General features: G+C 41.2%; 1 non-coding gene across 1 annotated transcript; it reads right to left on the bottom strand.

Moving 5' to 3' along the window:
• Window positions 1-24,106: 24,106 nt before the first annotated feature.
• On the bottom strand, window positions 24,107-24,166 carry LOC122917907. Its single transcript, XR_006386521.1, has one exon. It is a non-coding gene; the product is annotated as a U7 small nuclear RNA (small nuclear RNA).
• Between the last annotated feature and the right edge of the window lie 264,192 nt (window positions 24,167-288,358).

Here is a 288,358-nt window from a genome sequence, read left to right as displayed (position 1 = left end):
GACGCCCAGCTAGCATAGGAGCGATGGGCCTGGAAGGGGCTTCAGGAGGGCTTTCCAGGGCAATGACCACCCCTAAGATAAAGAACTGGAGAAACGCATACAGGGTTAAGTGGAGGAAGGTCACCGAGATTTGTGGTCGAGGTCCTACTACTCTTGCAGGAATTCTCTGCCTTCAGTGCCCATGGTTCTTGGTCATCCTGCTTTGAGGAAGGAAGAGGTAAGCCAGATGAGGAGCGGAGGAGGCAAAGCAAAGTTATTGAGCAAGAGGAGAAAACTCCCGGAGAGGGAGGGGGCCCAGAGAGGGTTGCCCGTGGAGTTTCTAAGTTGAGGGGTTTCTATGCGCTCTTCAGCAAAACTCTCTGAGGCCATCGGGGTGTGCGGAGTCGGGTCCATCTACGCATGGGTCATGCATCTGTCTACCTCTTCGGTTTATGTCAGTGCGCTGATGGTATTTTTTGGCTGACATCTAGCGGCTTAGGTCTTAAGTGCCCCTTGCAGGTGATAGTGACAAAAGTTTTGTGGTTAATGGTTTGATTTTAGGACATTTTGCAGAAGTCCTTTCTCCAAAGACTGGAAAGCAGGATGCTAGTGGGGTCCCGTCTAAGCTTCAAAACAGGGTGTCGGTGCCATTTTATTCTAGCTGCCCCGACTCCCTAGTTCCTCATGGGGGACCCTGGTCCTGAATACCTACCTGTCCAATTCCTAACACTCTGTGTTTGTGGGAAGATGATGGGCCAGGGAAGGGTGAAACAGAACTCCGGAGACCAGGGCTCCAGATGAGACCAGCAGGACCTGAAACCATGTGGTTGGATTCTTCCAGACTTGGGAATGGAGCCAAGAGGAAGAATGACTGGAAGGTTTAGGAACAGACAGCACGGAACAGAGCAGTCCTGGAAGGCTTGGCAGGCACGCAATGCAGCCTCTTCCTGCTCAAGCAGACTTCACTGAATCTTACCCAAAACAGGTGCATGTGTCTTTCCCTCAGCAGTACGGATTTCCTCCAACGGGATTGCTCTCTTTCTCCATGGAGTGGAGCTTCTAGAGGGAGGTGGGGTGTACTCACCCCGCTTAGAGCTAATCAGTCCTAAAAAGGGGTTAGTGGAATTTAATGGGGGAGGGAGAGAGGTCGTCGCCCTAGTTTCCATGTTTGGTTTCTTGCTCATAAATACGTGTATACTTTCTAAAAGTGTTGGAGAAATTTTGAGGCAAGGAGGCAAGTGCTATTGATTGAGGAGGATTCTAATTTTAGCAAATAGCCTATCAGAGGCTGAATGCTGCCAGGGTCCGAGTCTGAATGTCTCCTTGGCTTGGTTTTAGGACTGTGGTTTCCCAAACTACGTATTTTAAACAGAAGAACTTTCATCCCTCCCCCCCAACACAAAAAGCTCAGTATTCCAAACAGTTAAAAGTGGTGTTCTTGCTGTTTGGTGGTGGGGACGGTGGGGGTCATGAATCTCTCCTACGAAGCTGTGGCTCCTCGTTACCCAGAAGGACTGTAAGGAACCACAGGCTTCTCGACAAACCATTTGGAAACTGGTGTTTCGGTATTAAAAAGATACGCCAACTCAGTAGACAGATGGCAACTGTTAGCAAATCACAGATACTCCTACAAAGAATCCCTGTGGTCTTTGTATCCTAAAACTAAAAAACAAAACAACCCCACCTCTCCAACACACACACACACACACACACACACACAACAACAACAACAACAACAACAACAGTTGTTGAACATTTACAAGGTGGTCAGTTAGGCTTTTAAAAAAAAATTCATAAACTGCAAAGTGATGTTTAAGTCATAAGGAAGTGAAATGAACAGCTCCTGGGAGGAGGATGGGATGTCTCCCCCCACGTCTCGCTCACGGCTTCCTGGGAGAGACCCGGGCGGAACATAGCTAAGATGCTGTCCGCCAGGCAGGTGCCCACTCCTGCAAAGCAGGTACTGAAGAGCCCAAGGTGAGCTGCGGAAAGTTCCAGCAAACAGCCTCGTGGGGGGTGAGTCAGTCTGCATCTTCCAGATGGCCATTTAGAGGCCAGGACTGGGAAGTCTGTTGGCTTCTTCCCACTCCCAGGCCCCAGCCTCCTCTCCAAGACAGAATTAGTTTAAAAAAAAAAAAGAAGGAAATTCCCCAAAGAATCTTCCTGGGGAACAACAAAAACATCCATTGTAAACAGCAGGTTTGTCTTCTGACAGGTTTTGTTTGCAAATGTTAACAATTACAGGTAATTTTTCATTTCAATTGGAGGAGCAGGTATTAAAAAGAGAGCAGGGGGGAGGGGGAGCAGGAGCGGCGGATCTCCCAAGTGCCTTATTCACTCCCGGGTCTACAACCTAACACGAGTGTGGAGGGCTAGGTAGTGTCTCCTCATTCCATTAAGTGAGATCTAATTGTGGCTGTTCGGTCTGTTGGCAGATGCAGTTTCTACATAACAACAGCCCAGAGACAGAGCTGCGTGATTAATGCCTCCAGCTGTCATATGCCCCATTATCTGTGCATTTGCATAACTTAATGGTTTAGGACAGGGGAGAGAGGATGCTTAATTTAATGTTTAGCAGGCCCTTGATAGCTGAATAATTTAAGAACTGTCAAGGGGGGTCAGTCCTACAGCGATTCAGCAAGACAGCTATGATTTCTGCATATCGTTAAAATTCTTACTTAGGATAATTTTTTTCTTAAGAAAAAAAAAAAAAACAACAATGCCTGAAAAGCAGCACTGATTTTTTTTTCCCCCTGTTAACTCTTTCCTTCCTGAGGCAAATGGAAATTTCGTTTTTAACAATGGTTCCAGGTCTGGAGACAGCTGGTGGGGGAGGTTAAACTCACCTCCTTCTCTCTCCTCCTCCCTGGACCCCCAGGAACATCTCCCTCTCCACCGACTCTGATGTTGGTTCTTGTTCTCTTTGTCCCCTCAACCATCGCACCCTGGACACCCTGTGTTGTGACTCCTTTGCAGTGCCCCTCCCCCCACACTCCGTAGCTGAAAGGCAGACAGGGGAAGGGAACCCAGAGGGGAGGGTTGGAGTAGAATTTGCTTAAAATCCACGCACAGCCGACCTGCTTTCAGGAGGAAACACTGTCAGTTTCATTAGTTGTTAATGAATATTATTAAACTAATCTGTCATTTGTTTTCTAATTACGTGTCACCAGGCATCACAGTGGCAGCTGAGGTGACTGGTAGTGAACAATTTTCCTCCTTGAATCCTTTTTTTTTTTTTAAAAAAAACAGTAACAGCCAGAAATGATTAGCAATAAATTGAACCTAGGTAGTATTTTTTCCTTCCCCCCCAAACTTTCCATAGATGTTCTCCCCCCACATTTATAACACCTCCAGGATCTTGATCACTCCCTGGCCAAACTTGGGACAGCCGTACTTCTGGAGTCTCCGACTTGACTGAGACCCTAACTTGCCATCATTTTCCATCATGATTCTGTGGGCCTGGAATTTGGGCAAGACTCAGTGCACCACGTTGCATGGGATTGGGTTGCTCTGTGCTCAGGACGTCTGGAGGGTCCATGCCATGCTTTGCTCACATGCCTGACACCTTGATGGCAGTAAGTGGCTGAACACTTGGTTCACTGAACACTGGGCTTAGCCGGGCACCTTCTGTGTTGTCTCTGCCTCTTCACATGGTCCTGCCAGCAGGGTAGTTGAACTTCTTTATACGGTGGCTCAGGGCTCCAAGAGTGAAGAGAGCAAAGACCTTCAGCAGGTATAGCTTTCATAGCTTCATTTCCACCATATCTATTTGATGGTGGGATCGGGGTCGACCCAAACTCAGTCTACTCCTAACGTGAGCTGCTGGGTGCAGCTCAGAAAAATTGCACATCCCTACAAAGCGGACCCTGTGAAAACAAGTGGGTTCAGATCTCAAATGAGTCCTCAAAGCTGCCTGGTCTCTGGGTTGGCAATTTCCCTCCAACTTCCTTTGGTAGTTCTCAGAAATGGTCGCTCCTCCCCAGAACGCTGAATCTAGGTCTTTCACTCAAATGTTCTCAACTGATCTAATTCTTGGGTGGCCCTGCCTCCTGTGTCTCAGAGGCAGCACAAATGTTCTGTTGCCTGCACACACCTACTTCAAACCCCTCTCCGTCAGGTGTGTCCTCCCACCGTGCCTCAGTGCACTCCCTTCTTCAGGGACTGACCGCTGCTAATCCATCCTTTTCTGGGTCTATTCTCTTAACCTGTAAACGTGTTCAGTCTCGCCAGGGCAGTAACAGCAATATAATATGGTTTTTGAAAGCGTTGTTGGTATGTATAGAACACAGTTGCCTATTCTACTCTTGTTTCTCTCGTTGTCTTTATTGCTCCCTGCAGTCAGACTCGCGGACCTTCCTGACGTCCCCTTGGTGAACGTTCGCGGGACTCCCGATCATGCGATCCACGAGGCCATTTTTAGTCCTTCTCTTGCTTGCTTTCTTGGCACCATGAACCAACCTTTCCCTCTCCACCTGTTTCTTTAGCTGTTGCTATTCGACCAGCACTTATTTCTTCTATCCTTCTGTTTCTATGCAGAATCACTTTAAGGTTTTCTGTCTGGATTTCTTGCTCCCAAATGTCAACGCTCCCTGGATGTCTGTCCTTAGGTCCTGACTCATGCTGTCTGTCGTCTCTCCGTGGTGGCAGTTCATGGGCATATCAGTTGTTGCCTGTTCCGTAGGTTTCCCAGCTGATCTGGTCCAGATCCCTTCCCTGAGCAATGAGCGTTCATTCGTACATATGTATATATACATAGAGTTGCTTGCTAGGAATGTCTAGGAACATTCAAACATTAAGTTTGACAACTCAAACTTCACATACTGAAGTTAGGACTCATCTTTCTTTCTTTCAAGATTTTATTTATTTATTTGACACAGAGAGAGAGATCACAAGTAGGCAGAGAGGCAGGCAGAGAGAGTGGGGGAAGCAGGCTCCCGCTGAGCAGAGAGCCCGATGCAGGACTCGATCCCAGGACCCTGAGATCATGACCTGAGCTGAAGTTAGAGGCTTTGAAAGACTCCGCATATAGACACCCCCCCCCCAGCCATTGATTAACTAACTGCTTCTTGGCTTTTCTGTAATCGCTCGCCCTTCCCCTGTTAGATCCCTCCCCCAGTTAATTGTTTAACCACTCCCTTGCCTTTCTGTAACCACTTGGCTTTTAGGGGGTGATACTGGTCTCCTGTTTCAACACCCTGAGAAGGGGTCCATTCCGGGGTGCTTGGAGCCCCGGGGGATCTTTCAGCTTAACCCACTGAGCCACCCAGGCACCCCATGGACATTTTTCAAGTTGTCTCATTTCCCCATCATTATGAGCCTTCAGTTCTTGTTTTCTTCCTTTTTATTCCCATGTTTGTTTAGTCAGTAATGTTGATTTCCCAATTATCCATCATCTTGCCTTAATGGCCTTCATATCTGTCCTTATCAGGATGATGGCAGCCAGTGAGCTGTGCTCCTTCCCTTTACCTCCCCCACCCTTTGGTTACCACACAGTCACCGAGGACAGGCTTCCAAAATGCAAAATCTGAATAAATTCCTGCCGTACTTAAAGTCCTTCAGTGGCTCCCACCGTCTAGAGATGAAGCTCACCATAGGCCATACTTTCTGCTTCTCAGCTTTTTCTCCAGGCTCCTCCACACTCCCTGTGCTCCCCCCCAACGCTGGCACATCCGTTCACAACTTGGCCTGTGACTGGTTTCTCTGCCTGGAACCCCAGCCTTCCTCTCTCGTTAGGCAACTCCTTCAGATACTTCACTCTCCACTGAAGTGTCAGATGCTTTGATCCTGCTCCTTGGGAAATGTTTGCTAATAGCTGGAGAAATCGTTGGTTGTCACAGGTTTGGGTGCTACTGGCCAGGAGTGCTGATGAACCTCCACTAAGACATGGGCCCCTCCCCACCCCTCCAGCGACAAAGAATTAGCCGGCCTAAAATGCCAAGAGCACTGACATGGAGAAACTACTTCGAGTTTTCCTTGTGCTACTTCTCCTTCCTATTTACCTGCTACATATTTTCTACATGACATTTTATTTATTTGAACCATGTGTTTCTCCCCTTTAGATGATATGAACTGGAGGACAAGATTTTCTATCCTGGCAGATAGAACATTTTTTTTTTTTTTTTTAGGATTGGAGGTTTATTTAACACCAGTGGGCTCAGAGGAGGTTGTTCTCCAAAGGTCTGAGACTCGAGCACAAGCAGGGAGGGGGATTTCTTTTTATTTTTATTTTTATTTTTATTTTTATTTTTAAAGATTTTATTTATTTATTTATTTGACAGAGAGAAATCACAAATAGGCAGAGAGGCAAGCAGAGAGAGAGAGGAGGAAGCAGGCTCCCCGCTGAGCAGAGAGCCCGATATGGGACTCGATCCCAGGACCCTGAGATCATGACCCGAGCCGAAGACAGCGGCTTAACCCACTGAGCCACCCAGGCGCCCCGGGAGGGGGATTTATACCCTTCTACTTCCGCATACTTGGTGCTTTTGGCGTACATGGGGGAAATGGGGTAGGAAAGAAGAACCCAGAAGGACTTTGAGACAGGGACTGGAATTTCCTTGCTGGTTTGGTCGGCCATCTTAGAGTACAGTTTTCCCCTATCATTCCCCCCTTTGATGCCCTTTTAAACACCTAGTTTAGAGGGCATCAGTATCATCTATTACCATGGCCCTGCAAGGCTAGTATTTGGACAGTGAATGCCTCGCCTGGTAATAGTGTTTTCTATGAACTTAGCAATCCGTCTTAAGGTTCCAAAGGCTGCCCAATAAACAATAACATTAACAAGTTTCTGGGAGAAAATCCAGTCAGGAGGGGCAGCAAGGTAAAGTCCAGCTCCTGAGGTGAGGGTGTCCATGTCATGCTGACAGTAGCCAGGGACCACGGTGAAGAGATGTCCGTCAGTCAGTGGGGTCTCATCGAAGATGGAGCTGGAGCAGGTCTGTAGGAACTGGTGGGCTTCCACTGGTGTGATTCATCCAACTGGTGAGGGCCTTCTTTATTCTAGAGCTCTGGACCCATTCGGTGACACCTAAGACCCTGTGAGACCTCTAAGAGGTCTCTGGGAGGTGGTCAGTCTCCCCTTCCACCCTCAGAGGTGGGCCTGACTGGGTCCTGGGGCCCCAGGCCTTACCGGAATCTAACCCAGATAGAACATCTTAAGCATTGTTTTTTTTTCTTTTTTTAAAGGCTTTTGTTGATGTTATTTATAAGTTTCTCCTGTCTACTAGCCTGGCATGTTCTCAAAACTATTATCCATCATTTCCACACTAGCGTGAATGAGCGTGGGTTGGCTTTGTGAGTGGCTTGACTGGTATGGGACCGTGGCTTGGGAAGGGAGCTGGGATGCAGGGGGAGCATGGAAGGGGCGCCCGGCTGACTCCGTTGGTAGAGCACCTGACTCGTGGTCTCAGGGTGGTAAATCTGAGCCCCACGCTGGGTGTGGAGATTACTTAGAAAAATGAAATCTTAAAAAACGAAAAGCGAGGCACTAATGTTGTCAATGGTCTCATGAGCTTTTTCTCCTCCATTCTGGATTTTGATCTTTCCCCTTTTCTCTTTAGTTTTAAATGCATTTCAGAATGTCTCCAGACAGTCTGGATTTACTGTGGCTTCCTTGGCCTTCTGACAGTGAAGACCAAGATGAGGAGTGCTGATTTATCTGGGTGTTGGTTCCTGGCTCATTTCCCCTCTTCCATGCTTTGAGTATTGCTGGGGGAGGGTGGTCCAGAAGTCTACAAACCCCACTGCTGAAATTCCCTTGCCACGTGGCTTCCTCTGCGGGTGGGAGGCCCTGGTGGAGATGTGAAGGCAGGAGAAAAGGAGATGAAACTTTCTGTACCTCTGAAGTCCTGCCAAGGGAATAGTGGTGGTAGAAAAAGCCTAGACTCCTGGCATCCTGCCAGGCAGTGCAATAAACCACCATGGATCCTGGTTCCACTAGGAGCTGTGATTGCTGTGGGCAAATTTAGACCCCACACTTTCTGCAAAGAAACCACAGCCGTGGTTCAAACACCACTGGCAGTGGGTGCTCTGGCAATGGCGTGGAGATCATGGACTCTGAGAAGCGTTGTCCTTTTTAGTGCCCCAGGCTTGAGGATGGGAGCAACTTCTGGCAAATACTAGCAATTTCTCTGACTGACTACACCTGTTGGCTTTTCTCTATTGGCACTTCCCAGATGTTCTCATTTCCTGTATTACATTTCCTCTGAGACACCTAGAGCCATTTCTTTTCCTGATAAGACATGAAATGACAGTACGATTGTGGCACACTCCCGTTCCTGGGAAGGTTGATTTTCTGGGTTCTTGAGGTTTAGGTTTAGGTTAGTTCTTCCACCAATTTTACTTCCTAGAGATGAGTAGGAACCCTAGTAACTGTGGCATCTGAAGTTCTAAAACAAAGAGGAATGGTCTTTGACCCTCAAAGGTAAGATTTTCTACCTTTTTTGACTGAGAAGACATTTAGGATTCAAAGCAAGGTGGCCCACCTCACTACCTTAAATTTTTATAGCCTTTCCCTGTTGAATAAACTGATAGGTTTGGCCTAATTTTCTACTCTCTGGAGTCAGAGGCCCATCCTGAATTTTTTTTTTCTTCATTGAGGAAAGCACATTCCATGGATAAAGCTCTAAACATCAACTGCAGAAGTCGGTTGCTTTGACAGTCTCATGCGTTATGTGAGCATGAAACCATGAAGCAGGAGCTAGAATAGCCCCGTTTGCCCCATCATGTAATTGTGCCTCCACCAGGCCTCTTTTCTGAGAAGCTATTTAACACATTCTGATGCTTTCCTAACCTAATCAGAATAAACATCAAAATATTAACCCTAACCCCTGTCCTTGATTTTAGGCTCTCCTAGATGCTATCTCGTCTCCCAGTACTCACTGGGCTTTTGGCAATCCTGGCTTTTTTCTGTGTTTCAAATGCCAAAGCTTGTGCCTGACCCTGGATTTTAATTCTCAGCGTTCATGCCACTTCTTCAGAGATGATTTCATTAATGATTCTATACTAGGTCACCCCTGTGTCCTTCTCCACTCCCTAATTCTCTTTGATGATCAATAGCTCATATTGTTGTGTTGACATCTGAAATTATCATTGGTTAGTTTACTTGTTACTTGCCTTTCACCCCTGGAATGTAACCTCCACAGGGAGCTGATGGGTTTTCTTCACAGCTTTATCTCCCGAGTTTCAGGTATCCTGTGACGCCTTGAAGTGCCTAATAGACACCTGCTGAATGACTTAATGAACTGTGCCCGAGAGGTGCTTTCTACTCAATTCCAGCACTGTACATGCGCTTTGTGAATGGGATGATGGTGAGGGAGAAAGAGGGGAGACTGACGCCTCTCTGAACTGGTGTTTAATGTGGTGGGGAGGGACTCTGTCAGTAACCGCAATACCACACCTGCAGCAACCAAATGGTACCGAGCACAATATCCCACATACTTGACTAAGTGTCTCTACATGATCTCATTGAATCCTCTTTACGCTTTGTAGCAGGTCTGAATAACCCTATTTGACATAGGAGAACTGAGTAGATTGGGGTAGGAACTATTCCAAGCCACACAGGGAGCAAATGGCAATGCCCCAAAGTGACCGTAAGTCTGCTTGAATCTAAAGCTGAACTTTGCAATGCTTCAACAACACAGGTTTTCAGACACTTTGTTTTGCTCTTCAAGGTCTTTGTTATATCAAAAAGCTGGATTTGATTCTTTAGATCATCTCAATTTTAGAGACATGGATGAGGGAAAGAGAACTTTATTTTCTATGAAAAAGCAAGAAGATTTGTTAGCTACATACTGTTTCCTCCAACCACTGGGTCATTGCTCTTGACTTTATGACTGACTTGGGTCTCTGTCCTATTCCTCATTCTTTAGGAAAGAGGAGTGAGAAGAAGAGAGGTGAGTGGTATACACAGCGGAGGTGGAAATAATGTGATAAAATTTAGAGTCCAGTTTTCTTTTTTTAAAGACTGTATTTGAAAGAGAAAGAAGGAGAGGGAGGGAGCACTGGCAGCAGGGAGGGAGAGAGGGAGAAGCAGACTCCCCGTAAAGCAGGGAGCCACTGTGGGGCGCTATCCTAGGACCCCAAAATCATGACTTTAATGAAAGGCAAAGGCTTAACTGACTCAACCATGTGTGCTCCTAGAGTCTAGTTTTAATACGCACTTCTTCAGGGCTCTGGGTCACACAGATGGTTAAGTGTCTGCCTTTGGTACGGGTCATGATCCCGAGGTCCTGGGATTGAGCCCCTTGGCTGGCTCCTGCTTGGCAGGGAGCCTGCTTTTCCCTCTCCCTCTACTGCTCCCCCTGCTTGTGCTCTTTCACTCTCTCTGTCAATAAATAAATAAAACCTTTAAAAAAAAAAAGTGCTTCTTGTTGATACCTAAAAAGATTCTTTCCCCTTTGTCTCATATTTTGCCTTTCTACCAATTAGAACTTCATTCTGTATTTATTCATTTATTTTTAAAAAGATTTTATTTATTTATTTTTAAAAAAGATTTTATTTATTTATTTGACATAGAGAGAGAGAGAGAGATCGATCACAAGCAGGGGGAACAGAGGGAGAGTGAGAATCAGACTCCCTGCTGAGCAGGAGCCCAATGTGGGACTCAATCCCAGGACCTGGGATCATGACCTGAGCCATCCAGGCACTCTGTATTTATTTTTTAAGAAATTTATTATTGGGGCACCTGGGTGGCTGAGTCAGTTAAGTGTCTGTCTTTCGCTCAGGTCATAATATCAGGGTCCTGGGATCAAGCCCAACATTGGGTTCACTGCTTAGCAGGTAGTCTGCTTTTCCCTCTCTCCCTCCCCCTCTCCCAACCAAAAATATATCTTACTTATCTATCCTGGGATCAAGTCCAACATCGGGCTCTCTGCTCAGCAGGGAGCCTGCTTCCTCCTCTCTCTCTCTGCCTACTTGTGATCTCTCTCTGTCAAATAAATAAATAGAATCTTAAAAAAAAATAAAAATAAGGAAACAGATAATCTGGTAGAGATTTAGACACCAGCATCCAGAGGGCCAGTGGTTCTAGGCTGTTGTGCTGTAGGAGGGGCCTGGCTAGTTAGGGTTCAGAGATGGAGAGTGACATCTAGTGGGGTAGAGGCATAGAGATAACCAAGATAATTGGTTCTCCAGCCTCAAAGGGCCAGAGGTGACTGAATCTTCTGGGGCAGGAGGAAGCAGCTCTTGCGACCTTATTTTCACACGGCTCAAGCCTTTATTTCTGTGTGCCAGTATTGAGACCTCCTTCTTTCCCCTTCCTTTTGACCCACTTGACAACTGATCACTGACCCCTGGGTTCAGGGCTGGACTCTGCTAGGAAGATGACGGTCTCCAGGATCACTACCAAGTAATTTGACATCCTTTGGATTTCCCTGATTAGCCTGTTACATCATTCATCCCTGGCCAGAGTTTTAATCCTCATGGTGAGAAAAGAAGCAGGGGAGCCAGGAGAGGCTGCATGTAAGCCTTAGACTCTGATGATTCTCTGGCATTCTTGTCTTGGCTCTGTGTCCGCGGGTCTAGAAGGATGAGGTTAAATCTGCTCTCATTTCAGGGGCGGAGGAGAAGCCACTCAAAGCTTTCTCCCAGATTCTGTAAGAAACAGATCTACTTCATCCTACTGGAAACTATCAGCTTTAAACAAACAAACTGTAGGAAGCTTCTTGTAATGGCAGAATAAATCTACTCTTACGTTTCTCTTGAAATAACAAGGAGATGAAATACGAAGAAAATACCTTGTGCGCACTAACATCCATCAGCCCTGTGCCACGATCAGCACATATGGTATGTTCCCGTTGCCCACTGCTCTGAGACCCACTAATGGAAGACCATATGGTCTTCTGCACGTTCAAAACACAATGGGCCTGGTTTAGGACTCCGTGGTGGCCCTGACTCAGAACTTACTTGGGTTTATTGGTTTATGTTTCTGCTTTAGCTCAGGCTTGCCGCCATAGGCTCTCCCCTTCCTTCATTTTTTTCTTTCCTATCTTTCAGGAGCAGAGAGGGTCGGATCATTGAAAAACTTGTGTTTGGACTTTGTAGAGTTCTGATAGTGGGCCGAGGCCTGGAGACAGGTGCTGGGCAGGGGAGTCGTTACCGGTGATGCCTACAGGACAGAGCTGTCTTTTTCTGCTTGAAGAACAGCTTCCCCCCCTCTCTGAGCTATAATTGACAAAAATAGTATATATTTAAGACATCTAAGATGATTATTGGATATGCACATAACTTGTGCAATAATTACCACAATCAAGCTCATTAACCTGTCCCCTCACACAGTCAACTTTGAATGTGGTGAAATACTTACCTGCTGTCAGCAAATATCAACTATATAATGCAGCATTAATTATAGTCACCATGCTGTCCATTAGATCTCCAGAAAAACACTTGCTCTTGGAATATACTAATGACAAGGAGTTAGAGATGTAGGTTTAAGCAAGGATGGAAGGATGTTTTGTTTGGTTTTTGGCCCCCTTGTATTTAAGTGTAGGAATATAGACTTTGTTGAGGGGGAGGGTAGTGTAGAGACAGTGAAATTTACAGTTTCCTTTCGAAGTCTTTCCATAATCCAGAGAAGTTTGTTAGTGTCATTAGGGTAAAACTGATGCCACTTTGGATCAAGGAGATTGTCATTCATTCACAAGGGTCTGAAGATTTCAGGGCTCATCAGAGTGAGCCTTGAAGGTTGTTGTATCAGCTGACAATGAGTGTCTTGTAGCTCTTCCCTGAGGAAGGTGAAGGGGGAGGTTTGGAACTCATGGTGATTTTTCAGGTTTGGCCCACTCAGTTGGTTCTACATGCCACCGTTTAACAGAGGTGAGTGAGGCAGGTGGTGGAAGGCCTGGTCTAAGGGACAACGTTGTGAGTCCCAGAGATGGTAGCTTTTTGGGGATTTGACACCAGTGTTGCCAGATCTTAAAAAATTCTTCAACTAGACATCCAGATTTTTTTTTTTTTAATGGTGACAGACCATTCAAATTCTGTCTACACACATACCCCAACAGCTTTTGAAGCTAGTCCTGTAGAGCCCCCATTTGTTTTTTACTCATGTGAAAGACTTGAGAGTCTTTGGCTATTTGGAAATAAGTGGAGGGAGTGTACACACATAAACATAGTCCCCCACAAGGTTGTATCTGTACGTCATGTTTATTGTGGTGGAATTCAGTTACAGCAGCTTGAAGTTGGAAAATGGGGCACGCCATCTGGTCTAGCGAATCATTCTGAGGTATTGTGTAAGGATGTAGGATCTGACTTGGATGCAGTAGGACTGTTTCTTGAAAGCCTTCCCATTGAGTAGCATGGTGAATGGTGCTCCTGGAGTTGTACGGCAGAGAAGCTACGGAACTGTCCATAATGGTTTTGTATCAAGACATCTCCACTTGCACTCCGTCTACACTCTGGGGTAAGGATGACACTTTAAATTCTGAGAGAGGTAGAAGAGAGAAAAGAATTTAGGGCAGCCTTTACATTGGGTGTGGTGACTTAAACTTTTTCCCCCTTCTTTTTGGTTTCTATGGAGATCAGAAAAATTTTTTTAGATACTGCTAGTGTAAGATTTAATATCTTGCAGCTAAGTCGAAATATGAGACACATCTCCCACAACTGCATAACTTTTAGATCTTATTTTTTTCCAGAAGAGTGTCTATATCCTTCCTGATTGTAAGTTGCATTACAAAATCAACTGGGTACCATGTTTTTACCTGTCCCTGTCCTGGAGAAACAAAATGTTATATTGTAGTTGGATCAGGTTAGTGATTTTGATAGTTTATAAATGCATAGAGTAGAATCACAGGTGATTGTGTAGTATGCTGGGGTTAGAAAGTGTGGGGACTAGTGAGGGTCTGTTGCTGCTACCCCCACAGTGGAGGTCCTGACCCCCAGAGTTAAGAGATGGGGTAGGCTGTCCGGAAGTGCCTGATAAGCAACCTGAGCAGCCTTGCAGAGGAAGAACCAGAGAGGTTAAGTATTCTACTGTCTGGTCTCTCTACTGACCAAACCCAGCTGGAAGCTTGTCAGTGTTGTCCGTGCAGGTCACAGGGTAGAAAGGGTGCAGAATGGGTGTGGAGTAACAATGGAAAGTATCTAGATGAACATTTTAAAAGCTCATAGACTTCTAGATAAAGTCATGAGATGCCTGCTGTCTCTAGATTCAGGTAATATTTAGCAGTTCCATATTGGGACATTCAAACTGAAACTACTCACAAGAAGCATTTGAATAAACACTATTAAAGGAAGGTAATTCCTCATAAGGGATGTATGTATAAGGGATGTATGATTGTTCAGCAAGTTCGACAAATACTTAATCTTTCCCATATACCTGGCGTTGTGGCCATCTTTTCTATGAGTCATACTGATGTCATTGTAATAGAGGGCAAGATTAAATGCTGCTTATGTTGGTGGCCACTGGAGCTGCCTTTCCTTTGTTAACTTGTTTGGATAAGAGATTGTCCCTCTGCCCTTCTTATGTTGTAGAGAGGGATTTCTTCGTATCAGCCAACCTTTGTGTTGTTATATTCTGTAGGCGGATAGTTTCCAGAAGCAAACAAACTGATCTTTTTAACAGCTGAATTGTTGTGCAAGTTTTAAATTATGGAACAGACAACATTAAAGTTGCAGTGACAGGGGTGCCTGAGTGGCTCAGGCAGTAAAGCATCTGACTCTTGATTTCAGCTCAGGTCATGATCTCAGGTCATGATCGAGGCCAGTGTTGGGCTCTGTGCTGGGTGTGGAGCCTGCTTAAGATTCTCTCTCCCTCTCTCCTGCTGCTTCTCCCCCTTTCTCTCTTTCTCTTTTTTCTCTTCCCTTCTCTAACAAAACGGCAATAAAATAAAGTTGCAGTTATGGATTGCTCCTTGTAAGAAGGGGATTGAATGAAATAATGCATATATTTGACCTTTTTTAAGACCTTAGTGAAGGTTAACTGGTTTCAAAATAGGAGAAAAATCCATCCATCTTGCTAGCCTCAAAATTCAATGTTTTCTCTGTCTTTTATTTTTTATTTTTTTTAAGATTTTATTTATTTATTTGACAGACAGAGATCACAAGTAGGCAGAGAGGCAGGCAGAGAGAGAAGAAGAAGCAGGCTCCCCGCTGAGCAGAGAGCCCGATGTGGGACTCGACCCCAGGATCCTGAGATCATGACCTGAGCCGAAGGCAGAGGCTTTAATCCACTGAGCCACCCAGGCACCCCTCCTCTGTCTTTTAAACCTTAGCCTTGTACATATATAATTTCTACATGTTAAGAGATTTTTTAATTTCAAGTGAAAGAAACCCAAACTTCAAGTGGGATTAGGTATAATACCATTCGACCATTGTTTCCATTTCTTCCTCTCAAGAGGTCTGTCCTTTTTGAAAGGTATCCATCCTCAGGAAGAGAGAAAGCAAGGTATCTGGTGTCTGTTCTTATAAGGGTGCCCATCCTAACATGAGGACCTCCCCTTCATTCCTTCACATAAACCTAATTACCCCCTGAAGGTCCCATCTTCAAATACTATCACACAGGGGGTTAGAGCTTCAACACAGGAATTTCAGGGAAATGTATTTTGCTCTACAGCACTGAACTTCGCAGGCAGAGGTCTTTGCCCCAAACTACCAGAAGTTGTTTTCACTTTGGACTAAACTCAACCAGTGGTGGTAGCCAGAGACTACCACTAACTGATGAGCAGACTTTTTGTCCACAAGTGATTGAATCACTGTAGCAAGGTGTGGGGGGATGAGGTGACATGAAGTGGCCTGTTTTGGGGACAAGGGAAATTCTGTCCAAGCAGTGTGGCTGTTACATAAGATGGGAGAGGAAGAAAGGCATCAACAGTGGGAATTAGATGGAACTCGCCTATTCCCCTATCACTGGCTAGTCAGCTTGTTTTCAGTGATAGATTTCTGTTCAATAACACAACTAAATTGAATTTCAAAACTTCTCATGGATGTGTATTAATATTACGTTTTCAGAATTTGATTTTGACATGCCCAGCAGTGGTTGTTGCATAATGGTCAAAAGTTGCTGCTGTTGAAGCCAAGGGTTGAAAATCCATATTTCTACAGCAGTGGAGCCCCTGCTTCCATACTAGTCTCCTCTAAAGAAACCCAGCCTCAGCCTGATTTTTGAGCTGCTTTTCTTAGCCCACATTGCTCCAGAGAATGTGTTAGTAGGTTACTGTCAAAGCCCAAGGTTGTAACCTTTTGTCCTCTCATAGAAGGAAAGGCTATCTAAAAATTATTTATGGGTTCTTAGATGATGAATGTGGTCATGAGGATTAGGCTGGTCACCATTAAGACTATACTTGCTTATGTTGAAGAAACTGGACTTCAGTTCTGAAGTTTGAATTTGTCATTGTTTTCAATATTATACATAATTTTCTTAAAAACGTAAGCGGAGCCTATGCTATGTAGTCATTATCGTGTTAGATATGCAGGGGAATAAGCAAGAGATAAGTAAGAGACAGTTGTTAAGGACTCTAAGTGGAAGAGCAAGACTAATCCTATAGAGATGATGGGAAACCAACCTATCCCTAAATGTGGGATAAAAGATTAGAACAATAGATACTTAGAAGAAGAAAGATCCCATGGGATTGAGATTTCATGAGGCCTTCATGGTGGTAGTGGCACTTGAAAGGCTGTATAGGATCTGAATAGGAGAAGAATAAAGGGGAAGATCATTTGTGGGGGGGTTGGGATGGGTTGGGGTATGGGATGGGGTATGGTGTGTGTTGGTATCCCTGAGAAGTCAAACCAGAGAGAAAGTCATGTGTGGGAAGGGTGGATGGGTGGATAGTACTTCATTGCATCTTCTCCCATTCCAAAAAATTTTTGACTTTCAATTGCTTAAAAAAAAAAAAAAAAAAAAAAAAAGGCAACAAGTGAGTCATGAAGTTTGGAATCCTTTTAGAGTGTTTATGCTCAGTGGATATGATCTTCTATAGCTGTCCCATGGAGGACACGCAACGCACTGCCCCCACCGCCTTTGTTTTTGTTGGCTGAGTCCTTGGACATTTTTTATGTGTTTAGAGCGACAGCTTCTAAAGGATTGCAGATGGTACCTCCCTCTCCTAGTGAGGGGCTCTGTCCTCTGCTGAAATTCAGCCCTGATACCAGGAATGAAATGCAGAAGGATAAGGCAGGTAGAGTCTGAAGCTGATAATTTCATAAATTCTAAAGCAAACCCACAGTACTGGGTAAAATTAAAATAGGTATTTTCATTGTCTGTACTTAGGAGGAGTTAAGCTTCGGAAATATTGAGACATGGTACATTTATCTTGATTCTTCCAGTTGAATTTCCTCAAAGCATAATAAAATATGTAAGTATATATATATATATATGTAGATTCTTGTCAACTTTATTAGAAACTGTGAATTTTAATTTACCAAAGAATCATTTCTCATGTTTACTGCTTGAAATTTTGGATTTAGATGCGTGTTCCTTATTAACTTCTGGAGATGCCTATTTATCCTGAAAAATGTCTTAAAAGGGATAATGTAAGTGTTTGCACTTATGGCACTCCTTAATAATTCCGGTTCAGTGTTATGTGGGCTCTTTGATTTACTGTCCAATGGAACACAAAGTCTGATGCTCTAAACAAATGAATGGTTAATAAAATTCTGACATTTTTGTTTGGATTCTGTGAAAGTTGTCTGGATCATCATTGGAAGTAAAATATTTTTTGAGGTCAAAATTGTGGAGTCTCCTACTCAGTTAAAAAAAAAAAAGTGATTATTTAAATTTAAAACTTGGGGCACCTGGGTAGCTCAGTCAGTTAAGGATCTGCCTTCGGCTCAGGTCCCGATCCCAGGGTGCTGGGACTGAACCCTGGGTTGGGCTCCCTGCGTAGCGGAGAGTCTGCTTTTCTACCCCCAACCGCCCGGTGCAGTACACACACTCTCTTTCTCAAATACATAATTCTTTAAAAAAAAATAGGCGAAAATTTCCTATACTCAGGTTGATTGTGACATGTTCCACACACAAATGTCGCTCATTTAAGACAACTGCTCACTTATTGGTTCATCTGTGTTTTTTAACCGTTGCCCCTTCTCCTGCTATAGACTGCTGGGCAAGGCTTTGGAGGCTTTTACAAAGTTGCCTACTTTTCTAATGGCCAATTGTCTTAACTCAGTATCTTAAGGCTTTCTTGTTCCCTTCTTCCCTCCTTCTTCTGACTCTGCTCTTCATTATTTAGCTTACCTCTGGCTTCTTCATTCCACTTTTGTTTAAATTCCATCCCACTGTAGCAATGTGGTGGTTATGAGCACAAATTTTGAAGTCTCATCCTGGTCACGTGACTTCGTTGCTATATGATCTTGAACGAAGTATCTCTTTGTTTCTTCAGTGAAGTGGAATCATAATGGACTGAATCTTACCAGGTTGTTTTGGAGAATAAGTGAGGTAATGCATGTTGAGTGCCCAGCACTGTCTGACTTCTATTAAACACTTGTATGAGTCAAGGGATTATTGTAAAAATCAATACAGGATTTATGTATCTTTATTTGTTATTTATATATTTAAAGATTTATTAGAGAGAGTGAGTGAGAACGAGAGAGAGAAAGAGAGAGAGAGAGACTCTTCAAGCAGATTCCCCACTGAGCTGGGAGCCCGACATGGGGCTCAATCCCAGGACCCTGAGATCATGCTCTGAATTGAAATCAAGAGCTGGACACTTAACCAACTAAGGGTGCCTTGGGTTTAAGCATCTTTAAACCACATTTTCTATTCACATAGTATTGTCCATGGGTCTGGGAGACCCTGCCAAGGGTTGGCTCAGTGATAAGGGCCCCTCTGATCTTGCACTGTGCCTGTCTCAACATGTATTTGTTTTTTGTTTTTTGTTTGTTTGTTTGTTTTTAAAGATTTTTATTTATTTATTTGACAGACAGAGATCACAAGTAGGCAGAGAGGCAGGCAGAGAGAGAGAAGGGGAAGCAGGCTCCCCGCTGAGCAGAGAGCCCGATGCGGGGCTTGATCCCAGGACCCTGAGATCATGACCAAAGCCGAAGGCAGAGGCTTTAACCCACTGAGCCACCCAGACGCCCCTCAACATGTATTTGTATGGTGAGGTTGCAGGGGCGGGTATTGGAGCATCTCACTGGCCTGGGAAGCGTCTTGTCTCTGAAATGACAGCTTCACCGTCACTTACAGTGAATTGGCCAGGATAAGTCACATGACCCAAAGGTAAAAGAAGCAGAACGCTGGTCTTGCTGGGAGTCCGGCACTCAGTGTAGCCGCACAGAAAAATCTGCAGCACTCAGTACAGCGATAGATCAGGAACATGTCCACCAAGAAGTCTGTTGATGCTGGAACCACAGAATTTTGAAGCTTTCAGTGCCCTTACAAGGACCTTAAGTTTTCCATTAGTCGGAGCATTCTCAGATTCTTTATGGCCTGGGCAATCTGAAATACTAGTCCAAGTTTAGAGGAAGGCGGCTGCTTCATGGAAAATGCATGAAGGACAAAAGAAACTATTCCTAGTGGCTTTGAGAGCTTCGGTTCTGGTAATGAGGGTGGGGGTGTGACAATTAATTTCTCTGAATCCCATCTGGTGTGGTTCACAAAGGGCATAGCTTTGGCATTTTGATCTTTTCCTTAATGCCCTTTTTCCAAGGGAAGCATTGATGCTGGCTATTGATAGAGCGATCAGGAAGACAGCCCAGCCCGTCTTAGGGCCTGGTGGCCGAAAGAGATCCTGCTCCTTGACAGTTGAATCCATGCTCTGTCACACAGGCACCGGTAATTAAAGCAGGACAAAATAACCAGCGGAAATGGAGTCAGTCTTCGTGTTCCAACAAGCTCAGGAGCAGCTGGTAGCCACGTACACTTCTGGGGGCTCCTGGGAGTAGTTCATGGACTGCATGTCAGTAATAGTCCTCTGCAGGAGGGGCCCCTCTTTGACTTCTGCAGTGACAAGTATTGGCAGTCCCTTTTTTTTTTTTTAAAGATTTTATTTATTTATTTGACAGACAGAGATCACAAGTAGGCAGAGAGGCAGGCAGAGAGAGAGAGAGGAGGAAGCAGGCTCCCTGCTGAGCAGAGAGCCCGATGCGGGACTCGATCCCAGGACTCTAGGATCATGACCTGAGCCGAAGGCAGCGGCTTAACCCACTGAGCCACCCAGGCGCCCCACAAGTATTGGCAGTCCCTTGAAATGGTGAGGCTTTCTGGTGCCTGGTGGAGAGGTCCCTCTGTTAGCACTCATTCTGTTTGGCAGAGGTGTGTAAAGAGTGATCTCCCTTCTCATCTGAGGGGAGGCAAGATGGAACAGGGATGTGGAACAGAATTGTAGCAGAAACCCAGATACTTGATTTTCATATCGGTGCTTGTAAAAAGTTACTGTGAAAGGCTGGGCATGTCCCTTTATTTTGTTGGACTTCTTTCATTAATAAAACAAAACAAAATGCCTCTTTTGGAGGATTTATAGTAAAGGGCAAAAGATGTGAGAAATATGCAGATCCATAAAAAACAGGAAGGTAACAGAATGGATGTTTGTCCTTTACAAAGGAATAGATTTTATTATACAACTTTTGGGGAAAATAAGAATAAGCACAAGTAAAAGTTTACCACAAAAGTCATGAAAACCAACCATGATGCCACTGTATCAAGAAGACTCCTGTTAACGGATGGGTGTATATCTTTCCAAGATTTTACAATCTCTTTCCATGTAAGTCCTCTTGCTGGACATTCAAGATTTGGGACATCTTTTTGTATTGTTACAGATTTTTAAGTGGATGTGAGGCAATTCACTGAAGGATACTCTAACTTGTAAAACCAGCCCCCTGTGTAGGGTATTTCAGTAGCAGTCAGTTTTGCCCTGCATTGGTGGCTATCTAGAACTATTTGTCCACTGTTAATCAGTGACATGGTTTGGGTGGGATTTTTCTTCCCTTTCCCTCCCTTCTCTCAAATTATCCCTGTTTTCCTTAAACTACACTATGTGACCCCATGCCCTTGGCCACAATGATTTGTTCAGGAGTGAGGAAGGAACCGAAGTTAATTCAGTTAAAATGAACCTCAGTACTGGTGTTCTCTGGCTGCGAAAAGAGAAAAATCCCCCTGCTTTTAGAACAGTTACAGCCATTTTTCTTCCTTCCTTTTTTAAAGTCCTGCTGAAGCTATATTAAGCTATATTAAGAACAAAGTCATCCCATAGAGAAAGGTGGAGGAGCCAGGAAGAGTGGTGGAAAATGAAGCTGGGTGCACACGGAACTGTGGTGGAGACGCCCAAGTACTTCTGGCCGTAACTGTTTGGGAATGAGGGGATTCCCTCATTACTGAACAGTTTGGGTGGAGGTTTCTGGTGCTTAGAACCAAAAACCTGCTAGGTTACACACAACTTTTAAATAGCACTAGAACAATGTACCAGGTTAAATTATCCTGCACATGTACGACTTTTTCCTTTGCATATATTTTAGTAGAATTATGGAATTAGGGTGTGTGTGCTTGCATAGATCTCCTTGAATTTCTCCTTAGGCTTTTTGTGTCCCCCGTGGCTTTGATGTGCTTTCACTGCCAACAGAAGGGACCTGAAGCTACTTCTAGGACAAGCTGCTCTTGGACAGCTAGAATTTGCCCAAAGAGCTGGAGAGACTGAGGCCTGGACACCACTCTGGGGCAGCCCAGAAGCAGAGACTGGTGGGAGAGGGAGTAGGAAAGAAAGCCCAGCTCCTCTGCCCTGGCTCCGAGGCACACATTGCATGTCCTTGTCCCCCAAGGGACCTGGATAATGCTACCCTCTGTCGAACCTGCTAAGCACGCATCTTTCTGTGGCCTCCTCGTTCTGTCCTGCTTCTGCACTCCCTTGCCAGTCTCTCCTGGGAGCATGTGTGTGACAAACCACATGGACCTGAATCCTCATCTCAGGGTCTGGTTCTGGGGGACACAATCGCCATTTTGTGAACAATATTCAAGCTTTGAGTGAATTAGCTTTTAGTTAAGAGGATGAAGGCATGTTGCAATTGCTGGACCGCTCAGATGACGTGATGGTCCAGGCCAGGACATCAGATCTCCAGTAACTTAGTCATCCACTGAAAGAGGATGGGGCTTCCAGGTGTCTGAAGGATGCTGAATATCCTTCTGTGCAATTTTGATACTGGCTTTGGGTCGCTGAATGAATGTGGCAGCACTTAATTCCTTTGGGAAACTGAGTATTATCCTCTCTCACAGAGCTCAATATTATGGTCTTTTTTCACTGAAGTCTCAAGCCCCTTCATTTAATTTCATCCCATTTTCCATAGTTACAGTCTCTGGCACAACCCTAAAACTCCTTATATTTGGTACTAACAATTTGTATATAATAAAAGAAGGGTTGTTTTTGTGTTAGAAAACTCAGGAGTCTCCAGTGGGGCGTGTCAAGGGAGGGTAATGGCATATTAAGTCATGCAGGGGGCCTTCTACCTTCTGTGAAGCATCTCCCCAGCCCCCCGTCCCCCTCCAAATCTTTTGGGTTGGTAATGTTAGTATTGTTTTGCATTGCCTCTCTACCCTTCATAAATATTTTCCACTTATATTTCCAAAGCTTTGCTTTTCCATGGTCACTACTTGAGTCGAAGCTCATACCATTTATTAAGACCTGAGTTGTATCCCCTCCCTAGTCCTTCTGTTGAAGCCCTCAAAGTGACTGTATTTAGAGAAAGGGCCTTTAAAAGAAGTGATGAAAGTAAAGTCAAGGTGGGGCCTGTGTCCGAAAGACTGGTGTTCTTAGAAGAAGACGAAGAGACACCAGGAAACTCTCTCTCTTTCCTTGCACATCTGGAGGAAAGATCATGTGAGGACACAATGAGATGGGGGCTGCTTGAAAGACAGGAAAAGACAGACCCCTCAAAGGAAACCAACCTTGCTGGCACCTTGATTTCAGATTTCAAGCCTCTAGAACTTGGAGAGAGTAAATTTCAGTTGCGGAGATTTTCTCCCCAGTAGTACAAAATCTATAACAGCAGCCTTGGATCCTGGTCTCCAGTCCATCCTGGTTCTATTTCTTACAGCATCATGTACCCCTTATCCTGAAATCTTTGCCTAGCGCATCAGTGCTGCATAGTGAAGTTTCAGTCCTCTTGCTGGACATTCAAGATCTCAGTAAACCATCCCCGAATCTCTTTTCCGGCATCTTTTCTGTCTGCTTCCCAGTCTAAACTCCATGTTCCTGTCCCTTCCCAGTCCCCCAAATATGCCCACCCCTCTTCCATGGCCCTGTTGGAGTTTCCTCCAGTTTCCACGCTGACCGTCCTTCTCCATCTGTCCTTTCAGTGCATCCGGAGGTTTACTTTTTCGTCCTGCCTTCCCACTGTCTCCACGGTGCCCTGGCGCTTCCTGTGGGTTCTACTTGCAGCAACACTGAACGCTTGGGTTGTCAGTGTTTCATGTTGTCTGTCTGGATAGACACCTAGACTACTGCCTTCAGCTCTATCCCCCGTGCTCGACACCCGTGTTGTAGATAGAATCAACACTCGTGAGTGGATGGGTCATTGCCAACAAACAGCAGCTGTGTGACTTCCACAGATGGGGTTGGGCCTTGGGTCGAGCTGTGTGTGGACTAGAAGAGTAAAAGGCCCAAGGCAAACTGAATGGAAACCGAAGCTGAGGTGTCTTGGGCATGCGTCACTTGGAGACTGGATTCCGCCCATCTAATGACATGTCTAATGGCTGGTGGGAGACACGACTCCTGTATTGGTACGAGGACCACCCCTCCTCTTCCATCTGTATGTCCTGGTTTCCTTCTGCTGTAGCCACTGTAAGGTAGAGTCAGAACTTGGCAGACATTGAACAACTAGAGCCAATGATCGAGGCCACTGGGCCCCAGATCTCCAGTGGATAACAGTCTTCCCCACAGGCCTACTGTCAGACTATATATACCTCCAGGGTCCACCCTGAGGCAGACAAAAAGTGACTTTACCTCTGTGTGTCTGTAAGTCTGGGCTCTTTGTAGAGAGGCCCCTTCATTTAGAGGAAAAGACCTGCTCCAAATTCCCCCTCCTGAACTGGAAAGTCTGTCCTTCATGAGGTTATATATTAACACTGAAATGCCAGGAGCACGCCAGCTTTTGTAAAAGCATGTTGCCTGCCAAACACTGTGAGAGGTAGAAAACAAATCAAGTGTGGGGTTTCCCAAATTACAGTCACTTAGCATAGGGAATGAAAATAAAAAAATTCATTTTTAGGGACTTTCTGGTAAGGACTGGAAAACCTGCTGGACAGATTTTAAGAGCTGTAACGCTTGTGAACACGCACACACAAATTTGTTTTGTTTTGTTTTTTTAAGCCAGAAGTGGTGCTTTGATGTACTGCTAAGGTCCTTTTTGGCGATGCCCGTGGGAATTCAGTATATGAGAAATCCACACCAGATGGAATGAGAAGCCATTTCATCTGTCATCAATCCTTCTGGACCGTTCGAGTGGAAGGGACCGTTCCTAAAGGGTTGAAATCTCGGCAGCAGGTGTTGAGTGTTGCTTGTGCGTGGGATGGGTCATCATGGGGACCTCTCCTTGAGCCATTCTGTAGCACTGACACCCAAGTAACCAGGGGGCTGGAAGGCTATTCAGGTGTGTGTGTTCGTGTTCAGTAGAGGAAGACCTAATATAAAAGCATTCATCTTTGTTGTCCCTCCTGGTTTAATTTGCAGAGTGACGCACGTGCCATGTTCGAGGGAACCTCTGTGGCCGCTCACTCCCCTTCTGCAGCCTTCTGTCTTCTCTCGGGTGAATGGAGCTTGCTTAAGTGCCTCCTTGAGCCCCTCCCAGAGAGCTGCAGGCCAGGCCTTGGAACCCTCCTGATTCACAGCCGTCAGAAGCTCCCAGTCTGGGGCGTGTTAACCTCCCTCGGGATGAGGACTGTCACTTGTCAGGGCAAAAAGAGTATCTTGTAGCTGCAGGCTCTTCCTGCCTTGCAAGCAGCAGAAGGATGTCCTCCCTGAACCCTCTTCACGCGGGGAGGAATGTGTAATCTCGAGACTCAGGGACCTGGGGAAACTGACGAGAAGCCAGCTCTCTGCTTTCCTGGTGGGGGTGGTGAGAATCGACCGGGAGGGCCAGGCGGGCACAACTACGGGGCTGGGACATGTTGCTCTTGGCATCCCCCGCTCCGTTTCCCCGATTTTGGCAAGGCCCCGTGTGGAAAAGGGAAGAAAAGTGTCAGTGAGCATAATGTGGCCCTCTGCTGACTTCTCCGTCACCGATTTAAGGAAGGGGAGATTCTGAAAACCTGCATCCATCCAAAGAGAGACTGTCACGTCTGTCTGGACCAGAATTTCTTAGCTGCGGCACTGGTGACAATTGGGGTCTGATGGCTCTCTGTCGCAGGGGGCCATCCTGTGCATCCTGTGGCAGCATCCCTGTCCTCTGTCTGGCAGATGCATGGCACCTCGAGAGTGGGGACCACCAGAAAAGTCTCCTGACATCGTCCAAGGTCGCTGGGGGAACACGGTTGCTCTGGTCGCAAGCTCCTGCCAGTTTTAGCAGGGACATAGGTGAAGTCAGGTTTTGTTTTTGTTTTTGTTTTGTTTTTTTTTTTACACTCTGTCCTCTCTAGCTAATGATCGCCATGGAATTAAAACTAATAGTGGCTTCTCCTTGGTACCCAGGATAGCAGAACATGCAGCGATCTGCTTTGAGAGAACAATTTTCTTGTGTTTTACCTGCTAAGTTCTTTGTACTGCCTGGATTCCGGGCACCCCAACAAATTAGCTTGCCGGGAAGGCTCAGGAACCCAAAACAAGGCGCTCCTTGATTGCCAGGGAGGGGGCATGTTGTCTTTCCCTTCTCTCTCCTGGATCCTTGCAATAATTAGCCAAAGTAAAATGAATATTAGCTCATGCTTAATTGCCTTTACAGCGTACTCGCCAGCACTGACCCAGTAGTGCTAAACCAATTATTTTTTGAACTCTATGGCTTTAAATAATCCTTTGCTCTAAAATTCCCTGTACCCCTCAGCTACTTAACCACAGGCCCCTCTGCCCTAAATCCTTTTCTTATACTTTGTAGCTTTTTAAGCAAGGCCCCTCTTTAAGAAGACATAATCCCTTCTCTGTAGAAAACATGAAAGACCTTGAACAAATCAAGATTTCTCCATGGAGAATTCAGCTAATCCTGTGCTTAGCTCCTAACAAGGAAATCCATCTCTCCACCAAGCACGCCATTACCCGGACTAATGCCTGACTTGAATAACAAGCAAATTATTGTGCTTTTAATTGTACCCTGCTCGGTCACAAAGCACATCTGAGAGAGGAATGTGCCGAGCTTCTCCAGGAGAAACAGGTCATGCTTCTAATCCTCCTTTTCTGTCGCCTTCCCCTCCCCCGTTCCAATCCTTTCTCTTTCCAGCAGAGGCAGAGGGTGGGGGGGGGGGAGACAGCTAAATTAGGTTTAAAATGGAAGAGTCTAAAGGACGAAAAAAGGTGGTAAATACTGATTTGGGAAAGAATGAATTATCCACAGTCTCTGCAGTGTGGCTCATTGGAAGGCAATCAATTGGTGTTATCACAACCCGATTACTGAGGCACTCTTTGTTACCGCAAGCCGGGCTTCCTCAGCCCTATTGACATTTTGGGTTGGATAATTCTGGTGGGGGGCTGCCTTGTGCAAGGTAGGGTTTTTAGCAGTCCCTGAGTTTTGGCAAACTGAGATGTCCTGAGACATTACCAAATGTCTCCTGGGGGCAAAACTGTCTCCCCCCACCCCCACTTGAGAACCACTACCTCGAAGCCTTCCATGTTGAAATTTATTTGCACTCTCTGGCCTCTTCCTCAGGGACACAAACCCCAAGAAAGTCATGGTTCCTGGAGTAAAATGGGGAACAACTATGATCTTTATATAGGGTAGAAAGAATGAGCAGGAAGAAAGCCTGGACTCATGTGTTGCCAGGGGTCAGAGAGTGGGAACAGCTCTCCACACCAAGATCAGAAAAAGTCCGAGGACTGTGTTGTTTCCAGCTTCCATTCTGCAGTGGCAATGCCTCTGGTGAGCAAGCTTCTTTGAATGCCTTGTGCAGTTCAGAACTGGGCTTGATGTGGGGGAGAGGAGGCGTGACAGAGAAGGGGCAGAGAGAAAAGAACCTGTTGTCCGAAGGTGCTGATGCTCTCTGCTCTCCGTGCTTAGGACACAAGAGAACGAACCACCCAGAATCAGGGATACCCATTGTGGAAGCAGTGACAATCTCCTTTTGGACCAGGAAACCTCGACCAAAGAGAACTACTCGTAAGAGAAACATAATGCAAGCATTGAGTTGCGTTTTCATTACAGCCACCGACGCAACCATTTCCTAGCTCCTGGAGATGCAAAGAGTCCTTCCTATTTTTAGTAACTCCGAAGAAGCATTATTGCTGGTCCTCACCGGCCAGAAGCAAAAGCTGGGAGGGATTGCACTGCAGTGAGCCCCAGTGTCCAGTAGATGGCGGTGTACATCTTCCTCAGAAGCCGGGCCAGGCGGCAGCTCGCCAGCCCTCCTTGGCCTAAGCAAGACAAGTACCACTCGTCTTTCGGAGACAGCCGTCTCCTCTCATTGTTGGCACAAACAGCCCCAAACAATTGTACTGACCACACAGCTCCAAGCCACATTCCAGGGCGCTGCCGTCTGCTCAGGAGTGAATGCTGGGAAAATGAACCAAGCTGCTAATTTGCTTGATTGGGGGGAAAAGAATGAGGTCTTCAGGAACAATGGGTGTAATTTATTTTTCCAACAAGAATAGGGGCGATGCCATTTCATACCCCCCACTCCCGACTGCTACCATAAATGAAAGCAATCACCTAATTAGTCCTGAATTACTAACTGGCTCGGTAAAGGATCTGCTAAAAAAATCAAGCTGAAGTGAGGACTCTGGAAAAAGATGTGATTTCCCTGAAAGGATGGGGGGAAGGGCAGGGGGGCGGGAGGGGGCGGGGCCGTGAAGGCCTAAAGTCCATTGTGAGGCCCCCAAGGCCCTGTAGTCCGGGGGCTGTGCTGGCTCTGACCCTGGGAGAAAAAGTCTTAGTGATTTCACCAGGCCATTCATTTTGTGCAGGCGAATGACTTTCTAAACCGTGGAAAAGGAATCCATTGGAGAAGACCTATCTGTGCGTTCCTTTTAAAATGTTACAGATGTAGATGAATTGGCTTGGGAAGGAGAAAACAGTCCCACTGGGCCTGGCCACCCGGCTGATAGGGATGGACAGGCGGACCCCACAGGGAGGTTCTGGAATGCCCTCTTCCCTGACAGATAATCAGGGAAATGACAGGCAAATCTGAAACCAGGTTTGGAGTTAAATCCTTAAGAAATGCCCCCAAAGGAAGAAGGTTATGTTCTAAATGCCTGCTTTCAGATTTTGGTTTTCACATGTGTCTTTATCAAGCACCTCTCCCTAACCCGAACCACGGGATGAGACACTCCCCGTGAGAAAAGCAAAATAAGAGAGTAGGTAAGGGCCGAAATCCTGCACTTGAAGCCTCCACCAATGGAAGTCACTAATTTATTTGTTCGGAGATGACTTCTTGTTTTTTAGTTAGATATGGCTTTAATTGAAATACTTTACTAATGCGATTTATCACAACTGTAAACTGTCAGTTTCCACAGCTGTTGCTTTTTTAGAGCAATCTGGCAAATGTGTGTGGGTAAAAACGCAGACTTGGAAGGTTGAGGAAGAGCCGGCTCAGGCTTTCTTTCTCTCACTTAGCCGGCCCACAGGCCCCTCACCCCCGTCAAAAACATATGCTCCTCTTCCTTCCAGACACCCACTTTGATTCTCGCGCGCATCTGCTGTTCTTGGCTGTTAAACAGCCATTCTCTCTCTCCTGGGAGAAGCCCCTCAATTTCTTTTGGGGGAGCTGCCCGCATCTCAATTGATGGGGCTTAGAGGATATTGGTCCCACTCTCCTCTGGTGCGATGGGGTGGGAGGTACAACCCAGCTGTGGCCAAAAGTCTTCTGTTGTACCTCTCTTGGCCCCAGTGGTCGGCTCTTAGGGGTATCCGAATTAAAACAACAAAACCGAACCCCTGCTAAGTCGTGAACTTCAGATAAACTATTACGATTTTTTAAAATGTAAGTACGTCTCCAATGTTGTGTGGAATATACTTAAAGCTTGAAAAAAAAAGTTTATCTGAATTTCACGTGTAAGGAGGCATCCTGTGTTTTATCTGGCCAAGACTGCTGGTTCTAAGGAGAGTGTTCGACCAAAGCAGGATGGATAAGAATCAGCCCGGGACTTTTGCTTTGCAGAAAAAAATACTTGAGCAGAACAAAACGATTGGTGACTGGTAGGCTGGTAGGGTATAGGTTTGCAGGGACTGGCGACCGTCTTTGCTGGTGTGTGGGGACAGCTGAGTGGACTGGGAGCCAACACCACAGAGCAGACCTGTTTCACTGCATCGGGTGGATCCAGCTGTTCCTGAAGCTGGCCTTGTGTTTGGTGGGAGTCAGGGTGCTGATGGCCAGGCAGGATTGTGATTTTTCTACCTCTTGAGCCAAGGAGGTAGAGACAGCAGTGCCGGCAGCCGGCATGAGCCCACTGGGCATGGCTTCTCCTCAGTTGCAGGAGTGGTAAAAGGATATTGCACAGCAAGAATAACTGATGTCTCCTGCACACCCACATGGTTTCCCAATTGTTTTGCTGCCTGTGAGCTCTCTTTGCTCCTGCCTTCGCTCTTCAAGCCATCATGGCTGGATACAGGGTCCGATTCAGTTGGATGTAGAACTGGAAACTTGAACTTCAAATTTGTCTCTGCTTGGTCTTGAGTGGTCTTAGAGTCATTGCAGCTCTACGAAGCTGAGTGTCTTGCCCTGAAAACTAAAGACAGAGCTTACCTTCATTCATTCTGGCTGGTATACCGGAATACCACAGGCTAGGAGGCTTATAAACAAGAATGATTTATCTCTCACCCTCCCGGAGGCTAGAAGTCCAAGTCCAAGCAGATGGGGTGTCTGGGGGGGGGGGTCTGCTTCCTGGTTCATTCCTGACCTTTTTGCTGTGTTCTCACCTGCTGAAGGGGAAGGGAAGGAAGGGGCTCTAAACCCATTTGTGAGAGCTCAAGTCCTAATCCCCTCTCAGAGGTCCCACCTCCAAATACCATCACTGTGGGAGTTGGGGTTCCTTCCATATAGGAATTGAGGAGATGGGGGTCGGGGACACAAACATCCAGCCACAGCAGAAGTAATTTCCCCATAGGACGGGGACCAGGATTCCATGAGCTCAAGTACACAGCACCCGTCACGGGGCCTGGTGTGGAGTAGGTGCCCCAGAGTGGTCCCCCGCTTCTCTTTCCCTTTCTGAGGGCTAGAATATTCTTCTCTCCTACGTAACTTACAAAGAACGATCATCAAAGCCTGCAGACAAGCATTGCCAGTCCTAGAGCTGTGCCCATGATCACCGCACACCAGGTGCTTGTACGCACCTGGCGGTTTGCGGGCATTTTCACCACTTCTCACTTCTTGTTGGGGCACAAAGTCTCCCCTCCCTTGATTTTAGTGTTTGGTGTATTGTACTTTCAGGACAAGGGCTTTGATTTATGTTATATGTGATGTGAAGTGTGGCGCCTGGGTGGCTCAGTTGATTGCGTATCTGACTCTTGATTTCAGCTCAGGTCATGATCTCAGGGTTGTGAGATGGAGCTCTGCGTCAGGCACGTGCTTAGCTTGGAGTCTGCTTGAGGTTCTTTCCGTGCCCCCCCCCCGGCTTGTATGCATGTGCGCGTTGTGCTCTCTCTCTAAAATAAAGCCTTTTTTTTTTTTTTAAGTGAAGCATTTGAAACTTGGTTGCTATCTCCCCTTATCTCAGTGGCATTTATCTTTTTAAATTAGGTATTTAAGGTTAACTATCTTCTGTTAAGATTGGTCTATTTAACTGAAATGAAAAAAGTGAGGGTCACTGCACATTTGACAATGATAACACTGTAGCCGACTTGGAATTTTCTGGAACTTAAAGGGGTAGCTTTGGGACATCTCCAGGAAAAGGACAGATTTGGAATTTGCTTTTTAGAGTTGGAGGAATCCTTGAGATCAGCTCTCTCTATTTCTTTTCTTTTCTTTTCTTTTCTTTTCTTTTTTTTTTAACAGGCTGTCTGATGGGTAAAGTGAGGAGATTCCAGAAACTTCTAGGGTTGGGGGTGGAATCTTGCCCCAGTAAGCCAAGGACAGGACTGGAATCCATGCCTCCTGACTCACAGGTCCTGACTGCCAGAGGCTTGGTGAGCCCAGAAGCACACACATCCCTGGGAGAACATTTTCAAGAGATTTCTGTTGGTCAGGTTGCTTTGTTTTGAAAGGCTGCTCTGTTAAATCCAGATGGGGATGTGTCTCCAGTGAGGAGGAAGGTCTTGGAAGGTGCTGAAGGTCCTTGGTGGCGGGGGGAGGGTCTCCAGGAACATGCAGCAGGGACCTTGAGTGCGGAGATGGCAGAGATGAACTCGAGACAGATGTTCACCAGGGATATTTGTCTCCTCCTGGCTGTGAACTAACAGAGCTACAGATCCTTGTGGAATTAAGAGCCAAGACAGTCACCTTTTAGAGGACTTTGGATGGCACTGCTATCCCACAGTCTGTTTTGTAGTCCCTTCTCCTCTGCTCACTGTTGTTTTATTTTGATAGAAGCATTCATCAAAGAGATCTCTTTTCCCTCCGTCGCCTCCCCACTTCTTGCTTTGTTTGGCTCAGAATGGGAAGGGGAGAACCACTTTCTTGGGCAAGCACAGAGGCCCCTCAAGGTCAGTGCTACATCTCCGTTTTAGCTGTGGGTTTGGACAGGTTTCTTAATCCAAGCCTTTATTTCCTCTTCTCTAAGATGGACAGAATCCTGTCTCCTTTTGAGAACGCTCGTAAACGGGATTAAATCCATAAATGTAGAAGGTTTAATATATTCTCTGGTATATGATAGGAAATAGTGATTCCATTATCCTCATGGTCTCAGGAAGGCTGGGGAGAGGGGTAGCATGAGAATTGCTAATGTGGACAGACATTTAGACCCAGATAATAGTGGTGGCTGCTGTTAGAATGATTGCTACATGTTGGACACTCCCCTGAAAGCCTTAGACTTAATTTAATGAAACCTCACAGCAGCCCTATGAAGTAGGCATTATCTCCTTTTTTTACAGGTGGGAATACTAAGGCTCAGAACAGTTAAGTTATTGGGCCAGAGCCACACAGCTTGTGGTGCAGAAGCTATATTCAGACCTTAGAGTCTCTGCCCCCCTGGTGGGGGGGGGGCAGGGCAGATGAGGGGTCAGAAAGCAAGGAAAGCAGGGTCACTGGGAAGAAAGGTGTGTGTCCAGTCTTTGGATGGAGTTTTTACTTCAGTCTGATTTGAATCTTGTTAAGCGAGCTGGAGTCAGCTACAGGTGTGACTTTTAGAGGCTACAAGAGGACCCTCTCCAGCACCCCCATAGACCCATAGCCCCATTTTGAAGCTTTTGAGATCAATCTCTTCTTACTATTTCCCAAAGCCTTCATTCTATGCATTCAGTGCTTAAATGGCAAAACCCCTCTCCCGCCAGTCAGTTGGAGAACATATTTCTTTAAATCCTCCCTTGAGGTGGGTGGAAGGTTAGAATCGCAAATTCAGTGGGAGGGACGAACTTCCTCAGGCCAGCTCAAACGGTGATCCTGGTAAACAAAGGACAGACCTTCTTCCTGTGTAACTGACCGGATCCTTTGGATCCTTCGCCAGCCTCAGATGTAGTCGATCGTGCTCAGCACTCCAGTCTCACTAGTGAGATCGCTTCATCTCCCCCCAAATCAGCCGGAGTTGAGTGTGCCTGTAGGCAGGGGTCTAGGAGTTGACTTGGTCCAGTTGAGTGGGTCCTGACTCCACACCCTCGGCAGAGAGTGTGAAATGGGTAGATCTGTTGGGGCCCCCAGCAGTCTCGGGATCTTGGTCTCTGATGTTCTTTCTATGACCTGTCCCTCTTGTCCAACCTAGACCTCTCTGTCTCGTCCATGATGCCTCTACAGTCAAGGTTCCTGGTCCGGCCTCAGGGACCTCAAGGCTGCAGCTTTCTTTGGCTGATACCCATGGGGCAGAGTTTAGAGAACCACTGTGGCAGAACCAGCCCTTTCCTTGAATCTTCTGGCCTTGGAGTGGAGCCTGGGTCTGATCTTGGCTTTATTTTCTTCATGGTGAGCTTCTTTGAAGTCTTCTGTGCTCTTTCTTGCTAGATACCTGGAGTTTTCAGTCAAGTTACATGTCAGAATCCAACAAATCAAGGCCTTCCTTCTGCCCACTCATAAAACTCTTTGGTCCTTCTGGTAGACACCAGTATTGCCTACATGTGCGAATATAATCAACAGGAAGAATTCTCCTTCTTTACCATATGTATGTCAGGCTTGGTCTTGTGACTTGGCAGGCTTGGTCTTGTGCTTTGGCCGATGAAATGTGAGTAGATATGCCACATGCGCCACTTTTAAGAGCATGTGCAGAGATCTGCGTGCTTGCTTTTCCTTTGCCTTCTTGAGGACGGAAGCCTGTGTCAGGCTGTGTTTCTGTCAGGCTGGGCCCAGAAGACAACAACAAACAGAGCCATCTTGCTGACCCAAGATGTCGATGTCACATGGCACCAATAGAAACTTTGTTGTTTTTTTAAGCCATGGGGAAATTCTGGTAGCTGTTTTTTGCAACCTAGTGTTGCTGGTTCTGACTGTAATTGTACAGAGATGCTAGCCTTCCAGCTCTTGCTGTGTCCTACTACGTAATGTGTACTTACTTTTTACATTTGTGTTGTTAGGAAGGGCTCCTCAAGCATTCAGAAAAGGCCTGTCTGAAGGCCTGTCTGGGTCTACTTAGAAGCTTCTGTTCTTAACCAACTTAGATCTACTTTACAGCCTCCCTCTCCTTGTGACCAAGTGAGAAATGATGTAATGTAAGGACTTGAATAGACTATAGCTGGGCTAAATCTTAAAATTGACCGAGTGGCTTAATACACTTACTGCAACGATAGTCCTTTCCTTTTATGAAGATCAGTGTATTCATCCAATGACTCCTGAAAGGTAATTATCACTGGGTTATGTGGACTTATTCCTATTGCCTTTTACTAGAGGGAGAGCACTGTCCCCTTCGTGAACTAATTTAATCTGCTCAGCAATAAAGGGCGTTAGATCTCATTTTATATTCCTACCCATTTTACTGAAAAGATTCAGAGCTACGGCTTGGCAGACTCTAGTCTGTGGGCCAAATCTATCTCACCACCTGTTGTTGTTTTTTTATTGCTTTTTTCATTATTTATTTCATTTTATTTTTTCAAGATTTAGTCATTTGACAGAGATACAGATGGAGAGGGAACACAAGCAGGGGGAGTGGGAGAGGGAGAAGGAGGCTTCCCCCTGAGCAAGGAGCCTGCTGAGGGGCTCTATCCCAGGACCTTGGGATCACGACCTGAGCTGAAGGCAGATACTTAATGACTGAACCACTGAAGCACCCCTCAAATTGGTTTTATGCAGACTCAGCCACGCTAGTCCTTGATGTATTGTCAATGATTGCTTTTGTGCTCTGAGGGCAGAATTGAGTATTGATAACAAGCCCTGTGGTCTCCAAACCTCAACTAACTACTGTCTAGTCCTTTAAGAAAATGCAGGACTGGGCGCCTGGGTGGATCAGTGGGTTAAGCCGCTGCCTTCGGCTCAGGTCATGATCTCAGGGTCCTGGGATCGGGTCCCGCATCGGGCTCTCTGCTCAGCGGGGAGCCTGCTTCCCTCTCTCTCTCTCTCTGCCTGCCTCTCCATCTACTTGTGATTTCTCTCTGTCAAATAAATAAATAAAATCTTTAAAAAAACGAAAATGCAGGACTCCTGTTGGAGAGCAAAGAGGGATAAATATCTTGTCTAAGGTCATGGAAAAGCCCTGAGTAGCAATGTATTGTGTTCTAACTTTACATTTGTGGGGAGTGGTTTGTTCATTTCATCCCCCATCACCTGCCTTATTTCAAGTATCGTAAAGGAGAGGGATCCCAATGAAGAAGCCAGATCCCAATGAAGAAGCAGACTTCCAGTAAAACTTTCCCATAAAAATACAAGTGAGCTACGGTATTGTCAAGGCATGGGCACGCCGAAGCTCCAGGGAATGTGGGGAAATGTAAATAAAGAACATGTATCCCATCCTTTAGGTGTCTTAGCTGCAAGCGGTAACTTTTGAGAGTCTACAACACAGGTTGACAAGGTTTTGTGATTTTTTTCCAATCGTGGGGTTTTAGTTTTCTAATAACGAAAACTCCGGGGTGGAATTAGCCCCATGTCATGAAAAAAAAAAAAAAATGGAACTCTTCTGTAGAACTTGTCCAAACCTCATTTCTCAAGAAGCTCAAGGTCATTGCAAAATTAGAGATTTTAAGCTTTCCGAATACCTACAATGAAACCGCATGTATTTACACTTGAAGGCTAGGACCTCAAGCCTCTGAAAGTACCTTGAAAGCGACACATGTGTCCCCAATCTGCTTGAATTTCTTTCCAGAAGCATACTGGGGGACTTAATTCGAGCCTATTTTATAGGTCCTCGCACAGGCAGAGATGGCTTTATTTCATTGCATAAATAACAAAGATCTTCTGTACATTCCTTTGTTTCCCCCGCTGAGCAACCAGAATCGTGGCAGATCCGAGATTTGTGCATATCTCTTTGAAATAAATGTGTACCGAAGATGGGGGAATGATAAGGACTAACTTTTATGGACCGCTCTCATTAAAACTCACCTTCAGAAAACATCCCTGCTCCTTCCTTATAATCAAATGACAACTCATAACCACCTAACCATTTTTTAATATTCTCCAGACTCCACTGAACTAGGCTGAAGCTCAGACAGTGTCTCGCTAGTCAGGAGAGAGTGTCTACCGTCCTATTTAAAAGCAGTTACTGGGATAGGTTTTTACAGGCAGTGGGCTAGGACAATTCAGAAACAATTGCTTATGTGATAGTTGGAGGATTTGTCCCTGTCAAACAGTTAATATTGCTTTAATACATGAAGTAGGCTGTATAAGACAGCAATAATGAAAAATGTCAGGAAAGACAATATCAATTGTTATTCAACATCCACATTAAAGATTACTTTTTTGTCAGTAGCTTTCAGAAAATGTATTTTCCATCAGATCTGATTGCGTTTGTCTTTGAAGTGCCCCATCCTCCCGGTAGATTTAATGTGACATCTAGGCACTTTTTAGTCCCTGGGCCTCTGAGGCGATTCAGAGAGGCACAACAAGCCATCACAGGTTTATCCTCAAAGGCCGACACTGTCTGTCTGATTTATTGTAACTTTAAGAATCATCTCCAGCAAAGCATGAGCCTTGCTACCCATCCAGAGCGTCAGACTTTTATCAATTCATTTGTATGCAGCCGGGTACCTCTTGGAACCAAGAGCCCTATAGCCACTCATGGAAAATGCATTACCTGCGACTAATCCTTTTTATCTTTAAAGTCTGTATTTTTTATGTATAAGTCATTTTGGGTTATCATAAAATATACATAATTCTCCCTCCCCTCCCCCTAACCCCCCCAAAAAAGACAAAATGGGAAAGGAATATATAATAAGTTCGGAGCGTGTGGTGTTCTTATCAGCAATGATTCTAAATAAACAGCTCTCTTTATGTAAACACCAAGGGATATAAAGCTGTGATTACTTTCAATAGGAAATAGGAATGCTTCCATTTTTTTTTTTTTTTCCCTTTTAGGTTTCAAAGTGAAACAGTGAGATTAATCATTGAAAACACGCTTGTGTGTGCTGCTGTCTTCCGGCATGTTCGTTGGGTGGCGGGCAGTGGTGTTGGAGTGAGCGGGAACCGGGTGGAGGCTAATGGGTGTGTGTTCCATTTCATGGGTTTCCCAAATTGCTTTACTCCACAAACATTTTCCAAGCCATTTGTGAATGGCCTTAATTAAGAGGACTGGAAATGTGTCTCCTGGAAGGATCAGAGTACATCTCCTTCACTAGTCCCAACCCAGTGAGGTTCAGTGGGTAGTGAGGCCCCTGTCCCCAGTGTTACACCTGCTATTTGCTGTCTTCCGTTGTTCTGTAATTGTTTCAGATAATTAAACTCTGCTCCGGTCTGAATCTTCACAAGCATAGGAAACTTCATTCTACTTCAAGAAAAATACAAGTGCCCACAGAGTTCACGGTCTGGACTAGGGGTTGACGAACTCTGTCCCATGGGTCAGATCCTGCTGTGGCCTGTTTTTGTCAATAAAGATTTATTGGAACCACAGCCATGTTCATTTTCTGATGAATTATCTATGGCTGCTTTCACACTGCACAGGCAGAGTTAATGGTTCTGACAGACTATATTGCCCATAAAGCCCCAAATACTATCAGGACATTGAGTGAAAAATTTGTTGATCCTTGTCTTGGACCTATACCTGCAATTTTAAATTAACTTAGTAAATTTGTTAAGTTAATCTAAGATTTATGTGGCCTCTGAGGGAAAAGTGCTTTTGGGGGGATAGAGAAACAGTCTTGAAGGATATACTACAAACTCATGACAAAAACTACTGCATGGGGAATGAGACTATGGATGAGGTTGAAAGGAATGTTTTTATTCTTAGGATTTTTTATGAAACACTATTTTCAGAATCTGCCTGGTTTGGGGAGATGCACTCTCTCTCTGGGCTATACCCTGCTTCAGTCTTGTGCAATGGAACCATAGTTTCTAGGGCATCAAAAGATTGTACACAATCACAGGATATTTACTATATTTTTACTTTTTATAAACTCGGTGTCTGGCCATACTCCTATATTACCTCCATTGCCTTTAGTTCTCAGCCAAAGGTGGGTTTCATTGTTCTTGTTTTGTTTTGATTTGATTTACTTTTATATATTATTTTAAGTAAAAAGAGACTAGAGGTGTGTCTTGGTGGCTCAGTGGGTTAAAATCCCTGTCTTCACCTCAGGTCATGATCTCAGCATCCTGGGATCCAGCCCCGCATCAGCCTCTCTGCTCAGCAGGGAGCCTGCTTCCCCCTCTCACTCTGCCTGTCTGCCTACTTGTGATCTCTCTCTCTGTGTCAAATAGATAAAATCTTTAAAAAAGAGAGAGAGAGAGAGAGTAGAAGGGAAAGGCAGAAAGAGAGAGAGGAAACTCAAGCAGACTCTGTGTTGAGCCTGACCCAGTGCTAAAACTCAAGACCCTGATATCTGACCTGAGCTGAAACCAAGAGTAGACCCTCAACTGCCTGTACCACCCAGATGCCCAGAAGGGGTTTCTTTTGTGTTCAAACAGTTGTGGGTCCCCAAGCTGACAGGTAAAGAACAGTGAGGCAGACCAGGAGGTATGCGCCAAGAAGCCACAGCCAAGCTCTGTGGGATTTTCAGGAAAAGGGATAAGTTATCTCTGGGGCAGGAATCATTAACATACTTCTCCCCACTGTCAGGACTCTGAAGGACCCATTGGGGTGTGTGTGTGTGTGTTCTCTAATAGAAACAGAAAGCAAGGGAGCATGATTTTTAGATAAGGAATTTAACTGGAAGATTTGTAGTTACAACATGCTTCCCTTCCTAATTTCCACACGCAGCTTATCTTTTGGGAAAGAATCTCCAGGATCTTGTTGAACTTGCTTAAAAACCATGGGCTGAGTCTGCTAGTGTCTTGTTTTCCATAAGAAAGACAAAAAAAAAAATCATTTCAAAATAATGTCAGAAGATGTTAAGATTTTATGAGGGTTTTCCATAACCCTCCCATGCATCCCTTTGGCAATGAAAAAAAATCAGATTTATTCTCATAGTTGTTGCTGACACATGAGCAATTGTATAAACTCCTGTTTACATACAGAGTCTGAGCTCCCCTGTGTGGTGTAGCAGCCCACCTTTTGGCCCTCGTCTTTGCTACTCCTCCCTCCCTAGTGGCACCATGCTCTCTGATATTTCTTAACCTTGGCATTTCTGTCCAAGGAATGTCCTCCTCTCCTGCCCCCAGGCCTCGTTCATCTGGAAACTCCAGCTCGTCTTTCATGACCCAGTACAATGGTCTCTTCTTCCCCATCCTCACCCTCAGCCTCACTGAAGTTGCCCATAGCACGTGGATACACTCTGTTATGTGTTTCCTGAATCTTGGAGCCACGTTATTTACATGAGATACTTGAGGGTGGGGACTGAGGCTTAACGGACCTCTGTATCTTCAGTACTTTGGACAGTACTCAATAAATGTGGTTTTGTTTTTTTTTTTAAAGATTTTATTTATTTATTTGACAGAGATCACAAGTAGGCAGAGAGGCAGGCAGAGAGAGGAGGAAGCAGGCTCCCTGCTGAGCAGAGAGCCCGATGTGGGGCTCGATCCCAGGACACTGGGATCATGACCTGAGCCGAAGGCAGAGGCTTTAACCCACTGAGCCACCCAGGCGCCCCTCAATAAATGTGTTTTGAAAAAATAAATACAGGACTTTACTTTTTTTTTTTTTTAAGATTTTATTTATTTATTTGAGAGAGAGACAGTGAGAGAGAGCATGAACGAGGAGAAGGTCAGAGAGAGAAGCAGACTCCCCGTGGAGCCGGGAGCCCGATGTGGGACTCGATCCCGGGACTCCAGGATCATGACCTGAGCCGAAGGCAGTCGTCCAACCAACTGAGCCACCCAGGCGTCCCAGGACTTTACATTTTAAAGCAGAAAGAAACCTTCAAGAATGTCAGTCTAAGCTCTTGATTTTGTAGCTGGAGTCTGAGGTCTAGAGAAACGAGGGGTTTTTTAAATGATGTACTTCCTTTGGATTCTTCCAAAGCTTCAGCCATTGCATCACACTGTGTTTCGGGCTGTTGGGGCTGGCGTATGCATCCCATGTAGCTGGCTACATGGGATGTGAAGAGGAAGGGAAAGCTCTAGAAAGGTTATTATTTGCCTTCACACCTTCTATTCAAGGAAGCAAAAGACTAAAAGAAAACCAAAAACAAAGGCCAACAGCTTTCTGGAGGTAGGACTCGCTGCCTGACTCTAGCCCGAGAGGAATTCAATTTCCATTCTCTGAGGACAGTGAGGATGGCACCCCTCAGAGGAGAGGCTGTGAAAAGTCCAAACCCTGTCTCCCTCCCTTTCCTTGCCTTCAACTGCCAGGGTAGGGCAAGGCTCCCCCTGGGAATCAGATGTCATGTGTCCATGTTCTCCCTTTTCAGAAAAACCCCATTGACCTTTGTGCCTTCCCTTGGTTGGCCATTTGACTCAGAGGAAGAGATGGAGAGCATCCCATCCAGGGCCAAGGAAGAAGAGAATGCAGAGGCATGGCCAAACAAGCAAAGGGAGAAGAGGGAGTGGCAGGCACATGTGAAAGTGATTCTGCAACGGAGCCATCATTTGCCTTGAGGTTCATGGGAGGGAGAGCTGCATCTCCACCTTAGAATGGTTTTAGAGACATTCCGAAGAAGTGTGATCTCTTGAGTGTGTGCTCTCTCCCCTTCCCCACCAACTCTGTGTGTACATGTGTGTGACATCATTTTGTCCCTTTGACAGACAGAAGCTTTGAGACTTAAGTTTCTATAGCAGCACATACAGAGCCCAGGGCTGGATGTGCCTTTCTGGTTAAGTTGAGGGCTCACCCAACACTCCAGTCTTAGAGCAGGGTGCTGCAGGAATGAGACACAGGGTAAGAGCTGAATGAGGAGGGTGGGGGCAGAGGAAGGCAAAGCCAGCAGTCCAAGGCGAAAGAGCTGAAGGAAGGTATCACAGAGACACTTCACCTCCGTCTGGTAGCACCTGGCCCAGAGTCAGCAGCTGGGGCTACTCTCAAAGGCTGATCCTGCCTGGGTGAGGTAGGGCCCAAGCCCCATTCCTGTAAGAAAACGGGGCACTTGGTGTTGCACATTCCAGTCCCTGCTTTGCCCTAACCAGCTGTGGGTCGTGGGTAGATCCCTTTACCTCTTTGGGCCTCAATTTCCTTAGCTGTGGGTCAAAAAACTTGGGCTGAATGATTTTCTGACTTTCTTTCCAGTTCCGGTTAAGTTTAGGATTGCCTGACTTTTGCAATGAGTTTTAAAGTATTCTAAATTGGGAGACTTCTTGGGCAGTGTTTGGTATTTCATACAAAGTAAACGCCCTACTCCAGTGTTTGTGCCTGAATGGATGGGCGCCATTACTTATCTGAAAAAAAAAAAAAAGGCAATCAGACTCTCCAGCAAATTTCTGAAGAGCAGATTTTATTTCCCTCGCTATGGATCTTAAATGCTACACTTGTTACATCTGAGTGCTAATTACTAGAGATTAATTAGTCAGCATGAAAGTACTTCTGCAGCAGACCCCCAATTACTCAACTGTACTTGATACGTGTTACCTGCGGGCTCTCTGCAGTGATCCCGGGAGGTGACACTTTCTGGAGGCCACAGGCAAGCCTTTTGACGATTCTCTAGTCACGTTCTCAAAAGAACAGCTGTCAAAGGCATCTGTCCCGAAGATAATTAAATGAAAAACATAGCTAACTCCAAAAATGGAGGTAGTCTGGCCATCAGTCCCAAGGGGCCAGACTATTTCCTAGTGATTAAAGGTGAGTAACAGGAGGGGATTCTCTTGGGTCTATTTCTGCCTCTGTTAGAGCCCCGTGCCCTGAACCTTGGTGATCCAATCCACTCCTCGTCTTCTGCTTCTATCCAGGCCCATCAGAAGATACCTTCAGTAGGGATATAGTGAGATTTAATCAATTATTATTTAAGGACAGAAAGATACTTGGATGAAAGGCGTAAAGATAAAAGCCCAGTCCAGACGTATTATCACTTCCCTATGCTCTTTCTTCTATTAGGGACATGGGAATACGGCTGAAGTGTGCTTTGCTGCATTTTGTAAGAGAGAGAAAAAAATAAGCAGGGAAATTATATTTTCAAACCAAGTGCCCATTTTTCCTTGTAACTCGTGCGCATGAGATTGGCTGGCGTCTGCGTCTCATTTATCTCTCTCTATTGGGTTGTCCTCTGTATCTAATTTTCCCTTATTAATGAATCTCCCCTTTTGTCCTGCACAAATCTAGGAGGGTGACATTTATACAAGGCAATCATTTCCGTGCATTACCAAAAAGATTATTTATTGGTGGTTAGCCAGTGCAAGTAAGCACATCCGTCACCCAAATCTGACCCAGAATGGGCTTCTGTTTTCTTAGCAGAATTATTTGCTGATAAGTTTTTTTTCCTGGTCTTTAGGCTTGTGGTTTAGAGGGAAAAGACCCACAAATCTCTGAATTTTGAAAAGAAGGGTCCTCTTGACAAGGTGCTTCCCTGCTCTGATGTCCATCTTCCCAGACAAGAGAAACTACCCGGGCCATGTTTCGGGCATAGATGTTTTTAAAAGAAAACCAACTGTGTGCCTGTGCAGGTTAAGCACGCGGGTCCCAGGGAGGCTCTTTGTCACCAGTTCTGAAATGACTTTCTGGAATTAAAGCCTTAAATTTGGAGTAGCTTTAATATGGTTGCAACCTCAGGGGTATATAAGTATCTGATGGAGCCATGACCGTCAGTGTATACACAAGTGTGTAAGGAGCATACATTGCTTCGTTTTCCTGAAGTTCAGCCTGATTTTTATTACACTGGCATGGCAGAAAGCTTGTCTCAGTCAGTTCCGAGTGCCTCATCCTCACCCCACCACCTCTGCCCACAATCGTCGCAAAGTCCCAGGTCATGGTCAAGACATCACAGGGCCCATCTTGCTCTTCCGTCAGCCAGTTCGGGGGCTCTTGGTTCGTGTACTCCTTCCGTGCCTCCCTGCGGCACGAGCATCTTGGCAAGGCTGCCACATGGCTCAGTCTACCGGAACATTTTGGAAGTTCCCCCTTTTTAAAAATTTTATTTTTGAGTGAGAGAAAGAGAGAAAGTGAGTGTGAGGGAGGAGGAGCAGAGGCAGAGGGAGAAGCAGACTTTGCTGAGCGCAGAGCCTGATGTAGGGCTTGATCCCACAACAATGAGATCATAACCTGCGCTGAAATCAAGAGTCAGATGCCCATCTGACTAAGCCACCCATGTACCCAGGGTTCCCCTTTCTTAGATTCCTGAGAAGTAAGGTGCTGGTCCGTTGTGCTTTGGGGTCCTCAAAACCTTTTTGGAGCCCTGGAGGTCTCCATATAGCAATGAGAGATCAAAACACTTCTCTCTAGGACCCAAATCTTCCCATTCTGATCCACTCTCCTCAAAGCCAGGGAAAGGATTTGGACTTCAAATTCTGTTTCTTGGTAATATTTTGACTATACCCCAGGTCTTCTCCAATTCCCTGAAAACTCAAGCTTTTTTGGTTTTTGTTTTTTGGGAAAGTGGGGCCGGGAAGATATTAGTAAGCTCTTTCTGCTTTGTAGGTGTCACACCTTCTAAAACAATAAATGTAGACTGGACTCATGGGAGGGAGAGAGGGAAGAAGAAAGTAGTTAACATCTTAAAACCATAATTCTTCCAGTTTTCAAAAATAATGGACTTTGAGGGCCAGATTGTGGGATTTGTAGTCTGGTCCAAGAGTAGTGGGATGGCATGGGAAATTTTTGAATAGAGCGTGATGGGATAGAATTTGGAAATGAGGAAGTTGTGAGTTTGGAGCAATAGGGAATTCATTTTAGAGGGCTATTATGAAAGACCAGGTGAGAGATGATAGAACTTTGGATTATTAAATGCCATTGATTCCACAATGCATCACTCTGATCTTTTAATCACAATAATCACTTTCATCTTAGGGTCAAAAAGTAAACATAGACCTCATTTAGAGGTTGTATCTGCATTTGAGAAGTAAAGTGTGCATTATTAGGAAGCCAGTGCATCTTAAACTTTAGGACCCTTCACTTGCATGGGCTCCTTTCAGGACCCCACTATATCTAATTTTGTACCCATAATATTGTATATTTTATAAAAAACTATTTTTAGGTTGTATAAGTCTCAGGACCCACTTGGGTCCATTCCTGGCAATATGTGGAAGTCTATTCTAGAATAGAGTTTAACAGATGTGTATTAATTATCTACCATGTTGTTGGTATTTGACAAACACAAAGATGACCCAATACAGTCAATGCTATTAAGACTGCAAGGACAACAGCAGGAAAGTAAAGAAAGACATTTCTTGGAGGAAATCTTTAGGACTTGGAGGCATATTGGAGGCAACAGGGCCCAAGGAGTACAAGTGAAGCTATTCATTCGAACCCCTGAGAAGGAGAGAAGTCAGACCATAGAGAGAGAGAGAAGGCAGTGGGAGATAAATAGGAGGTTGGGGGTTGCTTGAGGAAAGGTGATGAATTAATTTGGACATACCAAATCATCTCTTGGCATGCCTCTCAAACATGGAAATGTATGTCTATGGTTCTAAGGACCAGTTGAGGGTAAAGATAGGTATCTGGGGGGTCATTAGAGGTAATAACTGAAGCCATGAACATGGTTGAGTTTCTAGGAAAGGGATTGAAGAGAGGATGAAGGAGAAGGCAGGAAGATCAAGGTGAGGTGTGACCACTAGAATCTGACCATGATGAGGACAGGAGACCTATGACACACACTTTCATCCAGCTGCCAAAGTGGGTGTAACCAAGAAGGATGGCCAGGAAGAAGGTAGCAACGAACTGTAAAAAGGAAACAGGGATGGTAGGATGAGTGGATGCCATGAACTTTTCCATTCCAGGGGGATGATCTGGAGCACGTTGAGGCTTAGAAATGGACAGAGGGAGAGTTGAAGAAGGAAGCTCTTGGAGACAGAGGTTTTGTTTATAGTGGGGGAGTGGCTTTGTTGGTTAGGTAGTGAGCTGTGATGTCAAAACATAAGCAGCCATGATGTTACAATTGGAGTGTTAGCTCCGAGGAGTTGAGTCTTGCTAATTCAACTATCCCAGTAGCTGACTCTCCTATAGAAGCTCATATTCTGTAACCAGTGGCTTTATTAGCTCTATAATGTATAATCCAATGCTAAGAAAGTAATAGATTTTTCAGCCAATACTTATTTTCTATGTTTTTAAGATAACTGAATTTGGAACCCCCTCTCCCCTTTCAAAGATTTCATTTTATTTGGTGGGGGGTGTTGAGAGAAAGGGAGCACACGGATGTGTGGGTGAGCAGAGGGAGAGGATCTCAAGCAGATTCCAGACTGAACACAGAGCCCAATGCAGGGCTTGATCTCATGACCCCGAGATCATGACCTGAGCTGAAACCAAGAGTCAGCTTGCTTAAACAACTGAGCCACCCAGATGCCACTGCAGTCTTTATAGACAAATCAAAAACCCATTTTTAATTATAAATCAGGGCCAGAATGCAAACTAAAAACATAATGATTAACTTAATATTTTATCTGTTATGTCTGAATGTATATATGTACACACACACACACACACACACACACATATGAAGGAACATATGCAGCCTCCTTCAGGGTGAAGACTACATTTTACTCACCTCCATATTCTCAATATCTCTTGTCATGCTCAGTACATAGGTCAGCATTCCATAAACATTTAGTGCATGAATTATTTTATGGTGCTAGTTACAACATGAACTATAAATGAATTAAAATATCTGACAATTTCTTAATAAAAAGATTCCTCCAGGGTCAATAATACACAGCTTTTTCAGTAGAAATAAATATTATGTGTCCATAACCAACTTTCTTTGACAGTTTACTATCTTATCACTGTAAAGATGGCTTCGACATCTGTATCCTCTGGGAACATTGACATTTCTGTAGTGGGATTCAGGGTTCTTTGTTAAACCATTTCTGGAGTGCATGGGTGGCTCAGTCATTAAGCATCTGCCTTCAGCTCAAGTCATGATCCCAGGGTTCTAGGATTGAGCCCTGTATCAACCCCCACATCGGGATCCCTGGTCAGTGGGGGTTTACTTCTCCCTCTTCCACTCCCCCTGCTTTTATTCCCTCTCTCACTGTGTCTCTCTGTCAAATAAGTAAATAAAATATCAAAAAACAAAACAAAACATTATTTCTCTAAGGTTATTGGTTGTCATCCAAGAAATCTTCATTTATTTATCCATATTTATCCATCCAAATTCATGGTTATGGCAGTGAACCAGTTGGACTCTTGTTGCTCTGAAAAATATCCTCTTAGAACCCCTGTTTCTTGTGATCTGTAAAGTGGGGATAATAATTCATTAACATTAATGTTGGTATGAAAATTATATAACCTTCATAAAGGGCTGACATCGTACCAGATATATTAGACCTAAAATAAATATTTCTTTACTTGTCACAGGGGCTCAAAGAACACCTGGAGAAAAAACCCGAAGATCACTACCATGACAAATTTTATAACTGGGAGATAGAGACTCTACTGTGTAGAGGGTTAACTTAGCATCTCTCAATGTCCCCCTTGTTTGGGCTCTTGTGAGAAACATCTCCACAGACTTTCTGCCCTTCTTTATCTTCTGTTTCACCTTTATGTTGTTTTTGACCTAAATTCTTTAAGGTAAAAAAGATTTTTTAAGGGGGGTATTTTCTTTGGTCAGTTGTCATGAGTCTTTCCTGGAATGATAGAGGATAATCAGGGTTGATTTCAGTGCTCAAGTCCCCCTAGATGCTAAGTATTTTGAGTATATTCCTTGGAGATAAGCAAACATACTGGTCTCTAGATCCTGGTAGGAGATAATATTCCCACTTTATAGATGAAAATTGAGACACAGACTAAACATGGCTTGGCCAAGCTCATAGAGACACGGTGTTGCTAGGACTAGATCTCCAGTATCCTTCTCTCCATGCCCTGCTCTTGCCACTGGAGCCCACACCCATGAAGGACAGGACATTCATTGTAACTTCCCTTGAAGAAATTCCTGGAATATTTAACACTTCTTTAAGAGAATTTTTTTGTGCCTCTTTAGTCAGGAATCCCTTTATCTCTGGAGAAGACATGGAAAAGCCAGAACTTTTGATTAAGAAGAACATCTCTTTCTGGTTTTGCTGGAGAATACAGGGGTTACTGCAATTGATATGGAATTAAAAAAAATGTTTTATCCATCCCTGTCAGTTTTTCATTTCCTCCCTACAAAGCCTTTATGGCCTAGGGCATGCTTTGTCTGAAAATACTTTGATTCATTTATTATTATTTTTTTTTTACCAGCTACATTCTATGCCAACATTCATTCTGAGGTGCTAAATTTCAACATCAAGGATTAATTTGAGTTAGATGGTGAATGCAAGGTCACTGTATAATTTTTGGAAAGGTCTGATGATTGCAATGATGTCACAAGTGATAAATACTTTCCTATCTACTTCCCTAATGTATTTTGTATCTGTCAATATCTTTGATGTTATAGGTGAATGGCAATTCTGAAAATGCCAGTCTTCATAGGTTCTTTTCACGTTGATTTATTTTCAGGTTCTGATTAATATTTGCAGGATCTCATTCAATTGGGATACATTTAAAGTAACTCCGTAGATTTGTCTTGATTTGATGTTACCTTATAATTTAGAGATAAATGCAGATTCCATTTTGCAAGGCATATACCCTACACTTTTTTTTTATACCCTACATTTTTAAAACAAGTAATTTATTTTGGTGTTTTCAGATTAACTTTGCATTAACACAGGGGGGAAATGAATGATGAGTTGTCTGTTTGCCAGTGACACCTGAAGCATATCCTGTGTACAACAGTACAGATAAAATTGTACAGGGATTTTTTTTCTGCTTTAATACATTAAAGAGGACAACCACCTCCTCCCAAAATAAGAGGTACTTAGGTGGGTTGATGGATGTCTGCCTACTAAAGTATATGTAAATTATCAAATCCATATTGACTGTTAAAGTAAATGTCTCACTTAAAGGCAAAGCAAGAGTTTGAGGACTGAATTTAAGTTTGTCTTTGATGTTTACTGGGAAGAACCTGGGTATTGAGTTGAACTTCTGCTGACTCTGACAGGTCTGACTGTGCTGGTGGTTCACCTCCAGCATCTCTTCTGACTGATTCTGCATCGGCTCTGATTCACCAGTATCCACGCCATATTGGTGGATAAATACTCTATCAACCCTGGTTCTACCAACTTGGGCTAAAATCCTTGCTTGGCTACCTAGTAGCTGCATAACCATGTGTTCATTAAGTAACCCCTTTGACCCTTGGTTTATATATCTGTAGAATGGGGATAATAGGACTCTTGGGAAGGTCTAGTTACCTATTGATAGCAAACGTTTACCATCTTCTCTGGCAAATAGTAGTGCTCAATAAATGTTTGTCCTCTACTATGTTTTTGCTTTTCCTTACCATGCCAAGAGGTACTATTCTTTCTTGTCCCATCAATCAGAATCATAGGATCTCAGAGACTGGGGGGACTACTGGGGCCATAATATCCAATAGTCTTTTAGGCTTGGGGATGTATCTCATTGGTAAGTTTTCACTGTCATCCAGACCATCACTCCTGGGTGCCTTTCCTGAACCTGCACATTTCTAATTCAAGATGCAGGCTTGTTTGGTGAATGCTTTGTCCTGTATTTGTTTGGACACTCATTGTGTCATGAATACATTAAGTCAATTTTCAAATCCTTGCCACCACTGAACACAAGAAATTGGAATGAGAGATGGTGAAAGGATCAAAGTAAATTCTCCCCTGTTATTGAAGCCTCCTTCCATATCAATCTCCTATGGAAAGAGGGGCAAAGCATTATTTCAAATGATAGTGAACAGTTAAAAAAAATTATTTTTGGTGAATCTGGCTGGCTTAGGCAGTGGAGTAGGCAACTCTTTTTTTTTTTTTTTAAAGATTTTATTTATTTGACAGAGAGAGATCACAAGTAGGCAGAGAGGCAAGTAGAGAGAGAGAGGAGGAAGCAGGCTCTCTGCCGAGCAGAGAGCCCAATGTGGGACTCAATCCCAGAACCCTGAGATCATGACCTGAGCCGAGGGCAGAGGCTTAACCCACTGAGCCACCCAGCACCCCTGGGGTAGGCAACTCATGATCTCAGGGTTGTGAGTTCAAGCCCCATGTTGAGTGTTGAGATTACTTAAAAATAAAATCTTAAAGTTATTTTTGTTCTATAGCTAATGTTTATGACAGGCAAATGATTTTTTTCAAGTTTCAGCTGCTGGTAACATGGCAACTTCTTGGCAACACATATGGCAAGCCGTAAGTTCCTCTAACCTAGAAGATAAGGTAACTTTATGGAAAAAGGCTAAACAAATGAATCCAGGGACCTTAAATCTCTCTCTCTGAATTTAAAAAAAAAAGACCTTTATATATCAAAAAAAGCACTTTGATAAAGCTTAATTTTGGCATTGGTCTTAGAGTGAGTAGTATAACAATTTAATCATGAAATCAGAAGCCATCAAAAATAGAGTCAACGGTCAATCCAAGCCAGGATTAGATTTGTTGACGTAAATTCAGAGTATATCTGTATTTACTGCCAGGTGATACTAACTCCACAGGTTCAGTGAAAATGTGTGATAAATACTTGGAATTTGGTAATTTCATTTGTGTGTACATGTGCATGTTTCAGTTTTAAAACGTGTCTGCCTTATTGAAGGCCAAATATATCTTCGGGTTTGCTGCTTTCACGTGCGCCTCTGTATTGCTGTCGCTCATTCTGATCCACTCCTACAAAGCCTCTTCTTCAAGGTCCACCTTGAATCCCTCTTGTTCCCTAAAAACTCCTAGGGACTAGCCTGTGGTGTCCTTACCCATGATGCACACAGCATTGACTGTCTAGGCCGTCTTTATCCCTGGTTACGCAACTCAGGAAACACGCTTCTCATTTTCCTCAACAAAACGAGAGCTAGGATATTTCTGAAGGAAGAAGCTCTACATTGTCGTCTTTGTGTCCTATGCTGCCCAACCTGAATGTGCTCTAAACACCTGTACCTTGGCACAATCTTGTCCACGGCAAATAACCATGGGGTGTTTAGAGATTTCCCTCTCCCGCAATGTGATTCACGCTTAGCTGCTCTGTTGGTGGGATTTATTTATTTTACCTGCTTTTATATCTCGGTTCATCTTATCCAGAGCCTGGGGGTTAGCTCTGCATGCGATCTCTGTCTTGGGTCTTCTCTAGGAGGGATGGACAGGAGCCTGGGAGCCTGGAGGAAGCAGCAGCATTGTCAGAAAGAAACAGGAAGTCTGTTCCTCATCGTCATCCACACGTACATCACCAAACATAGGCTGAGCAGGAAGTCAAGCTTTCAAGGAAAGCCAGTGAAGCACAGGCGGGGACTGGGGCTGGGGGGACATCAGAAATACACCCCAGATTGACTTGGCACCTGTCACCTGGGACTGCCTGGGCTGTGAATGGAAAACTCTTGTAGATTAAAGGGAGGTAATGTTGGCCACAGATGCATTTCATACTCCGCTGTCCTTTCCAGAATCCCTGCGAAATGGTTGACCTTAGAGGGGGCTCTTGATGATTACGCCTAAGTCTTTTCAACTTGTTGTTTCTATTTACACTTGTGCTTTATGGATTCCTTCCGGGAGAAGTGTTTTAAAGAAATACAAAAAGCCTTTCCACAGCCCCCTCCCCTCCCCGAGACACTGCAAAGGGGGCAGCGTAAGCAGATAGCTTTCATTCCTCTGTTTGTTATTTTCCTTCCGGGATGAAATACTACTTCTTCCCCTGAGTGTCTGGATTTTGTGATCTGGGACACAGTCGGATGGAACAGTTTGAACTTTTAAAAATAATTACTTGGGGATATTCTGCTCTTTGCTCTGTGGGAGGACTGGGGAATCGGGAGATCCTTCTGTAGCTCTTCTTAAAAGCCTCGCCTTTTCCCAAAGTGCTGTTTTTTAAACTGTCATAAGTCAAATTTATCATGGGGATAATGTAATAAAGACAAATATTCAACCAATAATGAAAAGCTAAGTAAACGGGTATGTTTAAGCTCTATTATATGCAGGGGAGTACATTAAGGCAGATCTCAGAGACACTTTAATGGATTTAACATTAGCAATCAGACCTGGACTTGGTATAAATCAAACACCATCACATTTCAGTCTACTGCACACCCACTCATTCATTAACACCATTCAACGCAGATTATAAATATTAGCCAAGAAACCTTCAGTTCTTGAGATTCTTTCCACAGACACAGCAATAATTGAACAATAATGATGACAATTTTATTTTTATGAATCGCTGTGGCTTACTTTTATTGATTTGCTCTTGGGCCTGGAGAAAGCTTCCTCAGCCAGTATACAACAGGAAATGGTTATAGCATTATCAGGCTGTAAAGAGATAAATAAAATAAAGGGGGGGTGGGTAGCGAGGCTGGTGGGACTCAGCAAGCTGCTGACATAAGCAAGAATTAGTCCCTTCGCTCCCAACGATAGAGCAACTTAAATTACCTCCTTTTTCCTTGCCTGCTTCTCATTCCCCATTCAGTGAAAGGAAAATACTTCTCGACTGTAAATGTGCATTAACTGTGGAGCTGGACATTTTGGGGTTCTTGGTATCCTCTAGAGGGAAATGAATAAGATGGGAGTAAGTGAGCCGGCTTAGGCATTGTGCAGAAAGGAGGGTGAAGCCCGGTGGCAATATGGCCTTCCGCTGCCTCCTTTGATGATGGACAGCTTCTTACTGACAAAGGCAGTGTAGCCTTCTGCAAGATTCCATGCAGACCTATGAAAAGGACCTGACTCCTCCCTGCCTCTGCCTTTTCCAGGGCCCAGATGTGAGGCTGTTCTAACCAGCTCACCCTGCCCTTTAGCTAAAGGTAGTGAGCAATTGCCCCTCCTTGGGTATCAGTAAGGAGAAGACCCGGATGTGGATTTGCATGTGTGTTTCCAAGGCTGCCATGATTTTTCCCCCTTCTCAGAGACCGATTCCAAAGGTTTTATTTCATACTCCGTTCCCTTCCATCTACAGCGACTAACTGGATGTGTACTTCTGTGTGTTCACTGGACCGAGACCCCGCCAGTGACTCAGAGTGAAAGAAACGAGATCTCCTTGAGCTTCATCAAGCTCTCTGCAGTTCCCTGCAATGATGTAGGCTGCCCCACCTGGCCACGGCTGTACCGTGGGAAAGAGATCCTATCCTTCCCGGTTCCTTTCCCCAGTGGATTTTTCTTCCCTGGCCAAAGATGTTCAGTTTACATGAAGGTGTGGGCAACCTGACATTTGAGGTTTTGTGCATTTGCCAGCTCCGTGAGCCCCGGTGTCCCCATCTACCTGCCCCTCAGAAGAAGAGATGCTGAGCTGCCCCCACAGTGACAGGAACGACTCCAGGACCGCAAAGACAGGGTGGCGCCCCAAGCCTCTAGTTCAATTCTTTGTTACATTTATGATCACATCTCTAAGGCAAGCCTGCCTGGGTACTTTACTCTTTCCATAGAAAATAAGTTTTTGGACCTCAAAGTTAATTAAGCCATGGTCATAAGTTACTGCTTACTGAATTGGTAGATTTTCAGAAATGTTTTAAAGAATTCTTAGCTACAGATCCCACATGGAGCTATTGTGTAAGAACTGCAAAAGACCTCCAACCTGGCAACACTTAAAAAAAAAATCAATAAAAAGTAAGCACCATGTTTTGTCATTATTGGAGAGAAGGGAGGTGAAGATGTGTTGTGGGCTTGTATTTAGATGTAGGATCTTGTGTCTCTGAAATGGGGTGGGCAGGCAGGAAGAAAACAACAAAAATTCTTTGTAAACCAAAATTATTGCAAGGATCGCTACTTGGGTTGAGTTTAACTACACTTCTGTAGTGGTTCACGAAGCTTTTTCATGTGCAGGGGTTGAATGAGCTTATTGGTTTCTAAAAGTATTAAAAAGGGGTAATTACAAACATGACCAGTCATGGGAGGGTGAAGAGAAAGTGGTTGCTGGGACCTTCCACTGCAATAAATAGAAATTTCTATCTATTTATCTGACAGAGAGAGAGAGAGAGAAAGCATAAGAGAGAGAATACAAACAGGGGGAGTGGGAAAGGGAGAAGCAGGGAGCCAGATGTGGGGCTCGATCTCAGGACCCTGGGATCATGACCTGAGCTGAAGGCAGATGCTTGATGACGGAGCCACCCAGGCAGCCCACGAAATAGAGATTTCTGAGGTGGAGGACATTACCCCTCCTCACCAAGAGTGTTTATGAAATACTAAAGGGAGCGATATCTTTTTTTTTTTTAAACTAGTTCATTAGAAGATAGATATTGAGTGCCTGCCATGAGCCAAGTACTCTGCCTGGTACTGAACAAATGACAGCAAACGAGGCAGACATGCTCCCTGCTCTCATGGAGGGCAAGGAGTTAACCCCATTCTAAGGGGAACTGGTTACACAAATGAATAAAGTAATTTCAGAGCATGAAAATTAATAGAATTATGTGATAGTGATGTGGAAGAAACTACATGGGAAGGGTAGTTTTAGAGAAGGTAAAAGCTTTATACTTCCAAGTAAGAAACGCCATTTCTCTGAGAGATGAGTGATCAGATCTTATTTACACTTTATAAAGACCACTGTGGATGGGATGCTATGTGGGCTGTCTGCCGAGGCTTGATAAGCCTTGGGAACAGATCACTACTGATGAATGGGAGACTGAAAGATCCTCCCATTCTTGCTGCCAACGGATCTCCAGTCACTTTGAAGTCTAAGGAAGAAAACTGACATGGAGCCCAGGTGGTGTTTTCATTTCTTCTGATTGTCATGTGTTGTCTTTGGGAGAACAGGGAGGTTCTAGGAAGTGAATGACCAGTCATAAAAATGTGATTTAACAGCTCAATTTAATTTTCTGCATGGTGCTTGCAGTGATGAAATAATGGGCTCTCGGAAAGAGGGGCAAGAATGTTCTTTATGGATTTAAGCATTTGCTTTTGACCCTGGCAGGATGGAGAGGGCAATGGTGCTTGTGTGGCAGCAGAGAAGGGCAAGGTCTAATGAACAATCTACTAATTAGCATAGCACCTTGTGCCTGGCAGGGATGCAGTACCTATTTGCTGGCAGGGAATCGACTATTCTTAACCAAAGGCAGAAGTTTACTTAAAGGCAAGGAAGAATTAGAAATAGGCTTGGGACCTTTATAAAGGGCTGGCAGAGTCCCCATATGGGAAAGGTCCTAGTCAAATATTATGACCCTCTTTGAAACACTGAGTGTGTATGTAGTACTGATAGAAAATTCCAGCTCTGCAGAAGACCTGGACAGAAAGCCTATGTACACTGGCAACTGTCAGCAGTAATTGCTGCCTGAATATGGGTGGGATGATTTGATTTCATGGTCCTTCACCCTATCAGTGCAGTAGTATGAGACCGGTAGCAGCAGACCTCCTGATATTTTGCTAGCTTGCATTCCACTGGTCCCAGAAGCTGAAAGGTAGCAGTTAGGATCAGAGAATAAAAGAGAGCCAGGGTACCCTGAAAGCCTTGGGCCGTGAGTTATGGAATTACAACATCAAGGTGTTTTGGCAGAAGGAGTGAATAGTCAATGAGGGCAAGTCCAGGGATCTTTCTTTTCCTTCTCCAGGCCAAACCTTAGCAAAATCAATTTTTTCTTCAGTGACGAGAGCTTCTCAATGAGAGAAGATGCTATGCTATAACTATTTCCCCAAGTTTCTCAGTTGAATGAACATATCTTTTATGCTATTATAATGTAAAGAATTGAACATTAATTTCTACAAACTGGATAGTTGGTCTTTTGAAGAAAAATTGTCTTGCAATTTACTTTGTCAGTATGTATATGTGCGAGTGTCTCACCTGGGCTCAGGTGACAAAGACCAACATGGAGTAGGAAAGGGGGCGTGTCCCCTCCCCTCATCATTTGACCTCACGTTTCAAGGCTTGGGACAGGCAAGGATGAATAAGGAAGTCAGAAGTCTGTGGGGATTGCATGGAAGTTCAAACAAACTGCTTTGGGGCAAGCCCAGCTGGGTTGAGATGTTGGGTGCCCAGAGACCCACAGAAGGCCTGAATGTGTGTGATGCTACTGGGCAAGAATCCCACAGGAAAACTCATTTTATAGAGTAGTTTTACAGTGTTTTCTGAGCTGCTACAGACTCCAGTAAAAAGGGACCGCATTTAACAGATGAGGAAGAGTACAGAGGTTCAGCAATGAGCCTAGGCCCCAATCCTTCAATTACCCCACAAATGCATCAGATGCCTTAGTTCTAAGGGACAACTGCTGTGAGAAAAATTCCTTTTTTTTTTTTTTTTTTTAAGATTTTATTTGTCAGAGAGAGAGAGAGAGGGAGAGAGAGCAAGCACAGGCAGACAGAATGGCAGGTAGAGGCAGAGAGAGAAGCAGGCTCCCTGCCGAGCAAGGAGCCCGAAGTGGGACTCGATCCCAGGATGCTGGGATCATGACCTGAGCTGAAGGCAGCTGCTTAACCAACTGAGCCACCCAGGCGTCCCTGGTGTGAAAAATTCTTACTACATAAAGTAGCTTGGTCTCTCATATGCTCATGAACACCCGCATCATTTTTATTTGTGTCAGAAGCACAGCAATTGCTTCACAGGAAAAGAATCAGGACTGACCTCCACAGATCTCAAGACACCCTTCGTGAAGGCATAGAATTCTAAGGTATTAGTTAATGACTGTGTTCTTTTTCCTGTCAGCTTTGTGTATTTACACTGTATTTGCATTGTGTGACAATTCTTTCCTTAAATGAAACAAAAATAGCAGGAGATTCTTTACGTAGAAAACTGTTTTATTTTTGTTTGACAGAGAGTGTGCATAAGTAGAGGCACAAGGGGGAAGGGACAGGGAGAGAGAGAGAGAGAATCTCAAGCAGGCTCCATGTCCAGTATAGAACACAACACTGGGCTCGATCTCATGATCCTGAGATCATGAACCAAGCTGAAATCAAGAGTCATTGGACACTTAACAAACTGAGCCACCCAGGCACCCCAAGAAGTGTTTTAACTGGCCTGAACATTAAAACAATTAATATTGAATAACACAGGTTAAGAACCATGGGTGTTTAGTAATGGGCTCAGTGTGATCAATGATAATGAGGACTGGGCTTCCTCAGTGTGAAGCTGGCTTCCTCATGGTTACAGATGGCTGCAATAGGTCCCTGATACACATCCAGAATTCTCTTCTGGTGTATCTCTTTTTCAGAGTTAGAAAAATCTTTCCCAGATACTCTGCCTTACCATTTGTGTTAGTCAGCTATTGCAACAATACTGCTAAGTCACAAGTATCCCCAAACTCTGTAGTATATAAAAAGTATGCAACTGTGTCCTCCAAGGTGGGCTGTGATTTGGCTGTAGTAAGCTGGGCAAATCTGCTTCAGTCTGAAGGACCTGCAGCAAATAGCTCTAGGCTGTGGGCTGGTTTCAGGTCTGCTTCACAGGTATGTGTTTGGGGGCCATAGCAGAAGGACAGAAACTAAGAAGGACAGCTGATGGCAGATCACCTGAGAGCCAGAGCCCAGTCTTATTGTGCAAGCACATTTAAGTCTTGTGACTTACCTTCCACTAACATGCTACTGGACAAAATCAAAATACACAACCAAGCCCAATGCAAATGGGATGGAGAAGCAAACTCTACTGACAGTGGAGGGAGTTAGTAGTAAATATTTACTGAATGAAAATCCATACTATTATACCTCTTCCTCTTTTTTTTTTTCCCAATTTATTTATTTTCAGAAAAACAGTATTCATTATTTTTTCACCACACCCAGTGCTCCATGCAAGCTGTGCCCTCTATAATACCCACCACCTGGTACCCCAACCTCCCACCCCCCCGCCACTTCAAACCCCTCAGACTGTTTTTCAGAGTCCATAGTCTCTCATGGTTCACCTCCCCTTCCAATTTACCCAAATTCCCTACTCCTCTCTAACGCCCCTCTTCCCTCTTATAGCTGATTTTGTTTCATGGGACCTAAGCCAGAATTTCTAATTAAGAATTAATTAGAATTCTAATTAAGAATTTCTAATTTCTAAACTAATTGCTGCCAAGGGGGATGACTATTACCGGTAATGCTTAAACTAACACCTGGGGGGGTTGGGCGTCTACAGCACAAACCCTTAGGAGAACCACATGGCAATATGTTAGGTGTAAGTGGTCCATCAATAAAATTCATTAATCATTAGAGGCTCATAATAAATAGAAACACTGGAATTCCATGTTATCTGGATTCCTTTGTCAGTGTCCCCCAGATCTGGTCCAGTCCCATTCTCCTAGCTCTATGTCTGTGTGTTGCCTGTTCTTCTCTTCTGCTAGTCTCCATTCCTCTATCACCTCTCACCTTCTTTTTAGCTCCATTGTGTGCTCTAGGCCATGAACCCAGCAGAGTGATTCTGGGTGGGGAAGAAATGCTGTAATAATTACAGTTTTATTATAGAGAGAAATTCTCTAACAATTATAGTTACTAATAACTAACATTTCCAGTGTTTTTTAAGTGCCAAGAACTAGTGTGGATGTTTTAATCTGTATTACCTCTTAATCTCACAATGACTTAACAAGGTGGCTGCTCTTATTACTCTAATTTTATATATGAGGGCATCAAGGCTCAATAAAATAAAAGTATTCAAGGTTATTGAACCAAGAAGGGGTAGAACTAAGATTCAAACACAGATGCATCTGACCCCATGATTTTTTTTTAAAGATTTTATTTATTTATTTGACAGAGAGAAATCACAAGTAGATGGAGAGGCAGGCAGAGAGAGAGAGAGGGAAGCGGGCTCCCTGCTGAGCAGAGAGCCTGATGCGGGACTCGATCCCAGGACCCTGAGATCATGACCCGAGCCAAAGGCAGCGGCTTAACTCACTGAGCCACCCAGGCGCCCCCCCCCATGATTCTTTTAATTGTTACACAATTATTTTAGATTTATAAATAGTGTAATAGAGTAGTTCGGAGGTAGAAGAAATATTCTTATTTAGGTATCGAAAAATCATAAAACTTAGTGCTATTGTATCCTTCTTCACAATGTGGATATATGAAGGACTTTAAATGAAAAAAAATGTTGAAAGTATTTTTATGGGATTATTAATTGTTTTAGGGACCAAGCTCATAAAAATCACAGACCACAAAACATAATTACAAAATGCACTTGACATCAATTATAGGAAGTATTGATTTCATTAACTCACATTATGTCCAGGAGCTATAAATTAAGGGAAATAAAGAATGTGTTTATATCCCCTTTCTGAATGGCCAATCCTATACCACTCACTGGTGATTGGGATTGGGAAGGTGTTGATCATGTAGTAGACCACATTACATGTTACTCCTTTTATTTCAAAGGAACAGGTTTTTTCTCTCTGAGTTTCTCCTTCAAAAGGCCATATACCTCTTGAGCAGTCTTTGCTTTTGTCTTAAAAGACCTGTATTTCCTATAACTTGGTGGTTCTCAGAGCGTTGTTCAGGAATCCACAGGGGTTCCCGAGGTACAAAAACCATGTTCCTGGTAATATGCAGATTTGATTTGACTTTTGTATGCTTCTTCTCTTAGGGGTGTATAGTGGCATTTTCCAGGAGTTACACAAATGTAGAGACTGAATGCAAAAGCAGATAGGAGAAACCAGCTGTGTTCTATTAAGCCAGATACCAACAGGATTTGTAAAAATGTAAATGACAATCTTCTATGTTTTTTTGAGAAAATATATTTACTTTCAGTCAGTATAATTTATGTTATTATGTCATAGGTTTATTTTAAAAGGAGTTCATGAATATTTTAGATTTTAATTGCTAATATAAATATCAACAGACATTACCATATACCTCCACCAGAAAAGCTCTTGGAGTCCACTAATAAGTGTAAAGAGCTTGAGACCAAAAAGTTTGAGAACCATGATTATAACCATGTTTTCCCTCTTTGTTTGAGAAGTTAGGGAGCCCGGAGCCAAATTTGTAATCCAACTTGTCATTTAACTAAGATCACAGGACATAAGATTTGTGGACTGATAGTTCTTCATGCCTTATGCTATGTTTTGCTCCTAAATGATTTCATAGCTTATTTTCCATACTGGTTTATTTAAAAATGTTTAATCCTAAGCTTCAGATAGGTTATTGTGGGCTGTTGGAAATTAAACAACACAGAAGATGGGTTGGTCTCTGAGAGCGTAGCATAGGAATGCAGTGTTGACTTCTATACAAATGTGTCCTCAGATTCAAATGCTGTTTCTTAGAAATACAGACAGGATCTTCATGGTGGTAGTGGAAACCATTGCCACTACATCTGAATGGTTGGTACTTTTGTTTCAGAGTCTGTTCACTTTCTATTCTCTAAATTACGCATATTCTTTTAAGGTACAACCTCACCCTCCCTCCCTCTCTCTCTCTCCATTTCTCTTTCTCCAGCCCAACAGAGATTTTTTCCTCTTTCCTTTCTTCTACATTGCATTTACGTTCTCTATGACCCATTCTTAAAACATATTTTCTAATGCATTTCTTGAATTCAGAATAAAAGGCTAGTACTTTCAGCATTACTTCATCTTCATTATTAGCCTCTTATAACTCTCTCTGATTTAAGGTTATTGTATAGTACTTGAGTTCCCAGCTAATGTACATTACATTGGCACTGTAATCAGTGCACATTTCAAGGGCTTCAGTCAACAATAGCACCCAAAGCTTTGAATTCAAAAATGTATAATTATTTTTGCAAATTGAGAGTGGGATGAGATTGGTCTAAAGAATTCACTAAGGCATACCCTTCAACTTTAGCATTGTGTATGAGGCACAGATGACTACTATTGGACATTTGTTAATTATTATCATAGTTATGATGAATATACTGATATTTTCTTTTTGACTAAACTTTAGAATAATTTATCTCTCTTTCATAGTTGAACTCCATTGTAAACCTTCAAATGGGGAAATAAAACTAGAGTAATGGTTGGCCATTGTTCCATTATCTCCAGGGAATGGGGAGACCCCTTAGGGAACATTTTCTTATCTCTTGGTAGTGGGATGGGGGTTAGATCAAGTGAAATTCAGAGAGGCTGAGGATGAGGAAGAATTGAGTTAGCCTTGAGGGTGCTTTACAAAGTAGAGAGGAGTTTGTTTTCCAAATGATGAGTGTCTTTCATTTACCTAAACCTCTCTTGATGGTACATGAATGATAGGACTACTGATGTTTTGACCACAAAACTCGATGACCTGGACCAATCACAGTTCATCAGAGCTGAGACCGGTCACAGAGAGGCCTTTTTTGTTTCCTTTAACCATGCAACAGGTATGGTTGTGATCAAAAAGGAGGAGGGAGGAAGAGGAAGAGGAAGAGGAGGGGCGTAGAGTGCTCTCCCACAGACAGTTGAATAGCTGCATTATTGTAAGTTTCCTAACTATAGTAATTAAGAATGTCTTAGAAAATGATTCGCTGACTTCCAAAAGCTGTCAGAGAAGAGCTTCCAGTCAGAGTATACTTAGGACATGGAGGAAAAATTCCCAAAATTTGAGTCTGGTCTTTAAAATCCTTTGTCCCCAAATTTCTTTTCTTTTCTTTCTTTCTTTCTTTTTTTTTTTTTTTTAAGATTTTATTTATTTATTTGACACAGAGAGAGAGATCACAAGTAGGCAGAGAGAGAGAAAGGAGGAAGCAGGCTCTCTGCTGAGCAGACAGCCTGATGCAGGGCTTGATCCCAGGACCATGAGATCATGACCTGAGCAGAAGGCAGAGGCTTTAACCCACTGAGCCACCCAGATGCCCCTGTTCCCAACTTTCTAATCAAATATCTCATGCTACCACTCTGTGCACTCTTGTCCATAACTTGCTACGTATCTTCCTGTGTGAAATGACTTAGTCTTACACTCTTTCTCCCTATTAGAATAATAGTGTAGTGGTTAAGAGCTCAGGTCCCAGATCAGGTGTCTCTGGGTTTCAGTCTACTTACTGGACCCTTCTTGGCCATATGGCCTTGCTGTATGACCTGTAAGACCAAGCTCATTGCTAATAATGGAAAATAATAGGACAGACTTTACGGAATATACCATGATTTTATCTGTTTTCTGGTTCATGGACATTTGGATTGCTTCCACTTTTCAGCTGTTATGAGTTATGAATAATGAACAATTCAGTTTTTGGGAGACATATATTTTCATTGTTCTTAGGTAAATACCTAGATAAGGGGTTGTAGGTTTATAGATTAGATGTGTATTAAACTTCATGATAAACTGTTAAATTGTGCACCTACATAAGAAAAAATTCTAACACTCCCTCCAGAAAATTAAGAGAGGATGTGATTCTTTATAATTGTACCCATATTTATCATTCTTGGTCCTCTTCTTTTATTTCTGTCAATCTGAGTTTATACTTGCTTTCATTTCTCTTCAGTCCAAAGAATTTTCTTTAGCATTTCTTATAATTTAGTATTTCTGGTGATGAATATTACATCCTGTTCTCAGTATCATGAAATAAAAGGAATCTAAAGAATATTTCCACTTGATAGAGGATTCTAGGTTCACTAATTCTGCAGTTAAAAAGAAAATACTCTATTGTTTCCTGATCTCAACTGCTACTGACAAGAGCTTAAATTTCATTTTTATTGTTGTTTTCTTGCATCTAACATGTCTTCTTTCCCCCTTCAAAATGCTGTTAAGATTGTCTTTTTACTGGGGTGCCTGGGTGGCTCAGTGGGTTAAGCCACTGCCTTCGGCTCAGGTCATGATCTTGGGGTCCTGGGATCGAGTCCCATGTCGGGCTCTCTGCTCAGCAGGGAGCCTGCTTCTCTCTTTCTCTCCTGCCTCTCTGTCTACTTGTGATCTCTCTGTCAAATAAATAAATAAATAAATCTTTAAAAAAAAAAAAAAAAAGATCGTCTTTTTACTTTTGGTTTCCAACAGTTGAGCTACGATGTTTCCAGATGTATGAGTTTTTGTTGTTGGTGTTGTTTTTTTTGTTTTTGCTTTTTGTTAATTAATCTGCTCGGAATTCAGTGAGCTCTCAGAACAGTAAATCTTTTTTGTCATATTTTGGAAACTTTCAGTGATTATTTCTTCACATATTTTGCTCTCCACATTTTTTTTTCCCTGTACTACTGTATTATAGAGCTTAATAAAGCCCCACAGGTCACTGAAGATCTGCTTATCTTTTGGATTTTTTTTTTTAAAGATTTTATTTATTTATTTGACAGACAGAGATCACAAGTAGGCAGAGAGGCAGGCAGAGAGAGAGAGGAGGAAGCAGGCTCCCTGCCAAGCAGAGAACCCAATGCGGGGCTCGATCCCAGGACCCTGGGATCATGACCTGAGCCGAAGGCAGAGGTTTTAACCCTCTGAGCCACCCAGGCACCCCTATCTTTTGGATCTTAATTCTCTCTGTTCTTCATATTGAATCATTTATTATGATTTTAGTTCACTGACTCTTTCTTTTGTAGCTACAGATTTGTAACAATCTGTTGTTAAACACTTTCAGTGAATTATAAAGTGTCATCTATTTACCTTTTTAGTTCTAGTGTTTCCCTTTGGTTCCTTTAAAATTTTTTTTTCCATTTCTCCGTTGATATTCTTTAACTGTTACAGTGGTTCTGACAAATTTTTCCTTTAAATCTTTTAAAAAAGATTTTATTTATTTGAGAGACAGCATGAGTGGGAGGAGTGGAAGAGGGAGAAGGACAGGCAGACTCCCCACTGAGCAGGGAGCCCTACTCAGGGCTTGATCTCTGGACCCTGGGATCATGACCTGAGTGGAAAAGAATGCACTTAACTGACCGAGCCACCCAGGTGCCCCTTAAATCTTTGAACATACTTCAAATAGCTGCTTTACCGCTTGTCTGCTAATTCCAAACTTCAAGTTGCCTTGGGATTAATTTCTATAGACTGTCTTTTCTTTTGATGGTGGGTCACATTTTCCTGTTTTCATGTCTACTGTTTACTGTATACTGGACATTATAAGTAATCCATTGTAAAATCTCTGCATTTTTTTTTTTTTTTAAAGATTTTACTTATTTACTTGACAGACAGAGATCACAAGTAGGCAGAGAGGCAGGCAGAGAGAGAGGAAGGGAAGCAGGCTCCTCCTCGAGCAGAGAGCCCGATGCGGGGCTCGATCCCAGGACCCTGGGATCATGAACTGAGCCAAAGGCAGAGGCTTTAACCCACTGAGCCACCCCGGCGCCCCCTCTGGATTCTTTTATCTTACACTGAAGACTATTGATTTCTGTTCTTCCAGCCAGTTAAGTTACTGACTGGTCCCCTTGAACTTATGGAGGCGTGGTTTTATTAAGGGGGGGGGTCTGTTTGATTTTGCTCGTAGTGTAAATAGAATGAAGACTTTAATTCAGAGACATGCACTTTAATCCTAAAATATGTCTTTCTGAGGTTTCATTGGAAAGCCCAAGGTGTTTAGCAAAACTGTCTAACTGGGATACACTCAAACTTCAAACCCTTCCTGCTCTACAGTAGGCAGCTCCAAACATTTCAGCTCATCTCTCTCAGCCTTCCAACTATTGTTTTCTTTTGGGTTCCTTGCAGTCTTCCTTAAGCAGTTGTAGTCTACACTCAGTCAAAGATTTGAGGGAGGTCTATATATCAGATTTGGGGGGCCCTTCTTTTGGCTCCTTCTCTTACGGATTTCCTTTCTTAATTTCCAGCTGCTTTAGAGGTCCTGAACTTTGTCCCCATTCTAAGCCAGTAAGACTTGAGTTTTGCTTGAATTTAGCTGTCTAGCATCCCTTGAACTGGGGAATTTTCTTAAGAGAAAAGCTACAGGGTTGTTTGAGTGGCTCAGTTAGTTAAGCAGCTGCCTTTGGCTCAGGTCATGATCCCAGGGTTCTGGGATTGAGCCCCATGTTAGTCTCCCTACTCAGCAGGGAGTCTGTTTCTCCCTCTGCTTCCCCTGCCCCATGCTCGCTCAGTCTCTCTCTATCAAATAAATAAATAAAATCTTTTTTTAAAAAAAAGCTTTATAAGTGATCTTACCTAGTTCATTCCCCGCCCCCCTCAAGGGCACTATCCTCCAATTTATGCATACTTTTTAGTTATTCTCCAGTGCCTTCCAATAGTTTTTCTTAAAATTTTGTCCAAAGGTTAAAATTCTAAGCCATAGGAGATTTATTCTGACTCAAGCTACTCCTCCCTGACTGAAGCTGCAGCGTCTGTGTTTCCCAGTAAGGAGTCCTGACTAGAGATGAGGTTTGTGTGGAGAAAAATTGGTTTGGCTGTGGTGAGCTAGAGTATATAAGGCCTTAAAGGCCAGGCAATGGATATTATACATGATGGAGTAGACGACAGGGAAAGGGTCATGTCTGAATTATAGATAGCTTTTGTTTTTAAATATTAGAATGATGCTGACATTTATTATAATTCATGGAGAGACTTGACATGTATTCAAATGAATTGGTATGGTATTTCCATCATTTACATGAAGCAAATGTCAGAACAGAAGACCCTCAATTTATCCTTGTAATTATAAGTCCTTTCCTTCCCCTTTTCCACTGTCTTTCTTCTTCTCCCTTCCCCCCTTTGTTTTTCTGCCTGTTTTGTTTTCTCTTCCTCCCTTTCTCATCCTCTTTATTTTCAAGTGTGTGACTCACACATGAAGAGAATACCAGAGCTATTCAAAAATATGACAAGAATTCAAATTTAGTTTTCACAGAGTCCCCAATTTTTTATTTCATAAAAGCATTTATTTTGTTAACTTTACTATTCCCTGTGCCTGACAAAACACCTTGTACTAGTAGCAAAAGGAATAAGAAATTAAAAACAGGGAAATCATTAAATTGTAATGTATCCATTCAAAAAAACACTGTGAAGTGTCTATAATTATAATTAGTAATTCTATGTAACAACTTGGAAGAGTGGTTTTGATCAAAGCATGATAGAAAATTATATGTATACTGTAATTCAGACTGGAAATATACACATGACAAAGATTGGAAGGGAATACACAAGACGTTAATAGATGTGTAATGATAGGATTATGAATGTCGATTTATAAATCATTTTCAAAACAGGGAAAAATTACTTTTGAAACTAATTTTTGTTAGAGGAACTTCAGTAGGAATGCATAGGGACTGTGTTTGGGGTCTTCCACTGAAATATCAGGGACTTGGAGTTTAAGTATTTCAGGATTAAGCAAGGTAACACGTTTTAACCTATAATTAAAGAAAAATCTCTTTCTATAATTAAAGAAAAATCTCTTTGCCAGGGTCTCCTGTGACATCTGTGGCAGATGTGGCAGAAAGCTTGTACTTCTCCCCTGGCGAATACATGGGACTAGCTTAATTCTGGGTGTCAGTAGTTGACTTAGAGATGCTGGGCATGCAGGAGGCAGCCAAGCAGCAGGAGATCTGGTAAAGCCTGAATCCTTCTCTGGTTTCAGGTGGATAATCACAAGATGCCAGGGGTACCCAAGGAAAAGGTAGTAAACAACCTCAGGACAGGGGATACAGTTTGCATCATCTAGCTGATATATCCCGCCAATGCTAGTGATGTTCTTCCTCACTCTTGTGCCGAGGATACAGTGTGGCTGGAAGATGAGATCAGATGACTAATAAGTTGTAATGAGATCAGATGACTAATAAGTTCCTTGCAGTGTCTATAACTTCTGGTTTAAAAAAAAAAAAAGGTGATGTGGAGTGCCTGGGTGTCTCAGTTGAACGTCTGACTCTTGATGTGAGCTCAGGCCTTGATCTCAAGGTTGTGAAATCGAGCTCCCACATTGGGCTCTACCCTTGGCATGGAGCCTACTTTAAAAAAAATGTTGATGTTGTTGGAAGGCATGTGGCATTGTAATACTTATAACTAGGATTCTCATAAGATTTATTATCCAAACTAGGACATAGTTGAGAGCTGGTAAAGATGATATTAGTTGTGATAACAGGCACAAACTGGGATACACCAAGAAAACTGAAGCATACAGTGGATCCACCTATAACCCATGTGGCTTTTTTTTTGACTGCACTAGGAAAATACCTTCCAATGTGGTTTCTGTCTTCTTGTGACATTAGGTCATGGGTCATCACCCAAACCATCAATGTAAGGAATCTTTCCATGGGAAGACCCAAACGGCACGTCCTAGCTCTGGTTTTCCTCTGGTCATTGAAGGTTTTGAGCAGAGGCTGGAATGATTAACGTTTCATGCAGACATGTCTGGCAAAGAAATGTAGAATGGCTTTTGAAGGACACAAGTTGTGGGTTGGGGAGCTCAGCAAAGTGGTTTTTGTATTGACTCAGCTATATTGTATGAATAGATAAAAATCTCAGTTACTAGCACATCCTCTGGAAGGAAGGCAATATGATGTTAGTCCCATGCCCTTCCATTGCTCAACACCCACTAATTTATAAACCCATGTGCCTCTTAAACAATACTTTTTCTTTAATGGCACAGATTCATGCAGAACAAATTACTGTTTGCCTTCTTAATCATTTAGAACAATTGTTTTCCCAAAGTGATGTGCTGGCCTCTGGAAGCTTAAGGAGGTTCTCTGAGTGACCAAAGAGCTGGAATTGTGTAGGTTTATTGCTGAGAGCCTGACAATGTCATTGCTTTCACTTCTGGTGTGAAGCGATAATTGACTTTAAAGTGCTAATAAAATGTAGACCAGGTATTTGTGTTTTGTTCAGGGTGTTTCTTTTACTACATAAATCTTGGGAAATGTTTTCATGGTTGTATCTGCAGGTAGGTGTTCAGGGCAATCATTTTTCATGATGATATAGGTCAATAAATATTGTTCTAGTAAGGAAACGAGAGCCTCCAGCCTCTCAATGGGGACACAGCCAAAGGTCTTAATCATCACCATTGTTTTGTGTGAATATATTTGTAATGCATCTTCTGAGGTTCTTACAATATTTATGTCCATCATGATGATGAACTAGCAAGCATGTTAACCAACTTCTTTGTACTTTTGTAATACTTGTTGGAGAACTAGGTTATACTCTGGCTCTATCTCTTGCCAGCTGTTTGATTTTGGTCATGATTTGGCCTCTTATAGACTCAAGTTCACCATTTCCAGTAAGATTAAGGAATTTTCTATAAATGACCAATTAGGCTACTTTATGATCTAAAATGCCGTAAGTTTCTTCCTTGATTTGGGATTACCCAAACAGATGTGACAATAGAAGCCACAAGCCTGGATGAGTAGCTACAGGGGAATGAGAATTAGTTATCCATTAGACAAATTATGGTACAATAATTGTGACCATATTGTTTGACCCCAAATTCAGGGTCTAGAAACTAACAAGTACAAATCCTCTTAGAACAATGATGGGAGCAAACATTTTCAGAAATCAAATTTCTCCTGGAAAATCTGCACATATGATTACTATAGATGTGGAAAGTCCACTCAACTGGGCATTGGGAAAAAAGAGGCCATGGTCCCCAATTTGTCATATTAACTCCCAGAGCTTCAAATCTCTCATTTGAAGTACAGGAAATTGAACTGGATGGCTAGCAAGTTCTCTTCCTGTCTCCAAAGCCCTGATTCTAAATTTCCCTGAAATAATAGTTTTATTTAGAGTTGTCTGAATTCCTACACGGTCCAAGAGAGTTTGTGTTCAGGGTAGAAAATGACAGGAAAAGCTGATGTCCAGCTAGAGACACATTGAATTTTTTCTTCCTTCTTGCCTGAGTTAGCTGAGAGGTTGACTAAATGAAAAAAAAAAAAGTGATATTATTGATGTGTCATCAGATTCTAGTTTTAGAAATTCATCCCAGATTTAGGGTAATTATATAATTATATTGCTAATTATAGACAAGTGCCCTGTGAGTGCTTAAGTTCTTTAGAGGAGATCTGGGAAAGAAGCATCGATGAAACCCATCCTGTCATCTCAAATGACTTGTGACTAATATCGAGGGGCCGTAAAGAAATGTAAATGCCTCCAGACGTTTCAATATTCACCAGTGCTTTGATGAAGTTAAGCCCCTCACTTTCCAGTGGACAGATCCTCTCTATCGCCATTGCCCCTCCCCACCTCTCTCCTCTGCCAAGCCTCTTTTTGCCCTAACATTCTTCACTATTCCTACCAAGTTCGTGACTTTTTCTTAATGCAGTAAATGACCTTCTGATTACACCCTCACCTCAAAGGATGGGTGTGGAAATTAAATGAGAAAAGGATGTATGTTGATTCTCTTTGTTCTTGGTAGTTATGTTCTATATAGTTACTTTGAACATTAAATTAGCAAATGCTGAGCTGCTCCTAAGGGAAATACAGTGTGGGGTTCCTTTGAGCCTCTGTTTCACATTTTTATGACCTGATCAATTCATTTATTTTATCTGGGTTTCTGTTAAGGATGCCTAATTTAATATATACTGTTTGTTAACATTGAATTCATGCCCAGTGGCACCATAACTCATGCCTGAACAAAGCCTGTCTAATACGTGTGTTTTCTCTATAAGGCATGTCACAGCTTTCTTTCACTTATGAACACTAGAAAGCACTTCAGCACTAAGCTTGGGTCCGTTTTAATTTATTATTATTTTTTTTACTAAAGTGTAGTTGACATACAGTATTCTATTTCAGGGGTGCCTGGGTGGCTCAGTCAGTTGGGCGTCTGCCTTTGGCTGGGTCACGATCTCTGCTCAGCTAGAGTTTGTTTCTCCCTCTGCCCCTCACCTGGCTCATGCGGCTCTCTCAAATAAATAAATAAACTCTTTAAAAAAAAAAGCAAAGATCAGTATCCCATTTCAGATGTATTACACAGTGATCAAACATTTATATATATATATTAGAGTGTCATCATGATAAATCAAGCTCCCATCTGTCACCATACAAAGTTTTTACATACTAAGGTATCATGTTTTATGTTGTATCTTTGTGTCTTACTTATTTTACCATTGTAAGTGTGTGGCTGTTAATCCCTTTCCCCTATTTTGCTTATCCCCTATCCCTCTCTGGCAAACATCAGATCGTCCTCTGTATGTGAGTCTGTTTGTTTTGTTTTCTTATTCCACATATAAGTGAAATCTCATGGTATTTGTCTTTCTCTGACTTACTTCACTTAGCACAAACCCTCTAGATTCCTAGATGTTGCAAATATTAAGATTTTATTTCCTTAATGGATGAATAATATTCCATTGTGTATGTATACCACATGTTCATTATTCATTCATTTGTGGATGACACTTAGGTTGCTTTTGTATCTCAGTTATTGTATAAAATGCTGCAGTGAGCATAACAGACTGCATATCTTTTTGAATTAAAATTTTCCTTTTTTTAATGAATACCCAGAAATGGAATTGCTGGGTTATATGACAGTTCTATTTTTTAATTTTTTGAGGACCCTCCATATAGGTTTCTATAGTGGCTGTGTCATTTTGCATTCTCACCAACAGTGCATAAATGTTCCCTTCTCTCTATATCCTTGCCAACTCTTGTTAGGGTCTATTTGGTAATAGCCATTCTGACAGGTGTGACGTGATATCTCACTGTGGTTTCAATGCATTTCCCTGATGACTGGTAATTCTGAGTATCTTTTCATGTGTTGGCCATCTGTATGTCTTTGGAGAATTGTTTATTCAGGCCCTGTGCCCATTTTTTAATTTTGTTTGATATTGAGTTGTGTGAGTTCTTTATATATTTTGGATGTTGACTCCTTACCAGTTAAACCATTTGTAAACATCTTCCATTTAGCAGGTTGCCTTTCTGTTTTGTTGATCATTGCCTTCACTGTGCAAAAGCTTTTTAATTTGATTTACTCCCATTTGTTGATTTTTGCTTTTGTTTCCCTTGCCTGAAAAGGCAGAACCAAAAAAAACTAGAACATCAGGGGCCAGTAGCTTACTGCCCATGTCTTCTTCTAGGACTTTTATGGTTTCTGGTCTTATATTCAAGTCCTTAGTTCATTTTGAGTTAATTCCTGTCTATGGTGTAAGGAAGTGGTCCAGTTTCATTCTTTTGCATGTAGCTGTCCAGTTTTCCCAACACCACTTACGGAAAAGACTCTTTTACTTGGGGACCATTTTAAACAAAGACATTACAAAAAAAAAAAAAAACCCACCAAAATGTGAAAGACATTACACTAAGTATGGTGAAAAAGACACTTGTTTACAGCACAAGTATTAAAACACGAAGGTGGAGGCTCACCTGTTCTGCCACAGCTGGGAATGTGTGCACTGGGCGACCCCATTTTTTTTCACTCTCGGTACGTCCACGAATGAGCACGGAAGTGCCCCAAGCTTTGATTTGGGGGTTACAAATAAACTTTAGTGAGTAGGTAAATTCATAAACATGGAATTCGTGAGTAAAGAGAACTGATGGTCCTCATTAAGGTCTTAAGAGACATTACACAGAAATTTACACTCAAGTACGTATTCCCTGTTGCTATTGGATAATGAAAACAAACCAACATGTATATCTACCAAATACCAGACACCAGGCGGGGCACTTCTCTGGAATTCCTCTCTTTCTTTTTTCCATCAATCCTTGCACTTAAGGAAACAGAGACAAAGACTCAATGAGCTAAGTGCACACAACTGACAAATGTACCAGTTGTGACTAAATATTTACAGCTCCAAAGTGTGTCCCTTTAGGGATGGGTATTGAGGTGGTTGTTATCACTGACTTTTGTACCTTGGGGTTGGGTCGGGGATGGAGGAGACGGGAGAATAAACCAGGTTGTCAGGTCTTAGAGTCTGAGGACTGCCGAGTCTGAGGACTGCCGGGAGCAGGCAAGTTGAGGAGAACACCACTGGGACAGAATGACAGGCAGGCTCGCTGATTCTCAGCGTAGATCCGGGAGGGCCTTGCCTCACAGACAGCCCAGAAGAGAGGAAAGAGTAGCTGGATTCCTGACCTTTGGCAGCCCAAGGTCGTTCCTGCTGAGGAACTTCTCCGGGGCTTCTCCCTACTTTGTTGTCTTGAGTTCCTGTCTCTTGGGGGTGGACTCCGCATCCTCTGATTCCGATTCCATCTGGGCATTCAGGCCCGGGGCAAGAGCACTGTGTTGACCCCATTCTGTATTTCTAGGAAACGGGTCTTCTCCAACAGCTAAGTGATTAAGGTCGCTAAAGTTAGCAGTAGCTTGTTATGTTTCTGGAGCCTTCATCAGCCCTTGGATGGTGTCAAGCCCACGGCAGAGACTGAACTTGGTAAAACCAAGGCTGATGGCTTTCGTTTCTTGCTGGAGGCTTTGGGACCATGACATAGGCGTGATTTGATTTAGATCATTGACTTTTCCAGAGTGAGGATGCTGAGGTCTCTTGCCACCTCCTGGCGGCCCGTCTCCTTCAGCATTCTCGCATTTGTCCGGGTGCATTTTTTTTCCCCTCTTTCTGCCTCTCTGCCTCTTTCCACTTGCCAGTGTTGATTGGGTCTCCCCTGAAACATCACATCCTTTTGTCAGCTGATACTGTCCTTGAACGGAACAAAACCCTCACAAGCAGGCCGGGAGTTGAGTCCCTTACCTCTGCCTCCAGAGGAGCTGATCTCCCTTGACAAGGTTTTTGTCTGGTTTTAGTGGCACAGTTAGTGACAGCCCATGCGTGTAGCTGCGTGTGACCCAGCTCCTTGCCTCCAACTGTGTCGTCGTCAGAACTGTCACACAGTCGGAACAAGTTAATTCCACGCCAGCAGAAGGGCAGACTGTAATAATACGGAGCCTCTGGAGAGGGTGCTGTCAGGCGGCGGGCGAGCTGGCCTCACCCGGCTGCTCTGCTCCGCGGGCAGGGATGCGGCTGACAGGCAGCATGCTATTCCCAGGGAGCCGGCTGGGTGCAAGCTTGGGGAGTTTCTGTCCGTTCCGTGGTGCTCCGGTACTGCCATCTGTAATCCGGGGATGACAGTTCTAGCAGGGACCATTTGACGCTTTAAAAAGGCCTGTCTTTTTCTGGCAGAGGCAGAAAACTGACGTGGACCCTTTTCCTATCTGAGTTCCTTTTCCCCCCCCCTCCCCCCATCATCACTAATGAGATTGATGCAGTGGGAGCCTATTTATGGGTTTCCCCGGAGACAGTTGCTGATGAGCTGTTGGTCTCATTAAGGTGTATTTTTTTCCCTGCGTTCTTGAAGAAATCCTTGGTTTCTGATGCTGGGGGTCGGGTATATGTTTCTTGCAGAGGAGAGAACGAAGCGATCCCCCGGTGTTTGAAGTGAGAACCATGTGGCTGCGCATGACGGTACTTCCTCCCCAGCAGAAGCTGGGGGATATGTAGGAGAAATGGCCACAAATAGCAAGGGGTCTAGAGTGGGGACTGGAGAAATTCATGCTAAGCCAAGAACAAAACACAGACACTCAGTTAGCCAGAGTGGAAAGGTCTAGATTCCTCCTGGAGGCAGAAGTCAAGGCTAGTTCTCATAGGAGAACTAGATGACCAGGTGGCTTTTCTTTTCTTGTTCTTTTAGAGAGACATGAGGATGGAAGAGAAACACAGAGGACTTTGCTTGCAATTAAGTAGTAATGAAAACAAAGATCACATTTCCCTTAATGCAATATATGACACATGGGGGTGTCATGATTTATGTTAGTATGTTGGCATCTTTTGAGTTGCTGTAATTTCTTCTGAAGTAGATTTAGAAATTGATGAGCAAAGAGCAACCTTTTTCAGACATGAAGAGTTGTCTTGTTGGAAGACACGTTGCTAGATTTACAGACTCCCTCCTGATGCCTGCATCGATTAGCTCAGGATGCGTCTATGAAATCCCGCAGAAGTCACCCTGGTTAGTGTAGTGAAACAAGTGTAGAATAGGTTATATCCTGTCGTTTCTACTAGCTCTTTCCTAAAAGGGAAGACTGCAGAGAGAGATTCTAAAAGAGTTTCACAGTGGAATCCTAAATGATACCAAAGAGGATGCAAAGCGAGAAGGAGCTAAGGAAGCCAGTAAGACTGCCAGAGCTGTTTTCCTATTAAAAAAAAAAAGGCAAATCGAATCATGTCACATTATTGGAGCATCCCATGAATTCTCATGTGTCATTCTCACTTCTCTGCCTCTCACATGTTCTTTGTGTGTCAAACTTGACTCAAATTTAAGATTCAGATCAAAAGTCTTATGAGATCCCCTCTTAAAGGAAACATTCCCTACAACCTCAGGAGAGATCTTGGGGCTTCTAAAAAAAATGTGTTTATAGATCATCAGTATATATATATTAGGCAACCTTTAAATGTGCCTCATTCTATCGCTGCCTTTTCCACGAGGCCATGCTTTGTTGAGGTATAAGACTTCTATTCTTTGTCATCTTATTCATATCCACTAGAAAATGTCTAGCACAAAGCAGATGCTAAATCAGTGGTTCCAGACTGAATGAAGGGTACTCTCCGATGAGCTCTGGTGTGAGAAAATGTTAGATGAAAGATGAAATTTCTCACCAGAGGTGAATTTAGAAGAGCACCTATTGTAATAAAATATCTATTTGTAATGGTGTGAATCCTTCCGAATGCTATTGGAATGAGTTCACATATTTGAAGAAGGCTATAGACAATTAAAAAATGGAAAGGACATTGAACAGCTATGATGAAAACAATGATTCGTGCAGATGGTATGATATTAGCACATGGCAGGGAACTAGCCAACTAGCAGAACTAGCAGAACCTTGCTTCTGTGATCGCTGTCAGATTTCATGATCTACAAAGGCCCACGGGTTCCAGAGGAAATATGAGATGATAAAGCTGACTGCTTTCAGTGAATTCAAGTCTCTGGGGCCGGAAGAGACACAGTCCAGGGTGTTGAAAATGGTTGGTGATGGTGGAATCTTTGAAAGAGAAGAGGCATCGTGGTCTCGTTGAGGCCTCCTCAGTCTCTGTTGTTCACATCAATCTAAAATTCTCCACGCTTCCGGTCACCACTATTAGTCTATATTTCCCAGTTGGTCGTTACCTTCCAGACTATGAAAGAGCTGAAGCCCTCTGTCTTTAGAGTTGCTTTTTTCTGTGTAGTCTTCTTGGGTGACAACAAAGTGATGCAGAGTTCATCATGTCACTCTCTTGTCAAGACCCTGCTGGGACTTTGCATCTCAGCATTCATGACCAGTCTCTGCCCTGCCCCCCTCCAGCCTCTCCAGGCTTGACTCTACCCACCCTCTCCTGCAATCCCTAGTTGTTTTCCTGGAGGGTCCCGCCTTACTGAAATATTTACAGCCTCAGGCATGGGCTTGCTGTTCCCCCTGAGCCTTTGCACACACTATGTTAACTCATTCAAAAAATATCTTCACCAAGCCTAGCCCCGGTTTGGCATTGGAGGAGATAAAGGAGGATAAAAGCAGGAAAGTTATGGTCTTTATAAGGAGAGATAGTAATTAATCAAATGACTATTAAATAATTAAGTACACTATAACATTATAACAGGGATAAAGAGTATAGTCCTAGACACACATGTGACCTTGTCTACCAGATCTCAACCTCCCTTGCTGAAATGAAGATGATGAATAGGAATTAACTAGGGGAAGAAGGGGAAGCAAGGGTATTCCCAACATGAGGAACAAGGTTTGCAAAGCTCTGGTCAATAAGTAATCCATACAGTGATGATGAACTGGAAGGGAGTCCATGTGGCTGGAGTGGGCAGGGGTGAGTCTGCTAGGCAGGATTGATTCTGATCACACGGGGCTTTGGTAAGGAATGTTTGTCTTGGTACAAAAAGCAGGTTGAAAGTCACTAAAGCATTTTCAGTTAGGGGCAGCAGAGTAAACTCGAAAGGATCGTTTTGTCTATAGAGTGAATTGGGAGAGGGAGGCGAAAAGTGTGAATCAGGCATTTGGAGGGCTGTTAGAGGAATCCGGGCAACTGAGACCCTGGTTGGGATTAGGGTGGCTGTAGAGGATGTGGAGACACGTGAGCTGTTTTGAGAGCGATTTGGGAGGTAAAGTTCATGGTGCTTAGACACCATGATGTATTAGACAGGAAGTAGGAGAAAGAAGGGCATGTAAAAGGAAGCTCCTAGATGTTGGGCTGGGTAGCTGGGCGGTGGTGAAGACCCTCTATGGAGAGGAGATCGTGGAAGAAGATAAGAAAGGGTTCGTGAGTTTGGTGTTGGGCAGAGTCTGAGGAGGCTCCCAGCTGTACATGTAGAGAGGTCATGTGGGCAGGAAGGGGCACCGTTCTAGCTCAGAGGGAAGGCCGAGGCTGGGGACATGCACTGGTAAGACAGCTTGCATAAGTCATAACTGAAGCTGTGGACTTTGATGCAATTAATCTGGGGGAGAACATAGGGTATGAAGACAAGAGGGCACAGGGTCAAGACTTTGGGAGAGTCAACATTAGGTGGAAAAGGAGAGGGTGGGATTATAAAACATGAAAAGCCAGTGTGATCAGAAGACAAGTAGTGTGATATCACAGAAGCTAACAGAAGTCAGTGTTGCAAGAAAGAAGAAGGGTCAAATACATGAGGGGGCCAAGGAACATGATGACCAAAAATACCTTTTGGATTTTTGCTAGGAACAGGGGGACAGATTTAGGTCATAACTGGGGGAGAAGAGACATTCGCAGTTGTGTCCTCTGCCTAAAACATTGTTTCTCCCTTTGCTTGGATGATTCCTCCCCCCCACCCCAATTCATCCTTGGGGTATTAGCTGAAAGTCCTTTTCTTCCAGGAAGCCCTACATGATGACTCTTTCCATTTTATCCTTCTATAGGACCTGGGGGCTTTTCAAATGTGCTTCCAGAACATCAAACTTGTACCTATTAACTTGTACCATTATATTTTATATTATCTTCTTATGTATTGCCTATTTTTCCTGCCAGACTGTCAGATCTGAGAGAGAGTACCATAATTAAATAAACTCTAACACGGTAGTTATAACCATGTTCATTTTACATCTGCACTGCTTAGCAAAGTGCCACACACTAAGGAGGCGCTTAAGACATCAGATTGATTAACTGAATACTTTCAATGCCGTTAGTTTTTCAAATTAGTTAAAAAGCATGGGTTGAGTTTTATGGAGTTATTTCTCAGATTACAAAAACAAAGTTGAAGCAGATGATTTGTGATTTGTTTAGATGAAAGACCAATTACTACAATGAGCCAGTTTGGGTCCTAGAGAACTGGTCATTTCAGGCTAATTGAAGAGAGCTTCTTTTTTTTTTTTTTTTAAGAGTTTATTTATTTATTTGACAGACAGAGATCACAAGTAGGCAGAGAGGCAGGCAGAGAGAGAGAGAGGGGGAAACAGGCTTCCTGCTGAGCAGAGAGCCCGATGCAGGGCTCGATCCCAGGACGCCGGGATCATGACCTGTGCTGAAGGCAGAGGCATTAACCCACTGAGCCACCCAGGTGCCCCGAAGAGAGCTTCTTTTAATAGAGGATAGGAAACTTCTAGATCAAGGGAATGTCGTGGATGTAATGTACTTGAATTTTAGCAGTCTGTCAGGACATCCCTGTAGACCTGGTAGTTAGGTAGATTATATGCTGGTCCATGCCAGTCAGTTCATGTCAACTTGGGGAAAACTGTTATGGTGTGCTCTTGGCCCTGAGATTTTGAACTAAAAGATATAGTCCACAACTTTGGATCTGAAAGCCTTGGAGTCAGCTTTGTTTCAGAATTTCCAGTCTTGACTCTTACATTAACTGCAAACAGTGTCATAGATGAGGAGAGTGTAATCATATTACATTTTTGCAAATCTCCATATCTACTTCTGCATTCAATCTGTTGCAGTGTTACTCTTGTTGAAATACATGAAAAAGAAAAGCAGACCTCACACAGATAAGTAGTTGGAAAAGGGAGAAACATTTTAATGGCATTTTCAGCTAATCATGGATATTATTTTTGGATGCTATACCAAAACTTGAAAAATGTTTTAAAGTCTTTAAAGTTATGTGGAATCTGAAATCATATTAATGAACTTCTCTGAGGCAGTTACATTAAAATTGATTAGTCTGACTTCCACTTTGAATAAATCTTTCCCCCATGTATGATTTTGGAATATTTGCTTGTTTGGTTTACTGGGCTATGAGATCTTCCAAATATTGACACAGTTCATCATTCAAAAAAATTTTTAAAAATCACCTTCATTAATATCATCACTGATTTTATCAGAAATCTCTGGTATTGGAACCTGTTAAGCTCAACGTGGTATATATAAGTTTTTCAAAATTCTAATTTTCACTTGAAAGCTCAAATTGTTTCATTGGCAATAAATATTGTCATCTGTTTTACTTGAAGCGACAGGCTCCCTTCGTTCATTTTCAATAAAATGTCTTCCAGTATAGCCACGTTTGAGTAACTGTCATAGGACTGTCAGCCATTCTTTCAAGTAAAAATCTTGTTTCATTAAAAAAAAAAGTGGCTGGTGAAATTTAAACAGTTGCACATGTGGTTTTGTTTGAGACAAGCCTATACTTGGGCATTTGGCAGAAGTACTTGATATATACTTCCAGTTTATCACATAGAATATTAAAGAGTTGTGTACTCAAGAGTTGAGATTTAGTTGGTCAACAGACACATAAAAAAATGCTCCACATCACTCGGCATCAGGAAAATTCAAATCAAAACCACAATGAGATACCCCCTCACACCACCCAGAATGGCTAAAATGAACAAGTCAGGAAATAAATGTTGGTGAGGATGTGGAGAAAAGGAAACCCACCTACACTGTTGGTGGGAATGCAAGCTGGTGCAACCACTCTGGAAAACAGTATGCACAACTAGGTATTTTCTCCAAAGATACAAATATAGTGATCTGAAGGAGCACCTAACCCCAATGTTTATAGCAACAGCATCCACAGTAGCCAAACTATGGAAAGAGCTGAGATGTCCATTGACAGATGAATGGATAAAGAAGATGTGGTGTATATATGTACAATGGAATATTACTCAGCCATCAGAAAGGATGAAATCTTATCATTTACATCAACATGGATGGAACTGGAGGGTATTCTGCTGAGTGAAATATGTCAATCAGAGAAAGACAATTAGTATATCGGTTCATTCATATGGGGAATAAAAGAACCAGTTCAGAGGATCATAGGGGAAGGAAGGGAAAACTGAATGAGAAGAAATCAAAAAGGGAGAGAAACCATGAGAGACTCTTAACTATGAGAAAGAAACTGAGGGTTGCTGGAGGGGAGGTAGATGGGGGGAATGGGGTAACTGGGTAGTAGCCATTAAGAAGGGCCCATGAGGGACACCTGGGTGGCTCAGTTGGTTGGACGACTGCCTTCGGCTCAGGTCATGATTCCAGAGTCCTGGGATCGGGTCCCACATCGGGCTCCTGGCTCCACGGGGAGTCTGCTTCTCCCTCTGACCTTCTCCTCACTCATGCTCTCTCTCACTGTCTCTCAAATAAATAAATAAAATCTTTAAAGAAAAAAAAGAAGGGCCCATGATGTGATGAGCACTGGGTGTTATACGCAACTGATGAATTATTGAACTCTACATCTGAAACTAATGATGTATTATATGTGCGCTCATTGAGTTTAAAGAAAATAAAGTTGAGATTTAGGAAAAATAATTTCTACTATTTCAACAAGGATTAAGTGAAGCTATTCTACATGCCACACATACATATTCTCCCCACCCTGCCTTTTAATGTGAGTGCACATTTGATTTATGCTAAAATGGCAGCTGTTTTACTACCATTGATTTTTGGTACCATCAGTGCAAATGTCAACATAATTAAAAAAGGCAAATAATGTTTTAGTATTATGAAAACGTTCATGACTTCCTCAGTCCCCCTGAAAGGGTCTTGGGGACCCCTAGATGTCTGTAGAATACACTCTGAGAACTGCTTGACTAACATTTGGATAGCCCCACTCCAACTGCATGGTGTTACCCACCTTCTAGTGCCTTATCATGGGAAGGAAATGGTAAATGACCCAACTTGGTCAGATATACCATCATGTCACACTGATGCTGTAGCTAGAACCTATCAACGAAATGAGCAAAAAAGCAACCAACTAATTCCTATCTGTCTCTTTCTTCTGTTTCCTCATACCTCCCTGGTATTTACTTATCAACCCAAAGTTGAGTTGTGGCAGGGATTGGGTGTTCCCCAAGTCTGTTGTTTCTTTTTCCTGGACAGCCTCCCTTGCATTAGATGAGATGATTGGACTGAGTTCCAATAGTAATAGTAATGGAAGGCTGTGTGTTCCTTCCAGGTTTGTCCCATAAAAATCTTCCAGGGTACTTCCCCATGCTTTTTCCTTCCCACTGGCTGTATATGGTAGGGTAGAGGTCAATGGGATGATAGAAGGAACTTTGGAAGGACCATGTGGAGTGATTCCTACATACAGAAAATGCCTCAACGCTCATCCAGGACTGTTAAGTTAGCAAAAATAAATTTCTCTTTTCTTGAACATCACCCATTTAGTTCTGTTATAGCAATTAGCCTACCTTTAACACTGGCTTGAATAATAACCTTTTAATTAGAATTTTTTTTTTTCACAGTGATTTGTATCCCTCAATGATATGTAAGTTGAAACTATATTAAGGGGGAATATTATCTAGGACTTCTCATAGGGCTAGTCTGAAAAAGGACATACCTTTCTAAACTTAGAACAGGTTCTGCTTTTATCCCCTCAGCAAAGGATCTCTTTTCAAATGAATGGGTAATACAAGGTGCTCTGACGAACAAATATTGGTTTCTTAATTATTTGGGGGAATATAGTGCTGCATTATTACTTCATGTAAGTTCCAACCCTAAAATGCATAGCTGCCAATACCCATGGGTGTAGACAGGGAATTAAGCAGGAAATTGGAAATGTATTCCATGAAAGATACAATGAAAGAAGTATCTGAAGATAAAGTATTATAAATAGGATGGCTCAGGAGCTTGAAAACTACGTCCAAAAAATAGATATACTTTTTCAAGAGGAAGTAATTGAGTAGATTCCAAATTTAAAACCCTTGGGGAGTCGGTGCTTTTTCCCTAATTACTGATCTTTTCTCTTTGGTTTGTGAATATGAAGCTAATTCCCCCTAGTGTCAGTTTGATAGAGATGCGATTATAAAAATAATGGATGGGATCCAGGATGTTATTAAACTTTCTTCACTCTGCTCTTATTTGAATTCAGCGTAAGTCACATTTTAAGCAAGTAACTGGGCTATTTTCGTAACCATTATTGTATATTCGTAGCATGTGCTACATTATCTATGTCCCAGTCAGTGGGACATCCCAGTCATCCATTGATTCTACAGTGATCATTTCCTATTTTGGCAGTCTGTAGTGACCAATTTTATGATCATTTCATCCTTTTTAAAAATAACCTCTAAATTGAGTGTTCATTATGTTGATTAAAAAAAATTCTAAGTTCCTTTTGTGCGTTAATTTGATAAACATCTGAGCATGTACCATGTGCTGGGTGCAGAAGATACAAAGATAGGAAAGCAAATTTTTTTTTAAATAATTTTTTTTTAAAGTGAGCTCCATACCTGGTGTGGAGCCTGATATCAGGGCTTGAGCTCACAGCCCAGAGATCAAGACCTGAGCTCAGATGCTCAGATCAAGATTTGGGCACCTAACCTACTGAGCAACTCAGGCACCCTTAAGCAACTTTTGTTTTTAAGGAGCTCACAGTCCAATGGGGAAGTTACATATTGTATTAGTCAGCTAGACTGAGTTATGGGACAGTAACGACCTCCAAATAGCAGTGACTTAACACAACCATTATTTATTTTGTGTTCATACTTTACTTCTAGTAAAGTCAGCAGGGGGGCTCTGTCGGCTGAGGTAATCAGGAGGATGTGACCGCTGGTTGATCTGTGATCTGGATCCCTGGCAAACAGAGGCTCCTTGCTCCTTCCCCTGCTCTCAGAATGTACCTCCCCCCTACTGTTCCCATACCACTGGCCATTTCAAGGAAGTAGCCTTGAGAGAGTAAGGGGGTGTTGAGGCCACTTGGATATTGTACATAACTAAATCCAGTTAAGAACTCTTGAATCTCTGAAGATTCTGGAGGATGGGTGCAGAGATCTACTCTGTCTTGTGGTCACCTGCGACCAGCCTTATATGCAAGTTGCTTTGCTTGTTAGGATTGCCACTGACCTGCCTCTTCTTTGATCTCTCCTTGTCCTCTGTACGGAGGGCCAGTTTCAGATTTCATCTGGGGAGGCAAGGATGACAATCGACCGATTCCCAGGTTCAGGGACTTCATCTCATTGCGTGACCCTCAAAGGGTCTCTGGGATGGGGGAAAGGACCCCAGTCAGTTGCACACAGATTTTTCAAGCTTCCACCCCAGGTCACACATGCCATTTTTTGCTCATACTTTACTGGCTGAAGCAAGTCAAAAGACTGTTTCTAAGGGAGAGTGGAAAGTCTGATCTTAAAATGTGCCCTGGGGGTGCCTAGGTGGCTCAGTGGGTTATGCCTCTACCTCAGATCATGATCTCAGGGTCCCGGGATCGAGCCCCGAATCGGGCTCTCTGCTCAGCAGGGGGCCTGCTTCCCCCTCTCTCTCTGCCTGCCTCTCTGCCTACTTGTGATCTCTCTTTCTCTCTGTCAAATAAATAAGTTTAAACAAATTAAAAAAAAAATGTGCCCTGGAAGGAAGCAGCAATGGAATGTTCGTGGACAACCCTGTGACAACCACATGTATAAATGGACAGTTACAATGCTGAAGGGACTGAATAGTCATGGCACTGGGAAACTGGATGCAGCAGGAAGTATTGTGATGGTTTGCTTGGGATACTGATCAACAATGAGATGAACTGAACTTCATATTAGGGGTATGGGACTGAGTGAGTAGCTGCATAAAAATCTCTAAAAAAGCTACTTTGAACCCCTGCACTAGGTCAGGTCTTCCCTGTACCTCCCTCTCATTGCCTCTTCTCTCCTCCTTAACCAAGGTTTTGGTTTAGTGTCTATTTCCTCTGTCAGATTATCACTTCCACCAGGCAGGGACTGCGTGTCTCTTCTGTACAACTTTGAGAAACGGTTGTTGTGGGAAGCATGGCCTGGTGCATGGGAGGCACACAGGAGAGGAGGACTGAGGGCATCACAGACCGAGGGCCGTGCTGCAAGGAGGCACAGACCCATCAGGGGCAAGGCTTTTTTGAGAAAGGAAAGTGCAAAGCTTGTGGGTAGCAGGCTCCCTCTAAGAGGCATTTTCACTCATGCATAGTTTAATTGCCATTTTAAGCGAAACCAAGCCAGTGTTCCACTTCTAAAGCACTCTGGGGTGTCTGACCACCCCCATTTTTCTCTTGTCTCTCTGCTTTGATGAGCTGAGACCACCAGCTGGGCGAGGCTTCTATACTGTGGATAAATGTCCACAAGAGGCGATATCCAGGCCACTGACCTCATTTTCACTTGTGATTCAAGCCCAAACTTGAACCTTTCTCCGGAGGAGTAGATAATGCATTAACACCTCCCACCGCTCCAATGGCTCCCAGGGCATGGGAGTTGTCTACTAGGCCTGGGCCTATCTGCCATTTGCTTGTGATCATCACAGCCCAGAAAATCATCTCAGACAGGAGGGGAGGGGCTGTGTCTGGAGCGAAGAAGTGTTTCTCCTAGAAATGGAACTCTTTTCTCCAGGCATGCTTGACTTAGGGATGCTGTTCATTAAAGGTATCTGGCAACTTGATTTGGATTCCAGATGTGTGGAGGTCTTCCCTTGTTTCCCATCCAATGGTCACACTGTTGCTGATGACAGACCCCCGGGCAGCGTGGCTGGGGGTTCGCAGTTGCGAAGGAATTTTTCTAGGGTGGGAGCTGCTGATCCTTCGTCAGATATTTTACATGGAGGTTTAGTGTTCCTGAGAAGAAAACCGACTGAGGGAGAGATGTTCACTCACATCAGGACTGAACTGGACAAACGGAAGCAGCTGGCAGGCCTTGTGCCAGCCCCTTGAGCACCTGCCCTGGCTAACTGATGATGACAGTTCCAGGAAATGGTGTGGGGGTGCTCTGAATATTTCCTCTGACAAGAGGATGAAGTTATTTTTTTTTTTCTTAAACATCTTATGGGGATTAAATGGCTCCTTGCGTATATATTTTCTTTATTGCTGCACATTTGCTTTCTCAGTGAAAAGAGGAGTAACAGCTCTGGACCCCTTCTGTTTGCCCAACTGGGTTACAAATAGTTTATACCAGTGCTGGTTGCTCCGAGTCTTATGTAGTTATTTATTTATTTTTATTTTAATTTTAAGATTTTATTTATTTATTTGACAGAGAGAGATCACAAGTGGGCAGAGAGGCAGGCAGAGAGGAAGGGAAGCAGGCCCCCTGCTGAGCAGAGAGCCCTATGCGGGATTTGATCCCAGGACCCTGAGATCATGACCTGAGCCGAAGGCAGTGATTTAACCCACTGAGCCACCCAGGTGCCCTTATGTAGTTATTTAAATTGATTAAAAGTAAGTTCACTTTCTCAGTTGTACTGATCATATTCAAATGCTCACTAGCCACATGTGGCTGACTAGTAGCTGCCATGTTGGACAGTTCAATGATTCCAGAATGTTCTATCAGGTAGCACTTGACTTTGAGCATTGTTCTCCAAAATGGGTTGATAGGAACCCAAGGGGTTTGTAGGACAGCCCACTGTGGTGGGAGAAGAAAATGTCAGACCTTCTAGCTATGCCCTCTTTGGGATGGAGTTTAACATGCAGGGAATGTATTAGGTGTGCTCTCAGGATTAATTCCTGTAGAGGAGATGAAGGAAGAAGGGTCTGGAGGGGACAAGCGGGAGAAGCTGGGTTATGGTTCACTCACAGAGAATATCCCTACTAACCCACAGGGAACTCTGAAGTTGGGCAAGCCTCAGAGTTATCCCAGTTATTGTGAGAGCTCTGGCCCTTTTTACTCATTAAGTGACCAGTCAGGAATGCAGGCTGCCCCTGGGAGGGGGTGTGACTTCACACAAGGAGGCTCTATCCGGGGGCTGGGGCGCCTTCCAGTCCTGAAGAGAGATTACAAGTGATACATCAGCATCCGTGCCATTTGGTTTCCTTGTATATATGACGAATGTTCAGAATTCATTAGTGCAGTGGTAAATGAATATGATTTATAATCACAAACATGTACATATAATGGGGCTCATGTTAAATAGGACTGATCAGGGTGCACAAAAAAGCTGGGAAATCAACCAATTCAGACTTGGGATTGAAATCCAGATTTTTACTTCTGTGATTTTGAAATACCTTCAGCAAACTGGTGGCCAGCTGGTCTAATCCAACAGGAGACTAGTTAGTTGGTTCATTCAGAATAACATTTCTTTCCCTAATTATGTGTTTACGGCTAGGGCTGATGTCTTGCTGTTGTCTTAAGCTCAGTGATTTCACAGATTTATACAATTTCTTTTGAGTCTTGAAGGCATTTGAATCTGCCATCCCTAGTTTGTACAGCTGCAGAGGGGAACAGAGTGTCCCATGCTAAAAGCAGTAGAGAAAAAAAGCACAGCAGGTGCAGGGAAGGAACTCAGGGCTGGGGAAGGAGAACACATTAGAATTAATGTTATGGACTGGAGTTGGCCTCTGTTCTTATTATTTTTTATTTTTAATTTATTTTTAGATTTATTTATCGAGGGAGGGAATCTCAAGCAGACTGTCCGCTGAACTCAGAGCCTGACATGGGTCTCCATCTCATGATACTGAGATTGTGACCAGAGCCCAAATCAAGAATCAGATGCTTAACTTACTGAGCCAAGCAGGCACCCCTGGCCCCCGTTTTTAGAAAGTAATTCATATTATTCCCCTTGGTGGGAAAAGAAGTAAAGCAGAAAAAAACAAATCAAAACAAAACAAAGCTAACTTCCTCAAACATTAAGAGACCCAGGCAAGTTTCCTAGGAAGGAGAGGGGAATGAATAATCATTCGACATCTATTTCTGTCACATACTAGGCCTATGAGTGGGTAGTTTATATATATAAATGTTACCTAATTTTCTTGAGTATCCACTGAGCTAGGATGAGTATTAGAGGATAGAAACAATGGCCCCAGCAGTGACAAGGAGATGGTGGTGAGGCTTTTAGCAGAGAACGTCTATGATTTTTTTTTTTTGTCACTTTTGAAAACCTTTATTTTGATCTTAGCTCTCAAAGATTTTGATGCAGAGAAGTTCATAGCCAGGGGCCACAGTTTCCAGTTCCTGCTGGAGGCTGGCAGGCGGTGTGAATGGAGGAGTCAGTCCAGTGTGAGGTAATGAGGAGGGGTGTTGTCTGTGGTGAGATGGGGGGGGTCCGTGTCCCCTCTTCAGGAGCTGGTGGCTATGGCCAGGGAGAATAATGGGAGTAATGTCATCGATCTCTTAATTTTCAAGAGCTACTGGGTATGTCATTGAAAGGAGGAGTGCAGTGAAATCTGCTATTTACAGGGTTGGTACTCAATTAAAAAATGTGGGTGAAAAGAAACACACATGGGCCAAAAGCTGATCTCTGAGACTCCTCATGGCTGGGACCACTCACTGCTCAGACTCAAGAAGGGGCCATGCTGACCCCAGGACATCTCTCCTTAGACCCCTGGCCTTAGATCTGAATCCCTTACTTGCAAAGTCAATGGAAATTTGCACAGAAGGTTCTGGAGCCTGTATCATGGATATTTCCTTACTGCTGCTTCAGGTAGTTTCAGAAAGCACCATCACCACCTTATTTAGGAAGTTTTTTTATCCAATTTGTGTTTTCCCCACAGACAAGGACATGGAAAGATTGACTCGTTCTCCCTGAAGCAAAAACTCACAGTCCTGGGAATGTTCCCTACAACCACGCAGGTCATTACTATTGGGTCGTTAATAGATGGTTATTTTGTTCTTTTGTGCAAAGGATGCTGGGTGGGGACAAGATTCTGAAATAACAGTATGGAATTTGTTTTCTTGTGACAAGAACCTGGAGAGGTAATTCCAGAATCTTTTTCATTGCTACTGAATGGTGTCAAAAAGAGATATTTTGTGGTCACCATTTTGTGGAGGGCTTATTCTTTAATACAAGATCTAACTACTAGTTTTATCTGTACAATATTGGCAATTACTTAACCATTAAACTTTTTTTTAAAATTAAGAATTAAACTATTCTTTTTTAAGTTGAATGTAATTCTTATTAGCAAATCCTTGGAGCTATCTTCAGGAAGCTCATGTGAAAAGAATCCCACTTGTGCAGTCCAAGATAGTTATTTTGGGCAAGGTGGACCCAAATGATGAGTTGCCCTACAGCTTGAATGAACACTCCCCCCACCCCACCCCCAACAGAATGCTGCCTGAAACAGGCCTCTTCCTCTTGGCCTGTGGTTACCCCATTAAGTAAGTTATGGAGATGTGACCACTGCCTTCTGATTTCTGACAGACAGACGGACCCCTACACATCTACTCAAGTTAAGTCAGTAGATATGCCCCTTCCGTTTTGCATGGTGAGGACTGGGGAGCCTGGGGATGGTATGTTCAGAGTTGGGCAAGAAAAAACTTTTCTCAATAAGCTTTAAGCACATTGGTTTCTTGGAGATAGAATTTCAGAAGTTCTTTAAGAAAACAAAGTAAAACAAAAAACAAGTGATGGAAATGAAAGGATATTCTTTTCTATTGTATGAAATTTATCCATTTGTCTATAATTATCCATAGACAAATCAGTATTTACTGGCTAATGGTGAGTGTCTGAAGGTGATGCTGAATTGCACCCTGCCCAAACACATCTGTGCCCCAATTCCTTTGAGGGCCATCCTCTTCCTTTCTGACCACCCCACCCTGGCCCCAACTCCAACCCTAACCAGTCTCTGTTCTGTGTGTAGTCCAGTCTGTCTCCACTGCCTTGCGCCTTCTGTGAGTTCCCCTCCAGCGTCATGTGGGTTGCCTAAAGAGGGCTCTGATATTACTGGCTGTGCCTTGTCAGTTCAAATCAAGTCCCCGCATCTCAAGCCCACCCCGCGGGCAAGTGCTAGACAGCTCTCCTTGTCAGCGCACTGGTGAAAGGCAGGTCGCAGCAGTGAGCGGGAACCAGTTAATTAGCAGTGACGACTACCAGGTTGGGATTTTTTTGTTTAATGCTTAGTTAATTTTACAGTAATTGAATTTAGACTTGGCTTACATAGACTGAGGTGAAAGGCTCTGCGTGGAGACCCGGGGCTTCTCCAGCAGGTGAGAGAGAAAGGCTCTTACTCTGGGATGAGCCCGGCCTCCTCTCATGAGCTGTGCGAATATTGGGAGGCTTGGAATTTCCCACAGGAGTATTTTTAGGTATGTGCAAGGCTAGCTAGAGTGCAGTTCACCCTCTGTGCCGTGGGGAAGGTTCCGGAACTGGTGTGATCTGCGTTCTGTGTAAGGAGGGAACAGCGTAGCTTGAGTGAGGTCTAGGGGCTGGTCCCAGGGCTGGGCTCTTCACACACATTCTCACAGTTCTCCTTGAGCAGAGGGCGTCTGGGACATCTTGGCCCTTATGGTAGGCTCAAGATGTGCGATATTTGTGATATTTGTTCTTCAGAGGTTAATATGAGTCTTTTTTGAGACAACATGTTTTGAGTTTGTGAACCTGTCCTGAGGTTTTTATAATTTGAGCCTATGATTTTCATTGTTAATAATTGATAAAGGGCACAGTTATGAAAGAAGTCCAAGACTTCTGGTTACAGAATCACGATCCCCCAAGGGGAAGAGAACGATCCTTATGGAAGGGCCAGTGGTTGGGTTTGGGGCTGGATTCTGTGGTAATCATCCTTGCAAGCACTACATTGCCCCATCAGTAGGGTGTCCGTATAATATACTAGGGACTGTCCAGGCAAATCAGGATATTCTATCCTAATCTTTCCTGCATTTGACATTTATGGAATGGATATGAGTCTCTTTATCTTGAGTTGTAAGAATCCATAACATTTAAAAATCTAGGGGTGGGGGATGGTAATGTAAGACTAATTAGTGATTAACTCTTGTTCCTTTAACTCTTGTTCCTTTAATATGTAAAGTTTCACAAAATTTTTCTGAGAATTCTTTCAATTTCTTGTTAGAGCATCCTTTTCTATCATGAATTCAACAGTTTCTCTTACCTCTTTGGGGGTATTAGTGATAGCTTTTAAATTTTACATTTATTTTTTTCTGCAAACTCCCCATTTCCTCTATATTATTTATTTTAATGGTCTCTTCTTCTATTTTAAAGTTTTCCCTTGATACCTGTTAATCCTTGGTTGCTTGCTCATGATTCATAGTGTGGGACTGAAAAATGCATTAGAAGCTCTAAACGTGTGGGGAATGGAGAACTCACTGACTTTGAGCTTCACCCACGGGATGAGGTACGTGAATTGTTAGCTATGGATCCCTTAATGTCCTTTTCTTCTGGTATGTCTTCTAGATGGTTCAAGTTGCCAAGAAAACTGTTAGATCTCTCTGTTAGATAAGGGTCTGGTGGCTGATGTTCCTGAGGCATAGTGCTAGTAGCTAGTGGAAGGAGGCTAAAGGTCTCTGTAGTACATGCATAGGGTATATAATCTTTATACATTGGATGCAGTACCCAGGCCCACAACTGTGCATGGCATCCCTCAGTCCAGAGACTCTTTGTTTACATAGAGAGTAAATTTAGAGGTTTTTTTTTTTTATCAGGGTTGTTGAGGAGCACTTACCTGGTGATGTAGGAAAGAAGTAGAGATCTAGGACCTAATTGATTTTCAACCAAGTATCACACAGTCCTTTTCCTTATGACCTTCTGTCCCCTCCCTAATGCTCACCTTCCAGTTTCAGAAGTTGGTGGTGCTGCTAGTTCCTTAGATTTTTAAGGATTCTATAATGTGATTTGGGTTCTGAAAGGAAACAAAATTAGATGTGTATATTCAGTTGGCCATCTTAACCCAGAATGCTGTATCATGTCTTTTAATTCTTTAATTTCTTTGAACATATTATATATATTAAATATTCAGTATGTTTTATGTTTGAAATTCCCATATTTGAAGTCTTTCTGAGTTTGCTTCTATTGATTGTTGTCTCTGTTGACTCTTGTCTTTGGTTTTTATTTTACAAGTTTTGTGAATTTGATTGTGAGTTTGGGTTGTAACCTAGAGAGGATTTGTTGGGGCTGGCTTGGTAGATGATTTTGCTGGACATTTAGGGACATTCTTATCTTGGATCGAGCATAAGTTCTCAGTTTCAGATTCTTTTGACCACACAAAAATTGGGAAGCCTAGCCTGTGGTTACAAATTTCCTCTGCAGGCCAGACTTTTTTAGATTAGTGAGCTCTTTTCAAGTCGCTGGGGCTCTTTGGAGTCTAGCTTCATAAAGGGGCTCCAGTTCAGTTTTCTGTCTAGGGTGGGCCCCAGGTGTCACATTATGCCCCTTAGTTGTGAGGTTCTTAAAAATAAAGTGATGCCCTGAGATTGGTGTCTGACATCTGGGCTTCCAGTAGCTGCAGAGGCTTGTTTGTCTCACTGGCTGCCCATACTCACTTTTTTCAGGACTCAGAGAACTTCCTCAGCTTGCACACCTGTTTAGATATGCACAGAAAGTGTGTTTACATGAGCCTGGTACCTTGTTTCTTTTCTGAACTTCTGCAGTGAACTGAGCAGAGAAAATTGTTTTTTTCTGATGGTCTGCCAACTGTTGCCAAGGCTCCCAAGCCCAGGTTCAAGGTCAACAGTGGGCCATTTGCTATTGTAGCTCCTCACCCCTTCCCCAACCACTGCACACTCCTGCAGACCGGATTTCTGCCTTGCTCAGAAACTTTCTAGGGTTCACTGTTCCCTTTCTTGCTCCCTCCTCTCCATCCAGCTGTTATAACAGGTTTTCCTTTGCTCATTTGTTCTTGCAGTGCCCTCTCCTGGAACACATTTCTTGGCCCACTTCCAACCACCTTTGTACCAGTCTTCTTCTGGTATTCTCACCTTCACTCTTGCTCATAAGGGATACTCCTTTTGGTGTTGTCTTCACTTTCCCTGTCGCATATGGCTGCTCTATATCTCAGATATATTTCATGACTTGTTTCTAAAATTACCTCCTCCTGGGAAACTCCCCATTGAAAATGAGCTTTCCTGTCATTTTTTCTAAATTCCATGTACTTCTTTGTACTGTTTTAGAGGGACACACACACATGATTTTGCTCAAAAGCTTTTAAATCCTGGATGATGAGAACTGGAAAATTTGTACAAGGAAGATTCAGAATAAAATGTATTATCTTGAAAATACAGAAATCAGATAGGTTGAAATTAATATTAATCTTGAGGGTATTCAATATTTAACTTTCTCTATATTTAATTGTCACATGGTTTATTTAAAAATCTATATGCAGGTAAATGTGCAAATCTGAAGTGTAAAACTCCCAGATTCTTATGTATATGCCTGTGTGGCCACCACTCAGATGAATATAGAAAATCTCTATCACTTCAGAAAGTTCTCACTCATATTAATAGCTTCTTCCTTCCCATCCCAAGGTAAGCACTTAAAATGAAGTCAGCAAGATTAAACAAATCTAATCTCAGCATCTCTTTCTTTGGACTGGTGAGTTTATTCTGATTCTGTTTACTTTAATAGCAATTACTGATATGTTTGGATTTATTCTAGGATGTAGTAACTTTGTTTTCTTTACTTACAATAATTTTCTTGAGTTTTAAATCCTTTCCTCTCATATTTTAGTAATCAAATTTAATTCTTTGCTCTGTATGTCTATTTCTACTGATAAAAGAATTCTCACATACTGAAGCCTAGAATTAATCAATATCTCTCTTCTTCCTTGAAAATCACAGGATCTTGGAATGCTTCAATTCCAATATCTTCCCTGCATTCTTTCATATTATTTCTATCTAGTTTAATTTTACTTTAAGAAAAACTACTTTAATTAGTCAATATTATTTTTTACCATCATTTCCTCCTAAGTTTTTGACTCCTTTACCAATTTTTTTGCTAAGTGTTGCTTCCTACATCCTGCCCCATATGTTGAAGACCTGTTTTCTTCTTCCTTATGTACATCCTTTCATATTTTTCTCAGGAAGGAAACATCTGTGAGTAGGAAATTCTCTTATATTTTGAATGAAAGGATTTTGTTCTCCTTTCACTCTTTTTAAAAATTAACATATAATGTATTATTTGCTTCAGGGGTACAGGTCTGTGAATCATTAGTCTTACACAATTCATAGTACTTACCATAGCACATACCCTCCTCAATGTCCATCACCCAGCCACCTTATCCCTCCTTGGCCACCTCCCAGTAACCCTCAGTTTGTTTCCTAAAGTTAAGAGTCTCTTATGGTTTGTCTCCCTTCCTGGTCCCATCTTGTTTCATTTTTTTCCCTACCTCCCTTCTACGACCACCTGCCCTGCCTTTCAGATTCCTCATATCAGAGAGATCATATGATGACTCTCTTTCTCTGATTGACTTATTTCACTTAGCATAATACCCTCTAGCTCCATTCATGTCATTGCAAATGGCAAGATTTCATTTTTTTGATGGCTTCTTAGTATTCCCTTCTCTCTCTCTCTATATATACCACATCTTCTTTATCCATTCATCTTTCAGTGGACATCTGGGCACTTTCCATAGTTTGGCTATTGTGGTCATTGCTGCTATAAACATTCGGGTGTGCATGTCCCTTCAGATCACTGCATCCATATCTTTAGGGTAAATACCCAGTAGTGTGATTGCTGGGTTGCATAGGGTAGCTCCATTTTCAACTTTTTGAGGAACCTCCATACTGTTCTCCAGAGTGGCAGCACCAGCTTGCATTCCCACCAATAGTGTAGAAGGATTTCCCTTTCTCCACATCCTCACCAATCTCCTTTCACTCTTGAAGGAGAATTGAGACTTCTAAACTAATTGATACTTTTCCTCAGTGCCTGGCTTGTGGAAGGCTTTTTTTTAGGTTTGTTTGTTTGTTTTTGTTTTATTTTGTTTTTTCTTTTTAAATTCTAGTTGGGTTTAGGAGAGTAGAGGTGCCATGTCCTTTCATGCCAGTGCTGTCTGTCATGTCCTCATCAATTCCCTATTGTGTTGTTCTTATATTTGCTTTTCCTGCCTTGCCTTTAAAGGCATTTGTGTTAATGTTGAGTACCACCAGTGTATACCTTCCTATCCTAGAACTACAGTCATTTTGTGTATATGTTAGTTCATTAATTCCAGTATATTCCAGGCACCTACTCTGTGAGAGGCACTCCACAGATGTTGGGGATCAAGCACTGAACAAGAGAGACCCAAGTCCCTAATCTTGTACAGCTTACATTCTGGTTGTGGGGAGCATATAACCAATAGGTAGATAATTAAGATATATTGTGTTTAGTCAGTGGTGATTGCTAAGGGAAAATTAAGTCAGAGAATTGGGAATGGCAGTGTTGAAGGTGGAGTGGTTATAATTGTAAATAGGTAGTCAGGGGATCCCTTCCTAACACCAGAGCAGAGACCTATAGTGTGGATTCAGCACGCCTTGCAGGAACTTGAAGGTGGAGCCTGTAAGGCAGAGTGGACACCGAGAGCACAGGCCTGGCAGCAGGAAGGTGAAGGCCAGTATATGTTGTACACTGAGTCAGGTGAATAGTTGCCCCTGAGACCAGAGAGGGGAGCGAGATCACAATGGTGGAAGCTACTAGAAGGCAAATGGAAGTAGTTTTGGTGCTTCAATGTAGGAAAAAGTACTCTCATGAAATATCTGATCTATCAGGGTAAAAAGTTTTTATCTGAATCGTCTCTCAAACTAGGAAATTGCAGTCTTGAAGGATGGCTGAAGATCACTGGTGTCCTATTTCATCTGAACCACTCAAGTGTAGCTTTCAAAGGCATGTGGATGTTTTTAAAAACTAATAAAAAGGAACTTGAGAGAAGTGGTCTTGCTACCTCTTAGGAAGAGCAACTTGAATAAGTTTATTATAGAGCACTGTTTTATTTCATGAGGCTGTTAATATGTGGCCTTAAGTGTCCATTATATTTTTCTTTTACTCACCATGAGAGCCTATTTTGGGGGGTATACCAGCAACCAACATTTAATTATGATTTGTGCAATGCACATATAGACCTTGGTCCATTTGGGCTCCTATAAAAATACCATAGAGTAGGAAGGTTATGAACAACAAAGTTATTTCTCACACCTCTGGAGGCTGGAAGTCCAAGATCAAGGCATTAGCAAATTTGGTTCTTTATAGAGCTTATAGAAGGTTCTTTTTGCTGTGTGCTTATATGTCAGAGGGGGCAAGGGATCTCTGTGTGCTGTCTCTTTCTCTTTTTAAAAGATACTGATTGGTAGATTGATTGATTGTATGACTTGGGGGAGGGGCAGAGGAAGAGAGAGAATCCCAAGCAGATTCCATGCCCAGCATGTGGGGCTTGATTTCAGGACCCTGAGATCATGACGTGAACCTAAATCAAAAGTCAGATGCTCAACCTACTGAGCCACTGAAGCGCCCCTCTCTATTCCCATTCATGAGGGCTTTACCTTCATGACATAATCACCTCCCAAATGTCCTACTTCCAAATACAATCATATTTGGGATTAGGATCTCAACATGTAGATTTTACGAGGATACAAACATTGAGTCTATAGAAGTATAATAATCTGGTTATAAGAATTTAAATACGTATAATCTGTTATTGTGAGTTATACTACCGTAGCTCACTCTATGGTTGGCTTATAGTAATTGTCCCCCTTTCCATATCAAACTTGAGATTTGAATGTGACAGACTTAGGGAATCTCAGTGATGAGAATTTGTTCTCATTGATGATTGATAATGATGACTCATTATCTCTTATTTAACTGGCATATACTAGGTACTCCACAGAGCATTAAGTACATACAAACACACACATGCATGCATGCATACACTCACAAATTCTTTATTAGAATGGATGCGTTAGAGAATTGGTTTGAATTTCCTCTATCATTAGTAAATCCCTGGACACACATAATGCAATTAAGAAAAAAAAATCAAGATTAAGTAAACCATGTGCCACATGGGTCAAATCGAGCTAAACAAAATACTTGTCAATTTCCCATATGCATTTGTGTGGAAAATTGCAGAAGATTCACTCTTGCATGTTTTTCAAGGTTCTGTCTAATGTTACTGTTTTCTGAAGCTCATTACAGGAAAGAACCAGTTAGGGTAATTCTCTTCCTTCAAAGTCCTCTGTTCTGTTGCAGAGAAGGAATGCCAGTACATTTAATGTGTGCTCAGAAGAAAAATTGCATTTAAGGAAGTACAGGTATTGGAGAGTAAACATGGGGAGGTAGCTGTGGACCCAATGTTAAGGGACCCTGGTCTTCTTCTATCTGATTCAGGTCAGTTAAAATTTATTGGCCATGTACTGCGGAGTAATCAGAATTTAAGTATGAAATGTAAAATTCTCAAATGGTTTAAACTCTTGTTTACTAACTAAGCTAGGTTTTTATGACAGAGGAGCGGTATGCAGCAATATAAAGTGAGCTGATGCAATGACCACAGAGTCTTAGCTTCCATCAGAAGAGAGAAGGAAGATGCCTGTGTGGCCTGGAGTCCTGGGGGACTCTGAGGCGGAGGATATGAACAGGACTGGATGGGTGGATGGATCGTTGGATGGATGGGATTTTTGTGGTCAGAGGGGAGGACAAGGGACAGTCTGAGCAGGAAGAAAGTCTATAAAAAGCCTCCGGCAGAGATGAACTTCATATACTCAGGAAACAGAAAGGAGACCAATGTGGTCCAAGTGGACTATTCATTTAATTGAAGGCAAACAAGTAAGAGAAAGTAAGGTTGACAGTAGGATTCTATTCTGGGAGAGATCTCAAATTGAAGAATTTGGATTTTTGTTAGAAAGAGGAATATTTGGTATGACTTGAGCGAAAATGATAGAGGAAGGACTTCCAAAAATTCTCTCCTCCAAAAAAGCAAGGAGAAGACTGGGGTGTGTGTGGGGGAAATGGCCAGAATCAACTTTTCAGAACACTTGGAATTAACCAAACTCTGGCAGCAATCTGAGGAACACTGAGGTAAAATCTCAGACTGGTGACCTGTGGCATTTTAACTTACCTTGTCTCCATTCCTCTCTCTGGAGCTCTGCCCACAGACACAGTGCTCATGTACACCTTGGAAGCCACCAGAGAGGACAGTTGGGAGTTGGAGTTCCTTCAAAGCCTCAGGACTCAAGAATTACTATTTGACTTATCTCGTGGTTCCCTGGAGTACCCCCACTCACAAGGCTCCTTTTTTGTTCTTAGAGCCCATTCAGTAATAAGTCTTTTTTCAAAGTCATTTGTCAAAAATATTTAGGGGCAATAGTTGAGCTTTGAGGCTGCCTGAGGTGGGGATAACAGTTGGGGTAGAAAAAAGAATAAATGATTAAAAAGAAAGACTGGGGAAATGAGGTATCCATTGGGGATTTGGAAAATTCTGGCATATTCTTGGGAATCCCTAAGGGCACATGCTGGTACAGGTATTGTGCATGCTGAGGCCTCCACACACATTCAGTAGTAAACTAAAATGGCCCTAAACTCTTGCCTCTGGATCCTCTTGAGGCTCTGTGTGAGCAGGATGTGAAGGCTAAGGCAGAGTTGTCAATTGCCGAGCTGTGCGGAGAGGGCATGTCCATTGTACACTGAGAATTTTAAAAACACATGATTGAGAGAAAGTAAGGAAAACCTCAATAAATGGAAAGACATCATATATCACAATGAGACACTGCTTCATACCCACTAAGACTTCATAATCAAAAAGATGGACAGGGGCACCTGGGTGGCTCAGTCCATTAAGTGTCTGCCGTTGGTTCAGGTCATGATCCCAGGGTCCTGGCATCAAGCCCCGTGTTGGGTTCCCTGCTCAGTGAGGAGTTTGCTTCTCCCCCTTCCTCTGCTGCTCCCCCTGCTTGTGCATGCTCTCGCTCTCTGGAAAATAAGTTTATACACACACACACACACACACACACACACATACACATATACACATATATAGATACATATACACAAATACATATAAATACATATGTATATGTGTGTGTATATGTATGTATGTGTGTGGAGATATATATATATATATATATATATATATATGCAATAACAAGTGTGGGAAAAGGTGTGGAGAGTTTGGGACTCCCATGCATTACTGGTGGGATTGTAAAATGGAGCAGCCACCTTAATAAATATGTTGGCATCTCCTTAAATGTTTAAAAATAGACTTACCATATGACACAGCCATTCTGCTCTATGGCAATACTCAAGAGAAATGCAAACAGACACCCACACAAAAACTTGTACACAAGTATTCATAATATTGTTTACAGTAACCCCAAAGTGGGTACAACTCAAATGTCTATCAATTGCTGAATGGGTAAATAAAATGTGGTATATCCATACCATGGAATATTATGCTGTCATAAAAATGTTAAGTCTGTTTACATGGTACAACACTGATACATCCTGAAAACATGGTAAATGAAAGAAGCAAGACAGAAAAGGCCACATCTGATATGATATTCTTCATGTGAAATGTCTGGAATAGGCAAATCCAAAGATCTATAAAGTAGATTAGTGATTATTGGGGCCTGAGAGAGGGGTTATAGCATTGACCACTAATTGGTATGGGCTTTCTTTACTGAGTAAGAAAGTATTCTAAGGTCAGATAGCCAGTGTGGTTGAATAAATTGGCGAACATCATAAGAACCATCGAATTTTATACTTTGTAAATTTGAATTTTATATGTGAATCCTGCTTCATTAAAAAAAAAGAGGAATCCTTGAAGGCCTTTTAACATAAAAAATCATTTATTAAGAATGTACTGTACTTTCCTAAATAAATAGCTACCTGTATAACATAAAAAATCATTTATTAAGAATGTAATGTACTTTCCTAACTAAGGTACTTTTCCTGAATAAATGACAGGTAAGTTCAGAGCGTAAAGAGGTTAGAGTCAGGAGAACCCCAGTTAGGAAAAACTTCATCCTGGCAAAAGAACACTAGAGCAGGAATCCAGGGAATTTCTTTTTTTTTTTTTTTTTTTTTAAGGATTTATTTATTTATTTATTTGTCAGAGAGACAGAGAGAGAGCATGCACAAGCAGGCAGAGAGGCAGGCAGAGTTGGAGAGAGAAGCAGATTCCTTTTGGAGCAAGGAGCCGGATATAGGACTCGATCCTAGGACCCTGGGATCACGACCTGAGCTGAAGGCAGATGTCCAACAACTGAGCCACCGAGGCACACCCCAGTTAATTTCTTTACTGGATTTTCTACTCACAAACTTATATCACCTAACAATGCCCAGTCATGGAGTGTGTTAATACATCTATCTATTTATTTATTTTTAAGATTTATTTATTTATTTTAGAGAGAGGGAGGAAGAGAGGGAGAAAGAGAATGAGTGTCAGCACGGGAAGCGGAGAGGCAGAGGGGGAAGGAGAGAGAGAATCTCAAGCAGATTCTCTGCTGAGGGCGGAGCCCAGTGCAGGGCCGGATCTCACAACCCGAAGATCATGAGCTCTGCTGTAATCAAGAGTCCAACCCTTAACCAACTGAGCCACCCAGATGCCCTAAATACATTTCAATTGAAGCTTAAGTCAAAAGGCCTGTATTGTAATCTCCAGGTGTGTGTGTGTGTGTGCGCGCATAATGCTACTCAGTGGATAAACTTTCTCTTCTGTAAGACACAGATTCTTTGTGGGGAGAAGCAAATTGTATCCAAGTATAAGAATACGATGTTAAAAAGCCCAATTCATTTATGAATTAATAATCATAACAATAATAAAATAATAAAATAAAAAGACTACACATCCATAACTCCAGTCCTGGCAGATTGGTTCGTGACTTAGAACTTATTTTTCAGAGACCAAAGCTTTTGCTTTTTTCCAGCCATGGTTTTGTCTAGTTGAATTTAAATACATTACAGTATATATATTGCATATTATATATATTAGATATTACAAGTGTATTAGGTATTATAGTACCCAATGTATGTTACATATTGTCTATTCTATATATCCTATTTATGGTAATATATACTTACATATGTATACATATGTGTATATATGTACATACATAAATGACAAGAAACTGGGAGAAGTAGCATCTTAAATTTGCTAGGAGTCTCATCTTACCCTGTACTATTTAGAGATGCCCACATTTCAAATATATTTCTGATTTTTTATGTGAAAATATAAAAAGCCGCTCTAAGAATAGGAAACCAGTTCAGGAATGAAACTTCCTCTCTTGCTTTAAGGGATGTGTTTTCCTATGCAAATGTAGCAAAGCCCAGAAATTAGCAATGACTGCTAAATTAACACACTTGAAGAGCTTGGCTGGTTCTAATAGGCAGTCAAATGGTCTTGTTACATTGTAATGGTGCCAAGCTAATTGAAGTGATTACTGTTGCTCACGAGCAGCCTTTTTGAAGTAGAAGTCTTTTAAATTATCCATAGACGTTAAATGTCAGACACTATTGTGTAATTATACTTTGTAAATGCTGAATGTCATAAGGCATCACAGGTAATTGAGGTTTACAGAGAAGAGCTTTTTCTAAACCTAATTGGGCATCAACTCTTTGTCACTTTTTCTAAATCTAATTGGGCATCAACTTTTTGTGCCAGGGGACACTCCAGTGCCTTGCAGTCTCCCTTTCTTCCCCACCTTCTCTGGCTACGCTTACTCATGGGGCCCCACATGTCATGACGGTTCCAAATCATTGAGCTTAAAAACCTCTCTGTCCCATCCTCCAGAATCTTCTGGGACTGTTCCACTTGTTTGGGTTATCACAGGCTGAAGCTTTCTGGGAAGCTGGGTATGGCTATCTGATGACAGGGTGGGACCATCAGAATGGAATTTCAAGTCCTTTAAAATCTCAGAGTGATTCCAGAATGTTCTGCGTGCTCTGGGATTTTTATCTGTGTGTTGTTGTTGTTCGTGTGTGTGATTTTGAAAAAAATATCTCTTCAAATCTTTAGATGTCTTGCCTGTGTGGGGCGGGCACTTACTTGAAAATAACCAAACAGCTAAATTGGACTCTGGAATACATCAAGGTGTCCCACTGTTGGCTGTCAATCCTCTAGCTCACTAGGCTCAATAGGAATGCAGTCTCAATTTCTGACACAGTGGCTGGCAGGAAATATATAAAGTCATTCTTTTTTTTTTTTTTTAAAGATTTTATTTGTTTATTTGACAAACAGAGATTACAAGTAGACAGAGAGGCAGGCAGAGAGAGAGAGAGAGAGGGAAGCAGGCTCCCCGCTGAGCAGAGAGCCTGATGCGGGACTCGATCCCAGGACCCTGGGATCATGACCTGAGCTGAAGGCAGCGGCTTAACCCACTGAGCCACCCAGGCACCCTATAAAGTCATTCTTATTGCATAATTCTTAATACATGTGTTCAATTGGTCACTAAATTCTATTAAGTAATACTATTATCTCATTGTGATTTCATGACAGGGCCCTCATTTTGCATTTTCAGCAGGTAGCAATTTATGAGAGTCCTACCTTTTTTGTAAAACTATCTTTATCTGTGCTTTTAAAAAGCATTCATTATTCTCTATGATAAATTAAGTTCTGATTAAAGCATTTCCTGCCCCACACAAGGAGATCGTAGGGGAAAAGTGTCAGGTGTGTAGAAAGAAACATGTGGATGTTTTTAATACTATGAAAACAGGAGCTGGATAAAGTCTTGCTGAGTGTGTTTTGGAAAAGTCTGATTTCTGTAGACGGATGCAGAGATATTCATGTAGATTCTCGCAATGGTCAGACCTTATTACAGGCTTCAAAGATACATTCTTATTCTTTGATTATGATTTTTTTCATTGTGATATTGAAAAGGAAAATTAAATGAGGACTTTTTATACATTACCAGGAGTGTACAGATACTTGTCAGAAATAACACTAAGCAGTGAGTGTAGTTTTTCTCACATCACTTTTGAAGGTGGCTTTTATGATGTGCCTGTCGTAGAATAATTAGGTTCAAGGATATTATTAAAGTTGTTAAAAGTTTAAAGCAATAATATTCAAGGTGCCACACAAAATGTTGAATTAGACATGGTTTTTGCACAATGAGCTTATGCATACCCTCTCATTTTGCTTCCCTCTTAAATTATATCCTTCCTGTTAAAGTTCTCACCCCTAGGGCTGATAAGTCTTGTCTTTCTTCCTAATCAGTGTCTCTATCACTCCTGGTGTAACAAGGTGACTTAAACTGGCGGAGGGGGGAGAGCATTTGTTTTTACTGATGTGATGACTGAGATGTGCAGGGACTCATGTTTGGCCACAATTTTGAAATATCATCAGTCATCTCACGTTTCTTTAGGAATCCTCAAATAGAAGCAACAAAGTGGGGGCTCTTTGTGCAAAGCTGTTAACTAGAAGACCTGTTGGACCATGGCCATTCAGCTGCAGGTCAAGGCAACGTATCGGTCAAGTGCCCACCCCTGGCTGCTCCCCCGTGATCCAAGGGCAGGTGTAGCCTTCTCAAGGTGAGAGAGCTGGTGGCTTTGTGGGTGTGGTCATCTGTGGTGGTCGTTATTTTCAGCTCTTTCCCCTCAGATTCAAGGTGGGCTTCTCCTGCCTTGCAGTGAGGTGAGGGTTGGGTGAGGAATTCTGGCCAGTGAGTTGTGAGAAGTGATGGGTGTCATTTTCAGCCGGGAGCACTTATTGTCAGTGTGAGACCTCTTAAGGGCACTTGTTCTGCTTATCATGGTGACTGGCAATATTCCAGATGGTGGCTGCTTTGTCAGAGCCAGGAAACGTGGAGCGGAGTCTCCAGCTGACCCTTAATGGACAGATAGGATGAATAAGAAGTAACTTTTCTTGTTATCAGGCTTTTCCTGGTGCAGCGTAACTTAGCTTCCCTGACTGACTTACCATAGCCAGACCAGTATTTCAGTGAAGGCCTCTGTCAGAATTAACATGGGTGAGGACCCCTGAGAGGCAGTGTGAGTGAATGAGGTTTGCAGGGCATACGAAAGACATGGACACGCTTTGCTTGCATATTAGATATATAGACCCATTCCCGGTTTTGACAGAGGTGTATGTTCTGAAGTGTGTGTGTGTGTGTGTGTGTAACAGGTAGACTCTGTGTTCTCTCTTTTCATACCTCTCCTTGATAGATGATAGCCCTGGCAACTACTTCTCTATTAGTTGTGAAAACAGTAGTCAAGAATGATGATAAATGACTACTGATCCCCGCTGGGCATCAATAAGTGTGGGGGGTCACTGTGAAAATTGGACCACACAAAGCCTGTCTAAAGGAGGCAACTGGTTTTACTTAGCTCAAGGCAGTTTTTGATCTCTGGGAATGTGCACAGGATTCCTAGTTCTTAAGATTTACCAGGAGAAGTTTGTATGTGAAATGTTCTAATTTTGATATAATCATCAATTTTAAAAATTGACGGAATAAAAAAATATGTCCTAAGGCTAATACCTTATAGATTTTGGTCTCTATCTCCCACAGCCTGTGATCCACAAACTAATAAAATCTTCATTTGAAGAGGTTACATCTTAAAAACAGAATAAGCATTTATCAATTGACAGTGTAATGACACAACAGAACAATAATGATCAGCAAATATTTGATAACCCATTATATTTTAACATTGTGCTAGGTACTGTGAGAGGTACAAAAAGAAAAAAAGCAATGGGCGGGCCCTGACTTTGGGGAACTCACAACCTAGTTGTGGGGAATAAATTAAAAGAAAAAGTATAATATATAAGAAACACTAGAAACAGTATAAAAAGAAATAAAATTTTATCAGGTTCTCTGGAGAAACAGCCCATAGGAGATATATTTAGTATTCTATATGTAGTTGGCTCTTGAACAACGTGAGCTTGACCTGTACACATCCATTTATGTGTGGATTTTTTTATTTCAATAAATACAGCACAGTACTGTAAAGCATGTTTTCTTTTTTACTAACATTTTCTTTAGCTTATTGATGGAAGACTGACATAAAATATGTGTTAACACAAAATACGTGTTAATTGACTATGTTATAATAAACCTTCCAGTCAATAGTAAACTATTAGTAGTTAAGTTTTGGAGGAGTCGTAAGGTATATATGGATTTTTTTTTAAAAGGTTTATTTATCTTAGTGGGGGGGAGGGCAGAGGGAGAGGAAGAGAGTATCTTAAACCAGAATGACCCCTGAGATGATGACCTGAGCCAAAACTAAGAGTCAAACATTCAACCAACTATGCCGCCTGGGTGCCCCTATACATGGGTTTTTGACTGCATGGAAGGCTGACATTCCTCATCCTCACATTCAAGGGTCAACTGTGTATGTATGTATATGGATATACATATATAGTATCTGTATACCTAGAGTACATATGTGTATATATATGTATATAATATCTATACATCTAGAATATATATGTGTATATAATATCTGTATATCTAGAATATATATTTATTCAAGGGTCAACTGAGTATGTATATATATAATATCTGTGTATCTAGGATATTTGTGGAAAACATATTCTATATATAGATATATTCTACACACACACACACACATACACCTATTTAGAGAAAGATTTATTATAGGAGTAAATAACTGATTGATTGATTCTGATTGGTAATGGGACTGAGATGTCCCCTGATCTTCCATCTGTGCTCTGGAGGCCCAGGAAACCCAGTGCTGTTGTCTGAGGACCTAGGACTGGAGAGCTGGTGGTGGAGATTTCAGCCTGAAACTGAAGGCTTGAGAATGAGGAGCACCAAGGTCAGGAGATCAGTGTTCCAGAGTGAATTCAACCTTCTCCTGCCTTTTCCTTTCTCTCTTTTTTTTTTTTTGAAAGATTTTATTTATTTATTTGACAGACAGAGATCACAAGCAGGCAGAGAGGCAGGCAGAGAGAGAGGGGAGGAAGCAGGCTCCCTGCTGAGCAGAAAGCCCGATACGGGCCTCGATCCCAGGATCCTGGGATCATGACCTGAGCCGAAGGCAGAGGCTTTAACCCACTGAGCCACCCAGGCGCCCCGCCTTTTCCTTTCTCTTAAGTCCTTCAACCATTTGGTTCTCCCACATTGGGGAGAACCATCTGTTTCCTCAGTTCACCAATTCAAATGCTAATCTGTTCTAGAAACATCCGCATGGACACATCCAGAAATCATGTTTAACCAGCTATCTCAGTATTCTGTGGCCCCGTGATGTGGGAACATACAATTAACCATCTCTTACAGAGACACTGTAAGAGGGTATAGTTCATGGCTATGCTTTGCAACAAAGACTGGAGTGTAGTTAGGATGGAACAGACCTGGAAGAAAGAAGTGGGATTGAGCAGAAGGCGGAAGAATGGTGGGGTAAGAGAATGGTAGATACTCCATGTGAAGGTGACATTGAGGGACAAAAAGCAGGGGGGTGTTGCTTTATTAGAGTAGAAGGTGCCCAGGGAAAGCAAGAGAGTGTGCCTGGGGAGAGTTCAGTTGCAGTGTACTGGGCTAAGGACCTTCAAAGTCAGGCACAGGCAGTGACTTTTGCTTCTGTAAGAGGTGGTGCCTCCTGGCTGCAACCAGGACATCAAGAGGAGACAGGCCACCAGAGTCCAGGCCAGCTCTCCACACATGAGCATTGGTTGTGTGGTCCGGAACATGTCATTTATGGTCTGTTGTTCTAGTTTTTATATGTGTGAGGTGAATGATATCAGTGATGGACTCACATAGGATGTTTATTAAAAACAGAGATGAGGCACCTGGGTCACAACAAAGTGTTCAAATCTTGGTTTCGGCTTGGCTCGGGTGATCAGCCTCTGGTTGCGCCCTGCACTCAGCGTAGAGTCTGCAGAAGACTCCTCCCTCTCCCCCGATTCCTTATTTGTGTGTGCGCATGCGCTCTCTCTCTTTTTTTAATCTTAAAAAAAAAAAAAAAAGTTGCTGAGTATTCAACATCCCCAACCTTCTGAGGATAGGGATCCTAAGTGAGCTCTGCAGAGGATTCTGACGCATGCTGACGTTGAGGAAACCAACCCTTCAGATTCATGGATTGGTGAAATAGAGGACCAGAAGCTCACTGAGCTGGTGAGTAGCGTGAAATCAGGGGCAGGAGGCGACCAGTCTGGCATTACGGTGCAGGTGGGATTAGGGAAGGAAGCCAGAGTCCATTCCTTCCCTCCCATCCAAGCCAGATTAACCTATTTACCATCTCCTCAATGTGGTTTACCTGATCTCACTTGGAAATCTTAATCTGGAACCACCGTGGGGTAGGTTCTTGTTTAGTCAGGAGGCTTAAAGCGTTTTGATTGCTTCTGTGAACGGGAAGTTAGTTTGATTTCAAAGTCTCTTTGTTATCTCTTCTTGTTTCAAATGCTTTCTTGGTTATTGGTCCTAGATGTTCAGATTGCAGGAAGTATGGAAACAGGAAATCAAGCATTGTTGAGTAGAAGATTAACCATACCCCAGATTTTGGATTGAATTCCTAGTTGATTCTCTCCCTCATTCTTCCACACATGCCTTTCTTTTCTGCCTCCTTCATCTCAGAGGCAACTGTGTTTATGTCCTTGACAGGGATGTGTTCCAACCTATTGTCAGAAAGTTCAGTCTCAAACACATAAAGAGGTCCCATGCATGACCACTAAAATATTAAGAATCAAAATTATATCTGATAGCTGCACAATCCCTAAAGAGAGGAAAGGAAGACTTTGCTTAAGGCAGAATGCACTAATCCATTAGCAAGTTGCCAGAGCTGTCCAAGTCAGTGTTTACTTTTGTCAGAAGCAGGAATAAGGTAAAACACACGGGAGAAGGTACCAGCACAGAGAAATTAGTGCTAAATTAAGATGCAAACAACATGTCCTGAGGACGGAAAACAATTTAGGGAAATGAAGCAATTGGTAAATATTGTTTGTTACATTGATAAATAGGCTGTGGCAGCCATCCAAAGTTTGCATTTAATTTGAAGCCAAAAATGCCTTTTTATTTGACAGAGCAGTTACATGTGTGCCAGAGGATCTGTTCTCGGATGTGGGCAGCCAGTGATGCCTATTGGTGGGAAGACTTCTGAGGAATTTTCCAGTGTGTTGATGCAGTGACCCCAGTTTATGTAGATTTTGCCTATTAATCTGTGCCTTGCGTAGGGAATAGGATAGGAGTGTTGAAATAAAAAGGAATCTGAATTTTTTTTTTTTAAGATTTTATTTATGTAGTTGCCAGAGAGAGCACACAAGCAGGGGCCGGGCAGGTAGAGGGAGAGGGAGAAGCAGGGTCCCCAGTGAGCAAGGAGCCCAATTCAGAACTTGATCCCAGGACTCTGGGATCATGACCTGAGCCAAAGGCAGATGCTTAACTGACTGAACCACCCAGGTGCCCCAGGAATATGAAATTCTTATTATGAACTATTAATCTATTCATGATCTTTCCCATATGCCCATATGTTAGATCACATTAAAGGTGAAGAGGGGGTGATGGTAGATACATCATCGCAATGTGCCGAAGTTGACATTTTTAATCGTTTCCTTTTCAAGACCTACTGTGTGTGAAGCAAAGTGCTAGTTGTTGTCGTTGTTTTAAGAAATAGGACAAAGTTTATATGTGATTCAGACCCTCAAGGAACCTATGTTTTGGTCTGCTAGATGACTTTCTACCTATCCATGAGTAGGTTGATTTTTAGAAGCCTGGGCTCAGGACTCATGAAAGGAAGAAGTGGGTGAGTTTTGGCAAGAGCTGGTTATGTGGTAAGGAAGGCTCTGTCCTTTACGAAGGGCTTGTTGGTGGTATTGCTCATTCTAGTCTCCTGTCCTGCATACAGACCTACGAGAAATCCAACCAGAGTGTGATTGCTCTTTGTCTCCTTATCACAAAAGATGGAAATTGACAATACTATCTTTCAAGTTCCTTCCTGTTGTACCATCTGTGTAATCTAAGGGCTTGGTGGATCTTCTGGTTTCAAGGGAGCATTGAATGTGACTACCAGGAGGGGCTGGACAAGTCCATCCTTCTTACCATAAAGGGGGACTAGCGTATACGACTCTACACTTAAGTCTCATATGGACATACTTAGAGAAAGGAAGACTGAAAATTTTTATAACAACACTAGTATTTATTCAGACCTCATTATTTGCCAGCTCAGTCTGATGTCTTTTCCATTAATTAACTCTTTTAGTCCACAGAACAGCTCTGTGAAGCAGGTGTTCATATTATCTTGGTTTTACAAAAGACACGACGTCCAGAGAGGTCAAGAAATGTGCCCAAGTTTACATAGCTAATAAGTGGTGGAGTCAGCATTGAAACCAGGTTGTCTGACATCAGAGCTCATACCATAGTGAGTTGAAATGAAGGGATTTGCAGAAAGCCATCAGGAGAAATTCAGAAGATTCAAGGAAGTATCTCTTGGAGGAAAAAGAAGATCCCAATTTATAATCCCCACTTATCATCTGATACTTCCCACCTCCAGTTAGATTTCCTTAGTATTTCTCATAGAACTTTTCAGGATGGGTACAGTTGAAGAAGAATTAGGATTCCAGCAATCAGTGTGACTTGATATAATGTAAAAGTGATGCAAAGCTCAGCCCACCATAAAATAAAATTTCAGAGGAAGCGTGACCCCGTGATGTGTTGATTTGAGGCTGGAGCTGTTACTGGGTACCAATTTCAATTACACTGAAGGTCCCATCTAATTATCAGGAAACTGAAGATGCTCTCTCATCATCGGCCAAAAATTGTATACCATATCCGATGGCCCCTGGAAGGAATACTGATAAATGTTTTTCTGAATGCATTTTACATGTATTGGTGTGCTGTAATTACAAAGAGATATTGGCAGAAGTGCTGGGAAATTCTCATAAGCTCAACTTCATGGGTAAGCTAATAGATATTTCTAGTTTCATCTTCCAAAGCTGGGTGCTTTTGTTCAATGTTTTGCTTTTTAATTAAAAGCAGCTTGATAAACACTGCATTCTAGAAACTTTCATTCCACCGATACTTATTGAAAACTCTCAGTGTGCCCAGCTAGGAGCTGTGGAAGAAATCACGTTAGTGCATGACAAGATTTCCTACCTTCAAAGGATTTATTGTTTTGAATTCTAATACTCTGAAAAATAGAAAATAATACAATTGGATGCTGGACAATTTTGTTACTTGTTTAGGATGTTATTTTAAGTTTACAAAGGATTTCACACGTATCTCCTTTGATTCTTTCAATAATCTCAGGAGCTAGTTGATACTACTATTTCATAAATGAAGAAATGGGGCGTCTGAGACACTAAGTGATGGTCACTTCCGTGCCAGGAGGGGACTTCGTTTTCTGCCTCCCAGCTTGGCTCTCCCACCATCATACACAGTTTCCTTTGGCTGAAGTGGATAAAACCAACACAAATTGTGACCGGTATGGGGTCGGAGTGCCTGTCTGGTGCCACATTCTCTCTTGTGATCATGGCGCTAGGAGTGATTTGGGCTTATGCTTGGGAGACCTCTCTTGAAGAATATTCTAGAAACACAGCCAGGTTTCATTCACTATAATGCGAAGATACAGGGAGAAGACCGCTATCTACAAGCTAAGAGAAAGGCCTCTGAAAACAAAAACAAAAACAAAAACCTGGTCTTGCCTGCACTATGATCGCAGACTTCGAGCCTCTAGAACTGTGAGAAAATAAGCCCCTGGGTCTGTGGGACTTTGTCGTGACAGCCCTCCCAAACTAATGTAGTTAGTTTAAAATTATTTTAAACTGGTTAGTCTTAATATTTACTCCGTGTATCACTTAGATGTTTGACATGAAATGGAACTGAACTCAGATGGCTCAAATAGAAGGCTTTATTGAAAGTGTTATTTAGAGAAGTATGGGGAGGCTAAAAGAAGCCACAGAGGCTGGCAGCTGTGGGGAGGTGTTATTGTGCTCAGGGCTAAGGGAGCAGGGTGGAAAAGAGGCCCCCTGACCAGTGAGAACTGGAGCAGTAGGGAAGGGACGGTCCAGCAGGAGCTGCTGTTAGGGGAAAATGTGACTAGTGTTCTAGAAGGGTTGCAAAATAGGGAGGGCGAAGTGCAGAACTGTACAAGCGTCTGTAAAGTGCTTTCTGATCTCTTATTAGAGTCTTCACTTGACCCAGAAAAGCTAGAGAACAAGTCAATGTGGAGGATGTCACCTGTGTAGATCTGCTGCCAGAGATTCTAGAAGGGCCAAGAAGGGTGGTCAACAAATGGAGGCAAGGAACAGAGAATCACTTTAGAAAACAATCAGCATTATTGCTATTCAGCAGAATGCAGAAACCTAGGGGCTAGAAGTATGGATGTCGCTGCTGAGCTTAGAAAAATAATATCGAACTGAAAATGACTCCCCTCTCTCCTTTTTGGTCACTTGTGATTTTCCTGTATTTTGTTTTACGCGGGTGGTTGGAAGATTTTTCTCAAAAAGTCACTTGTTAAGAGTAGAAAGACAAGTCAGCTTTTGCACATGTCTCTGTTTAGAGTTGAGAAAACAGAGGCACCAGAAAAAAAAAAAAAGAAGATTCCTCCCAGCAGGTCTGTGGAAAACCCAGCCAGGACCACTGGGCCCAGAGCTCTGCCCTGACCTCATCAGTCCGAACGTGGAGCGGTAGGAGAATGTTTCAGGTATAACAGCTTTAAAAAAAAAAGTGAACTGAGAAACTTTTCTAGGAATTTGTTGAGACAGCAAAGGAGGGGAGGAAAGGGGGAACCAAGGTTAGATTCTATTTTGAGACGTGACTGAAGGAAGACTGTGTGATTCGGAAGCAGGCAGATGGCCAGCGTGCCATCAGCTGCGGTCGGTGGGTGGCCACTCTGTGGGGCCAGGCGGGGAGGGTCCGTGAGGTAAACCCCAGCCCCAGGGCCGGTCGTTGGCAATGCTCTAGCAGCAACTCTCGGCATCCTTGGTTTCTCCTTCCTGTTTCCTCCCTTATCAAATATTTATTGTCAACAACGGGCAGTTCTGTTTGCACACAGTGTGATGGGGTAATGAGATAGTTAGGTTTCCTCCTGTTATTGATGGGGAGTGCTGATGGCATGAATAATTTCCTCTTTTTACAAATGGGAATTTAATTATTGATGCCTTGTTTAGGCAGTGACAAAGGTGTTACCAACACACTGCAGTTGGAGGCCTTGGCGGGCTTGAGGATCTGGGGTTCGTGGGGGTGTTGGATTAAACTGGCCTAATTGCTTAGAAGAGAAGGAAAGTGTATTTATCTATAAACACACACACACACATATTTAAATACATATATATTCTATATATGCTGTCTGAAGAAATTTTTATCTAAAACATGTCAGAGGAAACGAATCTCTAAAACCTGATCCTAACAGAGGGCCAGCAAATCAAATCAGGGGGACCCTCGTCCTTTCATACCCGCACTGAACATTAATTGAATTCTTAGCATCACAGGCCGAATGTTTATTCATATAAACAAGGATTTCTGTGGACTGACAACTCACATTCGCTCTTAAGATAAAAAGACCACGAGGTTGCTAACTCAGTGTTTTAATTTGATGGCTTTCTTTGAAAGGGCTCTTCAGGGCTCTCTAAACACCACCCCCAAGCCAAAAAGAAAAGAAGAGCCACACACTACAACCCATTTCTCAATGACGAGAAGTTTTCATTCTTCTTTTTTTCTTTCTTTCTTTCTTTTTTTTTTTTTTTTAAATTGGTGTCTCTCCCTCTGATAGTGTGAGATGAGGTGGATTTCAGAGGAAGCAAACCCTTTACTTAGGTCAAGGAACCCTGATATGGGGAATAAGTTTCCGAGATCCTGATGAAGATAGGAGGGGAGGAAGGCAGGCCCCTCACACTAATGTGCCCTCGAACCACTTGGGATTTTGCTTCTGTGCAAATTCTTTTCAACAGATCTGAGGCCGGGCCCGAGATTCTGCCTCTCTGACACCCCCCGGGTAAAGCCAGGGCAGCAGGACCATGAGCCACACCTTGAGTAGCAAGGATTATTGGAAAAGACAGCATATCCCAGAGATACAGAGTTTTAAGATAAACAGTAATGATGTTTTTAAAATTTTTTATTCTTTATGCTTTTTTACTGGAATAAGTACATTTTCTGCCCATCTGCCTCAAACAACTTCTTGCCACAAAAACCTCATTTCTTTTAAGTTTTTCTGAGTTTTTTGTTATACAGGGTAAAGATTTATAGTGGCTGGGATAGGTTGGCCTCAGAAGAGTTTTTTCATTATTTTTAAGATTGAAAGCCACCTTCACAGGTAGAGCCAACCAATTTCTGAGCCAGGGATACGAAGCCCCTTCCGGGTTTACTTGGGACATTCAGCGAACATGTCCTACCCAGTTTGAATCTTTCCTCCTCCGTTTGAAGCCTCCTGCTCCTCTGAACCCTTTAGCCAACCTGTTAACTGTGGAAGGTTCAGGAAAAGTGTGACTTTTTTTTTTTTCTCTAAGTGACAGGCTATCTCCTCATCAGTTGCTGTCCAGAACAGACCTGTTAGCGTGGCCCCAAAGGCCCTCTCGTGACTACCCACTTTGTAGACTCTTACCGTGGTGTTCAGTGCAGCCTATCCCCTCAAGTTGTGAAGTGCTTTTTCCATAAGTCACCTGGGTCAATTATTCCAGGTAAATGAGAAGAAACAAAAGTTGAGAGAAGGAAAAAAAAATCCTCGCAATAACAAGATTGAAAATTGCTTGAGATTGCACGGAGCATGGTGTCTGTATGCAGATGTATGTAGATGATGAATAAGCCAAAGAGAGAAAGTAATGTCACCCACTCCCTAATTGCTCCCCACACCTGGAGGAGGACGAAGCTCCCTGAATAAGTTGGCACCTCCCTACCCCCTACACCCCACCCAGGCTCCCCACCCAAACAAACCAAAATGTTAGGGTGTTTGGGAAGAGCCCTGAAAGAAATTTCCTAGTCTCTCTCCCTCTGATGGCAGACCCAAGCCCGAATTGGCAGAGGACGGGCTGCAGTTCCCACCCTTCTGGCTGCAGATGCTTGATACCTTCCAGAAGCTTCACAGGGACTGACGGTAAATGATCTCCCTGATCGAGTACTGAAGAATCAATAATTATTTAAAAAAAAAAAGAAGGGAAGAAAGAAAAGTGTGGGGATTGTGGAGTGGTGGAGAGAGGAGATGGGTATGTGAGAGAGGAAAGAAGGGATCTCAGACCAATTATTTTCCTACAAAATACTTTATGTGACAATAGCGGCAGGCCCCAAAGGGCAGCGTGTAACAACAAAGCCTAATTAGAATGATTTCAGTGTAATCATTAACTCGCATCTAACACCTACGAGAGTATTTCTGTTTAAACTAAAACATGACCTGCATGGAGGAGAGGCCTTGTAAACTGTCTCTGAGATAAAATATGTGACAGGAAAGGTCAGAGCCGCACTCATTTGAATTTCAAGTAGGGAGCTAGCTCCACGGTGGCCAGGGTAGCGGGCCTGGCCACACTGCACTTTCCCAGGCCTTCCTGGCAGCCGGAGCAGTGGGAGAAATCCTCTAGGACTAATTACCGGGATTGCAAAACAAGGATTTTTCTTCTCTTGCTGCTGCCCACTCTCCCTTCGCCTCTCCCAACCAGGGAGGGAGGAGAGGGCCTCTAATGATGTTTGGAGAGAGAGGTGATTTTCCTTTGTTGTCGCTATGAGACTGAAGGTCACTACTGAGTGGCCTCATCCGCCTGATCCAGACACCTGCCGGCTGGCCCCTGGGCCAGACCTCGCCTAGTCTGGCCTTCCTTGCACGTCCTCCTGCCAGCCGAGCAGGGGAGGGCTTGCTAATAAACTCTCTTCCCAGCAAGAGTGATGCCAAGGCATTGCCTTCCGCTGGGCTGTGTAAAAGCAGCTATCAAATCAGCAAGATACAACTTGATTTGCAGGTCTCCAGTGAAATTTAAGAAGGCGAACTGTAAAACGTTCAGGGAAAAGGAAGCATGAAAACATTTTTAAGGAAAACATTTAAAAAGTCAGAGACAGACATAATAATAAAAAAAAGTTGGCAGGGAAGGTTTTATTTATTCATTTTGAAACATTGCAAAGAGCTCTGTTAGCAGCATTTATCTGCCTTTTTTTTTTTTTTTTTAAAGGCAGCCCCGAAAGCAAGTGAGTTGAATTCATTTCCTTTTTCCTTCTGTGACTTTTTAAAGCATTATATACACCGAGATCTTTTTTGCACTTCTGGGAATTTATAAAGCTATAACATTTAGTCCATAAGCCTGACTTGGTGAAACCTTCTTCCTTTCCCCTTCCTCACCAGCCTGCACTGCAGGGCCTTTCTCTTGTCCTACAGACTAACTGGTCCATTCCCCTTGGTCTCTTTGTGATATTTCCTTCAGGTTTGTTTTTTTTTTAACTTTTAAAAAAGATTTTATTTTATTTTTATTTTTCATATTAAAATTCAAAAATTTATTTTATTTTTTAAAGATTTACTTATTTAGAATGCATGAGCGAGCAAGGTGGAGGAGGCGCAGAGAATGTGAGGGAGAGAAGCAGACGTCCCAGAGAGCAGGTCTCTATCCCAGGATTCTGAGGTCACAACCTGAGCTGAAACCAAGAGTCTGACACTTAACTGACAGAGTCATCCAGGTGTCTCTTAAAGATTTTGTTTTTAAGTGATCACTACACCCAATGTGGGGCTCGAACCTACATCCCTGAGATCAAGAGTCACATGTCTATCAACTGGGCCAGCCAGGCACCCTTCTTCAGGCTTTTTTTTGTTGTTGTTTTCCCTTTCCCCCCAAATCTTTGATTTCTCTATAATACAATATGAAAAGGGTGAGAAAATTCAAAATGTACTTGGTGACCATGGGGGGAGAATCAGGTTTGGCAAAACCACAGACACATGTCATGGAGGTCACTGTTCCCCTTGCCCTTCTGCACTAGGTTAGGAAGGATCCCGGGCCAGTGCTGTTAATGAGAAATGATTCACTAGGTCCTTGTTATGATGGCAAGAGAGATTTTATTCAAGACTGCGGCCATAGAGGGGAGACCCTTGGATCAGGGGACAGAGACTGAGCCTAAATGTATACAGCAAAGACAGTTGGGGGTTTATAGCTAGAGCAAGGGGGCCAATAGATGGGAGATAATGAAGAAGAGATGCCAAGGGTCAGGAGGTTCTTGCTAAAAGCAGCCCAAGGTTGAGGCCTCATCTGGAGGGCTCAGAGGAGACTGAGTACCATTTGGTCCAGTCTTAGTCCATACTTACTTCTCTGCATCTTCCACTGAGTTGGCCTGGGTTCTCAATCCAACAGCTTTGACACATGGTAGACGAAATTATATGGCCCTGGGCTGATTCCTGCTACAGATCCCTATGTAAATTCCTAAACAGATCCTTAATTCCTGCAGCAGATTTATGCTGCTGTTGATAACCTCAGGAAAAAGTGATTCCATAACATCAGTTTGAGGACCTTAACTGTGTTTGATTTTTAGCCCCATAGTACTAAAAAGATCTTTGCCTTTGGAGTTAGAAAAGGAAGTACAAATTCTGACTCTGGAAACATTCAGTGTAACCACCCTATTGGTTGTGCTAACTCTGATAAGGTTGAAGTTGGAAAATACTGGTTTTTCTGTTTTTCCCCTGCCATCTTCCATCATGCTATGTTGAACCCTACTTTGTAATCCCAGAACCCAAATCGTCTCATTGCCTTTCGGTTGTCAGAATTTACTTTGACAATTCAAGCTCATTTTCAGACCCTAAAAAATGGCAGTCTGTTCTCCGTGTCATCGAAAGGTCTTTCAGAAGCACCCCTATGGGGAACTTTGCAAGGCACAGTATATTGATGCTGTTCTGTTAAATCCCCCTTCAAGTCTTGCCTGTAGTGGCCTACCCCCCAGCCTTTTGGTTTTGGGTTGTCTTGTCCTGGCAGGAAACCCCCTTGGGTCCCACCCAGACAATGAAGACCAGGCTCCCTTCGCAGCCTGTCCCGGGCCTATGGGATGCCCGCACAAGCTGGGGCCCTACTGTCTTCAGAATTCTCTAAATCTCTGGCTTAAAGGCAGCAACCCCATTGCAGCTTGTTAAGCTCTACACATCAAGGAACAAGTGCCCAACTATCCCTAGCATTCTGGAACTACACGCCCTCCCCCACCCATGTGTGGCTTCACCAGGTTGGGTTGATGAGTTTCTTTGACTCCACACACTTCCAGTCAAGGGCTTGGACCCTCAGTGTCCTGATCCTGTTAATTCTCCAACCTCTCTGTTCTTTTCAACAACATTCAGGATGCTTCCATGGGATGAAAGGGGTGGTGGGATCCACCTCTGAGCAAGATCTGCAGGAATGGGTCAATCCACACCTCTTGCCAGTGTAAAGACAACCACAGCCTATTGGCCTTCTAAGAAAATAAAGCATAGAAATACTATTGCACATGGACAAATCAAGTAACGGAAGTCTCTCTCTCTCTTTTTTTTTATTCTCTGTAAAATGAGAGCAAATAATTCTCCCTTGTTAGGGTTGTTGCAAGGATGCAGTGGGAGGCTATATATGGAGGTGCCTGTCCTCCTCAGTCTCTTTCGCCTTCCTGCCCTTTCTTTTTTAATCCTTCTCTTGTTTAATTTTTTCCGCTCTTTCTCTTACACCCTGAGGTTGACAGGCTTGGGAAAGATCTGATGAAAGCTTTGGGGTCCCATTTCAGAATGTCTTTAAAAAAGCTGCCCATTTCTTGGATGGGAGTGGAACCTCAACAGGAAAATTCATGCCTAGGATAGTGCCAGGGCCTCCCAAGTGTGACAGCTGCAGAGGAAAGCAAGACTTTGTTTAGGGGAAATCTTCTGCGGAGGGCACCCTTTGCCTTCCCAGCTTTCTATGTGTGTGGAAGTGAATTCCCAGACCAAGAGGGAATCCCCCTTCGGCCCCCACTCCCAGGCAGGAACAGGTGCTGCTAGACATTTGCTGCCTTAGCACTTTGTTCCTTAGTGAGCTACCAATTTATGGCTTGCAAGGGGTGGGAGAGGCCCCTCAGGGAGTAGAGCCTGTGAACCCCCTCAGCGCTGTGCCCCCTGCCTGCCCGTAGTACTCCTAATGATGGATGATAGTTTGGGGGTAATATTTGCTATGTTGGATCACAGAGGAGTATGAAAATTCATAAGGCAGTGTTAGGTTATATTTCACAGGACTCTCGGTGTGTGTGTGTGTGTAACCCTGTTAGCTCTCTTGGGGATTGCATACAGTTACGCCATTTTGACAATTTATTGTTTCTCATCTGCTGCATTCTTTCATGCATGTGTCAGAGGGAGATGGCTACTTGTCCTTTTGATGCATGGATGGTTGGCTAACCACGCCTCTTGTTGCCCTTGAATCTTTGCCTCTCCCTGTAGCGGGTGAAGCCTCCACTGCCCGAAGGCGTATATGTTAGTGAGCGTGTTTGGCTCGAGGGCTCTGTCTTCTTCTATTACCCCCCTTGCCACTCTGCAAAGTTCTCAACTCCCAAGACACTGGCTGCAGCTGTCACGGAATAGGGCTAGTCCCTAAATATTCCAGAATGTGCAAGAGGACGGGGGCGGGATGCTGATAATTTTGGAAATTTTCTTTTCTCTAAGAGAACAGACTATCAGTAGATTATGGAAACATCCAAAGATTTTTTTCTTTCTGTCAAAGTTGAATGACATCAAACACTCGTAAGCAGCGCCCATATTGTTCTAAATATACTAGCCTGAGTATATTCCGCTGAGTATTTCTGCTGCTTCTCCTTCTCTTTCTTCCTCTTCCTCAGTCTAAAAGGCCATCCTGGTGGGAACAAGCCACAGAAGATGGACTTCCATTTCCACTTTTGCTTCCATTTCATCATGGGACGAAGCGGGAAACGTCATTCTCTCCCAACAAAACATGACACAATTTGATGGGGAGGCTGTTGCCCCCACATAACAAGCTCTGTCTGTGGTTGGAGCAGAGGCCAGGCCTTCCCTGTTGGGGGGGAAGCTGTGGGAGTGAAGATCCCTGGAGGTCTGTGGCTTGTGGATACAAGTGTTTCGTCCTCGTGTTTGCTCTTGTGGAGAATACCATGACTTGACCCGGAAGTGCTTGTTACTGGTCACCGGCTTTGTGGTAAGCCCTCACTCCCTGATCCCCAAGGAGCTGTGGCTTGGCTCTACCTGGAAATGCTCTCATTTCTTCTTTAGCCGGATATTACACCTGGCTAGCTCTTTTGGATCAGTTCCCTTGAATTTCTGACAGACCCAGCAGGAGTGAATTCAAGGATCTAGTCAGTTGGTGGACTCCTGGCAGAACTTCCAGCATGAAGGCAGTTCACCAAAGTTTGCCTTTTGCCAAAGGGCAGCTGCCTCAGGATTTCATGATAACAGTGAGGCAGTATCTGAGTACTTTTGCTTGGCCACTCTTACTTTCATCCTTTGAGATGAGAACTTTCTACTTTTACAGTAGGAGATACTGCCACTTACCCAGGCAGGTCGCTGAGGGCCTTTGGACCTACTGATATGTGATGGAGTTCCTGCCGTGGGGTTCCCATTGTTCCTTGTGACAGGACAAGCCAGATCACTGAAGATACCCCTTCAACTCTGTTTCCATTTCTTCAGCTGCCTTCGATTCCAGGCGGGGCTCTATGTTGAAAGCAAAGATGGAAAAAGCCTCTTGGTTTAAGTAACAAAACCAAATTTGCGGCTTCCTGCCAGGTCCGTGTCCTGCTGTGGGAGCATGTGGGTGTACTTATGCGGTAGGCAGCTTGCCAAAAGCATTCCAGAGAGCTTGATATGATGGAAAGGAGGTAAAAAGTAGCTTAAAATAGAATGGTCAACGTGTACTGTTAATTGACTACTTGGGTCATTAGGGAGAGGTTTATGGACACTCTTACCTTCCTAGTAGCCAGATGTGTATCAAGAGCTGAGACAGGTGCTCTTACCATCATCTTACTGATGACTTACAGGTGCACTGTTCAATTTTCACAGATATCCTAGGAGGTAAGTTTGTTCACCATTTGATGGGGAAACTGAGGGTTAGCCATGTAAACTGTCAAGGTCTCACAGGACCTCTGCAAGGTAGAATAATGCCTCCCCTGGGGTGCCAGGGTGATTCAGATGATTAAGCATTTGCCTTCAGCTTGGGTGATGATCCCAGGATCCTGGGATCAAGACCCACATGGGGCTCCCTACTTAGCCGGGAATCTGCTTCTCCCTCTCTCTCTCTGCTGCTCCCCCTGCTTGTGTTCTCTCACTCTCTTTCTGTGTCAAATAAATAAATAAAATCTTTATTAAAAAAAAAAAAAAAAAAGAGTCATGTCTCCCTCCCCTTCCCCAAGATGTCTACATCCTAATCCTCAGAACCTGTGGTTATGTTGGTGCGGCAAAGGGGAATTAAACTTGCAGATGGAATTGAGGTTCCTAATCAGCTGGCCTAAGGAAAGGGAGGTTATCTTGGATTATCTGGCTGGGCCCACTGTAATCCCAAGGCTCTTTAAAGGCAGACCATGGAGGTAAAAGAAGAGTCAGTGTCAAAGCGGTGTGATGTTAGAGCAGCTCAGCGGGCTATTTCTGGCTTTGTTGATTAGTAGGGGGGCTTGAGTCAAGGAATATGAGTGGCCCTACAAAGTTGGAAAAGATGAGAAAACAGAATCTTGCCTAAAGCCACCAAAAGGGAATGCAGTCCAGCTGACACCTTGATTTTCGCCTAGTGAGACACGTGTCAGACTCCAGACTCCCAGAACTGTAAGATAATACATTTGCATTGTTGAAAGCCACTAAATTCGTGTGAATTTGTTACGGCAACAGTAGGAAACTAATATACCGCCCAAGGGGCAGAGCCAGGACTAAAAATGGAATCTAAAGTTTATCCTCTTTCCACTATGCACAATGACCTCTAAATGGCTCGATATTAAAAATAGAGCCAGAAAAATGCTACTCAACTTCCTAAGCTATTTTCTCTCTCCGCCCTTTCTTCCTTTTCTCTTAAGCTCAGTCCATGTGCTTCCTCCCTCCCTCTCTCCCTTTCCCTAAATTAACAGATTCTTGCTGTAAAAAAATTGATTCTTCACTCCAAAGTAGGTCATTATAACAAAGGTTTTAAATCATTTGGTCCTCCCATTTGTGAAATATAGACTTCACTTTAATCTTCTGTGCATTACCAGCAGTAAAAAAAAAAAAGGCCCGTAATTTGTGAAAAATGAGATTTTTCCCCCCCACGATCAATCATTTGGGCAGATGTATAAGTTTTTTGCTCCTTTTTCACCGTCTGACTCCTACCTGGAAGTCAGAGGACCAGCATTCATCCACACCGACAGAGGACCCTACTTTTGGTTATACTTCTAAGACCAAATTTAGAAACTTAATGGAATATCTGGTCCCAGTCACCAAATAGGTAGGACTCCCCATTTCTTCTTCTTTCAGTTTTTCTTTCCACTTCCAATTGTCTTAGAGACCTTTGTATTTAAGTAACTCTTCTAATCTCTCAAAGCTACTGAGTTTGTATTGAAAAACTCCAGCTAAGCTTGCTTTGGAGAGAAAGTGCTAGAAGAGTTAGAATTTGTGTGTTTCTCTAATTTTTGCACCAAATGCATTAGAGAAGCTCATAGGTTCTCGGGGATTGCTTCTTTACTTTAGAAGATCACCTAACAAACATGGTGGACCTATTCCTATCCAGGACATCTATTAATTGGAGCAATTATAAAGATGGCTAAGACACTAGGTTGAACTCTAAGATCTCAGGGTCCACCGGTTAAAAAATCGATGCAATAATCATATTGTACTGTCCCATCTTTCTGCTTATCTATCTTCCTGTCTCAACAGGGGGAGACAAACTTTGTCCATACAGGGACCACGTCTTATGTTTTGTATAAAATCCTAGTTCCCAGCTCAGGGTACTTGACATACAACTTTGTAAAAACTTTGCAATCTGGCAGGCCTCATTCAAAATCTGGTTCTGCTGCTTGCTACTGTGCGCCCTTGTCTAGTTATTAGTCTCTTGGATCTGTATTTGGCTCCTCTGTAAATTGGGGTGTGGAAATCCACATTGCTCTGAAGATTAAATGAGATGCAGAATTTAAAGCACCTAGGAAAGTCTTAGCATTTACCATAGTGACCAGACACTTGTAAAATGTAGTGGTTAAAATGTGGCGCTACATTGCCTGGATTGCATTCTAGCTACCTCGCTTACTGAGAAAGTTAACACTCTTTCTATACTTCTGTCTCCTTATCTATAAAATGGGTATAATAAAAGCACTGACATCAGAAGGTTGTTGTATGGATTAAATGAGTTACACACATTAAGGGTCCTAGGTCAGCAACCTGCATACTGAACATTATTATTAGCACAGCTTCTGTTCTCCCTCTGTTACATACCCCATTTTATTTTATTAATTTGCTCTCTCTTTCAGACCTTTTAATATGTATAAGGGAAAAGGCAGATGATTCTAAAGATGATTCTGAAATCCTTCTCTGCTGTTTAAAATGTTGTAACTTACATGAGCAAAGACCCACAGCCCTTTCTCCATCCTCATATTTTCTTGGGGTCCAAAAGGAGAGAGATTGTAATTCTGAAAAACTGTGTTCCAGAGCTAATGGAAGTAAAGATTCTCGTGGCAGGAAAAGTAATCTTTCCCCCGCCCTGGATTGGACCCAATGTTTATAACAAACAGAACTGCTGTGGGCTTTACACTTAACACAACAATAACAGCATCTTTGTTTGAAAAATTATATATACATATGTTTAGTTTTCTAAATAACAGCATTGCAATATGGTGTGTCAAATTACAGCCGGCTCTTGATTTTTTTCTTTCAATGAAAAGAAAAAATTTTGCATAGCCCAAAACCGAGCTCGTGTTGGAAGCAAGGATTGTCAGATAGAATTTTTATTGTTGATCCCATCCTCCCCCTGTCCCTCATGAAGCTGTATTTCCTTCGGGTCTCTCTGAGCAGCCTCTTTCATTAGGGGTCACATTTATGTTGGCAGAATAAACCCCTCTCTCAAGCCCTCCACATCCTTTCCTGTAAGGGTCAAAACAAGGGTAACATCCTTCTATCCTGTCAACCACTTTTTGCCATCGAGATCAAGAGCAAGTGTGTTTTGAAGGTTTAAAACAAAGCTATGTTTGAGCTTATCCAATCACAAAAAGCATCTGAAAAACGTCTGAGCAGGTGAAAAACACCCCCCTTTACATGCTCTGCATACTCTGAAATGTTCAGATGGAATTTGAGCCGAGAACAAGCTTGAAAGATCACAGAACAAGTGGTAATTGTTTGCAGCCAGTCAGAAGGGCCTGAAATCCACGTGCCCTTGGCCAGTGGAAGGCCCGGTTCCTCAACAGCCAGAGAACTAGTTTTTTAAAGTGATTTTCCCCTTGACTCAGAGTTCTGCATCTCAGCGCTCTCACGAATGGGTGGAAGTTATTTATGAAACATGGGTGGAGTGTAGCGAAGGCACTTCCTGAATGGGAGCAAGGTGTAAAATTGGGCTGATGAAGTGCAGTGACCCAGTTTGTGTGGCTTCTCAGCAGATCAACGTTACAGCTACTTGGCTTTTTTACTTGAACAGTGGTATGATGTGATGCCTGAACTCACGGCATATGGTTTCTAGAGCGTTAGAGTAAGGCGGAACCTCTAGTACCATCCTCACTCTACACTTAAGGAAACCTGAAAGCCCCAGAGGTGTCAAGGTCACTTCTGTTGTGTTTCTTGTTCACCTGTGTTGTTCAAAGTCAGCAGCTGGCAGGAGCTCAAGGTTCCTCTTTTCTCCTCCCTCCCTGCTTGACTCCTCTCTAAGGTGGGTCAGGGTCCAGGTAGTCACTCCAGTTCCAGGGACAAAGAGGTAGTGGTGACCAGTTCCGGGCCATGGAATGGAAGCTCTAGGGGAGGGGCCGCCTTTGCATTCCCCTCCCCTGGAGGTTTTTCTCTTCCTCTAGAAGCGGGGGGGGGGAATGAGGGGTCCTCCCATCCCTCCTTTCCCTTTTCTTCTCCCGAACACCTTGTAGATACTGCTCTCCAACCCAGAAGAGACCAGACATGATTGTTTGTACCAGTTCCATTTTGTGTAGGGGACCAGAGAAATCCTGTGTGTCTGTTGTTTTCTAGGAAGGGTGTGTGGGTGTGTAGAGGGGGATGGGCCTTGTGACCCCACCTCTCCTCAGCCGGGGTAACACCTGAAGTTTAAGGTTTGGTGTTGGGAGAAAAGAGGCATAGCAGGCCTTTCAGGAAGTTTGGTTCTAGACCACCCGGAGTTACCGGGGCTGGCCCATGATGGCGCGCTGCATACTCCCACCAAGTTTTCCAGAGTTCCACAAGGGGGCCAGAGCCTCATGCCAGGTCAGACCCACTGCAACTTCAGTTTCTTTCTAACTGCAGCCCAGCCAGCAATAAAATGCTGCCTTGCTTTGCCCTTCGTGCATTTCTTTCTTTCTGTGACCTTGTGGAAAGGAGTGACTGCTTAAGGGATTGCACGGGGCAGCTCCAGACCTTTGTTCCATCTTATTCTGTCTCTGTTCATCAGGATCCCCTTTGGGTGAGAGCTCTGCCAATCATGCTGTGTAGTCCTTTTGAAGTATCACACTAGCAAATCCACATAACACGTGTCATGTGTCGGGCCCCATTTTGAACACTCTGTGTATAATAGCTCATTCAATGCTCACAACCTATCCTTGATGCCTGGTTAATATCGCCTTTTTACAACTGGGAACATTGAAGCCCAAAGAAGTCAAGTGATTTGTTCAGTCTTATAGCTAGGAAGTGGAGGAACTGGGATTCCAATTCAGACTGTCTGACCCAGGTACCGTTCTGTAGATCACCACGTGGGAAAATGACCTGGATTGAGGATCCAAATGGCAGCTATCTTGGTGTAGGGTACTAGGGAATGCCCATGATGGTGGTGATTATGTGTTTGTAGTTGGTGGCTGTAGGAGGTTAAGGACAGTCCACAAGACGTGTAGCACATCTTGTGGGGATCAGGAATTTCTACCAACCAGCTGTCTGGTATGACTTTCAGATCACAGGAAGGGAAAGAGCATATGGAGGAACTTGAGGTCTTCAGGAGAGGACAACTGAGCATTGATTAATGAGATACAAGGAAGAGGGGAGAGGGCACCGGACAGGCCTAAGTAGCTGCCGTGGCTTCACGGCCCCATGAAGGTTGTGCACACCTAACCTTAGTTTTGTGAATGGAACATCTTGCATTGAGGACTAAGAGATCTGGCCAATGACTGAACCCAGACAATTCACGATGAAGGAGAGTTTTGGAGGAGATCCAAACTTGTGGCCTGTGGGAGACACAGAGTGTCTCCGGGCTCAGTTTTGACCAGTCATATTGTATTAGTCATCAAATTTAAAAAGCCAGAGAATACAGAATGCTACATATTTTCAGATTATTTTGCAAATGGAAAGATCTGGCAATACTGGGTCCCATTCTTACTTGTCCACAATTGCCCTCATGGGGTAGTAGCTTGCTCCTCCCTTTAGAGGAGGCAATTAAGATCCAAATTTTCAGGGCACCTGGGTGGCTCAGTGGGTTGGGCCTCTGCCTTCGGCTCAGGTCATGATCTCAGGGTCCTGGGATCCAGCCCCACATCAGGCTCTCTGCTCAACAGGGAGCCTGCTTCCTCCTTTCTCTCTGCCTACTTGTGATCACTCTCTGTCAAATAAATAAATGAAAAAAAATCTTAAAAAAAAAGAAGATCCAAATTTTCCACAGGCAGGCCCTACTATTTCCTAGTGTCCGTCACATAACCTGCCTCTCCCTGTCAGCATTGGAGCCAACACCCCCTACCTTGCTCCATAAATGCAGAAGTGGGGTCTTAAGCAGTGATTAGTGAGAGCTAACTTGACTCTCATTTTCGATCTTCTGTGTGAACATCTCCCCAGTCATCCAGACTGTTTGGATGCCCAATTCCTTGTGTTATAAAGTAGCTAATGCGGTTACAGCTTGGGCCATCTGGGCTTTGGAGGGGATGGCTAGTTGCTGTTACACTGGACCCCTGAGATTGGTTTAATAACAAAAGTGCCAGACAAAGATTTCACTCCTCTTATTTTTCATCAAGTCTTTTTTTGCTGTAGTTGATGACTCACATCTTGAACTATCAGGATAGGCAGTTAAAGCAAGACCTCTAGCGGGAGGGAGGGGACCTGGACCAGCCCTCAAGAACAATGTTGGCTTGGCTACTGTCTCTGCTCCCGGTGTCCTTCTGGAACATCCACTTTGGTAGTAGGCTAGGTCCTTACCAGATAGTTCCCAGGAAATCATCTTCTTTTGCTGAAATCCCTCTGCCATTATTCCTCAAGCCCTTGCAAATTCATGTTCCATTTTTATTTTTTCCCACGCTCTTCCCCACTTCTAATCTGGAACCCTTTTTTTTGTACCCTGAAGACCTCTGCTCCCACCACTTAAGGGAGGCATCCATGAATCCCCGCTGAAAACGCGCTGGGGTCCGTAGCAGAATCTGAATTTCTTAACCCCCGCTCATAATTTTCAGAGAAGGATGTGCAGTTTTTCTTGGCTCAATTGCAAAAAATAAATTTGTTTTTTGTGAAAGTTTTTCCACAGTTAGCCAGATCTGAGTTTGCTCTCTCCTCTGTTGCTTTTTATAGTTCTGAGGCAAGTAACTTAACCTTTTTGACCCTGACTTAGCAAGAAAGATGCACCCTGGACGATGGGAATGACTGTGACCTTGCACGGTAGCTCAGAGGAGTAAATATGCAAGGAATGTATTTACCACAGTCACGGCACATCAATGGGCTCACAAATTTTAGTTCACTACGTCTTTCATGACCTTTCTTGGGAGCTGATCCGGCATGTCTGATTCTGGATTAGCAGTTTTTTAGGTGCTGTGAAGGGTTCTCAGGGAAATCGTGAGAATGGGTGTCTGAGAGGGACAAGATACTTGCAGCAAGTGTTAAATGTTGCTTCAGAGGTTGGGAGACAGGTCCTGTGGGGGGGAACTCAGGTTTTAGGAATCAGAGAACAAGAAGGAACTTTTATGAGTAATAAAGCCCCCCCCCCCCAAAAAAAAGCCCTTGTCTCCTTCTTTGCCTCTCCTTAGAAGGGCACCAACCTACTCTTCAGAGTGGACACTCAATAAAATGTTGTTGAGTGACAGAGGGTGGGATGTTATAGACGGTTTGCCAGGCAGGGAATATAATATTAATATCCATGTAATGTTTTTATGTTTTAATTTTGGTGGAGGAAGCCTGAAGCCCTGGGCAAAAGCTAGTATTTTCATTTGCTTCACCTGAAGTTATATCGGCGGGGGCCCTCAGGGCAAAGAAGACAAGGATTAGGTTTGGGAATGGGGAAGGATATGAGGAAGTTGTAATAAAATATATAAGTGCAAGAGCTTGAGGAATAAACACAAATGAATTTCAGTCAAAGAATGGAAGGATATGGCATAAAGACATTTTAAGGGGGGAAAAAACACCCATAGGGTAGGCTTTGCTGAATTGGAGAGAGAATGTGAGGAAAGTAATGAAAAACTTTTAATATCCTGGAGCTCCCTAAGAGGTGCACAGATATTGTTGTTTTACGTTGATGGAGGGCCCACATGTACAGGGGCTGGTATTTGCTTGAAAATATAATATATGAAAATGTGGTGGAAGGAAAGGTGAATTTTGCCATGGCTTGTGGAGGAAACAGATAAGTGAATGATTACTTGATCATCAAAGTCTTAATAAAAATCATTTGTAAATCAGCCAAGCAACTAGCAAATATTGTTGTTTCTACCATCATAATCATGACCTTGCCTATAGCAAATGAGAGGGCAGAGTTCTCAGGAAAGGGATTTGCAATTTCAAGATGGGAAGAAAGACTTAATCATAGTATTCACATATACTGAAGAAATCTACATCTTCCGTTACCAGAAATTTCTCAGAAAATGTCCTACTGGAGTTATAAATGTATTTGTTAAAAATGAACATATTTGGTGATCCTTTGCTACTATCTGAACCCTGTTCACCTTCACTGGCTAATAATGATCTTTGAAAAACCATTAGGGCTAAACTCTTAAAACTGCCTCCGATTAGACAACCACAGTACTTGTTTTTGTTTTTGATATCAAATGGTACCTGATGACGATAACCATGACTTAAACAGGTTACTGAAATGAAGACAGACCCACCAACCCTTGCACCATGGGCTGAATGTTGGTGACTTTTAGCCACATCACTCTTGAAGCCAAGAGGTATTAGGACATGAGGAATTGCTAACAAAGAGGCGCTAATGTGAGATTTTTGAATCGTATAGTAAGAAGAGATTTCCTCTAGATTCATTTAGTTTGGTTCCTACTCTCATGTTGACACCCCCATCTGTAGCATCTCTGTGGGGGGAGTCTCTTTCCTCCAGTGGATTTGAGCTGGTTTGATGGTTACATGGCATTTTGATTTTTTTCTAGATTAATTTGCAATCTACCTTTCAGCCCTATATATTCAAGAATATTCTAGAATGAGTCTTCTCCATATATTTAGTCAAAGGCAATTTTTTTTTTTAAAACCTTGGAAAAGAAAGTCTGTTTTCTTCATCTATTTCTACTGTAACAGCCACACTTCTCATCACTGTTTGTTGCCTTGTATTAGTATCTGCCAGGCAGGACTTTGCCTGGTAACAAACAATACCATTACCAGTTTCATACAGAAATTTTGTTTCTTTTAGGTAATTTGGATACTTGTGTCGTTTTTTTTTTTTTTTTTGGAGAACTAATATATGTACCCAGGGTAGGCAAAAGAATAATTCTATGTTAGAGAAGAAAAGAACAATGTCACATGTTCAGTGGATGTTAAACTATTTTCTTTTTCTGTTTTGTCTGGATTGAAAGAGTTTGCTGGATGCCAATTTTTACCTCCTTCCATAGTAACACTACGAGTCTGCATTGACATAGCTTGTTAGACTTTTCACATCCACCAGGGCTTTTGCCTTTGATGTTCCCTTTGTCTGAAGGGTTTTTCCCCTAGATATCTTTGTAGCTCCTTCCCTCACATTTCCCAGTCCTTTACTTAAATATCATCATTGCGGTAAGGTCTTCCCCCAGCACTCCATCTAAAATTGTACAGTGAACAGACAGAACTCTTCAAAATAATTTCCGCTAAACATTCCTGTTACTCTCTCCTATTTTAAGCACACACCACTAGCATATTCTACATTTCCATTCATATACCTTGCTTATTCTGTGTGTCCCCCATTAGAATAATAAGTCCATGAGGAGCAGAGCTTTTTCACTCATGGATGTATTCTTAGTTCTTAGAACCATTACTGGTACAAATAGGTCCCCCAAAATGTTGAATGAATTCTTTGTGGTTGACTGATATTTTTGGGGAAGTAAGTTGGCAAGTGGTGGAAGGGGCCTTTCTCTGGTAGGTTCTTGTTTATTGGGGAAGGAGAAGGTTTGATGGAAGGATAGGTTCATTTCATTGGGACATTTGGTCCTAGATAAGAAGATTTGCATAATCCTTTTAGCCTGTGGCTGGAATGTTGGCGTAGGCTCAGGGATGGACATTGACCCATGCCAACTGCTCAATTTCCCCATGTCTCCACTCTGTGGATATTGTCTATCGGTGCACCCTTCTGCCACAGGGACATGCATATCTTCTCTGGTTCTTCAGGGGGAGTCCAGGTTTGCATGCATCATAAATTGCACTGTCCTGAAGGATTCTTGGTTATCCAAGTTGGAAAATAATGAAACAATACTACCTCTATGGACAGAGAGGTGCTGTGCTGGTGCTTGTGCCAAGGAGGCCCAGTTGGTGCCCACAGGGTAGAACTCTGAAGCAGGAGTGAATGTGGTGAGTATTTGGGCATCCACCAAGGAGCCCATGGGAGATACAACATGGTGGACAATTTGCCTTACTCAGAAGAATGAAGGTAGATTTCATTATGGCTGTTATTGACTAAGAGACTCAGGCTGACACTTTGAGGAGCTACTCTTGTATCCCTGGGGCCACTGAATTGAGGAGTGAGGGAATTGAGAAAAGAGGCATAGGGCAAGAGGTGGCACAATGTATTAGTTTTTTAGAGATGCCATAATAAACCACTATGATTTGGATGGTTTATAACAGCAGAAATTTATTTTCTCGTGGTTCTGAAGGCTGGAAGTCTAACATCAAGGTGTCAGCTAGGTTGGTTCCTATTCAGGGCTTTGAGGGAACATCTGTTTCAGACTCCTCATCGAGCTTCTGGGGGATTGTCAGTGACTTTGGTGTTCCTTGGCTTGTGTATTGCCCTGATCTCTGCTACATCATATGACATTTATTCTCCCTATGTATAGGCCTGTGTCCAAATTTCCCTTTGTTTTAAGGATCTTAGTCTTATTAGATGAGGGCTCACTCTATACAAGTATGACCTCATTTTAAACAGTCTCATCTGCAGTGACCCTATTTCCAAATAAGGCCATAATCTGAAGTACTGGGGATTAGGACCTCAGAATATGAATTCTGTTGGAGCACAGTTCAAGCCATTATACACAATTTAGGAACAGACCCATTGTATGTGGGTGAAACAGTTGTCAGTACACCATCAACTTTCAGGCAAAGCACATTCAGTACACTGATTTGTGCAAGGCTCAAGTATTAATCCATAGCCTCCTTTCTATACTATGTATAGAAATTTGTTATTTAGGCCTCTATAAACATTTACTTAATAATTTATTCTCAAATTATGCAATTATCTTTCTTCACAGGGGTACATGGCTATAATTTCTTAACCAAGCTCACGAGCCCTTTATTACAGGGAATCCTGCAAACTTCCCATACTGTGGGTATATTTCAAAGATTAACTTTATTTTTTACATATTTTTAAAAGATTTTATTTTAAGTAATCTCTACACCCAAGGTGGGGTTCAAACTTACAACCCTGAGATCAAGAGTTGCAGATCTACTGACTATGGCAGCCAGGTTCCCCTGAAGACTAAGTTGGTGAACACATTTTTCCCCCCTTTTGTGAATATCAGAAATGACAGTCTTCAATTTTTTTTTATTTTTTCACTTATTTATTTGTTTCACTTTTTTTTTTCACTTATTTAATTTATTTGTTTATTTATTAGTCATTTATATAGTCACTCAACAAATATTGAATGAATCCTTACCAATGGGCAAAGACAAGCAGAATCCATTTCTTAGACCCAGGCAGGTGGAGCGAGTCACATGTAAACATATTAGTAAAGTGCTGGACATTAAGGAAAAACTGGGGTAAGTTTTCAGGAGGAGGAACTGCTCCTGATTGCTCTGAAATCTCACATTATCCTACACTGGGGGATTAAAAAAGTTTTCAAAGGAAGGTGGAGGTTCTGCTGTTCTCAATAGTCTCCTCCCTTCTGAGAATTGCAGCAAATCCCAGAGTGAGAATTGGGAATCTTGGCTTTAGATACTGATGGGGAGCCTTCCTTGGAAGCCTTGGAGCTCTCCTGGGCTAGTCTGACTCATCGACCGGAGACCCTGATTTATACACCCAAGAAGTTCCCACATCAAAGACACTGTGACGGCTAAGGGGAAAATGATAATTTTAAGACAATGTACATTTGCCAGACTTAGACACAGTGCAAATGAGGCATGCTGAGGCCAGAATCATTTACTGCAAAGGATGGCATTGTTTAGAGGTGGCACGCCGGGCCTTGACTCATCTTACCATCTATGAGGCTGAATGAAAGAAGGGATGGGCTGCTCCCAGGACAGTGCCCTGAGAGGTGCCCATGTCTTTCTAAGTCATTTTTACAAATGTTAATGCTCCCAGTGATATTCCTGTAAAGTCATTACCATCAGTTGACACCTTAATTATCAGTTAATATTCTAGCAGGAGTAACTGATGATGTGTGAAAGGGGAAAGCAGGAGAAGGTGGGTAGGGAGCATGCTGGTGATGTTGGAACAGGTGCCTTGAAGGAGGGTACTCGGTAGCCTGGGGAGGAGGGGTATCTCGAGAGAAGATACAGAGGGTACTGTTTGGGGTTTGGTCTGGTTTGGTTTTGCTACTTGAATTTTTTTTCATTTCATGAGTTGCTAACTTGATGCCTTTTGGGATATGGAAAAGAAGGATTTTGAGGGTGATGATAATACATTCCCAATGAATACTGGAGTCTTTGCCTGTTCTATCAACAACAGGAAGTCCAGCCTCTACCTCTGCTGTGAACTGGCCCAGGGCCATAGAGGGCTCCGAGGAAGGCATGGGAGTGAGGAATGTGGTCCCTTTGGGGCCTGATGTGATCCTACCCTCCCCCAACATGGACTGGCCAGTCTACTATTGCTGTTCTTCAGGCTGCCGCATGGTGTCACTGTTGAGGTTGAGTCCTCCCCACCCAGTTTACATTCTGTCCTCCCTGCCATGAAGATGGTCTCTAAGGCCGTGTCTCATTCCTATATCTAACAACTACTGTGGTAGAGGTCATTGGCTTACGGAGTATGGGTTGCACTTTTTATTGGGTGAAAGGGAAAAGGGACAGAGCTGAGGAGGTTAGGCAGGGATGTGGTTTCATCACTAGTACATTGGATAAGGAGACAACTGTAGGAGGAATAAATATTGACAACAGCAGAAGCTGCCCATAAATTATCCATGGGGTCAGGTTTGATGTATCTTTGAATTATTCACCAGGATCATACAGACGGGTTAGATACACACACACCCCTAAGCTCCTGTTGTTCTGTGCGGTTAGATCGCTCTCCCTATTTGCGGGGCTATGATGTGATCAGTACGGGAGCAAACTGGAAAGTTCTCTGTGAAATAAGGTCAGTGGAGCTGGGAAAGCTGGTTATCCCATCAAAGCTCCTTGGTTTTGATAAATTAAATGACCACTGAAATGTGATGTCAGTGCTAACGTTTCTCAGTCCTTGTTAGTATGATAACCTGAGGAAGGACGTAGCACACTGAGAAAGCCCTACCTGCTTGTCCTCAACCCTGTGAACCCACTCACTACACAGACTTTTTCCTGTTAGTACTCCTTGTTCCTAGAAAAGGACCTAATAAAGAAATCCATAGAAATATATAAATGACTGATAAAACTTAGTACTTTTCCTATTTCAGGAACATCAACTTTAAGAGTAGCTGTCCCTTTAAGGAAAATAATGTGATTAATTTTGGACTTTCAGGTAGACATTAAATCATTGTGATATATTAACCTCCTCAAGGGAGCTCCACTCAAGAATTGGGCCCATCTGTAACAATGTGTTCAGTTGCTCTCTGCCGAGATCCTACAACCATATCTACAGCTCAGTTCTTCCGGAGTCATTACAATGAAGACTGAGTACAAGTCTTGAAAAACAATTAGCAATGTTTTGTCATTCAGTGCTCGTGTTTATATTACTTAACTCTTGCTCTCACTAGCTTTTCATTCTTTCCCAAATTGGATTCTCAACATTTAAGATTATAAATAAGGTGAGTAGAAATGGGTTGGTGGAGGAGTCGGCTTTAAGCATAGTTTTTTAACTGTCTTCTGAACAGAAGTATTAGTTTTGGGTATGGGCAAGGAAAAAAGTTGTCAAATCTGTGTCACAATAGGTTATGATCTCCTTTACACAAACCTCTACTTATTTTTAAAACAAACCATGCCTTTCTAAGTCTTTGCTTATGTGAGTACCGCCCCCCCCCCCCCCGCCTTAAAACAGCTGTTTATTTTTAACTGTTAGCATATCAGTCCTCAGTCTTTTTGGTTTTATTTTCTCCTCATGGCCCATATCCCACTTATTTTAGGCTTGCTTTTGTGCCTGAATTCTTTTTTAAATGCCTTAACTTGTAGGAATTGACCCCAGGGGAATCTCCTGATACGATGTTGGCTGCCCCCCCTGTTGCCATCCAGCGGGGAGGTCACAAAAGGGCACAAAATGCTCTTCCCATGATGCATTGGTGACAATTCCGTTTCTCGTGGCTGGAAAATATCAATAAATAGACTGGGCTTCAGCCATCTCCCTGTGGAATTTTTGAAAGAGTTATTATGACAATTGTACAGTAAGCAGGGCAAGGGCCAGCCCAGGCGAGTGAGGGCTCCGGTCAGGGCTGCAGGCTGGGGGCGGCAGATGGCCCAGGGAGGGGCGTCCTAGCGGTGGCTGCGTGTTGACCCAGCTCCAGATTCATCGCTGAGATCAGCTGTGCTTTGTGCTCTGCTGAGAGTCACTTTGGCCTGTCTGAAGGAGGCAGCTGTTGTAAATTATAAGTGCGGATCCGGGGGATAATTCTTGGCTTTCATCATGCTGGGAAGGCTTCAGCAATTAATTTCTTCTGTTCTTCTCGCAGCCAAGGGTTCTCCACATTATTCATCTCTTTGGGCAAAAGCCATTGGTGGCTTCTGAGTTATTTCCTCATTAGGTTTAGGGTGGGAATTACCTGATCATGGATGGCTTGTGCTTGTAGCTCATTTTGTGGGCAGATTATGACCAGGTAGGACCTCAGCGGTAACTTAATTTGTCTTGAGCCCCAGAGGCATAGAGTTCAGCGCGGTATTTCCATTTGGCATGACAATAGCAGCCTGGTATTTTCAAATCCAGAGATGCCACTTCCCAGTGGTCTCCCCTCTGAAAGTGGCTGGTTTCCCTGTGTGCACATGACAAGACCCAAATGGCTTCCCAAGAGGGCTAGACCTGGGCTTCTATTGCTGTTACTCTATAGGAAAACAAAAACAAACAAACAAAACAAGCCCTCCCACTCGCCCACCCCAACACTAACCTTTCTGGTTGGGAGATTAAACACTGGAACAAAACAGAGTCTGAAAGAGCCCTGGGTGTAGCAAGCCATAGTGGGGAGAGTGTGGAGTGTAGAGGGTAGGATTGAGTCCCCAAGGTTCTGTCTCAAGGGCTCAGAGATTTCAGAGAATGACAGTGGGGTCTCCTTAGGACCATTTAGCCTGGTCTCCCTGATTATTTGTGTTTCTGTATGTAGGGAGAGCTGATAAATTCACTTCACGGCCCAGATAATGATTTAGCCCTCCTATTTTCCCTGTTCAGCCACGTTCCCTCTTCAGTGTCTTTGCCAGGCCCATAGTGCTTCCAGATCAGCAGGTAAAGAACACAAACACCGCTCAATGAAAGGAATCTGTGGTGTCTTTCACAGTCTCATGGAAACAAGTAGGTTGGGAGGTGAGAGAGGAGAGCAGTTGTGTCCCGTTGGTCATAGTGCTGCCAGCTTGAGTGGTTTGCAATCCCCAAGACATAGGAGCCAGGGTTTCCCTCCTCCCAGAGGGATGGAATTAAGGGATGCTGGCTTTGCAGTGGGCCAAGTTGGCTTTGAGTGTTTTTTGTCTTCTCTGCAATTAGAAAGTCACTTCATAGTCTATCACCTGGTCCTAGCACAGTCTGTGGCAGTGCGAGCCCTTCATGTCCAGTGAACAAAGGCATCAACAAATGCCCAGTGCTGGGATGCGTCCTGTTGGGCACCCTCCTTCTGCAGTGCAGCCCACCCTGGTTTCCATGCTTCTTTGGGCTCCAGAGCAACATCGCCCTGCTTGCTCTTACACCGCTGCTGAAGTGGTCCTCTCATTGGAATGGAATCTGAACAATTCATTCTCCCCGGGGTATGATAGGAGATAATGAATAATTTAATGTGCTACCTTAGAAGGGTTATGCACATTTTAACAGGTGACAGGTAACCAGGGACAGAGTAAATAAGAAGAATATATTCATATTAATGGTGGAATTTCAAGTCGATTGCAGGGCACTGTCTTGAGTCAGGAGGAGGGCATGTCTGTGATTTCCCTTGTAGGACCTCATGTAGGGAAGTCCCACACATTCTTTGGTGTAATTTGTTCCTGGACAGAATCATAGATGATCCGACCAAGGTTATTGCTCCCTGAGGGGTCTGAGTTACTCCAAAGGAGTGTCTTTACATCTCTGTGCAGGAGATAAGAATCCAGAACTTCCAGGTTTTTTTTTGTCCTGGAAGCTTTTGTTTGTCCAAGAATCCAGATCTTCCAAATTCCAGCCTGGTCTCTGGCTGTGATGGGTCCCCAAGGGAGAGTGCAGTGATGGGAAATATGGACAGGTTTACGGCATATCCAGATTTTTTCCCAGTCAAACAGGATGTGTGTGTGCTCAGTGAGTCTGGGAAATAATTTGCAGCTCTGACAACCTCTTTTTATGGGAGGCATGCGTTAAACACAAAGTCATAACCATCAGATCTTCTTCAGTGGGAGGGAATGAAGGGGCTGGTTTCCTTTGGGCCAAGGTGGGCAAGCCGGGCTGTTGGCTGACAAGGCAACATGGCCAAGGTCACTGGGCAAGTAGCGAGACAGCCTCCCAGTTCCTAGCCCAGCTCACCAATCGTTCTGCCTGGCCCTGTTGTCCCGGTTCAAAGCAGAGCTTCGTTTGAGTCAGTCTCCTTGGTAGGGCTGCGGGGAATGTGGGAGTCAGCAGTCTGGCCCTGCGGAGACTCTGAAACAATACCAGGTATTTTGTACCTCGGATCTGCTGAGTGTTCTTCTCTCACTGTCTGCATTTGGGGCATTCAGCATATAATCCTACAATTAGTTCATTAAAAAAATAAAAACTACTTGCAGGTCACCTTTAAAACAAAGAGAGAAGCAATTTTGAATTTAGCAATTTTTCATTTTTGACATCAAGTACCTCCTCGAGCTCCGTCATTACAAATAATGCTGGTGGGGAACGGCTCTTTTGTGCGCATCTGAAGAAAGAAGGGCTATCCATTATGCATAGAACAAGGATGAAGGAGTCGGTTGTGTAGTGCAGGAGATTTTGAGTACATTAATCAGCCCATCTCTCTTAGAGTGAGAAATGTTTTTTAAAAAGTGGGTATTAAACAGAACGCAAACAATTTGTGCAATTCAAGTCTGCCTGATATACGATGGACATAGGAGAGCAGAAGGAAAATGTGAACACACAGGGAACAAGGCACGGAGGGAGTTCCTTAGGGTAAAATAAGGCAAAGGGAAGAAAGAGCTTGGAAGAAACACTTAAGATGGCACCTCGTCCTGCTTAGATTCCTGCAGCGCTTGGCACGGTGATTCATTGACTCAAGCAGCAGTTAGGTGCCCGCCATGGGTCAGGTCTGACCTCACAAGCTCATATTCTGGGGGAGAAGATAGTCACCTACTCAGAGTTCCAACAGGATTTGCTGTAATAGGAGTGACCACAAGAAAGCCATATCTGCTAGGAACGTTTTCCTTTACTAATGACAGAAAATACCGTTGACAGTGGCTTAGAATTTTGCATTTCTCACGTAAGATGTCTGGAAGTAGAAAGCTACAGTGTGGGCTTACCATCCCAATGACACAAGGGCTCGTATCTCTGATTTTCTTGGGCTCTCCCTTGGTGTTTCAAGATGGCAGCCGTAGGAGGAGAAGAGATGCCAGTGATGATTATCTTGTTCATCATGGAAACCCCTTTCTTAAGCTCCAAAGGAGACTCCTACTGACTCCTCAGAGGCACAACCTGTGTCATATGCCAGCCCTTACCTCCTACCAGCTGCACAGGGAAATGAGAAAATGAGAACTTAGCTTTTCTACATCTGTCTTCTAAGCTTTGTGCTCTACGCAAGGACGCTGGCAGAAAAGACATCAACAGCTGTGCTGTCCAACACAGAACTGAGGACGGGAAGGATGAGCTGTTCTCTCCTTGGCTGGTAATAGTCAGTTCTTCTTATCCTTTCAGGCTTAGAGATGCCCTACTGTTGCCAGTGGTCCCCTAATTCCCTCTGCAAGCATGTACTGCCGTATTCATTAAGCTTTTTTTTTTACTGCTACTCCTTTGTAGACAATCCTGTTTCAAATTACCCAATCTGTGTGTACCACTTATTTCCTGCGTGTCCCTTGACTGATAAAATAGTAAGGGTTGGGCATGGGTGTTTCTTTAGCCAATGAGCATTATCTGTCAGAAGGACCTAATGCCCTGGGGGGGGGTGGTATGTCAATGCGAGGGAGGAAGGATGCCAGAGAGGGTTCACAGAATTTCAAAGAATAGGTAAGATTCATCAGATAGAGGAGGGATGGGAGATGGAGGGAATAGAGGATGTAGAATGCTTGAGCAGGAGTAATTAACATGTACAAAGAAACTATGGGAAGGTGAGGAAGCATGGTGGTCATTTGGCAATAGTTGTGGACAGTGGAGACAGGACTCTGAAGTGTGGGATGGAGGAGCATGCATCATGAAAGCCAGCTGGCCAAGGTGCTGGGGGTCTTACCCTGAGGGAGACAGGAAGCCCTTAAATGATTTCAAGAAGGGCGTGGCTTCAGTTGTGTCTTACTATGAAGATTCTGGTGGCACCACGGAGGATTATTAGAGTGGGTTGAGAAAACATATGGAAGAAGTTTAGCAAGTTTCCTCAAATTTTCTCCATGAGATAATAAAATCCTGAATCAAGGAGAGCTTTCTCTGATGACTTTCCCCCAAAATTAACCCCCCTCAAAACAGTTACAGCATAGCCCTGTTATGTCCTGCATCACAAAGTATTATGATGGTATAATATTATATTACTATAATAGACTACTATAGTTCACTACATTATTGACTTTTCCACTGTGCTGTACAACTCCATGGGGACAGGGACCATGTCTCAAATTATCTTTGTATTCCCAGTGTTTAGCATGGGCCTGGCATATAATAAACATTCAGTAATTGTCTGTTGAATTGAATGTGGGAACTGGGATTTTCATCTACTGGTGTAGACCGACTTCACATGCAAAGTGGTTACCTGTGATGACTCTAGCAGGGCTTGATTCTCGTATCGGACAGCTCTTCACTTTCTGATTGAAGGAAAGAAGGAAAAAAGGGAGGGAAAACAATAAGAAGTTGGGAGGGAGGAGGAATGGGCAGAGTCTGGTTTTCTAAGTGATGTGGATGAGAGAGAAAGACCGGTATGGGGCATTGAACAAGTTGGTACTTAGACCTTTCCTGCACATGACACCAAAAACTCCAAACCAAAAGGAACAGAAGCCAAATTTTCCTTTGTTCAGCGAAATGGAAGGGAGAGAAATAGACCAGGTAATGACACTGCATACCTTAATTGTTTGGACACTGGCTGGGTCATTCCTGCATGGGTTTCAGAAGTCCTTTCTGAAACCACAAGGCTGCGCCTGATTCAGGAGTCCTTCCCAAAGATCATTTGTAAGACCGGACTCCTTTTAGTGATCTGGGGTGGGGAGGTGAAAGGCCCTCCTCTAACTCATTACCCCGATGGTGTTGAAAAGTCAAATCTGATCAAATGCATCCCTTGGAAAAAGTGGGTGGGGGAGGAAATAAAATAATAAATCTTGGAGTGATTTGAAAATAGTTCTTGAGGGTTATGAAAAAGGCAGCCACAGATCACAAAATGCAAAAGGTCAATAAAAACAGGGCTAACTTGAGAATATACTAGAAAAGGTGTCAGAGAATGGGTAAACTGGTCTTTAAGTCATGTCTTGTGTGTTGGTGGGATAGGGTCTTAGGACTTCAGAGGAAAATCTTTCAATAGTTGCAGACATCTGCTCTAAGCTAGGCACTTACCATATTACCTCATTTAAAATATTACAGAACGAAGAAGTAGGTGTTACTCATCTTATGGATGATAGAACTGAGACTTACAAAGTTTAAGCAACCTGCCCACGGTCTCACTGGACGTGATTTGGAGTGAGGATATGAACTCCATTTGCCCGATTTCAATAACCGTGAACTTTCACCCAAGACCCTACTCCCGTGATACTTGTATCAACTTTTCTGTATATCCCCTTTACCCATATTCTGTTTTTCAGTGTCATTCCAGATGTTTCAGTCTGTGAGGGGTTAATGCTCACCTCCAAGGAGGGGTTTCCACTGTGAAATTCCATCTTGGGCCTTAATCCTTCCTTGCAGATGGGAAATTTGGATCATTATGACCCCTGTGTTCATCTGTGAAGTAACTCATGGCTCTTCCTTCTTTCAGGCTCTTCGTCTGTGACTTACTGGATATTCATCATAGGAAGTATTTGTTTGAGAAATAGTGTGTGGCCATTTTGTCACTGGCCCATGCTTTCGTTTACCTTCTTTTCTCTTCACTGGGAGCAGGTGACTCATCTCCGACGCACTGGGCTTTGAGTACAAGCAGAAGCCCCACTAAGTTGTCCTAAGAGCATCTTTTCTTTGCTCTTTATCAGGAATGAACTTGGAGCCTTGAGAAGTGTCCATGTGCTCATCAGGAATTTCTTATTTCTTTTGGGGACTAAAATGTAGAATTTTTTTGCTGATGTTAATCTGGAACATACCATCACGGGGAGGCAGCCCCCTTGGCCATCAGGCCTAGGCCTTCTATGTGTGACTAAAGGCTCATTGGGAGAGCAGGATCCTCTGGCCAGGGAAGCCACAAGTTCACGGACAGCTCTCTCTCTCCCTGTGCTTTAGTCATGGATGGTTTTGCATCTGTTAGTGGGGGTAATGCCTTACATGCCTTTCTCCTTTGTCTGTCGTTGGCACAGGCTCTTTTGTCCTCAAGGGGCCTTTGCCACATTGCCATCAACCAGAGATCTGAGCTGTCAGGTGGAATTCAGGTTGTCAGGAACTCTAAGGCCAGGAGGATTTCTTTAGAAGGCTGGCAGTAGGCTTTGCAGGAGGAGTTTCACGAGGTGATCCTTTCCTTAGTGCTTGGTACCTTCTTTGGGTACAGAGTTTATTTTCTAACTCTCAAGTCACTTATGCTAGACCCTGGATCTAGCATAGTAATACTTAGAGTGTGACAAGAGGCTGATACAGGTTTGCGGAATAAATGGCCCCATTGGACAAGCCATTTTCTTTTCTGTCTTTTGTTTCCTCATTTGTTGAGAAGGATCACTGCCCACAGCTTATGTCAGCAAGAGACTAGGGACCAGTGTTAGCTGGGAGGTCTAGCCCTGCAAAGGGCTGGCATCTCCTTACAGATGGGGACCATATAGAGTCATAAGCCAAAGGGGAAACCAAGAGCCGAAGGATAAGTGCCAGCCTTCTCTCACCTTCACATCCAAATTCCCAAAGCTTTCAGGAGATAATGGGTTTCCCATAACCTAGACAATGGAGATTTAAGCTAGTTCTGCTAAAACCTTAAAGAATAGGGTGACTCCCAAAAGCTTAAGCAAATTCAGGCAGCTGACATTTGGGTTACAACAGTGTTAGAGAAGAAAGCATTGTTTTGACTCCAAAGGCATTTCCCCTTGGCAAGCCCTAGGTTTGTGGGGTTTTTTTTGTTTGTTTGTTTTTGTCTTTTTTTTTTTTTTTTTAGTTTGGTGGAGAGGGAAAGATTCAGAGTAGTGCTAAGATGGTGTCCAACTTTCCGAACCAGAAAGAAAGCAGACACCATATGTAAGTCACTGATGGTTTAGAGAATTGGAAAATGGGAAGCTAAATAAATAGAGCAAAATCCCTCCTTATACGTTCCAGTTAAGCAAAAACAGTTGCCCTGGAGGGGGAAAACATCACTTCCTTAATTATTCTAAGTCTTCATGAGCGAAAGACTATTGATTTCTGGGGTCCTGTTACTTCACCTTCATTCCCTTTTCCCTCTGCTTCTTGGTCCTGGATTAAATTCAAATTGATAAAATGCTTTTGCTAGCCACATTACTGCTGTAAAGACAGAACTCTGCTGTCAGGATACACTTTTATTCTTTGAGAAAAACAAGCAGGAAATGATGATGAAAACCGTTTGGAAACCAAAGCAAAAAAAAAAAAAAAAAGAGAGAGAGAGAGAGAGAGAGAGAAATAAATAAAAATAATAAAAACGTATTACTGCAGGCGATCCGTGAACTAGAGCGGGTAGAGAAACCAAAAGATCCCTGGCTTTGATTCATACCTTCAGCGAGGCTTCCTTAATGACTGCTCTTTGTGTCGCCCAAGCAGTGCTCATTTATCAGTCTGTGGTTTAATCCAAACCTATCAGGATGAAAATTCAAGGAGGGTGAAGGTTAACTGACTGACAGCCTAACTTGGAAACTCTAGAGTTGATAAATGTCTACAAAACTTGATGGAAAGGTGGAGAGGGGGGAAAAAATCTCTCTTCAGAGCCACTGAAAACAAAGAGGGGCTTTGGGTGGGAGGGAGTGAAGGGAAGACCAGGCGCCAAGCGGATGTCTTATTCTAACACAGTGTTTAATTGCTGGTGAGTCAGAGGGAATTTCGGAACTGTCTCTTCTATATGTCAATGCTGATGAATTTGTGGTGGTAAGTGTATTGTAGCCCAAAGCAAAGGGACTGATCATGGAAATATAGGTGTTAACAAAATGGTAAGATGTCTCTAGCCACATTGCCTTGCCAGCCTCCTACTTCTCACCGGAACCCCTTCCTTTCTGCCCCTGCCGCCCCCCAGGATGCTGAATGGGTCTTACTATCTCCTCCTTTCTCAAATGTATTTACTTTCCCCTCTCTAAACTGCCCTTTGTGTAATTAGTCTGTTTATCCTGGTACATAGCACGATGTCTGGCATGTAGTAGGTGCTCAATAAATGTTTGCTCTTCTGTATTTGTAGCCATTCTTATCAAACTGGTTGCTTCTGGTATTTTGTACATTGATAGTGGATATAGTCCTTCCCTGGCTGCTGAGCTTGGTGTGGTGGTTAAAGGCTCCCCTCTAGAATCAAATTCTCCAGGAAGTTTCTTAACTCTCATGGCTGCATTTTCTCCATTTACAGTAGTGCCTACTTCATGGGGTTGTTATGAAGATTAACTGAGTTCCTATTTTTAGAGTGCTTAAAAGAAAAAATGATTATTCTGGGAGACATGGCATGTGTGGATAAAGCTTTTCAGTACTGTAAAAGAATTATAATCTGGAAATTCCTTAAAAGGTAAAAGTTGCAAGTCTCTAGAGAAAAGAGAAAAATGAAGGATTTGGCATGAGTGCCAACCCTCTTCTCTACCCTTTATGTCATCCTTTCTAGAATGAGATCAATCTCACAAAATACACTGAAATCATACTAAAAAGTACCTAGCATTTAAATTGCAAAGATGATGTCTGAGAAGAATTTCTGCATGGTGTCACGTAATCACCTGTGCGTGGTGACTGCTTTCTTGGCAAGGCGTGTATGAGGCAGGCGACCTTCTGCTGGTAAATGAATGGTGATAATGAAAAATCGTGAGGAGATATTTCTGACCAATTCCTTTTTAGGGTTGATACTGACATTTCATTTTTCTCTGATTCATGGGTTGACTTGTGGTTTGACGCATGTTATTCTAGTGGATTTTCTCATTTTTTCCTCCTCCTCATTAAAGAGTATCTTGTCCAAGGAAAAGACTAGATCTTGAATCAGAAAGATCTTGGCACTGGTTTGGCATCCAAAGCATGGAAAACAGGCTTTTGTGTTGCTAATAGGTTCCTTTTTTCAAAAAATTGAGTCAGATAATCATTTGGGCCCATCATTACTTCCCATTGTGTGGTGGTAACTTGAATGACAAACACTTTGGTTGAGGACCACGTGTGCATAAGGGTCAGCAGGATGCTGTGCTAATAATTGGTGGAAGTGCCAGCTGGGGAGGAAGAGTTGGGGAATTGACTCTGGCGTGCATCTTTCTCTGGAGTCTTAGGGCCAGCACTTTGCTATGGATTGGGTTGTCTCCATGATACTGTCCTGTCCCCCAAGAGAGGTGCTGTAGAACCTTATGGGTTCTGAGATCTGGACCATTGCCAAAGAGATTAAGGCATCCATCCCTACTTACTCCTCTCTCAGGCTTTCCTCAAAGGCCAGAGTCCCCTGGAGACTTTATCTGGACAGGATGGGGAGGGCTCCACTGACCGCTGACAGGGAGGAGCCATGCTGAGCAACCTCACTCTGCCTTCACTGTCCTCCCCAGTGAGGACTAGCCAATTTCCACGAGATTTAGGGCCTCATTTGACTATGTCCAATTTCCCTTCAACCCTGTCATAAGCATCCATTCCTGTAAGTAATTTGTCAGGAACAAAATTTCCCCGGATGATTTTTCAATATTCTCTCTTCATTTTTTTCAGAAGCTTTCTGTGACTGTGCTGTATTTACTTCAGAGTCTTAGTATTTAGCTTATTTAGAGTGATAAACAAATATTATGATAATGACAGCAGTCAATGAACAAATGGTAATAATAACAGAGACTGAAATATGAAAATTAATTAACAAGAAACCGGGAACAGGCCCAGCTGTCTTGGGCAATTTTGAAGGCATAACTGGAAACGTGAAAGATGTTCAAAGGAAGACTTAGGTGGTGGAGAAACATGTTCCATTAATGTGTACGCTGCAGATGTGAGCTTTGTCAGCAGCATTTCTTTCTTCTTACCGTAAAGCTGAGGTTGGTATTACAAGATCACATCAATTATGTCAAATTAAAAAATGCCACATGACCCGAGAGCTAGAGGAAGACATTCCACTGGTAAAGGCATTGGGGATAATTTTATTAGCTTAATCTCGGCATCATGTGATGTATTGTTCTGCTGTCCTATTGTGAGACTAAACCTATTTATGCATTTGTGTAACACATGGCATTATACTGAGACTTTCTTTTTTATTTGCAGAGAAACTCCCTTTCCCTTTCAAATAGGAATTGACAAAACATCTATAATTCAGCAGAAACCCTTTGCAAGTAGTATGACCACATGAATTGTCCAAACTGGGTCACTTTGGAGAATGAAAGAGGAGGTTATTAATAATTTATGCTGGGACAGTAGACGGGAACCAGAAATGTCTCGGGCAAAGTCGGGTATATGATTATCTAAAATATAACTCTAGAACATAGAGGCTAGGATTTGTGTCAGTCTTAGAAAGATAACTAAAAGGTTATCAGATTTCTTCTATATATCTTACAGTGTTTTGGGAGAGATGAGTTGATTCATAGTGGAGCCAATTTTACTATATTTAGTCTCTTAATCATGAGTAACCAATGGTATATTTCTGTCCATTACGAACTCTTCCTTGGCTCTTAATTAATTTTCTGAACCCTATGGTATCTGCACACTTGCTTTTACTTTCATTCACCAATTTGCCCTCCTATTGGAGATGACTAAGATATTAGAGTGATTCCCCTGTGATATTGGATAGAGTCTGAGGGTTTTGCTGTAATAGGCACAGGGCTTGAACTTAGAACTTCTAAAATAATAGTCTTAGTCTTCCAAGAATGAGAGCCACCAATTTCTGCAGAGGTGAAACTTATAGTGCTCTGTTCTGTTCGACCATCCATGCAGTTGTTCACTGATGAATGGGGTCAGGAAATCTCTCTCCTGGGCTCCTCAGAGCAATGCATTATGGTCACAAGGATCTGGCTTCTCTTTCACCTCCCTATGAATGCCAAATCCAAACCATCAGCACACAATGACCTTCGACAGTTCAGGAAAACACGCCTTGGTTAGGCTGCGACCCAATGTGGGCAATTCATTTAATAAAGAAGTAGAAATCTTCCCTCGATGCTGAATGGGTTCAGTTTGACCTCTCTATCTTGAACTTTATTCTCTTTCATTATTTTGAATGAAGAGAGTGTGGTTGACTGCACACAATTGCTGACCATCTTACAAATTGAGAGACATCTGGCCTCTGAAAAAATCAGAAAGACTGCTCAGGATGGCAGATAATTATCTGTTGGCTACTCTTGTCCCAGAGCAATTTGATAGTGCTGACTTTTTCACACACCTGGAAATACTTCTAAACTTCCACCTCAGCTCACCCTGAGCTCTGTGCTGTGCCTTGGAGACTTCCAGGGCTTCATCTCCAAGGACCACTTTTTCGAAGAAGCTGTCCTCTTGGCCGGAGGGAGGAAATTCTGTGACTTTCTCTGTAGACTTCCTGACAATTGAAAACTGCAAGGGAACATTAAAACTTCGACATAAATAATTTAGCACTGATTTTCCTTGAGTTTCATAACTGATATTAGTTTCCTTCACTTTCTTATCATTACTCCCATGTCCTTTACTGGGAGGAATAACCTTCCCCTTGTACCTGCCATGGATTTGGTCCAGTAGCATATCTGGGGCAGCAGCAAGGAGAAATTGATATCTTCAATGATACAATTTTTGTGCCCCCTAAAATGCTTATAAGATTCTCCTTCTATTTTTAGCTCCGTTTCACAGGGTTTGACATTTTTTTCTATTTTTAAAATTTTTAATGTTTTATTATAGTGTGTTGCTGGGGCCACTTATACCCTCAAAGAGAAAGCATGGTTGTAATAAAGAAGGTCTGACACTTTTTTTTTAATGAAAGCTCTTCTCGGCTAGGGCTGGGCTCTGCTATTAGAGCTCTGCCAATTTCTTCTTTTGTGGCATTAATAACATGGATAACCAAAAATATTCCCTCTCACCTCTTGAATTGCCTTTTATAGTGAACTGATTAAAGAAATATAAATAATTATGGATATGTGGGCACGGGAGCTAAGAGGAAGAAAAGAATCTGCATCCATTTCATCAACCTGCAATGAACTCTTTCCTTTTATAGATTACCTGTCAACTCAAAAAATCATTTAAAAATTCTGCATGACTCAGTGAGACAGATTATGAACTAATTCTTTAAAAGGAAGCTATGTTTTTCTTAGAAGGGGGAACTATAGTTTTAGGTTATCCTCTCTTTGATAGAAGGCAGAGCTGCCTGATTTTTCCTTTTTCTCCTTTTGCTTTCTCCCTCTCTCCCTCTCTCTTTTTTTAAACCCCCCCCCCCCACAATCTTTCTTTCTGCCTGGCTTCTCATGTTTCCTAATGGCCTGCTATACACCAGGAATTCTAAGTATAGCGCTGACTGGGGATCAAGGGTGTGGAGAGGAGGATGAGGAAGGCACAGCCCCACCATTAATGAGCTGTCGAGAGAGCAAATGAAAGGAACAAGGCAGTTGTGCCAGATGTGATCACAGCAGCCAAGCCAGGTACGGATGGGAGCTAGAGCAGGGGTGGGTGGGAAGAGGAGGGTACCCTTGGCCTTGGGTGGGGAAGTTGTCATTGAGAAGGTGATTTTTGAGCTGGATTTTGCTTGATGTGTAGGAGCTACAGAGGGTTAAGAGACAGAGTTCAGAACATGGAGAGGTTATGTTCCAGTGATACAGCAAGAGAAAGTGCTCCTGAGTTAGAAGGGCTTATACCTTGAGGAAGGAGCAATGCCAAGTGCTGAGACAGTCTTGAGTGACAGGAGGAGGAGCCGGGGCAAAGATGCGGGGCCTGGAGAGCACATGTATTGTCCTCAGAGGTCAGGGGGACACCAGCAGTCATTGTAAATTATGGCTAATGTGTGTGAAATCAGGAAAAGTTGCTATAATTATGCTCATTTCAAGCCTGAGGGAACTGAGATTTAAGGAAGCCTAGTGATTCACCCAAAATCATGTAGCTACTAAATGGCAGAGTCAGGACACAAACTGAGACCTGCCTAGCTCCAAGGGAATCTTCCCTTCATACACCAATGGAAACAGGGACCTGGGAAAGGAAGGACCGGTCTTGACATGTCCTTTATTGAACCAGGTGACAAGCCTCCTCCAAGTCCCAGTGGCACCTAGCATCAAACACTTGCCATTTCTAAGGAAACTCACAACTAGTGGAATATTGCCTTTGCAGCTTCATCCCTCTGGCTTGTGGGACCTACCTCTAACTTTATTGGGCAGAATTTAGGCAAGGAAGGGACGGAGGGTTTTCTGAAGCCATTTAGATGCTGTATCAGGGATTGTGTCAGGACTAAGTTGTGGTGGGGTGAAAACCTCCAAATAGCAGTCCTTTTTTTTAAAAAAAAAAAAATTTATTTATTTGACAGGCAGAGATCACAAGTAGGTAGAGAGAGAGGAAGGGAAGCAGGCTCCCCACTGAGCAGAGAGCCTGATGCAAGGCTCGATCCCAGGACCCTGGGATCATGACCTGAGCCAAAGGCAGAGGCTTTAACCCACTGAGCCACCCAGGCACCCCAAATAGCAGTTCTTTAAGACAAAAAAGTTTCACAAATCACCATTTGCCCAGTGAGGGTGGGAGGAGTTTCTTCCTACAGTTGTCATTCAGGGAATCAGGTGAAGAGAGGCACCACCAGTATCTTCCATCATTGAGTTCTCAACACAGTGTGTTGAGGTTTGCCTCAGCTGACCAAGAGGGTCCTGGAGGGTTGGGCTCTGGTAAGGACCCACTTTGGCCGGGAAGTGATACTTACGCTTACGCTTTGTTGTTGAGGACTAATCAGATGGCTGTACTTAGCTTCCAAGGGCAGAATAAGGGTCATCCCCAACATGGACACAAGAATGAGATATCAGAGTGCATGAGTAATGTCTACAAGTGGGGTATAGAAATGCCGCCACATTGCAGTGTACCTCCTCCAAGACTAAGGCATCACTGGGTATTGTACTAATAATAGTTTTTTGCCCCTTACTCTGCATTCTGTCATATGGGGGTTGGGATTCTGCAAATCAAATTTCTGTTTCGTCTGTCTCCTCCCTGTTAGGGTCTGCCAACCGGAAAGGCAGAAGGAGGGAGCAGGAACTTGCTCCTTCCTATTTGTCACCTGATTTTGCTGTTGTTACCCCAATGGCTTCCAAGAGTAATTGGTTCCAATTCCCTGTGTCTTTTCACACTCCCAAACCAGTGTCACCATAACTCTCAGGTGTGGCCACACCAGCCAGGCAGCACCCCTCCTCAGAGGTCTGTGTCCTGCCCCAAGGGCCTTTCCTCCAAGTGCCTGAGGAATCAGCATTGGTACCTCCGCAGAGGTGTGGGTCCCAGGACCCCTGGGCTCTCCCCAGACTTCTAAGTCTGTTAACCTCAAATTCATCACTTTGATCCCTGGCCCCAGCAGTGGAAACTGCTCCCTGAAGTTACCATCTCTGTGACCACAGTGTTTGTTCTTCCCTTTTCAGTCATCTACTACCTCTTGAGCCAATTTCCTTTTTAAAATTCTCTGCTAAAGTAGCTAGAGTCACTTATTTATTACTTGGACCCTAATTTACAGAGACATCAATGCAAACATACATTGTCAAGAAAATGGTAGCATCGACAGTTTGAAGTAAAATGATATAGGTAAATAACAAGCTAAAAACAAGGGCTATTTAAAAATGGATTTTCATCCACTACTGTTAATGATGAATCTTATCACAAGTTTGCATTGGGCTTTGAGATATAAAACAATGATAATAAAAAGAGAAAGAAATTAACAAGGCAACCAAAAATAAAGCAATCAAAACACAAAGAAAACCCTGCAGAACTTTGAATGATATTTTAAGGTATTTGGTCTTTTACTAAAATTTACTAAACTTCAATTTAAACATTTAGAAACATTTTTTGAGTTGTAAAGAATAGCTTTCTGAATGCAGGTATTTTTCTACTTGGTTCAATATATTCATATATATTCTCTCTCTCTCTCGCTCTCTATACATATTCAATATATTCAATAATATGTGTCCCTTTGCCAGCCAGTACTATTGGAAAGCCAAGGGAAAATACTACTGATCATTTGAGGAAACAAGTATTAAAATAGATGCAGAATGTTTCCTAAATGGCTGCCTCAAAGTACAGATAACTTCATCATGTCTCAGTTTATGGTATTTATTAGGTTCAGTTTCAATGTGAAAAAACAAAACTACTTTGTGATCCATAAAAAAGAATATATCAAATAAGATATTTTTGTATAGATTAATTCACTTCTTTAGAACAAGTATTTTCTGGAAAAGCTGGGTAAGTGTAACTGTTTTGACTGGAAGTTAAAAATTAGGATTCTGGAGGTGAAATTCAGAGGAAAGAACCACAAGTGAAATTCATTCTCTTTCGTAAGCAGAAACATTGCAGAAGAAGTTGAAGCTAGATATGGCCAAAGTGCTACATGATGTCATTGATGTGGTTATTACTTTCTTTTTAAAAAATAAGACTTCCAAAATATTGCATCTTCATGGTATTTGTAATGAGATGGAGGGTGACCATAAAAATAATTTTGATCCCATGGGAATTTATAGTTGATCCTGTGACAGATTGCCTGAGGCAAAGGTAGGGCAAAAGATGAATTATGCTTTATTCTTTTACAATCACACAAGTGTTGCAAATTTGCTGACATTTCACGTGATAACAAGCAGCTCTCTTCAATACATTATTTAGAAGATATTTTTAAAATACACACTCTTAATTGGCCCTTTCAGCAGAAAGGTGATATTTTAATAGTAAATGAGAAAGTAAATACTTTAAAAGATACTCATGTTATGGAAGAGCATCTTGAAAAATGGCATTTCAAAAGGTTATAATTGTTGACTGATTTTGCTGCTGAAAATGGTCTAAATAGTCTATTGGTATATTTAAAATTGGAGCAAAAATTTTCTGACTTGGTGAATAATATCACACATGTTCAAAACAATTTTTTGAAAATAAGAATGTAACACTTTCTGATGACTTTGTAGAAATAAATAATTGAGTTCTGGAAAGATAAAAATTTACTAGCTTAATATTCATATGAATCTTTGCCTAGTTAGAAAATGATATTGGAAAACATACCAGATTTTGGCAAGCTGTTCTATTTGGATCTATATACCTTGCTGAGGTATGATTTTTAAGTAAGACAGCTAATATTGAAATAAACTTGAATTGAAAATAATATATTCTTTTTTTTTAAAAGATTTTATTTATTTGTCAGAGAGAGAGGAAAATAATATATTCTAATTGTTGTATCCCACAGTGTTAAATTTGGATTTCCGTAGATAGTGAAGCACTTTAATCACATTGCTCTCACTAAAAATATCATTTATGTTCTATTTTAGTGAGATTATATATAGTTTTGTATCACTAAAAATAAAATACCAAAATATTGATAAGATATTAAAGCAGTGATTTATAGTGGACCTTAATAGTTGAGGATGTTGTAACTTCTAGAAGAAATCTTGAAATACTAGAATAAGAACATATACTTAAAAAGCTAATTGAGGGGAAAATATGGAACAATATATATACAGTCTACTTCAAGTAAGACAAGGAGAGAAAGAGCATCATATGGAGAAATAAATAGAAAGCAAATAGTAACATGGTAGATTTAAACCCAGATTTATCAGTGATTATATTAAATGTAAATAGACAAAACACTCTTGTGTTGACTGACTAGATAAAAAAAAATTTAAAATATGCTACTTTATAAAAGGTAGGCAACAGGGGCACATGGGTGGCTTGGTTGGTTCAGCGTCTGCCTTCAGCTCAGGTCAGGATCACAGGGTCCTGGGACTGAGTACCACATCGGGGGTCCCTGCTCAGTGGGGAATCTGCTTCTTTCCCTCCCCTCTACCTCTCCCCCTTGCTACTATACTCTCTGTCTCAAAAAAAAAAAAAAAAAGAGGTAGACAAGATATAAGGATATAGGAAAAATGGCACAGAAGTGGAACAATTATAAATTTTATTCAAATTTTATATGCAAAGTATTATATCTCTTTGGCCTCTATTTATATATCTACAAATTTACTTACCCATGTACCTATCTACCAAAGACAAATCCTCAAATTTAGGAAATTTAACATATTCCTCTCAGTAACCAAAAGAGGAAAAAGCCAAGAGTCAATAGGGATATAGCATATTTGAATAATATATGTAACAAATAGGAATACCTATGGACACACACACTCCTGTACCTTCAAATGATAGAATATACATTTGATTCAAGTGCACATGGATCACTCAGAGAGTTACAAATCAGGTCTCAACAAATTTCAAAGGATTTAGAACATTTAATTTCCACAATAGAATTAAACTAGAAATCTTTAAGTGATAACTACAGAAATCCCCTTGTTAAACATTTCTAAATTATCCATGTATCAAAGAGAAAATCACAATGAAAACTAGAAAATATTTTAAGCTGATGACAAAAATGACATATCAGAACAAGTGGAAGATAGTTAAATCTATGTGCAGAGAATGTATTGTCTTAAATGTCTATCTTAGAAAAGAGCAATGGCTAAATATTAGAACATTCTCTAATGAAGTCAGCAAAAGAATAGCAAATTAAACTAAAAGTTACTGAGTGGAGAAAATAATAAATGTAAATTCAGAAGTAAGTGACATTTAAAATGAACATACCATAGAGAAGAATTACAAAGCTAAACCTTTTAACTTTTTTTTTTTTTTTTTGAGACTAAACAAATTTTAAGTCCCTGACAGACTGTTAAAAGACCTTCTATGGCCACAAAATGGCAGCCACACCTTTGGCCTATGTCCTTGAAGGTGCCAGTCCAGGAAAAGAGAGGACTGCACCAATAATGTCACCATTTCTCTGTGGCCCCAGCTGGATATGTGTCCGTGGTCAAATGAATCACTGAAATACAGGAATGCAGTATTCCTGCCAAGAAGGCCAATAGTGGGAAAGAAAATAGTATATCACTATATAATTTAATGGAGACAATTTGAAAATTATGATATAATAGAGAAATTCATTTTATAAAACTACCAAAACTGACACTAGAGGAAATAGAAAGGTTAGCACAATCTTATATTTATAAAACATTGAAAAAATAGGGAAGACCTACATAAATGAAGAAACATATTATGTTGAGGAATTGGAGGAGTAATCATGAAGATGTCAATTCTCTCCAAATTGATCTGTAGATTCAAGACTGTATTTGTCAAAACCCAGCATATTCTTCTTCTTAATGTGTGCTTTTGTGGAGACTGAGAATCTGATTTTTTATAGAAATACAAAGGACCAAGAAGAGCAGGGGATGATTTTACTTCATATGATGACTTATGATAAAGGTATAATAATCAAGATACTGTAGCATTGGCACACCAATGGATTAAAAAGTCCAGAATGAAAGTCATGAGTAAATGTGGACTTAATTTACTGCAACTTTTTCATTTAGGGTCTTGGGGAAAGAACAATTTATTTTAAATAAGTGGTGCTGTGTCAATTTTATATCCGCATGAAAAATAGAAAACTTCTACCTCACACCAGTACAAAAATCACATCCAGGCAGATAGTAGGTATAAATGGTCTGATGGAAAGTAACTTAGAATAACTTCATAACCTGGGAGTAGGCAGAACATTTTAAAGAGGATACAAAAAATACTTATGAAGGAAATGGTTGCTAAGTTTGTCCATATCAACATGAAGGATTTCTATGAATAAAAAACAAAAAAAAACAAAAACAAAACCTGCTTACACACAGTCTGGGAGGAGATATTTGGAACATATAGCCAAAAAGGGCTTATATGATAAATCCCTTCAAACCAATAAGAAAATATAAATCACTGGCAAAATGGGTAGGAGACATGTAGGAGGCCTTCACAAAAAATATTCAAATGGACTATAAAGATAAGGAAAGAGACTGAATCTCAGTAATTAGGAAAATGAAATTTTAAATGCTAATATTTAAAATATTTTAAAAATCACAATTCATGAGAAAGGCAATTTATGGACTAACACGAATAAGAGTTGGAGAGTATAGAGCAGCTAGAATTCTCACTAATGCTAGTAGGAGTGGAGGCTAGTCAACTACTCTGGAAACTGTTTGGAAGGTACCCTCTTGTATAAAGCCACCCAATAAGTTAGTCATTTCAGTCCTAGGAATATATCCAACAAAAACTCATACATATATTCACACATATCTCTATCTATCTATATACTCCCACACACATATCTATGATATATAAAATAAATGTTCATAGAAGCATTTTTGGTAATAGAAAATGGAAAAGCACTCAAATGTTCATCAATAGTATTTAATGGAATTCTATATAGTAATGAAAATGAGGTATTGCTGTATGTGATATGGATTAATGACATAAACTTAAGGTCTGACAAAAGGAACTAGACTTAAAGAATATGTATTATATGTTCAAAAGCAGTTAAAACTAATCTATGGCATTAAGTGTCAGAATATTTGTTGCCTCTGATAAAGAATGGAGATACAGAATTCAAAAGGACACAAGCAGGGCTTCTAGGGAGCAGGTATTATTCTATTAGTTGGCTGGGGTGGGGGTTATATGGATATGCCCAGTTTTTGATAATTAAACTATATACTCATGACTTGTACATTCTTCTCTATATTACTCTTTAAAATGAAAGAAAAGAGGGACTATTAGACATTATGGTGGACATATGAATTATTTCTATCCTTGCCATCTCTAAACAATTCTCTCTAGTCCAATGTGGACTTTGTTCTTGGAAAAATGCTGTGCACTGGTGGTGGTGTCCTCTGTGGCCTGGTGTAACCATTGGTCTTTGAGAAGCTGCACAGGGTGTGGGTCTTTGCCTGAAGACATGACACTAGGTCCTAGGGTTTTCTGGTTACATGAGTGGTGTGCTAGAGGCAGCTCCTGCTAGATGACAGGCTGATTGTTAAATGTTCACAGGTTTATTTTAATTTTTTATTACATAAATTTTATTTGTTCTGGCTTTATTGAGATATATAACATCATGTAAGTTTAAAATATACAATGTAATGATTTGATATATGTATATCTTACAGAATTATTACCGCGGTAAGGTTAATTAAGACATCCATCACCTTACAGAGTGACCAATTTTTTTTTTAAAGATTTTTTTAAAAATTTTATTTATTTGTCATAGAGAGAGAAGTGGGAGCAAGCACAGGCAGACAGAGTGGCAGGCAGAGGCAGAGGGAGAAGCAGGCTCCCTGCCAAGCAAGGAGCCCGATGTGGGACTCGATTCCAGGACGCCGGGATCATGACCTGAGTCTAAGGCAGCCGCTTAACCAACTGAGCCACCCAGGCATCCCCAGAGTGACCAATTTTTTGTTTGTATGGTAAAAACTTTTAAGACTTACTTTTTTTTTTAAAAGATTTTATTTATTCATTTGATAGAGAAAAAGATCACAAGTAGACAGAGTGGCAGGCAGAGAGAGAGGTAGAAGCAGGCTGCCTGCCAAGCAGAGAGCCTGATCCCAAGACCCTGAGCTCATGACCTGAGCCAAAGGCAGAGGCTTAACTCACTGAGCCACCCAGGTGTCCTTAGACTTACTTTCTTATAAACATTCAAGTATCCAATACAGTATTGGTTTCTGTATGTTGATTTTGCATCTTTCAACGTTACTGAATTTGTTTATACGTAATGGCAGTTTGGAGGGTTTTCTATGTATAAGATCATGTCATTTGCAAGCAACATTTTCCTTCTTTTCTGATCTGGATGCCTTTTATTTATTTTTCTTGACTGATTGCTCTGGTGAGGACTTCTAGTACTATATCAAATAGGAGTGGTAAGTGTAGGCATCCTTGTCTTCTTCTAATCTTAGAGGAAAAGCTCTCAACCTTTCATTGTTGAGTATGATGTTAGCTGTGGGCTTGTCATATATGGCCTTTATGATGTTGAGGTATGTTTTTCTATAACCAATTTGTTGAGTTTTTGTTTTGTTTTGTTTTGTTTTAATTTGTACCTCTTAATTCCTTCACCTATTTCACCCTCCTACCACCCTCTCCCCTCTGGCAACCACCGGTATATTCTTTGTGGTTGTGAGTCTGTTGCTGTTTGTTTGTTTTGCTTTTGAGATTTCATGTATAAGTGAAATCATATGGTGTTTCTTTTTCATTTTTTAATCATAAAAGGATATTGATTTTGTCAAAAATGTTTTTTCCGTATATAGAGATGATCATGTGATTTTATCTTTTATTCTATTAATGTGATGTATCACATGCATTGATTTGCTTATGTTGAGCCATTCTTGAACCCTAGGGATGAGTCCCACTTGTTTATGTTGTATATTCCTTTTAATGTGCTATTGAATTCAGTTTGCTTGTATTTTGACGAGAAATAGTATATCAATATTCATCAGGCATACTGGTCTATAGTTCTCTTATAGAGTCCTCATCTGGATTTGGCATCAGGGCAATGCTGACTTCATTAAATAAGCTTGGGGATATTTCTTCCTCATCAATTTTAGAGGCATTTGAGAAGAATTGGCATTAATTTTTCTTGAAATATTTGGTGGAATTCACCAGTGACATCATCTGGTCCTCGGCTTTTCTTTGTTGAGAGTTTTTTGATTACTGATAAAATCTGCTTATTCCTTATTGATATGTTCAGATTTTCTATTTTTATTTCTTCACTCTTCAGTTTTGGTAAGTTAGGTTGTGTGTTTGGGAAGGATTGTGAATTTTCTCCTCTGTCCAGACAGGGCTGTAGAATGGACTTGACAGCTAGTGTGGTCCTTTGGCTGGGGACCCAAATCAGGCAGAACTGCCAACTGAGCTCCTTAGTCAGACAGGACCACTGACCTGGCTTTGCGGATGGGCAGTACCAGTGGCTGGGATTTTTGCTCGTGTGCTACTGTAAGCAGGAATATGGTCGGCCAAGGTCTGAGTGCCAGCTACAGTAGGCACTCTGTCTGTCTCTATCTGATTCCCAGTGATTGAACTCCATAGATTCCCCTCATGATCCCTGTGAGGTGAGACCTGAGGGAGCCTTCTGTGAGGTGTCCCACAACACTGGGGAAGCTGCATGCCCCTCTTGAGCTTGCTTTTTTCCACTGGAGAAAATATAGGCCCAGGATGCCCCATCTGTGTGGCCCTGTGTTGGTCTTGGGGAAGGGCATGGCATTCGGTCAATGTTGCTCCCCTTTCCCCTCTATGTCCTTTTCAGTCTCTTTTGTCCAGTGTGGGTACTTTGGCCTCACTCATGGATTTTGGAATTTTCACAATGGTGTCTTGCATTTCCTCTACCCTTGAGGAGATTCACAGGAAACACTAAGAAATGCTGAGAAGTCCTTCCGTGAGGTTTCCATGAGGAAACCACTGACTCTTTTTTTCTCTCTGTAAATACTGATTTTACAGTTTGGAGAATGCTTAGAGATTGATTAACCAGGCTCATATGAATGCTGCATTTTTTATTTTTATTTTTAAAAATATTTATTTATTTGAGAGAAGGAGCATGAGTGGGAGGAGTGGACAGAGGGAGAAAGAGAAGCAGGCTCCCAGCTGACCAGGGAGCCCCACATCGGGCTCAATCCCAGGACCCTGAATCATGACCTGAGCTGAAGGCGGATCGTTAACTGACTGAGCCACCCAGGTGCCCCAGAATGCTGCATCTTTTATAACCAGGTCCCATGGCTTCAAATATAATCTACTGTTCACCTTGCTCTTATAAGAGGCATCTTTTGGTGTTATCGCTCAGACTCTTCTTTTCTTTCTTTCCTTCCTTCCTTTCTTTGTTTCCTAAGATTTTATTTATTTATTTGACAGAGAGAGAGCACAAGCTGATGGAGTGGCAGGGGGAGGGAGAAGAAACTCCCTGCTGAGCAAGAGCCTAATATGGGGCTCGATCCCAGGACCCTGGGATTATGACCTGACCTGAAGGTGGACACTTAACAGTCTAAGTCACCAGGTGCCCCTAGACTTGTATTTTCTTTTTTTTTTTTAATTAAAAGATTTTATTTATTTATTTGACAGAGCGAGATCACAAGTAGGCAGAGAGGCAGACAGAGAGGAGGAAGCAGGCTCCCCGCTGAGCAGAGAGCCCGATGCGGGACTCGATCCCAGGACCCTGAGATCATGACCTGAGCCGAAGGCAGCGGCTTAACCCACTGAGCCACCCAGGCGCCCCTAGACTTGTATTTTCTTAAACAGAAGCAAATATGCAATTAAGGGTAAATCAGGTCAGTAACTGGATTCATTGGAATGACTTAGATTCTCCTTTGGTATTCTGTTGACAACCTCCTGCACTTAGCTTGTTCTAGGGGTTCTAATGCTTTGGACCTTGAATACTCTTACTGCAAACCAGTCCCAGGACATTTTAGGCTTGTGATTAGGATGGAACATTTCTATGAAGCAGTGATACTCACACTCATTGCTTGGTTTCCAATAGTATCACCCTTGTGACTTTCATCATTGCAGAGATATTTATATTTATTTATTTATTTTAAAAATTTATTAAGAAAGAGAGGCACTGGGTGTGGTGAAAAAGTAATGAATACTGTTTTTCTGAAAATAAATAAATTGGAAAAAAAAATAAAAGTAACTCCAAAAAACATAAAAAAAAAAAAAAACAAGAAAGAGAGGCATGCACGAGCCAGGGGGAGGGGCAGAAGGAGAGATTCTCAAGCAGACTCCTTACTGAACACAAAACCCAAGGATCCCCCCACCCTGAGACCTGAGGGTGTCAGCTCATGACATGAGCTGAAATCTAGAGTTGGATCTTCAACCAGCTGAGCCACCCAGCGTCCCATGACTGTGGAGACATTTAAATATTTTCTCAAAAGTCATGTTGGAAAATATCATGGAAGGTACATTCACTGATTATTTTTGTGGCATAACTGGAAATGTCTTTCAATCTCTACCTTCTATAAATCTTTAGGTAATACTATAGTATCTTAACATGTATTACCATCATATAAATCCTCAGGATGAGAACAGATCCTAAACAACTGATCTGATCCTAACCCAAACAATATCCTCAACCCCAGGTGTCTGATTTCTGTTTGAATAGTTCAAGCTGGTCTCTTTTGTGAAGTATCTAATGTTAGAAATTTTTCATTTTTATTGATTCATAATTCATCTCCCTGTAACTTCCACCCATTAGTTCTAGGGACCCATCTACGGCTGCATAAAAAGACATTTTATTCCTCTTTTTCTTGGAAGTTCTATAGTATTTGTGAAGGTCACTATTCGATTCTCTTTAGTTTCTTCTCTTTTTCAGTCTGGTGACCTCAAATGTCCTTTGTATTTTCTCATTATTTCTTGCCAAGCTATAGATCTTTTCTGCATACATTTTCATTTGTAATCATTACTCTTGATTTGACCCTCAGGACAAAATTAAATACTCCAGGAAAGATCCAGTTGGTGCATTATAGCAAGAGATTTTCCTTTGGTGAGACACTGAAATTCTTCTGTAGGGTTGTACTGAACCACTGGGCTTACAGCTAAGATCTCTAGTTAGTTAATTTTGTACCATAATTCTAACTGAGACACATCTTCTCCATCCTATCCTTTTATGGTCTTATTCATTTCCATCTGATAAGATTTGGCCCACCATCCTTGCCCATTGCTCTGATTTGAGAATTTGCTTCTTTTGTCCAACTTAGTGTTTTCTCAGTTTTGTTTCATCTGTAAATTAGGTCAGGAAGATATTAATATCTTTGATCAAATGATTAATGAAAACATTAAATCTAAAAAGTTATAATGGTATTTTTTTCTTCTTTTTTAACAGTTGAAAGTACGACAGTCTGGTCATATGGAGGTGTTGCAGTCAATGGTTTTTATTCTGTTTTATGAGATTATATAGGAATTGTGTTTAATAATTTTAATGGTTTATGTATTTTGGACCCTTAGTAACCATTCAGTGTAATGCCTCAAAGTGCTAATCATTCATTAGGCTCTAGTATTTAAATATTGAACTTTTAAAAACTAAATGAGAATGAGTATGTCTAATATTTATTAACAAGTATATTAAGAGGCATAATTATTTAGAATCCAAATTTTTAAAGTAAAAACGGAATAATGAGTGAAATTTATAGTATGCTTATCCAGCTATTAATCTTTTTGGTAAAATTTAAATTTGAAAACCATCTTGGTGACCTTAATGATAAGGTTTTTATTGTAATTCCTTAGGTTTATCAAATAATTTAGGTGGAAAGGGTTTGGTGAAAGACTGAATGATAATTACATGATAATGATCCAAATGGTAGTTTGGATCAGATGAGTAGTGAGAAACTTAGTGTCTTCAAAATAGAATGAAAAGTTCTTAAGTGTACGAGGCACAAGAAGCAGACTGATAGCAAACGCTCCAATATACCTTAGCTCACCTTTATTTATTTATTTATTTATTTATAACATAGAATGTATTATTGGTTTCAATGGTACAGGTCTGTGAATCCTCAGTCTTACACCATTCACAGCACTCACCATAGAACATACCTTCCCCAATGTCCAACACCCAGCCACCCCATTTCTCCCAGCCCACCCCCTACTCCAGCAACCCTCAGTTTGTTTCCTGAGATTAAGAGTCTCTTATGGGGCCGCCTGGGTGGCTCAGTGGGTTAAGCCGCTGCCTTCGGCTCAGGTCATGATCTCAGGGTCCTGGAATCGAGGCCCCCATAGGGCTCTCTGCTCAGCGGGGAGCCTGCTTCCTCCTCTCTCTCTGCCTGCCTCTCTGTCTGCTTGTGATCTCGCTCTGTCAAATAAATAAATAAAATCTTTAAAAAAAAAAAAAAAAGAGTCTCTTATGGTGTGTCTCCCTTTCTTTTTTTTTTTTAATCTCACTTTTAAAAACATAAGGTCTACTCAAGTTTTAGGATGGAAGTTATTATACACTAGTCATAAGTGAGTCAGATCACATTGCTTCCCAGCTTAAGTCCTCCAATGACTGCTCATTTTAATAAGCAAGAAATAGAAGCTTGACTTGGAAGATCTGATAGGAACAGCCTTTACTTTTCCTTTCTGGCGTCATTTTTTCTCCTTAACTCAGCCACACTGCTTTCTTTCCCTTAAACAAAATGAGTCCATTTTGCCTAAAGACTTTGCACCAGGTGCTGGCAAATGATCTCCCTGTATGATCCCCATATGGACTCTAGACTTTGCAGTGACCTTTCTCTTTTCACTTTTCAGGTGTTAACTCAAAAAGCACCTCCTCAGAGAGGTCCTTCCTGACCACTCAATCAAAATAACTCTTCTTTCCTCCTCAGTTGCTCTTTATCATATTATTTATTTTCCTCATGTATCTTAGCATTACTAGAAGCCATTTTGGTTTATCTATTAACCACAGTTTAAATTTCCACAAGGGTAGGGACTTTGCCTTAGTTACTAGCCATAGTCCTTAGGCCTGGCACCTAGTAGACATACAGCAAGTCTATGCTAAATAAATCAATCAATTCTCATAGTTATATGGAATTAGTGTCTACTCCTTGCTGTTTCTTTTTATTATTCTGGTTATTATTTTGGTTCCTTTTTAACTAGTAGGGCAAGAATAAAAAAGTTCGGAGAAAAGTCACAAATAATACAAATATGCACATAATCTGTAAGTTTACAGAAACAAATCTTAACTCTCAGATGATGACCTTCATGTGTACTTTGAGAGAAACAAGAGCCATTAGTCAGGCATTTCTACAATATTCCATCTCCAGGCTTGTGAATTAACATCTGCAACTTTTCCTTTAAAAGTTGAAAAAAGTGCTGCTAGTTGTTTGGGATAGTGCTACCACCTGAGTTCTGGGTCCCATCCTAGCCAACTTTTTCTGGGATCTTGGCCCATGGAGTCTCCCTCCTGTCTCCTGTATCTGGAATCACTTCCTCTCTAGTTGCTCTTTTTACCAACATGTCAACATATTCAAGACACATCCCATCTCTTAGAACACATTCCTCTAAATCCCTTTTCCCTTCCCCCATCTCTACAGCTCTTTTTATATCCCATCTGTTGCCACATTTTTTGGAAGTGTTGTCTACACTGCTGTCTCTGCTTCCTCTACTCACTTCCCTACCCACTATAGTCTTATTTCTGATCAAGAGCACCAAGAGCCTCCTTGCTGCTAAATCTAGTGATACTTCTCAATCTTTTATCTTTTTTTATTTTTTGACAGTATTATCTATATCTTTCTTCTGAAAATATTTTCTTATGTTCATGTCCATAAAATTATGGTCTCTTCATTTTCCTCTGATGTCTATGGCCACCCTGGATCCTTTTTTGCTTCTATGTCTAATATGTCAATATGTCATGGAGAATCTTCTCTGCACTATAATATTTGCTTATTCTATGTATACTTCCCAGGTGATCTGATTTACTCTCATCCTTTACTTCCAACTAAATATTGATAATTCCCAAATTCAAACTTGTATCTTCCACTCAGGTATCTCCCAACTATCAATTTATATACTCATCTACCTACTTGACATATCTGTTGAGAAGTTTCATAAGCAGCTCAACATGTAAAGCAATGGATTGGTTATCTTCCTCCACAAATCAGAGTTGGTTTTTATGTTTTCTCAGTGAGTAAGACAACCACCTACTTAATCAGCCAAACTTGTCTGGAGGACATCCTTGATTCCTTCCTATCTCCTGCCTCATGTCCTGTTGAGTCTAACTTCCCAAATTCTCAGAAGTCCAACTCTATTTCCATTCTTGCCATCACAAGTCAAACCATTATCTTCTATAGGATGGGATTACTTGAACATCATTTTTCTTGCCTTCCTATTTCTAGTCTAAAGCCTCCAATCTATTCTTGACTTCAGAGTAATCTTTATAGAATATTTTACATTTTAAAAGATTTTTAAAGTAAAAAAGACATTTGGTCTCAGCATGTTTATAAATCCATGAATGATATTACTCTTCACTATCTTATTTCTTGGAATCCTATCTTGTACTTTATATTCCAGCCAGCCATTTTATATACAGAAGCCATTGTTCTGGCTTCTGTAGTTTAACACACACTCTCTCTCCTTTTTTCCCCTTACCCCTTTTGCTAAGGCAGCAACATCTCCTGGGCTCAGCTTAGCATTTCTGCTGGCATTGGGATATATTCTACTATGTAGGTTGTAAGCAAGAGAAACAGACTCTGGCTTATATACTAATGAGGAATTATTTAGAAGGGCACAGGGTAGCACAAAGAAACAAATGAAAAGCTAAAAACTCAGGACCTGGGAGGAACAGGAATGAATGCAGCTCTGGAAATTTAAGTGATAGAAGCCAGTGTATTTTTTCTTGAATATTCTACCGTTGGAAAATCTCCAACATTTTTCATCTGTGGCACTCTACTCAGGATAAATCTTTCTGGAAGAAAACATCTGATGGTTGGTCTGGCTTGGTTCACAGATCAGACTCCCTAAAGCAGAGGGTTGCCCTCAGCGAATAATGGGTGAGTCCTTCATTGCAAGGAAATGGAGTTTATCAAAGGGAAATTAGGTGCTAGCGCTCAGAAAGAGGGAGAAGAATGTTGGGCAGGCAAAAACAGCAGATAACCACTGTAGCGGTGGTTCATCACCCCTCACATTTAAAGTTGGTGACCTTTCCATGTGCCCTTAAAATTGTCACCTGCTTTTTTCCTTTTTTAAGTGCTCAGTAGGCTTCTTACTCATTTGTTCCCCTAGCAGATGATTAGTTTTGTTAACACAGTGACTGGCACTTAGCAGATAATCTATAATAAACACTCATTTAACATAAGATGGAAAGAATCGTTAGATTTAAGTAGACATATGAAACATATTCTGAAATGGCGTCTGTGGCTGGTTGGTTTGTGTTAGATAATTAAAAAAAAATGAAATTGGAAGTTTTGAAAAGACCATCCTTGTCAAGCCAACACAAAACCATATGAACATAAAATTTTGCAGACCCTAACTTCTTGAGGGTAGAGGAAGTACTACTTCTTATATCTCAGGTAATGCTTAGTATAGCATTTATACTAAGAATTCTCTGAATAGGCATTTATTGAATTAAGTCTTTTATGGGCATTTCTTTTGTATTTGCTGTGGTAACCTGTTAATCTTGAGCATATCCTAATGCATTTCTTTTTTCATGTGTATGTGCTGCTTCAGTTTTTAATACCACTAATGACTTTGAAATGGCACATTGACTCAGAATTAGTGACAATCAAGTGTTAATGGTCCTTGCCTCTGTGGCCTATCAGCAACTCATCTCATTTGATCATTAGTTCCCAGAAAAAAAGCTAGATCAGGCTTTTCCAAGATGTGGCCATTTAGAAAAGATTCCTAATTGTCATTGGAATTTCTATTTTTACATCGTCTTGGTTTGTGCTTTTGATGGAAAGGGAGTGACCTGTGCCGGTTACAGTGGGTAGTTAATGAGAGGAATAAAACAAAAGGAAGAGACATAGAGTAAAATATTCAAGCTGAATTCACATACACCATAATAAAATCAAGGGACCTAATTGCCATAAACGACCTTAAAGATTATCTAACTAAACTCCCTCATTTCTCATCTTATAAATGAGGAAATTGAGACCCAGAGAGGCTAAGTGACTTTCCCAAGGTCTGTAGAAGAAAAAACATGCTGAATGCTACTACCTGTTCGCTTCTCTAAGCATTTCTGAAGATTTGCTGTTACTGTGCCTCCGTGGTAGACTCACCTTGTTGAATAAGTTTTGTGGGAGGGAGTGAAAGTAATCAATTTCAGTAGCGCAGAAATCGTGGGCATACTTTGCACTTCTTGTTCTGCGGTGCTCTGGAGATTGCCATCTTCCACAGAAAATCGTAAATACAAAATGAGCAGTAAAACAGACAAAAGACTTTGGAAATGACATCATGGGGGCAGGGGGGAAGCCAGTGTGCATTTTTCTTCTGGGAAGTATTCTGTGAACCTCATTATGATTCATCCAACCAGGGCTGAGCAAGGAATTAGTTATAGAGATTCTCAATTCCTTCTTGCTGGAGAGAGTTAAGTAATCCTTAATCTGTTGGCCTTGCATCGATTTATAAGAAACTGTTTCTGGATCTGTTTGCCTCCAGCTTCTGCTTCAGGAATTAGCCTTCCTCTTCCCCTCTTTTCCAGAATGGGAAATTTGGTAAAAATTTGTAGGATTTGAAAATATTGATTTCCAAAAAGCAAACTGACAGCCAACCAGGTGTTTTGCTGTCTTACAGAAATAGGCTATTGGCTATATGGCAGTAGTGTCTGGGTTCTGTATTTATGAAGGTCCGTTAACTTATCACTTCATATACTGGCCCCAACCCACACAGTTCTATGGAACACAGAAGGAGGTAGATGCCAGAGAAAGACCATCAGCCCCCCTTTCTTTTTGGATTTGAATAATAAAAATTTTTGAAAGCTTCTTATTTAGAGAATGACTGAATAATTTTATATTTCATCTCATAAGGAAGCCCTGATTTTCAGATTCTGATGAATTGGTTTAGATTATAAACACTGCTCCTGTAACTTTATATCTTGTAGGTCTCTGAGTGCTCTGCTATTAAAATATGAAAGAAAGGGTACTGATTAAATTTGCCTGCACAGATACATTTACATTAGTGCAAGATGATTAATTATAAGCTAATGCTCTCATTCACAAATATATTTGAAGGTGGCATGATAAGGCTGCATTGATAACCTGGCACAGCCCCTTATTAACATGATCAAAAGCCAGATGTGAGGCTGTGTTCCACATTTCAGAGTAGAAGGAGGGCAAACCAAACTGGCTTTCTCCAACTGTGATACTCACCTTTGACCACAAGATGCCGCTCGATAATCCGTTATGATTTAGGTCTTTTGTTACAAGCCGAATGACATTTCCTTTTATTTTACATGCTCTCCAATTACATATTAAAACTCTTGGTGGGTGGGTTGGGGGAGTAGGATACCCCTAGCCTGAAGGCACTTTTTAACTTGTGTGTGGGAAATCAATGAATAATTTCTTTAAGATACACAAATTCAGGCTGAGAATTCAGACACCACAGAATTACTGTACCCTCAGTTTCTGTGCTCATGTGTGTAGATGTCTATACCCACCCTGCCATCCACCTAACCTTTTCTGTTTAGTCCCCAGCACCACCTGCCCCTGAATGAAATAATTTCCTGCTGGCCCCTGCTAGCGCCACACAAAAACAACCTATTTATGTAGCTATTCAAAATGTCAAAGAATTATCTTAAAACGAAAACACAAAATCAGTTTTCAGTGTTTCAGGCAGCAATTAAGTAGTCACAACATGGCAGTCCATAGATGAATGTTCTGGAAATTACCATTTGCAAAGGTAATCACTGGAAGAAGGTAATTTTATTCCCCAAGTCCTTGTTTTAAGCTGGAAATAAAAATGATGGCATGAGGATTCTCTTTGGTATAGATGGCTGTGGTCCTTAACTTTCACCTCAAATTTGCTTTGATTTTAACTTATGCTTTTTATTTTTTGAGATAACATGAAGGTTAAGTTTTTTCACAATGCTTTTTTTTTTTTTCCCATAATGACTGGTGTCTAAACAAAGACTTAATGACTGTAAGACAAGGGTGGCAACATGGTCAAAAAAATTCCTCTGGGAGGTGGAAAGGTCAGATTTATACAGGAAGCAGTTGCATAACAAAATCTTTTCCATGAATATCTTGTCGTGAGGTTATTTTCTCCTTTTCTGGTATTAATTTGGCAGTGATAGACCTGACTTGACCTCAAGGAGGAAGAAACTGCCTAGAGTGGTATAATTTGGGGAATGTCAAAAATAACCCTCCAAATATTAAGGCCTTGGCAGTCACTCTCATTTTAGTCTGAGCTGGTTTTTCAGATACTTTGGGTTCAGTTGGCTCAGTATAGGGTTTTATAAGATAGAGACTGATGATCAATAGAAACGAACAGAGGGAGAGAAGAGCAAGAACAAGCAGCAGAAATGGGATGAGAATGATCTAGAAGTGGAAATAAGAAAATGCCCCTGGAAAAGCTCTAACTGCTGCATTGCTTTTCCTGCAATTCATCTTTAGGGCTGGATCAAGTTGATGATGAGAGCATCTAGTTAAGGCAATAAAAAATGAATGTAGAAGCTTATTCTCTGCTGAGTCCTGTAGCCAACGTTTGCATTTTATTTCTGCTTTCTCATTTCATATCATTTTATATTAAAGATACCTGGCTGTTTATGTCATTGACAGATACATCACCTTCCTCTCTTTATTCTCATTCATTTGTTCTTTCTTGTAAATCATCCATTCAACCACTATTCATCTTGTACTTACCATTCACAAGGTACCGGGTGAGATGCAGCAGATAAGCGATGAATATCTTTCAGTTGTCGAATGTACAGGAGAAACCCTTAGAATTGTAATGCAGAAAAAGTCTTTTTTTTTTTTTTTCTTAAAAATATCCTAACCCATATAATGGTAGGGTTACATTTGGTTTTATTTCGGCATAAGGCTTTATTTGTTATAAAAACATTGTAGTAAAAAAATAACAACAATACCAACCAGGTTCCTTGAAACAGTAGTTTTCAAGCATTCAGGTGCATGGGGGAATCACCTGAGAATTTTGTTAAAATGAAGATTCTGATTCGGTAGGTCTAGCATCGCACGTGAAACTATGTGTTTCTAACAAGTTCTTGGGTGATGCTGATGGTCGGGGGGCCACACAAGGAGTAAGAATGCTTTTGCTGGACCTCCCGGCAGGGTGGCTGGACACCCAGAAAGAGAGATGTATCTGACAGCAAAATGAACCTCTCCTACATCAAAGAAGGACACAAAAGGTGCTAAGACAAGCCTGTATTATAAGAGTAGGACAGGAGGATCTGTTTATGATGATTTGTTACCTGCCACGCAACTCTCTGTGCGGGTTTTCAGGATCAGATTTGATGTACCACATGCCAGGAGACAGGTTTTCTCTGAGGAGGGATTCTAATCATGGGTGGCATCACTGTTTTGAAACATCACAACCAAAATGGCTTTTATGTTCCTAAAAGGAGAAGAAGAAGAAGAAGAAAAAGGCGATGCTTTTGAAGGGAAAAAATAGTTTTCCGATAACCCCCATTAACTACAGGGGTCATTGTGGGCAAAATGAATGGAATTAGAAATCTGCTAAAAGCTGCAGTGTATGGTACGCCGTGACTGACAAGCCTTTCTCTGAGTAGTTACAAATGGGACTAATGGTTTAAACTTGTTAGTCATTGTCAGAGGCTCTGATCCTTGAGTCAGCCATGGAAGCTATGGCAGAAATCGATAAGGCACCACTTTCTGCAGTGAACCGCTAGACCATATAGATTGCCTGGAGGGAAATGCTGAGTTCCCTCCCAGGCTGCCAGATGAAAGCAGGCAGCTAAATCTGCAGGAAGATTGACCACACTGCTCGGGGCAATTAGGCCTTTCACCACTTTGAACGATGATTATAAATGGGGGAGAGGGTTGGGAGAGTGAAGGGAAAGACAGCTCTGCGTGACAAACTGGAAGCCGGAAGCCATTTTGGGGAGTCTTGTCAGTTTCATGATCACTGAGGGCATTTCCCCCGCCTTTCCCTTGTTCAGATTGTTATACAATGAATGTTCTAGGGCTGCTGCTTTCTTTTCTTTTTTCTTTTCTTTTTTTTTCTTTTCCTTTATTTTTCTTTCCAAGCTGGAGAGGGGAGGACAGGCAGCGAGAGAGCGACACTTGGTTGATGATAAACTGTAAACTACAGCTGAACTCCATTAATCCGTCCAATCCCTAAAGCCCGGGGCCTGAGAGCACGTCGGAGGATGGCTTCCTGTTGGACACGTTTCAAAACAATCACATCCCATTGTTCAGTGCCTTTTTGGGTAGAGCCCTGCGAGGGTGCCAAAGTCATCAGCGAAAGAAAGTGCGTGTTCGGGCAACAATTACAGAAGAGCTGCAGATTATCAGCGGGCTGCAGGGGGGCGAGGTGCTAGGGGGGCTCATTTGGCAGAGGAGCCCGTATCTGATGGACGCAAAGCTGCACCCAGCGTTATTACTGTGAGCGGCTAAGTGCTCTATGACCGCCCAGGCTGCGGGAAGCCAGATGCGTGAGGAAAGAAAGCAGCTACCGGAGCTGTGCAAGGCTTTGCCCTGGTTCCCTGCCGAAAGGCAGGACGGGCTCAGCCATCGTACTGAAGAGTTTCTGGCCTCTTGCTGCTTCATCAACCTGGCATTTCTGCTCAGATTTCAATGGGGTGGGGGGGGGGGACGCATCTCCTTTCCATTGCTCTTGTTGTTGAATCTCATTCTCTTTTTGGTATTGGCCTCATGATTGATTTGTTTAATTTTTTCCTTTTCTAACCAGACCCTGGCTCCCATTTTACTGTTGACTTTAAGTTCCACTGTAAACCGTGTTCCGCTAAGTATAGTTTAACTGTCAAGAGGTTGTGCAAATCATCCCAAGGGGCTAGTCTCTGTGGGAGGGCTGTCCGTCAGAGGTCCTTGGACCATTTCATCACCATGATAAATCCAGCCCTTGGTGGAAGTGTTGAAAAGTCGACTTTTTGAAGTTTGCCTGGCTCCTGGTAGCTGGGAAGGGTTTGAGCCTTAAAGCTGTGTAGACCAAGAATTGAAATCCTGATGTTCATTATGGGACAAGAGAATGCTTGGTGGGCACAGAAGCTGAAGGTCACTCGTGGAGGTGATCTCTTCTGTTGGGAAGGCGGTTCAGGAGAATGTTTGTTGCCATTTTCTGTTGCAGGGAAAGGGGGAAGCATAGTCTTAAAAGGGCTCCATCACAGCGCATTTCTTTGCTCATCTTTAACTACCTACACATTCCCTGGGTGGCTTCCCAGGCAGAGAGGAAACTTCACATTACTGACCTATGGGGGATCTCACAAGGATGGACCAACCACTCATGAAAACAAAGGGGAATTATAACTACTATCCAAACCTTAATCACAGTCACAAGTGAAATAAAATAAAGCCATCTGTTTGATTTGGAAGATTCTTTTATAAAGTAAGTGAATTTGACCTTCCCCAACCTCCTTTATGGCATGAAAAGAGGATTCTTTCTACAAACCCAGTACATTTAAAAGGAGATATTAACTCTTTGAAGCGACCAGGGAATTACCAGTTGCTTTAAAAAGGAAAAAAAAAAAAAAAAAAAAGGCGAGCAGAAGACTATTAGGTTCTGGAAGAATTTATAATATTCAAAAAATCTTTTAGTCTTAGGAATGGTTCTTTTTTTTCTTTTTCTTCAAAGATTTTATTTATTTATTTGAGAGAAACTACATGAATGGGGCTGGGATGGTGGGAGGAGGAGCCAAGGGGAGGAATAAACAGATTCCCTGCTGAGCAGGGCCCCTGCTGTGGGGCACCATCCCAAGACTCTGGGATCATGATCTGAGATGAAGGCAGACGCTTAACCAACTGAGCCACCCAGGCGCTCCAGGAATGGTTGGTCCTAAGTTATAATTTTAGTGAAGATGACAGTGTGGCATTCTAGAGTACTGGGCTGGAAGGTGGGAGACATGAATTTTAGTTCTGACTCTACCCCACACCATCGTGGCAGGCACGTGCTTCCGTCTCCTCGCTCCCCTTTCTTCACCTGTAAAACGGGGAATTTCACAAATCAACCCTAAGGTCTTGTGCTTGGGAAATAACATGCCCCCCCTCCGCAGAGAGTCTACATCTTAATCCCTGGAACCTGTGAATATGTTATGCTCTGTGGTTATAAGGGACTTTGACGATGTGACTAAGTTAAGGATTTTAAACTAGGGAGATTATTCTGGATTATTTGGGTGAGTCCAGTGTAATTACAAGGGTCTTTAGAAGATGGAAAAAAAAGTAAAAGGATCAGGGGAGGAGAACAGAAGCAAGGCTGGTGCCATGCAGTATGAGAAGGACTCAGCCTGCCATTGGTGGCTTTGGTGATGGATGGAGGCCATGAGTCAAGGAATGTGGGTGGCCTTGGGAAGCTAGAAAAGACAAGAATGTGACTTCTCCTTTGACCTTTCAGAAGAAATGTGATTTTGCAGATGTCTTGATTTTAGCCCATTGACATCCATTTTGGAATTCTGACCTCTAGAGCTCTAAGACAATGAATTTACCTTGCTTTAAAGCTGCTAAATCTTTGGCAATTTGTTCCAGCAGCAACAGGAAACTAATACAGTTCGCTTTCACAATAACCTTCCCTGAAATTATGAACCTGCAGCATATGGTCATTGGAAAATCCCAAATCAAGTAGTAATATGCAGAAAAGATGGCTGCTCAACGTTGATTTGAGTATGAAATCTAGAGTTTCCTGAAAATATGGCATCTACAAGCAAACACCAGTAAGGAAGGAAGTTAGGGTACGAGAACCCATCAACGAAAAGAAGGAAGGAAAAGATGTTTGTGGAGGAAGAAGTATACTTCACCATTTGCTTAAACTTGAGGTATTTTAAATAGCTTTAAGTACCTTTATCTTTTTCTTTGATTGTGAGAGTGGAGAATGTTAACAGCTCTGCCTTTAGAAGAAAGAGAATCTTAGAATTAAAGGGGATCATTGAGATTGATTTCCTTGTAACGAATGTTAGGGTGCATTTTAAGCATCCCTGCAAAATGCCGGAATATTGCTAGAGGGGCAGCCTTTGCCACTCCAAGGAATAGTCCCTTCTATTATTGGGCAGCCCCTCATTCTTATGAAACTTTTCTTACACAAAACCAATTCTATCCTCTCATAATGTCTACTTTTTGATCATGGTTTCTTTCTTTTGTGAATTTTCGATGCTCAGACCTCAAGATGAACACATCTGTTAGTGAATGGGATGTGGCCCTGGGCTTTGGGGCAAAGTTTACACCAGAGAGACAGGGGTCAAAATCCCAAGTCATATGCATACAGACATAGGTGTTCAGATGCACGCGTGTGTGTGTGTATTTATGAAATATTTTACAAGCATTTTTACTGCTGTTCCTAGTGCCATCAACAGTGCTAGCTCATAGTAGGCACTTAATATCTGCTGACTCAGTGAATACGTTAATGACAGTGGAGGACACCAGTAGTAAGGTAGCAGTTACGAAAAAACCAACCTGATTCATCAGTTCAGATTCATTAAATGGGAACAGGATATATTTTGAATGTAATGATAGCTTTTGTTTCCTGCCCTCCTCCCCATTTCAAGACTGCAAGCAGTACCTGGTTAATATCTTCAAAGAGACTTTCTGCTCTCCACTGGAACGGTAGAGGATATGCCGAAGTCCTTGCATGCTCTTTTTATCTTTTCTTAAGAAACCTGTGCCATCACTGGGAAACCAGGAGAGCACTGCCTTTCACTGAAGAGCATACAGCACTTTTTCCTCCCTGGCAAATCTAACGAAGTCACGTGGGTGCCTGTAACTTCCCCGGAACATGCGATGTGGAGGTTACATTGGGCCTTGAACAATTAATCAGTGTTATGGCATAACAGCTCGAATATGGAAATTCTAAAGGTCCCACATGTTGATAAATGGCCAATTTATGCTAAGATCCATCAAGTGTGTTGAGGCATTTGGAGTTATCACTGCACAATCATGACATGGTCATTATCCGACTGCAAATCGTCCAAAGAAATGACATGCCTCGGGAAGCAAGATTTGCGGGCAGAGCCTGCCTCTTTCTAAACTCAGTGTGAGGCCAGCTTGCTGTAAACGGAGCCATACAGCATGTAGATGAGCTCATGTGTGGCAGCTGCATGGCGGAAAGCAATTATAACACAGAGGCAACTCCACACGCAGGAACTAGCACCTCCTGAAATATGATCACCTCCGCTTCGCTCCGGAGGGAGGTGCCAAACTGAAATACACACGCAGCCATAATGGAAGAGACCTGAATATATTACAGCAGGGACAGGAGGAGCTGGGCTAGAAGCAAAGCAGTTGGCAGAGGCTCTTGCTGCAAACTCCTTTCGCTCCTCTGAACTCTGAAATAGGATTCCTCTAGAGATACCGCAGTCCACTGTTTCCTTTGTTTAACCTGGAGGACCTTACAGTGAGGGCTTTAGGGTTTTTCTTTCTGTCGGCTGTTGTAGACGTGACACTCGCTTCCTTCTCATGGTCGTCCCCTCTTCCTAGAGGACCTCTTTCTCAGAAATGAGGGGGCATTAGGCCAGGAGGGCAGGTCCAGTGGATTGCATGATTGATCCTGGACGCAGGCTGGACCAGCCTGACTCTGCCTCCCGTAGTTCAAAGCCTTGTTCCGTAGTTGGATGTAACGGTGGCAGGAAACTGGGCCTGGAATGGTCCTTTTCACAGGTGCTCAGGGAAGCCAGAGCAGGCAGACTGCAGAGAGAGAGGAGGAGCCCAATAGCTACCCAGACACATGACCCAGAAATAATACTGTCTGAATGAGATGATTCACTCAGCTTTGGACTTCCTACTTCTTGGTCTCTCATGAGGCCCTGCTATAATTTCTTCTCTTAGTTTCTGTGAGATATTTGTATGTTCTTTCAAAAATGCTCCCTTTATTCTACTTCCTGGTTTTGAAGCTTTGATTCAATGACACCTGCTCCCAGCTTTAGCTGAGCACTTACCATGTACCGCGAGTTGTTTTGCTGATTTATGTATATTACCTTATTCATGGCTTTCGCCAACATTCAAAGGGTAGTTATGGTTAGTTAATTTATTTATTATTATTTTTTTAAACCAGGAAATAGGTTTGGAAAGTTTAGATAATATCTCCAAAGTCACACAGTTGATAAGTGGGGGAAGTGGTGATTTCTATTGAAGTTACATTTGCATTGAAATTGATTTTACATTTTCTGTGAAATCATTAAACCACCTACTATATAGTAAATGATTTATGCTATAATTTGAGAACAGAATCTATGTTGAATTACTGAATCAACTTGGGAATATGACTAGAAACCAAATCATCTTTATTTAAAAAGCTAACACTACCTATGTTTACTTGAGGGCTGAAAACTTGCACAGGCCTGAAAGAAAATAGGCTGTGTATAAAGATCTTGCTGGGGGAGTGAGGAGGAGGGAAAGTTTTACAAGGGTTACCTACACGCTTAATATCCTATTCCTATTTATAGCTTTCTGTGATGCTGAAAATGATGAAAGAGGCCATTGGCTATTTCGTGAATTGTTCATCTTAGGCTTTTACATGGAGAAGGAAATCAGAGCTAATTAGATTAACATTATTTCACCTGCATCGAAGGTTCTGATAATTCTCTTTCCTGGCTTCATCTTTCTTTTCTGAAGAAGGAAATAAACGTGTTCATTAATTTGTAACATTGAGGATATTTATCCTCTTTAATTTTGATTTGGCCTTTTCTCCTGACTTCAGCCTTCCTTACCATGACATTTAAGACCATTTATGATTTGGCCACGGTCTGAGTCTTCTCTCTGATCATTACTAACCTTCACGTGTTCAACATTCCACACAAACTGAATTGCTGGGAGCTTCTCACACACCTGTGTGCTTCATCTGCCCTATTTGCTGCTTCCTGCCTTTCAACCCATGATACTCTCAATCTAAATAAATAGTACCGGTCCTTCCAGACTCCATTAAATACTCCTTCCTAATGAAACTTTCCCTGATTACTATAGGTTGCAAGCAACATGATTTTCATCTGAACACCCATAATATTCTGCTTCTATCACTCTTATGATCCCTTATAACAAAAACCTAGGTATTATAGTAATTTCTGCTCACACCTTCTCATTACTGCACTGTAAGTCCCTTGAAGGCAGGGTAGGTTTTAGTCAAATCTGTTTATTCTTCCTACCACAGAGCACCTTTCATAAAATAAGTAGTCAATAAACATCTGTTGAATTAATAAACAAATGACTAGACAAATTCTTTACGTGGGGGTAATTTTAATGTAGCTCGGATATTTACATTTCTCATCTCCTGAAATGCTAAAGTAAGTGTTCACATTTGTCACACCTAGGATACTTTAGTTTTATCACAGTACATGTTTTTAAATAAGATTCATTGGCAGAGGATAAACCGTGAATTGCCTACTTTTCAGTATTAGCTGTTTTTTAATTATGTAGAAGCAACTTTGGTCAAACAGGCTCTATAGGCTGAGGTCGATGGCTGCTGTGTTGATGTGCTACGTGCAGTGTATTAGACTAGGTGCTTTGCTCTACTATAAAACCTGGACTGAATTGGCTTAAACAAAGGGGCACATTATTAATATACTTCACAAGAAGCCTGGAGGTGGGGTAGCTACAGGATCAGTTAAATTTGTGTCAATTGCATCAAAGACCTAGGTTCTTACTCTTAGCTTGTTGCCTTTGATCTCACAATAGCTAAAGTCTTCAGAATTTTTGTTGTTGTAATAATCATACACAGGCATGATCATATCCAGTGGGAAAAAAGAACAGGTCTTCCTTTGTGTGTTTCTGCCAGCAGTAAAACCCATTGTGGAATTAGTCAAGCAGCCTCCTCCTTATTTCTTATTAGCTGTAGTTGGGTTACATAACTATCCCTAAACCACTTTTGGTAAAGACCTTCGGGTTACCATAACTGGATTAGAACTTGAGGATTTACCTCTCTGATTTCAGAATAAGAGCACTATCATGTCTGGAGGGGGTGTAGCTCAATGAGATAAGGCTTCTGTTATTAAAGGCAAAAATATATAGTGGCTTTTAGAAGGCATATAAAAATATTCCTTTATATAGATAAGCGCTTCTCACCTGTGGGGTGGTTGGGAAGATGTGGGCAATTTTGTCTCCCTACCCAGGGGGACGTTGGCAACATCTGGAGACATTTATGGAGGTCACAACTTGGAAGTTGGGAAGAGGTTACTATGGCTTCTTGTAGGTGGGGTCAGGAATGCACCTTCCAATTCACATGAGTTCTCCCCCAATCCCTGGCCCAGAATTATCTGGCCCTAATTGTCGGTAGCACTGAGGCCGAGAATCTTTGGCATGGATCTATTTGTTTTCTGGGGCTGACATACTGTCTAAGAAATCTTACTATTTATGTTTAATACTTATTTGAGATAGGACCACTGTTCATATATAATATCTTACCTTGCAGTAATAATACATCAATATATTATCATCCATTAAAACAGTAGCAAAACTATTCCCTCAAATTAACTTAGCCACTTAGCAAGACATTAGGGAAGTGAATGAGACAGGTAGGTTTTGACAGTGACACTGAAGTCAAAGGAACAATGAGTGCAGGGGACCAACCTGTGGCAGGTACAACCACTATTTCCTTTACTGAATGCAGTAAAACAAACAAACAAACAAACAACAACAAAAAAAAAAAACAAGGGTCCAGGAAAGGGGGAGAAATACTTTGTATCTGAGTGCCTACTATTATAGCATACCCTACCCAAGGAAATTTAGGATACACGTGATAATTTTCCGGATGAGAAAACTGAGTTTGAGTGATGTGAAGAGAATGGTTGAAAAATATTTTTTAAAATGTTGGCTTCAAATTTTATAATAAGAGAATAAATTTCTCTCTTCAGATGTTTTTTCTGAATAAGTGAAGAGGGTTGGTTGACCTCATTGCTTGGTAGGAATTTGAAATGTACCACAGGATTTTGAGGCTGGCTAGTTCCCTGTACAATACTTGTCATGCTTCTTTTCCATTGTTTTACTCTCTTGTGTTATCTGAAATTGTAGCTGATTCTGTAGATCAATTTCCCAGACCATTAGAATATCATTTCCTTTCAAAACTGCAGTCATGCATTACTTATTTTGTACTCTTTTTACAGCTTCTAGCACAATAAGCTGCACATAGTAGATATGATGAACATTTCTTAATATTTTTGGCTGTCCATCTTCTAATTCCCCTCTGTATCAGGGGAGACTCCACTGCTCTCTTGAGATGTAGAACTCTGTCTCCCACCAGCAATGCTGACAGGTTCATACTCTCTGTTTCCCTACTCTCTGGTCCCCAGAGCAAAGGGCATATGATTTAAGCATCACAAATATGATGCTTTGATCTTGGATGTTATACCACAGAGGTATTGGAAGCCAAGAACTCCAGATGGTGTAGCTGTCAGATGGAAGCTGGAAGGTGTATGGGTCCTTAAGACACTGATTGGAGAAGAACTTTCTGAGAGAATTCCACAATCTATACTGGACTGTGTCACATGTCAAGCCAGCAATATTTCAGAAATTATTTGTTACAGCAACGTAGCCAAGTCTATCCTGACTAACATATTAGTTAAAAGGGGCGCCTGGGTGGCTCAGTGGGTTAAGCCGCTGCCTTCGGCTCGGGTCATGATCTCAGGGTCCTGGGATCGAGTCCCACATCGGGCTCTCTGCTCGGCAGGGAGCCTGCTTCCTCCTCTCTCTCTCTCTCTGCCTGCCTCTCTGCCTACTTGTGGTCTCTCTCTGTCAAATAAATAAATAAAATCTTAAAAAAAGTATCCATCAATAAATGGGCTTAAAAGCAGAGGTGAAGTAGGGTAGTGATGAGTAACGAACAAAGGTTTTATAGTCTGACAGGACTATTTGGAACTCCAGTTCTACCACTTACTAACTGAGTGACTTTTAGACTGTTGCTGAGGGGAACCTAGATAGGAAGTATGGGACACTGGTTTTTCATATGCAAGAAAGAAAGGGGCTATATGGATCTAGGGAAACTTGAATGAGACAAATCCTAGTAAAATCTCTCTAGCTCCAAGACAACATATTCTCTAAGCAACCCTCTCATCTGATTTTGGTTTTTCAAAATTGCTTCTCTCTTTTTCTCTGAAAAGTAAGGTATTGCATTTCTCATACAAACTAATCTCTCGTGTATCTGGATGACACAAGCTTTTTTTTTTTTTTTTTTAATAGGCCTCATTCATGCTTTGATGAGCTAAAATGTCATGCTTCAAATCTGGCAGCCAGAAGTAAAAATTCCACAGTTCATAGGGTGACCTCGAGCCTTTCCTTTCCCCATCTACTACTCCCCCGTACTTGCTGCAGAACCCTCAGGTGGTTGACCAGTTGGTTATTCAGTTGGACTTACTGACTGTTGCCCCCTCATTTTGCATCCTAAAAGCATCATGCTGGAAATTCAGTGTTATATGACCTGAAATCAGCATTTCACAGACATTATTCTTTTGTGCCAAAGAGCTCACTCTAATGTAATGTCCAATCTTCTCACAATTATCACATTTCTTTTCGCTGCTGAGCACTCTGATGCATTTTTGCCAAGTAGCTACAGAACCACAGTAGAAATAGTTCTGGTCTCTGGTGGTCAGAGTTGCAAATTCATCCCCAAACCATTGTATAACCCATACATGGGCTTCACATATGCAGAAAACCTACTGTTATGCCAAAAGGGAAGGTGGGTTATTCTGGGATGCCTTCTTTGCCATTAGTTGTACTGCGGTGGGATTGTGGTGCACTGGACTAGAACTCCCAACAGCTCTGATTGCTGCCTGCTGTCTCAATGAATTTTATATTAGCAGACAAACAAAACACTCAACCAAGTGAAAGGAATTCATAATGCCAAGGCTTCCTAGGATCTGAATATGCTGTATGTTTTGCAAAGAAGGATTGTGGCTATCAGCTTGTGAGAACTAATCTAGATAAATCGCCCCTTTACAACACATCTGGCCTCAAGTTGTTTAAATTAGTGGAGTTCAGCCGCAGAACAACAGCTGAATTGGAGCCCACAAATTCATATGCTTCCTACACATGCATAAATGCTAAATGATGAGCTTGGTAATGATTGGGAACCCCTCATTTCTGAGAGACTGGTAAGTCTACAGTGTTGCTTTGCAGCACATTAATTAGGATAGCGTAATAAAGCTTCAGAAGTAGTCTTCCAAGCAACATAGTTTGAATTAATGTTTATGAAGGCTCTTTATTAACCTGAAAATGCACTTCAAAGGTAATATGGGAAAAGCTTTTTTCCTCTTAATTGGCATTTTAGTGAGTATCACAGATCTTTCCATTTTATACCTATTCTCATTATAACCACGGCCAAATATTTTGGCTGTCCAGCTTTCAATTCCCCTTTGTATCAGGGGAGAACATACCATTGTGTTGTGATGTAGAACTCTGTCTCTGGCCAAGAAAGCTGAAAGCCATACGCTCCCTATTTCTGTCCTCTGGTCACTAGGGCAAGGGCTATGCAACCTAAGTAACACAGTTGTGATGCTTTGCTCTTGGAAGTTGTATCACAATAACAGCTTCCCAGCATGTTTGCCGTTATCTTCTTCTGTGTTGAATTTGTTGATAAGCTTATCACTTTTGGGGGGTTTCTTTCAGTAAACTCAGAGTTTAGAGTTGGAAGGGGCTTTGAGGTTCTCTACTCCAACCATCTGCAAAACAGGAAACTGAAGCCCCATTTACTTTTTAAGTAAATGTAACAGTGTGATGTGGTTGCCAAGGAGCTCATGCAATATCGCTCTGTATTGAATCGGAACAATATCGCTCTGTATTGAATCGGAACACGAGTGGCTCCAGTGATGATGGTTTAACTTTGCTCTGAATTTCCCAGATTGCTCCAGTAGCATTGTATTTATTTCAGAGTGTGACACATTAAGAGAAGCCCTGAAAAGATAAGCTGATTCTTAGAAACACAGCCATGAGAGGAACCAACCTTGAGATCACGCCAAAAAAACTGTTGGTGGAACAGTTACCTAAAGGAAGGCTCAGGAGGAACTTGACAACTGTCTTTGAATAAAGGAAGAGAGGTCATGTGGAGGCTTTAACTAACCAGGAGTTAAAAGAGATCAGAGAAGCTTCTGAGGTTATGTGTAGAGTTTGAGTGTATGGGAGTATTTATACTTTGAGGTGAAGTAGGTCCATAGAATTAACCAGACTCTCCAAGACTGAAGATCAATGTGCTATACGTATGCTGTTGGCTAAAGAGGACAGAACAACAAGCAATGGCTCTAAGTTGCAAGGAGGTAAAATCTGGCTATATCAGGAGTAATATTTTAAAAATTTGAATTGTGTCCATATGAACTGGTCTGCCTGTAGGTGGTGTGAATTTCTCATCACTTAATATCTCTAAGGCCCAGACTTTTTTTTTTTAAGATTTTATTTATTTATTTGACAGAGAGAGATCACAAGTAGGCAGAGAGGCAGGCAGAGAGAGAGAGAGGGAGAAGCAGGCTCCCTGCTGAGCAGAGAGCCCGATGTGGGGCTTGATCCCAGAACCCTGGGATCATGACCTGAGCCAAAGGCAGAGGCTTAACCCACTGAGCCACCCAGGTGCCCCTCTAATCAAGAACAGGTTAGAAAGTATTGATGCATCAGATCAGGCATGGATTAAATTGCTTCTATGATTCATACCAATTCTGAATTGTAGGGATCCTATAACTCACAGAAATCAAGCCATGCTTAAGGGCCACGAACTTCACTTGTAGTGTGGATCCCAGGTATCTGTATTTCTTTCTTACTGTCTTCCTGTTACTGATTTCTTTAGGCTTAAAGTAAACATATTTAGATAAAAATCCTCAGCAAAAAAACCAATCCAAAACAAAAACACTCAAATGCTCAAGGGATTCCCTAATTATATCTTTCTAAAGGATAGTTTAAAACTTTAATTAGCATATCTTAGATGAAAACTCTGAATATCTGGGGGTACTAAATTAGGAGAACTCATAGATTGTTATTTCTCATGAAGTATAAGAACTCTGGCTGAGAAAATGTATTTTCAATTAATTTGGTTATTGAATTATTTATTGCAAAATTAGAAAGAATTAGTAAAAATGATCATTCATTTTATTACTATATATTATGGTTACATATGTCACTTTATATTAAATATAAATATCGCTATTAATAAGTGCTAGACGTAGAACCTAGTACCTTATAGGTATTATCGCTCTTAATCTTTACTGCTTTCAAGGATGGCACCTTTTTATTATCTCTGCTTTACAAGTGCGGTAATTAAAGGTTATAGAGGTCAGTTGGCAAGTAACTGGCACTAGGATTTGAACTCAGATCTGTGTGGTTTGGGGGTACATATCTTAACCGTTCTACCTTTCCTCCTTTCACACTTACTGGGAGGTGAACCCTGTTAGATCATTCCACAAAGACCATGCCATGCAAGTTTAGGCCAGCGTGTGCCCTGCCTGTGCAATGAGCTGGTCTTGCGGGGCCGAACCACATTTCCCAGAACTCCTTTCCCGTGTCTCCCGGTACGGTAGGCCATAAGAGACAACTTTGTGGGAGAGCGCGGGGTGGGAAACGAGAGAGCCGCGGCCATGTTGGTGGTCGCGTGCAGCGCTTCTTTTTCTCTGCTCACTGCCTTGGTGGGAGGCGGTGGCTCAGCTTGCATGTGCTCGCTTCACCGAGCTCTTCTTTCAGCTCCTCCAGCTCCGGGCCTAGTGTTGTGCTTAACTCCATGCCAAAGCCTTCCTCGTCTTACTGGCATCTGCGGGACACTCATCCCATCAAGGTCAGAGTAAGAACTTACAAGGGCATCATACCATCCTTCTGGGGTTCCAGCTTCCCCTTGATCTCCCCCACCTTATGTCTTCCCTTCTGAGCAGCCTTGCCTGCAGACGTCGCGCTTCAGAAGTACTCACGAGAACCGTGGGTTTGCGGGGGGTTGCTTAACCAGCCCCCGTACTTGTGTGAGTCAAGTCCGTGTAACAAGTACATGGCCACTCGGCCCACCTGCTTCTGCCAGTCGGTTAGTCGGTCAGTAAGTCAGGGTTCAGTCTTTTTCATAATTGCTGCTGCTTCTCTGATTGAACCCTGCACGCCTGATACAGGCATACTGGGAAATGACCTCGATTAGTGGCTCGAAGCTGGGACATTTCCTATCTTCTGTTGTTACAGGCCTTCTTTCAGGACCCTGGAAACAGTCCGTGCAATCTCTGAAATAGTAAATTTGTCTCTGGATATCTCAACCCCATGAGAAAAGAAGGAAGGGATTTTTTTTTTTTTTTTAAATTTATTGACAGAGATCACAAGTAGGCAGAGAGGCAGACGGGGTTGGGGGGTGGGAAGCAGGCTCCCCGCTGAGCAGAGAGCGCGAGGTGGGGCTCTATCCCAGGACCCTGGGATCATGACCTGAGCTGAAGGCAGAGTCTTTAACCCACTGAGCCACCCAGGTGGCCGAAGGAAGGGATTTAATAGAGAGCAGGAAGTTAGTGCAGACAGAAACAAAAACTTCCAAACTGCGGGAGGTAGCCTGGAGATGGCAGAGCCAGGTACCAGGTTCAGGTCCTGATTCTTCTGCAACTTGTATGCCATATGATGATGGGCAATTACTTACCCTCTCTGGGCCTGTCTCCTCATCGGCTAAAAGGAGTAATATTAGTATCTACCTGTTGGGTGTATGAGGATTGAGCAAGTTAACATATGGGAAGTGCTTCTAGTTAACTTTCTATTAGTGTTTTCTTGTTAATATTGTTATTCTAAGAGAGGGAAGTGGTCTCTTCTAGGAGTGTTTCATCCAACTTACGGAGTGAAAACCTGTGCTGCAGGTCCACCGTAGACTTTCTTTAGCCCTTTCCTATTGCATCTTACCACCCATGTCCCTTTGACTATCTTGCCTCTCTTCAAATTTTCTTAGAGGGGGGGATCAAGAAAGGAAACAATTACATAAGGGAGACAGCAGAGGTACAGAGGTAAGAGACAAGGAAGATATCAATGAAGAAGCGTTTCAGTTGACTTCTTACATCAAGGCTTGTCATAGTCTAAAGAGAATAGGAGACATGACACACTAGGGAAAAAATAATGGTCTTGACTGAAGGGGAGTCTTGTCGGTGGCAGCCCCTCAAAATAACCACAGTCTGGGTAGTTTCCAGATTCTCATTTCAGGGATACTGAATAGGAGGTAGAATGGGGGTGGCTAGAAAGTTCTGTGCTTATCCTCCCAATTGAGCTCTGTCATTCTCCTTTAAGAAACAAGTGGTTTTTCCCACAGACATTCTAGTACATTTTTCTCTGGCCTTGCCTGGAACAGCTCACCTTTTTCTGGCTCTACAAGATAGGAGAAACCTTTCGAATGCAGCTGCTTGTTTGGGCTGATAGGGAGGCCTGAGGAGACATTTATTCATTCCTTTCAGAAGATAGCCTCTTCCCTTCCCTCCGGAGTTCGCTCTTGCCAGAGTGGCTGCTGTCTGGCAACCAGGCAGTCCAGGGTGGTCAAGTTTCAAATGTCACCATACGAATGGCAGTTCCAAGGACTGAAGTCAGGGATTGAAATGCCAAACCTTAAATGTCCCTCAAATACATGTTTTCCCAACTAGCGACTTGCCACAGAAATAAACAGCAGTTATGCAAAAGTACCTCCCCCGCCTTTCCATTTCCTTTCCAGTGCTCCCAAAACCATTACACGGCGTACTCTGTGACAAAAAGATGTCTCAGTGTGGCCCACTTAGTATTTTGAAGCATAGAAATGAAAGATGGTAGGGCACATGTGCCACAGAACCACTAAATGACAGAATCACCACTGGCCTAGTTTTCTGAGTCACTGTGACAGACACAAGGGGATTGCTTTTAAAGTTCCTGATGACACATCCAGAGAAGGGAAGAGGATGTCTCTGCTTTCGAAAAGAGACTTAAAGAATCTTCTGACTTGGAAATAAGCTTCGATTCAGACTTTTTTTTTTTTTTTTTTTAAGATGGTGCACAGAAAATGAAAGGCAAATGACAGGGTACTTACCAGAAAACCCCTAATGGGGACACCTTACCCAATAGCCTGTGAAGGCACCAGTGGAGAGAATGGTGCACACCTTTTGCTATTTAGGGTCCTTGGGATGGCATCACTTACGGCAGGGGAAATTTCACTACAGAGCAATGAGCCAAAGGAAACATTACTATTTAACGATTACAGGCTGCTGTGATTCAGTCTCCTTGCCATGCACAGCAAATGAGTCAAGCTAACTAATGCAGAAGGCTGAACTCGTTTTCATTTGAGGAGCCCCAGGAGAAGTTCCACAGTGACTTTTTGCCCACACAACCCAGTTCTTCTTCTCTTGCTTGTGTAGTTACTCATCCATCTCTGGATCCGGAGGGGGTCAGGAGAAATGAGAGGATGAACTCTCAAGGACAATCGGGCTGGCTTTTGATCATTCTGCGAGAGATGAGGGAGCTTCTGGAGGATCTCTGATGTCTAAAATCCGTCTCTTGGAGAAAGCTGGTAGCTCATGTTGTAGTAAGCTTGCACCAACTCCCAAAGGAAGGGAGGGGGAAAAAATAGCCCATGGTGATTCAAACTCTTTTATAGAAGCAAACAGATCAACAAACAAAATAAATCCGTATGCTATGCTCTGAGTCATTGTATTCGTAAATGTCCCTAGGAGATAGCCTTTTGGGATTGTTGCTTTATATCAAAACTTTTTCTTTAGTTACTGAACTGTCTGCTAAATTAGTTGAAACCTATAGACCTTAAATGGGAAGTAGGCTGATTAAATGCAACAGTTTTAGTTTTGATGCCGTACGGAGTTGGCAGTTTTTGGAACTAAAAATACAAGACTCCCACTAAATTTGAATTCCACATAAACCGTGAGTAATTTTTTAGTGTAAGTGTGTCCCAAATATTGTATGGGTCATATTTATACTAATGAGTGTTCAGTATTCTACTGAAATACTTAAAAGTAAAAATACTTGCCCGTCTGAAATTCATTTTTATCTAGGAGTATTTTATGTGGTAATCCTAGTGCTATGGCAGGATTGTAATGGACTCGCAGACATTTTTATGGGACTGAATGGATGTGTGTGAAGGATATCTTACCTGTGCCTGGGTAACCTTGTTTCTGAATACTTGGCTCTCATTAAGAAGGACTCTTCTCTTTTACCCAGTAAGAGAACTGCCAGTGGCCATCCCTCCAGGGCAGCCTGAGGCCTGGGGTGCTGATGGTGCCCCCTTAGGAGGATCTGCTGGTTCCTCCCCAGGCTATTGTGGAGACCTACAGATAGCTGAAACTGTGCTACCTCTCCTCCCATCAGTGTACAGCATGTTCTGCTGGTAATGATGAGAGCTTAGAATGTTTTACTCTCTTTTTAAAATTTAATTTAATTTTATTAGGAATCTTGTTCTCTTGACCCATAGGGACTAGAAATAAAGGAAGCTATGTCAGAACTTACTTCTGAGGGCACTCAAACAGTCTGTGTTTTCTGCATAAGGCTGTCCAGCCTCTCTACCTGGAGACAGGATCCTTGACGACATCTTTGATGTACTAAGTCAAAGCAAATGAACCTAATCAAGCTCGATGGACATGGTATGTAAGAGCTCGCCACCCCCCCATTGTTTTTTATTGCTTGTGTCCAGTGTGGGCTGTATATGGTATATGCAGTTGTACAAATAAAAATTTAGGAAGTGACCAAGAGAGAAGAAAATGCTTGGTGGAGAGGCGAGCACAAATGCTAAGAGAGCACTCGTCTCTGTTGGTACATTCAAGGTACTGAAGGTTTCAGAGTAGGGAATGATGGATTGTTTCTGGTCAAGTCATGGAAGACTGTATAGACTCACTGGAGCTGGACACTGAAATCTGAAAAGGAGTTTTCTAGGTGGAGAAGGAAGAATGGGTGGAAGGCTGGGGGAGGCTGCATGTGAAGTAAAGACAGGGCATGTTGGTTCAGGGATGTGGCCGAAGTGCCTGTGGGGGTGTATGCACGTGGAGATGTTGGTAGATGAAACTGAAATGGTGAATCTGTATTTGGATCCTAACCACCATGAATACTTTGCTGAGAAAATTAATTTCATCAAGTAAGGAACAAGGACCACAGCACAGTATTTGTCCTTCCGTGAAGATGTCACAAATCCATCCTATTAGGCCAGTCTTTATGTGTAGCCAGAAATCGCAACTTGAGTGAGACTTTACGTGGTGTTTACAGCCAGTCAGCCCTTTTACCTACTGTTGGCTGGTGTCAAAATACTTTTGAGGGTGGGCGTTCTGATTACCACCTATGTAATAAGTGAGGAGAACTGGATATTGGAAAGGCAGTTCTCTAATTTATGGTCTCAACTCGGAGGGAGTGGAGGAGGGTGATAGGGCAGCAGTAGCTATAAGTAAGAATTGTGCTTGCTTCAGAGTCTCTCCTGGAACCTGGTTGTCTTTATTCTTTTGGAGGCCAGTCATCTCTGGGAAACTGAGGCAGCGTACTGTACTTGGTTATCGTTTCCCTGGAGTTTGTCCTTCAGATATTGATGGACATTTGTTAGGCTTATGGGGGAAGATTTCTTCCAAGCTCTTCCAACTGGCTGTTAGCCTGTCCAGGCTCTGAGACCTCGTTTGAGTCCTTCTTCCTTCGCTTCTCTGTCCTTCATGATAGTTTCTTTCTGGAATCTCTCCTTTGTCTGTTCCATTCTGAAAGTATATCCTAATTTCTCTCTAACTCTTGATCTTCTTACCGCTCAGTTTTCCTCCTCCCACCTGATCCCTAAATACTCTTTCATCAGTGTCTTACTAGGTCTTGTTTTCTTGTTTTTGCCTTCCCACTTTCAGCCCTCACTCCCTGTATTGCAGAAATTCTTATTCCCTTCGGGGATCACATGGCATATTTTTGAATTAATGACAACTCTTTGCTTTCTTGGGTAGGCTTCTTCTCTTCCCGTATAGATTTTAAACTACAGAGAACCTCAGCCTTTCATTTTATCTTTTTGGTTTCCTGGAGTGGGGGGTGGGACATAGCTTCCTTGGTCACTGAGGTGAAGAGCATTGACCTGGAGTCTGTTATCAGGTCTAGCAGTCATTGCTTGATCTGTCTAAGCCTTTATAATGCTGAGCATGTCAGCTATTTCCCTTCTGTCTTCTGGACTCATAACCACCATTCCACACCATGTTCTGTTGGGACTAGGCATCTGCAAGCTACATTTCCTTGGTTACCTTTCTGGCTGGCTTCTTGTTGACATCTGCCAGTAGGAGGCCCTGGAAAGAAGAAAGAGGCCGTGGCTTCATCCTCACTTAATATGGTGCTTTCTGGGCCGTGGTGATTCTCAGCTCCAGGCACAGCACTGTTTTATTTCAGTGTTTGCAGCCCTAGCTGAGGACATGCACCTTCTGTGGATCTAACAGTAGCAATAGGCCAGGCTTATAGGCTTATAGGTTTCATTCAAATCAGTGGCATTAGTAACATCTGAACCTTACTCCTCTTACTTTTTGCAAATCCAGCTCCCCTCCCCTGCCCTATCCTTAGCAACCTTTCATCACCTTTTAAATAATATCCCTAAGTACCCTTTGTTTGAAATACCTGGAATGTTTTCTGTTTTCCTGACCGGATATATACCAAAATACAATATGACAAACCAAAAGCAAAAACAGTACAGCTTTTTTGCTTTGTTTATGGTAGGTTTCATTATCAACTGAAGGAAACTTTTATTAAATCCTTTCCATCAGGGGCACCTGGGTGGCTCAGTGGGTTAAGCCGCTGCCTTCGGCTCAGGTCATGATCTCAGGGTCCTGGGATCGAGTCCCGCATCAGGCTCTCTGCTCAGCAGGGAGCCTGCTTCCTCCTCTCTCTCTCTCTGCCTGCCTCTCTGCCTACTTGTGATCTCTCTCTGTCAAATAAATAAATAAAAAATCTTTAAAAAAAAAAAAAAAAAACCTTTCCATCAAAGTCCATACTTTGGAAAAACTTTGTAGGTGTCATAAACATAAAATCAGCATCATCTTGGGTGTAGGAAGACAAAATGCCTTGGTTGGAGGTCAAGGACAAATCATCTTAAAATGAAAATCTAAGAGGGTAGAGAAACACTGATGCAGAGCAAAGAACACAACACGTAAGGTAAAAATTCTTAGGTTCAAGGTCTGACCTCTTTACTTACTAACCATATAATGATGGTCAAATCTTGTAATCTCTTTGAACCTCCATTTCCTCACTTATAAAATGGTAACATCAGCATCTGGTCTGACTCATAAAGTCATAGTGAAGGTCAACTGAGAAATGTGTGTGAAAATGTTAGGCAAACTTGAAATTTGCTCCAAGGGACATTATTATGGGAAACATTTAAAGAGGCTGTGTTCTGGTCAATGCCCATCTGATTTTATAAACAGTTACACAATTAGAGGTGCTTAGATGTTTGAGAGTATAATGCATGAAGTGATTATTTTTTATTGAAGTATAATTGAGATACAACATATTCAGGTGTACAACATAATGATTCAACATTTGAATACATTGAGAAATGATCACATTAAGTCTATTTACCATCTGTCACCATGTGGTTACATTTTTTTTTCTTGTGATGGGAACTCTAAGATTTATACTTTTGGCAATTTTCAAATGTGCAATACTGTGTTGCAGACTATAGTCTCCATATTGTATATTATATCCCCCTGACTTTTTTTTTTTTTTAAGATTTTATTTATTTATTTGACAGAGATCACAAGTAGGCAGAGAAGCAGGCAGAGAGAGAGTGGGGGAAGCAGGCTCTCCGCCAAGCAGAGAGCCCAATGCGGGGTTTGATCCCAGGACTCTGATCATGACCTGAGCCGAAGGCAGAGGCTTAATCCACTGAGCCACCCAGGTGCCCTGCTGTATACACCACATCTTTATCCATTGTTCCACTGATGGAAATTTAGATTGTTTCCATATCTTGGCTTAAGTAAGTCACGCTGCAGTAAACATAGTGGTGCATATATATTTTTAATTTAGGGTGTTTTGTTTTCCTCAGATAAATACCTGGAAGTGGACTTGCTATATTGTATGATAGTTCTGTTTTTAATTTTGGGAAGAACCTCCTTACTGTTTTCCATAGTGGCTGTGCTAATTTGTATTTCCACCAATACAGGGCTTACTTTTACTCCGCATCCTCTCCAGTGCTTGTTATTTTTTGTCTTTTGTTAAAAGCCATTTTGACAGACGTGAGGTGATATCTCATTGTGGTATTGGTTTGCATTTCCTTCATTAGTGATGCCGAGCATCTTTTCATGTGCCCTTTGACAATTTGTATGTCTTTTTTGGAATAATGTCTACTGAAATACTCCTTTGTTGTTGTTATGTGAGTTCTTTATATATTTAGGATATTAAGCCCTTGTCAGGTATGATTTTCAGATATCTCCTCCCATTCAGTAGGTTGTCTTTTTATTTTGTTTATGATTGGTTCCTTCACTCTGCAGAGCTTTTTACTTCGATGTAGTCCCATTTGTTTATTTTTGCTTTGGTTTGCCACTGCTTCTGGAGTTCTGGAGCCAAGACCAATATCAAGATAGCCTTTCTTCTTGGAATTTTATGGTTTCTGGTTTTATATTTAAGTTTTTAGTCCATTCTGAGTTAATTTTTCTGTACCATGTAAGATAGTAGTCCAGTTTCATTCCTTTTCATGTGGCTGTCCAGTTTTCCCAACACTGTTTATTGTAGAGACTGACTTTTCCTTATTCTTTATCCTTGTCTCCTTTGTCCTAAATTAATTGACCACATATGTGTGAGTTCATGTGTGTGTTTTCTATTTCGTTGATCTGTATCTGTTTTTATCTTAACACCATACTATTTATTTTTATTTTTATTTTAATGATCTATTTACTTGTTTGACAGACAGAGATCACAAGTAGGCAGAGAGGCAGGCAGAGAGAGAGCAGAGGAAGCTCTCTGCTGAGCAGAGAGCCCCATGGGGGGCTTGAGCCCAGGACCCTGAGATCATGACCGGAGCCGAAGGCAGAGGCTTTAACCCACTGGGCCACCCAGGCGCCCCAACAGCATACTATTTTTATTACTATAGCTTTGTAGTGTAGTTTGAAATCAGGGAGTGTGATGCCTCCAGCTTCATTTCTTATTTACAGGACTGCTTTGGCTATTCTGGGTACTTTGTGGTTTCATACAAATCTTAGGATTGTTTTGTGAAAAATGCCATTGGAATTTTGATGGGGATTTCTTTAAATGTATAGATTGCTTTGGATACTATGGACATTTTAGTGATATTCTTCTCTATGAGCATGGAGTATCTTCCCATTTATTCATGTCATCTTCAATTTCTTTCATCAGTGACCTATAGTTTTCAGTATACACATCTTTTACAACATTGGTTAAATTTGTTGTTATGTATTTTCTTCTTTTTGATGCAATTATAAATGGGATGGTTTTCTTAATTTCTCCTATAGTTCATTGTTAGTGTATAAAAATGAAACAGATTTTTATGTATTGATTATTATATGCTACAGCTTTACTGAATTTATTAGTTCTGAGACTTTTGTGAATTCTGTAGGGTTTTCTATATATAAACATTATGTAGTTTGTAAATAGTGACTGTTTTATGTCTTCTTTTCCAAGTTGGGTGCCTTTTATTTCTTTTTCCTCTCTAATTGCTCTGACTAGAATTTCAAATACTGTGTTGAACAAAAGTGGTGAGAGTGGGCATCCTTGTCTTGTTTCTGATCATAAGGAAAAAGTTTTCAGCTTTTAATTATGAAGTTATCTGTGGGCTTGTTCTATATGGCCTTTATTATGTTAAGCTATATTCCCTCTTTACCCCCTTGGTCGAGAGTATTTGTTGTAAATGGATGCTGAGTTTTATTAAATGCTTCTGCATCTATTGAGATAATCATATGATTTTTCATATTTCATTTTGTTAATGTGGTGTACCACGTTGGTTGATTTGCAGATGTCAAACGACCCTTGCATTCCTGAAATTAATAGCACCTGATCATGTTATATGATAATTTTAATGTATTATTGAATTTGGTTTGCTAATATTTTGTTGAGGGCTGTTGCATTTATGTTCCTCAGGGATAGTGGCCTGTGTATGTGTGTGTATTTGTGTGTGTGGTTTTGTCTAGTTTTGGAATCAGTTTTTTTCTGGTTTCATAAAATGAATTTGAAAGTGTTCTTTCCTTACCTTTTAAATTTTTTGGATTAGTTTGAGGAGGATGGGTATTAAATCTCTGAATGTTTGCTAGAACTTGCTAGTGAAGCCATCTGGTCCTGGACTTTGTTGGGAGTTATTTGATTACTGATTTTATTTCCTTCCTAGTAATATTTTTATTTAACTTTTGGTTTTCCTCATGATGCAGTCTTTAAAGAGTGTATGTTTCTAGGAATTTATCTATTTATTCTAGGTTGTCTAATTTGTTGATGTATAATTAATCATAATAGTCTCTCTCTTTTTTTTTTTGACATTTTATTTATTTATTTGACAGAGAGAGATCACAAGTAGGCAGAGAGAGAGAGGAGGAAGCAGGCTCTCCACAGAGCAGAGAGCCCGACGTGGGACTTGATCCCAGGACTCTGGGATCATGACCTGAGCTGAAGGCAGAGACTTTAACCTACTGAGCCACCCAGGCGCCCCTAATTATAATAGTCTCTTAAGATTTTTTGTAATATTTTGGTATTAGTTGTAACTTTTCTTTCATTTATGCTTTTATTAATTTGAGCCTTTTCTCTCTTTCCCTTAGTAAGTCTAGCTAGAGGTCTGTTAGTTTTCTTCATCTTATCAAAGAATGAGCTCTTTTATTGGTCTTTTCTATTGTCTTCTTAGTTTCTATTTTATTTATTTGTGCTTGATATTTATTATTTTCTTTCTTCTACTAATTTTGGGCTTTCTTTATTCTTCTTTCTCTGGTTCCTTTAGGGCTAAAGTGAAATTGTGACTTTTTTTTTGTTGTTGTTCTCATGGTAGTCTGGTATTGCTGTGAACTTACCTCTTAGTACTGCTTTTGCTGTATCTCAGAGATTTTGGTAGGTGATATTTCCACTTTCATTTTCTCAGGTATTTTTTGATTTCTTCTTTGTTTTTTTCATTGACCCATTTGTTGTTCAGTAGTATGTTGTTTAATATCCACATATTTATGATTTTTACATTTTCTTCTTGTAATTTATTCCTAGTTGTATACTGTTGTGGTTGGAAAAGATGCTTGATATGATTTCAGTCTTCTTAAATTTATTTAGATTTATTTTGTGACCTTATATGTCCTCTACCTTGGAGAATGTTCCATGTACACTTGAGAAGAATGTGTATTCTGCTGCTTTTGGATCGAATGTTCTGTATATCTCATAAGTCCTTGTGGTCTAATGTGTGATTTAAGGGTTGATGCTTTATTATTTTCTGTCTGGATGTTTTATCCATTGATGCAAATGGGGTATTAAGTCCCTTACTATGACTGTACTGTCATTAATTTCCCCCAGTTTTGTTAGTATTTACTATATATATTTAGATTCACTTATGTTGGATGGATAAATGTTTACAACTATTTTATCATCTTGTTGGATTGACCCTTTTATCATTATGTAATATGTAATGACTACTTTATCTCTTATTACAATCTTTAAAGTCTTTTTTTTTTGGTCTAATGTCCATATAGCTACTTCAGCTTTCTTTGGTTTCCATTTGCATGAAACATCTTTTTCTGTCCCTTCACTTTCAGTTTGTATGTTTTTCCATCTGAAATGAGTCTCTTGCAGGCAGCATGTGGGTGTAGTGTGTGTGTGTGTGTGTGTGTGTGTGTATCTGTGTTTTAATCCATTCAGTTTCTGTGTGTTATTTGATTGGAGAATTTAGTCCATTTACATTTGAAGTAATTGTTGGTAGCTATGTCCTTATTGCCATTTTGTTGCTTTTTGTCTCTTTCCTCTCTGTTACTTTCTTTTGTGGTTTGATGACTTTCTATAGGGTTATGCTTAGATTCCTTTCTCCTTATCTTTTTAGTATTTACTCTGGGTTTTTTCTTTGTGGTTACTATGAGGCTCATCTTTGATAGTCTTTCTATGTAACAATATATTTTAAGTTGATCGTAAGTTTGGAAACATTCTAAAACTCTACATTTTTACATCCTACCCTCCACCTTTTATGTTTTTGATACCATATTTTACATCATCTTATTTTGTGTATCCCATAACGTTATTACAGTTATATATAATTATACTACTTTTGTTTTATAAATTTCATAAACTTTATAATTAATCATATATTTACCTTTACCAGTGAGATTTTTACTTCCACACTTTTTCTTGTTACTAATTCTTACACTTTACAGCTTAAACAAGTTTCTTTAATGCTTTCTTTAATGCTGGTTTATGATTGATGATCTCATTTAGCTTTTGCTTGTATGAAAAACATCTTCAGTTCTGAATGGTAACCTTTCTGGGTTGAGTATTCTTTTTGGAAGTTATTTCCTTTCAGTGCTTTGACTATATCAAAGCACGCCCCTTTGGCCTGAAAAGTTTCTGCTAAGAAATCTCCTGACAGTCTTATAGGATTTCCCTTGTATGTAACAGTTTGTTTTTCTTTGCCTTATCTTTAACTTAGGATATTTTAAGAGTCTCTCTTTATCTTTAACTTTTGACATTTTAATTATTATGTGTCTTAGTATGGGTCTTTTGGGGTTCATCTCCTTTGGAAGTCCCTGTGCTTCCTGGATATGGGTGTTTGTCTCCTAACCCAGGTTAGGGAAGTTTTCAACTGTTAACTTCTTCAAATAAGTTTTCTACCTTTCTCTCTTTTCTTCTTCTGGGCGCCCTATAATGCAAATTTTATTTCTTTTGATGTTGTCCCATTGGCCCCTTAACTATGTTCATTTTTAAAAATTAATTTTTTCTTTTTGTTGCTTTGTTTGGGTTTGTTCCATAATGTTGTCTTCAAGGTTACTGATTCTTTCCTCTGCTTCATCTAGTCTGGTACTGAACCCCTCTGGTGTGTCTTTCGGTTCAGTTTTTTATTATTCAGTTCCGTGGTTTGTTTTTTTTTTTTTGTACTTTCTTATGTTTTCTATCTCTTTGTTGAAGTTTCTGATGTATACATCTATTTTTTCCCCAAGTTCAGTGAGCATCTTTAAGACCGTAACTTTTAACTTTTTGTCATAATTCATATTATAAATTATCACCACTTCATTAAGTTTTTTTCTGGGGCTCTATCTCATTCTTTTGCTTGGAACTTACTCCTTTCTCCTCATTTTACTTTTGTCTTTGTGTTTGTTTCTATCCATTCCATGTATTAGGTGAGACAGCTTTATCTCTCCCAGTCTTGCAGGCATTGTGTAAGAGATAGACCTTATTATTTAACCTTGCCCTGGCTCTTGATTGTCTCTTGAACCTCTGTGATTGTCTGAGCAAGTTGATTTTTTTTTTTTTTTTGGTAGGTCTTAGTTATTGAGGATATGTTGAGATTTGTGAATATTCCAGAAAGAGGGATTTCATTTAACACTGAAATTATTTTCAGGCTAGTTGGAAACTAGACCATCAGGCAGTAGCTTTTAAGGTATGCAAATGTATCAGTCCTGTAGGACTGCAATTGTGTGCCCTGCTGGCCTCCAGACCACATGATCAAGAAATGTTCCCTTCCTTGAGAAATGCAAAACTGGCAGATTTAGATGGCCATGTGGGCTCTTTTTGGGGGGTATTTGTGAGCTGTAGCAAGGCCAGGTCAGGGCTCAGAGGTAGTATCCCCAGACTGTGTTTCCCAAGAGCACTTTAGTCACCTTCAGATGTATGGTAGACTTGAAGCCTGCCCTTTTGGCTAAAGCTCCAGTTTAAGTAGATAGTCCTTATTCACAGAAGGCTAGAGGTGTGTTTTTTTTTTTAATTTTTTTTTTAAGATTTTATTCATTTATTTGACAGAGATCACAAGTAGGCAGAGAGGCAGGCAGAGAGAGAGAGAGAGAGGAGGAAGCAGGCTCCCCGCCAAGCAGGGAACCTGATGCGGGACTCGATCCCAGGACCCCGAGACCATGACCTGAGCCGAAGGCAGCGGCCCAACCCACTGAGCCACCCAGGCGCCCCTAGAGGTGTTTTATTCTGCTCTCTATGCATTGCTCTGGAGATGGTAGGCTGCCAAGAACTGTTTCTTCAATTGTTTCAGACACATGGGGCCTAGAAACACAATCCCCTTTGACCACCAGAGACAGGTGCTTGAGGGGTGTCCTATGTATGGGTTGTAAGTATGGGCTGGCTTTGGCAGGACCATCGTGGAGCAGTGCACAAGGGGCAGGGTGCTTGCTTGGCCAGCTTTGCAGAGCTTTGGTGGAGCTCTGTGTGTGTGTGAGACGTGGAAAAGTGATTGATTTTTAACTAAGATCAAGGCATCAAGCAATTTCTGATACTCCTCTCATTTGGAAATTGGCTAGAAATATCTCATCCTTTCAGGAACAGAGGTGGGTTGTTTTTTTTAATCTGTAAGTGGGGACAAGAATGGTGACCTGCCTTCTGAATGTGTTGTGTGCATTAATTAACTGCGTGTGATTGAGTAGCATCCTCAAGATGAGCATGTAAATGCCAAGTGTTCTTACTGATAATAAAGCAGATACTTTCTTGATGGGGTTGTCATGAGGATTAATAATTTAATTGCGACAGAGTGCTCTGATATTCTTAGATGAAAAGTGCCATGTAACTTTGAAGAGGAGTATTATCAAATAGCTTCTGCTTTGGTTCCTGAAAGAGCAGCGCAAAATAAGGCAATGCTGATCTGCACATGCCTACCTAAATTTTTCTACCTCTTTTTAGAACTGCAGGAATTTAGAAATGGGGTTCATGAAGGAGGACTGTAGCAAAGTAATTAGGAATTTCTGATTTCTGTTTTCTAGTAGGCTCATAGAGTCACTTCAAGATGATTTCTTCAGAGTGGTCAACAGATATTATAACTGGGAATTAATCAGTGCAAACACTTTTCTGTTGATGAGAATAAAATATAACTGCCCACGTGACCATCATTTCCTGTATTCCAACCACACTGGCTTCCTTGCTTTTCTTTCTCCTTATTAAGCTCTTTTATTTTTGCTCATGACTTTTGCATTGTTATTTCTAGCTTTTCAGAGGGCTGAACATAGTCACTTTCATTCCCCTCCTGAAGGAAGTTAGACAGTTAGACTCTCAGGACTCACTCATGTCCCTAAATCCATTCCTTTCTGTCACAACAACTTTTTGGATTGTCATTAGTACTTGGTGATGTAAATCTGTCTTTTTATTGACCAGTTTAAGGATATACTGTTTCCTTCCACTAAAACATTAAATGTGTAGAGGTGGATTTTATTTATTTATTCCCTGCTTTTTGCTAGTGTCTAGCACATACTGATTGTTCAGTGGAGTTTGTTGAATGAATTTTTTTGTCTTGAACAAAATTGTCGAACTTGTCATCAGTAAATTAGGATAAATTTGAACTGTGTATCATAGAGACTTGGGGTGAAAAACTGAAACTTCCTCTTAGCAAATTTCTGTAAAACCATGAATATCAGAACAGATACAAGAATGATAGATGATACAGAATATAGTAACAGGAGACTTAAAATCCCTTCCCCAACTTAAATTATACTTTTGACATTTTCTTTTTTCTGCCCTTGATTTTGCGATTTTATACTTTGGGATTTTTAATCTTTGAGAAATGCAAAATTAGGTATATTAATGTCCTAGATCAGAGGTCAGTCTGCAAACTGAGGCCTGCCACCAACTGCCCGTTTTTGTGAATGAAGTTTTATTGGAATACGGTGGGTTTCCTTGTTCCTGTATATTATACATACGTTTTTGCACAATGGCAGAATTGAGCCAACAAAGCCAAAAATACTTATCTTCACAGAAAATTCTCACCCCTTTTCTAGAGTATTATTTTCCCACCTCTTTTTAACTGAAATATATTTGACATATAACCCTGTGTAAATTTAAGAGGTACATGTTAGGGGCACCTAGGTAGCTCACTTGGTTAAGCTTCTGACTCTTGATTTTGGCTCAGTTCATGATCTCAGGGTCGTGAGGCTCATCAGTTGGATGAGCCTTCAGTGGGATTCTTCCTGGGATTCTCTCCCTTTGCCTCTCCCTCCCTACTTACATGCCTTCTCTCTTTCTCTCTCTTTCTCTCTCTCAAAAAAGAGAGAAAGAGGTCCATGTTGATTTGATAGAATTATGTATTTTATAATTGCCATTGTAGTTAATTTTACCAACTCTTTGAGAGCTAGAAAAATTACAGGACCTTTAAATTATGTACATTGATCCAAGGAATTGTTAGTGGCGAGTTCTGTTCTAGGAGTTTTGTGCTATAATTTTCTACTCTTTTAAGAAAAAAGAGGTAAACAAACACAAGGGGAAAAATAACAACTAGAAAGCCAGGAAAACCTCTTTAAAATATCCTCAGGCAAAACTTGGAGAGTTTCATTCCAAAGGGAGCTTTGTTGGAATAAATGAAATACTGTAATTGTTTGTGCTTTTGTGCCAACTTTTATTTATAGGAAGGAGGCTGTTTTATCAGCATGCAGATTGGAGTCTCCTGTTGTAGACAGGAGAATTGGAAGGAGAGAGAAGGAAAAAGATGAGCTGACTTTTAACAACGAAACAATTTGTTAATTATAAGAAAAATGATTGTCATTGCGTGTCTACTACATAAGCCACAAATTGTGTTAGGTGCCTCCACGCGCCGTGTCTTATTCTTGTAGCAACCTCCAGGGCAGAAACTAGTAACTCTGTTGTCCAGATAAATGTTCTAGGGCTCAGAGGGCTGCAGTAACTGGCTCACGGTCCTCTAGGTGATCCGAGGTGGCCTGGTATTAGAATTCATGTCTGGTTGCTCTTCCCTAGGAGAGCCGCAGTTAGAGAATAGGGGTTACACTTTGAACACAGCGAAGGCAATGTTCTACACTTTCACGGACAGCAAATATACACAGTTTTATTTGTCAGTTTTACCTCAGTAAAGCTGGGGGAACCCCATATGCATACGTACATATTGGGAAGGCAGAGCTACCCCTACAAAGAAAACGTTAATTCTCACATCTTTCCCTTACTTGGCTCTCAGTACCAGCAGGCCACTTACTGAGCTGCTTTGACTGGAAGAGAGGAAGGCGAAGCACCTTTCCCACACTGACTCCCAGATCTTTCCTTTGCAGGAGTCAGGTGCTGCTTTGATAGATGTGGGGGAAAGAACCAGAAGAAAGTGCTCTCTCTGGCTCTTACCTGTTAATTTGAAATGCCTTCAGCAAAGTCAGCTACCTGCACGTTTTTAAAGCGAAACACTTTCCTTTGCATTTTCTTTGCAAAGGCAGTTTTTGAGAAAAAGTCTCCTTTTAAACATTCCATGACTTTGGTCAAAGAGCCGGGAACCTGGTATTAAAGATTTCAGCACTGTCAGAAGCTTCCACCAATGAGAGCATTCCTGTCATTCACACCGGGGCTTGCTCAATATTTCTCGTGTTCCTCGCTTTCACCCTGACAGCTCCTAAGTCTCGGGGGACGGGGGAGATCTTTATATTTCCTCTCCAAAGTGTGTATATTTATGGGGAGACTACTGAGTGGGGGTTGGGAGAAGGTTGGGGAGAATAGGTAAAGGAAAAGAACAAGGCTGGCTGAACAATTTTTGTGCCTTTTTTGTGACTCCTGACGAAATTTTAAATAAAAATATTGGCCATTTGTTCAGCCTCCCCCACCCTGCTAATATTTAAAAGCATTCAATTAAGATTTTCTAATGTGTCCAATGAGTTAAACTGTCCTGTGGTATTAGAAAAATATTACATATATAAATAAAATACGTCAAAGCATTAGAAAGCTATTACACACACTGAACATAAAATGGCAGAATAATGATGGATCCCGCCATGCAGGAAACATATTCAAAAATATTATCTTCCTGGTAATGAAATGCCATCCGTTTCATTTTAAGCTAAATACGTTAGACATATCAGTGGAGTCTGTGCTGACACAGCAGTGAGTTGAAATTGAAAATCTGAAATTATATATATGATTGGACACAGTGTTAAAGTAATTTATAGGAAAAACCACGAATGTGCTGGGTCTGCACCTTCTGGTGAACTCATTTTATAGAATCAGATAGAGGAAAACTCTACCATTTCTAATGTGCAGTTAGAATGGCAGCCCGCCAGGGCCCCAATATATTCAGTATGAAAAGGGAGAAGAAAGACAGAGACAGGGGGTGGGAGGGGTTGGGGGTACAGGAGCAGCCAGGAAAGGGGGGGTGATGGGGTGGGGGAAAGAGACGGGGAAGAAGCAGGACCTGGGAAGCTTGCTTCAAATTACAGCAATTCTGCATAAGCCATCAAGAAAATGGCATTCGTTTTCATTGCTCTGACCTAATGGCATAGAGCGACTGTGGGAGCTGTATTAGCTATCAAGACAAGTGGGAGATAACAGGAGAGCCCGTGCAGGGACAGGTTTCAGCGAGGCAGTGGCTGGGTGCTCCGGGACACCACTTGCTGAGGTGATAGTCAGGCCCCCGGTGGCAGTCATCTGATCCTGAAGGTTCGGGGGGCTCCAGAGTGCTGACAGGAAAGGAGGCAATGGCGGGCACTCCCAGACCCACTCAAATCGCCTGTCAGTCTGGCAGCTCTCGCTCTCTGACCCACTTTCTTTTTTATGTTTTTTCAGCCTTGTGCATGTTTGGCCACAAAGTGCAGTGGGAAATGGGGTAAACTGGAGATGAGGAGAAAAACAAGACTGTGCTTTTGTGTGGAGATGTGTGACGAATTGGTACCCTGATGTGCTTTTCGTCTTTCATTTATATCCATAATCCTGCTTGAAATGTGGATTATTTATTCATACAGGGCTGGTCTCCTCCTGGAACACCAGGGAGCTGCCGCTGGGTACTCTCATTTGGTGGCTGCGCTGGCCGAGGCAGAGATGGTCCAGTTTCTCCAGAAGTGTCCTTTCTAACCCTCTCTGATTTTTAAAGAGAAGAAAGAAGGTATTGAACAGGAACAGAAGAAGGCAGGGTGTTTTTCATCCTATAGCAGAAGGCTACCTGTAAGGCAGGAAATGCAGACCGGAGACAGAAGTGTTGATGCCCTGACGTGAGATGAAGTGCCCCCGCATCCTCTGGTGATCTCACTGTCCCATCTCACCAAATAGCCCAGGGATTTGCAAGGCTGGCCTAATTGGAAGAGTGAAAAAAAAGATCTGGAATGTATGTGAAAGTTTTCTTTCGAAGCACTCAGGATGTTTCCTATTTATTTTAATAACACTGGTTGTCGGCTGCTGGGAATTCACTCTGTGGCAGACCCTGGGCTCAGAAGCACGACCTCCCAACCTCATGACCTAGGGGCTTTTGTGCTTCCCAGTTTGGTTTCAAGAGGTCAGGGACCTTGCCCTAGGAAAGAGAGGATTGTCCCAGATTACAAACGCCAAACTCCTCACAGTCTTGGTGAGACAGACACCTGCCCAGTTTCAGTCCAATAACTGTGGATGAATGTGCATCAAGGCAGCCTTTCCTGAACCTTTTCTCAGTCCTCCAACTAGCTCAGTTGGCTCTTCTAGCATCCCATGCCTTTCTTCATACCATTTACCATGGGCTGTAATTTGTATTTATGTGTGCTTATTAATGTCCACACTAGATAGTAAGTTCCTGAATACGGTAGCTGTGTTGCTGCTGTGTCTCTGGGACTTAGGGCAGTGGCTGGCGCTCAGCAGGTACCCATTAAATCTTGGTTAGATAAATGAATGGATGGATGGATGGGGAGATGCATTTTCTTTTTTTTTTTTCCATTTATTTATTTTCAGAAAAACAGTATTCATTATTTTTTCACCACACCCAGTGCTCCATGCAAGCTGTGCCCTCTATAATACCCACCACCTGGTACCCCAACCTCCCACCCCCCCGCCACTTCAAACCCCTCAGATTGTTTTTCAGAGTCCATAGTCTCTCATGGTTCATCTCCCCTTCCAATTTACCCAAAAGCACATACCCACCCCAATGTCCATAACCCTACCTCCCTTCTCCCAACCCCCCTCCCCCCAGCAACCCACAGTTTGTTTCGTGAGATTAAGAGTCACTTATGGTTTGTCTCCCTCCCTATCCCATCTTGTTTCATGGATTCTTCTCCTACCCACTTAAGCCCCCATGTTGCATTACCACTCCCTCATATCAGGGAGATCATATGATAGTTGTCTTTCTCCGCTTGACTTATTTCGCTAAGCATGATACGCTCTAGTTCCATCCATGTTGTCGCAAATGGCAAGATTTCGTTTCTTTTGATGGCTGCATAGTATTCCATTGTGTATATATACCACATCTTCTTGATCCATTCATCTGTTGATGGACATCTAGGTTCTTTCCATAGTTTGGCTATTGTGGACATTGCTGCTATAAACATTCGGGTGCACGTGCCCCTTTGGATCACTACGTTTGTATCTTTAGGGTAAATTCCCAGTAGTGCAATTGCTGGGTCATAGGGCAGTTCTATTTTCAACATTTTGAGGAACCTCCATGCTGTTTTCCAGAGTGGTTGCACCAGCTTGCATTCCCACCAACAGTGTAGGAGGGTTCCCCTTTCTCCGCATCCTCGCCAGCATCTGTCATTTCCTGACTTGTTGATTTTAGCTATTCTGACTGGTGTGAGGTGATACCTCATTGTGGTTTTGATTTGTATTTCCCTGATGCCGAGTGATATGGAGCACTTTTTCATGTGTCTGTTGGCCATCTGGATGTCTTCTTTGCAGAAACGTCTGTTCATGTCCTCTGCCCATTTCTTGATTGGATTATTTGTTCTTTGGGTGTTGAGTTTGTTAAGTTCTTTATAGATTTTGGACACTAGTCCTTTATCTGATATGTCATTTGCAAATATCTGGGAGATGCATTTTCATTGACAATCTGTGTTAGAGCTGGGACTGGAAACTTACAGGTCATCCCCCAGACTACTTGTCATTTTTCAGTTGTGTCTGTAGATATGGTTGTCCTCTCTGGAAAAAGAATCAACATTGATAAAATCAGAAAACTTAGAAATTGTAGGAAGCCCAATGGCATACCTAGTCCACCGTTGTCTCTAGTGCTGAATAACCCTTAGCCATTAGGTTTCTACTTTGATCTATCCTGAGGTGGAATTCTCGCTGTGTCACAAGACAACCTGTTCCATTGCTTCATAGCAGTGGATTGTAATGGCATTTTGTATGAAGAATCAAATCAATTTCTGCAAGTGTCATCATACTGGTCTTTGCTTCTCTTAAAGCTCCACACATCAGGCCCTTTTACACCTACAAAGAGAGGCCTTTAGATGTGTGAAGAAGGTGTCGTGTTTTACACTTGCCTCTCTTTGGCAGGCTCTATCTACCCAATTCTTTCAGCCCTGCCTTATGTGTTTCTGGGCTTATCACCCCCCTGGTCTTCCTGGATGGGCCGTGACCCCCTTTAAGATATTTAACACAATTAAAATATTGAACACCATGTTCCAGATGTGATTGAATCTGTGATTCTTGCTCTCTGTCATCTGAACATCCTAACGTGATACGGTCTTATATTAAGTTAAATTTCACAGCAGCCAGACCAGAGTGTTGAACTGTGATAAATTTATGGCCAGCTAAACCTTATTTGTTCAATTCATTCATTCACTCAGCAAATATTTCTTGAGCCAATGCGATATACTAGCCAATGGTAATAAGATGAATGAGACGTGATTCCTGCCACCAGCTGAGGACCTGCCAATCTGTAGAGTAAGGCATATATGTTAATAACTAGTGCATTCTTTTAATAAGGTGCATATTTTAAAGTGTTTATCACTTTGATTTTATATCCTATTAATAAGCCATTGGAGCTTTTACAAACATGGCTTCATAACTGAGGGAATACGGCAGTTGCAGCATTATAAACCCGACTAAGAGCCGTATGTGCCCAGTAAAGATGGGCTGCAAAGGCATGATGAGCATCCTTGCTTGGGATGCACAAAGCTTCACAGAAGAGAAAACCAGGGATTTAGGCCTTGGTGGATGAGCCACGGTTTGCCACTCTTGAGAAGGGAGCAGAGTAAGAGGGGGATGTGACTGCCAAGTGAGGCAGAAAAGCAACGGGGGAAATACTGGGTGTCCCTGTTGAGAAAACCTTCCCCCACAAGAAAGATGATGAATGTCATAAAGAAGCATGTCTAATTGCTGTAAATGTTCACAAATGAAAAAGAAAAGGGAGGCTACTTGGAATTTTAAGAGGAGAAATCTGGAAAGAGACTGTGAATTTGCATCAAGGCCTGTGTCTACAGTGTACCACCAAAGGAAAGTAGGATTTCAGAGAAGCTGGGAGGAGTGTATTCCAGGGAGAGAAAAATCAGGCTGAACAAAGACCTAGAAGTGGGAGAGACCACAAAAAGTGTGAGCAGTCGCAAGCAGTTAGGATTGAATGGGGCTTGGCATTCAGACAGGGAAGTAGGAAGTGGTAACTTGGAACATACGGAAAGGACCTGAGTATCCAGAGTCTCTGCCAAGTCTGAGTGTGTGACAGTACACCGTGCTCGGGCTGAGGTACCTCGAGTTCACTCTGGAATACAGGGTGAGGGATAGGCTGATTCTTCAATCTTGGTGTTAGTTTGTTATAAATAGAAACAACAGGGATTACTGATGTTTCCCTTTACCAGAAGTCAAGGAGCTGGGAGTGGGGTGTAGAGGAGGGAAATAAATCATCAGCAATTTTGATCTGAGTTCCAGCAAGTTCATACCTTGTACCGTTTCTCATCCAGGGGCTTCAGTATAGAGCCCTACTTTTGGCATGTCTTTGTTTCCATGATTTTCAATTTCAACACATTTTTTTTCCCCCCGCTAAATTGAGTTTACTCAACTCTGTCCTTTATCAAGTATCAAACCTTTCATTTCTTTGAATTGTGTGGGCTTTGTTCAAACATTTTATCCTGTCAAGATCTCTTTAGATCTTGAACCTTTTATTCAGCATATCCTTTCTCTCTCTCAGTGCTTTGCTATTGAAAATTTTATAATTGTGTTTTGCAACTTTATCCAAATCTCTAATACCAAGTTTCAAAAAAGACAGCTCCCAGGAGAGAACTCCGTAGCAGTCAGCTAGAGATATGGCTGGAACTTGACACTGTCAGTGACGATGAGTGTCTGAGTGTTCTCCTCCACCACAAAGTCACCATCATGGAGTCCTTCTAAAACGCTTTGGTGACATCAAGACAGACTATTCATGACAAGCTTCTAAACATCATCGAAATTCTATCCAGAAGGAAGTGGGGTTCAAGTGGCTTAGAAAAACGGTTGAAAACTATTCTGCAAGATAAACCCTCCCAGAAAAATTGTCTTATCTAGAATTCTATCTATATACGAACAGAATAGAGGCCACACAAGAACACAGCAAGAAGTCTGCCATCTGCAAGCCAAGGAGAGAGGCCCCAGTAGAAATTAGACCTGTTAGCACCTTGATCTTAGACTGCTAGCCTACAGAACTGTGAAAAAATACATTTCTATTTAAGTCATCCAGTCTGTGGTATTTTGTTATGGTAGTTCTAGCCAACTAAGACACATATTACTATTTAAATGCTAAGTACCACTCCCCCACACCCCCAAAACTAATCTTGCTTTAAAAATTGCTTTTGGGGGAGAAATGTCACCATTTTAAGAATATGTACTATTTAAGATATTTTTATTACAGGTCTGTTAAAATCTGAAAAAACCCTCTAAAATCATATGTACATAATGGTTCTGCATTTGTGCACACTCACATGCATATTTCATATTTGGGAATACATTGATTCAGAGAAACAGAGTGTTAATCTGCCTCTTATTTTTTTTAACATCTAATATTTAGTTGTGGCATTAATTATAGTGAATTATAGTGAATTTCTTCCCATCCAGGCATTAAAAGTTGTTGAGTGTCTTCGTAGATTTGCATCTTGTAAATCACCTCAGGACGATTACCTCATTCTTCCCTAAGGGACAAAGTCTATGAGAGGATACATGTGTAGAAGGAAATACTATTCATTCCTGGTTTCCAGAAACACACTTTTGTCTGGAGCTCGAGAATTTTAGAGAATACTGTTGCTCTACGGCAGAACCTTGGATCTCTGTGGTTATTCACCAGCCCTGGGCCTCTAGTTGTCTTTCTCTTTTCTGGCCCCTCCTCAAGGGTGTGTTAGGGTAGATGATTTTCCATTACTACCATAAGAAATTTTCACACACTTAAAAGCTTTATACAATGCCCATTTATTGCTGCACACTTCAGCTGACTCACAGTGGCCCAAGTGGGTCTTTTGCTTAGAGTCTCACAAGGTCAAACTTCTTTTGAAAGCTCTGAGAATGAGTCTAGTTCCAGGCTCATTCAAGTGGCTGGCTGAATGCAGTTTCCTGTGGTTGTAGGACTGAAGTGCTGGTTTCCTTCCTGACTGTCACCTGGGGATTGGACTCTCCACCAGAGGCTGCTTGCTTTATGGCTTCCTTCTAGCAATGGTGGATCGAGTCTCTTTCATTCTTTAAGTCAGACTTCCTTTTCTATAACCAGCTGGAGAATATTCTTGGCTTTTAAGGTTTCACTTGATTAGATAGGACCTACATGAATCATCCAGGCAGCTCTCCTTAAGTTCTATTACCTAATTACATGTGCAATGTCCCTTTTGCTATGTAAAGTAACATATTCACTGGTTCCAGGATCTAAGGCATGACCATTTTTTGGGGGGGATACTATTATTCTGCCTAGTATGATAGGTTTCTTCCCCAGATTTATTCTTTACTTAGAATTTTAAAAAGGCTATATAGTATGTTTTCAACATCTTTTAAGGGCATGTTACTGGACCAGAGGCATCCATTTAATAAATACGCATTAGACTCCTGTGATATGTCAGACATTATGCTGCACCAGTAAATTCTGGGGAACAAGTTAGAGTACCTGCCCTTTGGGGGCTTTCATTCCTTTTTTTTTTTTTTAAAGTAAACATTATAATTATTTTGAGTACTTGGAAAGCAAAACAACAACAACAACAGCAGCAGCAAAACCAAAAAGTATAAGAGAGACCCACAGGGAACACCTGAAGATAATATAAAGTGTTCTTTGAGGAGGTGACATTTCAGCTAAGATGAAAAGTGGGAGAAGGAGCTAATCCCGTTGAAGTATGGACTAGGGTATATGAGGAAGAGGGAAGGGCGTGTGTAAATAACACTTGCCTCACATATATTAAGTCACTGATCCTTTCAACAGTTGTATGTGTTGGGTACTATCATTTCCCCCATTTTTCAAAGCAGACACTAGAAGATTTTGGTCCATATTATTTGGGAGGTGATCCCAGGAGGTAGTATGCTTCAAAGTGGGGGAATGAGAAAAGGAAGAAAAGAAAACAAATATACATTGGGGAATAGATGATTGCTGTGACCAACCTTGCCCCAGAGATGCCAATTCAGTTGGTTTAGGGGGACTTCAGGTATTATAAAAATTTTTTTTTGTATAATAAAACTAAATTTTTGCTTAACCCATAAAAAGGTGATTTTGCTGCTTAAAGTTGAACACATTTCTGGCTAATAACATTCTGTGTATATTCAAGTGCATGAATAATCAAGTGTTGAATAAATATGGAAGCAGAAGGTTGTGCTCACCTTTTGCTCTCCAGGCCTGAAGTCTTTCCTCTTCCAGTCTGTGCCTCATGTAGACCCCAGAGGGATCATTTTTTAACACACAGACCTGACCCTGTGCCCTGTTTGTGGGAAGCTCATCTAATCTTAACGGGGATACTCACCTCTTTACTTGGTCAACTCCTGCTCATCATCAAGATCTGTTTTTAGTGGCATTTCACTTGGGAAGTCTTTCCTAAGACTACATCATATAACAAACATCTGAGCTCCTCCTGGGCCCCTAGAACTTGGAGCATCAGTCATTTTTAAAAGCTTGCCAGGTGATCTGACATGTAGCTACAACTAAGAACCAATGTGTTACAATGACAGAGGGAGATGACTAGCAAAGGTAAGGAGTCCATGCAGCATCACATCCTATCAGAAAAAAAAAAAGGAGATCAGGGAGAAGGTGAGGTAGAACCCAATAAGGACAACATCCTAACAGGAAGAGGAAAAACAAAGGGTAAGAGCGTTTCTTTTCTTTTTTTAAAATATTTTATTTATTTGTAAGAGACAGAGAGAGAACAAGTAGGGAGAAGTGGCAGGCAGAAGGAGAAGCAGGTTTCCCACGGAGCAGGAAACCTGATGTGACACTTGATCCCAGGACCCCTAGGATCATGACCTGAGCTGAAGGCAGATGCTTAAATGACTGAGCCACCCAGGTGTCCCAGGAAGGTTTCTTTTCTGAGTATGGTTGTGATACTTTTAAAAAGGTCCTGATAGATGAGGACCATTGGAGCAATAAGACCATATTTGTGAAAGGAAAAGGAAGAATGAACTAGCCAAGTTCATTGTCTAGGCAAGACATGAAGAATAAAGAGGAAAACCTTAAAATAGTTGTTTATGGGTGAAAGTTTGCTTAACTGACGATTGAGAGTTGAATAACATGAACTAATCATTTGAAAAATTTTTTTTTTAATTTAGGAAATTTGGGAGTAATTGCAAAGGGAAATGGCACATACTGTAGCCAAAATTCTCTAGTGACTATGCCAGATAGAGACCATCACTGCTTGCTGACTATCCATATGCCCCTCATTTCTCTCCTTTTAGTCCCTTTGTCTTCATGTAGCATGAAGCCCTCTGACTCTTTTATCCCCCACCTGGCCTTGAGACAGTGGAACCTCCATTTGTCTAGACCCCTGAGCAACCCTGTGGAACAGACCTCTGTCCCCAAAGTACCACGAGTGAGAAATAAACATTTGTTGCATTAAACTGCTGAGATTTAGGGGTTAACTTGTTAATACAGACAACTCAGCTTATCCTGAACAACGCAATTTGGTGTAAGAGGGGAAGAAAAAAAGCATGTTGGAAGAAGACAATGTGGTTTGATGAAATGGGATTGAATTTAACAGCTTCTCCAAATAAGATCTTGGCAAAAATCAAATAATTTTAGTAGTGGAACATAGTGGTTAAAAGGAATTATGATAAAGGAGATGGAACACTTTAGCTGGCTTTTTGAACACCCATTTTGATCTCCCTGCAAAGAGGAAGGAGATATTAAATTCTGTCATGTAGTAATTCACATGTGTACTGTAAACTCAAGCATTTGTAGGATCCTTGAAACAATCACTAAATACATTCAGTAAGTGCTTACTGTGTGTAGATCAATGAAGTAGGTACTATGGGAAGATGTAAAAACCTTATGAGAGATAATCCCTAACCTTGAGTATTTTTTAGTGCAGAGAGGCAGAAATGACACTGGCAAATGGGATGCAGGGGGTGGAAGGAGTATAACTGGGAAAATTTACTAGATACGAGTTTAATGTCTGATTTCAAGTATCTAAGGGCACAGAGCTAAAAGGAAAATGGCATACATGAAGAAAGTCTGAAATTAAGAATAAACAACATTGGAGACTTTTAAAAAGCTTTACGATTCAAGACCTGTAGTCTATAAATTCTATATAAAGAATTGTTTTCCATGATCACATTTTGCAACTCAATTTGTCACCAGGTTTTGAAGATGGAAAGAAAATACATATATTCTTTATCAAGTTAATACAAACTTGATTCCTAGGAAAATATACTGAATCTCTAATTCAGTATGTGAAAGTGGAATTCATATGTTGAGGCCATGCCTTCTTTGGAAGTTATAATGGAATTATAAATTACTTGGTATATTTATTTCTCCCTTCTTGATTTGTATTTTTTGGCCAACACAAAAATAATTCTCAATATTAATTCATTTTGGTATAATTGATTCTTTTTCCGTACCATTGTAAAGCCTTAAAAAACATTGTTTTAATCCTCTACCCAGAATGTGACTCTAAAATGGGAAGACGATAATGCAGGGTTTCTAAGTTAATTGTTATCCTGCTGATAGCCCTTAATTCCTAATAGCATTTGTTTGTAAGATTACTTTCACTAGGTGGTTAGGACAAAGACTGAATTATTAGAAGTGGAGTAGTTTAGTAGTATATTTAAGTCTATTATTTGTTGAAGAATATATTCTAGATTTTGCTAGAGCTAGGGACTTCAAATGTAGTGTTGGTCAAGAGTATTCTTTAAAACTTTGGAGTATGTATCTTTTTTTAAAAAAAAAGATTTATTTGTTGGGACACCTGGGTGGCTCAGTGGGTTAAGCCGCTGCCTTCGGCTCAGGTCATGATCTCAGGGTCTTGGGATCGAGTCCCGCATCAGGCTCTCTGCTCAGCAGGGAGGCTGCTTCCCTCTCTCTCTCTCTGCCTGCCTCTCCATCTACTTGTGATTTCTCTCTGTCAAATAAATAAATAAAATCCTTAAAAAAAAATAAAAAAAGATTTATTTGTTTTAGAGAGAGAGGGTGGGGGGAGAGAGAGAAAGGGAGAGAGAATGGAGAGGAGCAGAGCGAGATGGAGAGAGAGTCCCAAGCAGATTCTGTTTGGAATGTAGTGCCTGACATGGGATGTGGGGCTCTATCTCACGACCTTGAGATCACGACCTGAACTGATACCAAGAGTCAGATGCCTAACCAACTGTGCCACCCAGGTGCCCCTAGAGTATGTATTTTCTTTTTTTTTTTTTTTAAAAGATTTTATTTATTTATTTGACAGAGATCACAAGCAGGCAGAGAGGCAGGCAGAGAGAGAGGAAGGGAAGCAGGCTCCCTGCCGAGCAGAGAGCCCGACGCGGGACTCGATCCCAGGACCCTGAGATCATGACCCGAGCCGAAGGCAGAGGCCTTAACCCACTGAGCCACCCAGTCTTTTTTTTTTGAGTATGTATTTTTTAATGTCAGGCTAATTAAACCTCCAAAATAAACATATGTAAAGAGAAAATGAATGAAATTTAGAACACTCATTTTAATTGCTGTATTATATTTTATTTTATGGAGCTATTACCAGTTATATTCCTCATAGTAAGCGTAAAAACCAGTAAAGAATATACTACAGTCATCTGTGCTAAAATATACATATATTTGTATAGAATAATTTTCACATATTATGCACGTATTCATAAGCTTGCAAGTGCATACAGAAATAATAGTGGTAAAAAAAATAATAGTGGTTATTTGGTGGGGGTTAGGGAACTGTCATTCATATATTTTTTTCTTTTTTCTGGATTTTACAATCTCTACAATGAGCAGGAATACTTTTTAAAGAAGTTTATTGTCATTCCTTCTATATATTTTTTGTAAATATATGAAAAATTAAAAGCATTTTATTTATTTATTTATTTTTAAAAGATTTTATTTATTTGTCAGAGAGAGAGAGAGAGAGAGGGAGAACACAAGCAGGCAGAGTGGCAGGCAGAGGCAGAGAGAGAAGCAGGCTCCCCACTGAGCAAGGAGCCTGATGTGGGACTCGATCCCAGGACCCTGGGATCATAACCTGTGCCGAAGGCAGCGTCTTAACCAACTGAGCCACCCAGGCGTCCCAATTAAGGGCATTAAAAAAAGAACAAAAACCTATAGGGGCTCCTGGGTGTCTCAGTTAAGTATCTGCCTTTGGCTCAGGTCATGATACTGGGGTCCTGGGATCCAGCTCCACATCAGGAACCCCACCCAGCGGGACATCTCTTTCTCCCTCTCTCTCTGCCCCTCAACCCTCCCGCTTGTAGTCTCTCTTTCTCTCTCTCTCTCAAATAAATAAAATCTTTGAAAAAAAATTAAAAAACCTATAATCTGATAATCATAATGCCATTATAATAATTTTTATAGTATTGCTTTCCATTTGCCATCAAACTGCTTATATATTTGACAGAAATGCCATAAAATTGCATCTGTAAGTTTTTGAATAAGTAATATATTCATACAACACAAAAATCAAAAGATATGAAGGATTTACAGTAAAAAGTATGTACATAGACTTTTTTTGCATGATTGGTATATTCTTCTATATCTTAATATGAGGCTGCCTCAGTCTTTTTAATGGCAACATGGTGTTATCAGATTCCCTCTTTGTGGGTATTTGGGTTATTTCTAAATTTTGTTAATGCTACAGTGAATATTCTAAATATCTATGTTATTTTGCATACTTGTGACTGTAGCTGTATTCTAATATTATAAATGTGGAATCTCTGGGCCTCAATATGTATTTTAAAAATTCTGGAAGATATTGCTAAATTGTACTCCACAGAGGCAGTGCCATCTTATAAGGAATGTGTGAAGGGCTCATTTTCCCTACACTCTAGTGAAACTTTGTATTATCAAACTGATCTATCAGTTTTGAGAGAGTAAAGATTAGATCTTTTTATGCGCATTTATGTGATTATGTGTACAAGTTTTCATGCACACTTATAATGAACAAAGTTTAGCATGTCATACTATTTTTTTTAAGTTTTTTAAAATTAGGTTATCTCTGCACACCATGTGGGGCTCTGAGTCATGACACAGGTCAGGAGCCACTTGCTCTCCTACTGAGCCAGCCATGTGCCACTAGTATCTCATAGTTTTAATGGACATTTTTATTTCCTTTTTTGTGAGAACCATTGGTAACATTTTTCCTATTTTTCTATTGAGGTGTCTTTATCTTATTGATTTTAGGAATTTAAAAATATTAAGCACATATATATCACTTTTTGATTTAAAAAATTTCTTTTTGCCCACTATTTAGAAATGGTCTGTTTTAGATTTCCTAATTTATCAGTCTTATTTTTTTGTGGTTTTCTTGGTTTTGTATCTGTCTTAAAAAGATCTCTTCTAATTCTGAGATTTAAAAAATATTTAACGTGTTATTTAATTTTCTTTATTTGCAGTGTTGATTATCCTGGAATTTATTTTGGAGTAAAGTATAAGAAAAAGGTCTAACTGACTTCTTCTGCAGATGGCTAGCTAATTCTCAAGTATTGCTGTATAATAGCCTTTCCCCTATTAATTTATAATTCTGTATTTATCATGTAAAATTTTATAATTAAAAGATGAGATACAATTTTGAGAAAATATGAAATAAACATTTTTAATCCATAGAAGAATAATTCTAAGAATTAATTGTAAGTTAACTTTTAAAGCAATGTACATCATTTTTAAGATAAACTGAACTGTTAAACTAAATACAAATTATAATCAAGAAATATTTTATCTGCCTTTTCCAGGTGCTGGTATGCTGACTTATGCTGGGTGAGTTACACAAGAATCACTTAAGGAACTTAGAAATGGTGAGAGGGAATTCTAGTGTGTAGGGTGGGCTGCAGGTATTTACAGTTTTTCAGATTGTCCCTAGATGATTTTGATAGTACAGGTAGATTTAAAAATCACTGGCTCACATAGTCATCGGATCTTATTTATTCTATTTCTGTTATGCCTACTATATTTAAAACCCAGGATTTTCTTTAGGAAAAGGTATCAAATTCATATAATTTACAACTTCAGTATGCATTCATGTCTAGGGTCCATTCCTCAAAGCCCAGGACTTTCCCAGTTCTTCTGTCCTTTGAAAAGCAGGGTTGGCAGTATGCCTTAGCAGGTGTTTTTATTCCCTCTTGTCTCATGCTCTCTGTCCATGTTGACTGGGCTGGGCTTGGCTTATGTCCAGCCCTCTCTAACAACCCGTTTCTCCTCTTCAGCCACTTTCTTGGGCTGTGGCCAAGAGACCAGTCCTGCTCAGATTCTCCCTTTCCCCCCAAGAACCTAAAAAAGAACAAGTACTAAACCAAAAATGACAATTTTTACTATAAAAACTTATTATGAATGCCCTGATGTTTGAAATGATTAATTAATCAGAAAGCAGCACTTAATATGTAATCATTTCATATTTGCATTGTATGAAACAAATTTATACATGGTTAAAAAGAAGATGTGCAACCTTCTAATGAGAATTTCTTTCACTGTGTTAAGAGGATGCTTTCATAAGATGACTGTTGCTGTTCTGTCCACCCTTATCTATAAGTCATCCCATCCACATCACATCTTTTGTCTTCCAGCTGTTGTACACTCTTCTGTTTCCAGAGAATGTCAGGTTGCATTCCTTTGTGCCTTTGAACTTGCTTCTTTATACTAGTCTTAGCCCCTACTTTGATCATGACAAAATAGCTATCTCAAAATGATATTTCCATAGCAATATTGAGTTTCTTATCCAGTACTTATTTGGTTATATATCTTCCCATCTGCCAGAGTATGAATGGGCTTTTCTCTGGAAGTTGGTTAAAGAATGTCACCCATTGAAACATGTGAAGATTGGAGCTCTAGGGTGCACTTATCCACATCCAGAAGTAAAGTACATTCAGTTAATGATGAAGGAGAAGCCTGTTAGACTCCATGTATGTGTGTCACATATTGGTTAAACCTATGCTTTCTCACCCTACCAAACTGATACATTAATTAAAAGTAGTCCTTAGGCTGCTTTATCTCTAGAATGGCAACAAGAAACGAATGTAAGTATTTTTCCATAATCCAGGCTGGAGGAAAAAATATTTCCACTTCAGATGAACTTACTGTAAAAGTGCTTAAGAATTATCCTTCATGAGTTAGGGTGAGCAGACAAAAGAGAGTTTGGCAGGCCACATTTTGAGATAAAATAATGTGAAGCAATATAATTAGTATCCTTTAAATTGCTAACAAAGAAAAAGGAAGACGAAGAAACATAAGAAAAAAACAAGCCAAATGATGCATGTTTGAGAAAAAAATTAAATTGAACTTTTAGAAATGAAAAAATTGGGGAATTTGAAATTAAAATTCATTTGCTAGGTTAAATATCCCAATTAGATATAACCGAAGAGAAAATTGTAAACTAGAAGATGGCTATAAGAAAAATACCCAGGGTTTAACACAGTGAGTGGGATAGAGAGGTGGGAGGTACAAGGATAGAATTATATATGCCATTCTCTTAATAAATGAATTTGGGGGCACCTGGTTAAGTGCCCAATTAATCGGTTAAGTACCCAATTCTTGATTTCGACCTAGGTCATGATCTCAGGGTTGTGGGAACGAGTCCCACATGGGGCTCTGTGCTGAGTGTGGGACCTACTTAAGATTTTTTCTCTCCCTCTGTTATCCCTCCCCTCTGCTAATGCTAGCTCCCTCTTAACAAATATGAATTTGAGAAAATACTAGATTTGGAGGAAAAACTGGTTAGATACTAAGTAGGCTCCATACCCATCATGGGACTTGAACTCACAACCCTGAGATCAAGACCTGAGCTGAGATCAAGAGTCAGAAACTTAACTGCTGAGCCACCCTGACACCCATACTTTATAATTATTTTTTACTTTATTGTTTTTCCTGGGTTAACTAAACTTTCATTTCTAAAGGGCCAACTGCTCAATGGCATTAACTTTTACTGTTGGAATAGAAGTATTAAAAGGCTTCTCAGAGAACCCTTGTATTACAGACATATACCCCAGATTCCCACTGTCTAGAAGCAACCAATTTTTTCTTGATTATTAGAATTAATCTCAGGCAGTACAGAAACTCCATTCTTGGAAGGGCTGCTTTTTGAGCCCATTCCTCCTCTTTTTCTTTTAAAATACAAAAGTTCATGTTATTCAGCACTTACTGTGTGCCAGGCAACATTTTTTGTCCTTTTAACCTTTTTAATTTTTTTATAATTAAAAAAATTCTAAATTCCAATATAGTTACATACAGTGTTATATTAGTTTCAGATGTACAATATAGTGATTCAACATGTGCATACATAACCCAGTGCTCATCGTGACAATTGCACTCCTTAATCTCTCTCACCTGTTTTAACTATTCCCCCACCAACTCCCCTTTGGTAACCATTAGTTTGGTCTCTATAGTTAAGGGTCTGTTTCTTGGTTTCTCTCTCTTTCTTTTTCTTTGGTAACCATCAGTTTGTTTATAGTCAGGAGTCTTTCTTGGTTTGTCTTTCTCTTTATTTCTTTTTTTTTTTCTTTTGTTTCTTAAAGCCACCTATGAGTGAGATCGTAGGTATTTGTCTTTCTCTTGCTGACTGACTTTGCTTAGCATTATACTCTCTAGCTCCATGCATGTTGTGCCAAGTGGCAAGATTTCATTCTTTTTATGGCTCAATAATATTCCATTATATATAGGTACCATATCTTCTTTACCCATTTATCATTCCGTGGACACTTGGGTTGCTTCTGTATCTTGGCTATTATAAATAAAGTGCTGGTAAAATTTATAGGTATATGTATCCCTTTGAATTAATGTTTTTGTATTTTTTAATTTATTTATTTTAAAGATTTATTTGTTCAAGAGAGAGAGATAAAGCACATAAGTAGGAGCAGTAGAGGAAGAGAATATCAAGTGGACTTCCCACTAAGTGCAGAGCCTGGGGTGGGGCTCAGTGCCACAACCCATGAGATCATGACCTCAGCTGAAACCACCAGTTGCCCGCTCAGCTGACTGAGCCATCCAGGTGCCCCTCTATTTTTTAGGTAAACACCCACTTGTGCAATTACTAAACTGTAGGGTAATTCTGTTTTTAGTGTTTTGTGGAATCTCTACAGTGTTTTTCACAGTGGCTGCACCATTTTGCATTCCCATCAACAGTGCAAGAGGACTCAGTTTTTCTCCACATCCTAGCCAACATTTGTTTCTTATGTTGTAGATTTTTCCATTCCAACAGGCGTGAGGTGATATCTCATTGTAGTTTTGATTTGCATGTCCTTGGTGATGAGTGATGTTGAGCATCTTTTCATGTGTTTGTTGAGCATCTGGATATCTTTACAGATATGTCTGTATATTTTTTGCCCATTATTACTCTTTAGGGGGGTCTTGAGTTTTATAAGTTCTTTATATATTTTGGATACTAAGCAAATTACTATAAGAGCAGAGATAAATGGTATAGAAACTAAAAAAACCAATAGAACAGAACAGTGAAACCAGGAGCTGGTTCTTTGAAAACATCAACAAAACCAATAAACTTCTAGCCAGGTTCCTTAAAAAAGGGGGGGGGTGCCTGGGTGGCTCAGTGGGTTAAAGCCTCCGCCTTCGGCTCAGGTCATGATCCCAGGGTCCTGGGATTGAGCCCCAGATCGGGCTTTCTGCTCAGCAGTGAGCCTGCTTCCCTCCTTTCTCTCTCTGCCTGCCTCTCTGCCTACTTGTCATCTGTCAAATAAATAAATAAATAAATAATCTTAAAACAACAACAACAGTAACAAAAGCCAAAAAGGACCCAAATAAAATAATAAATGAAAGAGGAGAAATAGCAGCAATACAAATAATTGTAAGAGAATATTATGAAATCTATTTGTCAACAAATTAGACTATCTAGAAGAAATGGATATATCCCTTGAAACATACAACCTACCAATATTGAAGCAGGAAGAAATAGAAAATTGGAATAGATGATTATCAGCAAGGAGACTGAGTCAGTAATCAAAAAACTCCCAACAAATAAAAGTCTAGGAACAGATGGCTTCACAGGCAAATTCTGTCAAAACCCTTAAAGAAGCATTAATGTCTATTCCTCTCAAACTATTCCAAAAAATAGAAGGAAAACTTTCAAGTTCATTCTATGAGGCCATATCACCTTGATACTAAAACCAGATAAAGACACCACAATAAAAGACAACTGCAGGCAACAGTAGGGCATCTCTAAGCCTGAAAGGAAAAGAAGAACTGGCTGTTACCAGCCAAGGAGAGGGCAGCCTGACGGAGACTTCAAAATGCAGGCTGCCTGCTGCAGCCACACAAGGTGGAAGTCAAGGGAATAAACATCCCAACAAAGATCCCATTCTTCCCTTCCTCAGTTCTGTGCTGGACATCACAGCTGTTGATGTCTTATCTGCCAACCTCCTTGTATAGAGGACAAGGCTTAGAAAACAGATGTAGGGGCGCCTGGGTGGCTCAGTGGATTAAAGTTTCTGCTTCGGCTCAAGTCATGATCCCAGAGTCCTGGGATCAAACCCCACATCCGGCTCTCTCTTAGCAGGGAGACTGCTTCCCTTCCTCTCTCTCTGCCTGCTTGTGATCTCTGTTTGTCAAATAAATAAATAAAATTTAAAAAAAAAATAAAACACAACTGCAGGCCAGTATCTCTGATGAACATAGATGCAGAAATCCTCAAAAAAATACTGGCAAACCAAGTTTAATAATACATTAAGAAAACCATTCACAGGGGTCCTGGGTGGCTCAGAGGGTTAAAGCCTCTGCCTTTGGCTCAGGTCACGATCCCAGGGTGCTGGGATCGAGCCCCACATGGGGCTCTCTGCTCAGCATGGAGCCACTTCCTCCTCTCTCTGCCTGCCTCTCTGCCTGCTTGTGATCTCTGTCTGTCAAATAAATAAATAAAATCTTAAAAAAAAAAAAAAAACTACTCACCACAATCAAGTGGCATTTATTCCCAAGATGTAAGGGTGGTTCACTAATTGCAAATGAATCAACATGATATGTCATATCAGTAAGAGAAAGGATAAAAACCATACGATTATTCAAAAGATGCAGAAAAAGCATTTGGCAGAGGACAATATCCATTAATAATAAAAGCCCTCAACAAAGTAGGTTTAGAGGAACCATATCTCAACATAATGAAGGTTGTATTTGAAAAACCCACAGTGAGCATCATACTCAATGGGGGAAAAACTGAAAGCTTGTCCTCTAAGTTCAGGAACAAGACAAGGATGTCTACTCTTCACCACTTTTATTCTACATATGCTAGAAGTCCTAGCCACAGCAGTCAAGACAACAAAAAGAAAGGAAAGACATCCAAATTGTTAAGAAAGAAGTAAAACATTCAGATGTTATGAGTCCACCAATATCTGTTATTGTGAAATTTTGGATCACTGGAGCCAAACTGATGATCATCAAGGTCCAAGAAAGAAGGAAAAAAAAAAACCAAGGTCATATACAAAGTATTAGAAATCAGAATGATTTTTTATTTCTCAACATCAGCACTAGAAGATGGAAAACCATGGAGTAGTGTTTCAACATTCTGAAGAAAAATTCAGCGATACCCTTTTATCCCCACACATTCCTTCTCTGGAATCTACTAGAAGATCTATTTCATAAAAAGAGGAGTAAATGGAAGAATGAGGCATAGGATCCTAGATATTGGAGATCTATCACAGGAGAAATACAAAGGGGATATATGGAGGGATGGCAAAGAGAGATTCTAAGATAATAGCTGAGCATCAGGAATGCTGGGCAACCACCCACATTGGAGCAGGTTAGAGGACCTGGGAGTGACTTCTTCAGGAAGATAAATTTGATACAATACCCGCTATATATGATCACCTTAAAATGAATTTTAGACAGTTGGTGAAGAGTTTGTTGTTAATTGTAAACTTGTAGAAAACTTAGCAAATAAAAGCAAGACAGTATGTGTTGAGAAAATAAAGTCCACAAAGGAAAAATAATCATAGCTTACTACATTGAGCTATGAATAATGTTTGTATAGTTGTAATAATGTAAGCACAGAATATTTACCTAAGTAAAATAAGTATTTCACTCTATTAGAATGGTAGAGGGAGGAGAGAGTATATTTCTGTGGGAGGCATTGGGAGTGAAAGGTAGCCATGCAGTGGAAGTTAATAGAAGATTAAACCCCCGAAAAGTTTAGTAACAGTGTAAGCATTTTATTTAAAATATGAAACAAGCACCGAAAGGATCAGTTAAAAGACATAAAAGGCATTGCTTTTGCGGATGAGGACATGGTGAGAGAAGGAGTCCGCTGTGTTTCACAATAGGTGAATAGTCATTTGACTCTAAAATATATGCACCTATAACTGATAAAAATAAAAACTGTCTTACAAAGAAAATCAGTACAATTTACCTCATTAACAAATTAAAGGAGAAAAATCCTATAATCAATAAATACAGACATACGTTTAATTAAATTCACCATTTACCCATGACAACCTCTTTTAGCAGGGGAAAAAGAACCTGGCCAATAGTAATTTGAAAAGTTGTAGAAAATACTATATTTAATGGTGACATAGCAAAAGCTGTATTTTCAAAGGCAAGAATAAGACAAGGATCCCACTGTCATCAGTTCTCTTTAATATAGTACTGGAGATCCTAGTTAGAATGAAAAGAACACAAAGCATGAGAATGAAAGGGAAAAAACCCCCCACATGTATCATTATTTGTAGATAATATTGCTTATTTAGGAAAATCCACAGGAATCAAACTCTTTGATCAGAGAATTTAGCAAGGTTGCTGGATATAATATCCATGTACAAATCTCATTAGTACTGCTATACAAAAAGAACAATTAGAAAATGCAGGCAAAATATCATTAAGAACAGCATAGTATTTTAAGGACCTAGGAATAAATGTATAAAAAGATACCAAAGGCATTTATGGACAAGCTTTTTAAACTTTGTTAAAGAGCATAAAAGGAGACCTAAATAAATGGACAGATGTGTCCTGTTATTGGATGGATGAGCTGATATTATGATAGCAGCTGACCTTTATTTGTAATTTCTGTGTAACACCTGTAAAAATTCTGTATTTTTTTATAGAATTTAAGCTGATTTTAAGTTTCATTTGACAGAACAAAGGGATGAGCCATCATTTTTTTTTTTTAAGATTTTATCTTATGATGGAGATAGAGAGGAAACACAAGCAAGGGGATAGCTGGAGAGGAAGAAGCAGGCTCCCTGCTGAGCAGGGAGCCCAATATGGGGCTTGATCCCAGGACCCTGGGATCATGACCTGAGCTGAAGGCAGACACTTAACTGACTGAGCCACCCAGGTGCCCCAGAGCCATCACTTTTTTTTTTTTTAAATTAAAAAAATTTTTTTTTTATTTTTTATAAACATACAATATATTTTTATCCCCAGGGGTACAGGTCTGTGAATCGCCCGGTTTAAACACTTCACAGCACTCACCAAAGCACATACCCTCCCCAGTGTCCATAATCCCACCCCCCTTCTCCCAACCCCCCTCCCCCCAGCAACCCTCAGTTTGTTTTGTGAGATTAAGAGTCACTTATGGTTTGTCTCCCTCCCAATCCCATCTTGTTTCATTTATTCTTTTCCTACTCCCTTAAGCCCCTATGTTGCATCACCACTTCCTCATATCCGGGAGATCATATGATAGTTGTCTTTCTCCGCTTGATTTATTTCTCTAAGCATGATACCCTCTAGTTCCATCCATGTTGTCGCAAATGGCAAGATTTCATTTCTTTTGAGAGCCATCACATTTTTGAACAAGAAAAAAGGTATATTTAACCTAACAAATTAAGGCCTATTTTAAATCTTTAGTAGGTAAAATTGTATGGTGTTGGCACAAAAATATTCAATGGAATATAAAAAATATTCAATGGAATATAATAGAAAGCTCAAACTGAATCATGTACATATGTGTACATATGGCCAGAGGGGATACTATAAATCCTTGAGTCCAGCTACTCAATAAATAGGGCAGAGTCAACTGCCTATTCACATGGAATTCATTAAAATAGATCCCTACCTCACATTATACACAAAGATGAATCCAGATGGATTAGTGACCAAATATACGTAAAGCAAAATTTAAAGAAATTATGAGGAATATTTTTATAACTTTAGGGCAAGGTAAGATTTCTTAAGGTGAGAAATCAAAAGCTATAAAAAACAAATTTACATTAAAATAAATGTCTTGATAAAAAGAAGCTACAAATTAAAAAGACAAAAACATCAGGAAAAGTGTTTTTCTGTACAACTCACAAAAATTTAATATCTGGAGTATCGAAAGAATTTCTACTAATACCTCATGAGAAAAACAAGAAAAAAATAAGAACAGGTAACACACAGACTAGGAACCCCAAGTAGCTAATACTTTCATGGAAATATATGTCACTCTTTTGATGTGGGAAATATAAAATAATAGGCCATGCGATACAGCTCCACACTTCACTTTTGCAAAAAATTACTCTTCACCATTATTGCTCAGGTTGTAGGGAAACATGAATTAAGGCCTTGCAGGTAGGAGCGAAATTGCCAATCATAACCACAGTAGCAATTTGACAATACCTACAAAATCATACTTCCATTTATATTTATATTTATTTATTTCTCCTAAAGAAGTGGTTCTCAGAGTGATCCCCAGACCAACAGCTTCAGCATCATACAGGATCTTGTTAAAAATTCAGTATTTCAAGTGCTACTCCAGACTTACTGAATCTGGGTGGGTTACACAGAAGTCTGTCTGCATTTTAAGGATCTCTCCAGGGGATTCTGATCATGTTAAAGGATGGGAATCATTGCCCTGCCATAAATTCTTATTTATCTGAATGTGCTTATTAAGGCACATTCAGATTTTTATGGAGCATTGTTTGTAATATAGAAAGAAAGTTGGGAACTTTTAAATTTTATTTTATTTTATTCACTTAACAAAATATTATTGAGAATTAAAATTAATTAACTAGTTCTTAATATTTTGACATGCATAATTCTCAAATGTAATGAGAATGAAATATACGTGTGAGGACCACACATGTAGACCATCTCTTCTCAACAGAGGTAATTTTGTTCACTAGGAGACCTCTGGTAATGTCTGGAGGCATTTTTGATTGCCAAAACATGAGATGTGCTGGTAGCATCTACTCGGTAGAGGATGGTCCTCAGCAAAATAATTATTTGGCCTCTGGTAGGATCGGTAATGGTTCCCAAAGATGTCCATATCCTAATTTCTGACCCTATAAATGTTACGTTCTGTGGCAAAAGGAAATTATCACATGCAATTAAGTTAAGGATGTTAAAACAGGGAGATTATTTTGGATTATCTTGTTGGACCCTAAGTGTAATTGCAGTAGACTTTTTTAAAAAAAATATTTTATTTATTTATTTGACAGAGAGAGAGAGAGATCACAAACAGGCAGAGAGGCAGGCAGAGAGAGAGGGAAAAGCAGGCTCACTGCTAAACAGAGAGTCCAATGCGGGGCTTGATGTGGGGCTCGATCCCAGGACCCTGAGACCACGACCTGAGCCAAAGGCAGAGGCTTAACCCACTGAGCCATCCATGTACCCCTGTAGTAGTCTTTGTAAAAGGGTAGTGAGAAGATCTGAACGGAGGAAGGCAGTGTGATAGTGGAAGCAGGAGGAGAAAAGCCTATATAAGTCAAGAAATGAAGACATCTTTAGAATTTGGAAGAGGCCAGGGAGTGAAAATTTCTCTCCTAGAACCTCCAGAAGGACCCAGCCCTGCTGACCTCTTGATTTTAGCTTTGTAAGACTCAGTTTAAAACCTCTGAATGTCTGGAACTCTGAGAGAATACATTTGTGCTCTTTTAAGCCATTAAATTTCGGTAATTTTTTTACAACAGCAATAGGAAACTAATACACAACCCAAAATGTCAATACAGCCAAGGTGGAGAAGTCCTAGTATAGAATGCCATTTCTGTAAGTTAAAATATATATAAGGCCATACTACATATAGTGAATTCCTGTATATTTACTTAATATTGAAAATAATGCATGGGAATGATAAGTATCAATTTCCAGGTTGTAGTAGCCTTCAAGAGGTAGAAGGAGAGAAAGGCAGACAGGATATGGCAGAGATTTCTGTAGCATGTGGAATAAGATGTTAAAAATATGTAAACTCTTGTTGGTGATGTGTTTCTGGTTTTAAAAAAATAATTTCTATAAAATTTAAAATTAGAAATAATTTTTTGGGGCACCTTGGTGGCTCAGTGGATTAAATCCTCTGCCTTCGGCTCAGGTCATGATCTCAGGGTCCTGGGATCGAGCCCCGCATCGGGCTCTCTGCTCGGGAGCCTGATTCCCCCTCTCTCTCTGCTTGCCTCTCTGCCTACTTGTGATCTCTGTCAAATAAAAAAAAAAATTAGAAATAATTTTTTAACAATATTGAATTGCTATTATCTTAGCTTTTCCTGGCTTCCCAGTAGCTAAGATCAATGATAAAACTTGTCTAGAGGGGGGGCTACACCACAGAGAAAGATCACAGGATATTAGGACGTGCTGAATTCTATGTTGTGTTACTATTGTGGCCTATTCACAATTGTTCATGTTCTTGGCAGAGCTTGTCCTGTGGTACATAATGAAAGAAATAGCTTATTTTGGGAGTCTTTCTCTAGTGACAAGAAAGGAATCTTTCCCTTCTCAATGCTAGTCCTTCTTCCTAAATCTTGTTTCTACTTCAAGACCCAAGAGATATTATGTAATCTATTCTTCCCATAAAAGTCTACCCCTGGCAGAATCTCTGAAAATGCTTCTGTCCCTGTGTGTCCCAGGAACCTGTGTTCATACTTCAATATCTGTGAAGTCTTCTGGGCCAGAGCCCGGGCCAGGGTAAGGCTTTGGGTTTTATAGTTCATATTATTCTTGTTTTCCAAAGCAGTGGAGGTCTACTTTGATAGGAAGATGCTCTATTCCCATGATGTTGTGATTTATAATAAGAAATGTATATTTATCTGGTCTTTGTTTCCATTTCTGGCACAGAGCTCCTTAAACCCTTGACGTTTCCTCAGTGATGAGAGCAGTTAAGGTTCTTTTGTTATGTTCACGAGGTGGCTTTTGGAAAGCAGCTAAGAAGGGGGACTGGTCACCAGAGGAATCCACCAGGAGAAGGTTGGAACTTTCAGGACCACCCTCCTGTCACCTCTGGGGAGGGAAGAGGGGCTAGAGATTGAGTTAAATAAATAGTGGACAATGGTTTAATCAGTCTTGCTTACATAATGAAGTCTCTGTAAATCCAAAAGGATAGTGTTTGGAGAACTTGCTGGTAGGTGAGCACATGGATATTTGGGGACAGTGGCAAAGTCTGGAGAGGGCATGGAAGCTTCACACCCTTTCCCCATACCTTGCCCCCTTTATCTCCTCATTTGCCTATTGATTCATAACCTTCATATACTCTTTTATTTTTTATTTTATTAAAAAAATACTTTATTTATTTGAGAGAGACAGACAGAGATTGTGAGAGAGCACAAACAAGGAAGAGAGGGAGAAGCAGGCTCCTGGCTAGGCAGGGAGCCCAGTATGGGACTTGATCCCAGGACCCTGAAATCATAACCTGAGCCGAAGGCAGATGCTTAACCATCTGAGCCACCAAGGCTTCCCCTTCATAAACCCTTTTAATAAACGAGTGTCCTGAGTTCTGTGAGGCACTCTAGCAGGTTGGTTGAACCCAAGAAGGGAGTCATTGGGGGACCTCTGGTTTAGAGAGCCTTTTGGTCAGAATTACAGGTAACAACCTGGATTTGCTATTGGCATCTGAAATCAAGGGCAGTCTTGTGGGACTGAGCCCTTAACCTTTGGAGTTAGATGCTGTTTCTGAATAGATAGTGTCAGAATTGAATTGAATTGTAGGATACCCAGCTGGTGTTCACAAATTACTTGATGGTGTAAGGAGAAACCCACACGTTGGAATCGCTTTCAGAATTATGAATCCCTAAGGACAGGCAGGTTTTATAATTGACTCCTAGGAGCCTTTTGACTCACATTTTTATAAAGATTTTATTTATTTATTTGACAGAGAGAGAAATCACAAGTAGGCAGAGAGGCAGGCAGACGGGGAGGGGAAATAGGCTCCCTGCTGAGCAGAGAGCCAGATGTGGGGCTCCATGTGGGGCTCAATGTGGGGCTGGATCCCAGGACCCTGAGATCATGACCCGAGCTGAAGGCAGAGGCTTAACCCACTGAGCCACCCAGCTGCCCCTTGACTCACATTTTTAAATAATTATCTGTGAAGGCAAGCAAAATCATATGCCATTTCAATCCCTGTAAGGGTTAATTCCCAGTTAGATTTAAATGCTTAGCAGCTAGTTTTGGTGGCTATGTCTTCCAAACCTAGGAACACAAATTCATTCTAATTACATTGCATTGTCTATAAGGTAAAAATGAAAGGTCATTGTTTCCCAGGGACCTCTGACATTTTGGGGTTTGTCCTCAATCTCAATACCTGAAAAGAATTTTTACTTTTATGAACACTTTCACTGATGTAAGGAATTATTTGATATTAAAACTTCACAGATTTGGATTACAAGTTAATAACTTCCCCCATTTCTTTTCACATGATGACTTGTATTTTTGTTATTCATTTTCACTGGGGCATGTAAGAGAATTGATTTTTTTGGACACATTTTCATGTATTTATATACTAGTAGATGAAGCATGGTCTGATTTTCAGCCAGCTGGTTTTTCAAAGTATTTTTCCAGACAAAATCCTAACTTCAACATGGTGCAAATTATTAGAAACCCATGGGGGATATTTAGTGCTTCTCTGAGATTTTGGAGAGATCCCAAGAAGAAATCTGTAGCTTTAAGTTCCAGAATTCCTGTGGCTTAATCCTTCAGGAGTAATAAAGGAGAAGAAGGTAACTTAATCAGCAAGCTGTGCTTCACCCCATACAAATGATTCCCATTTCTATTCTGTCTCATCTTAGAAAATAAATACTTTCCTCTAGAAACTGAGAATGAATCAGAATGACTTATAGATTCCTGCAGAAGCCCACTACAGATAAATTCATTCAAATGTCGCTCCAGGTTTAAGTTTGCTGGAAACTATTAGCAGAATTATTGGAAAGGATTTTACTAATAGTACTTCCAGTTGAAGTGTTGAGAGAAAGTTGAATTACACCAGAAAGGGTCCTTATAGCACACAAATAACAAAGTAGACTTATTTTACCTTGGGCCAAAGGACACCAGAGAGATAGTTACGCACAAATAAACAAATCGAAAGTCCTAATCTTGGCTCATGAGATGCTCAGTGGTATGTCCCAGATCCCTCCATCACTGCTTGAAGAGGGTGAACCTGAGCTTACTTGTATTTGGAGTGTGGCATGGTAGAAGGCCACAGTGTTTAGGCAGAAGCTCCTAATCAAGGGATTTTGCTTAACTTGGACAATCTCCTCTCTGACATTATTTTCTTCTATATATAATTGAGATCAGTGGTTTTTAAATTTCCTGCTGTTTTATTCCCTGATGGATTGTATTTTCTCAATTATGGGCCCAAAAATGACTTCTGAGCTAAATCCTTGATGGAAAGAGCACTTAATAAGCTCCTGATCTTTACAGAGCAGCCCTAAGGAGGATAACCAATGGTGACAAAATAGCTGTTAATGTTTTAGACTTTGTTATCATGTTCCTAGGGTTTTAGTTCCAGGTTCATCTTTCACTAGGAGTGTGACGTATGGTAGAGTCTCTTGGTTTTGTTGAGCTCAGTTTCTTCATCTCTAATGGGAATAATAGTATATGCTTTATAGTTGCTATGAGGATTAAAGAAGATAATCTCAAAAAACCCTTAACTGTGTGTATTTTCCTCAGATAGTCTGTACTGTGTGTGTAACACTCAAGGTTTGATCAAAGAAACAATTTTAGAAATGGTAAGAGTATGGGATTTATCAGAGAGGAGTGCCATAAAATTTCTGAATGACTACTATATTTGATGTTGGCCTAGAAGTCATTAGGGAAAAATTCTTAACCCCACAACGTACAGCTCAGCTGTACGGGAAAGCTCTAGCACAACAAGTTAATGTAGTGGATTTTTTGAAAATTTTAATTAGGGTTCCCATACATAAAATATTATTCCCATAGATAAACTCTATTAGAGAGTGCCTACATTTAACAGTAAGCTATAGGATCAGTTCTCAAAAAGAAGAACAAATTTTAAATTATTATTGATCACATTATCAATTATTAATCATTATGTGGCTATTGTTTGTGTAGGTTGGTCACCTAATGTTACCTCAAACATGGAAAAGAAACTTGATTAGTTTGCCTTTTTTTTAAAAAATTAATTTATTTATTTTTAGAGAGAGAGGGAGTGACTGAGCACAAGCAAGGGGAGGGACAGAGGGTGAGGGACAATCTCAAGCAGATTCTCCACTTCAGAGCCCAGTGTGGGGCTTGATCTCACGACCCTGAGAGCCCAATGTGGGGCTTGATCTCACGACCCTGAGATCATGACCTGAGCGAAAACCAAGAGTCAGCGCTCAACCAACGGAGCCACCCAGGTGCCCTTGCATCTTATTTCTTAAAGTCTCACTTAAGTCAAGACATTTGAACCACAGTAATTTGGATTGTCATAAAAAAGATCAGTGAATCTGTATTTGCACTGCACATTTGGGTTTGAGAGGAGGAATGAAATCACTTGTATCAAGGCCATACAAGTATGTAAGTGTTTCTTAAGGAATTGCTCATGTGTCTGTATGATGGAAACTAAAAAATGCAAGTGGGTCTGAAAACTGCCAAGCCATTGGTTTAAAATTGGTTGTTACTGAAGAATTTTAGCTCAGTGATTGTCCTTTCAGATAAGAGGTTGCATATGTAATGTATGCCAAAGGATGTTTCAAAATCTGTATGTAGTATTTAGATTCATAAACTTAGCAGATGCTTTAGAAACTGCAAATCAGGACCTCTGGTTCAAGACCTTGTGGATTTCTAGAAATTCTTATATGCTTCCTACTTTAGAAACCAAAAGGATCTTAACATATATGAAATCTATGGGAATATCCAAATAAATATTTATAGTCTGGAAATAGACACTTTTTTTAAAAAAGATTTTATTATTTATTTATTTATTTGACAGAGAGAGAGAGTTTACAAGTAGGCAGAGAGGCAGGAAGAAAGGGGGAAGCAGGCTTCCTGCTGAGCAGAGAACCTGATATGGGGCTGGATGTGGGGCTCGATCCCAGGACCCTGAGATCATGACCTGAGCCAAAGGCAGAGGCTTAACCCACTGAGCCACCCAGGCGCTCTGGAAGTAGGGAAGCTCTATTTTTAATTTCTTAAGGAATCTCCACACTGTTTCCCAAAGTGGCTGCACCAACTTGCATTCCTCCCAACAGTGTAAGAGGGTTTCCCTTTCTCCACATCCTCTTCAACACTCGTTTTTTACTGTCTTGTTGATTTTGGTCATTCTAACTGGTGTAAGGTGGTATCTCAATGTGTTTTTGATTTGAATCTCCCTGATGGCTAGTGATGATGAACATTTTTTCATGTGTCTGTTAGCCATTCGTATGTCTTCCTTGGAAAAGTGTCTGTTCATGTCTTCTGCCCATTTTTTAAAAAAAGATTTTATTTATTCATTTGACAGAGATCACAAGTAGGCAGAGAGGCAGGCAGAGAGAGAGGAAGTGAAGCAGGCTCCCTGCTGAGCAGAGAGCCTGAAGGGAGTCTCAATCCCAGGACCCTGAGATCATGACCTGAGCTGAAGGTAGAGGCTTTAACCCAGTGAGTCACCCAGGTGCCCCTTGTGCCCATTTTTTGACATGATTATCTGTTTTGTGTGTGTTGAGTTTGAAGAGTTCTTTATAGATCCTGGATATCAGCCCTTTGTCTGTAGTATCATTTGCGAATATCTTCTCCCATTCCCTGGGTTGCCTCTTTGTTTTGTTGACTGTTTCCTTTGCTGTGCAGAAGCTTTTGATCTTGATGAAGTCCCCAAAATTCATTTTCGTTTTTGTTTCCTTTGCCTTTGGAGACATATCTTGAAAGAAGTTGGTGTGGCCAGTGTTGAAGAGGTTACTGCCTGTGTTCTCCTCTAGGATTCTAATGGATTCCTGCTTCATGTTGACGTCTTTACCCATTTTGAGTTTATCTTTGTGTATGGTGTAAGAGAATGGTCGAGTTTCATTCTTCTCTACACATAGCTGCCCAATTTTCCCAGCACCATTTATTGAAGAGACTGTCTTTTTTTCACTGTATATTTTTTCCTGCTTTGTCAAAGATTATTTGACCATAGAATTGAGGGTTCATATCTAGACTCTCTACTCTGTTCCACTGGTCTATGTGTCTGTTTTTATGCTAGTACCATGCTGTCTTGGTGGTCACAGCTTTGTAGTAAAGCTTGAAATCAGGCAACATAATGTCACCAGTTTTGTTTTTCTTTTTCAACATTTCCTTAGCAATTTGGGGTCTCTTCTGATTCCATACAAATTTTAGGATTGTTTGCTCTAGTTCTTTGAAAAATGCCAGTGGGGGGCGCCTGGGTGGCTTAGTGGGTTAAAGCCTCTGCCTTCGGCTCAGGTCATGATCCCATGGTCCTGGGATTGAGCCCCATATCAGGCTCTCTGCTAGCGGGAAGCCCGCTTCTCTTTCTCTCTCTCTGCCTACTTGTGATTTCTGTCCATCAAATAAATAAATAAAGTCTTAAAAGAAAAAGAAAAATGCCAGTGGAATTTTGGAAGGCACCTATGCTCACCACTATACCACCAATGCGCCAGTGGAATTTTGATTGGAATGGTGTTGAAAGTATAGATTGTTCTAGGCAGTATAGACATTTTAACAATGTTTATTTTTCCAATCCATGAGCATGGAATGGTCTTCCATCTTTTTATGTCTTCTTCAATTTCTTTCATTACTGTTCTGTAGTTCCTCGAGTGCGGATCCTTTACCTCTTTGGTTAGGTTCATTCCCAGGTATCTTATGGTTCTTGGTGCTATAGTAAATGGAATCGATTCTTTAATTTCCCTTTCCATATTTTCATTGTTAGTGTATAAAAAACAACTGATTTCTGTACATTGATTTTGTATCCTGCCACAGTACTGAATTGCTGAATGAGTTGTAGTAGTTTGGGGGTAGAGTCTTTTGGGTTTTCCATATAAAGTATCATGTCATCTGCGAAGAGAGAGAGTTTGACTTCTTCATTGCCAGCTTGAATATCTTTTATTTCTCTTTGTTGTCTGATGGCTGTTGCTAGGATTTCTAATACTATGTTGAACAAGAGTGGCGAGAGTGGGCATCCTTGTTGTGTTCCTGATCTCAAAGGGAAGGCTGTCAGCTTTTTCCCATCGAGGATGATATTTGCTATGGGTTTTTCATAGATAGATTTTATGAAGTTGAGGAATGTTCCCTCTATCCCTATACTTTGAAGCGTTTTAATCAGGAATGGATGAAGCTTTCTTTTTCTTTTTCCTTTTCTTTCTTAATCTTTCTTTCATTCATTCATTCTTTCTTTTTCTTTCTTTTCTGCATGTCTAACCATTAGGCTCCTGTTCCCTTCCTTTAAAGTTAACATATCCGCTCTGAATTAAAATTAGCAATTATTCATGATCTTTCACTGCATTTCTTTTTTTCTTTAAAGTCTTGTCTCTGCCTGATATTATAAGTTTTGATAGCTAGGCAGTTAAATGAGAGAGACAATCTTCTATATCAAGATTTAGACTAAGACAACTTATATTCCTAATGGTATAAGCACTTTTGTCTGGTACAAGTAGAATGGATACATATGAGGGCTGTTAATTTAGCTCTAATGTGAGCTGCATGGGAAAAGCTATAGGGGTTCTATTTAGTTTGTAGTAAACAACTTCAGAATCAATGTGTTTTTCTTTACTGAAGACTTGCTTAGTGCATCAGGAAAAAATTCTATTAGTTTGCCTCATCTAGAAGTCACCACACATCCTGACGTGGGGGCCATTGGCCCCCATTAAGGCCGGCATGACTGTTTGTAGCAAAATGAACCAAGCCATCTGAATTCAACCTCAGTGTCATTCTTCAAGCAAGCCAGACATCCAAGATTTAGGATTTTCCCAACATTTTATGGCAATTTGTTTCATTTGCCACAGGCCCATAATGACGAAAATTGCCATAAAGTGGGATAATCAGGCAGTAGAAGTGTCATAAAACTGCAGGAGAAACATTTCCATCTTGGAACTTTGCACGCGGATGAATGTGGGGAAGAGTAAATGTGGCCTGGCTGGTGTTATCTGGTTGCCAAGCTCTGTGCCAAGCAGAAATGATTCTATTTTGTCAATTTGTACTCATTTGGAGGCCAAAGAATGGGAACGAAAGAGAACCTGAAAATACAAAGAAGCACCCGGCCAAAGGCTTTCCTCAGGTGCCTGGGCTGTGAGCCGGCGAAGGATGGGCCAACGGAGAGGAGGCCAGATGTGTGCCATTCGGTACAAGGAGAATAAATTAAAGGGCTGTCAGCGATTGGAGGGCTTTGGCCTTCGGAAATGCCATGGTACTTCTCCTGCTATGTTTTTGGGATCCCTGCCTGGCCTTGAACAGCCCTGTCTCTCTTCTGCCCTGAACAGCCTGGGCCACGGTGGGAACCAATAGGCTGGAGATGGCATTGTTAGACCAAAGCTGTTTGGGCCGTGCTGAGAACTGAGACGTGGTTGAAATGAATGAGTCCTTTTTCACATATTGGTTGCTTGCGCTTGGAAATGAAAATGGTTATTTTTTTGTTGTTGTTCCTTTGTTTTTTGTTTTGTTTTGTTTTTAATGCCTGGGAAACAGACTCCTTTTGTCTCTCTGCTTTTTTATTTTCATTCCTTTTCTCCTCCTGGCCACATTCCTACCCCCTAGATCATTTACATGTTTCACATATCACGAGTCATGCCTTGAAGAATCATGCAGCCAGAAATTTCCAGGTCTTACTCCACAGCGGATAACGAGGTTGTTTCATCTTCACCCTTTATTTGTACGTTGTCCGTTTTGTTTTCTGTTTTGCAATATTACATTAATGGCACTGGTTTGAAAGTCCCCCAAGGACACATTCCATAGCTTCACTCCTGCTAACTGAATTGGTTTTGACAGATATCTTAATAACATTCTAGCTCACTGCCAAGCTGCTAGGGGTAAGAGCTACAATCATTTCTTCATTTTTTAAAAAATGAAATATATCCCAGGAAGAGCTTCTCTAGGAGTCTTCTGACTTTATTTTATAACCTGAATTTCTTATGGACTCCCCAACTGAACAAATCTGTTCCCCAAGTTTGATGCTGTTCCATCCTCAAAGTCACACAATAAGGGGAATGAAGAAATGGTCTCCTTCTGGCTTGCACAATGGTGATATATTATCTGTGGCTTTCATGTATCATCATTTCCACATTCTTATGTTTCCTATCTAATTTCATATGTGTTCTGTGATGTTCGTTTTAAATTTAATATGTTTGGAATATGAAAGACATCATTTTTAAACACTGAGATTGCCTGGTCTCTGTTAATCATAGCTGATGTTGATCACAAACGTTTGTTGAGAATACACAATACCCCTCACATTGTAGTATTCCTTCACCTGCATTATCTGAACTTCAAAAATAAACCTATGTAGGTGTTTTCATTTCAAAATATTTCTCCATTTCAAGCAACAGAATGTGAACAGGATTATGTAAACTGTTGAGATTGGAGACTGATTCTCTTTCACCTTTCAGATTGATTCAGGGCAAACTCTGTGGGGTTCTACTTTCTAAAGATGTCTTGCAGGATATGTGATCACACTTGATAATTGTGCATTTAAGTACAAGGTGGAAATTGAAATTTAGAAATTGCAAAAGGCCTGAACGGATGAAAATTATATGGTATTTGGTATACCTGAAAGAATTAATTCCTTGGAAATGCATGTGGCATTGGTGAAATAACTGGACTTGATGTGTGGTAGCACGTGGATGCTGGGTTTCTCTTGGAGGATCTTTAGGTCTCCCCTAAAGTTAAAGTGCAAGGAATTAATAGTTGCTTTTGGTGCCTCTTCATGCTTCCTTCAAAGCCCTCTTCTTCCATGATGTCCCTCTCGTCTTAAAGTTTCCACTGTTGTCTGGGTTGCTACTGGTTTTTATTTCTCCAACTCAACCTCCCTCATATTGTTCTGGTCGTAAACACTTCCTTCAGAATATTCCTGTTTTGACTTTTTCCCCTCCAGTTATATGCTGCAAAATGTGAACAGGATTATGTTGACTACCGAGTGGATTGATTCCCTTTCCAGCAGAGGGCAAGCTCCGCTGGGTTCTATTTTCTAATAAATGTTGTCAACCAACTTGAGCCTATCTTCGACTCTTATTTTCATTTTAACAGATAAGGAAGAAAGAATAAATAGAAGATACTGAGGCAAAAAGAACAATGGCAAGGAATATTTTCTTCTGGGAGCTTAGCGGTCAGGGATAGCAAAGCACAGCAGTGTGTGTATTGGTACATGTTTATCATTGTAACCTCTGCCAGTTTGTGGGGTAAATACTCCCAACGGAGCCATTTTCAGGCTATCCACATGATGTCACTGCATGTAGAAGTTATGCTAACTCTAACTTCCTAGAACTGGTACATCCCAATTCTAGCGTCCCGCATTGCACCAGCTAACAAAGCAAGAACTCTAGTTGACATGGACTGGGGGCAAAGTTGATAATGGCCGGCAAGATGTTTTGGATACATGAAAGGCCTATGCTATTTGTTCTGGGAGAATGTAATTTTATTCAAATCATAAAGGCATTAAAAATGATGTGGTTGGTGAAAATTTTCAAAATCTATTAGGAACAATTTCTGCCCAAGTGGTTGAGTTTCTATAAAAAGTCTTGAATAGTTTAGAGGCTAAAACTAATTTTATAAATGCTACAGATTGTTGAGCAGGTGATATTTATATTTTTGATTTAACAAAAGGTTATATTTTCTTGGGAAAAAAATAAGGCAGCAAGAAAATACCAAGTCTATAATAAAGCCACAGCTTGAAATGGATATTGTTACATTAATAAATGAAATAAAAAGTTGCACTGCAGCCCATTGTCAATTTCTTCCCCTCCCCATTTCTATCTAACAGAATGAACTTTATATCTAAAAGGGCTGAATAAACATTTGTGAGAGGGCACTGGGGTCTAAATTAGGTGAAACCTGCCCTTTGCCCAAGTATACATTAAGGACAAGGGAAGTACATGCACATCACTTATGTGGCTGGCACAAAATATTAATGATGAAAGAGTTAAAAAGATCGAGATCTGGAATGATGGGGTGAATCTAACAAGACCGAACTTACTAGGTGGAAATGTTAAACCATGAAATTTGGATCAGTACTCCAACAGCCCAAATATGAGCGATTTTGGGTAATTGTTAACTTAATATAAATCTCTAGTCTTCTATAATATGTGGATGCTCCAAATAAAATATAACACAAGGGCACCTTATTTGGAGTACACTGTATCTGGAGGAAGGGAGATAATTCTTTTACTGTACTTTTTATCTGTTCATTTATCTAACTCATCACACCCATTCAGTCACTCCCTTTCATTGACTCAATTAATACTGATTTGAGGCTCTGCAGAGTCAGAGAAGTGTGGGATACAGAGTCATAAGATAGGCACTGCACATGCCCACATGGAGCTTTTATTCAATCAGTTACTGTTCAGACTATGTATAAGGTACAGTGGTTGGTCTTGCATATGACATTAAGGAAATTGATATGAAAGTAAAGCCTGCCCACAATCTTACTATTAGTAAAATTGATGTGGAGTCAGTGGAAGGGCTGAAGTAACCAGAGGAAAGAAGGGTTTAAGAGTATATCCTAGCTTTCTGCAACTACCTGAACAATTGTCGAAGAGCTCATATGGTACATATGAGAAGGGGAAAAAAAGTGAGTAGTTAAATCTGGTTGAGTGGGGAGGGGAAGAGGGAATTTGGGAAGGCTTAACCAAGGATGTGATTCTTAATCTGAGTCTTGAAGGATGAATGGGGCTTCATCAAAAAAAAAAAAAAAAAAAAAAAAAAAAAGGAGAGAAAAAAAAGAAAAGAAATAGAGGGTATTTCCCCAAGTGGAGAGAACAGTGTGTGCAAATGCTCAGAGCCACACAGTGGGAGGATCTTTGGTAACAGCATGCATTTTTGTGTGTGTGTAGTACAGAGAGTAGGAGTTGGAGGGGAGATTTGAAGGGGTGTGGCCAAAGATGAATGTGGAGAGAAAGTCTTGGATCAGAACATGAAAATCTTTTATACCAGGAGTTTAAATTCCATTTGAAGTCACTAGGGGAGGGGGTGGCATCAAAGTATTGGAGGCAGAAGAGTGACATGCTTAGATTTATATTTCAGAAAAGTTATACTGGTGGCAGTGTGGAGGAAGGTTTGGGGGGAGAGAAAGTTTCCTGACTAGAAGAGAAGGAGGAGTTTCTGACATGGACTGACACTAGGACTGTACTTTTAAGTTCAGTTCTATTTCAGAGAGTCTGAAATTCATTGTCTTTATAGCTATAGTTCTTTTATACTGAGTTGTGTTTAGGGTCAAAACAAGGTGTCTTTTTCATTTTAGCTACTTATATACTCAGTGCAGAGTATATATAGTTTTCTCTTGGTGTGTCTGGAGCATCTCAGTAATTTTTTTGCTTCCTTGCTTCCTACCTATTTCCCTTCCTTCCTCAAAAATGAATACGTGGCAGGCAGCAGCCTTATCCTTGGTCATGGAGACATAGCAGACACACAGATAAGTTCTTGGGTAGGGGTAGAATCGTCAGGTGGGATAGTCAGAGAAGGCCTCTTTGAGGAAGTGATACTTGAATTGAGACCTGAATTAGAAAGAGGCAGTCATCTTTAGATGAAAGGGAGGCTCTCCAGAGCTGAATAACCCACAGGATCAAAGGGTATCAGAATTATTTTTTCATGTTCAAGGAACCTTTCATGCCAGCCAATGAGGGGGAGGTTAGCACTAGACAAGGTCAGAAAGGGAGGAAAATGGTAAACAAAATACAGTCCTAGAATTCATCAGGCCTTGGTACAAGGTTGGGTTGCTTCTAGTGGGGGTGGATTAGAGTGAACAGGAAAAATAGCAGGGAAACCAAATGAAAGTTATTGTAGATGTCCAGGTGGGGGGGGGGGAATGTGACCTCTGCTATGGCAGTGGCTATGATGGTGGTGAAGTCCTGATGGATTCTGGGGATCAAGCAAAGAGAACTTGCTGGTGCATTGGATATGGGGGGATAAGATACAAGAACAGTCAAGAATGAGGTCTTGATTTTGTGCTTGGCCAAATGTTCCATTTTGGGGGGAAAATAATGGAGGAAAATGATCAGATTGGAAAACAAAGAGTTGTCTTTTATCTGTGTTAGCTTTGAATCCTTGTAAGACTTTGAAGTGAAGATGCTAAGGAAGCAGATACATGAGTTTGAGGCTTACTGGGGTGAGGTCAGAGCTGATGATATGATTTCAAGGGATATTGGTTCTCAGTTCATGATGTTGTGATTTGCTGCTCATAAGGTGTCCACTTGGTCAAGCGATGATGGTCTTTGCTACCTGACTGCACCAGAATGTTGAACATTTGGTAGATACTTAATAACTGTTTTACTTATTGCCCTGAACTATACAAGAATGCTCCAGAGTATTAAAGATAAGTACATTCATTTCCAACTATTTTGGCTGCTTCCCACCAAAAAAGTATCTACCTTCATGGTTAAAGTCTGGGAGAGCACATAGAGAAGAATCCTTCTCCATTTTGTGTTTGTTGAATATATCCTCTTGGACACATTTGGAAGGAAGTTGAGAAGAGTATTTCTTCCGCATCTCCTCCCTTCTGTATTTGGAACTCATTGGCTTCTAAAGAGAATTCAGGTATTGGGTCTGCAGCCCTACTGAATGGTTTTAAAGATATTTCAAACTGAAATTTTCAGCCTGATAAAATCGTTCTTTATATAAACCCAAATACTCTCAGTATTCACACCTAAATCTTTATCACAATGGGAATTAGTATCACAGAACTGCAGTAACTTGGATTTGGATCCCAATATTATTATTATTTCCCTGCTGTTTCACTCTGAAGGTTTTGACTTCTGCCTCAGTCAAGTACTATTGTTTAAAATACTGCTGCGCATTTGGTCAGTAATCTCAATGCTAGCTTTCATTCTTAAAAATAAGATCATAAATAGTTTAAGTACGGCATGGGAAATGAATTTTTTTCTTTGAGTAGCAATTCAAGTTATCTGTTAATTCCTAGAAAGATGCTGGGTGCCAGCTTGTACTGATTTTTCTTATCGTTGGCACTCTTTGTGAAGACAGACTAATGATGTACTCATTGCTTCTCTTTCCCCTTTTATTTTCAAATCTTTATTCCCTTTCACGTATGCTTTTGCAATCCAAGTAATTGAAGAGCTTGACAAGATTTGGAAGGGACAAGAGTCTGGTTGTGATGATGTAGCTGGTCCCAGGGGAAGGTGAAAACACTATTCTTAGTTGTCTTATATTTATTTCTATTATGGAGCCTTTCTTATAGCTCTGCAGACAAAGTTTCAGCTGAGGTTTGCACTCAAGACAGCATGATACAGACTTACTGACTGGGCTGAGAAATATTCCTTAAAAATGCATTCTGTTCATTTCCCAGGAAAGATAGGAAGGCAACTTGTCAAATTACCTAATTGTGAATGTTAGGATGAAAGTTACTGATTCTGTAAAGCTCTATAATCACAATCTAGGTTTTATTTTAAATTAATGTCACAGATACATTAGACAAAAATATTTAGTTCATTTGTTTATACCTTAATTACGTTACATCTATTTCACGGTGTAATACACAGTTTTTACATCATGTATAATGCATTTTAATTTATTCAGTGTTGCAATTGAGTTATCTCTATGGACTCATAATTTATGTTATAAAAAACCTTTGAAAAAGATAAATTCTTTGTTCCTACTGATCTTTAAAACAGATTTATAGCTTTCAAATGATAGCCTTAGAAGTTAAAATTTTAATATCATTTTAATGTATTCTCTAAACACTACTTCAACATTAAATCTTGCTTTTAACTCTTGTATTATCCTGTTCCTTACACCTTACCAGCATGAGCATCCAATCCCTCCTTATTCTCTCTTTAGAGGATTATATTCGAATGTTGGGAGAGCTTCAAAGTTCATTTCATACATGGGACAGTTGAGGCTGAAGAGAGCTTCTGTCTGTATCCAATTAGTTACATCGTATTGCTCTCATCCTGACAGAGAGTGATGTTTTGAACATCACCTGCCTCAGAAGTTAACGGACAAAATCCAAACAAACTAGTTGAGTTTGCAAACATATATTCAGTCCCCAAATTCCCATGAAAGGAGCACTTCCCCCAAATGAGTAAGAAATTACCTAAAGGGACATGACTGGATGGAGGGAAGGCTGAAAAATGTGATCAGCTGAATTTGGGGATATAAGCTGGGCTGTCCATGGCCCATGCATTTGCCTTTCCTTGTGTCAACCAAAATTCTTGCTGATCATTTCCAGTAGTGTGGCCCTCACAACGAGCGTGTGGCCAGAAAATTTGTTTCTAGAATACGGCCGAGGCAATGGAAAGAAAAGGTGGTTTCAATAATATGGCTCAGAGAGTATGACAGATTTTATGACTTCTGAGCATTGGGGGAGATTTTTTTTCTCATTGTTCTCAGAGTTCAGTACTCCTCAAATTAAAAAAGCCAAGAACAGCTTGGAAAGAGACTCACAGTAGTGTAAGAGAGAGTGGGTGGCAGACATGCCCCCCTTCCCCCCATCAGGAGAGGTGGCTTGCGGAGCGCACATCCACATTTCCAGCATGTGCACAGGTCTGCGTAGTGTTTAGCGGAACCATGTGACGAGAGAGCAGAAGGCAAGCTGAGGACAGAGCACAGGCTGGCTGACACCCTGCACCTCCCCTCCCAACACACACATACATAGACACACACACACAGTCTCCCAGGTGGGATCTGTGCGACATTCCTCACGCACTCCTGGCTGCCCTAAAGCTAAGGGAGGGGAAAAGCAAGTGGTTACTTTATAGAGATCACAGTCCTGCAAGACACAAGTCTCCCTCAGTTTACAAATGTCATAGTGATTTACAAGAAAAAAAGCATTCTTATCAATAACCCAACTTCCAGAAGGAAATGTAGATAAAATTAAATGTCCTAACCTGCAGCCCATTGGCAAATACCTCGGGCAGGCAGAGTATAATGTTCCTCCAGCAGGCTCCCAGCTGTCTTACCGTTAATGCTTAACTAGAAGGAAAACCAGAACTTGACCCTGGAGGCATGGCCTCCCGTGTCTTATAGGTCTTCTTTTAGCATATGAAAGTTCTTTCAAAGACCTTTTTTTTCCTTACCGTCCCCACCTCCACTTATATAATCAGTCACCCCTCACGACCCGGTGGGGCAGCTCTTTCTGCGCTTGGATCCTGTCCCTGGGTGTCTCAAGAATTTTCTTGGCTGTTGGCTCCCGACGTCACTCCACCAAACCTCACCTATATTCCAAAACTACATCACACGGATGGCTGCAGTGGTAGGAATGTAGTTGTTGGAGCCTCTGTCTTTAGAGGGTGTGAGAAGTTGCAGAATGCCAAATGGAGATTTATTTGCCACTGCTCTTCAGATCTTTGATGTAGGAAAATGACATTACGATTGAGATTGCTTAGAGGAGGATGGGTGGACAGGTGTATCTCACCTGCCAATTTGCAGTTATGGTTTTAGTGCTTGGAAGGAGCTTATCTTGTAAATAGCCCCTCATTATTATAGGGTCTTGTCAAGATGTGTTTCCTTCTGATGGTGACATGTGTCACAATGGCTCTAGGTATGGAGCAGATGGTATTTGTTACTGAAGACCCAGCCATCTATTATGAAACCTTTTTTCCTTCTGCCTCAAGTTGGCATCCCATACCTATTCTCAACAAAGGGATTGTACCTTCATAGCAGCTTAAGGTATAAAAATCAGACAACAGCTAAAACTCTTAGCCTTCTTACGATATTTGCATTTTATCAGAAATTGAAATCTTAAACCATGGAAATGAATGTCGAGGTGTAATTTTCAAGCAGTTAATGAGCTATTAAGGATTTTTTTTTTTTTTGAGTAGCAAGAGCACTTTCTTGTTCCCACATTAAAAAAATAAAACCAAACAAATGAAATAATCCATGAGCATTTGATAGATAAGTTGATATTCATTTTTATTTTAATTGTTTTAATTTCAAACATTTCAGCAATATTTCCATTTCCAGAAATTTACGTCTTTGTGAGAGTTGGAAGTTTAAAGATGTAACTTTGTGTTATAAATTTGCATTTTTTCAGTTTTTTAAAAAATGAGACATAATTGATATGTTAGCTTCAGGTGTACAATGTGGGTCAGTATTTTTATGTACTATGAAATGATCACCACAGTAAGTCTAGTTAACATCTGTCATTTTCTTGGGATGAGAACTTTTAAGATGTACTTGCTTGACAATTTTCAGCATTTCTAGTGTTGAATTAAGATGGTCTTTGTATTTCTTCTTCCTGACCCTGGAATTGAATACATTTTGTATAACTTGAATTATCTTTGGAATTCTAGTCTCAGGACTAGAGGATCAGTGGGTAAATTAAACCTAGGTCCAGTGTTCTCCCTGACTGGATGTGGATATTCTTGGAAGTCCTTAACTATGCTGTGCCTCAGTTGCATCCTTTATAAAACAGTATATTTTGTGAGGATATCCTGAATAGATGATAACCCTAAGAGGGAAGAAACAGACTGTGGCTACAGGGGTTCATCAGTGAGCCAGGGCTAAGTAGAGGAGAAACATTGGTGGGTATGATCAACGATAAAGAAGAGAGAGAACTTGGACTCTGATTGGCAAAAGTTTCAAGTGTGGTTCTCCCATATATTAGCTGTGACAGTTGGTGCAATACGTTTATCCTCTCTGACGATTAGTATTTTTGGAATATGTATTATATAAATAGGTGCAATAACATAATGCATAATTTGGGAATCATGATCTTATGTAAGCAGAACATCAAGTTCTGTATCTGAGATGATACAGAAATGAAGTAGGAAAGAGAGTTAGAACTTCAGAATTCAGGTTTTCAGGCTTGAATTAAGGATGATTTTTATCACTTTAGAACTGTAACCAGATTTTTTTTTTTTTTATTAGAAGCCAAATGCATCATGAGTAAAGCAGCAATGTAGCAATATAAAGCTACTTCTCCTAACATGGTGACCAATACCAGATGTACCTTATGGGCCTCTCCTAATTCCCTAAGATGCTGTTGCCTCCCAGACCTTCAGTTGTGTGGCCAAGGACTCTACTTGGGTCCCTGCTGCTCAGCTGACTGGGCTGACCAGTTATCATTGAGCAGCCAGACAGAATGTGAGCAAATACATGCTCCATGTTTCTGACTTCTTTTGCTACTTTGGAACTCAAATGATACCTTGTAACAGTGTATGGGATGTGGGTGACACCCATAAGTGATACCTGCAGTTTACTCTTTAAGGCCCATATTTTGATCAGTGGGCATCAGGAGTTGGGGAGAACATACAAGTTAAATCCTCCCCACCCCCACCACTGTATATGTTTTTTCCCATGTATCCTATCTGGAAAAATCCCATAGGGATGAACTAAACTCACCTGGAGAGAGGTGTTGTTGATTGCTGGCTCATCGTGAGGCCCTGACCAGCATAATAATGCATCAGTTCACATCTCTTTCCATCCTTCTCTATCTTTTTAAACTTTTCCATCACTTTTCCTACCCTAGAACTGCACCTCTCAAAAGTACCAATAATCAATTCTTCAGATTCTTTTGTCTAGAAAAGCCAGACTAAGATGTTGCTTAGTACTTAGAAGTTGCTCATTAAATATTAATTTTCCATTCCTTCTTTTTAAAAAATCTTTTTAAAAAAATTTTAAGTAAGCTCTGTGCCCAACATGGGGCTTGAACTCACAACCTGAAGATCAAGAGTTGCATGCTCTATCAACTGAGCCAGCCAGGTGCCCCTGCCTCCTTTCTTCATTTTCTATTAATTTTCTTTTATTTTGACCTTGCTTATTTCAAGGCTGAATTTGAACCTTGGTCTCTTAGTTGTCTTCATCCCTTGTCTTCTCTTCCTGAACTCAGATTCTATCTCAGGTACTGATTTTTGCATGTTTTTCATTTGAGCCCAAAAAACATCCCTTTGATGTTTGGTTTCTAGAAATCTTGACCTGGTCTAAACAGGTTCTGATAGAATGCTCCTAGGAAGGCTCTTAGCTGAGACCTATCCATGCTCAGGCAGTTTATGATTTATTTTACTTGTATAAGATTTATTTCTTCTTGGACATCGCTAGGATAGCCATTTGGGTTTGAGAAGAGCAGAAACATCAATATGCAAACTTTAGTGATTCTTCCTATGGTTTTTCAATGATATAGTCAGTGTTTTAGAGAGTAGAAGAATTTGGAATCATGCAAACTCTAGATTATTTTTGCGTAAGAAAGTGTCAATCTGAGGAATGAGAGGATTCCTGCAGTTTAGAATTCCATCTCCTATAGTTAGAGATTCATAGCAACCTCCTTTTTAGTAGATCCCATGCTTAGTTCTCAATACCTAAAGGTAGATTTTGGATGTCCAGCCTCAGACTCTTCTTGGGAAGCATAAATACTTCCCATTCCAGACCCAGAAGGTGGCCAGAGTGGTTTTTCTTCTCTGTTAGATCTGTGGATTAGGCTTCATGGAGGAGGAGAGGCTTGAATTTCATCATAAAGACTGGTAGATTTTCTATAAGCCTATGTTTCTGGGTTTTCTCACAGTTTACATTTTTGTTTCTTCGTCACAACCCATCAAAATTCTGATGGTTAGAGATCTACTTCAAATAGCACTTTGTCCAGGAAACCATTCCTCATCTTCCTATCTGGAAATTATCTCAACGTCATTGGAGTTTCCACAGGCTCTGTTTATGGCTCTTTATGTACAGTCTTGTCTTGTTGGCAAACTTGTTTTTGTACCTGAACAACTCTGAGCTCTTTGAGGGCACGGGCTGAATGTTATGTATCTTTCTATCCTCCCTTAGCACAGTGTTGAGCACACAAGGAGCTTAAAAATACTTGTATACGAGTTTTTTCTGTCCTTCAACTTAGACATCTTGAATATTTACTTTGTGCCAAGAACTGTGTTAAACATTATGTAATTCAAATCCATTCTCCTTCCTTGGACCCAGCGAAGATCAATAAAAGAATGCTTTCTAAATTATAGGCCTTAGAAGAGAATATTCAGATCTTGGAATTTGATGAAGAGTGCTTCAGTTGTGGATTATGTGGCTCTTTTCCCTCAAGATCACTTTCTCCCGCTTTCACTTTTGAGTCTTTCTCTTCTGCTGTCTTTGCCCATTTCTCTGATTTCAAACCCTCCCAGTCTTCTTCCACTTTCTAAGTGACTTAGACTTTACCCCCAAGCCTGATGGGTAATATGGGTATGGACATCAGATATTCTCCTGTCTCTCAGTTCGTTCTCTATGAAAGGAAACCTCATTTTGAGAATGACTCTATATTTTACAACAATTATTAGTTGATGCATGTCAAATTCAGTATGAAATGTCACCTATTATTTAGAGTAAGATTACCCAATACAACTGTTTAGAATGAAGGAAATGTTGTATATCTGCCCTGTCCACTACAGTGGCCACTAGAGACTTGTGGCTAATTGAGCACTTGCAGTATGGCTAGTGTGACTGAGAAACAGTAGTAAATTTTATTTGACTTTAAAATTTAAATAGCCATATATATATATACCATATATATATATATGGTTCATGGCTGCTGTACTGGTCACTGTAGGTGTAGACCAATGACAGATCATATCTCACAGTATTCTATACATGCATAAAATGCCCTTGGATAAGTACTTTTGGGAAATACTACCTGTATTATACTGTCCCCCCTTGTGCAGATTTACCATTCACACAAACATGACAAAGGCTCTAAGAAACCTTACTGCACAATCTGTTCATATTGGTTTAACCCAGAATTGTCTCCTCCCATTTGACCATGGGATCTGTTGTTCCCCGCCCCCCTGAGCAGGAATGCTTATGAACAACTTGTGACTTCATTCTCCAGAGCCCCTTTGGAAAAAGTCTCCTTCAGACCATTTTTCCCATCAAAAGCTTGCATTACATGTTTAGCTAGACTTATTCCCTCTTCTATTTTAGTGAAAGCATAAGGATGACTTAAGCAGGCATAAAGGGTGGCATTCTCTAAGCTTTACAAAATCTGTTCTCAGGAAATGGGGCCCGACATGTGCCCCATAGGTGTGAAGCTGTGGAGACTCTGAATGACCCTTTATGGAGGGATGGTATATCTCCTAGTTGGAGCTGTGGCTGAGCCTGGATCAGATTTAGTCCCTGGCACCATGACATGTCCTCAGTTTGACCTGAGCCCCAGGTAGGCCTCCTTTTTGTGGGCCGAAGAGAGAATCACCTCTCCCCCACTGGAGTCGCTGTTGTTATGAGTGAATCCCACCAGCAGTGATACGGGAAGGAAGATGATAGCGTTCAGTTGTCTTTTCCTCCTGCTCTTAATAGACCAGCCAGGGATGCTTCAGATGAAATTGGTCTGAAGGCTGAGAGCAGGTCCATTATTGGGAGCATTTGCTTTAAATTATGAAATTCAGGAAGGCTTGTGGCAGAGAGGCAGCCAGTTCTGCCGCAAAAGGCGCTCGCTTGTCTGTTTCTTGCATTCTGTTAAATATTTCTTATTTCCTCAGAATACACCACAAGGACCATTTGACTGTCCCCTCTGGCTTCTGCATCTTGCTTCCAGCATGAACAGACAGGTAATAACCGTTCAGCAGGGCCATTACCTCTTCTAAAGACTATTATCAAAATGGTCATTATACATAATGGAGATTATTACAGGCAGCCTGAGAGATTTTTTAGATACATCTCTCCAGTAATAGGTGGCCTTTTTTAGCCTTCTATATCTGTGGGGATAATACCAGGGCACAGAATACATGACAAATGGTGATTTTTAGCAAAACTCTGTCAGCTTTTAATGCATTAATTGGATTGTGGATTTAAATTGTATTTATGCAGAAACTCTTAAATTTTAACTCTTGACAAATACACGGCATGGCAGGAACATTTCTAGAATTGGAGTTAAAATATATAGAATGTATTATCCATGTTTATACTATGTAATCACATATGCAAGGATACTGGCATTAATGATTCCTTTGAGAACGAAGTCTTTTATAATGAAGTGGCTGGTCTGTAGTCAGCCAATCAATAAGTATTTATAGACCTTGGGCTTTGTGCCAGGCCCTGGAAATATGGCAGTTGGAATTCAGAGGGAAGCTTAGACACTTAGTCCAATGGTCTTTTTTTTTTTTTTTTTTAAAGCCGGATCTCAGCATTTTAACCCCATGAACATAAAATCTCCTGTATATCTTCCATTTGTCCCCAACTGTTTGCAGGTTAACAGGTCCTGTCCTAGGTAAAAATGTGAATTCTGCTGTGTAATACACAATTGGCTGCCTACCAAATGGCTTTTCTCCCTTAAAGCCATAACTTCATTATTGTTTGGTTGGTAAGGTATCATTCCCTGGGGATAAATCACTACGAGGCTAAGCCAGTCAACTGTAATGGGATGGTAATATAGGATTCTTGGTGTTTCGGTTGCGACTAAGGACCCAAGAACAAAAAAGTATGTGGTTGATAACGAGTCATTCCAAGGGGGATGGTAGTGGTAGTGTTGGATCACTGATGCCCAGTTTGCAAAGAAGGATCAGAAAAACCCAGTTCTGTAAACCCTCACCCAACATCCTTTTTTGAGTGTAAAAGGGTTGAGGTTAAAGTGAGAAGGGAGAGTATTCTTTGAAAAAAGTTGTTGGAGAGGTGTGGCCTTTTGCTTTCTCATGGTGGGACTTGGCCTCTCACTTTGCAAATGAGAGGGTTTTGAAAAGAGCACAGAGTTCTTGTCATTGGTACCCATGGGGTTGATAGGACAGAATGAACTAGTACTTGACCCTTGCCTGAGAAAGCAAGGGGGCTTTCAGGAGCTTTGCTGGCAAGCTACTCTGATAGCCAGGCAAAGAAAGATGGCTTCATGGGCTGTGTGGCACTAAAAGATTCTTTTTTGCCAGTGATTCATGGGTGTTTGGTCAAGGCCAGATAAGGGCATTTAAGAAGAATGAACTGAGCTGTTCTGGAAGGAACTTACTGAGAGTTTTCCCAGGGGGATCATCTGGAGGGGCACTGGGACTCCCAAGAGACTGTCTCCATGGAGAAGACCTCCGAAAAGCAGCTGGTGAGGGACAGTTGTTATGGCCTGATACAGGAAACATTGCATTTGTGGGTGCCTCAGAGATGTCCCCAGCATTAGGAATCTCCTTTGCAGCACATTTTACTTAGCTCCTCTGTGTCTTATAGTTGAAATCTTCCTGTTTGATACATTGCTGAACTTATCTCATGTTTCCAGCCTCCTCAGTCTGCACCTACCTTGCTGGAGATGTCAATCCCTACTTTGGATGTCCTGTAGGATCCAGGTCTCTGTACTCCCAAACCTCCATTAAGGAGAGAAAGGAATCTGCAGTTGGTCATTATTTTGCCCACATGTTCTTGTTTTCTGTTCACTTTTCTCTGTTTTTCTTTAATAATAATTATTATTTTGCCATTTTTTTTTCTGTTCACTTTTCTCTCTCTCCCTCTTTCTCTCTCTCTGTCTCTGTCCCCCCTCCTACACACCCCATGACAATAGCAAGATTTTTCTTCTGTTAACTTGTAAGTAACTACTGTAAATCACTTTCAGTCAGTATAGTTGACTCCAGTTATGATTCCATAGGTAAGCACCTATGAACTAGGCAGCTGGCATATCCAGCTATGTTTAACACAGTGATTAGTTTAGAGAGTGATCTAAGCTGTCTGAAGAACTTTTGTTGGGACTGTTTGGAAGAGGCATTCTCTTTTGACCAAGATTGCTAAGCAGTTAGCATGTAAAGGAGGGGCTCCTAATGATTTCCATGCTTCTTGTAAGCTTACCTCAGCAGAAAGCAGAGCCAAGAGATGCTCCAGAAAGATGTTTGGTCACCCCATTTGAACATCTATATGCAAATTTGGCTGAAATTATAACTATTCTATTACAAGAAAAAATAAATCACGCCCCAGCCATTTTGTGTTGGATGTTGTCACTTAGAACAAGTAAAGACCTAATCAGCGTGTATTTATATTATGATTAAGTTGCTGTAAACAGGGATTTAAAAAATTTATTTCCCTCCTCACTTTATAAGAAGGGAAAATTTTAAAAATACAGAAAGAAGAAAGAATAGCAAATTGATTTCCATATGCTTTCTACCCACAGTTTAACAATTAACTCTATCTTTGCTGTATTACCTGGAAGTATATTTTAGACATCACAACACATTATTCTAAATATTTCAACATACTTCCTAAATATGTCAAAATATTTCTTATTTATTCTGTATAAACACAATACCATTCTCCTACTTGAGAAAATTACCCATAATGCAGTTTATTCTAATATTCAGTATGTATCTAAACTTCTCCAATTTCCCTAATATGCCTTTTATAGGTGATTTTTTTTTTTTTAACAGACTGAGACTCCAATGAAATTTCACACACTGATTTGGATGATTAAATCTCTTTTGAACTGTTTCCTATCTTATTATTTATTTAATGACAATGACCTTTGGAGGAGTCCAAGCCAGTAGTAGTAAGAAATGCCCTATATTCTGAATTTGTCTGATTGTTTCCAAATGATTTCATTTAACTCATGAAATGCTAGTATGTTGGGAGGCATAACTCTAACTTGTGAATTACAAGTAAATCAGAGGTTGTGTGTAGAGGATTGATGATATAAAAATTAGTGGGTTTTTTTTAAAGATTTTATTTATTTATTTGATAGACAGAGATGACAAGTAGGCAGAGAGGCAGGCAGAGAGACAGGCAGAGAGACAGGAGGAAGCAGGCTCTCCACGGAGCAGAGAACCCGATGCGGGGCTCGATCCCAGGACCCTGGGATCATGACCTGAGCCGAAGGCAGAGGCTTTAACCCACTGAGCCACCCAGGCGCCCCTTTTTGTTGTTTTTCAAAGAATACTTAGAGATAAATAACATGTGTTGGTGAGGTTGTAAAGAAAAGGGAACTTTTGTGCACTGATTATGGGAATGTAATTGGTATAGCCACTCTGGAGAACAGTATGGAAGTTTCTCAAAAATTTAAAAATGGAACTACCATATGATCTAGCAATCTGATTTCTAGGAATTTATCCAAAGGAAATAAAATCACTGTCTCAAGATGTCTGTACCTCCATGTTCATCATAGCATTACACCCAATAGCCAAGGTATAGAAACAACCTAAGTATCCATTGACAGATGAATGGATAAAGAATATATATATTCTGTGATATGTATAATGGAATATTATTTAGCCATAAATAGAGGGAAATCTTGCCATTTGTGACAATGTGGATGGACCTTGAAGGCATTGAGCTAAGTGAAGTAAGTCAGAGAAAAAAAATACTCTATGGTATCACTTATCTTTGAAATCTTAAAAAACTGAACTTACAGATATAGAAAACATATTGGTGGTTACCAGAGGTGAGGGGTAGGTGGTAAAATAGGGAAGGTGGTCATAAGTACAAAATCATAGTTATAAGTAAGTCCTGGGGATGTAATATACAGCATGTTGACAATAGTTAACAATACTGTTAACTGTTGTATATGTGGAAGTTTCTAAGGGGGTAGATCTTAAAAGTTTCAATCACAAGAAAAAATAAAGTATGTGTAGTAAAAGATGTTAACTAAACTCATTATAAACATTTTGCAATATATACATCTATCACATCATTATATTGTACACCTAAAACTCATACATATTATATGTCAATTATATCTTAATTAAAATACTGTGCTGGGAACCTGGGTGGCTCAGTTCATTGAGAATTTGACTCGATTTCAGCTCAGGTCATGATCTCAGGGTTATGAGATCAAGCCCCATGTTGGGCTCCATGCCTAGTGGGGTGTCTGCTTGAAATTCTTTCTCCTTCTCTCTCTGCCTGTCTCTCAGCACACGCTTTCCCTCTCTCTCCTTCTCTCTCTCTCTCTCTCTCTCTTTCAAATAAACAAATCTTAAAAAAAGAAAAAAAAGACTGTCTTAAAATTTCATAGGATGGGGTTCCTGGGTGGCTCAGTGGGTTAAGCCTCTGCCTTTGACTCAGGTCATGATCTCAGGGTCCTGGGATCGAGCCCTGCATCGGACTCTTTGCTCAGTGGGGAGCCTGCTTCCCCCCATGCTCCCGCCTGCCTCTCTGCCTATTTGTGTTCTCTCTCTCTCTCTGTCAAATAAATAAATAAATAAAATCTTCAAAAAAAATTTCATAGGGATGCGACTTTATAGGTGATAATTGTAGTATTTTGTTCCCGTTGCTCACATAAGGTCAGATTCGTTAAAATTAGGGATGCTGAGCTTGACTGTTTGCTTGAAATGGTGACTGCTAGATCTCTCATTAAATAGTCACAATTTTTTAAAAGGATTTTATTTATTTACTTGAGTGAGAGAGAACAAAGGGAGAGTGAGAGGGAGAAGCAGACTGACCATTGAGCAGGGAGCCCAGCGTGGGGCTCTTTCCCAGGACCCTCAGATCATGACCTGAGTTGAAGGCAGGTGCTTAACTGACTGAGATACCCAGGCACCCTATGTACATTTTTTTTAGCCCATTATCCTTAGTAAGTAATCTGTGTGGTTGTGAGTTCATGCTTCTGCACCATGACAATCCTGTCATAAATAAATAAATCCAAAATTTATTTGTTGGCCTGTTTCTATAAAGAAGTGTTTTCCCTCCTTTTCTCTCTCCCTACTTTCAAAATTTCCCTTCCTCTCACCTTCATCTTCCATTCCCTTCCCTCCCTCCCTTCCCTCCCTCCCTCCCTTCCCTCCCTCCCTTCCTTCCTTCCTTCCTTCCTTCCTTCTTTTCTTTCTTCTTTTTTTCCTTCTCTTTCTCTTTCCCCCAGTTTAGAGTTGGTATGGTGTTGACAGGTTGTTTGGTTTTTGAATGCCTTTATTTTTACCTCTCTGAAAGCTATTTTCAATGGGTTTTGAATTCCAGGCAGACACTTTCTTTCAGAATTTTAAAGATACCATTCCATTATCTTCAGACTTGTATTGTTTCTGTTGAGAAGTCAGCTGACAGTCTGATTGTTGCTTCTTTGAATGTGTAAAGTGCCTTTTATCTTTTGACTACTTAAAATCCTCTTGTTGTTGTACTTTATTTCTAAATTGTTTTACTATGATGTACATAGATCTAGTTTTTCTTATAAGGCATGACAAGAATTAGATATGTCTTCACCTGGAATTACTGAAATCTCACCACATCACTGTTCATTTTAACTCCTCTAGTTTTACCACTTATCTTGCTACTCTTGTCATTCTCTAATTGAAAAATAATAAAATCTCGCAGAAAAATCTTCATTGAAGGGTGGAAACTATTATAAAAATCATCTTGTAGTATAGGTTACTGCTGGTCCTCAGGAACAAGCTCTACCAGGAACTTAAATCCTAGGTAAGAATTTCCATCTATATCTATATCTATATCTATATCTATATCTATCTATCTCACATATATATATGTTTTTTTCCCATATATATATATATATCACATATATATATATATATATATATATATATATATATATGTTTTTTTCCCATACAGCTATTGCGTTTCCTTTTTCTTTTCAAATTTCCTTTTTTTTTTTAATTGCAGACTTGAATCTCTCCATGTGTATATATTAGAAAAAAAGTGCTTATGGTTTCTAAATTTATGTCTTCTTTGATCAAGAAACCAGACAAACCATGTCTATAATATTGTATGCCTAATTCCTTCCTGGAGAAGAAGAAATTCCTTGCCCCAGGGGCATGAAAGGCAAATCAGGCCCAACCAATTGACTGAACCCAGGCTAGGCATTTTTAAGGGCATGGCTTCTGAGAAGCTGATGTTCCAATCATATGTATTGCAGGGAGAATTTGGAAAGACAATTCAGTAAGTGTTGGCTGTATCTTTCCATCCTCCATGGTAGCTAGTCCCTATATTGCTTTACTTTGTAGAAGATGAGCTTTCTAGAATATAAAAATTTCCCGTATCTAAGCCAGGTAGGAGTCATCTTAAATTCTACCAAATTTTAGAAACTCAAGATACTTTTTTTTTTTAAAAAGATACTTTTTAACATACTGTAGGATCCCAGTATCTATAAGAGTCTTCTTCTGGAAAACTAACTTTAAGCTGTAGTTCCACATATTCAAGGTATTGCCCGAGGCTATAACATTCTCTTTCAACATTTTTGTTTTTTAAACTATGCCATGTTGTTTCCTAGGCGCAGGATCCCTAGGTGTATGTTTGATGAGTTCTGCCACATTTGACAGTGTTTTATGTAATGTTGAATAATTCTTTTATACCATCTTCCTTTTATCTGATATTGTAGAAGGCAACCCTCTGGTTCTTTTGTTGTTTTGCTTTTGGTTATCAGAGCAACTGGCAAAAAGTGCTTATCACAGGAATGAATTGTCTTCATTAAGGAAGGAAGAATCCCACATAGATTTGATATCTCAGAGCAGTGTTTTTAGCATCATTTATATAAAAATGAAGTATATGCTTAAAATCCAAAAACTACTTAGATGTTCTTGAACTTAAAAATTCTAATTTACTTAAGGATCTGAAAATATCAACGTATACCTCATTTAAAAATGTTATTTGGCCTCTTTTTTTTCTTTTGCTTTTCCAGTATACCCTGTGTGTGTGTGTGTGTGTGTGTGTACGCACGCATGCACGTGTACACATACACATACATATTTTGGTAAGTCTGACATCTAAAGGAAAACCCTTTCCCTCAAATTTAAGGGAATGTGCAATTTTGTTCTCAGATAAGAAGCTTACGATAGTTAACAACAGCACTGAATGATTCTTTCAAAAGATTTTTCTATTCCTTATTTCTAACACTGAGAAAGTCCTTAGGAAGCCATAGTTTTTGCTAAGAGAAATGCTTATTTTTGAGACCAGACTTTAAACAAACTTGTGAGCTCATCACATTTCAAGAACAACAGCATGCCAGAGATGTGATTGTGATAATTGGAAAAGAGGGTCATCATAGTTCAGCTTTGTCTAAGGATATTGGTATAGTTACCAACATCCGTGAGAAGCTATGTTACTGAACAGTCCAGTGATAATAACCTGTTTCCTGAAGAGTCTGTTCTGGTACATGATTTTCAGTTATAATAATGTGTGCTGGCATGTCCTAATGAACTTGGTGACACATGTTCAAATGGCCCAGTCTTGTTGGCTTCCTAACAGCTGCTCAGAGTTGCAGTGGGGCCAGCCTGATTTTATTCTCTAGGCTCCCCAAATACCACTCACCAAGGCAGCATTCACCAACCTTTATGGATGGGGTATTGCTCCTCTGAGTAGGTTAGAAACCAAGATGCCTGGACCAGACCCTCCTGTATGTCCTCATGCTCTGATAGCCTTCAAAGCCATTACAACATAGGGCATAGGTGGGGAGTGTGGCCTCATTTCAAAGGAGAGGTACTGACGATGTGATGTTCTTCAGTCTGCTTGGATTCTGATTCAGTGTCACCATTTAAGAAGATTAGTTTTATTGTTGTTGTTGTTTTGTTTTATTTTTATTAAGCACTCTGTAACATAGATCCAGGATCAAAATGGACAGAGTTGATGTACTAGTTTCCCAGGGCTCCCATGATAGGCATTAACTTGGTGTCTTAAAACAATAGAAATGTATTCTTTCACAGTTCTGGAGGCCAGACGTCCAAAATTAAGGTGTCAGCAGGTTTGGTTCCCTTTAGAGTCTCTGAGAAAGAATCTATTCCACACCTTTCTCCTGCCTACTCATGTTGGCTGGCAATTTTCATCCCTTGGCTTGTAGCTGCATCGCTCCATTCTCTGCTCCAGCATCCCATGATTTCTCTGTGTATCTTTTCCTCTGTGTGTCTGTCCTCTTCTAAAATCAACAGTGATTGAATTTATTGCCCATCCTAATCTAGACTGTTCTCATCTTAACATATTTTAATTACATCTGCAAAGACTCTTTCCATAAAAGGTCCAGATTCGTAGGACTTGAACATATCTTTTGTGGGGCGCAGTTCAACTCATTATAGTTGGTTTCTGCTGTGCCACACTTTTTAACTCACATGACTTGTTCTTCCCCCATTTCATTACTAAAATCTCAATTGATCATTGAACGGAACTCTAAAAAGTGTTATCACCATTTAACAAGAACCATCTTGCTTAATAAAAGCCAACAATACTAATTAGTTCCAAAAATTGCACCAGATGGCTAGATAAAGATACTAGGGAAAAACCATCTCAGACAATACTTAATGGGTAATATTGGTGATTCCACTAGACAATGTTCTTAGCCATTTCATATATTGAAGTTTAATTCAAGAAACAGGTTTGGAGTGCCTGGGTGGCTCATTGGGTTGGGCCTCTGCCTTTGACTTGGATAATGATCTCAGGGTCCTGGGATCGAGCCTCTTATCGGGCTCTCTGCTCAGTGGCGAGCCTGCTTTCTCCTCTCTCTCTCTGCCTGCCTCTCTGCCTACTTGTGATCTCTCTCTCTCTGTCAAATAAATAAATAAAATCTTAAAAAAAAAAAAGAGAGAAACAGGTCTTTGATCCCCACTGAGGACAAACAACAGTATTAAGATCTGGGGATAATTAAACATATAAGATGTACATCTTGCTTTCAGCCATTAGTGGTGATACAGAACAGTAGGTAACTGATTTTGAATTATTTTGAAATAATTTATAATATTAAGACCCAGATTAGGAGTACTACTTTTTAATCCAGCCCCTCTAAGAGAAGATTATCTGGGTGGCCACTCTGATCATATAGTTAAGCTTCTGAGATAACTCTGTTCTAAGCTTAGTTTGTAAACATCCAGTGTGGGTCAGATTTTTCACTTCTTTCTTTTGCGGGTATTTTGGTCTGTGTGTCATTCTGCATGACCCTCCCCTTATGACTTTGATAGTTCCTTTCTTTTTAGTTGGGGGTACTAGATTCTTGGCCCAGTATATTTTGAATTCCCGGAGAAAAATGCCAGTCCAGTTAAAAGGAGAGATCCTTTCTGTCCCTCAAATACATGTGTACCTGACTTTCAGTTCCTTTGCTCAGCACATTTATATACTTTTTTAGCAATATGATAGTGTCCTTAGACCTAACCAATCAGTTTGTTACTATGGGAGTAAATTGTGTGTGTGTGTGTGTGTGTGTGTGTGTGTATCTGTGCCTGTTGTTGGGTGGGGGGATATTGAAATCCCTTACTTTAAAATCCAAATTATTGACCACATAGTATTTCATTCATGAATATGCATGGTTTCAATTTCAATGATCATTATCCTGTTTTGGGGCCCATATACTGTTTCAGTTTGCCCCATTTGACAGCTTCTGTTTACTTTCGTACATTGTAAAAAGATTCATTCATTCCAGGTGGTTTTCAGCCTCCATCTACTTGTCCTTGCTGTTCCTTCTCCTTGGAATTCTCTTTTCTTCTGTTCTTCTTCTGTCTACTACGGTTGTCATGAGAATGAACTTCCCACATCTTCTACCTGTGGTGTGACTGACTGAGTAAAGGCCCCTTGAGGGTTGCTGTGGTTGGGAATCTACCAACGATTTTGCATCAAGGACTTGCCTCCCAGGGCTTCTCCCTTGGGTTCAGTGGTTGAGTGTTGTGAAGATTGAGTATTGTGGGTAAACTCAGGGAGCCTTATTCCTAGGAGACATGGGGCTTTTCTTGGCTGCTGACTTTGGCTCCAGAAGTCCATGGTAGCTTTGCTGCACCTTTGTTACATTGCATAGGAGCCTAGGACTCTTCTTATCAACCTTCTCTCCCTCTTTCCATCACCTGGGGTCAGACTTGTATGATGGTCTCACGACAGTGTCAGCCTCCCCTCTTTCTCTCCGTTAATCACAGGCATTTTTTCCCCCATCAAATCTTTACACCTTTAATTCTACCTTGGAGTCTGCTTCTTAGAGGACCTGGACTTACACAGCTGGCTCTCTCTTCCTCATGTTTGGTCAGATGTCTACTCGTACCTGGCCTCTACTACTGTAGCCTCTTTTCTGGTTATGATTTAGCACATCAGCCTGCTGTTTTATTTCCTAGATAGCAGTGGTTACAATGCCTAAACACTTGCTTGTTTATTTGGTTACTGGAAATTGGTTACTGTTTCCTCTACTGGGATATGGTTCTCCTTTGGGCAGAGACATGAACAGCCTTAGCATTTAACTATATTCCTGGCACATCACACATACTTAACAGATACTGTTGAATTAAGGAATGGATTCTGATAGCTTTCCAACAGGGGGTGGGAACTGTGAAGAGGAAATATATCAGTGGCACTTAGAGAAGCTGGCATGTTTTGGAGGAGGGCAAGACTAAACGAGATATTATTAGGCAGTTGAAGGCGTTCTATGGATCCTGGTTTCTTGGGGGTAACGAGGTGAAAGAGATGATACATTGACTTATGTCCTTAATTCCCTGGGACAGCTCCATATCTGTCTTGTCAACTGTCTAAGTGAACTTCCCCCTGTCAGGGCATGTGTTCTGAAAAATGATGCCCCAAGTGATGAAGAAGGGTATCAGTGTAGTGTCAAAGGCAAGCTTTGTTTTAATTTGCCATGGTGCTTCCGTCTGGCCCACCTGTTTTCCCTCCCTCGTTATGTGCGGAAAAGGCTTGGATCTTCATTTGCACCAGTGACAAGGGCAGACCCGGAATTAGATGTAGGGGGCAAGTTGCTGCTGCACATTCTCTTCAGCGATTGCCTGTAGTAACCTGTGCTGCATTTAAAACCCTCTAGCCCATTTTAGCCAGAGGACTATTTCTGTCATTTAAAATTTTTCTTTTCACCTTAAGTGGTACTGCTGCACACCACAAGAGGACCTGGCATTTCGGCCTCAGAGAATGTGGGATTTAGGTGTGAGGCTGGTGGCTAATTAGTCCTGGAGTCAAATTGGCATGTCTGGCCATACTGGAAAATATGATAACTGACAGAAAAATGAAAAACTACTCCTGAGTGCTCAGAAGTTGTGGCAGTCTTGAAGAAGGTTGAGCTAAAGTTAATCAAAAGTTGTCTTCATGTGGGATCTGAGGCTGAGTTTGTGGCTCTTAGGATAGAGGAGGTTGTGCGCTATGAATAACCAATAATGGATCCCATTTTTGTCTTACATTCTGCTGGACTGATGCTATTCTCTTGAGGCAGACTCTTAAAGGTAATAAGCCCATTAACTACCCATTCTTTTGGCCCCAAATTACCACTTTCTTGTGTGTTGCATGTCCATGTGGGTACCACTGCATAAAGAAATTACTGCATTTGCTCCCACCTGATAGATCTATTTAACCCACACCTATGAAGTTTAATGAAAATAAAATGAAGGTCCCCATATATGTAAAAGAAGATCCAGATATACCAACCAGAGAAAGAACTGGAGCCAGAGGGAGAAATGTGGTGTTCGCTGAGCAGTGCAATCAGAGGGAAAGTATCCCTTGGCGTGGGGTCCAGGGGGGAATGAATGGTGAACGTTTCAGAGAGGGCAGCATTAGCCTGCCCTGATGGTAGGGGTAGAAGACAGAAAGACAGGAGCCCTGCCAGATATTTGTGAAGTAAAAGTTCCCCTTTCTTTAAAAACACAATAGCTTGTGTAATTTTGTCCCATGCATCTGTTGCTCTCATCCCTTACTTTGTGCTGAAGAGCTCACTGGAGCATTCCGAGGAGCACTTCTCCCTCCCACCCCGGACACCTGCCACGGAACATGCTGCATTATTCATCGGTGAGCTAATGGCAGGTGATGAGATCTTTTCACGCTACATCCCTCTCTGTAGGTGTTTATCACTCTGCTCACCAGCAGCCCTGCTATTACCGAGGGGCCAGAAGAACCCTACACAGTCGCTTGCAAGGTAATGGGAAACGTGCTCAGCTTTCTGGGCTCACAAGTGCAGATGAAGGTTATCACCAGGGCAGCTGCGAAGCCCAGGGTGGGAGGAAGGTGGTCACTCTAGGCGAACAGCTTAATTTTGGAAATCCATACAAATCATGTCAGAGCCATGATAATCCATCTTCTTTAGCTCCCAGCCTTTCAGCAGTCACCGCGCTGTAATAATTTCCCCCGATTCACCTGTGATCTCTATAAATAACCGGAGTGAGGGAGGCGAGGAGAGGAGGAAAGAGATGAGTTTGGCTTAGTGTCTGATGAGCATGCCAGCGAGGAATTTATCTCTGTCTAGTAAGCAAGATGTGGTCTTCTCTGAGGGTGGGCGGGGTGTGGCCACGCACAGGAAGCTGGCAGGGGGACAGTCCTGTGACCCCGGCTCGGTGCTTGGGTGTCATTTGAAACCAGCCTGACAAGAGACGTAGTGGTTCTCCTGATTTATCTGAAAGCTGTGACAAAAAAATTATGGAGCAATACCATGTCAGCATGTGGGAGGAATAAAAGAAAGGGGACTATTTTATCTTCAAGTCCTTAATTCCATGCGGGAGCACATGTTATCCGAGATTTCCTTGCCCTACCAAAGGTGCCATAATAACCATAAATTGATTCTAACTTTTTTATTCCTTTTTTTGTCTGGTGAAGTTTGTTGTTGTTGTTAGGAATAACAGGACTTGGGGGTTAACGTTCTGGATTACAGGGATGTTAAGTAAAAGAAGCTGGGTATGAAAAAGGCATAATGGTCAAGAAAGCCCGGCAGGGAGGGGATCAGACTTTTGTTCTCCCAGCGCACAGTGGCTGATTGCATAGGTCTTCCAGATGGGTGCTGTTTCTGAATGCAGGGGCTCCTGTTGGCTTCTCTCTTTCCCCTCATAGGCAGTGTGGTCTAGCAGAGGACAGAGGGGATGGATCTAAGGTGGGAAGGATTTGGATTTTAGTCGTGGATCAACTATTGAGTAGCTGTGGGAATTTGAACTTTTTGAGTCTTGCTTTTATTATCTGTATAATGTATATAATAATAAGTCTAGGGTTACTATGAAAACTAAATAGCAACCATTTAATAAATCCTTAATGATGGCTAAACTCCTTCCAGTCTCTCTCACTTAAAGTGAATATGTTTTTCCTCTTACACGGCCAAGGAAAAAGGTTTTAGATAAATTGACTAATCTTTTTCCATGAGGTGAACAAGTGGAAACACTCGAATAAATGTTTTAGATTGACCCTTAGTTGGTGGGTTAGTGGTTAAAGAAACTGATAGACATCCATGCCATGGAATATTATTGAGCAATAAGGAGCAAACCGTTGATACACACAACTTGGATCTATCTGCAAGAGAATTAGGCTGAGTGAAAAAAGCTGAGCTGGAAGTTCACGTATTTTGTGTGTGAAGAAGATGCTGAATAAGTAGCAGGGAAGGCACTAGAGCGGATGGGCACTGACAGACTGGTTACGAAAACTGGATCCTGCGCTTTCCTAGTTGTCTCATCTTGGATAAAAGCTCCTTATCCTTTCTGGGCCTTAGTGTTCTCAGGTGCATGTGGGGCCTAATCACCCTTATGTTATAGGTGGCTCTGGTCATTTAATGAGAGTGTATATGTAAGTACTATTATTAACTGATTGACCATGTAAGAATTTGGCATAAGAATTTATACCAAATACCCCGTTCCTTAAAGACATTCAGTGAGGCTTATATATAGTAACTTCGTGAGTTTGCTGATTGTGTCTGAAAATAGTCTTCTCCACAGAAGTGGCCATCATGTCAACATCCACACTTGAAAGGAACTTCAGTAAAATTTCAGAATGCCCTATGAATGAGTTATGGAAAGAGCTCATTAATTGCTCTCTATATTATGATGTTCAAATGAATACTGGCCCTAGGGGCATGAATAAATCTTTAGTGTTGTGTGTCATCAGTTACACACTGGGCTGTAACAGCTCTTGGACAACCTGCATATTTACATGCTTGAGCAAGTGCTTACAGATGAAACAGGAGAGTGAGTATTATAGACTGTAGTTATTCACCCACAATTTCTGATGGTGAATTGTCCTCCTTCCATTCCTCTTGGTCTAGGTAGCTACTCTTTTCTACCTGGTGGGCTGGAAGGTGATTATGGGAGTCTAAGCTCCAAAGCCCACTATCAAATTTATGTTTTAGCATTATAAAGTATGACATTTATAACACACACAAAAAATGCCCCACTATTTTCAAAGCTGCTGTGACCTCAGCAGGACGAGTACTTTCAGAGATGTGGAGAAGAGAGGAATCGAAGCAAGTGCTGTGGTGCTCTATGGACAGATGTGCAGTCGTATGAGCTCTCACTACAGGGCATCAAGCACTAGTGAGCAGAGGGCCAGCCAGGTAGAGCAGGAATTAGAAAGACAGGTATGGATCTGATTTTGTTCCCGATGCTTGCAGTAACCATCTGCGTATTTTTGGGTAAGTCACATGATCTCTGAGCTTGTGACTTGTTAGCCCTAAAATGTGGAGGGTGTGGGATTCTGGAGACACAGAAATGGGGTTTAAATCCTTGCTCTTTTGAGTCTCAGTGGCCTCAGATGTAGAATGGGGATGGTAATAGGGTTGATTGCCTAAGATTTTATGAGGATTAAATGAAGTGGTGTTTTAAAATACTAGTAAAGTGCTACGTTTATAAAAAAAAATGCACATTAAATGTAAACTATTTTTTTTTCGAAGATTTTATTTATTTCTTTGACAGAGATCACAAGTAGGCAGAGAGGCAGGCAGAGAGAGGAGGAATCAGGCTCCATGCTGAGCAGAAAGCCTGATGTGAGGCTCGACCCCAGGACCATGGGATCATGACCCGTGCCGAAGGCAGAGGCTTTAACCCACTGAGCCACCCAGGCGCCCCATCTCAACTATTACTTTAAGTGCTCTGTTGAATCACAGAGAAGAAAAATTCCCTGAACAGATCAGTACTACGGAGGAAGTTGTTTCTGTGTCCTTAATCCGTTTTCTTCCCTCACCACATAGGCAGGATAATGGCTCCTGGAAAATGTTCCGACATTCCTAGAACCTATAAATATATCATGTTTCAAGGAAAAGGACTTTGCAGTTGTAATTAAGGGTAGAGACTTTAAGAGAAGATGATCCTGGATTATTCCCGTGGGAAGGGACTAATTACATGGGCCTTTAAAAGCAGAGAACTTTCTCTGGCTGGAAGTTGGAGGTTCAGCAGAAGGAGAAGTTGGAGAGTTTCTAAGCGTTAGAAGGGTTCGACATGCTGTAGCTGGCTTTGAGAGGAGGGCCTGAGTGCAAGGACTGTAGAGATGCCTCTGGAAGCTAAGAGCAGCACCAGCTCTTGCGACTTCAGTACTAAAACCATCAGAACTTGAATGAGCTGGGAAGCAGATTCTTACCAGAACCTCCCGGTTAAAACCCAGCCGGCTGACACCTTAATTTTTGCCTTGTGAAATCTGGCCTAGAGAAACCGGTTGACCCAGCTCAAACTTCTGACCTACAGAATTATGAGATAATAGATTTGTGTTGTTTTTATTCACTATGTTTGTGGTTATTTGTTATGGCAGTGAAAGAAAACTAACATATTATCTGACCCCCTTAACATCTCCCTCCAGACTTGGCAGAAATTAGCTGCTATTTCAAGGAGGTTTCACAAGGATAACATTTCCCAGAGTGGAAAGGTCTATGTAGAGACTTACATATTACAGATAGGGGAAGCTTATCACTAGGCTATGGGCAAAATTTTATACACACACACACACACACACACACACACACAGACAGACAGACACATGTTTATATGTATACATATTTTATATAAATAAGATGAGATTTTGGGAAATTAAAAATGGAAAACAGCATATAAACTATGAAACACTGTAAACATTAAAACTGTATGTTTTTATCCTCCTGCTTTAAGATAAAGAAACTAAAAGTCAAAAGTGAACTTGCCCAAGGTTAACTATCCAGCTACTTGTCCTAGACTAAGACTGGCCTACTAACTTTGTTTTATGTTCTCTTTTCATTCTACGTAGTGTTAACACCTAATGGATCCCAGTCACATGGTGGGGCATAGAATGGCAGATTACTGAGGGAGGTGACCAGGAATGGAAACAGTGTTTTCTTGTTCAGTGATGAATCTCAAAGACCAGTTTCTTTAAAAATAAGGTTTTACCTGTGAATATGCATAGTGCTTAATTCACCCTACAGGTCAGGCTTATGCATCTAGGATCCTCACATGGTTTTATTTCTCAAAGGTTCTGTTTTATGTGCAAGCTAGCATGGTCATAGGTAGATGGAAGTCATTGAAACATCAGATGAGGGATTAGGTTAGGTGACTGCCAAGATCATTTCCTGTCCTAGAATTGTTCAGAGCACTCAAGGCAGTGATTTATGTCTGCTTAGAAGGATGCCATCCAGACCTTGACCAGCGTTTGAAAACAATTTCCCAGCCAGCAACGCAAAGAGATTATTCCATAAGTCGGCCATGTTTATGGTATATTGTCCATGAAATCACCAAGCAGACATGTCACTGCATCATAGAACCTTCACCCAGGTTCATATACACAAGGTGCTATTGCCTTACGAGGCATTTATGAGATGTATGATAGCAGTGGACAATAGAGGAGCTATTTTTCTCTTTGTAATGCTAAAAATATGGCTTTCTTTTTGGATGCTATTAAAATCCCAGTGGATGCATTTATGCCGTGATAGCGAGAGGGATTTTTTTCTTCTCTCGCTCCAGAATTGGTGATAAGGGCCCAGAGTTGAAGAGTGTCCAAGTACCACTTATTTAAATGGAGTCACCAAAAGACTGGGGGTAAACACCTCTCTAGGGCTTAATCAGAAGAGGTACAATCTGCCCTTCTTATTCAACCATCTCCCTACCCCAGGTTGATAAGAATAGGAGTGTATTTGGATGGATTCGTTTGCTATTACTGCCACAGCAGAGTACCATGGACTGGGTGGTTCGTGTAACAGAAAATTATTTTCTCACAGTTCTGGGGGCTTGAAGACCAAGATCAGGGTGTTGACAGAGTTAGTTTTTTTCTGAGGTATCTTCCTGATTTGTAAATGGCTGTCCTCTCCCTGTTTCTTCACATTGCTTTTACCCTATAATTGTCTATGTCCAAATTTACTCTTCTAAAGATTTTATTTATTTATTTAGTGCACAAGTGAGTGGGGGCAGAGAGAGCAGGAGAAACCCAAGCAGACTCTGTGCTGAGCATGCAGCCTGACACAGAACTGAATTCCACAACTCTGAGATCATGACCTGAGCCAAAATCAGGATTCAGATGCCCAACTGACTGAGCTACCCAGGCGCCCCAAATTTACTCTTCTTCTAAAAACCCCAGTCATATTGGATTTATGACCTCATTTTAACTAAATTACCTTTTTAAAGATCCTGTATCCAATTATGGTTACATTCCAACTTTCTACTGTTGTTGGAGAGCTCAGTAGAGAACCATGATTGGTTAGCAGGGCTACGCATTAAGAAGTAGAGAGGTTAAAGGATGGATCAGTCAGTTATCCTTGGCCTGCCCAGGTGACATCTAGGCTTAAAGAGGGGATACCTGTCCAAGGAAGGGCTTGAAGTAACCATTGCTCCTGAGGCTGCCCAAGAGTTATACGCATATCATACACAGACAGTGGTTCTCATCCAGGCTGAATCGGCCCTTTAGGGGACAAGTAGCAATTCTAGTTTAACAAATGGGAGGAGGGTGCCGCCATTGCATATAGTGAGTAGAGGCCAGGAATGCTGTTAGACATAATGAAACAATGCACAGGGAGGCCCACACAGTAAGAATTACCCGTGTTCGTATGTCAGTAGGGTTATTGTAGAGAAGCCTGATGTACTTGGAGGCCAGAACATTGCCAGGGACCCCACACATGCATGTGCTGCCATATCAGCATGCACCATCACCATTACATAGAACCAGACTGGATAAGAGGGACAGCAGTGATGTCTCCTCATTACTGACAGGTGGCCAGTTACATGGGAGTATCTTTCCCCCCTTTATTTCTCTTTCTCAGACTTAACCTCAAGAATCAACGTAGAGGGGAGGGAAAGAAGTGATCCAGAAGTATACCATACTCTCCCATTCTGAATTCCAGGACATCATGGGGAAGAAAGTACAGAAGTGGATCATGCTTTCCTCTTCACAGTCGGCTACTTGAGCCACTGGTCCAGTCTGTGATATAAGTAGTGGTTAGCTATTGAACTGGATATGAGATTGAAATATTAACTGGACTGGGTATTTATTTATTATTTTTTAGACTGGGTTTTTAGAAAGCACCTAGAAACCTATGGGATTTGCCTCAAACGTCCTTAAGTAATGGGGCAGGGAAACTCAATAATATTAAACTTGGAAATAGTGATGAAATAAAACCGTTTCTTGGTTTTATCCCCAGTGACTTGAAACGCTTTAATAGGAAGAAATTTGTCATGTAAACATGGCCTGTAACTGTCTCTGAGCTAGCACTTATGCCATTCAAGAGCTTGCCTTGTAATGTCACCAAAGGATGATACGTTCCATGGAAGAGAAGCAGTTGTTTGCTCAGCTCAATATTCTAAGATTTACAAGCCCTAAGTAAGGTGATGATTTTCCAATAGAAATGCAATATCTTACTTATTCATATGGCTGTGTGAAATAGAGGGAAGAGTATTTTGGAGTGAGGACATCTAGGTTCAAACCACAGTTTAGCTACTTACTGTGCAGAGAGTGGGATTTTTGCTTAAGCAGTTGCAAAACTTCTGTTTGAGTCCAGTTTCTCCATGTGCATGGTGGATAAATCTCATTTAGAATGTTATTTATAAGGTTTGCTTAGAGTTTACTGGGGGGTGGGGTTTAACTTCTTATTATTCTTCATTTAGCAAAAGTTTTCATAGTTGTACTGCAGTGGTAGCTACTATTTACAGAGGACTTTTCTGTATGATTTTATTTATATAAATTTCAAAGCTTAACAAAACTAGTCTATGGTGGTAAAATTTGTGCATGTCGTTTTTCTTTGGCTGGGTGGGGTCATGAAGAAGTGGCTTCTGGTCATTTTAAAATTTTCTGATCTGCGTGGTGGTCACAGTGGTTTTCAGTTTGAAAATTCCCTTTTTAATGAAAGTATAGTTGATATACAATATTAGGTTCAGGTGTACAACAGAGTGATTTGACAATTACATAGTTATGCACAGCTCACCATGATAAGTAGGTAGCTTCTGTCACCATACAAAGTTATGACGATATTGACTATATTTCTAATGCTGTACTTTTTATCCCAGTGACTTATTTGTTTTATAACTGGAGGCTTGTACTTCTTAATATCCTTTGTCTATTTCTAAAATGTGCAATATTCTTTTCTGAGTACTGTTGAGTACTGGATAGGAAATGCAGTCTTAATTTAACTTATAGCAAGAGACTCATAAAATATTTTTGAGGGAAAAAAAAAGTTTTGTTCTTTTTTTTGAGGAAAAAAAGTTTAAGAGATTTTAATAGAAAAGATAGTGACTGCAATTATTTTTGAAGTCATTTCACAGATTATTTTAGAAGAAACTGTGACATCTGAAATTATTTTTCTCCCACCTCCTCTTTCTTCCTGCCTCCTTTGGGCTCTTTATTTCTAAGTGACATAATCGTCACCCATGGGAGAATAGTATTTTGCCTGTCTGCCCTGGTACCATAGTAGGGCAGTCATTTGAGGAGTGATGACTCACTAAAATTGAAGACTTAATTTATTATCTCATTGTGAGGGTGAGGAGCATTATAGAAGAAAGTCTTGAAAGGTGATTTGATGATGGAAGGGGAGGACGTCTTGTTTCCTTTTAATTTTATGAGGTCTTTTGGCAACCGCTGCGCCCTCTGCTGGAAGCCCATCAGAGCTCCCACAAAAGCCCTAATGGTGGAAAATTAGTTCTTAGGAATCTTTTATTTATTTTTTTTTTCAAATGGAATGATCAAGCAGAAGAGAAAATCCCTTTTTTCCTGTCCAGAGGATCAGGAATTTACCATCAGGAGGGGAAGGTGGAACAACATGAGGGCTCTGCGTTGTTAAGTAGTCGCTTTAGTTGTGTGCCTGAACACAGTACTTACAAAGGTAATTTTTGGTAACCAAGCTCACAGAAGAGTGGTACATCAGACTTTTTCTCAGATTGATCAAGGATCACATTGCATACCTTTTATGTGCAAGGAATTGCGCATATAGAATTATTAAAACAGAGTTCTTAACTTTGGGATCTTATCCTCTGGAAAAAAAACAGGTAGGAAAAATAGACATACCTACTGGTTTGGATAATAGTTGTTATAATGGAGGCTTGAACATGTTGTAAATAAATGGGTGGAGAATAGTATGAAAAAATTATAACGTTATATCTAATTCCATTTATGTAAAATATTATGGGTATAGTTATGACCCTGCTTATATAAAAAACTAAAATACTTAAAATATTTTGAAATGTTACAAAAACCTAGAAGTAATAGGTTTTTAAAATTGGTTAATTGTAGGATTCAAAGATACATTTTAAAATTTGATGTTCAAGGGGCACCAGGGTGGCTCTTTTGGTTAAGCCTCTGACTCTTGATTTCGGTTCAGGTCATGATCTCTGGTCATGGGATCGAGACTCTTGTAGGGCTCTGTGCTCAGTGAGGAGTTTGCTTGAGATTCTCTCTTCCCCTTCCCTTCTGCCCCTCCCAATGCCCGTGTGCCCGTGCTCTTTCTCTCTCTCTCTGTAATAAATAAATCTTAAAAACATACTGATTTATAAGAATAAAACTTTTTTTTTGGTATTTTTAAGATGTGCTCCTTACAAAAAAAGAGAGAGAGAGCGACGTAGTATGTAAAGATGTAAAGAAGAAAGTGAAAAACCACCAGTAATCCATTTTCTGAGTGTGAAAACATGGATGAACTGGCCTGTATCCTTTGAGGCTTTTTCCTGAGCATATATACACCTGTATCAACATATCTGAGACTATACTGTGCTTTTTCATTTAAGATTTCCCTTTGTCCGTGTTACTATATTTTATTTATATTGTTTAAAGGAAATATCCAAGGTATACATGTTTATTTTCTGGCTTTACTGAGGTTTAATTGACATAAAATTGTACATATTTAAGGTGTACAACAGATGATTTGATATGTGTACTGTTCACTAGGCTTTTGTAAGCAGAGAGGTGTTTGAAAGGGCAAGTATAATTTTTTTCTACTTATTCTTGCTCAGCATCTTTCATTCCGCCAAAGCGACCTCTTGTGTACAGTACTCTTTTGAGTTCCTGTCTTGGTTAGTTTCATAATATTATGCTTATATCCCAGTTTGTTTCATAATGCTATGCTTATGTCCTGTCTCTCCCTTCTCTTTCTTCTCCTGCCTTTCTGCTTCCCAATTTCTGGCAACACTTCTTTTAGTCATAGTGAAACATTTACCTTCCTTTCTGAAACCATAATTATTATGAGCTTTGTCTTTAGCTTTTACTGCAGGCCGGAAGCCAATAAATATCATTTGTTTTAATGGCCATCTACATATTATTCACTGCAAATTCAAATAAAGGCGTGGGATTGCATTTCCTTCTTTTTATGCCCAGTGTTAGGACATTTTTTGCCATTTGAAAAAGAATGTTCCTAATGTCAGAGTCAAATGGATTCACTTTTATTACAATTTTGTCATATTTTAGCATGACTCATATTTAAACAATGGTTTTTTCTGGTAGCTCTTCTGTCTTTCCTGTTTCTCATTTTTAAGCTGACTTTTTCTAAGTGGATCTATGCTTTATTGCATTTTTTGTTTTTTCCCAGTAGCTGTTAAATGAATGGTGTTTGCCGTGTTCTCAAAATCACCTGGCCTCATTTTTACCACACACCATACTTTCTTCCTGTGGAGAAGAAATTCCTGTTATATGAGGGCTGGTCACTCTTTGTTTTTTTCTTGTTTGTTTGTTTATTTTTTAAAATTTTATTTATTTATTTGAGAGAGAGCAAAAGTGAAAGAGATCATAGAGGGAGAGGGAGAAGCAGACTCCCAACTGAATGGAGAGCCGGATGTGGGCCTTGGTCCCAGGACCTGAGATCATGACCTGAGATGAAGGCAGACGCCTAACAGACAGAGCCACCCAGGTGCCCCATGGTCGCTCTTTGAATCCGCTTACAGCATCAACTCTTGTTAGCCCTTGGATGTGTCTTGCACTTTTGGGGGTAGCTTTTCTTGGAATTCTCTGTTTCCTCTGTTTTGGTTTTAACTTTATTTTTTTGTCTGTGATACACACTCAAATGTCAAACTCACAAATGGTGCTTGGTTCATTGCTAGTCTGTGTCCATGCACATCCAAACACACTTTTTTTTTTTAAAAAAAATCTTACTTCTTCCTTGTTTTTTTGTATGACTATAGAATTTCACATTCAGAATCTTGTAGAACTTTGAATATGTCTTTAACTTACAACATGTAGGGCTGCTGATGAGAATTCTGATGCCAGCCTGATCCTGTATGTACTTAACTTGTTTTGTAGATGAACCATCATGTGGTCTTCTGGAAGCTGTTTGAAAGCCAGAGCACTTGCCCTGGCAAGAGATAATGGTGTCCGAAAACAGGGGAGAGATAATGGTGTCTGAAACAGGCCCGGAAGAGTGAAATGGGGGAGTTGTGATAGACACAGCCCGAAGGTAGGATCTTTATGACTCAGTGGGTCTCCTTTTGAAACTTGGCTTCAATTGTCAAAGTCTCAGCAAGGCCTAGCTGAGGTTTTCATTCTTCATGCATTCGTGGGAATTAATGAGTGATGATTGGTGGGAATTAGTTGGTTGGTGGAATTAGTACCTATCATTTACTGAAGGGTGGTATAGATGAATGGAAGGGTATAAAATATCCAGCCTGTGTTTTAAAGACTCTGGTTCCTTCAGAGGTAAAATACAATTGACACAAGCCTATGTCTTTCCCTAGTAGTTTACATTTTGAATTCTGTTACGTTGTTTGTTTTTGTCACTAGGGAGCCAGAAGGTAACCGCAAGTTGCAGTTCAAGTTGGTATTGTTATTTTTGTTTTTGTATTGCTATTATTATAAAATGGATGTCTCCCTTTGTAAGGAACATGACACGTGTTCTCTTGTCAATTGTAAATTGTGGTTTTGGAAATGCTATTGTAAGCCACACTGGGAGGATGAGTTCTATAAAAAGGCTGGACGTGTTCTGTAGTACATCTCTCCTTATCCAGACGAATTGTAAGCATCTTTAGTAAGCATCTTTAGACCTGGTAGCATCTACCAGGTCTGGACAGCTCCTTGTTCAATTGCAACTTTTTTCCAGGGCCTAGAGATAGAGCTTCTGAAGGTGGTAGATCAGTATAAGGTAACATTAAAGAGGCAAAATGGAGAGCAAGAATGGTTTAGGTGTTCGAGAGAAGACATTGGAGTAACAATTTCTTATCTATTAAAATCTTTCTATGGAGCTTTGTGACAGAAATACATCACTCTACTGAGAAGAGGCATAAAAGCTCTCTTTTTTTGTGTGTAACTAGGAAAATAATAGCCCCTATCAGGAGGACATTTTGAGGATATCTCCTACTGACACCATGAGTCTGCTGTGTTCTAAAATATTTATCGAAAGAGATTAGAATCATCAATAATTGTTACTTGATGGAGGTTTGTGGAAATATGCTCTCGCAAGCTCTGAGAACCATGTGGTTCTGTTCAGAACAAATAATGAAGGTCAAAAGCACCATTGATGCTTACTTTGCCACAGTGCATTAAAAATAATATTCTTTGTCTGAAAGCTGCTGAATCTGATACACCACTTTGAATCCTTCCAGTGCATTAGTGGGGTAGGACATATGATGGTGACTGTATGTGTGGATGACCTTTGTGCTTAGAATTAGGGGATGGCAATAGGCAGAGTAATTTCAGTTACCACATTCTAGAATTATAGATCTATAGAAGGCTGTCAGAATCAGGAAGCTGAAATAAGCTGGTTGTGCGTGAGAGGGACTTTTATCTGAAAAGATACCTTTTCTTCTGTCTTCTTGGTGGCAAGTTAGGGTCCACGGTGAGCTCTTGTCCATCAAGGGGCAGGAGGAGAACAATGGTGCAGTGACTTCGGCTTCCCTTCACAAAGCACTCAACTCATCCGGCTGTTTTCTCAGCCAAGGAGGTTAGGCTGGACAGACCTCCATATTTGCTGATCTTTATCCATTAATTTTATATGCTCCTTACTCTCTATACAATTTGTCTTTTTTCTCTTCTTTCCTCCATTTCAGTCTCTTTGTCTCCTCGTTCTTTCTCTTCATTCTTTCATAGCTGTTTGGTCATTCGTTCATTCAGCGAGCAGCCCAGGAAGACCCATTTCTGTGTAAAAGCACCACGTGATATGGTGTGCACAGAAGTGGGTAGCATATGTTTCTAATCCTAAAGGACCTCACAGCCTGGTCAGTGAGGTTTAGAAGAAAATATCTAGAAGTTACCTTCGTGCTTTGGGTTATCTTGATGCTTTGGGAGTAGGGTCCTTCTTTCATGTGTATGCATTCCCCTGCCATGTGTGCTGCAGAAATATGCAGAGAAAAGGGAAGTAGTTAACTCTGTGGGCCTAGTGTGCATTGTGTAGACTCTGGTCCCGGGCTTCCTTTTTGGAAAACTCCTACTTCAAGGCTATTGTTAAAAAGCCATTTCATGGTCAGTGTTCTCCCATATTCTTTGGGTTCATTACTGTCACTATTTCAAGAGGGCAGCTAGGCTCAATGCACAAACTGAGAGAAGAGAATAAGTGGTTACAGAATTTCAGTTCTGATTTTTTGCAGCTTTTTTCAGTTATCCTTTTAGAAAGTGCAAGACGGATCCTTCCCCTCAAAGCTTTCTGGATCTCTCCTGTTGAAAAAAGACATCCACTTCTGACACTTGAACAAAAAAAAAAGTGTCATTTGGTGGCAAGGGACTCTTTGTTCCCTATTCCTGGATCCTTCCAGGCACTGTTGGTTGCAAAGCTTCGTTGGAGTTGCCGGGAAGATCCCCCGAGGCCGTGGCTCGGCGGGTGCCGTGCGGGGCTCCGTGGCATTCAGCAGAGTGCCTGCTGACAGTCCCGTTCGTCATGTCGGCTCTCTCCAGAGCACAAGCAGAAAGGCACCTCATGTTCACTTCAGAACCACAGAATCTTCCTGCAGATCTCTTCTGACGTGACTGCGACAGCAAAATAATTTTCAAAATGTTTTACGACCCCAGGCACCTCTAAAATAGCTTCACTTGTCACTTCCGTAGCCTCACATCAGAATTAGACTAATATCAAGGGGGATGGCAACGGCACATTAGCCTGTCAAGCAGGAGGATCTGAACTTATGGGGAATGTAGCATGGTCTAGAGATAGAAACTATAGAGGAAAGTGCATTTAGCTAAGCGACGTAATGCCCGCTGGGTTCGTATGGACTGAGCACTGGGAGACCCTTGGGAAGGGGTCAGAATCTGATAGTCCTGATTTGCATTGTGCTTTACAGTTGATCATATATCCCCAAATACACCCTTTCTTTTTATTTTCATCACAGACTTTTAAGTGTTAAGGGGGCGTATTGTCTCCACATTAAAGAAACAGCCTCCAACAAGTTCAAGACCTGTTCAGGCCCAGTTGCAACCGTCTGTGCTCTGAGAGGTGACTTTCGCTCACCATTGCCTCCTGACCACCTAACATATGGCCTGCTAAGTTGTTGGAACTTAAGTAGTTGCTGGACAGCTGACGCAGTGACAAACTGGAGCTTAAACCCAGGACCTTTTATCTCAAGGTGCAGTGTCGCTTGCCTTCCTGAAGGAGGAAAAAACAAGTTAGAAGCCCAGCATTGCTGTGGACCTGACCATTGAAACTTTGCTCCAAAGCAGTTAGGGGTCTTAATGGCTACCCTGGGCTGGGAGAGCTGGGTATTGAGTAAGGTTGAATAAGCCTGTAGGTGAGATTCAGGGACTAAAAATGGGCTTGGGGGTGCCTGGGTGGCTTAGTGGGTTAAAGCTTCTGCCTTCGGCTCAGGTCATGATCCCAGCCTGGGATCGAGCCCGCTTCCCGCTCTCTCTCTGCTGTCTCTCTGCCTACTTGTGATCTCTGTCTGTCAAATAAATAAATAAAATCTTTAAAAAACATTGGGCTTGGGTGCTAGAGAGACAGGCAGTCAGGGAGGAAAATCCATGTCCACAGCCCAAGGACTCTTACAGGTCAGCCAGTCTGTAAGGCTGGGGTTTTTAGGCCACATTTCCCCATTCTACCTATGAGGAACTTGAGGCAGGAGAAGGGTTTTGGCTAAAGTCACTTTGGGCTGAAGATTACTTTACTCTAAAGTGCAAGTTCTCATTCACGACACTTTCTGCCTCCATGGGACACAGTGTTCACCGCAGTTATGTGGGGATCAGCGAAGTGAAATCAATCCATCTTGTGAATCTTGTTCAATATCTACCAGGGAGACAGATGTGTGAGTAACAGCACAGTGTATGGTTGATGCCGTGATCGGGGAGAGAGGAGCAAGCAGTAGGGCTGCATGGGGCTGGGACTCGTCGGGGTTGGGGTGTGTGTGTGTGTGGGGGGGGGAGTAGGGTTGCAACACAGAGGGGGTATAGCCTGAGCAAGGGTGGAAAGAGAAGCCTGCCTTTGGAGTGGTTGGAATGACCCCTCCCAGGAGATCCCCAGGGTCTGGTGCCATCCCATGCTGGGGTTTGAACTTGGCTATGAAGTATAGGAAAAGCCACTGGAGAAGTCTCTGAGGGAGTTTCTTTGAATAAAGGTGCATTGCAGAAAGATGCTGTTTGCAATTTCTTAGAAGTGTTTGCCATTTTTGAAGGGGCTCTGAAACTCCCCGATTACAGAACCACTGGATTTCAAAGAAATATTTCTAAATAAGAATTTGCAGTGCCTGAAGAGAGATTTAAATGCATATTACATGGTTGTAAATGAAAGAGGGCAACCCATGTAATTAATGTGGCTGATGCTCTGCACGTTAGGGGATTCTCTCTACCCCCGAGGGTAGGGTCTGTAGCCCATCTTACACCTTTCCGGCTTTCAAAACCCTGCAGGATATCACATGCGTCGCAAGGCCATTAACAGTATATTTGTCTACAGTAGGGAAGAAGACTTCTGATCCATGTAAATATCCCTTATTGATTTAAAAAATTCAGCCTGACAAAGTATAAAGTAGATATTTAAAATGTGCATAGTGCATGAAATTACCTCACATTACTAGTAAATGCATGCCTTGTAGCAATTATGTCACTTACGCTTGCACTAATTAAGTGTTGATGTGTGAGCAGTAAGTTGCAATGATGTCGTTAACTAATGTACATAAATATTCCCTTTAAACTGTAATTGCACTTTGCCACAACGTAAAAGAAGGCAAGCTCAATTTAGGAATTATGTAGGACTGTTCTTTGAGAAAATGTTAACGAACTCTGGAAAGGGAGGGTTTGGTTCCAGAGTGCCGTTTCAATTATGAGAGGGGGAAGAAGAAATGGGGAGGGGAGAAGGAAGTGTCATTTATAAATCTGCTGAGAACACTTACGTTTTCTCTTTTTTGAGACATGGGTGAGGTCCAGGCACGCAGCCTTAGCTGAGCCCACTGAGTGTTTCAAGCTGAAGGGGCCAATCGGCCTTACTGCACACGTTGTCCCCAGCAGAGATACCCGACACTGCATTTTTGTCACCAGAACCTAGCTGATCTTTGGGAAATTTGTGGTCACGTACCCATTTCCTTTAGTGAAGACTTAGGACGCCCAGCGATGATGTGATTTTATGTTGAACTCTAAAACTGCAAACTCTCATTGTTCACCCCAGAAACCAAGGCCCGGCCAGGTAGCATGAGAGGGGGTGTGTCAGCCTGAGTTGCTTCAGCAACCAGAGTTCAGACAGGATGGCGGAGCTTCTGTGGGTTGGGGTCAGAGAGCTCAGAATTCGCTCACCAGTTCTTGGAGCCCTCAGGGGCACACATTATTCTCATTTCTTGGCTGCTAATGACCCCCCTCTGAAAATAGTAAGGTTAGTTTCTAAAAATACTCCTCCCTCTGCCAAGAACAAAAGAAAGACTAGTGCCCCTAACAGAGCTTAAAACGAAGTTTGTTGACTCATGCTAAGAAGGAAAGGAGCAAAGGTGGGGGGGTACAAAGGCCTGGTGTAATTATTAGCGACAGCATCTGGGGTAACAGCAGTGAGCAGACAAGCCTCAATTAGGCTGCCCAGCCCTAGCCCCTGGTGGGGCCTGAGCGTGAAGTGCGAGGTGAAGAGTTTGAGCTATTTTCACTTTATTTTGGCCTCCAATTTGAGAGTTTAATTTGTCAGTTGAGGTTTTTTTTTTTTTTTTTTTTTTTTTCCAGTTGAGGTTTTAACCTGTGGTGAAATGAGAGGCCATTTTCATGCTATTTGTACTTGAAGTTTCTTAATTCATAGAATTTTAAATGACATATACTCTAAACTTAGTATAATATTATCAGTGGCCAAAAAAGATTACTTTTAGGTGAAATCACTCTTCTGGCATGTATTTTTAGTACCTGAATGACTTCATTTCCTTGAATGGGCCATATTACACTGGAATCAGTCAGGAGAGACTGTGTTTTACTAGAATTACACACAACTCTATACTCTGTGGCTTAAAAACAACAAAGATTTATTTCTGCTTCATGTTTCATGTTCATTACGTTTCATTAGATGATTCTGTTCACCGTAATCATTCAGGGGTCTGGTCTGATAGAACAGCCAGGCTTCATGGCTGAAGGAAAAGAGGGCTCTAGAGGGTATCATAGGGGTTATTGAATGTTCTACAAGTGGCATCTCTTATTGGCAGCCCCCTTCCCTGCTTGACCCCCCCCGCCCCACCAACAAACATAAGAGAGTGAGTAAGTGTAATCCCACCATTTGCTGGAAGGGAGAGAATTAGGTATTTTTGGCAAACAGATCCCATGATGTTTACTTTTCTTACACTGCATTTCAGATGTGAACAAAACATTCCTTGAGTGGCTTCTGTAAGACCATCACTGTGCCAATGCTTCTTCATGCTATCTTCACCTTCAGCAAAGAGGATGAAAGAGAGGACCCTTAGAATCAAACCACTTTGTTACCAGCTGGCTAACACAGACACTGGCTGGGTTCCTATTGGCCACACCCACTGTAAATGAAATGTCATTGCCAAGCACAGAGGATGAATTTCGTAGTCACTTTCTTTGCACAGTTTGGAGTTTTGCATTGAATTTTTTTAAATTAAAAGATACTATGTTAGAAAGATAGCTTGAATGAAATTATAAAGAGGAAAAATAAAAAAAAAATGCCAGCAGTAAAATCTCTTGAAGAATTAAAATGACTAAAAAATTATTAAATTGTTGCTAGAAGTCTATATTGAAGATTTATTTGAGGTTTTACATGAAAATTTAAATCCTGTGTATCTCAGACACTTTGGTGATGTCTCTCCCTAATGTTGGGCACCTGGGCAAGTAAGCCATTAATTTTTGGATTATTTATCTCTTAGACCCATATAGTTCTTGTTGTTCTAAAGATCTCGTCAAGTCATTCTTACAATTTTAAGCAACTGACTTTGAGCTTCCTTAAATGGAAAAGAAAGGAATTAATTGCATTTGTTTAATTTCTGTTTTATCAAGTGGGCATAATAGGTTACAGATTGGTTAAAGGGATAGAAAGTTGGGAAGTATGGGAATGGTGTAATGGCACTAGATAGGAGATGCTTTTTTCCATCTACCTGAAAAATACCACATTTCCTGTAGATTGGGTGTGTTTTCAGGTTTCTTCAATGAGTAGGACTGCAATGTATTGAAAGCAATCACAACTTAGAAGACCCCAGACTCCAATCTGAAGTACAAAAGCTGAATTTATTTCTTGTTGGCCAGGAGGCACTTGTGACTGGTAATGCACCCTCATGAAGAAAGCAGAAGTCAGGCTTTGTGAGGAGTTTGTGATAAATATTGGGTTTGTTAGGTTAAATTTGAATGAAGCAGCCTCTGATTGGTGAAGTAACTAATCTGATTAACACTAGTGATTAATTGGCTAGGGCTTGGCTTTTGTTGCTTGATGAGTGGGTGATCTAACGCAAGGCTTAGACCTTTCAGGCATGAGTTCTTTTTTACATTCTCATAAGGGTTCTGATTTTACCTTCAATGCTCTCTTTCTTCCACTGTCTATAATAGTCACTGGAGACTTCCATTATGTAAGAAGTCTAAAGCTAATCCTTTTCATATTTTAGCTTGTAGATGAGATTCAATATATAAAACAATTTTGAGCCTTTGCCATATGACAGGGACTTTGCCTTCCTGTGGCTTTAGCATCTGGTTTTGGGAGGGGAGTCAAAATTCAGTGTAGTGTAGTGTAGACAACAGTCTAGTTGGACAAAAGTGAGTGTAGACAAGAATGGTAAGAACTATGAGAGAGATCTTTATACCATAGTAGGGACCTGATGGAGAGAATACTGGATTGTATCTGTGGCTTCCTAACCTCGATCTTTAGTTGTCTAAAAAGATAGGCCAACATGTGTGAGACCATGAGTTCAGTTGAGGGATTCTGGGCAGAGGGGAGGGTATGTAGAAAGGTAGAGGACTGTTTGAAGCTGTGCTTTTCAGGGGACCATGAGTGATTCCGTGTGTACCATAGGGTGATTTGTTTTTCTCCTTCCCCCTCACCCCTCCCTTTCTCCTTGGCTTCTCCAGGTCTTGCTGTGAACTGAAGTCAGTTTAACAGAGGGGACCTTTGGGAATGCAACTGAAGTTGGCAAAAGACTAAGTGTTTTTAATATAATAACTGTGCTGGAGATGTGGAGAGGAAGATGTAATTGTTTCTAAGATATTTAACCTTGAAACTAACTAGTTCTTAAGGAGAGCCTCCTACTTCCTACGGGTTGGAAGCATCCACCCACTTCTAGGTCCCAAGCGGCTCAGAAGAAGGAAGTAAAAACTGACAGCCTCTCCTGAGACTCAGAGATAAAATAAGTGAAGTGGGGTGGGGAAAGCAAAGAATTTACAAAGATGAAGGGTTTGTGTTGAAGGGGGAAAAAAAGAGCAGGTACAGGATAGGTTAGGATGGTTTAGGTGATACGTCTGGCTTTCAACAGGAAAGGGAATTTGTTGACTCATTTAGTAAATAACCCAAATGTCTACAATGCCTCAGGAATGAAGTCCCATTGTGTGTGTGTGTGTGTGTGTGTGTGTGTGTTTCTCTTGAGTATTCTGCCTCACTTTGACCACATTTATGTTGGATTTCCCATTAGTCTGACTTTATGGTAATGCAAAGTAGCCACTAGCTACTACAGTTTCCTCCTTCTTAGCCAGGGGAGGTATCAGAATGTCTTCCCACATTCCTCAAAGTCCAGAGCTTTATTATGATTGGAGCATCTTAGGTCATGTACCTGCCTCTGAAGCAATACTAGGGGCCAGAGAATGCTCTGAGCTGTTTGGATTAAGGCCAGTTTATGTACCCAGCCCTGAACCCCTGTCTGTGGTGAGGGGAATGCCATGGCTTGCTTGGTTTAGACTAACTGGAACCTCTTGGAGTCAGTCCAGCTCAAGCTTCAAAGTTTTTTCTCAATAGGAGAAAGGAGAAATTGAGAAATTGGAGAATTGAAGAAATATTCTCCAATAGGAAAATATTCTGGGGAGGCTAGCATAAATTGCCCTTCGTGTGGCCCTCTCTGATACCCCCAATTCTACACTGAAGACCTCAGGCCTTTTGAAAAGCCTGGCTTTCCTCTCCCATAAGGCCTGAGACATAAAAGACTGAAGCCTAAACTGAACACTTGCTTGTACTGCTGACTTCATGTGACAAGAGGATGTTCTTCTGGACTGCGTCACCCCGCCCTTTACCCTGGAGCTGGAATTACAGCCAAGTCACCGTGAGGAGAGGGGACCAGATTAAGGAATTTAACATTTCTCTTGAGGAATTTTAGAATTAGCCTAGAAGAATTTTGAGGTAAGAAGGCTTATAATGAGGCTTATAGTTTGGAAGGGCAACAAGAATTACTAGAATGGAGAATGAATAGAAGAGATTGAAATCAGAAAGAGATTTGGGCCGTTTGAGCCAAGAAGTGCAATGAAGATGGAGGTGAGGGTCCCACTGAGAAGATTTAAGGAGGGATCTGAGGGTTTAATAAATGAGTCAGGAGCGTGTGGTGGTGAGAGCTTTTGGTGAGAGAATAGAGAGTCTCTGAGGAATGGCTGTGAGTGTCATGGCGCCTTTTTCTGAAAGGAGAAGAATAATTACAAAATACTCATATCCTGGCACAGACTAGAAAAGTAATAATGATTGTTTTTTCTTCTTTGTTTTCATATGGTGAAAGTGCGTAGCAAGAGGTCGTAGAAGAAAGATAGTTTGCAGAGGTCTGAAACTCCATTTCCTTTCATCTGCTGAATTTCCGGCCACCACTGAATACAGAGGCCTATGTTTTTTGTTTGTTCTTTCTTCCCTAGATGAGGGACTCTCTGAAGACTGCTGTTCCCTCCTATGTTGTTCTTGTTAGTAGAGGTGCTAGTTGTTGGGGGGAAGTTTAATAACTGAAAAGTAAAGGGGTATTGTTGAAAACACAGATTTCGTATTATGGGAAAATTCCCATATTCCTAACTAGTAAGTCATTCCGTCTTGAGAGTGAACTCTATCTAGGTTAGAAATTTTAAAGGTTAGTGATTGAGGGAGACTGGCTGTCGTTCTTTTATTCTTTAATGGTTTTGAATGAAGCATGATAGATGGAATTGAAACATAAAAATTTAGACCAAATCAGGCTGACTTGGGTTTAGAAATCTCTTTGCTTAGGAAGGAATGTGAATTTCATTGACATTGCCAGCAAAGGGCAAGATAAGCTGATTATTTAACAAATTTGTGCTACCTCATTGTCAGGAAGTAACGGGGGGTTTCCCACTGTTAGCCCTGATGGGTGATATAGCCGTTAAAGTCATTTATTTTTTTATATGGACAACTGGGATCTTGTCCGTTGAACAAAGGTGTCTCCTTGCTTTATAGCTCAAGACAGAAACACTTTGCCAGGAAAATCATTTGGAAGATCTTGGTGTGTATAATTGACCACCAGTTCCTGTTTGGTTTCATTGCTATAGCATAGGAAGTAAACCTAGGGATATGAGCTGGATTGCCTAGGATATATTTACTGCTTTTCCTGTACAGTGAAATTCCAGAGTAGAGAGAAGGGTTTATAAAGTAGCTGTTCTCTTTGCATGTGTTGAGTGGTCCTCTACCACCAACTTCATTTTCTGCCTCAGGTTGCTTGGGTCAGAGAAGACCCTACAGGCCTGCTGAGTCCTGGGGACTGTACCTTCTGATCTTGTTTCCTCAGTAGCAATGGAATAACGGTATGTTCTCGACCAGCCTAGCCAAGTTCTTACGAAGATTAATTGTTAGTATGTGGTATGAAGAGTCTGTAATTCCAGACTTTGTAATTGCTGCCCCCACGCCTAGTCCACTTGCCTACACAGTGAACCCCCGACTACCTGGCATGGGAAATAAAGCTGTCTGTGGTCTGAGCTTGTTTTCCTGTCCAACTCCTCTCCTTCTACCCTCCCCCACTGCCTATACCTTCTGCTCTGCACATCAGATGTTATGTCATTGTGGTCTTCTTAGGATTTCCAAGGTCACTTCTACCTCATCCTCCTGGGTGTTTTCTCATCTCACCCTCTCTACCTAAAATGCTTGTTGTCTGGAGGCATTCTAGGCACTCGCCAGCTACTTAGACCCCTCATCCCATCTTCTAGAAGTTGGCCTCAAGGCAGATGTTGGCAGTAAGGCTCTGAGTATTGAGGGGAAGCTGAGGAAGGTTTCTGAAGCTCCCCATTTTTCTTGATGATGGATATAGAAAGCATAGGGAGCCAGTCCTGGCTCTAATTTTTCTAGATGGGGCATCTGAGTCACAAAGGGTTTAAATAATTTGTCGAAGGGGATAAAATAAGAAACTTACAGACCTGGGGTGGAGCCCAGGTATCTGCCCAAACAACGAGGGCATTTCCTTTGTGCTACACAGAGTATGGTGAGTGACTGTGTGCTTATCCCTTCCCTATTCTGCTGTGTCTTACCCTTCACTCTCATCTAGGCTGTGAGGTTTAATAAAACTTGACTGGAGGCATAAGTGTAACAGGAAGGACTCAGAGGTAGGAAGTAAACAATTATAGTGAAATAACCATTAGAATGCAAAAATGTGCTTGCTTTGGGGAACACTTTCTTTCTCTTTTTTATTTTTATTTATTTATTTAGTATTATTATTTAAAATATTTTATTTATTTGACAGAGATCACAAGTAGGTGGAGAGCCAGGCAGGGGGTGTGGGAAGCAGGCTCCCTGCGGATCAGAGAGTCTGATGCTGGGCTTGATCCCAGGACCCTAAGATCATGACCTGATCATGACCTGATCAAGGCAGAGGCTTAACCCACTGAGCCACCCAGGCACCCCTCTCTCTCTTTTTAAATAGCCGACTGATTCCAAAGCTTCCTACCTCCCGCCAGTGGGAAGAGTATTGCAGCAGGTCCCGGTAGCTCTCCTTCTTTGGAGTGTGTATTTCCCCTATTCCCTATCTTATATCTACTTCTAAGTCAGTTTATCCATTCTGGTTATTTATTGTTGAATAATGAATAATCCCAAACCTCATTCATTTAAAAATAACATCTTTTCTTTTTACCTAACATTATTTTGAAGGTAGGATTTTGTATAGTGCTCAACTTCTGTTCAGCTTTGCACTGACTGGGATCATTGGATGATATTCAGCAGATGGTAAGGCTAGTCTGGAGGGACCGAGAACATTTCCCTTGCTAACTTGAAGGGGAGAGCTGGGAGGCTGGATGCAGCCATTTCCTTCCCTTTTCCATGTAGTGTCATAAAAATCTCAAAGGCCTCTCCATGTGGTCTCTTCAGCAGGGTGGTTGGGTCTTTTACTGACATCTTGGGGCTTGCTACTCTGGAATATATTCTTCATGACACATGTTTGGTTCTTCACTTTAAAAAGTAGTGCATGTTCCAGGAGGAGGAAGTTGAAGCTGCCAGTGTCTTAAGACCTAGGAACCGACACATGTCACATCTGCCATATTCTGTTGGTCAGAGGCCACGGAGCCTGTCCATATTCAAAGGGAAGGGTCATAGACACTTACCTCCTGATGGAGGCAGTGGTAAGCAGTTAGTGGATATCACTGATCAATCAGAAGTCCATTCTGTTCAGAGTGAAGGCAGGGAGGCAGTAGGGAGCAGTGGTCAGACACCTGGACTCTAGTGATTTTATGAGTAAGATCCTTATGCCACTGTTTACTTGTCGCATGCCTTGGGGCATTTCCACACTCTGTGTGGTAGTTTCCTCATTTAAAAAACAGAACTAGTACTCATCCCTACTTAGAGAATGTGGGGAGTTAATGTATCCTTTAGGCATGGAGGATAAAGACCAGTACCTAATGGGGAGTTGAAAGACAACCTGTTGTTAGTGGCAGAGTAATGTGACTACTCATTGTCTCAGGGCCTTCGTTCCTGAAGGGGGTCATCGCTGTCCTTGACTAAATGGCCCAATGGCATGACATCTGTCCCAACCAAATTCCCACCCATCCCCCCAAAAAGCCCCACACATATATCCTTCAAAGAGGCAGCCTCCCATCACCAAAGCTGATGAAAAAAATTGCTGGCAGATGTACTTGACCTTGAGTTGCAGGCTTCGCTGCTCCTAGGATCAGAGCTGCTTACAGCACATCTCACACCCATCATAGCGCTTTTTAAATTGTGTTGAAATTAACTGCTTAATCATCTGTCTCCCCTATTAGACTGTGAATTACTTGAGAGCAGGAATTTGAAACTTCACCTTTTCATTCTCAAGCTAGGTGTCCAATATATTTGTAAAACGAATGACAGTATTTTCTTCATTCTTTAGGCAAAGTGGAGGTGGGTCAAAACGACTATAGAAGTTATACTAGTAAATATGTTAGAGTTACATTTCTTAGAGAATATTTTTAAAAGCTAAAAAAGCCAATACGTGTCATAAATAATATAATTCAAGAGTCATAATTAAACTAATATTTTCTTTATTTCTCCTCAAAATATACAGTTGGTCCTAAATCTACCTCAGGTGCCAGTTCTAGATTTTTCTTTTTCTTGCTACGTCGTAAGTCATGTGTCATGGCTGCACTGCACTTTAGCACCACCTGAAATGATAGCTTCTCCCTTCCTCACATTTTTGTTCTGGTGTTTTTTTTTTTTTATGTATCTATCATTTCTCATCACTTTATGAAGTTTTGGGCTTTTTACCTTTCCATTGTGTGGGCATTGAGTTCTGAGAAACCTATTTTGTTTTCCCTCTTGGTTTTGTAACTCTACCTTTTGGTTTTCCAGACAACTTCAGATTTGTACTTTTATCACTCCTTTCACAGAATGTTGACATTGCTTTTGGTTTTCAGTGGCTCTCTATTGCTTGTCCTCTGTTCCTCAAGGAATATGTATCACATTTAGGTCATTGTTCAGTGCCCCCGGTTTCCAAATAAAATCCAGTTTCTTGAGTTAGTTGGGTCCTAGTGGACCTAAATGGAGTGCAGAACGACAATCACAACAAATGAATCATGGCCAGAGCTGTCCTAATGAAGGTCCCTTAACCCTCCTGAGAAAAAAGTACCAACAAAGCCTTTCATTCTGTTTGCTGAATACACAAAACAAAACATTAAAAAAAAAATTAGGTGTAGACAATACTCCTCTACTCTTTTCCAGTGGATCCCCCACTGGGGTCACCACTGTAACCTGAAATAAGTACAAATATTGTAAAGTCATTATTACATCCTGGATCTTACTTGGTTTGCTGCAAAGATTTCTTTGACTTTGCAGTGCATGCCTGTTTCAAGCCCATGACCATGATCACTCATGTTGTTTGTTGATTTAATAAAGACTGTGAAACTTATGGATTGACTTTGAAAAAAAAATGAAACTGGGTAATTTTTTTTTCCAATTTATTTATTTTCAGAAAAACAGTATTCATTATTTTGAAACTGGGTAATTTTTAACAAACATCTAGGGGTGGTCGTCATGTATATATTGCATTGAACATTATGGGGAAATGCTATTTTAAGAGTCGTTCTTTTCTAAGAGCCTCTCAAAGGAGATCCTAGGTGTTAAAGATGAATTTTAGTCTTTCAGTCTAATCCCCAAACTTTATGGATAAGAAATCTTAAGTCTGAAAGGTTAAATGACCTTGGGAAATGCATTTAACAGCCTTTTTGAACTTCAATTTGCTCATCTAAAACACAGAACTCATAATATCCCACTCATGGGATTGTCATAAGAATTAAAGGTGATAATAAATGTACGGTACTTAACCAACTACTGCCCATAGTCAGTTCCCAATAAATGGTACCTGTTTTTTGTTTTTTTTTGTTAGTATATTGTTGGCTACGATTATACAAGTAGGCGGTGGCAAAGCAGGGATACAAATCCAGTTCTCTCAAGTCTACTATTTTATATAGTTCTCCACCCCAAAAATGTATTATTTTCCAGTCTGGGAAAAATTTCTTTTTTGGTCAAGTCATATTCAGAAATAGTTGTTAATTGTCAGATTGCTGTTTATTTTCACCAGATCACAACAGAAATAAAAACAATGTTCCAAACAAAAACTGCAGCCCCAAAGCTTTCTGTGTGTGCACTGCTTAAATGCAGCATTAAGTTAAAAGTCAAATATTTTTTTTTTAAGTTAAGACTTTCTAATATAGACACAGATTAAATGTCACCCATTTGTTCTGCTAAGCATCCCAAATGCTACAGGATTTGCTCCAGATTGTGATTCCTACTAGATCTTTTGCACTTTCTTTGCTTATCCGTTTATCTTGTAGCTGTTACAGTGTGGTCAGTCCAGGCTGTTTCTTCCTCAGGGTCAGGAGTAAATCCTGCTGCTCTGCCCCATTTGTATGTTTCCCATTCAGAACTGGGCAGCAGCCAGTGCTGCTGGGAGCCTGGTGAATTGGATGCTTACCAGCCCTCTGTTCTTGGAAAGCCTATCTTCTTATCACTTTATGTTAAATATGGATGGGAAGGGCTCTCCTAATCTAACCTTCTGTGTTTATCCAGCTCTGAAAGTGTTTCTTTCTTCCGGAAGACTGAATGGAACAATCTTTAATAGAGCGCTGCAGAGCAGAAACATGCTGCTGGGTCTTCAGTGTGTATCTCGCTTGGCCTCTGTTTTGTTATATTAAAGCAAGGTTTTCTGTAAATTTAGTGCCATAGATAGTTTTCCCACGTTGTGGAGACCAGTTCTTTGAATATAAACTTTATGTTTATATGCAGTTATGTCTCCTTCTTTGTCTTCTACTCCTTTTTTTTTGATTTCAGGTATCTAGCTATATTCACTTATCAGCTTTAACCCTAAAAGCAGTGGTACTTAAATTAATCAGTGTTCTCCAGAGAAACAGAAAGAAAAAATATATAAATCTATTATATATATATGTATATATATAATATATTTTTCTTTCTAAGAGGTTTATTATAAGGAATTGGCTTAAGTGATTATGAAAGCCGAGAGGTCCTACCATCTGCAGTTGGCAAGCTGGAAATGCAGGAGAGCCAGTGTTGTAGCTCCAATCCAAAGACAAGAAAAATCCAATGTCTTAGCTCAAGGCAGGCCAGCAGGAGGAATTTCCCCCTCTTGCAGGAGGGTCAGCCTTTTTGTTCTAGTAAGGCCTTCAGCTGATTGGATGAGGCCCAACTCTGTTATGGAGGGCTATCTTTGCTCAGTCTACCCATTTAAATGTTACTCTCACACAGAAACACACTCACAGAAGCACACAATATAATGTTTGACCAAAGGTCTGGGCACTCCATGGCTTATTGAAATTAATATATAAATTAACCATCACGTGCCAACATATGTGCAATTAGACATATTATTCAACTAAGTCTTAGTGTCTCTCTTTGCATAAATTGGGAAAAATAATACCAACTTCAACATGTTATGTCAACTAAAGGGAATAAATAATATGCAAAACACTTAGCTCTCTCTTTTAGTTTTAAATACTCATTAGATGTTTTTTGGACCTCCTCATTTTGTTCTCCTTGTCTCTTAACCTTTCTTTCCATCTGTTTATATCTCTGTGTTGAAATTACTAATTTTAATATTCTTTCCAATTCACTCATTCCTTATTCAGCTGTGTCTAAACTGTTGTTTAGTGTATTGACATTTTAATTTCAGGAAAAAATGTATATATTTAAACATTTTTATGTATTTATTTTAGAGATAGAGGGTATGAGTGGGGGGTGGGGAAAGGTAATAGGAAGAGAGATCCTCAGTCAGACTTCCCTCTGAGCATAGACATGGGGCTTGATCCCAGGATCTTGAGATCATGGCCTGAGCCAAAATCAAGAGCTGTACACTTAACCCACTGTGCCACCCAGGTGCCCCCCCAAAATATTTTTTATATGTAGAATATTCAGTTGTTTCTTTATTTGCCTTGTCTTCCTTGTTTCTTGTTCTTTTTTAGTGTGTGAAGATTTTAATGTATTTCTTCTTTTATGGATTCTTTAATGGCCTCTCAGTAATGAGGGATTTATTTAACAAGATGCAAAAAGTACAAACCATTGAAAGCAATATTAGTACATTATAAGAATGGCAAACTATATTTCTTAAAGATTTATTTATTTATTTTAGAGAAAGAGAATGAGCCAGAGTGCAAGTAGAGGGTGGGGATGGGGGAAAGGGAGGGAGAGAATCTCCAGCAGACTCCTCGCTGATCGTGGAGCCAAACATGGGGCTTGATCTCAGTACCCTGAGATCATGACCTGAGCTGAAATCAAGTTGGATGCTTAACTGACTGAGCCACCAAGTGCCCTGCAAAAATATTTTTAAAATCTGATTTTTAGAGCCTCTGTATACAAAATCAAAAGATAAGTCACAGATTGGGAAAAGATATCGGCAATGCATATAACAAAATAAGTATTGATACTGAAAACATGTGGGCATTAAGGATGACACTTTTGATGAGCACTGGGTGTATTATGTAAGTGAGGAATCACTAAATTTTACTCTTGAAACCAATATTACACTGTATGTTAACTAACTAGAATTTAAATAAAAACGTGAAACAAAAAAAATCAATATGCTATAATATTTATGAGAAATAGATTTTTGATAACTTTAAAAAAGCAAAAAAGGAAACAAATAGAACTACTGTAGAACAAATTAAAAAAACCCAATTATATATTTAAAAAAGATACTAACAATTCATTGACAGGAAGAATGACAAATATAAGAAATTTGTTATATTGGGTGAAATTTAGAGAAATCATTATAGAAATACTTATAGTTTATCAAAATGGTAATAAATGAAGGGTTTGACAAAGTAAGTATGAATAAATGCATGAAAATGGGAACTTTCAAAATGTACTAGAAGAAGTATGAATTCTTCCACTTAAACAGCCATTTTTCATTATTAACAACTTAATGTGCATTCACTAGGTTTCAGCTTATAGTTATTTTCCCCCAGTGAAACTCTCATATAGGTCTATAAGTGGTCAAGACATGGATCTTACTTACAGTCTTTCTATACTGAAAAAATATTGAAACAATCTAAATATCAATATGAGAGAGGATTTGTGGTATAATCACACAGTTAAATACTGTGTAGTAAGAGGAATGAAGTAAAATCTTCTTGGCATTTTGGCAGAACTCTAAGAAGTAAAGCTGATTGAGAAAAATTATGGCAAACCAGCATTTACATAAAATTTAAAAATACACAGAAATACTGTATATTATTAATGGATACATTGGGGAGCAAAGGGTAAAGATTGACAGATGTGTATACAGAATCAGAATAGTGATTTCCTCTGGGCAAGCATGTAAAGGCAGTGGAATAGAGAAGAGATGTACAAGGGCCAGCTTAACTAAATCTGTAATTTTTCATAACTTGTAAAATTATGAAGAAATATATCAGAGTTAGCATTTATAAATTCTACATGGATGTATGGCTATCTTTAGTATTATTATTCACTGAAATACTACATTAAAAATTATTAGAAATGAATAAGGCTGTCAATAATAATTAAACAAAAAATTGGCCTGAGTAAGTTCTATGGATGAAGTCAATGAGGAGAGAAATAATTCATGTTTACTACTGTAACTTTCTGATTATAAGAAGGTATTGTTGGGATTGCTGGTGTATAATTGTGCATAGCAGATTTTTTGATCCTTAGTATTTCTGTTTTATCTGTTGTAGTGTTTCCTGTTTCATTTCTGATTTTTTTTTTACTTGAGGTCTCTGTTTTTTTCTTCATTTATATGGCTAAAGTTTTGTCAATTTTGTTTATCTTTTCAAAGACCAACTGTTAGTTTTGTTAATATTTTCTGTTGTTTTTCTGTTTTCTATTTCATTTGTTTTTGCACTAATCTTTACTATTTTTTTTCTTCTCATATTGGGCAGATACATTAAATGTATACATGCTTTTCTTTTTACAGTGTCTTAAAGTATATAGTGTTAGGTTACTTGAGATATTTCTTTTTTTTTAATGAATCTGCCCATAGTTATAAACTCTTTCCTCTTAGAATTGGTTTTGATACATCCTGTAAGTTTTGGTATGTTGTGCTTCCATTTTCATTTGTCTCATAAACTATTGTTTATTTCTTCTTTTAGTTCTGTTAATATTTGCTTAGTTATATTTAGGTGCTCTAATGTTGAGTACATAAATATTTAAAATTGTCATGTATTCTTGATGAATTGACTTTATCAGTATAAAATGGCAGTCTTTGTTTCTTGTGAGCATTTTTAGCTTAAGGTCATTTTGTCTGATATAAGTATAGTTATCCTTGCTTTCTGTTGGTTATCATAGTCTTGGGATATCTTTTCTTTCCCTTCAGTCTCATCTTACATGTGTCCTTAAAGCTATGTTGAGTCTCTTATTATACTACTGGATCTTTTTTCTTTAAATCCATTCAGCCATTTGTGTCTTTTGGTGGGAGAAGAATTTACTCCATTTATGTTTAAAACAATTATTGATAGGTTAAGACTTACTTGTTATTCCTATTTTTTAAAAGATTTTATTTATTTCAGATACAGAGAGAGGGAATATGAATAGAAGGAGCAGAGGGAGAGGGAATGAGAATTTCAAGCAGACTCCACATTGAGAGAGAGGCCTGAGGTGGGACTTGATCTCATGACCTGAGCCAGAACCAAGAGTCTGATGCTCAACAAACTGCATCATCTGGTTACTTCTTCCTATTCCTGTTTTGTTAATAATCTTCTAATTGTTTTGTAGAGTTATTGTTCCTTCCTCTTTTGCTGTCTTCTTTTGTTTTTTTTTTGTTGTTGTTGTTGTTGATTTTTGTGGTAGTATGCTTTGTCTCCTTTATCATAACTTTTTGTGTATTTAGTATAGGTTTTTTTCTTCATGGTTACCACGAGGATTGCATAAAATACTTTATAGTTTTAACATCCTATTTTAAGCTGATAACAACCTTAATAGCATACAGAAACTCTTATCTTTCTCTACCCACATCTCCTACATTTTATTTTATATATAATTAACATATTTTTCTGCATATAGTACATTATTGTAGTTATATTTATCTTATTTATTTATTTTTTAAAGATTCATTTATTTGAGAGAAAGAGAGGTAGAGCACAAGTAGGGGGTGTGGAGAGGGTGATGCTGGGTCCCTGATGAGCACGAAGCCCAATGTGGGGCTTGATCCCAGTACACTGAGATTATGACCTAAGCTGAAGGCAGACACTTAACCAAATCACCCTGCAGCCATAGTAGTTAGGTTTATTTTAATATTTTTAAAAAATTTCAGACTAGAGTTGTGATTTGCATATTGCCATAACAATCATGGAGAATCCAATTTTGCCCATGTATTTACCCTTACTGGTGATTTTTATACATTCAAACATTTTTACAGTGCTGATTAGCATTCTTTCATTTTAACTTGTAGAATGCCCTTTACCATTTCTTGTGAGGCAGGTTTAGTGTTGATGGACTTCCTCATATTTGTTTGTTTATTTATTTTTCCTTATTTATGAAGGGCAGCTTTTCCAGGTATAGTGTTCTTTGTTGAGTTTTTTATTTTAGTATTTTGAGTATAACATCCTATTCTTTCCAGGTCTGGAAAGTTTCTGCTGAAAAATCTGCTCATAGTCTTAGGGAGGGAGGGGAAAGCTTCCTTGTAGGTAACAAATTACTTTTGCTACCTTCAACATTCTTTCTTTGTTTTTGACCTATGAGAGTTTAATTATAATATGTCTTGGTGTACCCCTTTTTAAGTTTAACCTATTTGGTGTCCTGGTTGCTTACATCTGCTATTGAAGCTCTCTGTTGAATTCTCCAGTTTAGTCATTGTATTCTTCAGCTCTAGGATTCCGTTTGGGATTTCATTTTGTTTTTGTTTTTTTCTTTTTTTGGATTTTTTTTCCTTCAATTTCTTTTCATTCATTGTTTTCCTTTTTTTTTTGTTTAGTTGTCTATTTCTGTGTTCTTGTAGTACACTGAACTTCCTTAAGAAAATTGGCCCTATTTCTTTGTCAGAGAGTTCATAGACCTCCATTTCTTCAGAGTCAGTTATTGGAGCTTTATTAATTTCGTTTGGTGGTATCATGTTTACCTTATTTTTCATGATCCTTGTATTCTTCGCTTGGTATCTGCACATTTGATTAAGCAGTCTCTTCTTCTAGATTTTACATGTTCGTTTGGGCAGTTAAAGACCTTCACCCATCAAGTCAGCTTGAGGCAGTAGATGGGTCATTTGGTGGCATTTGTGGGCAGGCAGGGCTTACTGTCTAGTTAGGCTAGGCCACTGCCTGTGCTCTGAAGTTCAGGAGAGCATGCTGTTGGTTGGACTCCATGGCTGGAGAGGTCTGATGCCTGGGTTTTATATTCAAGCAGGACCACTCGCTGAGCTCCCTGGTTGTGCAGTGCTGCTGGTTGTGCTCTGAGGTTAGATGGGGCCACTATCAGTGCCCTGTAGTCACCTCTGGTTGGGTGTGGTTGCAAGCTGCGTTCCTCCTCGGCAGGATGGTGTCACTGGTTGGATTGTGCTGTTGGGCGAGGCTATGTGCTGAGGTCTGCAGTCTGTGTTCATAGGCTGGGGCCTCCAGCTGTGTTTCTACCGGATGGTATAGCTGACTAGACTCTGTTAAGGTGGGGCTGCAGGCTGTGTCCTGAAGTTGGGTGGGCCTCATATTGGGCTTCATGACTTGGTAGGCCACTGGTTGTGCTGCATCGTGCCATTGGGCAAGTTCGCTGGCCAAGCACTCATTTGGGTGGGTGTCTGACTGTATTGTGCATTTTGGTGGGGCTGGCAACTATACTGTGCTGTTAGTGGGATTATTGTCTGAATACTCTGGTTGAGTAGTGCTGTAGGTTCTGCTACAGGATGAGGAGGAGGGTCACTTCCTGGGCTTTTTGCTTGGGTGAAGCTGTACACTATGTTCATTAATCAGGCTGGGCTCGGCAGCTGAGCAGTTTCATAGGGTGGGCTTTGAGGCAGCTCAATTCCAGGACCCAGGGATCATGATCTGAGCTGAAGGCAGGGGCTTTAACTGACTGAACCACCCAGTCCTTTGGGAATACCACATTGTAAACCCTAGAGATACCCCCCAAGCATTGCTTTCAAACCAATAAATCTTCAAAGAAATAAAGGAGTTAAAATGGAATTCTAAGTAAAATTTAATACAAAAAGAAAGAATGGAGAAACAAAAAGCAGAAGAGAAAATAGTAATATTTTTAGTAATAGTAATAGCAGACATAAACATGGTCATTTAAACAATTACCTTAAAAATAAATGGAACAACAAATTAAAGGCAAAAATTACAGAGTAGATAATAACTGCAAATTAAAAGCAGAACTTATCAGACTGGATAAAAAGTAGCAAGAAATGACTGTTGGTTGGGGTGCCTGTGTGGCTCAGTTGGTTATGCATCTGATTCTTGATTTTGGCTCAGGTCACGATCTCTGGGTGGTGAGACTGAGCCTTGCATGGAGCCCTGTCAGCCTCTTTGATGGTCATGGAGACTACTTCAGATTCTCTCTCACTCTCCCTCTGGTCCCCTCCCCCATCCCTCTTTCTTCCCCTCCTTAAAAAAACAACAAACAAACAAAAAAAATGGTTAATTATCTCCAATAAAAATACCCTTTAGGGGCATCTGGATGGCTAAGTCCGTTAAGATTTAGATGACATTCTCAGCTACAGCCATCTACTTTTTGATGACCAAAGAATTATATCCTATTTCTGTATGGCTTCTAAAATAGTACAGCCACTGAAGAAAACTGAAGTTTCTTAAGTTAAGCATAACTTACCATATGGCCCCCAAATCCCACTCCTATGTATTTTCCCAAAAGAAATAAAAACATTGCCACACAAAGATTTGTACACAAATGTTCATATAAGATTTATTCATAATAGGTAAAAACTGGTAATAATCCCAATGTCAATGAACGGATGAATGAATAAACAAATTGTGGCAGAAGTGATATCACCAAAATGGCCACAGAAGTTGTCCCTCACTTCAGCACCCCTTACAAGACCAATTAGCCACTATCCATAGACAAGACACCAATTTATCCTAGAACCCAAGGGTGAGGATGAAGCTCCCCTGGACCATAGGTTGTTTACTGAAACTGACGTTCGATCTCATCTCCCATCTCCAAACACCCACAGATTTAGGCTCTGGTGATTAGTGCTCTCTATGTGTTTCTTCTGGAGATTCTTCTTGCATATTTTTATGTGCCTGCATGTAGATGGGTGAATTCAAGATATTTATTGTGGGTGCCTGGGTGGCTCAGTGGGTTAAGCCTCTGCCTTCAGCTCAGGTCATGATCTCAGGGTCCTGGAATCAAGCCCCACATCGGGCTCTCTGCTCAGCAGGGAGCCTGCTTTCCCCTCTCTCTCTGCCTGCCTCTTTGCCTAATTGTGTCCTCTTTCCCTGTCAAATAAATAAATAAATAAAATCATTTTTTAAAAAAGATATTTGTTGTATTTTATCAATAAACTTTAAGTTTTTCCATAGCTGTCAAGTTTTGGGTTATTCCAGTCATCATATTGGAAGCAGAAGTTATCTTTTTGCTTGGGTATTTTACCACCTATTTGTATCCCCCAATGCTCCCTTCCTCTTCTGTGGTTCCTGAATGTTGGTGTTGACTCTAAATGGGAGCAGGCAAGTAAGCATCTGTGGTGATTCTGTCCAGAGAATGTGCTCACTTTGGACTCTCCTGGTTTAGGATATATCCCAGTTATATTTCTTGAAGAGAAATATCCCTGTTACTCCACCTTTGTAGTATTTCCTTATTTGTCCATTTTTAGTCTCTAATCCTGTAAATGATGACCCAGTGATGATAAAGTCAAATAACTAAGTATGGGAAGGAGGCAGGATGCCTCATTTTCTTTCTGGTCTCAGGAGACTCCATACCTGACCCCCTTCTTAGACCCGAAGTAGGGTTCCTATCCTCTTCTCTCTCTCTGTTACTACTTATGGGAGAAATTGTAGTTTTAACAGCACAGTCTTTGGAGTCATATTGGCTTGACTATTAACATCTTCAAGTCCTAGTTTCTTCTTACCCCTAGCTTTATTGAGGTATGATTGACAGACAAAATTGTATGTATTTAAAATGTACAATCTGATGATTTAATATACATTGCAAAATATTTTTCATATTCAAATTTGCACACCATTACTTCACATTTACTTTTCTTTTGTGAGAACACTTAAGATCCAGTCTGTCAGCAACTTTCAAGTATACAGTACAGTATTATTAATGATTGTCACCATGCTATATATTAGATCTTTGGAACTTATTCCTGTTCTAGCTGAAAGTTTGTACTTTTTGACCAATATGTTTCCATTTCCTCCACTCCCTCAGCTCTGGCAAACATCATTCTCCTCTCTGTTTCTGTGAGTTTATAAGTCCTAGTTTCTTTATCAGCAATAGCTGGAGACATTTTGAGGCCTGAGGTGTCATGTAATGGTTACAAAGGACTAAGTAGATAGCTCAGCCTAATAATACCTCTAGATCAATGTTAGCTATTATAATTTATTAGCCCTATTGATATCCCAAGTAAATAGTATGTAACAGAACATTAAATAATATGTTAGGTCACACAATAACCCAAACATTCCTTCTATGATCTAGAAGGCCTTCTGCACTCGGAACCCCATTGTGCCCCTACTGTGGTCAGCCAGCTTATTATCACGAGTCAGACTTTTATGTGTTAAGCCATTTGGTTGATTCTCACTTGGATATTATTAATGCTGCATCTGGAGTGTGGGTAGTGTATCTTTAAAAGGATTGCAGGCTACTATTTATGCACAAGTCACTATGAAAAAAATTGCATTGTGTTGTAATAAAAGAACCCTCTCAACCAGAACTGAAGTGTTGTTTTCACAACATTGAAAGAGAGACTAAACGAAGCAAACTGGAAAAGCTTCTTGGTGTTGTGTGAGCGGTTCACATTGTTTTCCTTTTTTTATTGTACTGTTTTACCACTGGCAATCAGTGTGGGGCCTTCACTTATGAAAATATAGCTGTTGGCAGTTTAGGCTCAATTTCATTCTCAAGCTGTCATAAATGATCACATGGGAAGATAATACTTGATGGGAATTTTGTTTTCTTTCCTTTTTTTTTTTTCCCCTTATATTTTTCTTGGAGGCAACTTGTTAGAGAAGTGAGCAGATAAGATTGAGATCTATGGTATATAGTACAATGCTTGGAAAACACACATACATTCTCAGAAATTCTGTTCGCACAGCAAAAAGATAAAGGCAGGGCCCTAATTGAATTAAAGCATTTGCCATCATTCCCACTTGCTCCCTACTATTATCTTCATAGATTCTTGAAGAAGAGCAGAAATAACGAAATTTTGTTCAATATATTACCTTGCTGGCGGCAGATCTGCGGTTTTCTCAGCCCATTTTCTAATAAAGACTGAATTCATGCATTGTTGCCACGGATGTGTAACCTGAATTGAATGAAGACTTCAGACCTAAATTCTGGTTTTATAGGACACATGGTTTAAAAGAGGAAGCAATCATATCTATATAGAAAGTGGGACATTTGGCCTGATCTCTTCAGTAAGTCATTGCCATGAGAAAAATGAGGGGACGAATAAAAAACAAATAAAAAAAATACGGTACTTCTTTGGACTCTGGCTTGATCAAACCACTATTTTCAAGAAACTGTGGAAATTCAGTACAAATTAGGTATTTTTATGAAGGAATTCTTTTGAATGTAGGTGTCATAATGATATTGTGATTAGGGAGGAGAAATAGCCTTACTGTTTTTTCTAAGGACTGCATACTGAAGAACATAAGAAATGTCATCATGTCTATTACTTACTTTATAAAATAAACAATAAGCATCAAAATAATAAATAGCAAAATAATACGTGAAACAAATACTGCAAAATGTTAAAAATGGTTAAATTTGGGTATTGAGCTTACAGGATTCATTATACTTAATGCTCTATTTTTCTGTAAGTTTAGAAATTTTCTCAATATGAAAAAATTTTCATGGTACTTTTCCTTTTAATAACACAGAGTGCTTTTTGTCATTTTTTTCTGAGAAGAAAATTCATAATACATAAAATACAGATTTATTGAAATAGATTAAACAAAGGTTGATGTAAGGATGGAAATGTCCTCAAAGCAGAAATTCATGATATGCCAATACATATTTAGAAATAGTTGTCTTTTATTTTTAAGAGGACATTCAGTTTACGGTGGGGATGACTTTTCTAGGTATAGTGACTAGGAAGATAAATTTAATATGGTTCTTGTAATAAAAGGAACTCTAGAGAATGTCAGACCACAAACCTGGTAGAGGCATTCAGCCCAGTGCAGTGGGAAGAACACAGGACTTGCCTCCACATGGCGCTGAATTGGACTACTGGCTATTATTTCTTAGCAGTGTGAACTTAAGCAAGTTTCTTAGGTGAGTCTCAGATGTCTCCTCTGTAAACTGGGACAAGAAGACTTTCTTTCCAGGGAATGTTAGTATTTAGTGGAATAATACACATGAAGAGTTTAGCACAGAGATGTGTGAAATAAAACTTCTCTGTGTTACTATGATTAGAGGTTCATCAGCGGCGAGTAGAAGAAAAGTGATCAGGAACTCAGCAGAGGTGAGATTTTAACTGTGCATTGACAAACACAGAGGACGGTAAGACCTGAAAATGGCAGCAGAGGGAGCATTCCAGGTGCATCAGAGGGATAGAGCTGGTACCACCAAGTGGCTCAGTCGAAATTCAGTGTAAGCTTCTGGGAATGGAGTAATGGAAAAATGGCTTGGGACCTGATTGTTAGAGCTTTTACTTGTTGGTCCATGAAACTTGAACTTTATTTTGGATGCTATGTGAAGAAGCATTGAACGGTTTCAGCAAGCTTGGACATAGTCAGAGGTGTGCTTTGGAAGGATCAATCTGGCAACTGGGTTCATGTTGCTCCTGGCAAGTCTGAAGGCTAGGATCCTGTTGCAGAATCTTCGGATCTGCTGCTTAATAGTCATTCCCCTTCTTTGTTACAGGACTCTGAGTTTGCTGGGGTTGGTGATGCAACTTCATAAAAAGGAAGAAACAAACAAACAAACAAAACACATTTGCCACATTTTACTTTAAAATAAAGGGTGGCATTGTTTAGTTTTGGCCAGTGAAATAGAAGTTGAAGTCATAGGGTGAATCTTCCAAGAATGTGCTTCAAGAGTAGAATGTAGCCTTAGGCAGTAAAGCTGCCAAAGGCCCTAAGAAAGTAAGTATAGAAAGCCTGCAGTGTCTTGGGCTCCTT

This window comes from Neovison vison, chromosome 9, assembly GCF_020171115.1.
Source record: "Neovison vison isolate M4711 chromosome 9, ASM_NN_V1, whole genome shotgun sequence".
Taxonomy (NCBI): Eukaryota; Metazoa; Chordata; class Mammalia; order Carnivora; family Mustelidae; genus Neogale; species Neogale vison.
Note: the sequence above shows the minus strand (reverse complement) of the source record. Positions and strands in the feature narration are given on the sequence as shown.